Here is a 288,358-nt window from a genome sequence, read left to right as displayed (position 1 = left end):
TGTCAAAAGTGTTTAATTCATTATTTAATGTCACAGACAAGGGCTAGAGGCTACAGGCCTGGTAACAGACCATGGTCACAGATGGGCAGCTGAGGTGAAGGTTCCAATCACACTGAAAATGACCACAGATAGTGAAGTCCAATCCCCTGACTTCCCTGACCAGCTGCTCTGTCAAATATAAGAGGGAGAAAGGTCAGGTCAGATTGAACAATGCACAACCGTATAGTAACAAAAATGCCCAGGGGTTATATTAGGTTTATTCAAGAAATAAGTGTAATGTGCTGATACCATCATTGGTGCAACAAACTGATACCATCATTGAAAGTCTAACTTAAATAATTCTAATACAGCAATGCCACGAGGCTTACTGTACAACTGCAAAACATTATTTGAGAAGATTTATCCCAATAAATAAAATATATTCATGGTAGAATAATACAACAGGGCACTCTTCAAACAGACCATTATCTGGACAAATTATAAAACATACTGTAAAAACATACTAACATACTTTACAGAATGTCAAGGTCCAACAATTATCTAAACTTAGTTATTGTCCAAGTTCCCAAAAAGAAAAATGCAAAAACCAATGACATAGTACCCTAGTCATTTATTTTCTCTTGCTAGATGTAATTTTCAAAGCAAGGTCACCATTTAAATGACTCAATCATTTTGCTGTGAGAATATTTTATGATCTAAGGCCACATGGATTCCTAGGAGGCATTTTCATTCATATTCATACGGTAGTTATAAGGATTCAATCTATTTTCTCTCATCTCCAGAGCTCCAAGCAATTCCAAACGCGAGCTAAGTAGGACTAAATATTTAAGAGGTAGGTACATTTCCAATAAATGTACATGGATATCTAGAGTACTCCCATAGTGCAATGAGAACCCATATTGAAGTGTGTCCATTTTTATTCCAAAGGAGCAAAAATAAGTATCGTTTTGGTCCTCTTATCCCACCAAACTTCTTGGACCATTCAATAATGAAAAATACTGATGGTGATATTGATATTTCAGAGAACTTTCAGATGAGAATACTGTCCTATACCCCACTCTTTAGACAGAGCTAGAAATCTTCTGATTGACAGGTTCTGCCATTACAACACATTGCATAATTTCAGACAGTCCACCTATCTATTTGAGTGCACAGCTGACATTTCAGACCCGACAGTAATTGAGGATTTTATGTCTAAGCTAAAGACTGGAGTGTTATTTCAGCAACTTCATCAAGTTTTCCATTCAGGGGATTAGATTGTAATAAAACATGTGCTATTAGACACTAATCTAATGCATAGGCCTGCAGTCAGTATTCTTTTGTCGTTCACTCTTACTGCATCTGAGAGAGACCAGTCAATTTAATAGTAATGACTTAATGAAAATTGACATTCTAATGACTTTCAGATTTGCATCTGTCATTGATGGTATGGTATGAGGTTGCCACCCTCTTATTATCTCACAGCTAGAAATGGCTGAATGTCTTTTCACACCACTTCATAACTCCAGTGGATCCTCTATAAGTAGACAAGCACGGGGTTTGAAATCAAAGTGAAATCTAGCCGAGCTACAAAGGAGTGCTGGTTCCTAGGGGCCCTTATCTATTTGCACTACAAGGAAGAACATTGTTGTTTTATCAAGAGCAAGCCCTAGCAGGTAGCTAATCTCAGACATTTCAGAAACACTGAGAAATCGAGTTGAAACACATTTTGTTGCACATGGAGCAGCTCAGTCCGGGTGCATTAGTGACTTTGTGTATTTGTTCATAATGAGTGTTGTTGTTTGAGGAGGATAGGAAAAAGCATGTTCAGTAATGTTAGGCATAACACATCATGTCAACCTTCATGTTTGTTGTCTTCTGCAGCTGTGTTTACCAGTCTTCATAGCATGTTGTATGTGATATGATGTATGCATGTAGCATTATCCTTTGATATGAGAACATGATATGAAATGGTTAGCCTGTTTTGGGTATTATTGTTATTGTCAATATTTGTATAATTTAGTTTTATATTAGCTCAATCTTCAGACTGCTTGGTAACTAGGTCTGTGTATACACAGTCAGCCCTATTCTGATATATTTTTGTTCACTAATTGGACTTTAGACCAATCACATCAGATCTTTTCACATCAGATCTTTTTCAGAGCTGATCTGGTTGGTCAAAGACCAATTACTGAAAAAAGATCAGAACTTGTCTGCCTGTCTAAATGCAGCTATAGTCTAGCATAAAGTGACTCATCAGAGTCCATGAAGAGAGAAAACCCATTCCACAGCATCCCCTGCTTCGTCCCCTGCTTGACCTGTGATGCCCTGAGTGACAGGGATGCCCCAGAAAGTGTCAGCTTTAGAATTCACACCAATGGTGTCATGTCTGCACCCTGACACGTAGGCAACCTCTCTATCCCTTGGCCTCTGTTTTATAGAGTGGTAGAGGAGGCTGAGCAGGCAGCTGGAATCACAGGCTTATTGTTTTGGAATGTCCACAGAATTATTTCAATGTGTAAAACCAGACAATTTCCATAATGTTTTTTCAATTTACATGTTGATTATCTTTTGACTGTGATGGGATTGTTTACATCTCCAACAATAAAATTTAACAGATTTAAGAAAAGCTTAAGGGCACACTAACAATATCTTTATGTTTCATCAAAGTATACAAAAGTATGTAAACTTGTAGTATGCTTTCTGACTCCTAAACCTTAGCACTGTCTTGATCTACAGTGCTTTTCTACTCGCGTCATGTCAAACTGTGTTCCTCTTTTAATGAATGTTGCAGTACTATCAGACTTGAAACAGAAACTGATTTAAGCAATTTCAGAATTACCAAACGGTCAGAGGTTCCTGAATCCCCAACCCTGCAGAAGGGGGATAATCGATGATTCATAATTTTTAGACCCTTCAAGTCAGTATCTACTCCTACAGGGTTAGGGTACCATTTTCAATGGGGAATTGAAGTATATCATGTGTTTACAATATCTCTTTATGTTGTGCCCCTGAGGTAAAACAAAGAGCCCTCTGTCCCTCTGTCCTTACCAGAATCACATGATGGAACCTCTTGATCTGCTTGATCCTGTCACTCTATCCCCAGATGGTGGTGGAACACACTGGCAACTCAAGAGGCATTCATGTACATCAATATTACATGCATGAAAATTATACATTTAATGTGATTTCATATGTTTACATTTTATCCTCAAGGGTATTTTTATGTATGTAGCTGTCTTACTTGAATCCATGCCATGCTTTGATATAATGAAATGACAAACCCATATGCAATTTACTGTGTTTATGCTGGCTTTGCTTCATCTACACCATGACCTAACATTGAGCTTGAAACATCTCAGTGTGCATCATAATTGGCAAAATTATTTAAGAAAATAGTATTCATAAATCAACACAGATCCTCGAAATGGCTTCCGTTTATGACTTGGCCTGCCCGGCTGACTTGGCAAGGGTTGCCTAACTAAGTATTGTTGTCATGGCGCCAGGCAACGCAAGTGGGAGTGAGTGAGATAAATGATTCATGAACAGCTGCCATTGTTTTCACTCCATTGTATGGGTCAAGCAGTGTCCTGTGTGCATCAACAATTATCGTCCCTCCTTTTCTTGACCCTGAATTAGAGGGGGTTCACTCTGATTGAACCCTCATAACAGATTGGCACCATATTGTGGAAAAGTCTGTTCATCAGTGTAGTTCGTCATTACTGTGATATGTCAAGGTGTACTCTACCATCATTGTTTCTATACCTGGGAACGAAAATTCAGCAGATTTGTTGAATTGTGTGAAGTGGCATGTGTTGGATTGATGCAATGCTGTTGTGGATGGTATAGAAAGGAAACTATGATTATGTTAACACACAAGTATAAAATGTTTGGAGATCATCTCAGCTGTTTGACGTGTGTGAGCTCAAGTATATTGAGAGGTTTTAATGTTTGATTTAGATAAGGACCGAAACAGGAATGTAGTCAAGGGTCCTTTATGTGTGCATGATCAAGTATCACTTCCTCTTAACTCTGTCTTCTGGGTCACCCTGTGAATGTCACTAATGTGAAAAAAAGGTTTACGCTTGTGAGATAAACAGAAACGGAGGTGCCAGGGATGTGATGCACATTAAAGGAGACATTTTAGTTGCCATCGTATCTACACCCCAGGGCTTATCAATAGTGACTGCTATCCACAGGCCTGAATACATCACTATACAGCAGTGTTGCTGTCCATGGTCCTAAATAGGTTACGACACAGCGGTGTCGCTGTCCATGTTCCTGAATAGGGATTGCGCTATAGTGTCGCTGTCCAAGGTGATGAATCATAAGTTAAGGTTCTATAGTGCTGCACACTGTAGAGCTGGGAGGGGAGGTTTGCACTGGAACTGCAGTTTGATGTGCTGAATAAGTATGTTTTAGGGACCAGGGTGCTGAATCTCTCAAAAATTGATGGAGTAGAGATGGGTGTCCACATCCCTGAATCAGCATTCTATGTTTTAGCCAAGGGCCACACACCATAGAATAAACCTTCCCTTCATTGGTTTGTTTTGATTATTACCTGAGCATAATATGAGTATAGCTCAGGCATTACACCATGAGTTAATGTAATACTAATCAACAAATTCCTGGAATGAATATGTTGTTTCCTTCCATCTAGGCTCTTCCTTTCCATCTTGTGGCCCTATGACATTTCTCTTCCAGGAGGATGACATTCTTCTCTGTGTGTTTAAATACATTTGGAGGTGAAGCCATCATATGGGGAGAACATGTTGGTTCACTGTGCAGCTCTGTAACCTTTATTTTCAATGTATTTCTATTTCAGGGTGTCGGTTGGGGAGGAGAGTCCGAGCCTTGCCAGGAAGTGCAGGGTGCCAGGCTGCCAGCTAGCTCGTCTTGCCATTAGCAACACTCCCTCTAACCCCATGTCTGAGGCACAGAAGGTCTTTAATCAAACTCCAGATGCAGTATAGCTGCTTCAATTCTATTCACACAAAGCCTAATGCATTTGCTTGTATCTGTTTAGTCATGCACCGTTATGCATTTGGATTACATAATGTGAGTCAAATGTATTCACTGCACTTTACACTTAAATGAAGTGCAAACAGTAGCAACATCAGGTTCTTTTTTGCTTTTTCAAATAAGGAAATAAGACAAGAGATGCTATAAGTACGCTTAGCACTATTTTACCTGTTCATCCTTGTAAAAACGTAAATAGTTTTGTTTCAGATTCCTTCAAAATGTGACAGTATGAAAGATCATAGTTCATCATATTCCATTTTGCCAGACAGCTTCTAAAGTCTCCAAATGATGGTTCAGGCAAAGCCATTAGTATTGCATGGGGAGAGATGGATGTGGCAGGATGACAAATCTGTGACTTGCTTTTAGTGGAACAGTGGGACGTTGCATTCGATGTGTTTATTCTGAATCTTTGAGAGGGATTTCACACTGAGAACTGAAGCCCTTGCCTGGAATGTGAATAACAGGAAAGCATGGCCCAGAAAAATGGAGGCAATGAACAAGGACTGTTGGGGGTCTCTGTTCCATGGGAATGGGTTGCAATAAGGACGTCTTGGTTGAATAGAGAGGAAATAAGTTTCAGCCTCCCTGTGTTTTCCTCTCTTTCTGTAATGCTCCAGAAATGCTCCACTGGCTGTTCTTTCATAATTTCCTTTCAATGAGCTGAGTTATTTGACACACGGATTGATTCACATGCATCATGCTTTGCTATTGTTTATGGACTGTAATCAACCAATACCCCAATATGATACTACAATCGTTATAGGAAACCAGAGAGTATTAATTACTTTCCTGTATTATCCTGTGTTATCTTCAGTTTAGATAAACTATGAATTGGAGCATCAAGTTCATGTGATCTTCTCTATTGAATAATTCCCATTTGGGAATAACTGTGGCATTTTGCTGTTCTGAAAATAATTCCATCTCAGAGAGAGTTGATAGCATTTAGGACAGAGTTTTCCCCGATTTTGAGCCCAGAATAGAAAATTGTGTCCCAAGCAGCCTTGCATTTTCTCCTAGGTATTGCTCAACTACAGTATGTCTGCTTCATGATTTATTCCCTTGAAGCCTATAGAAGATCCTCAGGGGAGTGATCTAAATAACTAAAATCTCTCTTGATTTCTGTTGCATTTAATTACACCAGAGTTGTTATTTACTGTTTGAAAAGCACATTAATTAAAATAGCCAGGAGGGCTCAGGAAATGTATTTGAGATAACCTAGCTCTGTTCGGGAACTCAGCTGTAATCTGTTCCCCTAAGGGGCGCTCAGTGGGATTGGGGATTCATGTGTTGGACGTTGTGTGTATCTGTGGGAAAATGAAATGTATACATTCTCAGAGCGAGATAGAGAAACTAAATATGCTTATTAGATGGGAAGAGTAGTATAGTCTCTGTAGAGACAACATAAACAACAGACTCTTTTCAGAAAAGCACATACCATGATTACAGCCTTATGGGTTTAAATGAAGAATAAAAATAAAACTGGACAATTTGTTAAAGTTTAGAACTAATTTATCCAAGGTATAATTATTTACAAAATCTGAAAATCTACATCTGACATTGAATAGAGGTACAGCAAGTACGTGGCTTTATTTATCTGGGTCCAGAGCTCATTGGCTTGTAACATTAACATCTCTCTAGTGTCCCTTATGCATAAAGGGCCATTCATTCTTAAGGAAAAAGTTTCCTCTGCAGTGAAACTCAGGTATGAAGGCTTTCCAGTCAACTTCTCAGCATCCTTTCATCTACAGTAACACAGTAATTCTCACCAAAATAAATAAATAATAGAAGTTGAATATGCAAAAATAGAAGTGGAATATGACTATGGGCTTGCGACAAAGCTACAAGTACAAACCTGAAGCAAAGCCTTAGAGGAAACAGGAAGCAGCTAGTAGGATTGATGTCTATTTTCTTTTCAAGCAGTGCCTTTTTTCCCCTCCCAGTGGAGTAAGACGCTTTCCCACTTGTCCTTAGAAGATGTCTCACTTTTCTGAGAGGAAACCAGTGACAAAAAATAGATTTGCAGGCTACTAGGACACATTGGAATGGAGCAATTATGATCAATAATTGAAAGGACCAAATAGTTCAGAGAAATCAGTGAAGATATTTTCCCCCGTTTCAAATGAATGAAAGATGAGTTTTAGATTTGCAAATTGGGAAGCAATTAGAATACATTTCTGAGCATTACTTTAAATCCTTATGATTGCTTTGTGTGAAATAATTGTCATGCTTTTGTGTGGTAAATGTTCGTAGTGTAGAGATGAGAAAGGCTTTACATCTAGTCTTTATGCAGAGATGACAAAGTCAGCTGAAAGAGCTTGCTTTCTCACCAAGCTGTTACCTCAGAATTAAGATTTAATCTGTGTTGTGAAAATTAGAGAGAGGGTTCAATCTAGTTTATCTAACAAAACCACATGCAACTGTCCCAGACTGCAGCCCTGAGTCCATTTATAGTTTTGCTCAACCATCTGCGTCTTTAGATAGAGCAGGGCATACTCTTCTGAATATGTTGTTACGTCTTTATGACCTCTGTTAGATCTTTTCAATTGTGACTTCTCAGAATCCTTCTACAGCAGGAGTGTCAAACTCATTACATGGGGGGCCTAGTGTCTGCAGATGTTTTTTCATTTCAATTAAGCCCTAGATAACCAGGTGTGGGAAGTTCGTTACAAATTAGTGACCTAAATTAATCAATCAAGTACAAGGGAGGAGCAAAAACCCGCAGACACGGCCCTTTGTGGAATGAGTTTGACACCTGTGTTCTACAGCTAAACTGTATTCATGTGGATGTCTGAATCAGATGGGTCTTGCTCTTCATACAGTATAACTACATAATTATGTATTACCATCACTCAGGCAAAAGCATAATATAGACAAAAAAATGTTGTAAAGATTACTGACATCTGAATAGATCACAGCTGCTTTGTTCATTGAAAGATGTTTCAACCTGCGGATCTCTCCATTGTGGAATTGTGTCTCTCTTCTTTCTTGTACCATATACCCCATTTGCATGTCTGTAGGACTGCATGAAAGCCTGTCCCGTATAACCTTGTGCAGGGTCATTCAGAAGTACACCATAAAATAATGTTCCTCAGTTTCACTTCTTCAGTGTTCAGTTCTGTATTGCCGGTTACAGAGGTTTTGTTTTATCTTCAAACTGTTATTTTCTCCCAAACGAACCACTTCGTCTCCAGCTGTTAAAGTGAAGAGGGTCGCTGAAATGCAGATGTTCTGGAGTTGAAATATAGGAAAAGATACCCGGGGGACTTTTCTTTGTTAGGTAGGAGGAGAAACCAAGGAATGTTGATGATTGTTACAGGGATATATTGTACTATAGGAAATTAATAAAATCCTCAAAATTAGGTGAAATGCAAATACATTTCATAGCAAATGACATTTTGAAAGCTATTTTTATTCTTGATTATGGTAACTGCATTAGCATTTTTTCTTAATCTTTGCATAATGATGTTAACCCTCATACTATCAACATATTTTAGATACATGAATTAACTACTGGTGTTCTTTTGACCCCAAGAAGAAATTTACAGCAACAATCAAAGCAAAATATAAACTAATTTCAACTTCTTATCAAGACATGAAAATGATGTTATAAAAACATTTTTTTTTGCCAAATTACAGTTCATTTGCATATTCTTTAAACTAAAATATACACATGTCCCTTAAAAAATGTGCAACTTTTTTTCCACAGTAAAATCCAGATAAGTACTAAAAAGCTGATTTATTTGTATTTTTTGGATTAAATACTAATTTGGTCATATTTGTGAAGTGGTGGTACTTTACATCAACATTTTAAAATATACCCAAATACTATAAGTTGCACATATAGGAATTATGTTATTTATATAACATTTCCAGCATAATAGATATTTTTCAAAAAATAAACACCAATATTGCACTAGGGTACATTAAGAGTGTAGCTGGTTTCTTTTATTACAATTCTACCAAGTATTCATAGCACTGACATGCTTTTATGAGCTGTTTTGACTGCAACTAAGGTCATTTGATTTGGATTAGAATAACTTCTTGTTCTATTTTCCCCAGAATAACTACTTTTCAGAGAATACACACCAATACAGCTCTCTGTGTAGATTCAGAGTGTATCTGAGTTCTGTATTGCAGTTCTATCAAGTATGTATACTGTTGGCATAGTTTTTAGAGCATTGGCAGATTTTTATATGCCCAAAACAAAGGTAATTGGGGATTTGTACAAAGGCACACAATGCGTGGCATAGAAAAGTACAATCTTAGGCGATTACATGGGGAGCTATATCTCTGGCAGATGATCTATCTATCTGGTCAAAATCACTAATACAGGTCCCCCTCCACACTCTGGTGGTATGGATAACTTGTAATTATGTTTCCAGAGAAACCTACACTTAGAAAAAAAGGTGCTATCTAGGACCTAAAAGGGTTATCCGGGCTGTCCCCATAAAAGAACCCTTCTAAAAACCCTTTTTGTTTCCAGGTAGAACCCTTTTGGTTCCAGGTAGAACCCGAGGGTTCTACATTGAACCCAAAAGAGTTCTGGTGGAACCGAAAAGGGTTTTCAGAAGGGTTCTCCTATTGGGACAGCTGAAGAACTCTTTTGGAACCCTTTTTTGTAAGAGCGCAGATCATTTTTTTATGTTTTATTGTCACATACACCGGAGAGGTGCAGTGAATTGTGTTGTTTTACAGGGTCACCCATAGTTGAATGGGGCCCCTAGTGCAAAAGAGGTGAACATGTGTAATGAAGTGAGAAAGCTATGCCCAAAAGTATCGTAGAGTTTGTCATAGGCAGTGTTCGTCACATTCAGAGTTGAGTTCCATATGGCCCCTTTCAACAAATTGTAAGTCAGATTGCAGCTGCTATGATAGTAAACAATGCAATAGTTCTGCAGGATCATGATATGCATGACGTATATTTACATTTGTAGCGAGAACCTCTCTGACATACTCATTTGATGGCATCTGAAGAGTCACATTTCTCATCCAAGCACAGTCAAATAGAAACGTGCCCCTGGAGGAAACAGAAAACAAGTAAATGGAGTGGAATCATGAAGTTACGTTACACCAAGTTGAGCTAAGATCTTTCAACACATGTGAGGTAGTGACTTTAGAGAAACTGATGTTTTACGCCCTTTCAAGTTCAAGGCCAATGATACTAAACAGATCAAAAATGTTATTTTAAATAAAAAGAAAACACTGAGTTATTTATTTAGCTTTCTGATTAACTGAATAGTAACACAGATCAAACACTTATTTCACTTCTCTCACCTCTTTGATGCACAGTCCCTGCAAGCTAATTAGCAACATACTGTATACAAGGCATCAATGTCACTATTAAAATGGTAATTTGCTGATAGTTGATTTTAGGGTCACTAGGAGTGACGCAGCATGCCTATAATAAGCTATGACATTTTGTTTGTGACTTTGCGAAGGCTTTGATCTGGTTAAGTCAATCCCTAACACAAATGACTACAGAAGGACCTGTCTAGACAAGGTCATGCACAGTACAAGAAAACATGATGATAAGTTATGCACATATATGAAATATTTATGTACTTATAATTAGAGAATAATTGGCAATTCTTAAAATATTACATTTGTTTAATTCAATTGCAGTATAGAGAGGGACAGCCATTTAATCCTCATACTACCGACTGGGGACATCTCTGGGGACATCCAGAGACATCTTTTTGATCACAGCCCAAAGGACATTTAATGAATTCTTCAACATTTTCATAACTTTGTCAATCAACTTTTTCTTAATAAATCTAAATCATTGCTTAGTGTTTCTGTATCACTATAAACATACAAAATGTAAGTCCTTTGGGGTCAAAAACACCTAATTCAGCAGTTAGAGTCTTGGGCCAGTAACTGAAACGTTAACCCTAATTTGCATTAGGTCCCTTATAGAGCTCCACAGTGGAGTTGTGATAATACCCATACAACCTAGCAGTCAATCAGGGAAATGGTTCCAATCGTTTTTCCACCATTTATTTTTCCCATAGGGGATTTTAGAAAAACTTCAAATAAGGGCTGTGTTTCGTGTCGGCGTGACTTTTATCAATATAAAGTTGTCGGAAGTTGGAAGATCACATACACCTAAGCCAAATACATTTAAACTCTGTTATTCACAATTCCTGACATTTAATCCTAGTAAGAAATCCCTGTTTTAGGTCACTTAGGATCACCACTTTATTTTAAGAATGTGAAACGTCAGAATAATAGTAGAGTGAATTATTTATTTCAGCTTTTATTTATTTCATCACATTCCCAGTGGGTCAAAAGTTTACATACACTAAATTAGTATTTGGTAGCATTGCCTTAAAATTGTTTAACTTTGGTCAAACGTTTCGGGTAGCCTTCCACAAACATCCCACAATAAGTTGGGTACATTTTGGCCCATTCCTCCTGACAGAGCTGGTGTAACTGGGTCAGGTTTGTAGGCCTCCTTGCTCGCACCTGCTTTTTGAGTTCTGCCACACATTTTCTATGGGATTGAGGTCAAGGATTTGTGACGGCCACTCCAATACCTTAACTTTGTTGTCCTTAAGCCATTTTGCGACAACTTTGTTGCTTCAATATATCCACTTAATTTTCCTTCTATTTTGTGAAGTGCACCAGTCCCTCCTGCAGCAAAACACCCCCACAACATGATGCTGCCACCCCCGTGCTTCATCATTGGGATGGTGTTCTTCGGCTTGCAAGCATCCCCCTTTTTCCTCCAAACATAACAATGGTCATTATGGCAAACAGTTCTATTTTTGCTTCATCAGACCAGAGGACATTTCTCCAAAAAGTATGATCTTTGTCCCCATGTGCAGTTGCAAACCGTAGTCTGGCTTTTTTATGGCGGTTTTGGAGCAGTGGCTTCTTCCTTGCTGAGTGGCCTTTCAGGTTATGTCGATATAGAACTCGATTTACTGTGGATATAGATACTTTTGTTCCTGTTTCCTCCAGCATCTTCACAAAGTCCTTTGCTGTTGTTCTGGGATTGATTTGCACTTTTCGCACCAAAGTATGTTCATCTCTAGGAGACAGAAAACATCTCCTTCCTGAGCAATATGACGGCTGCTTGGTCCCATGGTGTTTATACTTGCATACTATTGTTTGTACAGATGAACGTGGTACATTCAGGTTTTTGGAAATTGCTCCCAAGGATGAACCAGGTCTACAATTTTTTATGAAGTCTTGGCTGATTTATTTTGATTTTCCCATGATGTCAAGCAAAGAGGCAATGAGTTTCAAGGTAGACCTTGAAATACATCCACAGGTACACCACCAATTGACTAAAATTATGTCAATTAGCCTATCAGAAGCCACTAAAGCCATGACATAATTTTCTGTTTTTTTCCAAGCTGTTTAAAGGCATAGTCATCTTAGTGTATATAAACTTCGGACCCACTGGAATTGTGATACAGTGAATTATGAGTGAAATAATCTGTCTGTAAACAATTGTTGGAAAAATGACTTGTGTCATGCACAAAGTAGATGTCCTAACCGATTTGCCAAAACTATAGTTTGTTAACAAGAAATGTGTGGAGTGGTTGAGAAATGTGTTTTAATGACTCCAACCTAAGTGTATGTAAACTTCTGACTTCAACTTCACTTCAACTTCAACTTTATTTACTCTCAGATTAATATTGATAATTAGCATCAAAGTAGACATCATGCAAATCGACAAATCCCTGCAAGCTCCTGCACGTCATCTCTGGCTGACACCTTTGCTAACAGGTATTGTGTCAATTTAAACTTGCAGAAGACATTTCACAGAATTGTCAATTTAAAGAAACTTACCCAATTTATGTGTTACTACATTTAGCTATCATTAGATAGTAAATCCAGAGATTCTTACCTTTCGTCAGTCTCGTCCAGATCACCGTGGCATTTGTAGTGCTTTATGATTAGCAGCTAATTAGCATTTCTTTTTTTTTTTTTTTGGGGGGGGGGGGGGGTAAATACAGGCAAATATATTGATAAAAGTCACCTTGACATAGAGAAATGTTGTTATCAAAACGTCGCGCAAGTGTAAGCCTACACGAAACACAGCCCTTATTTTAAGTGTTCCTAAAATGCCCTATGGGAAAAATAGTGGAAAAACTATTGGAACCATTTCACCATTTGACCGCTAGGTTTTATGGTATTATGACTCATACTGTGGTACTCTATTCCCCAAAATGTTTATGCTCAAGCAATACAAAAAGACCTTAGTAGACTTTGTGGGTATCTTTGCCCTTGCCGATGGCAGGCTGTTACAGTTTATTCAAGCTATGAAGAGAGGCAATAGGAAAGGACTTAAATGTGCGGCATCTAACTCTAACATTGCAAAAATGCTCTGTCAGAAGAAAAGAGTCTCTTTATAGACTCAGTTTTCCAATGCATGGCCTACAGTTGTTTATTACAGGGACAAATCTGTTTTATCAGAAATACCTTCCTTTTGTTTGAAACATCAAAGAAAGTGGAACACATCTACTCACCATGTAGAACTTTCTTCCACATCTGGAGAGAAAAAACAGATGTTGCTGAATCGCTACATGCCAAGAAAAACTCTTTGGGAGTGCTGTGAGGGATGCCATCCTTGATGCCAAGTTTATTCAAGAGTCATCCTTTACCTTGTGCGGCACATCCAGGGGAAGACGACGTTGAGTCTAAAGAACACTTCCGATAAAGAGACTAAAGAGAAAGTTGTATTTTTCCTGGTGTCAAATATTAAAACCTTTTACTGCAGTGGGCTAAATCAGGGTCACACAGAGTGATTATTGGTAGTATTAAACAAATCTACTTTGAAACAAAATTATACACCTCACACGCATGGTTATGGGCTTAAAAGAAAGATGCCTGTACCATGTCAGATATAGAGTTGAAATATATACAATTTTGAAATTGCATGCCAATATTACACTTTATATACATCACAGAAGACTGAAATACAACAAAACTGTTCGACACCGGATTTTCATAGTTTTTTTTAATAATCACATCATGAAAAAAACATATGAAACATTCCACCCATAGGCCAAATAGGGCACTTTTGGTCATTGAAGGATAGGGCTACGATGTTGTTTTAAATATGTATTTCACTAATAAACAGCCAATTAAAAAATGTACTACAATGACCATAATCCATATCGTTCCCGCTTAAACTTGTCCAGTCTGTGCGGAGCAGACACAGAGACTGAGAGAAGAGAGAATGTGCAATTAAGAGGGATAGAAAGCAGTTGCTTCGGGAGCCCGAAAATATTATCTATGTATTATCTATGTCACGTGTCAAAATCCTTCCATGGAGGGCCGAGTGTCTGCGGGTTTTCACTCATACCTTGTACTTGATTGAAGAATTCAGGTCACTAATTAGTAAGGAACTCCCCTCACTTGGTTGTCTAGGTCTTAATTGAAAGGAACAACCAAAAGCCAGCAGCCACTACACCCTCCATGGAATGAGTTTGACACCCCTGATCTAAGTGATTGATAGTTGGCTTTTTTTTTAAGAACTACTAAAATAGTGAGTTTGTCAGACAGCATAGGTAGCAGCTCTATAGAAATGATATGATGACTTGGAATTAAATAATAAAGTCATCAAATAAAACAAACATTTTATTAAAGTAATGTGAATAAATGATTGTTAATAAGTGATATGCAATAATGGGAAGTCACTACCATTATGGGACTTTTATTAATTGTTTTATTTTGTGTTACAGCTATCAATCTGCAAAAATTGCGAAACCAAAATCAAAAACCATGATCATTTTTTTAATAATCAAACCGAAACTGAACCGACCTCAAAAAGCACTAAATGCTCAGCACTATCAAGAACACATCATTCTTTGACAAACGGTCAATTATTTGTTACTCTTAATAAAGATTCACACTTTGGCATGCACCACGGTGGTAGCCACCCAAACTGGCCTTTCATAACATGCTTTGATTATTTGTTAGAGCTGTATGGATCTCTTAAATTGACTTAGTATTACTCAGAAAGTAATGAGGGTGTCCTGATGCTTTAAAAGGTACATTCAGTCAGAGATCAGATACATTAGGTTTTAATGTGACCATTATACACTGGTTGTATAATGACCACAAAAAGACAGAGAGCAGGCTTGTTAGCTAAATGAGCCCTCTCTCTCTGGGTTGGGTTGTTGCTGGTTCCACAGCCTTGGGGTGACATTAGTGGAAATGCTTCATTTACTGTGATAATGGGCCCATCCATGTCGTGACATCTTCAGTCTACAGATCAGGGCTTGTTTTGTTAAGGGTTCTATTTAAAGATGTGTGGGGTAGGTTGGACATGAATTCAGCTCTCAGGTAATCGGGAAAAAAGTTACGTTAATGATCAGATCGGTTGATATTGAATGGATGGACAAACTGGAGGTTTCACTGAACCAGTTTCCATCATATCATTTCTCATAAATAGTTGTTTTTTAATCTGTTCGGAGCGCTCTAGTGCCTAAGATGTCTGCCTGTGTCTTTTCAGTCATTTATCTACCTTGTAATTTTCTGTTCTCACTCCTATAGGGGAAATTAATTACAGGATTTATTTTCTTTTGAAATAATGTTTACTCAGACAATTTTTACTTGATGGACACTTTTTAAAGTGATGTAAGTTAACAGTACAACACACTTTTACAATACACATTTGTATTGTATTGTCATGACTCTCCTGGCTGAGGATCCAAGGCCTCTGATCAGCTTGGCAAATGGCTGACGATGGGGGGGGGGGGGGGGGGGGCTGGTTTTATGACACCTCACGCCAATCGTAAATGTTATGTAGCACAGAACCCCCCCTCTCTCTTCAGTATCAAGATTGGAATTTGGACGTTGGCCGGCCAAAAACTATAACTTCAATTTCTCAAACATATGACTATTTTACACCATTTTAAAGACAAGACTCTTGTTAATCTAACCACATTGTCCGATTTCAAAAAGGCTTTACAGCGAAAGCAAAACATTAGATTATGTGACATTATATGCTAGCTTGAAAAATGGGTGTCTGATTATTTCTGGCTGGGTACTCTGCTGACATAATCTAATGTTTTGCTTTCGTTGTAAAGCCTTTTTGAAATCGCACAGTGTGGTTAGATTAACGAGAGTCTTGTCTTTAAAATGGTGTAAAATAGTCATATGTTTGAGAAATTGAAGTAATAGCAATTCTAAGGTATTTGAATAACGTGCCACAGGATTCCACTGGCTGTTACGTAGGTGGGACGATTTCGTCCCACTGGCCCTAGAGAAGTTAACTATTAGAAAAATTGGATTACCTTTGCTGTTCTGCATCAGAATGCACTCCCAGGACTTCTACTTCAACAACAAATGCTGTTTTGGTTCCAAATAATCCATAGTTATATTCAAATAGCTCCGTTTTGTTCGTGCGTTCAGGTCACTATCCGAAGGGTGACGCGCGAGCGCATTTCGTGACAAAATATTTCAAAATATTCCATTACCGTACTTCGAAGCATGTCAAACGCTGTTTAAAACCTATTTTTATGCTATTTTCTCGTAAAATAGCAATAATATTCCAACCGGGCGACGTTGTATTCATTCAAAGGCTGAAAGAAAAAAATTGAGAATTCTCGTGAACGCGCCTCTCAGTCTCACTGTCCCCAGGCTGACCACTAACAAATTCTCCTGCTGTTCTTCGCCCAGAGACAGCAGACACCCCATTCCACTTTCTGGCGCTTTATGGGAGCCAATGGAAGCCTTAGAAAATGTCACGTTACAGCACAGATGGTGTATTTTCGATAGAGATGCAACAGAAGGACAACAAATTGTCAGACAGGGCACTTCCTGTATGGAATCTTCTCAGGTTTTGGCCTGCCATATGTGTTCTGTTATACTCACAGACACCATTCAAACAGTTTTAGAAACTTTAGAGTGTTTTCTATCCAATATGCATATTCTAGTTTCTGGGCAGGAGTAGTAACCAGATTAAATCGGGTACGTTTTTTATCCGGCCGTGAAAATACTGCCCCCTATCCCAAACAGGTTAACGTCTATTTTGTGATGTCATTACAATTTTTATAATTTTTATAATGAAAATATTGTAACTTGAATAGCTTTCACATTCTGTAGGTCAGGTTTACATCCTTTACATTGTGTAGGAAATATCAAGGATGAAGAGAATATTGTTGTTAACCTCTATGGGCTAGGTGGGACGCTAGCGTGCCACCCGTGGTGCACTCCATCAACAGCAGGTGCATTTCAAGAGCGGCAAATTTGAATCCAAATAAATGTCAAAATTCAAATTTTTCAAACATACAACTATTTTACACCCTTTGAAAGATAAACATCTCCTTAATCTAACCACGTTTTACGATTTCAAAAAGGTTTTACGGCGAAAGCATAAATTTAGAGTATGTTAGGACAGTACATTTACAAGAGTTGTGTGTAATGTTTTGTCAATTCAAAGACAGGGTCACCAAAACCATAAAACCAGCTAAAATGATGCACTAACCTTTTACAATCTCCATCAGATGACACTCCTAGGATATTATGTTAGACAATGCATGCATTTTTAGTTCTATCAAGTTCATATTTATATCCAAAAACAGCGTTTTACTATGGCATTGATGTTGAGGAAATCGTTTCCCTCCAATAACCGGCAGTCAAGTCAGCATCACAAATTAAATAATTAAAATTAGAAAACATTGGTAAAATATTATATTGTCATTTAAAGAATTATAGATTTACATCTCTTGAACGCAATCAACTTGCCAGATTTAAAAATAACCTTACTGGGAAATCACACTTTGCAATAATCTGAGCACTGCGCCCAGAAAAATACGCGTTGCGATACAGACTAGACGTCATGTTGGGGAGATCTAAAATCGAAAATACTATGTAAATAATCCATTACCTTTGATTCTCTTCATCAGATGTCACTTCCAGGTATCACAGGTCCATAACGAATGTAGTTTTGTTCAAAAAAGCTCATCATTTATGTCCAAAAATCTCCGTCTTGTTAGCACATGATCTAAGCCAGCCGGACTTCTCGTCATGAACGAGGGGAAAAAATATATTTACGTTCGTTCAAACATGTCAAACGTTGTATAGCATAAATCATTAGGGCCTTTTTTAACCAGAACATATTCAAGGTGGACGAATGCATACTCTTTTATAACGTATTGGAACGAGGGTACCCAACATGAACTCGCGCGCCAGGTGTCTAATGGGCCATCATCGTTCCATGGCTCTTGTTCGGTCAGATCTCCCTCCAGAAGACTCAAAACACTTTGTAAAGGCTGGTGACATCTAGTGGAAGCAATAGGAAGTGCCAAAATATTCCTCAGCCCCTGTGTTTTTCAATGGGATAGGTTTAAAGGTAATACAACACATCAGGTATCCACTTCCTGTCAGAAAATGTCTCAGGGTTTTGCCTGCCAAATGAGTTCTGTTATACTCACAGACACCATTCAAACAGTTTTAGAAAATTTAGGGTGTTTTCTATCCATATGTAATAAGTATATGCATATTCTAGTTACTGGGTAGGAGTGGTAACCAGATTAAATCGGGTATGTTTTTTTATCCAGCCGTGTCAATACTGCCCCCTAGCCCTAACAGGTTAACCTGTTTAGGATAGGGGGCAGTATTGACACGGCTGGATAAAAAACGTACCCGATTTAATCTGGTTACCACTCCTACCCAGTAACTAGAATATGCATATACTTATTACATATGGATAGAAAACACCCTAAAGTTTCTAAAACTGTTTGAATGGTGTCTGTGAGTATAACAGAACTCATTTGGCAGGCAAAAACCTGACAAGGTTTCAGGCAGGAAGTGGCCTGTCTGACAAGGTGTCGTTCTTCTTGTCTCTGTTTATTGAAGAGTGAGGATCTTAGCTGTCCCGTGACACTTCCTACGGCTGCCATAGGGTCTCAGAAGGCGGCAAAAAGCTGAATCGTGGCTTTGCAGGCTCTGGCTGAAACAAAGTAGCGCGTTTGGGTAGTGGCTGGTTACAGTACTGTGAGACTCAGGCGCATGCCCGCGTCGACCGAAAGCTTTGTTTACTTTCCTCAGTTTAGCTAAATGGATATTCCCGGTCGGAATATTATCGCTTTTTTACGAGAAAAATGGCATAAAAATGGATTTTAAACAGCGGTTGACATGCCTCGAAGTACGGTAATGGAATATTTAGATTTTTTTTGTCACGAATTGCGCCATGCGCACGACCCTGATTTACCATTTCAGATAGTGTCTGGGACGCACGAACAAAACGCCGCTATTCGGATATAACGATGGATTATTTTGGACCAAACCAACATTTATTATTGAAGTAGCAGTCCTGGGAGTGCATTCTGACGAAGACAACAAAAGGTAATCAAACTTTTATAATAGTAAATATGATTATGGTGAGTGCTAAACTTGCCGGGTGTCTAAATACCTAGCCCGTGATGCCTGGGCTATGTACTTAGAATATTGCAAAATGTGCTTTCACCAAAAAGCTATTTTAAAATCGGACATATCGAGTGCATAGAGGAGGTCTGTATCTATAATTCTTAAAATAATTGTTATGCTTTTTGTGAACGTTTATCGTGAGTAATTTAGTAAAATGTTAGCGAATTCCTCCGGAAGTATGCTAGTTCTGAACGTCACATGCTAATGTAAAAAGCTGGTTTTTTATATAAATATGAACTTGATTGAACAAAACATGCATGTATTGTATAACATAATGTCCTAGGGTTGTCATCTGATGAAGATCATCAAAGGTTAGTACTGCATTTAGCTCTCTTCTGGGTTTATGTGACATTATATGCAAGCTTGAAAAATGGGTGTCTGATTATTTCTGGCTTGGTACTCTGCTGACATAATCTAATGTTTTGCTTTCGTTGTAAAGCCTTTTTGAAATCGGACAGTGTGGTTAGATTAACGAGAGTCTTGTCTTTAACCTCTATGGGACCGGCGGGACGAATTCGTCCCACCTACGTAACAGCCACTGCCAGCCTGTGGCGCGATTTTCAAAACCTTAAAAATCCTATTACTTCAATTTCTCAAACATATGACTATTTTACAGCCATTTAAAGATAAGACTCTCGTTAACCTGTTAGGGCTAGGGGGCAGCATTGACACGGCTGGATAAAAAACATACCCGATTTAATCTGGTTACCACTCCTACTCAGTAACTAGAATATGCATATACTTATTACATATGGATAGAAAACACCCTAAATTTTCTAAAACTGTTTGAATGGTGTCTGTGAGTATAACAGAACTCAAATGGCAGGTCAAAACCTGAGAGATTCCTTTACAGGAAGTGGCCTGTCTGACCATTTCTGGAACTTCTTTGCCATCTCTATCATTTACTAAGGATCTCTGCTCTAACGTGACACTTCCCACGTCGTCCATAGGCTCTCATAGCCCGGGAAAAAAGAGAATGTCGTCATTCCAGCCCCAGGCTGAAACACATTATCGCCTTTCTCAAGTGGCCCATCAAGAGACACTAGCTTATGCGCGTGACCCCGACCGCCCCCGCCTTTGGGATTTTTTCCTCTGTTTGCCGAAAAGGAGATTCCCTGTCGGAATTTTATCGCTTTTCTACGAGAAAAATGACGTAAAAATTGATTTTAAACAGCGGTTGACATGCTTCGACGTACGGCAATTGAATACTTTGAATTTTATTGTCAGGAATTGCGCCAAGCGCGCGACACTTCTTTACTATTTCGGATAGTGTCTGGAACGCACGAACAAAACGCCGCTATTCGGATATAACGATGGATTATTTTGGACCAAACCAACATTTGTTATTGAAGTAGACGTCCTGGGTGTGCATTCTGACGAAGACAACAAAAGGTAATGACATTTTTATAATAGTAAATATGATTATGGTGAGTGCTAAACTTGCCGGGTGTCTAAATAGTGAGCCCGTGATGCCTGGGTTATGTACTTAGAATATTGCAAAATGTGCTTTCACCAAAAAGCTATTTAAAAATCGGACATATCGAGTGCATAGAGGAGGTCTGTATCTATAATTCTTAAAATAATTGTTATGCTTTTTGTGAACGTTTATCGTGAGTAATTTAGTAAAATGTTAGCGAATTCCCCGTAAGTTTGCGGGGGGTATGCTAGTTCTGAACGTCACATGCTAATGTAAAAAGCTGGTTTTTGATATAAATATGAACTTGATTGAACAAAACATGCATGTATTGTATAACATAATGTCCTAGGGTTGTCATCTGATGAAGATCATCAAAGGTGAGTGCTGCATTTAGCTGTCTTCTGGGTTTTGGTGACATTATATGCTGGCTTGAAAAATGGGTGTCTGATTATTTCTGGCTTGGTACTCTGCTGACATAATCTAATGTTTTGCTTTCGTTGTAAAGCCTTTTTGAAATCGGACAGTGTGGTTAGATTAACGAGAGTCTTATCTTTAAATGGCTGTAAAATAGTCATATGTTTGAGAAATTGAAGTAATAGGATTTTGAAGATTTTGAAAATCGCGCCACAGGCTGGCAGTGGATGTTACGTAGGTGGGACGAATTCGTCCCGCCGGTCCCATAGAGGTTAATCTAACCACACTGTCCGATTTCAAAAAGGCTTTACAACGAAAGCAAAACATTAGATTATGTCAGCAGAGTACCAAGCCAGAAATAATCAGACACCCATTTTTCAAGCCAGCATATAATGTCACCAAAACCCAGAAGACAGCTAAATGCAGCACTCACCTTTGATGATCTTCATCAGATGACAACCCTAGGACATTATGTTATACAATACATGCATGTTTTGTTCAATCAAGTTCATATTTATATCAAAAACCAGCTTTTTACATTAGCATGTGACGTTCAGAACTAGCATACCCCCCGCAAACTTACGGGGAATTCGCTAACATTTTACTAAATGACTCACGATAAACGTTCACAAAAAGCATAACAATTATTTTAAGAATTATAGATACAGACCTCCTCTATGCACTCGATATGTCCGATTTTAAAATAGCTTTTTGGTGAAAGCACATTTTGCAATATTCTAAGTACATAGCCCAGGCATCACGGGCTCGCTATTTAGACACCCGGCAAGTTTAGCACTCACCATAATCATATTTACTATTATAAAAATGTCATTACCTTTTGTTGTCTTCGTCAGAATGCACACCCAGGACGTCTACTTCAATAACAAATGTTGGTTTGGTCCAAAATAATCCATCATTATATCCGAATAGCGGCGTTTTGTTCGTGCGTTCCAGACACTATCCGAAATAGTAAAGAAGTGTCGCGCGCTTGGCGCAATTCCTGACAATAAAATTCAAAGTATTCCATTGCCGTACGTCGAAGCATGTCAACCGCTGTTTAAAATCAATTTTTACGTCATTTTTCTCGTAGAAAAGCGATAATATTCCGACAGGGAATCTCCTTTTCGGCAAACAGAGGAAAAAATCCCAAAGGCGGGGGCGGTCGGGGTCACGCGCATAAGCTAGTGTCTCTTGATGGGCCACTTGAGAAAGGCGATAATGTGTTTCAGCCTGGGGCTGGAATGACGACATTCTCTTTTTTCCCGGGCTATGAGAGCCTATGGAAGACGTGGGAAGTGTCACGTTAGAGCAGAGATCCTTAGTAAATGATAGAGATGGCAAAGAAGTTCCAGAAATGGTCAGACAGGCCACTTCCTGTAAAGGAATCTCTCAGGTTTTGACCTGCCATTTGAGTTCTGTTATACTCACAGACACCATTCAAACAGTTTTAGAAAATTTAGGGTGTTTTCTATCCATATGTAATAAGTATATGCATATTCTAGTTACTGAGTAGGAGTGGTAACCAGATTAAATCGGGTATGTTTTTTATCCAGCCGTGTCAATGCTGCCCCCTAGCCCTAACAGGTTAAATAGCTGTGAAATAGTCATATGTCTGAGAAATTGAAGTAATAGGATTTTTAAGGTTTTGAAAATCGCGCCACAGGCTTAAAGTGGCTGTTACGTAGGTGGGACGAATTCGTCCCGCCTAGCCCAGAGAGGTTAAGAAAGGAATGTGATTTTAGTTTTCTAACAAGATTATAGTTTTTATGATATGTTGCCAATTAAGTCAGCGTGATGGACCCCCCTTAAATGGACAAGCTAAGATTTAACATACCAGAGCAAAAGATGTGAGTCTGTGGTCCACACGTTGAAATGGTTGGGAACTTTGAAAGGCTCAACCTGAAACACGAGGTGAAGAAGATAACCTCACCTACAAGACCAGAAAACGTGTAGCTGTGGCTACATGGCTGAAAATGGTTAGAACTTTGAATCTCCACACGAGGTGAAGAAGATAAAGACTAGACCTTAGCATTGCCAGTCTGCAGCTGCGTGTGTAAAGTGAGTTTGGAACTTTGACTATCTACCCGAGGAAGAGAGGAGAAGCTCACCTCAGACAATCACTGGTGAATCAATGAAGCAACAGACAACTAAGAAGAAGGACATTGTGACCTCTGGGGGACAATCATAGACTTACACCCATGAGAGAGCACACCGAAACAACCTTCCCAGAGGGCTTGGTTCTGACCGAGATAGACGACGAACAAAGGCATTCACCATATAAATACATTCACTATTTTCTTACCCAAACGGACGATGGTTCATGTACAAAGGTACATATATAAGTAATGTGAGAATAGTTACAAAATGTATCCACGATAAATGTCCCTTTCTCTGTCGCTCTTTTCCCCACACCCTCTCCATATGTGTACCAAGCCATCATATTTTGTCAGCCCACTAGGGACTTTTGTCTCATGTAAGTGTGTATGTGTATTCTGTGTTATTATTTAGTTAGTTAGTAAATAAATAATTACATCAATTTTTGTAGTACTGAATAATCAGCAAAGGCTCGGGTTCTTGTGCATCCAAGAGGGTCACGATTGTTCAGAATGAGAACTGATATGAGGTAATCATTAATAAGTGACTTTTATCGATATATGACTTATATATATCTTCTTGAGTTTAATTCGGGGATGGTAACTCGTTCAACAACTTCTTCCATGGTGCCCCAAATTCCTAGTTTGTTGATTTGATACATAACAGTCATCAGATTAATGAAAGTCACATCAAGACAGTATGAACTCAAGTAACTTTGGTGAGTCTTTTAAAGTCAGGAACAAACTGTTACCTTCCTTTGACATACCATATTGCAAATCTATTTCCCTATGGCAGCTGCCAGGTTCACTTGTGGTTTGCATTAGAGCTGAGCTGTCTCTTGGGTTTGACCAAATCCCATTCCTATCACAGATGTGCCAAAGAGTTGGATTTAGCAGCTGTGGGAGGAACCATGGGGACATTCCCATATTCATCTCTTCCCGAGGATATCCATGGGCACAGCTGTTTCCCAGCCAGGGATATTCCATCTCAGTAGCTCAGAGTAAACAACAGCAGTGGTGCTCTACTGTGTTCTAATAGCTACCTGAGGATGGACCTGCAAGCAGGCAAAATCCTACAGATCCAATCTCAAAAACCACAACATACCCGGTTCCTACCAGTCCTGCAGGCTAGCTATATCATACTATAATGTTCTCCCTTTTTTTATTGAAACTGATGATAAAGACACATCTTTCACATTGTGCACATTCTGTCTTGGAACTTGACTTCTTAATGGATTCTTGTGCTAGGGGAAATGTCATAATTATTACACAATTCACTAGCATGGCTATTTGCTGTTTGTTTTGGGTTTGTTTGCTTGCCAGCATTGGTTTTTAGACTCAAAGTGCATTGTATATCCTCAGACTAACACATTTCTGTTCAAGGATTGCCAAATAGATGTGCTCTGATTAAAAATAGCTATTCATACTGTACTCCTAAATGACTGAGAGGTTGACTGTGTGATATTAGGTTGCTTCTTGTGTAAATATTTTCCGTCTGGATTTTAATGATTTATATGTATCTGGATTTTAATGATTTGTATGAAAGATTTTAGAAATAGATGGATTTTTTTCCAGAATGACGTATTGATGATTACTTGAAACACATTATAAAAGCAATAAAAGCAACGTCTGATCTCTTAGAAGTAGTTTGCATACCTTTCATGAAGATACGGTGAAAAGGATGCATGTCAACATAACTGAATTATTGCTATGATATTCAAAATTCAAACCTAGTTGTATTCTCAATAATAATATCAAATAATCATGAGTACACTTCTTGTATGATTATGATTTCATGCAGAGAAGGTCTTTTTGGGACACGGAAAGTTGCAAAAAATATTAAATGGAAATTCTGCCAGGGCAACAGCACGCATGCAAAAGAATAAAAGACACCGAAAGCAAAAAAACAGCCCATTTGACCAAACTCATAATATTCTGCATCATGTTGTGACATAAAGGCTTCTCTTCTGGGTGACCTCCACAACCTTTTGCTTGAGCGACCATGAAAAATTGGCTTTGACATCCAGGGGCCATCTTATGTCTGTACTGCTATTCACACCAACCACCTCCTCTAATTGCATGGGACGCCGGGTGAATTCCTCACACCACACGAGAGGAAAAACAGACCTGTCTCCATACCATTTAATGACCCCTTGTGTTAAGGATTTACATGAGGCTAATTTAGCCCTTGCTTGATACAAAACAAACACTGACATGCAATCTTTTAGTAAATATATCCTTCAGGCTATTTTCATACATATGTTAGGCTACTCACATACACATGTTAAACATGGTGTTCATTGTGTTAGAGTAGAGTTCCCCACTTAATTATTAGGGAGGAAACACACATTGTGAGGGTTGAACTAAAACTTAATAAGATATTTGGATCATTATGAATGTAATGTACTGTAATGTGACGTGAATTGGTGTACAAATTAGCAGAAATTCATCCATGACTGATCCTGTTTATTAGTATGTGATATTGATGTGCTTCACTTCCAATTAGTCAGATTGTTGATGAATTAATCAGAATGTAGTCAATACTGTTTATTGTCAAATAATAATAATTTGATATTCTTCATACATGAACTGTGGTGTGCTGTAGATGTTTTATCCTCCAGGTTATTGATTACATGATTACAAAGTATTATAGCAAACATTGTATTTATTTACTTGTATTCATCCATGACAGAGAAACACATGACTATCAATTGAAAACAAATGTAAGTGTAATTTGTTTTCTGATCATTTTCATTGGACCATTACCTCCTATGGACTCAAGCTCTTAATTCATTCAAGTCAAACATTTTGATTAATAGTAGTGGTTGAGACTATTTATTCTAATTAAGCCTAATTTACACCTTCCGTTTCCACACCGTCTGCTAGGTCCGCTCGAACAAAATTATGCTATATCGAATCTCTTTTCAAGGGAGGGGCGTCGATTTCGGACATGGAAACCTGTGCAGATGGGAACGGATGTCCGATTGAAGTGGAAGGTGTACATTAGGCTTAATGACTTCAGGTTCCATTTAACACATTGCTTTAACCATACAGTAACATCAGCGTTTGGAGTGAGGCAATGAGGCCATACATAAAATGGCCACATATGTCATGCACGCAATAACATATTAGCTGGTATCCCCTGTCTTACACAGAGGCCTTTGGGCATTCCTCGGGGCATCTCCTGCCTAGGGTGACAATGGGATTCATATTTAATGCATGGCAACAGGGTTGTGTAAATGTTTGCGGCCCATACACTAGGGACAGCGCTCGTATGAGACCTTGGACTCCCTTGTAGATTTTTTCAGGGGGGAACATTTGCTCAAGACTGAATGCACTGGTTACTTTAGGATGACTTTGCTATCCACATACAGTGAAGGTAGTCCACACTAACATTTATTCAATGATACTTTTTGGTTTGTATGTAACACATGGAACTGCATATGGAATTTGTAGGCAAAGACATTTTCTTAGGATTTCCATTGAGAGGAATGTACATGGTCTATTTTCCCCTTTGCTTTTAGCAGGGTTAAGAGACAAACTCTCTCTGTGGAGAGAATGTATCTCTGTTTTTCACACTGTTGTATTGTTGTCATCCTCTGACTATCCCATAATGGGAGAAGTCATGTTTGTTGACACTATGCTATTGTACGGACAGTGCACTGTCCGATAGTTATTGGCAACATCCACAGTCTCAGCACTTCCAGTGATGACAGATATGCCAGGTGGCACGCTATCCTCTGGGTGCAGGGTTTTCTGCTGCTCCATCATATCATACGACCTTACTTGGTTAATGCCGTTGCAAGTCTTCGTATTCCAAGTTCAGCCTATTTTTTTATGTTATTGTATTTGACACTTAAAGAGTTATTCTCTTCTATCATACATTTAATGAAGATGTTATATGATGTGAGATTTTACACTCAGAGAAAAGACAGACAGATCCAGACACCTGATGGTGTTCTCCGCACTCTGCGTGAGGTTGACAGCCTATCCACAAGATCTCAGCATTTTGGCGTACTGCAGAGAGGAGGCTGCACATCAGTTTTATCACACTAAAGATATGAACCGCTCAGTCAGACACTCAACCCAATGAGAATCTGTGTTGTGACACGCCGGCGCTAATTACACTCAGTGGCCAGTTTATTAGGTACACCCATCTAGTAAGTTCAGACACCCCGTTGCCTCCAGAACAGCGTGAATTCTTCTGGGGAATGGAAACGTTGCTCAGTTGGTATCAAGGGACCTAACGTGTGGCAGGAAAACATTCCCCACACCATTACACCACCTTCATCACCGTTCACAACAGGCAGGATGGGGCCAAAGATTCAGGCTGCTTACGCCAAATCCAGACTCTGTCATCAGCATGACTCTACAGGAACCGGGATTCATCGGATCAGGCAATGTTTTTCCACTCCTGAATTATCCAGTGTTGGTGATCGTGTGCCCACTGGAGCCTCTTCTTCTTGTTTTTAGCTGATAGGAGTGGAACCCAGTGTGGTCGTCAACTGCAATAGCCCATCTGTGACAAGGGCCGACGAGTTTTGCATTCCGAGATGTCGTTCTGCAAACCGCTGTCGTACTGCACCGTTATTTGCCTGTTTGTGGCCCACTTGTTAGCTTGCACAATTCTTGCCATTCCCCTTTGACCTCTCATCAACAAGCTGTTTTTGTCCACAGAACTGCCACCGACTGGATGTTTTTTGTTTGTCGGACCATTCTCGGTAAACCCTAGACTCTGTCGTGTGTGAAAATCCCAGGAGACAGGCCATTTATGAGATACTGGAACAGGCCCGCCTGGCACCGAAGATCATACCTCAGTCAAAGTCACTTAGGTCACTCATTTTGCCCTTTCTAATGTTCAATCTAACAGTAACTGAATGCCTCAATTCCTCATCTGCCTGCTTTATATAGCAAGCCACGGTCACGTGACTCACTGTCTGTAGGAACAACCATTTTTGTGAACGGGGTGGGGTACCTAATAAACTGGCCACTGAGCATCTATCACACACACACAAACATACACTTACTACTGCTTTGTTATCTTCCCATATTTACTTTAGAGCTCACTGAAAGAAGAGCAAAGTATGGTTATTTGAGATCTAATGTCACAAGGTCACCATATATTATTTTTGTTGATCCTGTCAATAAGTATAAGTCCTACTATCTCTGTACTCAGGGGGAAAACATATAATTCACATTCCATTTGAGAAAAGGTCCATATCATACCAGTGTCTTCATAACTTGAGAACTTTTCTGAGAAGACACTTTTAAATAGACCTACAATACAGGATATACAGGTATTTCTGAATCCCCCTCCCCATAGACATACTTTAAAGCAAATTACAAAGGACATACTGGGAGAGTGGATGAAAAAGTACGGTTCTGTGCTGATCCCTACAGTTCTATAGCGGCTGTGACAGATGATTCTAAGGCAGAGTGTATGAGTTGTGTCAGCCCTAGCCCATGTGGAGCTGCTCACAGGGTGCCCTGTGTTGTCCTGGTGGAGCTGCTCACAGGGTTCCCTGTGTTGTCCTGGTGGAGCTGCTCACAGAGAGCCCTGTGTTGTCTTGGTGGAACTGTGAAGAGAGGAGTGGACAAGCCGGCTGACTGGGGGATTTTTGGAGGTGTCCAATGACTTATTGATTACACTCTGTGCTTTTCAAAGTCGTTAAAAGTCACTCCTCTCCATGTCTGACGAGGCCAGTGAGTAATTGTGAAAAAGACTCAGCCTCTGGTAATTGAACTTCTGTGGTTGAAACAGACGGCTGTAGACAGACAGGAGAGGGGAAGGATCATTTAAGGATGATAAGATGAGGAAGATTGCTCTCGTAGAGGGAGGACAGAAACGCCTTAACAGCTTTATAGTTTAATAATGGATTCAAATCAAAATCAAATCAAGTTGTATTTGTCACATGCGCTGAGTACAACATGTGTAGACCTTACAGAGATATGCTTACTTACAAACTATTTTCCAACAGTGCAGAGTTAATAAGAAAATAAATATAAAAACACATGAGAAATAAAACACACAGGAATGAAGCTACAGTATATACAAGGAGTATCATACCCATATCAATGTGTGGTAATTGAGGTAGATACTGTAGGGGGGTAATTGTGTGTGTGGATAGAGACCTGTGAGTGTGCATATAGCCAGTGCAGGTAGAGTCACTGCAGATAGTCCATACAGTCCAGCCTACAGTAAGGTGTTAAATCAATTGCAGAATTTCTGTAATTTGCCTTTCTTTGTCAAAAGAAACCTCATGAGGTAATACAAACCACAGTACAAAACACAAGTCACAGTAACAGCTAACTGATAAGTAAAATAAATAACAGCATGCACTTACAGTGGTATTTCCATTAGAGTAATAACAATTATGTGACCTGAGGAACTGCTGTGATTTCTGAGCGTAGCTAATTAACTGTCCTGTTTGTTCTTCTGTTCTTTTGGTTTTTTAATGCTTAAGATATTTTTAAATCTATCCAGGCTTTTTAATTATTTTTTAGATTTTTTTATTCTCAGTCATTAAGTACAGCTTTATTGGACAATACCTCAACAAAGCAAAGGGGTCTGTCTGTATCTGAAATGAACATGAATCATTCTATTCACAACAGATATAGTTATTGAAGTGGAGCCGTTCAAATTATCTGAATACCCCGGAACATTGAACATTGTTTAATTAAATGAACCACTGAACCATTTAGTAAGAGAATTCTAGTCTTCATTTCCTGTGTGTTTTTTTGTTAAACAAAGTCTACCCTTATAACTAGGTAAACTATTTCCATAAGAGGTACTTTGTACAGAGTCCACATGAAACTGCACATGGAACTGTGCTTTAAAAGCTCTTCTGCTTTTACTAGTCTTTTTCTAATCAGCCTGATATGTTATGATCAGATCATATCATGTTAATAAGGGTCCATCATCGATAGCCATAGTGATGCAGATATATATTAGCAAGTGAAGGGCTTATACCCTAGCCTGGCTGACTAGACCCACGTGACTCACAACGCAGGGAGAGCTGTGACCACACTGGTCTGGAAAGGAGACCATTTGTTAATGTAATATATGCTCAGAAATTGTGCAAGGGTTTTGATTGGTTCTTTCAAATGTATATTTTTCCTCGGAGGTTGAGAGCTCTCGTTGTTTAGATTTAAAAATGCAACCGTTGTAATGGAAAGGGGCAGCACTCGGGAAAGACACAGAGGAGAGCTAACCACTAAAAGCACAGCCCTCTTCATTATCAATGCATTTTGCTGACAACATCAAAGAGCCATTCCAGATTATGAAGTCAGGAGGACTTTGAGAGTTAGGTGTTAGCCAGACTACGTATACCCCCCATATGCATCAATTATCCCTATGACCCCAGGACTATGAAGAGTGACTGCTGTGTGGATGGGCCTGTCCTACAGGCTAGACTTTAATCCATGGTTCGAGCTCTCTTTGGTCATTAAAAGTCCCATGGCATTCATTGAGTAATGATGTGCCAAAACTCTGAATCAAGTCACCTTATCACCCTAAACATGTAATCGGTTGTACAAACTCTTTTAGTCCTCCCATTCCCTTGAATGCATTTTAACTAGAAAAACAACATATTACTGGAGTAAATTGAGACAAACTGTATAAATAAATGTATTAAGATGTGGATGGTTCCTGCTTGCCCAGACACATTGGAATCTGTGCTCTTTTGCTTATTCAAATACCTCAGGCTTATTCTGGCATTTTAGCCAAAGTCTGGCCTCTGATGGCATTGCAAACTTTATGTCCTCTCCAAACTTCGTCCTCTAAAGATTTTTTTCGGTCTGCTGTTTGACCTGATTTAACTTTGCTCTAAGACTGGCTTTAGACGCTTGAAACATAGACTCCTCTGTACACTCCCAGGGACCTTTCATTTTCCTTATATTAACCTGCTCCGGTTTCACACCACCAACCACAGGGACCTGAAAACCTTTTTATTCTCAGCTATATTTTTGGTCCACAGAGCTGTCATTGCACTGTCAAAGTTATGGCTCTACATCCTGGCTCTTTCATGTATACATATTCATCCAATGGTGAATATAATATTGTGATATACTGTTTTCATTGATACATTTAGAGTACAATGTTGCTATGTGATTTTTCCATCCGTGGCTCTTTGGCTGCTACGCAATTACCATTTTTAAATCAAATCAAATGTTATTTGTCACGTGCTTTGTAAACAACAGGTGTAACCTAACACTGAAATGCTTAATATACTATGTCTGTAAAATGTATATAGGTTCAGAACTTTTGTGAAATAGCACAGTTGAAAATATATGGCAAATAGAAATCAAACTGGATTGACATCAGAAATAGATGGGAGAGGTGGAGGTTCGAGGAAGACCAGGACTAAAAACAAACAAAATATAACTATTGTAAAATAGATTGTGTCCGTAAAATGTATATAGTATGCATAAGCTGGAAGTAGAAGCCTAAGTGTTGTTGTTTATTGGTTTACTCCAATTAGGGGAGGGGTGGTAGGGTTTGCAGGAAATAATAAAGGAATATATATTTTAAAAAGATATGTGTACAAGTTTTAGAAATTTATTCATTCAAGGGTTTTTCTTATTTTTACTATTTTCTACATTGAAGAATAATAGTGAAGACATTAAAACTATGAAAAAACACATATGGAGTCACGTAGTAACCAAAAAAGTGTCAAAGTATCAAAATACATTTTATATTTGAGATTCTTCAAATAGCCTCCCTTTGCCTTGAGGACAGCTTTGCACAGCAGCCTCTTAACTGTTGACAATAAGACTGGTGTTTTGCGGGTACTATTTAATGAAGCTGCCAGTTGAGGACTTGTGAGGAGTCAGTTTCTTAAACTAGACACTCTAATGTACTTGTCCTCTTGCTCAGTTGTGCACCGGGTCCTCCCACTCCTCTCTCTATTCTGGTTAGAGACAGTTTGCACTGTTCTGTGAAGGGAGTAGTACACAGCGTTGTACGAGATCTTCAGTTTCTTGGCAATTTCTCACACGGAATAGCCTTCATTTCTCAGAACAAGAATAGACTGACGAGTTTCAGAAGAAAGTTATTTGTTTCTGGCCATTTTGAGCCTGTAATCGAACCCACAAATGCTGATGCTCCAGATACTCAACTAGTGTAAAGAAGGCCAGATGTATTGCTTCTTTAATCAGAACAACAGTTTTCTGCTTTGCTAACATAATTGCAAAAGGGTTCTCTAATGATCAATTAGCCTTTTAAAATTATAAACTTGGATTAGCTAACACAACGTGCCATTGGAACACAGGAGTGATGGTTGCTGATAATGAGCCTCTGCACACTTATGTAGATATTCCATTAAAAAAATTGCCGTTTCCAGCTACAATAGTCATTTACAACATTAACAATGTCTACAGTATATTTCTGATCAATTTGATGTTCTTTTAATGGACAAAAAATGTGCTTTTCTTTCAAAAACAAGGACATTTCTAAGTGACCCCAAACTTTTGAACGGTAGTGTATGTGTATTTGTATGTATGTATATGCATGTGTATATGTATGTATATTTATGTGTCTATATGTATGTATATTATATATATAAATATATATCATTACACAGAAAAGATATGGGGGATTGGAAATGATGCAGACAATGACAATGATGGAAGCTACAATCTCTATTAAAAGCTGATCTACCCCCTCATTTAAAAAAAGAATGACATACAAATAAAAACAATAATACAATGAAATGCTTACCTAGGGGCCCTTCCCAACAATGTAGAGAGAAAAATTGAAAATTCATAGAAAAATAACTCAAGGAATAAATATACAATTAGTAACAATAAAACTTGGCTATATACACACGGTACCAGTACCGAGTCGATATTCAGGATACGAGGTAATTGAGGCAGATATGTACAAATAGGTAGGGGTAAAGTGACTAGGCAATAGTATAGATAATAAACAGTAGCAGCAGTGTATTTGGTGAGTCAAAAGAAAGAGTTAGTGCAAAATGGGTCAATGCAGATAGTCCAATTGCAGAGCGCGAAATTCAAAATACAAATATCGTAATTTTAAACATTCATGAAATACAAGTGTCTTACATCGTTTAAAAGCTTAACTTCTTGTTAATCCAACCGCGTTGTCAGATTTCAAAAAGGCTTTACAGCAAAATCATACCATGGAATTATCTGAGGACAGCGCCCCATATCAAAATACTTTTTCAAACCAGCACAGATGTCAAAAAATCCCAAATAGCGATAAAATATATCACTTACCTTTGAAGATCTTCCTCTGTTTGCAATCCCAAGGGTCCCTGCTACACAATGAATGGTAGTTTTGTTCAATAAAGTCCTTCTTTATATCCCCAAAAGTCAGTTTAGTAGGCGCCATCAATTTCAGTAATCCACTCATTCAACATGCATACAAACAAATCCAAAAAGTTACCGGTAAAGTTCGTCCAAACAAGTCAAACGATGTTTCTAATTAATCCTCAGGTACTCTAATATCTAAATAAACGATAACATTTAAGACAGAGAATAGTATGTTCAATAGGGAAGATAAATAATGAAGAGCGCGCACCTCATTCACGCGCGCAACAAGACTACTTTCTAATGAGAGACACCTTGGAAAAACTACAACTACTTGTTCATTTTTCACAAAACAAGCCTGAAACCCTTTCTAAAGACTACTGCCATCTAGTGGAAGCCATAGGAACTGCAATCTGGGTCTTATCTATTTGTTTTTCCCATAGGTTATCATTGAAATGGCAGTCCATAGGCTATCATTGAAATGTAATTTAAAAAAAAAACATTTCCGGATGGATTTTCCTCGGGTTTTCGCCTGCCATATCAGTTCTGTTATACTCACAGACATTATTTTAACAGTTTTAGAAACTTCAGAGTGTTTTGCTACCAATGCTACCATGATATGCATATCCTAGCTTCTGGGCCTGAGTAACAGGCAGTTTACTTTGGGCACGTCATTCATCCGAACTTCCGAACGCTCCCCCCGAGCCTTAAGAGGTTTTAATCATTTAGTGGTCTTGTGGCTTGGGTTTAGAGGCTGTTTAGGTTCTGTTGGTTCAAGACTTTTACTATGCAATATCTTAGTACTTTCCATGTATACCTCACATATGAGTGTGGGATAAAACTATACGTAATGATTCACTGAGGCAATTTAAAATAACCTAATCAATCAGGTTGTCTAAACTTCTTGACGTCTAGGTTGACATTTACCCACAGGCCTAGTAGATGTTGCTTCCCAAAAAAGGTCTTAGTCGTGACAGAATTTCATCTACATTCAGAAAACATTAGCTTCAATAAGCAATTAAATAGACAATCTTCAACAAGCAATCACACTTTGAGTCTGCCGTACATGAAGGGCACCATCATTGATGAGTGTACATGATCATATTTTTACTGCAATTAATACTATCTGGCAGTGGAAGCTGAAACTCATCTAGGCCTAATAGCCTTAGAAAATAATGTTATTTTACCAGAACTTGGATACTGTAGGCAAGTGGTTCCTAACCTAGTGGTACAACCCCCATAGGGGGGAGCTAACGTTTCCTGGGGAATCACGGGGCCTGACATGATTTCTGGGGCAAAAAAAATTATAAGAATTATAATAATAATAATTTGTCATTCAATTAATCGATCTATAATGATGAATATCTCTGCAATTAATACCCACAGTACCTGATTTACAATGTGCAGGGATCCTGGAGTATTTAAGGAAGATAGGTACATGTAGGCAGGGATTAGAAGAAAGTGACTGGTAGCAGGTTAAATAATAATAATAATAGTTAACATGGCAGCAGCATAGGTGGTGGGTGTGTGTGTGAGTGGTGGTGTGTGTGTGTGCAAGTTTAAGAGTGTGTGTGTGTGTGTGTGTGTGTGTGTGTGTGTGTGTGTGTGTGTGTGTGTGTGTGTGTGTGTGTGTGTGTGTGTACATGCAAGAGTATCAGTGTAGATAGGCAGATATACAGTGCATTCGTAAAGTATTCAGACCCCTTCACTTTTTCCACATTTTGTTATGTTACAGCCTTATTCCAAAATGGATTAAATTGTTTTTCCTCCCCTCTGTATCAATATACAAACAATACCCCATAATGACAAAGCAAAAACTGGTTTTTGGAAATTATTGCAAATGTATAAAAAATTATTCAGACCCTTTACTCAGTACTTTGTTGCAGCACCTTTGGCAGCGATTACAGCTTCAAGTAATCTTGGGTATGATGCTACAAGCTTGGCACACCTGTATTTGGGGAGTTTCTCCCATTCTTCCCTGCAGATCCTCTACGGCACTGTCAGTTTGTCGGGCACAGAAAATCTTCAGGTCTCTCCTGGAATGCTCGATCAGGTTCAAGTCCGGACTCTGGCTGGGCCACTCAAGGACATTCAGAGATTTGTCCCGAAGCTACTCCTGTGTTGTCTTGGATGTGTGCTTAGGGTCATTGTCCTGTTGGAAGGTGAACCTTTGCCCCAGTCTGAGGTCCTGGGCACTCTGGAGCAGGTTTTCATCAAGGATCTCTTTTTACTGCTCCGTTCATCTTTCCCTCGATCCTGACTGGTCTCCCAGTCCCTGCAGCTGAAAAACTACCTCGCAGCATGATACTGCCACAACCATGCTTCACCGTAGGGATGGTGTCAGGTTTCATCCAGACATGATGCTTGGCAATCAGGCCAAAGAGTTCAATCTTGGTTTCATCAGTCCTTTAGGTGCCTTTTGGCAAACACCAAGCGGGCTGTCATGTGCCTTTTTTCTGAGGAGTGACTTCCGTCTGGCTACTCTACCATAAAGCCCTGATTGGTCGACTGCTGCAGAGATAGTTGTCCTTCTGGAAGCTTCTCCCATCTCCACAGAGGAACTGTGGAGCTTTGTCAGAGTGACCATCGCGTTCTTGGTCACCTCCCTGACCAAGGCCCTTCTCCCCCGATGGCTCAGTTTGGCCAGGCAGCCAGGTCTAGGAAGAGTTTTGGGGGTTCCAACTTTTTTCCATTTAAGAATGATGGAGGCCACTCTGTTCTTGGGGACCTTCAATGCTGCAGAATTTTTTTGGTACCCTTCCTCAGATCTGTGTCTCAACCCAATCCTGTCTCGGAGCTCTTCCTTCGACTTCATGGCTTGGTTTTTGCTCTGACATGCACTGTCAACTGTGGGACCTTATGACAGGTGTGTGCCTTTCCAAATCATGTCCAATCAACTGAATGTCTCACTGGTGGACTACAATCCGGTTGTAGAAACATCTGAAGGATGATCAATGGAAACAGGATGCACCTGAGCTCAATTTTGAGTCTCAAAGGAAAGGGTCTGAATACTTATGTAAATAAGGTATTTCTGTTTTTATTTTTAATAGATTTGCAAATAAGTTCAAAAAAACAGTTTTCACTTTGTCATTGTGGGGTATTGTGTGTAGATTGATGTGGGGAAAAAATAATTTAATACAATTTAGAATAAGGCTGTAATGTAAAAAAAAATTGGAAAAAGGAAAGGGTTCTGAATATCTTCTGAATGCACTGTACATCTAAAAAGTGGCTGGTAGCAGGAATATATAAATACGTATGGTAATATACTAATAGTAATATAAACATGTAAACAGGATAGTGAACAGTAGTAGGATAAATATATAGATACTAATGGTAATGGAAATCAATAATCAATGAACAGCAGCGTAGTGGTAGTAATCAATCTAATCAATAATAATTTTAGCAGCCGCGTAGGTGAGAGGGGAAGCAGTAGTTGTTAGCCATTTAACAGTCATATGACCATGAGATAGAAGCTGTTTAGGAGTCTTTTTGTCTGAACCTTCATTCACTGGCACCATCTGCCGGACAGGATCATTGAGAACAGTCTCGGGTCTCGGGTGGCTGGAGTCTTTAGCAATTTTTCGGGAATTTCTCAGACTCCACGTGGCATGTACGTCCTTGATGGCTGGGAGCTCACCCACAGTGATGCGCATGGCCGTCTGCACCGACCTCTGTAGGGCCTTCCGGTCGAGGGCGGTGCAGTTGCCATACCAGACGGTGATAAAACCAGTCAGGATGCTCTCGAAGTTCCTAAGGATCTGAGAGGCCATGCCAAATTGTTTCATTCTCCTAAGGGAGAAGAGGCACTGCTGTGACTTCTTCAAGATTGTGCTGGTGTGAGAGTTCCATATTAAGTCCTCAGTGATGTGGACACAGAGGAAGTTGAAGCTTGTCAAAGATTCCAGTCTCCCAAGTCAAAGACTGTTCTCTCTGCTACTGCACAACAAGCGATACCGATATACCAAGTCTGGAACAAACAGGACCCTGAACAGCTTCTACACCAAGCCATAAGACTGCTAAATAGTTAGTTAAATGGCGACCCAGACTATCTGCATTGACCCTTTTTGCACTTACTGTCTGTCATTTTATTCCTAGTTATATGTACTTATCTACCTCAATTTCCTCGTAACCCTGCACATCGACTCGGTACTTGTACCGCTTGGATATAGCCAAGTTATCGCTACTCATTGTGTATCTAAACTCAGCAAAAAAAGAAACGTCCTTTTGTCAGGACCCTGTCTTTCAAAGAAAATTTGTAAAAATGCAAATAACGTCACCGATCTTCATTGTAAAGTGTTTAAACACTGTTTCCCATGTTTGTTCAATGAACCATAAACAATTAATGAACCTGTGGAACGGTCGTTAAGACACTAACAGCTTACAGACGGTAGGCAATTAAGGTCACAGTTATGAAAACTTAAGAAACTGAAGAGGCCTTTCTACTGACTCTGAAAAACGCAAAAAGAAAGATGCCCAGGGTCTCTGCTCATTTGCGCGAACGTGCCTTAGGCATGCTGCAAGGGAGCATGAGGACTGCAGATGTGGCCAGGGCAAAAAATTGCTAATCCGTACTGTGAGATGCCTAAGACAGCGCTACAGGGAGACAGGATGGACAGCTGATTGTCGTCGTAGTGGCAGACCACGTGTAACAACACCTGCACAGGATCGGTACATCCAAACATCAAACCTGTGGGACAGGAACAGGATGGCAACAACAACTGCCCGAAGTACACCAGGGAATGCACAATCTCTCCATCAGTACTCAGACTGTCCGCAATAGACCGAGAGAGCCTGGACTGAGGGACTGTAGGCCTGTTGTAAGGCAGGTCCTCACCAGACATCACCGGCAACAACGTCGCCTATGGGCACAAACCCACCATCACTTGACCAGACAGGACTGGCAAAAAGTGCTATTCACTGACGAGTCGTGGTTTTGTCTCACCAGGGTTGATGATTGGATTCACGTTTATCGTCTAAGGAATGAGCGATACACCGGGGCCTGTACTCTGGAGCGGGATCGATTTGGAGGTGAAGGGTCCGTCATGGTCTGGGGCGGTGTGTCACAGCATCATCGGACTGAGCTTGTTGTCATTGCAGGCAATCTCAATGCTGTGCGTTACACGGAAGACATCCTCCTCCCTCATGTGGTACCCTTCCTGCAGGCTCATCCTGACATGACCCTCCAGCATGACAATGCCACCAGCCATACTGCTCATTCTGTGCGTGATTTCCTGCAAGCCAGGAATGTCAGTGTACTGCCATGGCCAGCGAAGAGCCCGGATCTCAATCCCATTGAGCACGTCTGGGACCTGTTGGATCGGAGAGTGAGGGCTAGGGCCATTCCCCCCAGAAATGTCCGGGAACTTGCAGGTGCCTTGGTGGAAGAGTGGGGTAACATCTCACAGCAAGAACTGGCAAATCTGGTGCAGTCCATGAGGAGGAGATGCACTGCAGTACTTAATGCAGCTGGTGGCCACACCAGATACTGACTGTTACTTTAGATTTTCACCCCCCCCCTTTGTTCAGAGACACACAATATTCAATTTTTGTTAGTCACATGTCTGTGGAACTTGTTCAGTTTATGTCTCAGTTGTTGAATCTTGTAATGTTCATACAAACATTTACACATGTTAAGTTTGATGAAAATAAACACAGTTGGCAGTGAGAGGACATTTCTTGTTTTGCTGAGAATATATTACTCTTACAGAATTTCCATGTGGGCGAGGATATTGGACTTTTAATCAAAACCTATTGGATGGTAACTAGTTTTTAACTAGGACAGAATAATTTACAGCATACCTGACTTTTTCCGACATAACATAGGTAAAGCAGATCCCCTTATTGTATGGGACACTTTAAAGGTGCCTTTAAAGGTCACGCAATGCAGTACTCCTCTCTAAAGCAAAAGCAATTTAGGTGAAACGAGTACCTATTAACAAAGGAAATGGAAGGGCTAACAGTACAGATAGAGAGCTGTCACGCCCTGATCTGTTTCACCTGTCTTTGTGATTGTCTCACCCCCCTCCAGGTGTCGCCCATCTTCCCCATTATCCCCTGTGCATTTATACCTGTGTTTTCTGTCTGTCTGTTGCCAGTTCATCTTGTTTGTTCAAGCCCAGCAGCGTTTTGTCTCAGCTCCTGTTTTCCCTGGTCTCTTTTTCTCGTCCTCCTGGTTTTTGACCTTTGCCTCTCCTGACCCTGTACCCGCCCACCTGACCACTGTCTGGCTCTGACCCAGAGCCGTCCTGTACCTTTGCTCCACCGCTGGATTACCGACCTCTGCCTCAATTGGCCCTGAGCCTGCCTGTCGTCCTGTACCTTGGCCTCAGCTCTGGATTATCATCCCCTGCCTGCCTTGACCTGTAGTTTGCCTGCCCCTGTGGTTACAATAAACATTGTTACTTCATACAGGGTCAGATGAGCCTGTCTTACCTTGATTCCTGATAGTACGAACTGGCCATGACTGACCCAGCAGACTTGGACCAGCTCCGCAACGCCATCTCCTCCCAAGGAGCCCTCATTGGTAGACACGAGGAGATGCTTCGTGGTCTGATGGAAGGGTTCCAGGACGTGGCCAAACGTCACGACCTAGCCTTGCAGTAACCCGGCTAGTAGCCGTAACCCGGCTAGTAGCAGCACCGTCACCCCGGTTTCCCGGTAACTCCACTTACCTCCCCCGGAGCGCAACAATGGAGATTCCAGAACCTGCCAGGCCTTTCTCTCCCAGTGCTACCTCGTTTTCAAGCTGCAGCCCTCTTTGTTTCCCTCGGACCGCTCGAAGATGGCGTACATTATTACGCTGATGTCTGGAAGGGCACTCGCCTAGGCCATGGCAGTGTGGGAGCAACAATCCACCATCTGCCTCAGTCTGGAGGTATTCGTGGCGGAGGTAAGAAAAGTTTGAGGCTCCAGTGTCCGGGAGAGTGGCTGCCCAAAAGTTGCTTCGGCTGGGCTCCCTCAGTGTGGCAGATTATGCGGTGGAGTTCTGCATGCTGGCCGCAGAGGGTACCTGGAACCCGGAAGCACTGTTCAACACGTTCCTGCACGAATTATTGGCGGGGGTAAAGGACGAGCTTGCAGCCCAGGAACTACTGACAGATCTCAACTCACTCATCACCTTAACCATCCGGATCGATGGACAGTTACGGGAACATAGGAGGTAGAAGAGATCTGATTGCGGTCCTAATCGCTCCCTCAAGGATCCCACCTTGCATCTCATGAACTCTGGAAGTCCCCGAGAGGATCTGTGCTTACCCGAGTTCCTCCAAGAGTCTCTGAAGACTGCAAAGTTGCCTCTTCCCGAGCCAATGCAGCACGGCAGGGCTAGACTGCCTCCAGCCGAACGCGTACGCAGACTGAACACCCAGAGTTGTCTGTATTGCGGTACTGTCAGTCATTATGTGTCTACCTGTCCCTTCAAGAGACACAGCACAATCCTTGGAGTGAGTACTCTGGTGGGTCTTAAAGATAATTGTTCTTCTCCCCTTACTCGCCCCCCTCTCCATGCCACCCTGCTGTGTGGCGACCAGTCCAAGTCTCTCCAGGTACTCATTGACATGGGGGCCGATGTGAGTCTCATGGACATTACCTTGGTGTCCGAGCTGGGCATCCCCACTCAACCCCTCTCCATTCCCATGGGTGTTAGAGCGCTGGACGGGCGCTTTATAGGCCAGGTCACCCACAGGACCACCCCCGTCAACCTAGGATCCAATTCCTGCTGGTTGAGTCTCCGCAGGTTCCCGTGGTATTGGGATTCTCTTGGCTCCAGCGACACAATCCCTCCATTGACATGGCTACTGGTGCCATCATGGGCTGGGGCCCGTGCTGCCACACTCATTGCCTGAAGTCAGGTCTACCTGCCCCGGGAAGTCTTCCTGGGGTGTTGGAAATTTCCCCTGACTGCTCCACAGAGTACCAGGACCTCCGTGAGGGGTTCAGTAAGGCCAGAGCCAGTTCGCTTCCACAGCACCGACCGGTATCCAAGAAGGTCAAGCCTGAGGCATTGGCTCGCCACGGCTACTATCCCAGACCTTTATCCCCTGCTCCAAGATCATTAGCCCCTCTGCTGTTCATCCTCTGTTGACCCGTACCCTCCACATTTTTACCACCTTTTCTGTGTCTAGAGTTAAAACCATGTCTGACTGCCCCTTGTCTCCTGTTTCCAGGCCCACCCCTCTCCCTCGTCTCATCGATGGCCGAACGGTGTACATGGTGAGACGCCACAAAAAAATGTACCTTCAAAATGGAAATGCCAGCCAAAATAATTTACTGAAACGTGTTACAAATGAGGGAGACACCCATGATTCGCCAAACAATATTTTGAGAGGAAGTAAAGTACTTTAAGCATATGTTTTCATTAAAGTCTCCTCCATCTCCACTAACCAAAGCTAATTGTATAAAAAAAAAATTCTATGAATAATGTCAAATTAACCTGTTGGGGCTAGGGGGCAGTATTGACACAGCTGGATAAAAAAACGTACCCGATTTAATCTGGTTACTAATCCTACCCAGTAACTAGAATATGCATATACTTATTATATATGGATAGAAAACACCCTAAAGTTTCTAAAACTGTTTGAATGGTGTCTGTGAGTATAACAGAACTCATTTGGCAGGCAAAACCCTGAGACATTTTCTGACAGGAAGTGGATACCTGATGTGTTGAATTACCTTTAAGCCTATGCCATTGAAACACACAGGGGTTGATTAATGTTTTGGCACTTCCTATTGCTTCCACTAGATGTCACCAGCCTTTACAAAGTGTTTTGAGTCTTTTACTGTGAGATCTGACCGAACAAGAGCCATGGAACGGTGATGGCCGATTAGACTCTGGCGCGCGAGTTCATGTTGGGTACCCTCGTTCCAATACGTTATAAAAGAGAATGCATTCGTCCACCTTGAATATTATTCATGTTCTGGTTAAAAAAGGCACTAATGATTTATGCTATACAACGTTTGACATGTTTGAACGAACGTAAATATATTTTTTCCCCTCGTTCATGAAGAGAAGTCCGGCTGGCTTAGATCATGTGCTAACAACACGGATCTTTTTGGATATAAATGATGAGCTTTTTTGAACAAAACTACATTCGTTATGGACCTGGGATTCCGGGAAGTGACATCTGATGAAGAGAATCAAAGGTAATGGATTATTTACATAGTATTTTCGATTTTAGATCTCTCCAACATGGCCGTTTGTCTGTATAGCAAAGCATATTTTTCTGGGCGCAGTGCTCAGATTATTGCAAAGTGTGATTTCCCAGTAAGGTTATTTTTAAATCTGGCAAGTTGATTGCGTTCAAGAGATGTAAATCTATAATTCTTTAAATGACAATATAATATTTTACCAGTGTTTTCTAATTTTAATTATTTAATTTGTGTTGCTGACTTGTATAGGCTACCGTTACAGGTCAGTGCCATCTTGGAACAATCGCATATCAAATCTACTCTTGTATACTATTGTCAATAATCCCTTACCTTTGATTATCTTCATCAGAAAGCACTTCCAGGAATCCCAGGTCCACAACAAATGTATTTTCGTTCAAAAAAGTTAATCCTTTATGTTCCAATAGCATTTTGATAGAAATGTAAGAGGCCTCCGATTCTTTAAAATAGACTGGATCTTTATATTTACCACTTGGATCCTGTTTCAATAATAATGAAATCAGACCTTCTTGTTGAGTGTCTGATAATCTACCATTTATATAGGAGTGGTTAACTTCTTGGGGCTATGTGGGACGCTAGCGTGCCACCCGTGGTGCACCCTATCAACAGCAGGTGCATTTCAAGAGCGGCAAATTTGAAACCAAATAAATGTCTCCTTAATCTAACCACGTTGTCCGATTTCAAAAAGGTTTTACGGCGAAAGCATACATTTAGAGTATGTTAGGACAGTACATTTACAAGAGTTGTGTGTAATGTTTTGTCAATTCAAAGACAGGGTCACCAAAACCATAAAACCAGCTAAAATGATGCACTAACCTTTCACAATCTCCATCAGATGACACTCCTAGGACATTATGTTAGACAATGCATGCATTTTTAGTTCTATCAAGTTCATATTTATATCCAAAAACAGCGTTTTACTATGGCATTGATGTTGAGGAAATCGTTTCCCTCCAATAACCGGCAGTCAAGTCAGCGTCACAAATTAAATAATTAAAATTAGAAAACATTGGTAAAATATTATATTGTCATTTAAAGAATTATAGATTTACATCTCTTGAACGCAATCAACTTGCCAGATTTAAAAATAACCTTACTGGGAAATCACACTTTGCAATAATCTGAGCACTGCGCCCAGAAAAATACGCGTTGCGATACAGACTAGACGTCATGTTGGGGAGATCTAAAATCGAAAATACTATGTAAATAATCCATTACCTTTGATTCTCTTCATCAGATGTCACTTCCAGGTATCACAGGTCCATAACGAATGTAGTTTTGTTCAAAAAAGCTCATCATTTATGTCCAAAAATCTCCGTCTTGTTAGCACATGATCTAAGCCAGCCGGACTTCTCGTCATGAACGAGGGGAAAAGATATATTTCCGTTCGTTCAAACATGTCAAACGTTGTATAGCATAAATCATTAGGGCCTTTTTTAACCAGAACATGAATAATATTCAAGGTGGACGAATGCATACTCTTTTATAACGTATTGGAACGAGGGTACCCAACATGAACTCGCGCGCCAGGTGTCTAATGGGACATCATCGTTCCATGGCTCTTGTTCGGTCAGATCTCCCTCCAGAAGACTCAAAACACTTTGTAAAGGCTGGTGACATCTAGTGGAAGCAATAGGAAGTGCCAAAATATTCCTCAGCCCCTGTGTTTTTCAATGGGATAGGTTTAAAGGTAATACAACACATCAGGTATCGACTTCCTGTCAGAAAATGTCTCAGGGATTTGCCTGCCAAATGAGTTCTGTTATACTCACAGACACCATTCAAACAGTTTTAGAAACTTTAGAGTGTTTTCTATCCATATATAATAAGTATATGCATATGGGTTGGGCTGTTGAGATGACAAACTGACAGAGCTGTCATTCATTCACTGATTGAGTTGTTCAAGAGACATCTCAAGAAAACAGCTGTTCTGAAGATGCTATAGTGCTGAACATGGTCTTTACCTTTGTCTGCTATGTCCTCAGACTGGGCAGGGGGCGAGAATTCAGTCTCTGAATATCCTTCCTGAATTCGTCCCACCTACGTAACAGCCACTGCCAGCCTGTGGCGCGATTTTCAAAACCTTAAAAATCCTATTACTTCAATTTCTCAAACATATGACTATTTTACAGCCATTTAAAGACAAGACTCTCGTTAATCTAACCACACTGTCCGATTTCAAAAAGGCTTTACAACGAAAGCAAAACATTAGATTATGTCAGCAGAGTACCAAGCCAGAAATAATCAGACACCCATTTTTCAAGCCAGCATATAATGTCACCAAAACCCAAACCACAGCTAAATGCAGCACTAACCTTTTATGATCTTCATCAGATGACACACCTAGGACATTATGTTATACAATACATGCATGTCTGTTCAATCAAGTTCATATTTATATCAAAAAACAGCTTTTTACATTAGCATGTAACGTTCAGAAAAAGCATACCCCCCGCAAACTTCCGGGGAATTTACTAACAGTTTGCTAAATTACTCACGATAAACGTTCACAAAAAGCATAACAATTATTTTAAGAATTATAGATACCTTACTCCTCTATGCACTCGATATGTCCGATTTTAAAATATCTTTTCGGATGAAGCACATTTTGCAATATTCTAAGTACATAGCCCAGCCATCACGGCTAGCTATTTAGACACCCGGCAAGATTAGCCTTCACCAAAATCCTATTTCCTATAAGAAAAATGTTCTTACCTTTCCTGTTCTTCGTCAGAATGCACTCCCAGGACTTCTACTTCAATAACAAATGTAGGTTTGGTCCCAAATAATCCATCGTTATATCCAAATATCCTCTGTTTTGTTCGTGCGTTCTAGACACTATACGAATGGTAAATAACGGTCGTGCGCATGGCGCATGGCGTGACAAAAAATGTCTAAATATTCCATTACCGTACTTCGAAGCATGTCAACCGCTGTTTAAAACCAATTTTTATGCCATTTATCTCGTAGAAAAGCGATAATATTCCGACCGGGAATCTGCAATAAGCTAAACAGCCGAATGAAATTTCTCCACGGGGGCGAATCGTGCACGCGCCTCATTCAATGGTCCTCTGATCGGCCACTTGGATAAGGCGATAATCTGTTTCAGCCAGAGGCTGCCTCGTCATCGTTCAGGTTTTTCCCGGGTTCTGAGAGCCTATTGGAGCCCTGGGAATTGTCACGTTACAGCTAAGATCCTTACTCTTCAATAAACAGATGCAAGACGCACGACTCCTTGTCAGACAGGCCACTTCCTGCATGAAACCTTGTCAGGTTTTTGCCTGCCATAGGAGTTCTGTTATACTCACAGACACCATTCAAACAGTTTTAGAAACTTTAGGGTGTTTTCTATCCAAACCTGAACAATAATATGCATATTCTAGCTTCTGAGTTGGTGTAGGAGGCAGTTAAAAATGGGCACATATTTTTTCCCAAATTCTCAATACTGCCCCCTAGCCCATGGTGTAAAATAGTCATATGTTTGAAAAATTGAAGTTTTTGTATTTTTGAGGAATTTGTAATTCGCGCCACGCCTATCATTGGATATTGGAGCAGGTGTTCCGCTAGCGGAACGTCTAGATGTAAGAGGTTAAATCCAAACTGGTTCTCTAGCAAATTAGTTACAATGTCTCACCCCATGTTCAAGCCTTTTTCCCTTTATTCATATTACAACCTCTCACTTTCAGTTATTTGAAAATGTGATGATCGTCAAAAGGAGTCAACCAAGGTGCAGCATGGAAAGTGCTCATATTTATAGTAACTCAGAACACTCAAACAAAATAACGCCGCTGGAGGCTCCGGGCTGCAGGCCGCCGCTGAAGGCTCTGGGCTGCAGGCCGCCGCTGAAGGCTCCGGGCTGCAGGCCGCCGCTGAAAGCTCCGGGCTGCAGGCCGCCGCTGAAAGCTCCGGGCTGCAGGCCGCCGCTGAAAGCTCCGGGCTGCAGGCCGCCGCTGAAGGCTCCGGACTACAGGCCGCCGCTGAAGGCTCCGGACTACAGGCCGCCGCTGAAGGCTCCGGACTACAGGCCGCCGCTGAAGGCTCCGGACTACAGGCCGCCGCTGAAGGCTCCGGACAGGGGACCGTCGCTGCAGGCTCCGGACAGGGGACCGTCGCTGCAGGCTCCGTGCCATGGATTATCTCTGGAGGCTTCGTGCCATGGATTATCTCTGGAGGCTTCGTGCCATGGATCATCCCTACAGGCTCCGGGCCATGGATTATCACTGGAGGTTTCATGCCATGGATCATCCCTACAGGCTCTGGGCCATGGATCATCCCTACAGGCTCCGGGCCATGGATCATCACTGGAGGCTTCGTGCCATGGATCATCACTGGAGGCTTCGTGCCATGGATCATCACTGGAGGCTTTGTGCCATGGATCATCACTGGAGGCTTCATGCCATGGATCATCACTGGAGGCTTCGTGCCATAGATCATCACTGGAGGCTTCATACGTGGAGCCGGAACAGGTCTCACCGGACTAGGGAACGTCGCTGGAGGCTCCGGACTGGGGAACGTAGCTGGGAGCTCTGGACTAGGGAACGTCGCTGGAGGCCGGGTGCGCAGAGCAGGCACAGGGTATACTGGGCCGTGGAGGCGCACTGGAGGTCTGGAGCTTATGGCTGGCACAACCCGTCCTGGCTGGATGCTTACTTTAGTCCGGCAAGGGTGGGTCGCTGGCACAGGACGAACTGGGCTGTGCAGGCACACTGGCGACACAGTGCGTAGAACTGGCGCAGGATATACTGGGCCTTGGAGGCGCACTGGAGGTCTGGAGCTTATGACTGGCACAACCCGTCCTGGCTGGATACCCCCCGTAGTCCGGCAAGCGCGAGGCGTTGGAACAGGTCGCACTGGTGGTACCGTGCGTAGAGCTGGCGCAGGATAACCTGGGCCGAAGAGACGCACCGGAGACCAGGAACGCTGAGCTGGCACAATCCTTCCTGGCTGAATGCCAACTCTAGCACGGCCACTGGAGACACCGTGCTCATTATCGCATAACCCGGTGCCTGACCAGTCCTATTCTCCCCACGGTAAGCACGGGGAGTTGGCTCAGGTCTCCACCCTGACTCTGCCAATCTCCCCGTGTGCCCCCCACCCAAACATTTTTTTGGGGCTGCCTCTTGTGCTTGCCTCGTTACCGGGTTAGTTCCTCTTCTCGTCGCCGCTCTGCTCTCGCTGCCTCCACCTGTTCCCATGGGAGGCGATCCCATCCAGCCTGGATCTCCTCCCACGTCCAGGATTCCTTGCCGTTCAGAATGTCCTCCCAGGTCCACTCCTGGTCACGCTGCTTGGTCCTTTGGTGGTGGGATCTTCTGTGACGATCGTCAAAAGGAGTAGACCAAGGTACAGCGTGGAAAGGGCTCATATTTATATTTATTGTAACTCAGAACACTCAACCAAAATAACAAACAAAGAAAAAACGAACGTCACGTTCTGCAGGCTTACTGAGCTGACAAAAACAAGATCCCACACTGAAGGAGGGGAAAAGGGCTGCCTAAGTATGATTCCCAATCAGAGACAACGATAGACAGCTGCCTCTGATTGGAAATCATACTAGGCCAATCAAAGAAAAAACAACAAGATAGAAATATGACACATAGAATGCCCACCCCATGTCACACCCTGACCTAACCAAACAGAGAAAAACGGCTCTCTCAGGTCAGGGCGTGACAGAAAATGAAATAATCTCAAATATCCATAGAAAGTTGGTTGCAATTTCAGTTTAATCCACGAGAAAAGACGGAACAAATAATATACAAAATATTATGGTTAAATGGAAATACACTAATTGATAAAAAAAAACATTGTTTTTTAGATAGAATGTTTAAAAAAGGTATAATCTTTGTAAATTATATCATAAATAGGACTGGTGGAGTTGTCACACATGCAGCTAACAAAACTATATGGAAATATCTGCTCTACCCAAAATGAAGATCAACATGATAACTCATGTAAAATATACTGTGTCCATAAAATGTAGATAGATTCAGAACTTCTGTGAAACAGCACAGTTGAAAATATATGGCAAATTGAACTGGATGGACATCAGAAATAGATCTCAGAGGTTGAGGGTAGAGGAAGGAAAGAACTAAAAACAAATAATATATAATTATTGTAAAAAACATTGTGTCTGTGAAATGTATATAGTATGTATAACCTGGAAGTACAACCCTAAGTGGCAGAGTTGCAAAGAAAAAGCCATATCTCAGACTGGCCAATAAAAAGAAAAGATTAAAACGGGCAAAAGAACACAGACACTGGATAGAGGAACTCTGCCTAGAAGGCCAGCATCCTGGATTCGCCTCTTCACTGTTGACATTGAGACTGGTGTTTTGCGGGTACTATTTAATGAAGCTGTCAGTTGAGTAGCCAGTTTGCTCTGTTCTGTGAAGGGAGTAGTACATAGCGTTGTACGAGATCTTCAGTTTCTTGGCAATTTGTCTCATGGAATAGCCTTCATTTCTCAGAACAAGAATAGACTGATGAGTTTCAGAACGAAGTTCCTTTGTTTCTGGCCATTTTGAGCCTGTAATCGAACCCACAAATGCTGATGCTCCAGGTACTCAACTAGTCTAAAGAAGGCCCGTTTTATTGCTTCTTTAATCAACAGAACAGTTTTCAGCTGTGCTAACGTAATTGCAAAAGGGTTTTCTAATGATCAATTTGCTTTTAAAATGATAAACTTGGATTAGCAAACACAACGTGTCATGGGAACACAGGAGTGATGGTTGCTGATAATGGGCCTCTGTACACTTATGTAGATATTCCATAAAAAAATCTGCCGTTTCCACCTACAATAGTAATTTACAACGGTAATAATATCTACACTGTATTTCTGATCAATTTGATGTGATTTTCTTTCAAAAACAAGGACATTTCTAAGTGACCCCAAACTTTGAATGGTAGTGTTTATTTATACAGTGGGGGAAAAAAGTATTTGATCCCCTGCTGATTTTGTACGTTTGCCCACTGATAAGGAAAGGATCAGTCTATAATTTTAATGGTAGGTTTATTTGAACAGTGAGAGACAGAATAACAACAAAAATATCCAGAAAAACGCATGTCAAAAAAGTTAGAAATTGATTTGCATTTTAATGAGGGAAATAAGTATTTGACCCCCTCTCAATCAAAAAGGTTTCTGGCTCCCAGGTGTGTTTTATACAGGTAACGAGCTGAGATTAGGAGCACACTCTTAAAGGGAGTGCTCCTAACCGCAGCTTGTTACCTGTAAAAAAGACACCTGTCCACAGAAGCAATCAATCCATCAGATTCCAAACTCTCCACCATGGCCAAGACCAAAGAGCTCTCCAAGGATGTCAGGGACAAGACTGTAGACCTACACAAGGCTGGAATGGGCTACAAGACCATCGCCAAGCAGCTTGGTGAGAAGGTTACAACAGTTGGTGCGATTATTCGCAAATGGAAGAAACACAAAAGAACTGTCAATATCCCTCGGCCTGGGGCTCCATGTAAGATCTCACCTCGTGGGGTTACAATGATCATGAGAACGGTGAGGAATCAGCCCAGAACTACACGGGAGGATATTGTCAATGATCTCAAGGCAGCTGGGACCATAGTCACCAAGAAAACAATTGGTAACACACTACGCCGTGAAGGACTGAAATCCTGCAGCGCCCGCAAGGTCCCCCTGCTCAAGAATACATATACATGCCCGTCTGAAGTTTGCCAATGAACATCTGAATGATTCAGAGGACAACTGGTGAAAGTTTTGTGGTCAGATGAGACCAAAATGGAGCTCTTTGGCATCAACTCAACTCGCCGTGTTTGGAGGAGGAGGAATGCTGCCTATGACCCCAAGAACACCATCTCCACCGTCAAACATGGAGGTGGAAACATTATGCTTTGGGGGTGTTTTTCTGCTAAGGTGACAGGACAACTTCACCGCATCATTTGACGGGGCCATGTACTGTCAAATCTTGGGTGAGAACCTCCTTCCCTCAGCCAGGGCATTGAAAATGGGTCATGGATGGGTATTCCAGCATGACAATGACCCAAAACACACGGCCAAGGCAACAAAGGAGTGGCTCAAGAAGAAGCACATTAAGGTCCTGGAGTGGCCTAGCCAGTCTCCAGACCTTAATCCCATAGAAAATCTGTTGAGGGAGCTCAAGGTTCGAGTTGCCAAACGTCAGCCTCGAAACCTTAATGACTTGGAGAAGATCTGCAAAGAGGAGTGGGACAAAATCCCTCCTGAGATGTGTGCAAACCTGGTGGCCAACTACAAGAAACGTCTGACCTCTGTGATTGCCAACAAGGGTTTTGCCACCAAGTACTAAGTCATGTTTTGCAGAGGGGTCAGATACTTATTTCCCTCATCAAAATGCAAATAATTGTATAACATTTTTGACATGCGTTTTTCTGGATTTTTTTGTTGTTATTCTGTCTCTCACTGTCCAAATAAACCTACCATTAAAATTATAGACTGATCATTTCTTTGTAAGTGAGCAAAGGTACAAAATCAGCAGGGGATCAAATACTTTTTCCCCCCACTGTATATATTTATATTTGTTTTTGTAATTGTAAAAATAAAAAAAAACAGTAAGAGATATAGGTAAAATATTTACATTTGACATTTTTATCATTGCAGATGCTCTTATCCAGGTTGATTTACAGTTAGTGCTTTCATCTTAAGATAGCTAGGTGAGACAACCAAATATACAGGATACAAACATTCCATTCCAACTAAACAATAGATATATTTTATAGGCACATACACAAAGCAGACACTATTTGTACACATTCTTGAGTGATAATTTGGCAGCAGGTAGCCCAGCGGTTAGAGCATTGGGCTAGTAACCGAAAGGTTGCTAATATGAATCCCTTTGGCAAATAGCAAAAAAAATGCAAAAAACACATTTCAATTTCACACCACACACTTGTATGTGTGTTAAACAGGACAAATATAAGCTCCTCCTATTTGCCATTTTGATTTCAGATCATTTCTCACACTATGGGGAAATTTGGGATTTCACAACATTTCCACAGATGCAAACAAACATAAGAATGTAGTTGTTATTAATTGGTTACTACTTACAGCATCCACAGGTACGGTACATTTCATGCTAGAAACTGATTTACCACCTCGGGCAATGCAGCAGTTGGAGTATTCTCTGATCCAGCTGTTGCTGTGAGGCAGCCAGATGCTGACCCCGCCCTCTCCATCCACAAGTTGCACGATGGATTTGTATGTCAGAGTGGGTTATTATGTAACAACATTTTTCCCAGAGGGATCCAGTAAATAGATTGTGATTATGTTAACTACAACCAAGTTGTTTAATTGAAAGACAAACAACTTTAAGTTTCTTAATTACAATCTATTAGTCTCCCTTTCTATTTTCCTCTCACTTTAACTCTCACTCTCTTTGCATCTCTCCCTCCCTCCCTTCATCTCTCTCTCTCCTTCTCTCTCTCCCTTTCTCTCTGGTGTACTGTAGGCTTCATTATTTCATATCGAGTCACGCTCACCTCAGCACTCATCAGGAACAAATGGAACATTAAGCTAATGGAAGCAAGCAGACAAAGCACATGCTCAGCTCCCTACCTCCCGACAACACACAGGGAGCCAATTACTGAAGAACACCCCCCTCTGCCTGACATGCACAGTCTATGCTACAGGCCTACTCTCAGTCTTTGGGTGTTGGCCACTGATAAAGCGTAAACAGCATTTATAGAGTAAGGGTTTTGATATTTCATATTTAACCCTTGTGTGGAGTTCAGGTCTGTGGGACCCATTTTCAATGTTTACTAAAAGAAAAATTATACAACAAATACTTTTTTCAACCTGAGACTAATTGGCCTTGGCTCATTTTCTGTGAAGAACCTGAAACAGAACACATTCTCATTGAGTGCACACTGTGCACCCCCCTATACATTTATATTACATATTTGGTGTTCAGGTTTTACATTTGACTGATGTAAAAAGGGCTTTATAAATAAATTAGAGTGATTGATATTACAATATATTATCTCGATACATTGTAAAAAATGTAGTATTTTCCCACACTCTACCCCTGCCAGGTGAAAATTGGGGGAGGGACACAACAAATAAATAGCTTTGCATGTGTGGCTCCTTACAACAATCAATCATCATGGCAAAAATAATCTCTCCTCAAATGAAATCAAGTTGTATTTGTCACATGTGCCGAATACAACAGGTAGACCTTACAGTGAAATGCTTACTTACAAGCCCTTAACCAACAATGCAGTTTTAAGAAAAATACCTCAGAAAAATAAGAAAATAAAGTAACAAATAATTAAAGAGCAGCAGTAAAATGACAATAGCGAGGGAATATACAGGTGGTACCGGTACAGAGTCAATGTGCGGGGGCACCAGTTAGTCGAGGTAATTAAAACTCATTTTTCAACCACTCCACAAATTTCTTGTTAACAAACTATAGTTGTGGCAAGTCGGTTAGGACACCTACTTTGTGCATGACACAAGTCATTTTTCCAACAATTGTTTACAGAAAGATAATTTCACTTATAATTCACTGTATCACAATTCGAGTGGGTCAGAAGTGTACATACACTAAGTTGACTGTGCCTTTAAACAGCTTGGAAAATTCTAGAAAATGATGTCATGGCATTAGAAGCTTCTGATAGGCTAATGGACATCATTTGAGTCAAATGGAGTTGTACCTGTGGTTGTATTTCAAGGCCTACCTTCAAACTCAGTGCCTCTTTGCTTGACATCATGGGAAAATCAAAAGAAATCAGCAAAGACCTCAGAATTTTTTTTTAGACCCCCACAAGTCTGGTTCATCCTTGGGAGCAATTTCCAAATGCCTGAAGGTACCACATTCATCTGTACAAACAATTGTACGCAGGTAAAAACACCATGGGACCACGCAGCCATCACAGCGCTCAGGAAGGAGACGCGTTTTGTCTAGTAGAGATGAACATACTTTGGTGCAAAAATTGCAAATCAATCCCAGAACAACAGCAAAGTTCCTTGTGAAGATGCTGGAGGAAACAGGTACAAAAGTATGTATAGCCACAGTAAATCGAGTCCTATATCAACATAACCTGAAAGGCCGCTCAGCAAGGAGGAAGCCACTGCTCCAAAACCGCCATAAAAAAAGAGAGACTATGATTTGCAACTGCACATGGGGACAAAGATTGTACTTTTTGGAGAAATGTCCTCTGGTCTGATGAAACAAAAATAGAACTGTTTGGCCATAATGACCATCGCTATGTTTGGAGGAAAAAGGGGGAGGCTTGCAAGCTGAAGATCACCATCCCTACTGTGAAGAACGGGGGTGGCAGCATCATGTTGTGGGGGTGCTTTGCTGCAGGGGAGACTGGTGTACTTCACAAAATAGATGGCATCATGAGGCAGGACAATTATGTGGATATATTGAAGCAACATCTCGAGACATCAGTCAGGAAGTTAAAGTTAGATCGCAAATAGGTCTTCCAAATGAACAATGACGCCAAGCATACTTCCAAAGTTGTGGCAAAATGGCTTAATGACAACAAAGTCAAGGTATTGGAGTGGCCGTCACAAAGCCCTGACCTCAATCCCATAGAAAATGTGTGGGCAGAACTGAAAAAGCGTGTGTGAGCAAGGAGGCCTACAAACTTGATTTTTTTACACCAGCTCTGTCAGGAGGAATGGGCCAAAATTCACCCAACTTATTGTGGGAAGCTACCTGAAACGTTTGACCCAAGTTAAACAATTTAAAGGCAATGCTACCAAATACTAATTAAGTGTATGTTAACTTCTGACCCACTGGGAATGTGATGAAAGAAATAATAGCTGAAATAAATCATTCTCTCTACTATTATTCTGACATTCTTAAAATAAAGTGGTGATCCTAACTGACCTAAGACAGGGACTTTTTACTAGGATTTAATGCCAGGAATTGTGAAAAACTTAGTTTAAATGTATTTGGCTAAAGTGTACGTAAACTTCCAACTTCAACTGTATATACATGTGGGTAGAGTTATTAAAGTGACTTATGCATAGATAATAACAGAGAGTAGCAGCGGTGTAAAAGGGGGGTGGGGCAATGCAAGTAGTCTGGGTAGCCATTTGATTAGATGTTCAGTAGTCTTATGGCTTGGAGGTAGAAGCTGTTTAGAAGCCTATTGGATCTAGACTTGGCACTCCGGGACTGCTTACAGTGCAGTAGCAGAGATAACAGTCTATGACTAGGGTGGCTGGAGTCTTTGACAATTTTTAGGGCCTTCCTCTGACTGATGTGACTGATGTGGTGTACTCCTCAATGCCATCGGAAGAATCATAGAACATATTCCAGTCTGTGCTAGCAAAACAGTCCTGTCGCTTAGCATCTGCTTCATCTGACCACTTTTTTTATTGACCGAGTCACTGGTGCTTCCTGCTTTAATTTTTGCATGTAAGCAGGAATCAGGAAGATGGAATTAGAAAAGAATTGGCAGAGAGAGAAGCTAGTGTGGAAGGAGTGTCTTGCACTTTGGAAGATTAAGAATTTTCCGAACGTGAGGATAATGTTTCTGTCATTTCTGAGTCTGACAGTAAGTTGGAAGAAGAGGATGAGTAGGACCCTCAGCCAGCCCCAAGACCAGCCCATCAGCAGCCAGCCCAGTGCCAGCCCGTCAGCAACCAGCTCATCAGCAGCCTGCAGGAGGAGAAATATCAACAACAACAAAAAATTATTGCCCATGGAATGAGCCACCCCACATGGCTGCCAATCTTTTACAACCCTGGGCCCAAAAATACTGTTGATGGCAGCTTATGCCATTTTAGGGGCCGCTGCCCCTTCAGGCAGTACATACCGTCTAAACCCGCAAAATATGGAATCAAGATCTGGGCTGCTTGTGAAGCTGCTTGTGAAGCTGCTTCATCATATGCAGTATGAAATGTATGCATTCACTACTGTAAGTCGCTCTGGATAAGAGCGTCTGATAAATGACTAAAATGTAAATGTAAATATGCGTGGAACTTGCAATTGTATACGGGGAAGCCAGATGGAGGAGCCCCTGAGAAGAACCAAGGGATGTGGGTTGTCCTGGACATGACATAGGGACTCCATGGCACAACATCACATGCAATAACTTTTTTACTTCACACAAGCTGGGACAGGAGCTCCTCAAGAGGAAGCTTACGATGGTAGGAACAGTATGAAAAACAAGCCAGAGCTCCCACCTCAGCTGTTGAATACACTGAACAGGGCTATCAATTCCTCTAAGTTTGTGTTCATGACCCTAGTGTCCTACGTGCCAAAGCAAGCCAAAAATGTGATACTCATGAGTAAGCTGCATAGGGATGGGAGAATCTGTGGCCAGGAACATCACAAAACAGAAAACATAATGGATTACAATGCTACAAAAGGAGGGGTGGACAAGTTAGACAAGCTGGTGACTGGCAACAGCTGAAAAAAAAAAAACTCTACTCTGGCCACTTGTGATTTTCTTCAACATCTTGGACATCTCGGCGTAGAACACATTTGTCATCTGGATGGCGTTAAACCCAGATTTAATCAGAGGGAAGTTCCAGAGGAGACAGCTCTTTCTCTAGACCTCAAATCCAGAGGAGTCAACATATCCCAAGTACCCTAGCTTCTGCAGCCATCGTGAGGATGTTTCAGGAGGAGGATGCTGGTGCCCCATCCGCCCGACCCACAGAACCAACAACTACAATACCGGAAGTAAGTATGAGTTATGTTGTTGCATGAGTGTGTGTCTGATTCTCCTACCTTGGCCTGCTGTAAATATATATGTGAGTGAGATGTTAGTAAAATTCCTGAACTAAGTGTTTTCATCATTCGAGATTTCTGCCGGTAGCAACAACAAGAAGCACTGTGATGTCTGTGGACCCAAGAAGGACAGGAAGACACAGTACACATGCATCAAGTGCAAGAAATACATATGCAACATACACACAGTAAAACTCTGTCCCTCATGTGGTGTGTAGACCGGCCGTAATTTGTACTTAATGGGGCGCATATATAATTTCCATAAAATACTGTATGTAAAATTTGTCCTTACAATTTATTCAGTTAAAAGCAATAAACATCAATAGTGATGAAAACCTTGTTTCATTTATATTTGTTCAAGATTAACATGATGTATTCCACCCATGTCTTGATTTTTTTTTATAAAAAAATGAATAACGCTTTTATTGATAAATGTGATCTATCATAGTGAAATGGCAAATATTAACCATGTATGCTGTTTTTATTGCTTGTAACTGATATCAGTCAACATCTAAGTATTAAGTATTTTTACGTAAATTGTTATGTTTGTATTGTTTTAAAAACCCAATAATGCTGTGGGTCCATCAGACCCGCAAACATTGGGTGAATAACAAAAACAAACACCACACAAGGGTTAAGATCCATTCACAGATAAAACTTTCACTGTTCTGTTATGACTGCTCTCTTAATGTTTGTGTTCAATCGGTCCTATCTGCATCACAATAAAACAAAATAGGCCTATTTCTCTTTTTTGTTTTGACCATTAAAGAAGAAAAACTGGTACAGAGAATATTCAGGGTCTCAACTGAACTTCAATATATGCCCTTTGGAATAAGCTGTTCCAAGAAACACATAACGTTCAATCCGAGGTATAAGAGTGGAACAGTGGCAACATTTACATGTTCAATAAAGCTGATTTCATCCTTATTAGCCCCAATGAAGTGCTGCTGTGGGCATGGATGGGCAATTCCTTAATGGACTATAGAAAGACTAGATTAGCTCATTGACTGCCAGTATTGGATCTCCTGAGTGAAATTAGCCAGCCTGCCTGTCTGGATAAGAGTGAGGGAATGCTTAGGAGAGGAAAAAGAGATCTCTCACTGGCTGTTGGTCAGACTGCAGTCAGCTCTCTCAGGGACTCTGATGATAGAAGTTTACCTTGCTACCTTTTATGTGGCCCTGTTTTAAACTCAATTGGGCTATAATCACAAAATCCAGACATTTGAATATACACTACCGCTCAAAAGTTTGGGGTCACTTAGAAATGTCCTTGTTTTTTAAAGGAAATCACATTTTTTGTACATTAAAATAACATCAAATTGATCAGAAATACAGTGTAGACATTGTTAATGTTGTAAATGACTATTGTAGCTGGAAACGGCAGATTATTTATGGAATATCGACATAGGCGTACAGAGGCCCATTATCAGCAACCATCACTCCTGTGTTCCAATGGCACGTTGTGTTAGCTAATCCAAGTATATCATTTTAAAAGGCAAATTGATCATTAAAAAAAACCTTTTGCAATTATGTTAGCACAGCTGAAAACTGTTTGTGCTGATTAAAGAAGCAATAAAACTGGCCTTCATTAGACTAGTTGAGTATCTGGAACATCAACATTTGTGGGTTCGATTACAGGCTCTTCTGAAACTCGTCAGTCTATTCATGTTCTGAGAAATGAAGTCTATTCCATGTGACAAATTGCCAAGAAACTGAAGATCTCGTACAATGCTGTGTACTATTCCCTTCACAGAACAGAGCAAACTGGCTACTCAACTGGCAGCTTCATTAAATAGTACCCGCAAAACATCAGTCTCAACATCAACAGTGAAGAGGTGACTCCGGGATGCTGGCCTTCTAGGCAGAGTTCCTCTGTCCAGTGTCTGTGTTTTGCCCATCTTTTTTATTTCATTTATTTTTAACCAGGTAGGCTAGTTGACAACAAGTTCTCATTTGCAACTGTGAACTGGCCAAGATAAAGCATAGCAATTCGACACATACAACAACACAGAGTTACACATGGAATAAACAAAACATACAGTCAATAATACAGTAGTTAAAAGAAAACAAAAAGTCTATATACAGTGAGTGCAAATGAGGTAAGATAAGGGAGTTAAGGCAATAAATAGGCCATGGTGGCAAAGTATTTACAATATAGCAATTAAACACTGGAATTCTTTTTATTGGCCAGTCTGAGATATGGCATTTTCTTTGCAACTCTGCACTAGGTCGGGTTTTTTAGTCTCCAAATATCCACTATTTGTAATGTTTCCATAATATTTGTGATTTCCTTAAGGGCACGGTGATGATGGTTTGTCGAGTGATTACCTTTACGTCCATTGAGGTACTTAACACTGTGTTATAGTCTCCTACCATAATGATTTGATCATTTGTTGCCTGTAAGTTCAATAAATTGGTATAAATGTTTTCGAAAAAGTATGGATCATCCTGATTTGGACCATATACAATTGAAGTCGGAAGTTTACATACACCTTAGCCAAGTAAATTTAAACTCAGTTTTTCAAAATTCCTGAAATGTAATCCTAGTAAAAACTCCCTGTCTTAGGTCAGTTAGGATCACCACTTTATTTTAAGAATATGAAATGTCAGAATAATAGTAGAGAGAATGATTTATTTCAGCTATTAATTCTTTCATCACATTCCCAGTGGGTCAGAAGTTTACATACACTCAATTAGTATTTGGTAGCATTGCCTTTAAATTGTTTAACTTGGGACAAACGTTTCAGGTAGCCTTCCACAAGCTTCCCACAGTAAGTTGGGTGAATTTTGGCCCATTCCTCCTGACAGAGCTGGTATAACTGAGTCAGATTTGTAGGCCTCCTTGCTCGCTCACACTTTTTCAGTTCTGCCTACAAATATTCTATGGGATTGAGGTCAGGGCTTTGTGATGGCCACTCCAATACCTTGCCTTTGTTGTCCTTAAGCCATTTTGCCACAACTTTGGAAATATGCTTGGGGTCATTGTCCATTTGGAGACCCATTTGCAACCAAGCTTTAACTTCCTGGCTGATGTCTTGAGATGTTGCTTCAAAATATCCACATAATTTTCCTTCCTCACGATGCCATCTATTTTGTGAAGTGCACCAGTCCCTGATGCAGCAAAGCACCCCCACAACATGATGCTGCCATCCCCGTGCTCCACAGTTGGGATCGTGTTCTTCGGCTTGCAAGCCTCCCCCTTTTTCCTCCAAACATAACGATGGTCATTATGGCAAACAGTTCTATTTTTGTTTCATCAGACCAGAGGACATTTCTCCAAAAAGTATGATCTTTGTCCCAATGTGCAGTTGCAAACCGTAGTCTGTCTTTTTTATGGCGGTTTTGGAGCAGTGGCTTCCTCTTTGCTGAACGGCCTTTCAGGTTATGTTGATATAGGACTCAATTTACTGTGGATATAGATACTTTTGTACCCGTTTCCTCCAGCATCTTCACCAAGTCCTTTGCTGTTGTTCTGGGATTGATTTGCACTTTTTACACCAAAGAAAGCATTTCCTTCCTGAGCGGTATGACTGCTGTGTGGTCCCATGGTGTTTATACTTGCGTACTATTGTTTGTACAGATGAACGTGGTACCTTCAGGCGTTTGGAAATTGCTCCCAAGGATGAACCAGACTTGTGGGGGTCTAAAAAAATGTTTCTGAGATCTTGGCTGATTCCTTTTGATTTTCCCCTGATGTCAAGCAAAGAGGCACTGAGTTTGAAGGTAGTCCTTGAAATACATCCGCAGGTATATCTCCAATTGACTCAAATGATGTCAATTAGCCTATCAGAAGCTTCTAAAGCCATGACATCCTTTTCTGGAATTTTCCAAGCTGTTTAAAGACACAGTCAACTTAGTGTATGTAAACTTCTGACCCACTGGAATTGTGATACAGTGAATTATAAGTGAAATAATCTGTCTGTAAACAGTTGTTGGGAAAATTACTTGTGTCATGCACAAAGTACATGTCCTAACCGACTTGCAAAAACTATAGTTTGTTAACAAGAAATTTGTGGAGTGGTTTTAATGACTCCATCCTAAGTGTATGTAAACATCCGACTTCAACTGTAGATTAATGAGCCAAATCTCTTTTCGTCCACATTCATATTCAAAAGAATCCACCTTCCTTGCAAGTCATTCCTGACTATTTGCACATTCAGATCAACATTTTTGTTAATTAATATCATCATACCTTTTGAGTTCCTTTGCCCATGACAGAAAATTATTTCACCACCCCATTCCTTTTTCCACGCAACTTCATCTAAATTCTTTTTCTTTTAGCCATGTAAAGACTGATCTTTTTTTATAATCTGCTTAACCATTACAATTATAACTGGCTATACTTATTTCACCCCTTACCATAACTAGATACCATTCTCAGTCTAAATTGACCGTAATTAGTGCTTGTAAAGTTACTGCCATCAGAGGTATTATGATGGTCAAAACTAGAGCTTTCAAATGTCTCATATTTAGAGTTCAAGAAAAAGGTTCTCACAATATGTGTTTTATTCCCTTGCCTGTTTGCCTGTGAGCCAGTGCCACAGATGTTAGAAAATTGAGACAAGATATTATGTGTGTAGTAAATCTGAGTAGGTTGATGTGTATGATATTGGATGTGATTTAGTGAGAGTGGGTACAATGTCTGTATAAGAGTAAGACTATAATGTGTGATGTCCAAATAAATAATAACTCCGTCAATTTGTATGGTTGAGTGTCTATGTGTGTAACATGTAGTGCGTCTAGCCTTAATATTCATGATGATAATTGTAATCCATATCGTATCACCATCATAGTTGCATCATAATTACCTTTAAAATCATTGAAAACGCATCCCAGCATTTCCATAGCAATTGACGTTTCACATGATCATGAAATAGACCTTGCATTACTCTAGACACGGCTTTACTGCAGTACAAATATATTCCGTACAATATGTTATTATTCCCCAATGCCCCTATTCTGATATCTTCGCCTTGCTTGTTTGAACATATATAAACTTGTAGACAAATACATAAAAAAGATAGACAAACAATAAACACGTTAAAAATTATAAAGCAGTTCTCGACAATAGAGAGGGAGAGAAGAGAAAGAGAGAGTGAGAGAAGAGAGCGAGATCAGGTGTGTGTGTGTGTGTGTGTGTGTGTGTGTGTGTGTGTGTGTGTGTGTGTGTGTGTGTGTGTGTGTGTGTGTGTGTGTGTGTGTGTGTGTGTGTGTGTGTGTGATGTATGTATAAGTCCATATGTGTAAGCTAGCATGTAATTGAGTATGTGTGTGTTCATATCCACTTTATAATGTTCAAATATTCTTACAGTTCCCATACTTTATTTTGTTTGTAACCTGAAGTCCCTGTAGAATTTAGTACAGCCATGGTGTTATGGAGCTATCTCGGAATAGTTGTCCATCTATATAGAGTTTGTCCACAATGAGAAAGGCACGCTTACCCTTCTCCCTTTGTTGCCTTTGTACCGGATACAGTCTCTTACAACGTTCGTTTATCTCCCTTGGAAATTTGTCATTGAGACCGAATTTGGTCCCATTAAGCTCCCTTCCCCTGGTTTTGATCAGCTCCTTTTGCTGGTAGTGTTCAAATTTTGCAATAATCGGTCGGGGACCCTTGGTCTTGTCAGTCCGAGCTCCAAGTCTGTGTACTCGGTGGAAAGCCACCTTGTTTACAGTCTATATAGGAAGTTTCAAGGCGGATTGCATGAATTTTCTGATCACGCCCTCTGGATTTTTGAATGCGTCCTCAGGAATCCCAGAAAAAAAAAGGTTCACGCATGCTACGACTTTGTATGTCTAGTAGTGACTCCTTCATCACCCTGTTATCCATGTTGGAATTGTGAATTTTTACCTTGGCTGTGAGTGCCTTATTTTCTCCTTGGGAATTTCACTCTGGCTGAACCTCAAACTCCCCCTCAGCCCTGCTACCTCCTCACACAACTTTTCCAGTGTTGCATTCCAGCCAGAGCACTAGCCTCTACTTCAACGGTAAGTAAATTGTCCATGTCTGTAGATGAATCTGTTTTTCTTTTTTTGGTCGGGTTTAAGTTATTTTCTGAGGTAGTCGAATCTTTCCGTGATGGTGTATGTTGTTCCTCCATAGCATAAATCTGTTGCTATTCGTAGATTTTCCTCAGGATGTCCTTAGTATCCAGGTTGGCTCTTTACTGCAACCAGTTGTTTTACGAAAAGATAACAATGAGTCTTTCCCACGAAGACGACAGGTGTCTTTAGTACAGCCAGCTAGCACTCGCGGAATCCACGCAAAAAAGTGGAACACAAACTTGCAGTCCCAGCCATAAAGGCTAACGGTGTTGTGGAATCCTTAGCAACAAAACTTTAGTTCGGATTAAAATTGATTTAATGATTTTTTTTTTATATATAAAAACAACAAACCGAGTGTAGAAAGTACAATGTTCTGTTGTAATTAAATTGTTGCCAGTACCAAAGTTACAGTCACCAATGCTGTGGATAACATGAAAACAGTAAATTAAAATGGTCAGAGTGGGGTGTTCTCTCAGTTGTCTGGAAGCAAGCTAGCCAATGTTTGCCAGTTAGCTTGAGTGCTTGACTGCTATTGTGAGGTCAGAACGTTTCGATCAACCCCACTCCTCAGCCAGAGCGTCCAGTGTACGCTCTCAACGCTCTGAGAGCGAAACGCTCTGAATTTACGAACGGACAATCTGACAGCACAGTTACAGTCACCAACGCTCTGGATAACATAACAGCCTAACCAGCTCTGCTAGGGTGAGTAATGTTCAGTGAGCTGTTCTCTCATTTATGTCTGGAAGTAGCTAGCAAGTTAGCTTGGGTGCTTGACTGCTGTAGTTAGTACAGAATGCTCGGATCAACCCTTAAAACCTCTTGGGGCTAGGTGGGACGCTAGCGTGCCACCCGTGGTGCACTCCATCAACAGCAGGTGCATTTCAAGAGCGGCAAATTTGAATCCAAATAAATGTCAAAATTCAAATTTTTCAAAAATACAACTATTTTACACCATTTGAAAGATAAACATCTCCTTAATCTAACCACGTTTTACGATTTCAAAAAGGTTTTACGGCGAAAGCATAAATTTAGAGTATGTTAGGACAGTACATTTACAAGAGTTGTGTGTAATGTTTTGTCAAGTCAAAGACAGGGTCACCAAAACCATAAAACCAGCTAAAATGATGCACTAACCTTTTACAATCTCCATCAGATGACACTCCTAGGACATTATGTTAGACAATGCATGCATTTTTAGTTCTATCAAGTTCATATTTATATCCAAAAACAGCGTTTTACTATGGCATTGATGTTGAGGAAATCGTTTCCCTCCAATAACCGGCAGTCAAGTCAGCGTCACAAATTAAATAATTAAAATTAGAAAACATTGGTAAAATATTATATTGTCATTTAAAGAATTATAGATTTACATCTCTTGAACGCAATCAACTTGCCAGATTTAAAAATAACCTTACTGGGAAATCACACTTTGCAATAATCTGAGCACTGCGCCCAGAAAAATACGCGTTGCGATACAGACTAGACGTCATGTTGGGGAGATCTAAAATCGAAAATACTATGTAAATAATCCATTACCTTTGATTCTCTTCATCAGATGTCACTTCCAGGTATCACAGGTCCATAACGAATGTAGTTTTGTTCAAAAAAGCTCATCATTTATGTCCAAAAATCTCCGTCTCGTTAGCACATGATGTAAGCCAGCCGGACTTCTCGTCATGAACGAGGGGAAAAAATATATTTCCGTTCGTTCAAACATGTCAAACGTTGTATAGCATAAATCATTAGGGCCTTTTTTAACCAGAACATGAATAATATTCAAGGTGGACGAATGCATACTCTTTTATAACGTATTGGAACGAGGGTACCCAACATGAACTCGCGCGCCAGGTGTCTAATGGGACATCATCGTTCCATGGCTCTTGTTCGGTCAGATCTCCCTCCAGAAGACTCAAAACACTTTGTAAAGGCTGGTGACATCTAGTGGAAGCAATAGGAAGTGCCAAAATATTCCTAAGCCCCTGTGTTTTTCAATGGGATAGGTTTAAAGTCAATACAACACATCAGGTATCCACTTCCTGTCAGAAAATGTCTCAGGGTTTTGCCTGCCAAATGAGTTCTGTTATACTCACAGACACCATTCAAACAGTTTTAGAAACTTTAGAGTGTTTTCTATCCATATATAATAAGTATATGCATATTCTAGTTACTGGGTAGGATTAGTAACCAGATTAAATCGGGTACATTTTTTTTATCCAGACGTGCAAATGCTGCCCCCTAGACCCAACAGGTTAAAGAGATGGGTGGGATAAAGCTTAAGAGGGTGTGAACGATGCTGAATGGGTGTAAACATAGAAGGGCTCTCCAGTAGTAGTACCAAAACATTCAAAAGCCATTTTCTCAAAAGTGAGTTTACAAGTTTATCAACCCTTCAAAGCAGAATTACTTTCCCATTGTTCCTCAGCTGTAGTGTATGATATTCCATTTTGTAGCTCTGAGTCTCTAATTTTATCCAATGTAAAAAAAAACACATTTTGAAATGTTGCTACTTAAGACCGATTTGAGCCGGTCGTTCACATATATTTATCAATCCAAACCAATCAGCTGTAAAAGCACCAGATAACATTTTTGCCAAATGCTTTTTAATTATGTTTTTGATGTAGGGGAATAGTTTTTGGTGCCCTTATAGTACTGCTGATGTGTTGTTTATGATGTACTCTGGCATCTAAAACCAGCCATATGGCTTATCTGGTACCCAGAACAAGCATTTGCTCAGATTCAAACAGGACTCAAAACGAAGACACAAAGGCTTTATTGACTTGGAATGTTTAGACATTTACAAGCATGTTTTTGCTTTCAGCTCTGTGTACTGTGAAAGTATGGTTATCAGGTTGTCCATATGGAGATATCACACATGACATTCATTTGTAACCATTGCCAAATTCATAAGTTCTCATTTGCATTTCCGATCAAAGGCAATATGAAAACATAGGGAAATATCCATGAAGGGTAATTGCTGCTACAGAGAACTGTTTGAATAGCTGCAGGGAAGAAAATCATTAAACTCATTGCTTTATGCTCAGTGCATGCATTGGGAAACAGCAGACTGAACTGTGCAGAGATGAAGTACTATTTGCATTATAACTGTGTATGCTAGAGAAACATTCTGCATGTGACTGTATTGCATCCTCTTTAACCAAAGCCTTAAAAAAAGCATAATTTAAATAAATAATAGATATGTGTAAAATTACTAGAAACCAAGTTTGCACTGGAGAGAGCCTTAAAGGTTATATCTCAACGTGAAAATAAATTTTTATCCTTGGCAGAATCATACATTTCCGAGGACCACTGCTATTTACACATGCAGTATCTTAATTTGAGCCAGTTTGCTACAGCAGGAAAATAATCATGCAGCAACAGGACATATGAATTATTATGTGGGTTATAATTAATGGACATTTTGGATGATACTTGATTTTCCCTTGTGAAAAATGTATGAAATTTCTAAGTGGAAATTACAAACTTCAGAAGCCTTTTTAAACCTCAAATACACTATCTGTTTAAAATGTCCTTCATTGCAGGAAAGTCCTCCTGCAAAAGTGTGATCAAATTAAGATCCTACATCTGTAGTTAATCCATTGTCAATCATAATGAAACTGATACACCCTCTACTTACTATTATCAAGGTTACACACCCAGAGCTTGGAGAAGAGGGTCCTTGTGTACAGTACACTGTAATAATGTAATGGACAGTTCCTCAAGTCCAACCTTATGACATAGCATCAACCCTATTGTTTGGTACTGCTGTGAGATAGTAAGTGGATGTGTGTACTGTATTTATACCCACGCAAAGCTTTATATTAGCACAAACCTCACCCACCAATCAACACATCAATTTACCTAGCCTCTACTGTATAAACAGCCAAAGTGAAAGCCACAGACATGGGGGTTCAGGAGTGGTTTTGTGAGTACACATTCGTGAATGAAAAATATTTAATTATATCTTGAACATTTATGTTTTAGGTGACAATTATATTACGGTATTGTAGTGGGGTAATATTTTATATTTATGCAGTAGTGTAAAAATTCTACTTCAGTAGTTTTTTGGGGTATCTGTACTTTACTATTCATATTTTTGACAACTTTTACTTCACTACATTTCTAAACAAAATTATATACTTTTTACTCCATACATTTTCCCTGACACCCAAAATTACGCGTTACATTTTGAATGCTTAGCAGCACAGGAAAATTGTCAAATTCATGCACTTATCAAGAGAACATCCCTGGTCATCCATATTGCCTCTAATCTGGAGAACTCACTAAACACAAATGCTTTGTTTGTAAATGATGACAGAGTGTGCCCCTGTATATCCGTAAATTGAAAAAACTAGATAATTGTGCCATCTGGTTTGCTTAATAAGGAATTTGAAATTATTTTTACTTGTACTTTTACTTGTGATACTTAAGTATATTTTTGCAATTACATTTACTTCTGATTATTAAGTATATTTAAAACCAAATACTTTTAGACTTTTACTCAAGTAGTATTTTACTGGGTGACTTTCACTTTTACTTGAGTCATTTTCTATTAAGGTATCTTTAATTTTACTCAAGTATGACAATTGGCTACTTTTTCCACCACCGTATATATGATATTATAGATACCTCATATGCGACCCATAATAAGACTAAGCAATTAAGACTAAGCCCAATAAATGAATTCTTACTCCATAAAATAAATAGCAATATGCAAGAGACTATAGTTGAGTTACAGTAACAGAAAGGCAAAGAAAGGTCTGAGAATGGATTTGTAAATATAAGTGTATTTAATTACTTAGTCAAATGAATGCTAACATTATACAAGGCATGAGCTTAAGTTACAAAGCATTAACAAGCATTACAAGGCATTATTCTAGATATGATCCGGGAGAGAGAAAGAGATCATGCGACCTAAGAGGTATGTATCAGACGTTCATCATGCTCTGCTCACACCTACTGTGATGGTCCTGGCCTAAACCACACAAAAACAACACTAGACAATATGGAACACAAAGCTTTTACTATTTCATCCTTGAATATACAAGATCTGAGGTCATCTTCCTTTGGCCTATGGCCTAGCAGGATCAAATCAAATGTATTTATATAGCCCTTCTTACATCAGCTGATATCTCAAAGTGCTGTACAGAAACCCAGCCTAAAACCCCAAACAGCAAGCAATGCAGGTGTAGAAGCACGATGGCTAGGAAAAACTCTGTAGAAAGGCCAAAACCTAGGAAGAAACCTAGAGAGGAACCAGGCTATGAGGGGTGGCCAGTCCTCTTCTGGCTGTGCCGGGTGGAGATTATAACAGAACATGGCCAAGATGTTCAAAAGTTCATAAATGACCAGCATGGTCAAATAATAATAATCACAGTGGTTGTCGAGGGTGCAACAGGTCAGCACATCAGGAGTAAATGTCAGTTGGCTTTTCATAGCCGGTCATTGAGAGTATCTCTACCGCTCCTGCTGTCTCTAGAGAGTTGAAAACAGCAGGTCTGGGACAGGTAGCACGTCCGGTGAACAGGTCAGGGTTCCATAGCCGCAGGCAGAACAGTTGAAACTGGAGCAGCAGCACGGCCAGGTGGACTGGGGACAGCAAGGAGTCATCAGGCCAAGTAGTCCTGAGGCATGGTCCTAGGGCTCTGGTCCTCCGAGAGAAAGAAAGAAAGAAAGAAAGAAAGAAAGAAAGAAGAGAAAGAGAAGAAAGAAAGAAAGAAAGAAAGAAAGAAAGAGAGAGAGAGAAAGAAGAAGAGAAGAGAAGAAAGAGAGAAAGAGAGAATTAGAGAGAGCATACTTAAATTCACACAGGACACCAGATAAGACAGGAGAAATACTCCAGATATAACAGACTAACCCTAGCCCCCTGACACGTAAACTACTGCAGCATAAATACTGGAGGCTGAGACAGGAGGGGTCAGGAGACCCTGTGGCCCCATCTGATGATACCCCCGGACATGGCCAAACAGGCAGGATATAACCCCACCCACTTTGCCAAAGCACAGCCCCCACAACACTAGAGGGATATCTTCAAACACCAACTTACCATCCTGAGACAAGGCCGAGTATAGCCCACAAAGATCTCCGCCAACCCAAGGGGGGGCGCCAACCCAGACAGGAAGACCACGTCAGTGACTCAACTCACTCAAGTGACACACCCCTCCTAGGGATGGTGTCAAAGAAATTGGAAATACAGATATTGTCATCCTACAAGAAACACAGTGTAAAGGAGATGGACCCACTAGTTGCAGAGCTGGTATTTAATCCAATCTTTATTTAACTAGGGAAGTCAGTTAAGAAAAAAAATCTTATTTACAATGAGGACCTACCCCGGCCAAACCCAGACGACAGTGGGCCAATTGTACACCGCCCTATGGAACTCCCAATCACTGTCGGATGTGATACAGCCTGGATTTGAACCAGGGACTATAGTGACGCCTAGCACACTGAGATGCAGTGCCTTAGACTGCTGCGCCACTCGGGAGCAAACTACCAGGTGTGAAACAGGGAAGAGTCTCAGGGGTATGCTAATTTGGTATAGAGCAGACCTAACCCACTCTATTAAATTAGTCAAAACAGGAAAATTTTACATCTGGCTAGAAATAAATAAGAAAATTATCTCAGAGAAAGATGGCCTCATTTGTGCTACCTATATCCCCCCAATAGAATCCCCATACCTTAACGACAACAGCTTCTCCATCCTAGAGGGGGAGATCAACAATTTCCAGGCCCAGGGACATGAACTAGTCTGTGATGACCTAAATGCCAGAACTGGACAAGAACCTGACACCCTCACCACACAGAGGGAATAACACCTACCTGGAGGCGACAACATTCCCTTTCCCATATGCCCCCCTATACACAACTACAACAACATAACCAACAAAAACGGGTCACAACTCCTGCAGCTTTGTCGGACGCTGGGTATGTACATAGTCAATGGTAGGCTTCGAGGGGACTCGTATGGTAGGTACACATATAGCTCATCTCTTGGCAGTAGTACTGTAGACTCCTTTTTCACTGACCTCAACCCAGAGTCTTTTAGAGTGTTCGCAGTCAGTCCACTGACACCCTGTCACGTGTGCTCCCTATCCGGCCTCTAGGTCGCCAGCACTATCCGGCCTCTAGGTCACCAGCACTATCCGGCCTCTAAGTCACCAGGCTGCACGTTATGGTGCACACCTGTCACGATCATTACGCGCACCTGCGCATCATCAGACTTACCTGGACTCCATCGCCTCCCTGATTACCTTCTCTATATAGGTCACTGCCTTTGGTTCCTTCCCCAGGCGTTATTGTTCCTGTTCCAGTGATAAGTCTGTGTTCGTGTTTCTTGTTTTGTTTTATGTTGCGTTTGTTTATTAAAACACTCACTCCCTGAACTTGCTTCCCGACTCTCAGCGCACATCGTTACACACCCCTATCAGATCACAGCAAAATCACACTCTACTTGAACAGAGCTTTGCTCAATCATGAGGCATCAAAGCCAAAGGAGCTGAATAATATTAAGAAATGCTGTAGATAGAGAGTAGTGTGGAAATCGACCAAAAACAATTAGGCAACAACAAATTCAATCCCTTCTTGACAATTTTCTGGACAATATGTTTCACTGTAATAGTGAAGGTGTAAACCTGGCAGTATAAAACCTAAACAGTATATTTGACCTCTCAGCTTCCCTATCAAGTCTAAAAATGTCAAGCAGACAACCTAAGAAAATGAACAACAATGACAAATGGTTTGATGAAGAATGCAAAAACCTAAGAAAGAAATTGAGAAACCTATCCAACCAAAAACATAGAGACCTAGAAGACCTGAGCCTACTGTGGTGAATCACTAAAACATTACAGAAATACACTACAGGAAAAAAAGGAACAGCACATCAGAAATCATCTCAATGTAATTGAAGAATCCGTAGAATCTAACCACTTCTGGGAAAATTGGAAAACTCTAAACAAACAACACGAAGAGTTATCTATCCAAAATGGAGATGCATGGATAAACCACTTCTCCAATCTTTTTGGCTCTATAACAAAGAACAAACAGCAAAAACATATACATGATCAAATACAAATCTTAGAATCAACTATTAAAGACTACCAGAACCCACTGGATTCTCCAATTACATTGAATAAACTACAAAATACAAACCCTCCAACCCAAAAAGGCCTGTGGTGTTGACATTATTCTAAATGGAATTATGAAATATACAAACCACAAATTCCAATTGGCTATGCTTAAACTCTGTAACATTAACCTCAGGTCTGGCATCTTCCCCAATATTTGGAACCAAGGACTGATCACCCCAATCCACAAAAGTGGAGACAAATTTGACCCCAATAACTACTGTGGGATATGCATCAACAGCAACCTTGGAAAAATCCTCTGCATTATCATTAACAGCAGACTCTTACATTTCCTCAGCAAAAACAATGTATTGAGCAAATGTCAAATATGCTTCTTACCAAATTACCGTACAACAGACCACGTATTCACCCTGCACACCTTAATTGGCAAACAAACAAACAAAAACAAAACAAAGGCAAAGTCTTCTCATGCTTTGTTGATTGCAAAAAAGCTTTCGACTCAATTTGGCACGAGAGCCTGCTATACAAATTGATGGAAAGTGGTGTTGGGGGAAAAACATACAACATTATAAAATCAATGTGACCAAACAACAAGTGTGCAGTTAAAAATTGGTAAAAAACACACACTTCTTTCCACAAGGCCGGGGGGTGAGACACTGATGCAGCTTAAGCCCCACCGTCTTCTATATATATAAATATATATATACATATTGATATATATCAACAAATTGGCGAGGGCACTAGATCAGTCTGCAGCATCTGCCCTCACTCTAAAAGAATCAGAAGTCAAATGTATACTGTTTGCTGATGACCTGGTGCTTCTGTCCCCAACCAGCGAAGGCCTACAGTAGCACCCCGATCTTCTGCACAGATTCTGTCAGACATGGGCCCTGACAGTAAATCTCAGTAAGAAAAAAATAATGGTGTTGCAAAAAAAGGTCCAGTTCCCATGAACACAAATACAAATTCCAGTTGGATGCCATTGCCCTAGAGCACACAAAAAAACAATACATACCTTGGCCTAAACATCAGCGCCACAGGTAACTTCTACAAAGCTGTGAACGATCTGAGAGACAAGGCAAGAAAGGCCTTCTACGCCATCAAAAGGAACAAAATTCGACATACCAATTAGGATCTGGCTAAAAATACTTGAATCAGTTAAAGAACCCATTGACCTTTATGGTTGCGAGGTATGGGGTCCGGTCACAACCAAGAAATCAGAAATGGGACAAACACCAAATTGAGACTCTGCATGCAGAATTCTGCTAAAATATCTTCCGTGTACAACGTAAAACATCAAATAATGCATGCGGAGCAGAATTAGGCCGATACCCACTAATTATAAAAATCCCGAAAAGAGCAGTTCAATTCTACAACCACCTAAAAGGATACAATTCCCAAACCTTCCATAACAAAGCCATTAAGTACAGAGAAATAAACATGAAGAAGAGCCCCCTAAGCAAGCTGGTCCTGGGGCTCTGTTCACAAACACAAACAGAACCCACAAAGCCCCAGGACAGAAACACAATTCGATTCAACCAAATTACGAGATAATAAAAGATAATTACTTGAGACATTGGAAAGAATTTACCATAAATCTGCAAAAACTAGAATGATATTTGGCCCTAAACAAAGAGTACACAGTGGCAGAATACGTGACCACTGTGACTGACCCAAAATTAAGGAAAACTTTGACTATGTACAGACTCAGTGAGCATAGCCTTGCTATTGAGAAAGGCCACCGAAGGCAGACCTGGCTCTCTAGAGAAGACAGGCTATATGCACAATGGCCACAACATAAGGTGGAAACTGAGCTGCACTTCCTAACCTCCTGCCAAATGTATGACGATATTAGAGACACACGTTTCCCTCAGATTACACAGACCCACAAAGAATTAAAAAACAAATCAATTTTTGATAAACCTCAATATCTTTTGGGTGAAATACCACAGTGTGCAATCACAGCAGCAATGTTTGTGACCTGTTGACACAAGAAAAGGGCAACCAGTGAAGAACAAACACCATTGTAAATACAACCTATATTTATGTTTATTTATTTTCCCTTTCATACTTTAGCTATTTGCACATCATTACAACACTGTACATAGACATATGAAATATCTTTATTTTTTTGTAAGTTTAATTTTATATAACATTTTTATTGTTTATTATCTATTTCACTCGCTTTAGCAACGTAAACATACATTTCCCATGCCGATAGAGAGATAGAGATATAGAAAAAAGCCCATAGCTCATGGGAGAAAGAAACCAGTTCAGGAACAAAAAAAGAGAACAATGAATCTAAGACCGTTTATAAGCATCTGAGTTGTTTGGATTAAAAAACTGAGTTGTTTACCAATAGTATTACTGTACAGTTAACCTCCAATCAGATTTCAGACCTACAGGATGCAACCTCTGCTTCTCAGTGGTGAGACAGTGGGTGTTGGACAGATAATACAGAGAAGGTTGAATTCCTGAGAAGACAATAAAACCTTTTGCATAGAGTGTTGCTAAAAAGAGTCACTTCGGGGGCTGCCTTACATAATCCTCTTGAAAACATTTGATTCTGCATCAGAAAGAAATGTTCAAAACTGGACAGCCAGCGCTGTAGTCTATCAGGAATCAAGGTAAGACCCAGATGCAGAAACGTCAAATTGACAATGGTTTAATATTCCAACAGGGGCAGGCAATAGACAGGTTAAGGCAGGCAGGGGTCAGTAAACCAGAGGTGGGGCAAAGGTATAGGTCCGGCAGGCAAGCTCAGAGTCAGGACAGGCAAGGGTCAAAACCAGGAGGGCGTGAAAAAGAGACTGGGAAAAGCAGGTGCTGATAACAAAACAGGAGACAAAGGGCTGTGAGACATAAGTTTGAGTCTGGACACATGAAAGGTAGAATGTATACAAAGGGTACGGGGCAACAGAAGACGAAGAGCAGAGGGGCTAATAATCTTGAGGATGGGAAATGGGCCAATAAACCGGGGGGAGAGTTTTCGGGATTACACCCGGAGGAGCAGATCCCGGGTGGATAGCCATACCTTCTGCCCAAGATGATACCGGGGAGCCGGGGTCTGATGGTGATCCGCTTGTCGTTGATACCAGGAGGTGGTCTTGAGGAGGGCCGACCAGGCTCTCCTCCATGTACGACGACAGCGGCATACAAACATCTAGGCAGAAGGTACGCCGACCTCTTCCACCTGCTTGAGGAAGAGCGGAGGCTGATACTCCAGGGAACACTCAAATGGAGATAGGCCTGTGGCAGAGCAGGGAAGGGTGTTGCCGGTGTACTCGACCCACACCAGCTGCTAGGTCAGGGAGGTGGGGTTGGCGGAGACCAGGCAGCGCAGAGTATTCTCAAGATCCTGGTTGGCTCGCTCCGACTGGCCATTGGACTGGGCATGGAACCCAGTGGACAAGCTGGCCGATGACCCAATGAGGGCACAGAATGCCTTCCAGAACTGGGACAAGAACTGAGGCCCCCGGTCGGAGACCATGTCCACGGCAATCCATGGATCTGGAAGACGTGCTGCGCTATGAGCTGGGCCATCTCCTTGGCCGAGGGTAGTTTGGGGAGAGGAATGAAGTGAGCGGCATTGGAAAACCGGTCAACCACAGTCAGGATGGCGGTGTTGCCCTCAGACTGGGGAAGACCCGTGATAAAATCCAGGTATATGTGGGACCAGGGACGGTGAGGGACAGGCAGTGGTTGCAGAAGACCCGCCAGAGCTTGCAGAGGAGTCTTATTCTGAGCACAGACTGTGCAGGCGGAGACAAACGCGGCGACATCCGGAACCATCGTAGACCACCAAAAGCGTTGTTGCACAAAGGCCAGGGTCCGACGGGAGCCCAGGTAGCAGGTAAGCCTGGAGGAATGGACCCATTCCAGGACTGAGGAGCGGACAGCATCAGGCACAAACATCCGATTACACTGGGACAGGACCGCCCCCACTCCGACATCAGAAGCATCAGCTTCCACCAAGAACTGACAGGAAGGGTCCGGATGAACCAACATGGGAGCTGTGGTGAAGAGGTGTTTGAAGGTCCTGGAATGCCCGGTCAGCAGCTGAAATTCATGTGAATCAGACCTTGGGCGAGGTGAGTGCAGACAGGGGTGAAGCCAGGGTGCTGTAACCCCGGATAAAGCAGCGACAGAAATTGGCGAACCCCAGGAAGCTGTAGCTGCACCCTGGAAGTAGGCTGGGGTCAATCCACCACCGCTCTCACCTTCCCGGGATTTGCACACTCCCTGCAGCGATGATGAAACCCAGAAAAGGGACGGTGGAACGATGGAACTCGCACTTCTCTGCTTTCGCAAACAGCTGGTTCTCCAGGAGGCATTGGAGAATTTGTCGGATGTGGAGCATATGTTCTTGGGTGGAACGGGAGAAGATGAGGATGTCATCTAGGTAGACAAAGATGAACCGGTTCAACATGTCGTGGAGAACATCATTGACCAGAGCCTGGAACACAGCAAGTTGGTAAGGCCAAATGGCATGACCAGATACTCGTAGTGAGCGCTGGCCATGTTGAAGGCGGTCTTCCACTAGCCCCTTCCCGTATCCGCACCAGGTGGTAGGCGTTCCGTAGATCCAGCATGGAAAACATGGTGGCCCCCTGAAGCGGCTCGATGGCCAAGGAGATGAGTGGTAGCGGGTAGCGGTTCTTCACCGTTATGTCGTTGAGACCCCGGTAGTCAATGCATGGGCGCAGGGTCTTGTCCTTCTCCACTACGAAGAACTCTGCGACAGCAGGAGAAGATGAAGGACAGATGAATCCTGCAGCAAGGGAGTCTCCAATGCAGGTCTCCATCGCCGACAGAGAGTACAGTCGTCCCCGGGGAGGAGTCGTGCTAGGGAGAAGGTCAATCCCGCAGTCATAAGGTCGGTGCGGCGGGACCGAAGTGGCCCGGGCCTTGCTGAACACGTACCGGAGGTCCAGGTACTCTGCAAGAATGGCGGAGAGGTCTGGGGCACCTTCCGAGCCCCCAGGAACATCCACGGGGCAGGTTGTGCAGACTTCAGGCAATGGGCGTGGCAGAACGGGCTCCAGCCCATGGTGGCACCAGTAGACCAGTTAATGAGGGGATTGGGTCGCTGGAGCCAGGAGAATCCCAATACCACGGGTACTTGATGAGAGGGAGCTGGATAGCCTCGCTGTGGTTCCCTGACACACATAGGTTGATGGGAGTGGTGTTGTGGGTGACTCGGCCTATAGAGCGCCCGTTCAGCGCTCTAACGTCCATGGGAATGGAGAGGGGCTGAGTGGGGATGTTCAGCTCGGACGCCAGTGTAGCGTCCAAAAAGCTCTCGTCGGCCCCAGAGTCAATGAGAACCCGGAGAGATTTGGACTGGTCTCCCCACATTAGAATGGCATGAAAAGGGGTGATGCAAGGGAAGCAGGAGCGTTCTCCATATGGCCCACCAGAGTACTCGCTCCTACTGGTGAGCCTGTTTTTTTTAAAGGACAAGAGAACACGAAATGACCAAGAGTCCCGCAATACAGACAACTCTTCGTGTTCATCCTGTATTGCCATTCCACTGGCGACAGCCCAGCTCTGCCTAGTGGCATAGGCTCAGGAAGCGTTGACTCGGCCGTCTTCGGCAGCCCTCAGGGCAGGTCGGGAAGCCTCGGGTTCTCTCAGCAACGAGACCGGAGGCAAGGTGGGATCCCTGGGCGTGCGGGCAAAATCCAATTTCCCCTCCCTCTGTCGTTCCCGTAATCGCCCATCGATACGGATGGTCAAAGCGATGAGGGAATTGAGCGCCGTAGGTAACTCCCGGGCTGCAAGCTCGTCCTTGACCTCCTCCAAGACGCCGTGCAGGAACATATTGAACAGTGCCTCTTGATTCCAAGCACTCTCCGCTGCCAAAGTGTGGAAATCCACTGCATAGTAAGCCACAGTGCGAGAGTCTCGCCCTGAGAACGGGGCATCAAAAACCTTCCTCACTTCTCCCACGAACCCATCAAAACTAGAGCATATGGCCGGCTGTTGTTCCCACACGGCAGTAGCCCAGGTGAGAGCCCTCCCGGACATCAGCGTGATGAGGTAGGCTTTCTTGGAGCGATCCGAGGGGAAGGAGGAGGGCTGAAGCTCGAAGACGAGGGCACACTGAACGGTGCTCGGCTCTCCATTGAAACGTTCTGGAGGAGGTAAGCGGAGTTCCCATGAAGGTGGAGTGACCGATGAGACGGTGCTGCTAGCAGCTGAGTCGCTGAGGAGCTGTGGGGTTACCACCGTGGTAGGCGGCCTCCCAGACAACCTGTGGAATTGCTCCAGCAAACTGTCCAACGCCCGGTCATGGCGTTCAGTCAACGTTTGGACCCCCTCTACAAGGCCACGAAGCAATACCTTGTGCCTACCGATGGTGGCTCCCTGGGAAGAGATGGCGTTGCGCATTTGGCCCTGGTCTGCTGGGTCAGTAATGGCCAGCTCGTACTATCAGGAATCAAGGTAGGACCGAGATGCAGACATGTCGAATTGACAATGGTTTAATATTCCAACAGGGGTAGACAATAAACAGGTCAAGGCAGGCAGGGGTCAGTAGACCAGAGGTGGGGCAAAGCTACAGGTCGGGCAGGCTCAGGGTCAAGGTAGGCAGAGGTCAACAATCCAGAGGTGGGGCAAAGGTACAGGTCAGCAGGTAGACTCCGGGTCAGGGCAGGCAAGGGTCAAAACCAGTTTATGGTCCATCAGCATCACTTCAGATGACGTCCTTTTGGCAGGTAGTGTTGTCTTCTTTAGACATGGAAATGTTTTAGATAACACCATTCCTGCAAGCAAGCTAGAAAGGAATGCTCCATTTTTCTTTGGAAGAGCAAAAAACTGAAAGTACATTACAGATTAATTTCAATTAACATAAAATAGTCCGTTTTTTTTATTGGATTGGTCAATAGCAACTTCAGAAGAACTTTTATCAAATCCGTCAGATGAATGTAAAATATATGAAAGATCACTGCGTCATAGAAGTATATTTTAAATTAAAACTCTCAAACTCTCCTCCCTTTGAGAGAAAATAGAAAATAAACAAAAGAACCATGCATTTTGAAATAATCAAGAACAATTCTTGAAGCTAAATCAAAACAACAATCGAACACATGTTTTAGGTCTAGCATGTGTGTGAGAATTACAATGTAGGTTCAGAGTGGTTTCACAAGCTATTTGAAAATTAAATGTATTAGCGTCTCAGTTTACAGCACCCAACATTAGCATAGCAATGGTGAAAGTTCTAAGGCCATTTTCTAACAAATAATGACTTTTCACAGCACACAAACATTTTTACATTCAGATGGACTTAGCTATATGCACCACGTATAAGAAAACAAACTATTCTTTGATAATACAGAGAAGGATGAATTCCTGAGCAGACAATAAAACCTTTTGCATAGTTGCTGATAAGAAGAATCACTTTGGGGGCTGCCAAGCAGTATACAGTATTACTGATAGGCCTGTATCAGCCAATACTTTGCACTCACAGCATTATACACCTATTTTTTTATGTAAAAAAAATGGGATTTTAGAACTTTACTTTATCTGTCTTGTTGCTGTTTATTGCCATATAACGATGAATAACATGTACATAGGGTATAATAACACATCAATAGCCTCCACCTGCATTTTGAACTTTCTGACAATCATGTAAATTAATCGGTGGTCTGAATCAAAGAGTGAGACCAGATCAAGACAAAGGGCCCTGACAACTGCATGGGAATGGATCTGGCCCAGCCGGGTATTATGACAAATCTCCTTCAGAATGAGAGCTTACTGTGCAATGCATCAGAGAGGAAGATTAGTGGGCCACTTCAAGTCTGAATTTGATTCAAGTTACAGAGTTTCTCTCTCTCGCTATCTCTTCTTTCAAAGTTTCTGAGAAGATGAAAAGCCAAACACTAGTAAAAAGAGCATTAACCAAACCGTCTTATCTTTTGGATGGAACATTGTCAGTGAAGAAGTGCTATCCCACAGGCAATAATTGGTTTTGAGGAAAGGGGCCATTTATTGTTTTATTTTATTGTGTTACGTTATATTTTTTGTTGGTAAAAACGGTAGTTTATTATCTAGTTTTCAATGTAGTTAGTGCAGAGAACACAAGCATATTAGGTTTGTGTATGCTACATGCATGTGCTCTTTCCCCTTGGATGCTCTAACAAGCTTTCTACCTCTCTCAACACGGATATTACCACCCTGTCACCCATGTCATATCCTCTGATAGGTCACATGAACATTATATTGAGTAACTGTCAGAACCTGTCATCGTGGCATTAGCTATGTGAGTTTAGATTGACAGCTGTATGCAGTGAGTACTCCATGTTCTCACTGTTCCTCTATATCCTTTTTGAAATAGTTAAATAACCTCATTGATTCATGGCCTGAGAATCTGATCTAGTGTATGTTCTTCAATTGAAAGGTGTCATTAAATAAGCATATGAATCCCAGCCTACTGGGAGGTGAGGGCTCTTGGAGTGGGGTGCCACAAAAATAACCTCACTCAACGTCAACAAAACAAAGGAGATGATCGTGGATTTCAGGAAACAGCAGAGGGAGCACCCCCTATCCACAGGACAGCAGTGGAGAAGGTGGAAAGTTTTAAGTTCCTCTGCATACACATCACTGACAAACTGAAATGGTCTACCCACACAGACAGTGTGGTGAAGGCGCAACAGCGCCTCTTCAACCTCAAGAGGCTGAAGAAATTTGGCTTGTCACCTAAAACCCACAAACTTTTACAGATGCACAGTTAAGAGCATCCTGTCGGGCTGTTTCAAAGCCTGGTACGACAACTGCACTGCCAACAACCGCAGGGCTCTCCAGAGGGTGGTGCGGTCTGCACAACGCATCACTGGGGGCAAACTACCTGCCCTCCAGGACACCTATAGCACCCGATGTCACAGGAAGGCCAAAAAGATCATTAAGGACAACAACCACCTGAGCCACTGTCTGTTCACCCCGCTATCATCCAGAAGGTGAGGTCAGTACAGGTGTATCAAAGCTGGGACGAGAGACTGAAAAACAATTTATATCTCAAGGGCATCAGACTGTTAAATAGCCATCACTAGCACAGAGAGGCTTCTGTCTATTTACACAGACTTGAAATCATTGGCCAATTTAATAAATGGAACACTAGTCACTTTAATAACATTTAAATATCTTGCATTGCTCATCTCATATGTATATACAGTAGAATAGTATAGAATACCCACACAGACATGGGTGATAGGGTGGTAATATCCGTAATAGTCTATGCCGCTCTGACATTGCTCGTCCATATATTTATATATTCTTAATTCCATTCCTTAGATTTGTGTGTATTGGCTACACTGTCGGAACTAGAAGCACAAGCATTTTTCTACACCCGCAATAACATCTGCTAAACACGTGTACAGTTGAAGTCGGAAGTTTACATACACTTAGGTTGGAGTCATTAAAACTCGTTTTTCAACCACTCCACAAATTTCTTGTTAACAAACTATAGTTTTGGCAAGTCGGTTAGGACATCTACTTTGTGCATGACACAAGTCATTTTTCCAACAATTGTTTACAGACAGATCATTTCACTTATAATTCATTGTATCACAATTCCAGTGGGTCAAACATGTACATACACTAAGTCGACTGTGCCTTCAAACAGCTTGGAAAATTCCCGAAAATGATGTCATGGCTTTAGAAGCTTCTGATAGGCTAATTGACATCATTTGAGTCAATTGGAGGTGTACCTGTGGATGTATTTCAAAGACTACCTTCAAACTCAGTGCCTCTGCTTGACATCATGGGAAAATCAAAAGAAATCAGCCAAGACCTCAGAAAAAAAATTGTAGACCTCCACAAGTCTAGTTCATCCTTGGGAACAATTTCCAAACTCCTGAAGGTACCACGTTCATCTGTACAAACAATAGTACGCAAGGATAAACACCATGGGACCACGCAGCTGTCATATCGCTCAGGAAGGAGATGCATTCTGTCTCCTAGAGATGCACATACTTTGGTGTGAAAAGTGCAAATCAATCCCAGAACAACAGCAAAGGACCTTGTGAAGATGCTGGAGGAAACAGGTACAAAAGTATCTACAGTGAGGGAAAAAGTATTTGATCCCCTGCTGATTTTGTATGTTTGTCCACTGACAAAGAAATGATCAGTCTATAATTTTAAGTAGGTATATTTGAACAGTGAGAGACAAAATAACAACAAAAAAATCCAGAAAAACGCATGTCAAAAATGTTATAAATTGATTTGCATTTTAATGAGGGAAAGAAGTATTTGACCCCCTCTCAATCAGAAAGATTTCTGGCTGCCAGGTGTCTTTTATACAGGTAACGAGCTGAGATTAGGAGCACACTCTTAAAGGGAGCTCTACCAACTGAGCCACACGGGACCAGAGAAGATCCAAGTGAGCCACATCCCTCCTGAGATGTGGCTCAGTTGGTAGAGCATGGTGTTTGCAATGCTAGCGTGGTGTGTGCAACGCCAGGGTTGTGGGTTCAATTCCCACGGGGGGCCAGTACAAAAAAAAATATATATATATATTTTTAAATGCATGAGATGTATGAAATGTATGCATTCACTACTGTAAGTCGCTCTGGCTAAGAGCGTCTGCTAAATGACTAAAATGTAAATGTAATGTGTGCAAACCTGGTGGCCAACTACAAGAAACGTCTAACCTCTGTGATTGCCAACAAGGGTTTTGCCACCAAGTACTAAGTCATGTTTTGCAGAGGGGTCAAATACTTATTTCCCTCATTAAAATGCAAATCATTTTATAACATTTTTGACATGCGTTTTTCTGGATTTTTTTGTTGTTGTTCTGTCTCTCACTGTTTAAATAAACGTACCATTAAAATGATAGACTGATCATTTCTTTGTCAGTGGGCAAACGTACAAAATCAGCAGGGGATCAAATACTTTTTTCCCTCACTGTATATTCACAGTAAAACGTGTCCTATATCGACATAACCTGAAAGGCCGCTCAGCAAGGAAGAAGCCATTGCTCCAAAACCACCACAAAAAAGCCAGACTACAGTTTGCAACTGCACACGGGGACAAAGATTGTACTTTTTGGAGATATGTCCTCTGGTCTGATGAAACAGAAATAGAACTGTTTTGCCATAACGACCATCGTTATGTTTGGAGGAAAAAGGGGGAGGCTTGCAAGCCGAAGAACACCATCCCAACCGTGAAGCACGGGAGTGGCAGCATCATGTTGTGGGGATGCATTGCTACAGGAGGGACAGGTGCACTTCACAAAATAGATGGCATCATGAGGCAGGAAACTTATGTGGATGTATTGAAGCAACATCTCAAGACATTAGTCAGAAAGTTAAAGCTTGGTCGCAAATGGGTCTTCCAAATGGACATTGACCCCAAGCAGACTTCCAAAGTTGTGGCAAAATGGCTTAATGATAACAAAGGCAAGGTATTGGAGTGGCCATCACAAAGCCCTGACCTCAATCCTATAGAAAATGTGTGGGCAGAACTGAAAAGGCGTGTGTGAGCAAGGGGCCTACAAACCTGACTCAGTTACACCAGCTCTGTCAGGAGGAATGGGCCAAAATTCACCCAACTTATTGTGGGAAGCTTGTGGAAGGCTACACAAAATGTTTGACCCAAGTTAAACAATTTAAAGGCAATGCTACCAAATACTAATTGAGTGTATGTGAACTTCTGATCCACTGGGAATGTGATGAAAGAAATAAAAGCTGAAATAAATCATTCTCTACTGTTATTCTGACATTTTACATTCTTAAAATAAAGTGGTGATCGTAACTGACCTATGACAGAGAATTCTTACTAGGATTAAATGTCAGGAATTGTGAAAAACTGAGTTTAAATGTATTTGGCTAAGATGTATGTAAACTTCCGACTTGAAATTGTATTGGTCACATACAGTTCATTAGATGGATTCTGTTAAAATGTAACATGTTTTAAGTTAAACTGTAGTTTGTTTGTATCCTGTTTAGTGAATGATTACTGTGAGTATTAATGAGTTTAGGCCGTGAAACTGTGTGTATGCTAGTTTGGAAAGTTTGACCTAATCAGATAAGAGGAAATTGCCTAGGATCAGAGAGCAGGATCAGACCTAGGACAATGAAGATGGACAGAGTGTGAGTCTGACATCTAGCTCAACAAAGTAAGGGCCATGGACATTCCACAGGGGAAATAAGGGAAACTCATTGGGGTCATAAAATGTATAGCTGGGGAGGTTACACCTACAAGAGTGTGACCAAAAGGAGGGAAGAGTATAAGATGTGCTGTCAACTTTCTAAATGTATGCACACTGACCGTATCCTTGTTAATAAACACTTGAAACTTCTCTTGAGCTTTTGGTCTCAATTCCTTATTGCAAAGAGGTTGCAATAGCATTTTTCTGTTTAACGGTTTGATTACATGATTCATACAGTACAATATCACACAGCAGTATTGAGGCCAACAAACAGAATGAGAAATACAACATCAAATCTACAGTAATCAAATAAAATGTTATGTGTCACATGCTTCATAAACAACAGGTGTTGACTAACAATGAAATGTTTACATATGGGTAATTTTCCAACATTGCAGAGTTAAAGATAATAAATAAATAAATACATTGAAATGGTGACACGTGGAACACATACACAGAGAATAACGAATCAATAACGAGTAAAAAATAACATGGCTATATACAAGGAGTACCAGTACAGAGTCAATGTGCAGGGGTAGGAAGTAATTGAGGTAGCTGTATAGATATAGGTAGGGGAAAAGTGAGTAGGTAACAGGATAGAGAATATACGGTAGCAGCAGCGTATGTGGTGTGTGTGAAAGTGTGTGTGTGCGTGCGTGTGTGTGGCCATGCTTTGTCCAGCATTTTTCATTTCCTTCGTCACTGTTCTTTTAATCAGGCCCATTATGTTGTATTTATTTAGCCTACCCCACCACTAATGCGCTGAGATGTTGTCACGTTGTATAATGATAGGAGACAGGCGCAGGAATATGAAATAGGGTTTTTATTTCTCTACCCAAAATAGCGTACATTATGAACATGACGGGGACGAAGTCCAAAACAATTACGTATATATAAATATATATATATATATATAACAAAGCTGTAACCCAAACAAAGAGCGAGGTGTAAACCTCTAGTAAATACATGGGATGAGACCCATAATAACAATACACGGGACGAGACCCATAATAACAATACACGGGATGAGACCCGTAATAAAAATACACAGGACGAGACCCATAATAACAATACACGGGATGGGACCCATAATAACAATACACGGGATGAGACCCATAATAACAATACACAGGACGAGACCCATAATAACAATACACGGGATGGGACCCATAATAACAATACACGGGATGAGACCCATAATAACAATACACGTGATGAGACCCATAATAACAATACACGGGATGACACCCATAATAACAATACACAGGACGAGACCCATAATAACAAGTGCACACTAACACGGTAACACCAAAGCAGATACAACAGAGCACATGTACTCACAAGACCAACGGACATGGAACAATAATCAACAAGGACAATGTGGAACAGAGGGCACATATATACACATACTAATCAGGGGGAATGGGAACCAGGTGGACGTAATGAGACAAGACAGTCCAGGGTTGGTGGTAATGATCCAGTTCAGTGATGCCTAGAAGGCCGGCGACTTAGACCTCCGGAGCTGGTGAACGGAATGAGCAGCAGTACCGGGGGAATCCGTGACTGATGTTGATATGAGTCCACCAAGAAATAGGTCACACAGCCTGTTTATTTGATGGCAAGACAATGAATGAGCCTATGAAGCAGCACCGGAGATGCTTTGATTTCTATATAGGCTATTGTTTAAAAAAGCGCAACATAACCAGTTACAACTGAAATATCTGATCATAGATTAGAAAAAAGTTAAGCCTATCATCCGGTAGGTCCTTGTATAATAGCCTATGACATGCTGTTTGTCACGCCCTGACCTTAGAGATCCTTTTATGTCTCTATTTTGGTTGGTCAGGGCGTGAGTTGGGTGGGCATTCTATGTCCTTTTTTCTATGTTTGGTATTTCTTTGTTTCGGCCGGATATGGCTCTCAATCAGGGACAGCCATACTTAGGCAACCTGTTTTCCTTTGGGTTTTGTGGGTGGTTATTTTCTGTTTAGTCATTTGTTACCTGACAGAACTGTTTAGCTGTTGCACTTAGTTTTTTGATTCAGTGTTCATTCAAATAAATTTCATGATGAGCACTAACCACGCTGCGCCTTGGTCTACTCTTTCAGATGGCCGTTACAGAACCACCCACCATAAGAAGACCAAGCAGCGTGGATTGGAGCATCGGGTTGACGGATGGACTTGGCAGAAGGAGCGAAGATTCTGGGAGGACAAGTTACGGGAGCTACGGGAGCCCGAGAGGCAGCACCCCCAAAAAAAATTTGGGGGGGCACACGAGAAGTTGGCCTGAGTCAGGATGGAATACTGAGCCAACTTCCCGTGATTACAGGAGGCATCGTAGTACTGGTCAGGCACCGTGTTATGCGGTAGAGCGCACGGTGTCCCCAGTACGCGTTGAGAGCCCGGTGCGCTACATCCCAGCGCCTAACATCTGCCGGGCGAGAGTGGACATTGAGCCGGGGCAGAATGTTCCAGCTCAGCTCGTCTGGTCTCCGGTGCGCTGTCTCGGTCCAGGTTATCCTGCGCCGGCGCTGCGTACTGTGTCTCCGGAGCGCTGGGATGAATCAGTCCGTCCTGTGCCTGCGCTCCGCCCGTGCCGGGCTAGGTTGGGTATTCAGCCTGGAAGATGGGTAACAAGCCTATGCACCAGAACTCCAGTGCGACCTCACAGTCCAGTACGCCCTGTTCCTGCTCCTCGCACTAGCCTTGAGGAGCGGGTCTCCAGTCTGGTACCTCCAGTGCCAACACCATGCACCAGACCTCCAGTGTGTCAGCCTAGTCCAGTACGTCCTGCTCCTGCTCCTCGGGCTAGCCCTGTAGTGCATGTAAATAGTCTGGCGCCTCCAAAGCCAGCCCCACACATCAGGCCTTCAGTGCGCAGTCCCCGTCCAGAGCTTCTGACGACAGTTCCCCGTCTAGAGCTTCCGGCGACAGTTCCCCGTCCAGAGCTTCCGGCGACAGTTCCCCGTCCAGAGCTTCCGGCGACAGGGCCCCGTCCAGAGCTTCCGGCGACAGGGCCCCGTCCAGAGCTTCCGGCGACAGTGCCCCGTCCAGAGCTTCCGGCGACAGTGCCCTGTCCAGAGTTTCCGGCGACAGTACCCCATCTAGAGATGGCCCACAGTCCGGAGCCTGCAAAGACGGCCCACAGTCCGGAGCCTGCCGAGACGGCCCACAGTCCGGAGCCTGCCGAGACGGCCCACAGTCCGGAGCCTGCCGAGACGGCCCACAGTCCGGAGCCTGCCGAGACGGCCCACAGTCCGGAGCCTGCCGAGACGGCCCACAGTCCGGAGCCTGCCGAGACGGCCCACAGTTCGGAGCCTGCCGAGACAGCCCACAGTCCGGAGCCTGCCGAGATGGCCCACAGTCCGGAGCATACCAAGACGCTCCTCGGCCCTGAGCAAGAGTCGCCCGCCAGCCGGGCGCAGCCAGAGTCGCCCTCCAGTCTGGGGCCCGCTGCGAGGGTCCCCAGTCTGTGGTCGGCGGCACTAGACCACGCTCTAGGGGAGTCATTAAAGTCGGGTGAGCCAGCGGTGGAGCGGGGTCTGCGACCTGCTCCTGAGCTGCCACCACGGGTAGATGCCCACCCGGACCCTCCCCTATAGGTTTAGGTTTTGTGGCCGGAGTCCGCACCTTTGGGGGGGGTACTGTCACACCCTGACCTTAGAGATCCTTTTATGTCTCTATTTTGGTTGGTCAGGGCGTGAGTTGGGGTGGGCATTCTATGTCATTTTTTCTATGTTTGGTATTTCTTTGTTTCGGCCGGGTATGGCTCTCAATCAGGGACAGCTGTATATAGTTGTTGCTGATTGGGAGCCATACTTAGGCAGCCTGTTTTCCTTTGGGTTTTGTGGGTGGTTATTTTCTGTTTAGTCATTTGTTACCTGACAGAACTGTTTAGCGGTTGCACTTTGGTTTTTTGATTCAGTGTTCATTCAAATAAATGTAATGATGAGCACTAACCACGCTGCGCCTTGGTCTACTCTTTCAGACGGCCGTTACACTGTTGAAATGTTGAAGCTTCTTATGATAACCTACTTCAAAACAAAATGGTAAATAGTCACAAAAGTAGATGGGGTGTTTGTTAAATTATCTTTTTAAATAAAAAAATGAATGGAGCAAATTTGGAGCAGCAGTTTTGGTAGGCTCATGTCGCTGGGCAGCTCGCGGCTTCGTTTCCGTTTGTAATCCGTGATATTTTGCAAGCCCTGCCACATCCAGCGAGCGTCAGAGATGGTATAGTAGGATTCTATCTTAGTTCTGTATTGACTTTTTGCCAGTTTGAAATACAGAAAGTAGAGTAGCATACATAGTGTAATGTAGCTACAGCGGGTGAAGTAGAAATAGTTGTACATTCCTTTACCAGAAAGGCCAGGCGTGAATTCTTTAGAAGAGTGTTTTTTTTACGTTGGATAGAAATTCCACAACACTGGTTGTTGAAATGGTAAACATTGATGCAGTTTTGCTGACTGGATCTGTAAAGGGACTCTGTTGCTGCAGCAAAAAGGAATTAATGTAGGGAATCTGTTACCAGTGGTACAGTTTATAAAGTACAGTAAATTGAGATTTCCCTATTCCCTTGCATTTGAATAGTTTTCCACTCATCCTGATTATGTAATAATACCAATATGTAGATTTTATATTGTTTCAAGCCTAGGTCGAATTATGAGTATCTCCACTGATATTGTCCACATTTAAAACAACGTAGATCTGCATTGTCAGAGCAATACAAAATGAGTATAAATTATTCCGAATTACAATGCTTTCTGTGTATACAGTATGTGTATTAGTCACTGTTGTTTTCTTTCCCAGCGCCATTGTCTATGTGGAGATCCCCCTGGATGTAGAGGCCAGGGTATTCAGGGATCTGCAATGGACCTGGGCCAGGGCTTGGCCAATGACATGGGAGGAATGAATATTCATCATATCTACCCTGTGGAAGACGTATGGAGAAATGTGATCCCCAGTCTCGTCAGTTCAGCTTACTGTTTTCCTCCCCATCCATCAGAATGACTGCAGCCCTCCCCCCTGGGCAACTCCATGCAGTGGCTCTGACTCTGCCCTCTCACTCCAGTGCAGAGAGACAGAGAGGATCCAGGCAGAATCCATAGCTACTCATCCCAGAGTGTGCCATGAACTGGGCCAATGTGATATGCTTTTATAGAGACTGCAAGCTCTTTTTCTATTGCTAGTGCCATCGGTTACACATTCCTGATACAATTGTAAAGCATAAGTTACTCTCGAGGACCTATGTTTCAGTGAGAACCATGTGCTTTTGTTAAGCTTTGTGCCTAAATGGAGCTCAGGTGCACACTCTGTGGCGAGTGCTACCTCTCCATTTTAGAATAACGCATTTGCATCCACTTATATTAGGAACTTCATGAATTCAACAAAAGCTATTATTTTTTCTGATCAAAGCAGTTGAAATATAAAATGAACACACTCCCATCCATCAGGCTTCATAAGCATCTGGCTGTGGTAGACAGGAGCATACCAAATCAGTTACTGACTGCCTCAGTAGGGTAATTAAGCTTTGGGTACTGCCAGATCCTGTCACCTGTTCGTCGGCTTTGTTTACCCTCTCTAGCTCCACAGATGATGAGTGGTCCTCAGACGAGACAGAAATCCAATCGGAAGTAGAGATACAGAGGCTGAGGGGTTTTCAGAGAAGACAGCAGCCAATTAGAAGCACAGATACAGAGGCTGAGTGGTTCTCTGAAAGGACAGTCAGCCAATCAGAAGTAGAGATACAGAGGCTGAGTGGTCCTCAGAGGAGACAGACAGCCAATCAGAAGCACAGATACAGAGGCTGAGGGTCCTCAGAGGAGACAGAGAGACAATTATAAGCACAGATGCAGAGGCTGAGTGATCCTCAGAGGAGACAGAAAACAAATCAGAAACAGGTGTGCAGATTAGTTTAACTTCTGTCACAATCAAATGATTGAGTCCAAGACAAACAGAACTAGAGGTCATTCCAGTATATCTAGGTCAGGCGCAGGAGCAGTTGCCCCTCCCTTGCATGCCGCCTGCCTAGGGTTGCAAAGCTATTGGTATTTTACTAAAGTTACTTACTAAAGTTACATTCTAAAAAATGTATTCATATATAGTATTCGTTTTTGACATCTGTGTTCATGAGTTTCCAGTCGATAGACCATATGGTTCAAGAGCAAATAGCCTAATTATTGAAAAAATAACATTAATCAATAATGTCATTTTTTCAATGAACTCTGCAACTCTTCCAACTATTGACTTTTTTTCTAAACTGCCACCAGTTAGGCTCCAAAACATTTACAACAAAGACATAAAAATGTGTAAAAAATTACATTTCATGCTGGAACCCTTATAGTAAACCCCAATGGTATTCACTTAGTTGATGCTTTATATTTAGGATAATGTTTTACAAATATGTCATTACATTAATTAGACACATTATACTTTGATGTTCCCAAAAAGGCCAGTAGATGTCATCTTTTAAAATTAAAAATACAAAACTTGAAAGCTACCAAAATATTGGTAGTTTACTGGTCAACTTTGAACTTTGTCCCTGACCCGTTTGGAGAGCTCCTTGGTCTCCATAGTGCCGCTTGCTTGGTGGTGTTGCAGACTCTGGTGCCTGTCTGAACAGGTGTATATAAATTGAGATCATGTGACAGATCATGCGACACTTATATTGCACACAGGTGGACTTTATTTAACTAATTATGTGACTTCTGAAGGTAATTGGTTGCACCAGATCTTATTTAGGGGCTTCATAGAAAATATTAATGCACCACTTTTCCGCTTTTTTATTCTTTTGAATTTTTTGAAACAAGTAATTTTTTAAATTTCACTTCAGCAATTTGGACTATTTTGTGTATGTCCATTACATGAAATCCAAATAAAAATCCATTTAAATTACAGGTTGTAATGGAACAAAATAGGAAAAACACCAAGGGGGTGAATACTTTTGCAAGGCACTGTATAGTCATGGGTGCCTAAATGTTTTATGTATGGTCCCGGGAATCAAACCCACTATCTTGACATTACAAGCACCATGCTCTGCCAACTGAGCTAGATGTTGCTGTGTGAGCTATGTGGCGGAGAGCAACTACAGCGCTGTGCAGCGCGTAGACATTTTGCAGATGCAGGTGATGACTCCAATATGTGTAATGTTTTGGGACAACCGGGAAAATAGTTCTTTTTCAGCTATGAACCCAGCGTGAACCTGCAGGGGATCGCCCATTGGTTGATGCAATGGGGAACACGACCCTAATTTGCTCTCAATGTGTATGATATATTACCAGGATATACACTATATTATAAGGACATAAGGATTTGGAAGGGTCTCTGAGATGGCAAAGACAATGCAGTCCTTTATAATAATGTTAAACAACAGCTGATTTTGGAGTGCAGTGTCAAATGTCCACCATAAAAGTAATGAATAATAATATGGTAAATTATCATGCATGCAGGTGTCTGGTCATTGACAGTCAGTTTGAACGGTTCCTCTCTAGCGCAGAATGAAACACCAATGTCCTCATTATGATTGCATATAACGCACAAGCACCATCAATGTGGGAGTCTTGTAATGTTTCATTTGTGTGATGGAAACTAAACCACCCACTTCCTCAGCCCACAGGCAGAAGATAGCAGTGAGAAGGAACCCTGACTCAGTACATCAGCCATTACATTCATCCCCTGTTCTAATCCTTGGAGTGATGACTCGACGGTTCTAACAGCCTGCCAGGGCAAATGGGGGCTCCCATCCCAGTCAGCCGCAGTTAGTGCCTCCCATGTTGAAACTCAATAATAGCGCCTTCATCTCATTGGCTGCCGAGGGATGCGGTGCCAGGGTCTATTGGCTCATCAATCGTAGCTCTATTGACCCACCCCTGGGTTTTAAAGTGAACTTTTGGGCAACCCTCACCCCCACCTCTATCCCTCCAGTCCTCTCCCCTTCCAGTCAGAACTGGTTAGCTGTGGCGGTGGCACCCATGGCAGGCAGCTGTTACAGGATTGGCCTGGATATGCCTTTAGCCTGTCTGCAGACTGGCCTCCCTGGAGGAGCAGCGGTGGGTTCAGCGGAGAAACGAGTGGCTGCTTCCTCCATCACTGTTTTTATGGAAGCACCAGAACCTCCCAGAGGGAAACAATTTGGCATGGTTATGAGTGATGGATGAGGATTATCCCTTGCGTGTTAGTTAAGGATAAGAGTAATTTTCAATCGAATAACTAATCATTTCTACACCAACGCATTCAGAGAAAAACACTAAAAGGAACAGAAAAGAGAAGTGTCCTTGATTCAAGGATTTACTCCTACAGCACTACATTACTGTTTTCACATGAAGCTGGCATACTGTCCCGGGGTACAACACTGACAAGAAATGAGGGATGCCCTCTCTTTGTGTGACCCAGTGATCACCTCTCCACTGACTGTGCATCAGAGCTGGAGACAGAACCGTTCAATACCCGTCAAGTGTCTCCCTGTCTCTGTCTGGCCCGCCTGAGCACTGTGACAGCCAGAGAGGAGATGAGAGGAATACAGACGAAGCCGAGGCTACAGCAGACTTCAAACAGACAAAACCAAACAGAACAGAAGACCTCTGCCAACAAAGACATATACAGTAAACTGTTGCAGTTGATAACAGCCCCAGGTGGATGCTATCTAGCTAGCTAAAGTAAGTTGTGTAGGCCAAAACGGAATCTGCAGTTTTTTTCTATTTTCTGCAGAGATTTCTGCTGAAAATCTGCAGAATTCTGCAGAAAGACTTTTTTGTTTAACCTCTGGTGTAAGTGTACATCATGCAGTGTAATGGGACATTTCATTTTATATAAATAAAGGTCACCTGTTTCATGTAAAACGACATTAACCCACTTACTTTCGATTTCGAACATTTATTTTACTTTTCTTTAAGTACAATCTGTGTAAACAGATACGAAAACAGTAAGTTAATGAATAAATAAATAGATATAAACAGTTTCATATAAAGTGTCATGAATTAGATACTTTTTGGTGTGAGAGAGAGTGTGAAAGAGCAAGAGAGAGAGAGAGAAATGTGCGGTGGAAAGAGTCAGCTCTTTTCTGCCTGGAGGATGTACATACTTCAAATTGAAGAAAAAAAAACAATAATACATTCATGTAGCCTATACAACACATACCGCAAACTTCAATTCAATAACATATTATGTTTTTGTATGTATGAATTAAGATCCAAGAATTCCATTGACAAACTAGGTGTTAGACTATAATACCCTGAGCACTTACATCTGAATTTGAATCACTTGAATCACTTGTGTTTGAAGAGTCAATCAGGCCATCAGATAAATAAACAAAACCTGGAGAGGTGTAGACAGGAATGTAAAAGCGCCAACCAACATAATTTCCTAAATACCTGTTCAACAAAATACATTTCTGCTTATAACATTCCATAACTTCGCAACCTGTTAGACCAAGGCTTACCTTCCAGGTGAGCAAGATACTTAAGCAATAAGGCCCGAGGAGGTGAGGGATATGGCCAATATACCACAGCTAAGGACTGTTCTTAGCAAGATGCAACGCGGAGTGCCTGGATACAGGCATATTGGCCATATACCACAAACCCCTGAGGTGCCTTATTGCTATTATAAACTGGTTACCAACATAATTAGAGCAGTAAAAATAAATGTTTTGTCATACCCGTGGTATACGTTCTGATATAGCATGGCTGTCAGCTAACTAGCATTCAGGGCTCGAACCACCCAGTTTATAATATACAATACACTCTAAGAGTATGATGTAAGTCTGACCTACAGTAATTCTGACAGAAAGAGAGAGAGAGAGAGAGAGAGAGAGAGAGAGAGAGAGAGAGAGAGAGAGAGGAGAGAGAGAGGGGAAAGAGGGAGGTGTGATGTCCAATGTTTCGAGCAGGGCAGGGGAGGAGTGAGACCGCGTGAGAGAGTTCATTCTTCACTGCTGTCGTTGAACTTGGCATTCTTCTGTTCTGAGTTAACAGGTTCTGGTGATGTGAGAAGAGTTTCTCAACATCCACCAGTAAAGAGAAGCAATGCGGGCCAGAGTTGGCAGCCTGTCTTTCCTCGCTGCCCACCAGTCCACTGCTCTCACCTCTCTGAAATCAGTTTTGTCTATTGACGTGTACCTGTGCCACTCCTCCTCAGACACCTCACTCAAAGCAGGGATGACGTGTACATAGTCCTTCTCTTTTCCTGGACCCTTCCACTCGTGAGTAGGTCCTGCAGTTTGTCGCCGATGTTGTGGGCGAATGGCTCCGATGTCTTCTCCAGCTTCTTAAGGAGGACCACTAGCTCCAGACTGTGAACTACAATAAACACAGCCTAAGCCTTCAGCGAGGATTTGTGGTTCCCCAGCAGCTCCTTCAGATCTTGGACACACTTGGAAAAGGTGTCCAGGAACACAGAGCGGACATCCATGTGCTCTGCCAGCCACAACACAGCACTGACCTAAGAGCACCACCTGATCTGTACTGTGTAGACTGACATTACAGGAGTGAGGTCCATTTCTAGCATGCTGCTGGCGACAGTGGAGGGCAAAAAGACCTCTTAACAAGAGCACACAAGGTGTTCATTTCCACGAACACTTCAGGCAAGACCTCTAAAACAAAGCTTAGGAGATGTGCAACTTATGTCACATGGGTTGTGTTGGGAAAGAGGCCCTTCGGGAGCTTCTTAAAGGCCTTTTTCATGTAGCTGGCTGAATTTGATACAACGGCCCACAACTGATTGAAGCTCACCCCATTGCTCCTCAGACTTATCCAAAAAGGTCCAGTCTGCCATTATGGGTCTCTCCTCTACTGGCTGAAGTAGAATGACCAAGGCGCACTGTATCAGCGTCTGAATTCTTGATTGACCCGTAGGATAATAATAACAACGTGTGTTAATATAAATGAAAAATTAAGGATAACTTAAAGTCATAATAAGGTTTTGGTAAAACAGACTCTCTCCCTCTCACACACAGAGAGCACACAGAGAGCACACACACACACAAACACACACACACACACACACACACACACACACACACACACACACACCACACACACACACACACACACACACACACACACACACACACACACACACACACACAGAGACAGAGAGCGAGAGAGAGAGGGCGATCCCAACACCCCTAAACCCACACACAGCGCACAAAAGGACGCCCCATCATTCATTTTATTTTCATAACCTAGGCCTATTTATTGTTCTGGTCATTATTTCCTCCAAGTTAACTCTAAACCTATTTAGGTGAGTAAATACAGTCTAGGAAATCTAGCAATATTGGCCACTGTTGCCTTTGATCAATGTGCCACGAAGCTGTGCATAGCACTCTCTCGCCCTCTCACACATGCGGGCAGTACTCAGCTAACCTCGTGGGGACACACGATTCAGTCCCATTAAAAATCCTATTTTCCCTAACCCCTAATCCTAACCCTAAACCTAACCCTAGCCCATACTCTTACCTTTACCCTAACCTTAACCTAACCCTAGCTCTTAACCCTAACCCTAAAACTAACCCTAGCTCCTAACCCTAACCCTTAATGTAATTCTATCCCTAACACTAATTCTAACATTAACCCTAAACCCCCTAGAAATAGCATTTGACCTTGTGGGGACTAACAAAATATCCCCAGTTGGTCAAATTTGTGTTAGTTTTCTATTCTTGTGGGGACTTCTGTTCCCCACAAGAATAGCTAAACATGTCCACACACACACACACACACACGCACGCATGCACACACACACACACACACACACACACACACACACACACACACACACACACACACACACACACACACACACACACACACACACACACACACACACACACACCACAGCTAGACACTGTAGCAGGAACAGCAGCCAACCACACAGTGTAGATCACATGATTTCATATGTGCCTGGACTGATTTAATGACCATCAATAAAAAAGACAAACAGACTCTCGAACATAAGTGAGAAGAGGAAATGGAGGAGAGCAGGCTCATTGTCTCAACATTAGCTCTTGGCTCAGCCAGTGAAGGACATTGTCACGTACACTCACACACACACACACACAGTCCCCCGTGGACCTAGGGTGATACATCAGAAGAGATGAGACGTGCCATTAAACCGAGCTAAAGTTATGCCCAGTCACACAGTAGGGCTGGGTGAGATGTCGAGTTATACTGCAAGTCATGAAGTCAAGGATCCTCATGACAACGTCATCATTTAAAATGGCAGCCGTCTTCCATGATTATTAACAAGGTTTATTAGCTTGTGGTTCCTAGTTAATTCCAGACGTACTGTATATGCATTTAGAATAAACTGGATTTGAAGTGAGAAAACAAGTGAGAAAATAAGTTATGGTGGAACAATCTCCAGGGGGTACAGCATCAATTCAGCAAGTGTTGTGGCTTAAGAATATGATAATGTCATATGTAGACTACAGAATATCTATCTGCCAACTCCTCCATCTTCCCACCATGAACAAACAAGTATACTAGAGGAATGTTTTCTAATTTGTTATCCTGACAATCATTTTATATACATGATAGTACAGTACACGAAATTAGTATAATTAAGAGACTATATACATGCCAAAATACTATTGTTTTTGAGCAACAACATTTAGTTGTAAGTGGATCAAGCTGTGTAATGATATCAATGTCAAAGTCAGGATAAGGCTGTCAGTTCTATTCTCTGTGTCTGGGTTGCTGGGAAGTTTGGCTTGACAAATCCAGTGCCATGGAAACGCACGCCCACCGTGAGCCCTGTCACTTATTGCCTTTGTAACAATATTACTACAGCTGAGGGAGAGGACCAGAGCTAATATGAAAAGGCTAATGCAGCCATGATTAAAATAAAAATCTGCCCTCCGTAGCTCATATTACCTTCATATCATTGCAAATACATCTAATGGTGAGAAATTAACGGTTATTGTATCACAGCAGCTAATATGACATTTTAAGAACTCTGTGATTCAGATCTCTCCTCCATATTTGTTTATTTTCTGTGTCCGGGTAAATGTAATTGAGATCAAAGGAAAGGAACACGGAGAGGACAACAAATTGAACACAGACAACTGATAGAGCATTTGGGACACAGAAATGAGTAGCACTGTGGCCAAAGGGTTGGTGGCTCCTATGGCAGCATTCTTTAAAAAGCACTGCTTGAGTTTTTTAATAAAGACATAGGCCTGTGGTGATTGAGAAACGCTCCAGGGCATCCTCATCAGAATCACTCAGCCCTAAATGTGAGAGTTCTTTGCATCTGAGATCTCAGCCTCATCCATCATCCATATGAGTGAAACTATAGGCAGCCTCTCAGTTTCCCAAATTAAATTCTCCACAGTGGCTGCATCTGAGGATGTCCACAGAAGAGTAATGTGGCGGAGAGGACAACCTGAGAATGCAGCAATCAGGGAGGTGTCGGAGATCTAGGTGATCTGTGAGTCCCAGAAGGACATTTATTTTTTTTGTCAGATGAAGGTATTCACCTGATTATGCCAATGATTTTACACAAGTCTACATAGCGGTTTAATGCAAATGTCTATTTCAAGCATCTGTGGCTGCTGGTTATAGTATCTTGCCTCTGGAAGGAAAATCCATGATAGAGATACAGACAGGGGCCCAAAGTGATTTTGGCTGATAACCTGCCAAGTTATGTCATTCCACTTTGCCTTCTAAGATTTATTGGCTTTTTGTTTCTTCCTGATCCTTCCTCCAACAAGCATGCACTTGATGCGATTGTTTACCATCACTATTGCTGATATTACCACTATATTGAACTCCCAAGTGGCGCAGTGGTCAAAGGCACTGCATCTCAGTGATAGAGGCGTCACTACAGACACCCTGGTTTGAATCCAGGCTGTATCACAACCGGCCGTGATTGGGAGTCCCATAGGGCGGCGCACAATTGGCCCAGCGTCGTCCGGGTTTGGCCGGTGTAGGCCGTCATTGTAAATAATAATTTGTTCTTAACTGACTTGCCTAGTTAAATAAAGGTTACATAAATTATCTGAATGAATACCACAGCCATGATACTAGCCACAGTATGTAGCTTGGGAGATCATCAATCCATAAATCAATTGTTTTTACTCCAGAATTCAAATGTTGAGGCTAGCATTTCTCTCTGGGTAAAACAATACACTATGGAGAATATAGTAGATGAAATAAGAGGAAAATCCATTCATATACAACAATAAATGTTCAATTATTGATCAGGAATAATATTTCAGCAGTTCTGTTTTGTTTCATCTGCATTTTTCTCTTTATATTTTCCTCTCATAAAATATTTAGGAGCTCAATCTACTTATCCACATTTTCATTATCTGCAGATTCCCTCAAGTGAGTCCATTACTGCAGTTTAACATTACACCTTGCCAACAATTTAGGTGGAGCATCTGGGAAGCTTAAGGTTATTGAGCAAACTTTAACGGTCAACGACCCTCTCTATTGACTAGTGCCGTAACATGATATTTTCAAACGAATAAAATGAACAAACTTGCCCTTTGTGAAATCAGTAAACTTGAACACTTTCTTCACCCGAGTTAGAAACCTTGACTTACCACTAAACAAAAATATAAACGCAACATGTAAAGTGTTGTTCCCATGTTTCATGAGCTGACATAGAAGATCCCAGATATGTTCCATATGCATCAAATGGCTTATTTCGCTCTAATTTTGTGCACAAATCTGTTTACATCCCTGTTAGTGAGCATTTCTTCTTCGTCAAGATAAACCATCCACCTGACAGTTGTGGCATATCAAGAAGCTGATTAAACAGCATGATCATTACACAGGTGCACCTTTTGCTGGGGACAATAAAAGGCCACTCTAAAATGTGCAGTTTTGTTACACAACACAATGCCACAGACGTCTCAAGTTTTGAGGGAGCGTGCAATTGGCCTGCTGACTGCAGGAATGTCCACCTGAGCTGTTGCCCGAGAATTTAATTTTAATTTCTCTACCAAAAGCTGCCTCCATTGTCATTTTTAAGAATTTGCCAGTACGGCCAACCGATCGCTGTGAGCGAGCGGTTTGCTGATGTCAACGTTGTGAACAGTGCCCCATGGTGGCGGTAGGGTTATGGTATGGGCAGGCATAAGCTACGTACAACAAACACATTTGCATTTTATTGATGGCAATTTGAATGCACAGCGATACCTTGACGAGATCCTGAGGCCCATTGTGAGGCACATTTTGTTTAAGGTATCTGTGACCAACAGATGCATATCTGTGTTCCCAGTCATGTGAAATCCATAGATTAGGGCCTAATGAATTTATTTCAATTGACAGATTTCCTTATATGAATTGTAACTCTTAATGAACTGTAGAATGTTGCGTTTATATTTTTGTTCAGTGTAGATTTATGGCAGATAGAATATTTAAAGCTAGCGTCTTTGTACTTTAACATCTCAAGTTAGGACAGTTTTACAAAACATCTTTAATGAAAAGGACTCTGTCTTTGCTAATGTACTGCACTCCTAATGCTGCTCGTAATGCTCTACCTTGTAACCACTGAAAGTGCCAATATCCATTATGGTGTACTCTAATCAGTGGAGGGGTAGCATTTAGGTGCATTTAGACACAGACTGTTTAAACAGGCTGCTAATGAAAGCTAGTAAATTATACAATTCAGTGGACTTCCATTTAGCTATAATACAAGTACAAATAATACTGTCAATACATGGCTATTCCTATAGCTATCAAATATGGTCATCAATACTTACAGATGTATGATCTTAATGGAGACAGTTTTCTACAGCAGGAAAATAATCCTGCAGCAGCAGGAAATGTGAATTATTATGTGGATTATAATGGACATTTTTGTAGGGGTTGATAGATTTTTCGTTAGGGCAAATCAAGTCTGAAATTTCAAAGTAGCAATTACAAACTATAGAAGCGTTTTTAAAACTCAAATACACAACAAGTTTGCATTTCCTGCTGTGCAGGAAAATTCTCAGCCACAAAAGAATGATCAAATGAAGATCCTACATCTGTATGGCATCGAAGCTCACACCTTCATTGTTCAGTGGACAATCACCAACACTCCTTTCCACACTTGACACAACACCAGGAGATATGTTCTATAAATATCACCACACTAATACAGTGTGTCAAGAACATGTAGGACTTTTCGGCTAGCCTAGTCCTGATTCTGCATTGATTAGACCAGGCTCAGGTGATCTGCAGCAAAGCGGTAAAGTGAGGTAGAAGGGAGCGGTGTAGGACAGGTGGGGGAGCAGCTGTTCCCAGTGGGTACAGAGACATCAGCAAGACAGGGCAGATGGAGCCCCTCGACACCTCCAACAACACCCATTGCTTCAAACCAGAGCAGGGCACAAATGATGAATGGGTTTATTAATGTGTGACTATTGTGAAAATCAAATTAAATTAAGTCCGTAGCCATCTCTCTGATTACTATATTCATTATATTCAGTATTAGGTTTTTTTCAATTTCCTTTGCAGTAGAACAGTCATTCACTAATGACCATTACCGGCATAGTGAGATGAGTCACTGTCATTAGTTCTACACAGCTCTTCAACATCAACCTAGTTTTCTCTATCCATTAGTCAATGATCAACCAACAAATCACAATTAGTCAATCAACCACCCAATAGATCAGTCGATCAACCAGCATTTCAATAAATCAAAAAGTCAATCTAAAATAAAAGTAATCTTTTAACTCCTTGAAACAAGCCATTTTGTTTTCAGATCAGCGAAGAATTGACTGAACACCGATGCCTGACTGTGTGGTAGAATGGACCTAGAAGTGTGGTGATTTTAGGGCTTTTTGGATGCATGTACTTTTTACTCTCTCATTCAATATTCAATTTGCCGCTACCTTGGAGATCTTAAAAGAAAGTATACATTTTTCATGGGGCACTTGTCAAGTGGAAATGGTGTTGAACCCGGTACCATATTTGTAGACCTTAAAAAGGTGACAAATATGGCCCTGTAATTTAATAGCACTTTAGTGTAGGCCTCATATCTTGACACCTGACAAGAACCCCAGGGTTATGCATTGAGGAATAGAGGTGTAAGATAAATGAATGTTGCATGCACTTATGCTAATGGTGAATTCTGCCAGAGTATTCAGGGTGATGTCAAAAAGAAGGCAGACGGAGCAGGTGGACGGTTATGTGAAGTAAATTACTCTGAAATGGCTGTTTTCCATGATTTTTCCATGATTTCACAGGACAATAATGCACCATAACAATCAATACAATAGACAGGAATGTCTTATTCTAAGTCCAAAAGGTGGCCAATATGATCTATACTGTGATAATATAGCAGGTAATGTGTAGTGCGTATACAGTAGATAGATGTAAGGTGGGATTTTCAACAATATTGATGCATAGCTGAACAATTTGCATCTACAGTATAGGTCTGCGTGTGAAAAGCCCTGTTGTGTTGAAGGTATTTTTTTCACAATGTGTTACCATGAAATAAATTACAACGATCGAGCTAATGTCACCCTACCTACCATACCTGACGTGAATATTCGTTGCCCAAGGATCCCCTTATATTTCTCAATTATCATCCGAAATGGAAATTTGTTTTTAGATAAAATAATAGAGACAGTATAAGTCGAAATAGACGGTAATCACGGCGAGACTGGAGGTTATCCACCGCTCGGTTACCGCCTGTGGGCAGAAGCAAATAAAGAGAAACGCGTGTGTTTCTTTGTACCGTCTCTGTAGTCTATGTAGTCTCAACATCTAAAACATACAGCCTGTGGCACAATATCTGGAGGGAAACTTAGAGAAACTGCAAAATGAAGCCAAACAAGTTGAGAGAGGTATATATGAAGTATTCATTTGAGCCAGGCCTGCTAGCAGCTTGGTATTGTTTTGACTGCTGGCTGTGCTTTGTGAAGAATGCAGCATGCGGATCTGTCTATTGCTGTGAATGCTGAAATAGTGTGAGCGGTAAATGAGAGCGCGGCTGTAGCTCACGTTAGCATCCACCGAAGCCCTCCCCAGTGCCCATTCCTCTTAAATAAGCCATATAACCTTCAAAAACTTCCATAACTAATGCAAAATATGTCAATATTGCTATACTATTGCTTAATCGTGCAGAATGTCCAAAAATAAACTCGAAATGATTAAAGGCGTTTTTGTGTGAGAGGGCGTAAGAGAGAGAGAGAGAGAGAGAGAGAGGAGAGAGAGACGCACCGATGTGACGGAGATTTGGGAGCAGCAGCAGAGTAGAGGGTGTTGTGCGCGCGCTAGCAGACCTGCCTCGTGATGGTTCTGCAGTGAATAGGTGAAGTCGAAGCAGCTGGAATTATAACACACTGCTCGGAAGTACGCGTCATCGGAGGTATTTTCACTGAGGATATACAGAAACCTGGATATCTGTGGCAAGCAAGGTGGAAATGTCATCTCTGGCCATCGCCTTTATTCTCACGGTGCTTGGCGTTGTCAGTGCTGCGCTGGCGGCCAGTCACTGTAAGTAACTTGATAATAATACAACATACATTGTATCGAGATTGTTGATTCTGTTTTCTAAATTTGTATGGCATGTTTTCTCTCTCGTAATCCTAAATCAGCAGAAATTGGAGCATGGAGTTCCATACATGCCACCTCTTCCGTCCCCAACATATGATAACCTCAACTCAGTCGGATAAACTACAGAGCAGTTTTGCAAAACCTGTCCTTGTCTCTACAATTGCAATGGATGTAAACGGATCTAATAATACTCAGATCAGTCAACACACTTCCTGTACTTGGGAGACACGTTTTAGCACATGTCACTTGAGTAAACATCTGTCGCATAGATCCATCTTTCTCACATTGCAGTGTTCTGTATTAACAGTAGGAGCAAAATTCGAAATTAAGTTTTCAACATCACTTTCCTATCTCGGGATTTGTGTTGTCCTTGCGAAAACCTAGAGCTGTGTAGGGTTACATCCCACTGGGCACAGACGTCAATTCAACTTCTATTACACGTTTGTTCAGCGTAATTTCATTAAAATGAAATGGAAACAACGTTGATTCAACCAGTGTTTTTCCCAATTTGGATAAGCTGTTTTTATTTTATTTAATTGCAATAGGCTGCTGTTTCTTTCAGAGACCACACTCAAACACATTGCATTATACCTACTACCTATGTGAACCCTATTCGATTAGAGGCCTATGCTGCTAGAGAAGCACATCCTACCATGGTCATCAAACTTACTAAGAGGAATGACATTCTCAAGTGCAAATGCTTAGGCTACAATCTGTGTTACCATGTCTGCACTGTCACTAGAGGTCAGAATTATTCTACTTAGGTGCAGGAAGCTCTTCGATCAGAGAATATAACTGTTCGTTTTGAAGTGGAATGAGAGTTCTGAACACTATATTCTCATAGCTAAGAAAAATATGACATGGGTCCTCATCTGAACAGTAGATGCCAGATGTCACCCATGATTATCAGCATAAAAGGTTCAGTAATCAGTAGAAATAATATAAATTTATAAGTCAAAGCATTTTTTCAAACTTAAATAACACAATGGAATTAGCAATCAATCTCTGATATTGATTTGGTAGCACTGTAGTTCTGAATCCATTTACTGTTCGTATAATTATTTGAAACCTTGTTTCAAACAGGGAGTCTAAATGGCATTACTGTATGCAACCTTGTTTAAGGTTGAGGCCAAAACTGTGCATTGCGGGCTTTGCTACTAATGTTAGTGCTTGGGACCCATTTAGTCTGTGACTTGGTACCCATTTTTCACCTACAGTAATGTATTAATGTGGTTGGTGGCAGCTCAATGTCTCCTGTCGGACAGGCATTGTGTTGCCGTAGCTCTACCTGGTGCTGGAAGGCAACCTGGCAGGCAGCTTGGCCGAGAGAGAGAAAGCAGGGGGAAACACTACAGTGTGTTTGTGCCTCACAGTTTGAACAGCCTGCTGCTCTTCTCGATTTGGATCAGAGTCTCATCAAGTGAGGCTTCTGTTCAATGGTCCTCCCAGACAGTGCTCTGATCATTATGGTTCATTCTCCCATCCATCCCCCTATTTTTAAAGCTTCAATTTCAACTCGAGGAAATACATGTACTCAGCACAGGATGCATAGAAGAGTGGTTGATCTGACATTAAAATGCATATCAATGTTTTGATCAATGATTTGTACAGTATTTTATCTTGACATGGTGTCTAACGGATGATTAAAGATAGCAAACTTTCACATGGCGGTTTACCCTTTCCTGTGTGTGTGTGTGTGTGTGTGTGTGTGTGTGTGTGTGTGTGTGTGTGTGTGTGTGTGTGTGTGTGTGTGTGTGTGTGTGTGTGTGTGTGTGTGTGTGTGTGTGTGTGTGTGTGTGTGTGTGTGTAACTGTAACTGGTTGCATGCATGAGTACTGGTGGTGTGCATATGTGTGTGGCTCATTTCATTTCATGGCCTAACAGTTCAATGACCCCATCTATCAGTTGTGATAGCTGCTCATCATCTCATCCTGTATTTATTCAAAGGATATGGACTTGAGTCAACAGTGTGCATTGACCTGAAGCATGAAACATCAAATGTTAGAAGTCCCTTTTGTTCAAGCAATTCATGGTTTACTATTAGTTTATATATTTTGTTTGTAAATAAGTAATACAAAGTTATAACAAACATCAAAAGGACATAAAAATTGTGCTTTACAACGAAGCACTCCTTTTGGTAGTGCTTTATAATAACTCCGCGTAATATAGCATTCAGAATGGATTAGTACATAATTTATTCATTATTTATCAATCATTACTCACACATTTGTAAATGTTAGTAACCTAGTTATTCACTCATGTATAAACAACTTGTAAAGTACTTAAAAACAATTAATATGATTACTCAAAAGAGGTGTAGTTAGTTAAGTCTTTTTGCGTGGCTTCATATAAAGTGTGGGCTATTTATATGGTCCCCTTTTGATTAGCTATTTCTACTTGATACATTATAAATGTAATTTCTCACAAAAGATGGACATGCCATTGGTAGAAAATTCCAGCGCTACTTGATGCTCATTAAGGTCTCAAAATGGGTCCTAGAACATATCAATGGTTAAATAATAGGCACACAATATGGAGGATGTTTAAGAAAATATATTGAACATTTTATTCCAAAACAGTCACACTGTTGTAATAGTGGGATGTGTAACTTCAGACACACTCTATGCTGAGAAAAATAATGTAAGTGTTACATTTCTACCAAAACCAAAGTGTGGATTGCAGAAGTCACTCCGTAGAGTCTAATATGTGAATACATTATTTCACTGAACTATCTCATTATGTTTAAAGAGAAGAACGAGAAAAAAAAACTATGCTGGATTCAAAACTTTTGAGTTTTTCAATTTACATTTTTATACAACATTTATGCAACCAATAGAATGCTATATATAAACTCAGCAAAAAAAGAAACGTCTCTTTTTCAGCACCACGTCTTTCAAAGATCATTTGCAAAAATCCAAATAACTTCACAGTTCTTCATTGTAAAGGGTTTAAACACCGTTTCCCATGTTTGTTCAATGAACCATAAACAATTAATGAACATGCACCTGTGGAACGGTCGTTAAGCCACTAACAGCTTACAGACGCTAGGCAATTAAGGTCACAGTTATAAAAACTTAGGACACTAAAGAGGCCTTTCTACTGACTCTGAGAAACACGAAAAGAAAGATGCCCAGGGTCCCTGCTCATCTGCGTGAACGTGCCTTAGGCATGCTGCAAGGAGGCATGAGGACTGCAGATGTGACCAAGGGCAATAAAATGCAATGTCCGTACTGTGAGATGCCTAAGACAGCGCTACAGGGAGACAGGACGGACAGCTGATTGTCCTCGCAGTGGCAGACCACGTGTAACAACACCTGCACAGGATCGGTACATCCGAACATCACACCTGCGGGACAGGTACAGGATGGCAACAACAACTGCCCGAGTTACACCAGGAATGCACAATCCCTCCATCAGTGCTCAGACTGTCCGCAATAGGCTAAGAGAGGCTGGACTGAGGGCTTGTAGGCCTGTTGTAAGGCAGGTCCTCACCTCACGATTTGGAGGTGGAGGGTCCGTCATGGTCTGGGGCGGTGTGTCACAGCATCATCGGACTGAGCTTGTTGTCATTGCAGGCAATCTCAACGCTTTGTGTTACAGGGAAGACATCCTCCTCCCTCATGTGGTACCCTTCCTGCAGACTCATCCTGACATGACCCTCCAGCATGACAATACCACCAGCCATACTGCTCGTTCAGTGCGTGATTTGCTGCAAGACAGGAATGTCAGTGTTCTGCCATGGCCAGCGAAGAGCCCGGATCTCAATCCCGTTGAGCACGTCTGGGACCTGTTGGATCTGAGGGTGAGGGCGTGCCTTGGTAGAAGAGTGGGGTAACATATCACAGCAAGAACTGGCAAATCTGGTGCAGTCCATGAGGAGGAGATGCACTGCTGTACTTAATGCATGATGCTGACTGTTACTTTAGATTTTGACCACCCCTTTGTTCAGGGACACATTCTTCCAATTCTGTTAGTCACATGTCTGTGGAACTTGTTCAGTTTATGTCTCAGTTGTTGAATCTTGTTATGTTCATACAAATATTTACACATGTTAAGTTTGCTGAAAATGAACGCAGTTGATAGTGAGAGGACGTTCCTTTTTTTGCTGAGTTTATATGGGTGATACAACCATCCCAGCTCTGCAGATTTTGCTATGAAGAGACATACTCATGAGATCAATATGGTCCATATGTAGCTTGTACGGCTAATGAATATCAACATTTACCTGGAGCTAACTCTGCAGATAGCACTGCTGGGCAATTTAAGAAGTCATAGTCAATCCATCGATAATGTATTAATATTTTTAGCAAAAACGTATTTCTTTTAGATTACAATCTGTAGAAACTATGAAAATAGAAAGGTTCTGTACTTTTGTGAAACATCAGCGCACAGCTGAAAAGTAAATGGCAAATAGAAATCAAAACTGGATGGTGTTCAGAGATAGATGGGAGGGTTTGAGTGAAGTTGAAGGATGGGACTAAAAACAAACAAAATATAACTATTGTAAAATGTCTGTATCCGTAAAATGTATATAGTATGTATAAGCTGGAAGTAGAATCGTAAGTGTTGTTGTCCATTAGTTTACTCCAATTACGGGAATGGTGGTAGAGTTAGGGGAAAATAATAAAGGAAAATATATAAACATTATAAAATATATATATATATATATATATATATATATATATATATATATATATATATATATATATACACTGCTCAACAAAAATAAAGGGAACACTTAAACAACACAATGTAACTCCAAGTCAATCACACTTCTGTGAAATCAAACTGTCCACTTAGGAAGCAACACTGATTGACAATACATTTCACATGCTGTTGTGCAAATGGAATAGACAACAGGTGGAAATTATAGGCAATTAGCAAGACACCCCCAATAAAGGAGTGGTTCTGCAGGTGGGGACCACAGACCACTTCTCAGTTCCTATGCTTCCTGGCTGATGTTTTGGTCACTTTTGAATGCTGGCGGTGCTTTCACTCTAGTGGTAGCATGAGACGGAGTCTACAACCCACACAAGTGGCTCAGGTAGTGCAGCTCATCCAGGATGGCACATCAATGCGAGCTGTGGCAAGAAGGTTTGCTGTGTCTGTCAGCGTAGTGTCCAGAGCATGGAGGCGCTACCAGGAGACAGGCCAGTACATCAGGAGACGTGGAGGAGGTCGTAGGAGGGCAACAACCCAGCAGCAGGACCGCTACCTCCGCCTTTGTGCAAGGAGGGCAAGGAGGAGCACTGCCAGAGCCCTGCAAAATGACCTCCAGCAGGCCACAAATGTGCATGTGTCTGCTCAAACGGTCAGAAACAGACTCCATGAGGGTGGTATGAGGGCCCGACGTCCACAGGTGGGGGTTGTGCTTACAGCCCAACACCGTGCAGGACGTTTGGCATTTGCCAGAGAACACCAAGATTGGCAAATTCGCCAATGGCACCCTGTGCTCTTCACAGATAAAAGCAGGTTCACACTGAGCACGTGACAGATGTGACAGAGTCTGGAGACGCCGTGGAGAACGTTCTGCTGCCTGCAACATCCTCCAGCATGACCGGTTTGGCGGTGGGTCAGTCATGGTGTGGGGTGGCATTTCTTTGGGGGGCCGCACAGCCCTCCATGTGCTCGCCAGAGGTAGCCTGACTTCCATTAGGTACCGAGATGAGATCCTCAGACCCCTTGTGAGACCATATGCTGGTGCGGTTGGCCCTGGTTTCCTCCTAATGCAAGACAATTATAGACCTCATGTGGCTGGAGTGTGTCAGCAGTTCCTGCAAGAGGAAGGCATTGATGCTATGGACTGGCCCGCCCGTTCCCCAGACCTGAATCCAATTGAGCACATCTGGGACATCATGTCTCGCTCCATCCACCAACGTCACATTGCACCACAGACTGTCCAGGAGTTGGCGGATGCTTTAGTCCAGGTCTGGGAGGAGATCCCTCAGGAGACCATCTGCCACCTCATCAGGAGCATGCCCAGGCGTTGTAGGGAGGTCATACAGGCACGTGGAGGCCACACACACTACTGAGCCTCATTTTGACTTGTTTTAAGGACATTACATCAAAGTTGGATCAGCCTGTAGTGTGGTTTTCCACTTTAATTTTGAGTGTGACTCCAAATCCAGACCTCCATGGGTTGATAAATTGGATTTCCATTGATTATTTTTGTGTGATTTTGTTGTCAGCACATTCAACTATGTAAAGAAAAAAGTATTTCATAAGATTATTTATTTCATTCAGATCTAGGATGTGTTGTTTAAGTGTTCCCTTTATTTTTTTGAGCAGTATATATATACACAGTACCAGTCAAAAGTTTGGACACACCTACTCATTCCTGGGTTTTTGTTTATTATTACTATTTTCTACATTGTAGAATAATAGTGAAGACATCAAAACTATGAAATAACACATATGGGATCATGTAGTAACCAAAAAAGTGTGTTAAAAGTTAATTTGTGGAATTTCTTTCCTTCTTAATGCGTTTGTGCCAATCAGTTGTGTTGTGACAAGGTAGTGGTGATATATAGAAGATAACCCTATTTGGTAAAATACCAAGTCTATATTATGGCAAGAACAGCTCAAATAAGCAAAGAGAAACGACAGTCCATCATTACTTTAAGACTTGAAGGTCAGTCAATACGGAACATTTGAAAGTTTCTTCAAGTGCAGTTGCAACCATCAAGCTCTATGATGAAACTGGCTCTCAATTCCACTCTAAATAATGCCACTTTAATAATGTCTACATATCTTACATTACTCATATCACATGTATATACTGTATTGAGACACTTTATTAAATGGATCACGAGTCACTTTAAACAATGCCACTTTAATAATGTTTACATATCTTACTCATATCACATGTATATACTGTATTTTATACCATCTACTGCACCTTGCCTATGCCGCTCGGCCATCGCTCATCCATATATTGATATGCACATATTCTCATTCACCCCATTAGATTTGTGTGTATTAGGTAGTTGTTGGGGAATTGTTAGATTACTTGTTAGATTTGTGTGTATTAGGTAGTTGTTGGGAATTGTTAGATTATTTGTTAGATATTACTGCACTGCTGGAACTAGAAGCACAAGCATTTCGCTACACTCGCATTAACATCTGCTAACCATGTGTATGTGACCAATACAATTTGATTTGATTTGAGAATGGCCACAGGAAAGGAAGACCCAGAGTTACCTCCGCTGCAGAGGATAAGTTCATTAGAGTTACCAGCCTCAGAAATTGCAGCCCTTTTGACTGTTACTGTATATATATATATATATATATATATATACACACACACACACACACACACACACACACATCGCCAAAACTTTGGATGAGGCCACACAAAAATACTTACATAATGATTATTAAATGGTTTGTAAGGACCTATATTAAACCTCTTATGATTGGAGTAACGATGAATAAATAACCAATAAAGATTTACTAATTCATTATAGATGCTTTATTAAGCGGCGTTATTATGAAGTGCTACCCTTCGTTCACAATTAACCATTCAACATGGTACGGTTCAAAAGCGGCTACAAATTTTACGGCACCACACACTTATCGTCATTTGGCCCACTGCTACCATTCATGTGTTTTGGAGATTTATTTTACATCCTCCTCTTCATCTGTGAATTATTTCATCCAATGTTCATGAACTAATCCAATCTCCCCGAGAGGTAAATTCTTACTTTTGTTCTTACTTTTCAAACACAATTTTGGGCTAATCTATAAAAACAATGTTGATAGTCGCTCTTGCACATGTGGGATTTCAGATGGTAATAAACATATGCAAAACCTGACCGGTTGGGTCTTTTAGCAAGAATTTCATGCCGCAGTTCATAACAAAATATTGTTTAGCTTAGCCATCCAAAATGTTTTGGTGCATACAGTTTTTGTAATGTTTGGTCATGTAAAAAAAGGTGACCAAAACAGGTATGGGCAATGGACATAAATAGACATGTATTATAGTTTTGCTTAGTCTATAAGGGGGGAATCAAAACACAAGTCTGAACAATCATTCATGAACATTCTGTATTCATATCAAATTCACTCCGTGATCAAGATTGACAAGCTGCTCAGAGATAAAACATCTAGATTCTCCTAGAGGACAAGCAAATGACTGTTCTCATAATTACCTGAAAGAAACAAAAGGAGAAGCCAGATATCCATCATGGGTGGTTTGTGTGGCCCCTGTGTCTGGCGACAGAGATAATGGCAGCCACATCCTCTCAGAGGAGCATGTCCTCATGCACTCCTCGCAAAGAGAGAGAGAGATTTGTGACCTGTTGCCACAAGAAAAGGTTAACCAGTGAAGAACAAACACCATTGTAAATACAACCCATATTTACAGTATGTTTATTTATATTCCATTTTGTACTTCAACTATTTGCAGATTGTAACAACACTGTAGACAGCCGTAATATAACATTTGAAATGTCTCTATTCTTTTGAAACTTTAGTGAGTGTAATGTTTACTGTTAATTTCTGATTGTTTATTTCACATTTCACTTGCTTTGGCATTGTAAACATATGTTTTGCATGCCAATAAAGCCATTTGAACTGAATAAATTGAAATTGAGAGAGAGAAGTGTCTCTCCTACAGTAGCTGTGATAGAAGCAAGTTTATAATTGTGTGTAATGGGATTAATAGAGGCTCAACATAAGCTGTGTTGGGTTGACTAGGCCAGTATTAATATTGGGCCAATCTTGTTTTGGGCCACCACACTAGCAGTAGAGTAAACAATCCTCTCATATGAACTTCTTTATGCTAGAACTTGTACTGTCTGATTGCAAATGGTGTAGGCTATTACAAAGTATAGCTAAAGAGTTAAAACCAGGAGAGGATTTTATTCTGATATTATACTGTAAGTGAGCACTCAAAAGGTTAAAACTGTATATGTAATATGTCACTATATTTGTGAAAGCAGTGGCTAATTTCACATTTCCCAATACATCCCCACTCTCTGTGGGGGATTCTGGAATTTTGACCAAAGCATTAGTGTAATAGAGTCTTTACCTCAATTTCTTTATGAGGTCAAACATGTTAGGTGTTTTAAATGGAGTCACCCTGCTGGGAGGGAGAGTACGGTTGTGAAGGTTGCCTTGGGCAAGGAACAGCGGGGGGAGTTTCCATTTCAAAAACTCATACTGATAGTAGAACTTATGACATACTTCCCTAGGGTCTGGCTCCAGCATATTGCTCCAGATCCTGTCAATACCATGGGGAAATGGGTCTTGACAACCCACACAAAGTCAAAGGGATTTATACAAGAGCACATTAGACACACACACACACACACACACGCACACGCACACACACACACACACACACACACACACACACACACACACACACACACACACACACACACACACCACACACACACACACACACACACACACACACCTACACACACACACCCACACATGCACACACGCACCACACATACACCTAAACATGCACACACCTACAGCCATGCACATAAGCGTGTGCATGTGGACACACAAAGACTGTCAGACATAGCGAGCCTGCCAACCTTTGAAACCCTCTAAAATGTAAATGAATACCTCTTATCGTAGATAGACCATATCACCACACACAGCGGGGGAAGTTACAGTATGAATGACCTTGCGAGGGAAGACAAATACAATAGCAGTGGTATGTGGCCGTAATTCCCTCTTTACCCCATGCTAATTTATTCCAGGTGTTTCTATAGGGGTAATTTAAACCAGTGAGTGATTGGTCACTCTAGAGATGAATGAAACAACTTTGAGAGATAGCCGTGTTCTGAATTGCCCTCTAAAATGCCCCATCACTCACCCCTTCTCCCCTTCACCAGATCTCCAAGACAGATGAGGATCCATTAAGTGATCAGGGAGTTAGGAGGAGGACAAAATGTCACTATAAATTATACAGAGGGATGTTGTTGTGGTGTTGTTTAATTACGATGGGGACATTCCTATCAGCTGAAGTGCTATATTTCCAAAATGATAATCAGCTGTTGACCTGGTGCTGAAGAAGACATTGTGATAAACCGTTATCATCATCAGGATCATGATCGTCTGCCTCACCATGGCTAGCCCTCTGCTAGGATCACAGATAATGCAGATTATGATATGCCTCGGGAGGCATTAAAATGTTTGCGTTGGCAAGACACAAAGAACAGGACAGTGATACAGTTGGCACAGGGAAAATAGAGCTGGCATTATCCTAAAGGGGTTTCTATCTAAATCCATTACAAACACAACTGTTCTGGATAAACCCACAGCCGTAACTGCCTCATTCTCACTGACTAGAGTTCATGTCTTCCTCTACCAGACTTATTCTGTTTGAACGGTTCAGCCCCCACTGTTCGAATTCATTGCTTTTTGTATTAATGAGAACGTGGCTATTATTTTTCTTGAGTGGCTATTCCTATTGCAGCTGTTCCGGGTGAATTAAGTACCAAAGCAAAGAGAGTCAGAGAGAAAAGCTTTTTCTTCCTCTCCCAGAGCTCATGATCAAATTAGAGTTCTCTTTTCTTTGATACGTTTTTGCTAGTGCCTGGTCCGCTTTGTATTACCCTAGGCTTTGGATTATGGTTTGATATTGTGTCAGATGACAATTCAAGTAAATTGTGCTTTCTTTTCAATAGGTCTGCAGGGCAGACTGTTATTGCTGTTCTGATTTATCACACTTGATGAAGTGTTAAGACTAAACTAAATGTGTCTGTAACCTAATGACCCGCACTCACAAAAGAGCATTTACATGTTCATTGCTATGAGCTAGTTTGTAATTAGTATAGTTTTGTTAAAACTAGTTTCCTTTTTATTAAATAGCTGTGTCTTCAAGTTGCCACAGTCTGAGTAATACACAGAGAGTGAGTGGGGGAGATGAGCTGTTTCCAGTTAAATTAGTACCCATATATGACAGGATCTTTTCGTCTTCCAATGTGTGGAAGATGACGCTGTAGGCCAGCTCTTGTCAGCTGAGGGCATCTCACCCCACGGTTGTGTTTTCTCATTAAGCTGGTGTTTCATGTGATAACGTCAAATGATGAATCGCTACAAATTATGGCAGCCTGAAAATAAATTATCCACTTGCATCAACTTGAGCAATTTGCATGCATTGACTGTAATCACCACGCATGAGATAAGTTTCTCTCTTTTTGAGGGTACCCAAATTAATTAATACTACAGAATTACAGTTCAATTTAGCTATAATGGGGTCTCAGTTACACCACTTCTGAGTGTGCTCACACTCACACACACTGTGCAGACGCACTTGTGCAGACACAAACATACACACACTATCTATTTGACAAATGTGGCGCCAGTGGAGGTCTTTGCATTTACAATCTAATCACTCCCACACTGATGGAACACCACTCTCCATCTATTGAGTCTTATACATTAGCTGTAAATATTAGTCTATTAATTTGCTTTAAAATCGAATTAATTCATGGCATACAGTAACTAACCACAAAGTAAAAATTCCCACAAATCTGTTTTTAGACTTTGTAAATCCCCCAAATGGTAAGAGTTAATATTTGATCCATTAATCCATTTTTGTTTGAACATATTTGGGGACAGCTTCGCAGTCAAGATGACACTGCAGCGGTGGTGTAATCCCAACTGGCCAGGCCGTCCCAGATGCTCCTTCTGTATCCTTTGATCTTTAATTTGGGAGACTTAATCAAGTACTATAAAGTAGGGTTGGGGGGTATCCAGATTTTCATACCATCATACCGTTTCTGTACCATACTGGGGTATACGGTATTACCGGAAGTGCACACAAGGGGCGCTATTTTTATTTGATTATTTATAATGATATTTAAAAAAATATATAATGTACCCAGAAAACTATTTAGGCAACAGGGATCTTGATCCAGGAGGGGATTGAATGTTGCTGTGGGGTTGCGTGCTATGCCACTGCTTTATAATTGCTAAATTTTTTTACAGTATTGAAAATCTTACTGTCGGTATTTCAAAATAACCCAGTATACAGTATATCGCTCAACCCTTCTGTAAAGTACACTTTTCACCGTATAAATTCACACAGTGCCCCTCCAATGTAACTTAAGCCCTCCATGCTCTCAACGTCAACAGTGAAGAGGCGACTCCGGGATGCTGGCCTTCTAGGCAGAGTTCCTCTGTCCAGTGTCTGTGATCTTTTGCCCATCTTAATCTTTTCTTTTTATTGGCCAGTCTGAGATATGGCTTTTTCTTTGCAACTCTGCCTAGAAAGCCAGCATCTCGGAGTCGCCTCTTCACTGTTGACGTTGAGACTGGTGTTTTGCAGGTACTATTTAATGAAGCTGCCAGTTGAGGACTTGTGAGGCGTCTGTTTCTCAAACTAGACACTCTAATGTACTTGCTCAGTTGTGTACCGGGGCCTCCCATTCCTCTTTCTAATCTGGTTAGAGACAGTTTGTGCTGTTCTGTGAAGGGAGTTGTACACAGCGTTGTACGAGATCTTCAGTTTCTTGGCAATTTCTCACATGGAATAGCCTTCATTTCTCAGAACAAGAATAGACTGACAAATTTCAGAAGAAAGTTCTTTGTTGCTGGCCATTTTGAGCCTGTAATCGAACCCACAAATGCTGATGAGTGGTTTCGTCGGATGTGGCAGGGCTTGCAAACTATTACAGACTACAAAGGGAAGCACAGCCGCGAGCTGCCCAGTGACACGAGCCTACCAGATGAGCTAAATCACTTCTATGCTTGCTTTGAGGCAAGCAACACTGAGGCATGCATGAGAGCATCAGCTGTTCCTGGACGACTGTGTGATCACGCTCTCCGTAGCCGACGTGAGTAAGACCTTTAAACAGGTCAACATACATTACATTACATTTAAGTCATTTAGCAGACGCTCTTATCCAGAGCGACTTACAAAATGGTGCATTCACCTTATGATATCCAGTGGAACAACCACTTTACAATAGTGCATCTAAATCTTTTAAGGGGGGGGGGGGGGTTAGAAGGATAACTTTATCCTATCCTAGGTATTCCTTAAAGAGGTGGGGTTTCAGGTGTCTCCGGAAGGTGGTGATTGACTCCGCTGTCCTGGCGTCGTGAGGGAGCTTGTTCCACCATTGGGGACAGAGAAGCGAACAGTTTTGACTGGGCTGAGCGGGAACTGTGCTTCCTCAGAGGTAGGGGGGCCAGCAGGCCAGTGGTGGATGAACGCAGTGCCCTTGTTTGGGTGTAGGGCCTGATCAGAGCCTGAAGGTATGGAGGTGCCGTTCCCTTCACAGCTCCGTAGGCAATCACCATGGTCTTGTAGCGGATGCGAGCTTCAACTGGAAGCCAGTGGAGAGAGCGGAGGAGCGGGGTGACGTGAGAGAACTTGGGAAGGTTGAACACCAGACGGGCTGCGGCGTTCTGGATGAGTTGTAGGGGTTTAATGGCACAGGCAGGGAGCCCAGCCAACAGCGAGTTGCAGTAATCCAGACGGGAGATGACAAGTGCCTGGATTAGGACCTGCGCCGCTTCCTGTGTGAGGCAGGGTCGTACTCTGCGAATGTTGTAGAGCATGAACCTACAGGATCGGGTCACCGCCTTGATGTTAGTGGAGAACAACTGGGTGTTGTCCAGGATCACGCCAAGGTTCTTAGCACTCTGGGAGGAGGACACAAGGGAGTTGTCAACCGTGATGGCGAGATCATGGAACGGGCAGTCCTTCCCCGGGAGGAAGAGCAGCTCCGTCTTGCCGAGGTTCAGCTTGAGCTGGTGATCCGTCATCCACACTGATATGTCTGACAGACATGCAGAGATGCGATTCGCCGCCTGGTTATCAGAAGGGGGAAAGGAGAAGATTAATTGTGTGTCGTCTGCATAGCAATGATAGGAGAGACCATGTGAGGATATGACAGAGCCAAGTGACTTGGTGTATAGCGAGAATAGGAGAGGGCCTAGAACAGAGCCCTGGGGGACACCAGTGGTGAGAGTGCATGGTGCGGAGACAGATTCTCGCCACGCCACCTGGTAGGAGCGACCTGTCAGGTAGGACGCAATCCAAGCGTGGGCCGCGCCGGAGATGCCCAACTCGGAGAGGGTGGAGAGGAGGATCTGATGGTTCACAGTATCAAAGGCAGCAGATAGGTCTAGAAGGATGAGAGCAGAGGAGAGAGAGTTAGCTTTAGCAGTGCGGAGATCCTCCGTGACACAGAGAAGAGCAGTCTCAGTTGAATGCCCAGTCTTGAAACCTGACTGATTAGGATCAAGAAGGTCATTCTGAGAGAGATAGCAGGAGAGCTGGCCAAGGACGGCACGTTCAAGAGTTTTGGAGAGAAAAGAAAGAAGGGATACTGGTCTGTAGTTGTTGACATCGGAGGGATCGAGTGTAGGTTTTTTCAGAAGGGGTGCAACTCTCGCTCTCTTGAAGACGGAAGGGACGTAGCCAGCGGTCAAGGATGAGTTGATGAGTGAGGTGAGGAAGGGGAGAAGGTCTCCGGAAATGGTCTGGAGAAGAGAGGAGGGGATAGGGTCAAGTGGGCAGGTTGTTGGGCGGCCGGCCGTCACAAGACGCGAGATTTCATCTGGAGAGAGAGGGGAGAAAGAGGTCAAAGCACAGGGTAGGGCAGTGTGAGCAGGACCAGCGGTGTCGTTTGACTTAGCAAACGAGGATCGGATATCGTCAACCTTCTTTTCAAAATGGTTGACGAAGTCATCCGCAGAGAGGGAGGAGGGGGGGGAGGGGGAGGAGGATTCAGGAGGGAGGAGAAGGTAGCAAAGAGCTTCCTAGGGTTAGAGGCAGATGCTTGGAATTTAGAGTGGTAGAAAGTGGCTTTAGCAGCAGAGACAGAAGAGGAGAATGTAGAGAGGAGTGAGTGAAAGGATGCCAGGTCCGCAGGGAGGCGAGTTTTCCTCCATTTCCGCTCGGCTGCCCGGAGCCTTGTTCTGTGAGCTCGTAGTGAGTCGTCGAGCCACGGAGCAGGAGGGGAGGACCGAGCCGGCCTGGAGGATAAGGGACAGAGAAAATCAAAGGATGCAGAAAGGGAGGAGAGGAGGGTTGAGGAGGCAGAATCAGGAAATAGGTTGGAGAAGGTTTGAGCAGAGGGAAGAGATGATAGGATGGAAGAGGAGAGAGTAGCGGGAGAGAGAGAGCGAAGGTTGGGACGGCGCAATACCATCCGAGTAGGGGCAGAGTGAGAAGTGTTGGATGAGAGCAAGAGGGAAAAGGATACAAGGTAGTGGTCGGAGATTTGGAGGGGATATACACAAGGCTGCGGGGCCAGACGGATTACCAGGATGTGTGCTCCGGGCATGTGCTGACCATCTGGCAGGTGTCTTCACTGACATTTTCAACATGTCCCTGATTGAGTCTGTAATACCAACATGTTTCAAGCAGACCACCATAGTCCCTGTGCCCAAGAACACAAAGGCAACCTGCCTAAATGACTACAGACCCGTAGCACTCACGTCCGTAGCCATGAAGTGCTTTGAAAGGCTGGTAATGGCTCACATCAGCACCATTATCCCAGAAACCCTAGACCCACTCCAATTTGCACACCGCCCAAACAGATCCACAGATGATGCAATCTCTATTGCACTCCACACTGCCCTTTCCCACCTGGACAAAAGGAACACCTATGTGAGAATGCTATTCATTGACTACAGCTCACTGTTCAACACCATAGTACCCTCAAAGCTCATCACTAAGCTAAGGAACCTGGGATTAAACACCTCCATCTGTAACTGGATCCTGGACTTCCTGATGGGCCACCCCTAGGTGGTGAGGGTAGGTAGCAACACATCTGCCACACTGATCCTCAACACTCGAGCTCCCCAGGGGTGCTAGAATGTTCCAAACACACCAAGACAGTCGCGAAGAGGGCACGACAAAGCCTATTCCCCCTCAGGAAACTAAAAAAATTTGGCATGGGTCCTGAGATCCTCAAAAGGTTCTACAGCTGCAACATCGAGAGCATCCTGACCGGTTGCATCACTGCCTGGTACAGCAATTGCTTGGCCTCCGACCGCAAGGCACTTCAGAGGGTAGTGCGTACGGCCCAGTACATTACTGGGGCAAAGCTGCCTGCCATCCAGGACCTCTACACCAGGCAGTGTCAGAGGAAGGCCCTAAAAATTGTCAAAGACCCCAGCAACCCCAGTTATAGACTGTTCTCTGTACTACCACATGGCAAGCGGTACCGGAGTGCCAAGTCTAGGAAAAAAACGCTTCTCAACAGTTTTTACCCCCAAGCCATAAGACTCCTGAACAGGTAACCAAATGGTTACCCGGATTATTTGCATTGTGTGCCCCCACCCCCAACCCCTCTTTTACGCTGCTGCTAATCTCTGTTTATCATATATGCATAGTCACTTTAACTATACATTCAGGTACATACTACCTCAATTGGCCCGACCAACCAGTGCTCCCGCACAGTGGCTAACCGGGCTATCTGCATTGTGTACCACCACCCGCCAACCCCTCTTTTTACGCTACTGCTACTCTCTGTTCATCATACATGCATAGTCACTTTAACCATACCTACATGTACATACTACCTCAATAAGCCTGACTAACCGGTGTCTGTATATTGCCTTGCTACTGTTATTTTCAAAATGTATTTTTACTGTGGTTTTATTTCTTTACCTACCTACACACGCAACCTTTTTTTTCGCACTATTGGTTAGAGCCTGTAAGTAAGCATTTCACTGTAAGGTCTACACCTGTTGTATTCGGCGCACGTGACAAATAAACTTTGATTTGATTTGATGCTCCAGATACTCAACTAGTCTAAAGAAGGCCAGTTTTATTGCTTTTTTAATCAGGACAGCAGTTTTCAGCTGTGCTAACATAATTGCAAAAGGGTTTTCTAATGATGAATTAGCCTTTTAAAATGATAAACTTGGATTAGCTAACACAATGTGACATTGGAACACAGGAGTGATGGTTGCTGATAATGGGCCTCTATGCCTATGTAGATATTACATAACAAATCTGCAGTTTCCAGCTACAGATAGTCATTTACAACATTAACAATGTCTACACTTGTCACGGCTGTTCGAAGTAGCGGACCAAGATGCAGCGTTTTCGTACTTCCACATATTTATTAAAAGTGAAACTGAATGCAATACACTAAAAACATGAAAATAGGACGACAACAATAAACCGTGAAGCAGCGAGGACAACACACTACTCTAAAGACAATAACCCACAAACCACAATGAGAAAACCCCCTAATTACATATGATCTCTAATCAGAGGCAAATGAGGATCAGCTGCCTCCAATTAGAGATCAACCCCAAACAATCCAACCTAGAAATAGAAAACTAGAATTTAAACATAGAACTAGAAAACATAGATCAGCCCAAAACCACCCCCTGTCACGCCCTGCCCTACGTGACAACACTGTATTTCTGATCAATTTGATGTTATTTTAATGGACATAAAATGTGCTTTTCTTTCAAAAACAAGGACATTTCTAAGTGACCCCAAACCTTTGAACGGTAGTGTACGTCACAGAAGTCTGAAATGTAACAAAACCGTTTGACATAGAAACACTGGATTTTCTGTGAGCTTTTACAGCTTCATATAGTATACATTCTATACATGATTTACAGTATACCTATTTAGATTTTGGGGTTGCCACACGATAGTAGCACCATGTATTCCAATATCTGTGATATTATTCCAGTGTATTTAAATGTGAGTGTGCTGGCAGACATTTTTACAGGAAACAGAGAGTCCTGTAGTGTCAGAATCACCATCTGGGGCTGCTGGGAGACATGATTCTCTTTGAATGGGAGTCCCTCTCCTTCAGTCTAGTATTCAGTGGGGGCTAATCAGCCAATAACCTCTGATTGCTGACTTCCAGTGAGGGCTAATGTGTGGGGTCAAACGGGACCAACTAGGATCCATATTTTTTCCCAACACTGGGGCTATTCAGTCGAGATGAGGCAGGATCTCCTGGAGTGTCAAATATGATTGGAATTATCACCCTGGAATCATTGGCTATGGTTGAGAAGGTTTGCTAAATTGAATGGTAAAAATATAACTTCTGTGATATTTTGTGATATTCGTTCTCCCATCCTGTCAACTCCTCGTGGATATCTGAGGCAGGTCTGAGTTTGGGTGAAATGATGTTAACATTTAGTATCAAAACCCAAGAAAACTTTGGCATATAGTCTGTGGAAGAAAGAAATAACAGTTTGAACATCTGACTAACTAGAGAAAGAACCTTAGCTATCTTGTGAAAATAGGGCAATTTGTTACCGTAAATTAGTCTGGTTTCATTGTAGGGCAATATTTGTTTGGTGTCTGAGAAGCTTGCTAATGAGCAAAGAGAGTTGAGAGATCTGTTGATAAGCACTGTCAAAAAGACCAATGGGCCCATGATATCAGGGGGAGATCAAAGCCGTCATCAGGACAGACAAAGAAGTTGGAGCCAAAGGCAAAAATTGGCACCACTGGTTAAAAAATAGGTCAATAACAATATTTATTTCAGCCTCTAAAAGTACATAGTACTTTTCTCCTGGTTGAATTTAGGCCTACTAGTATTAAACCCAGTTTAGTTGGCATATCATTGTTAGTCATCTGTATATATGAGACTGTGGCCCTTTTCTAATGTCCCAGTATGTACATTTTATACCACCTGGAATATCCCAATGGAACCAATATGCTGGGGCTGGAACATGATTTTGAGAGCTCTAGTGATAAAAACACAACTAGTTTCTCTCCATGTTACCAATCTTATGTAACGTGGTTATAAATACATATTGTTAGGGAGGGGATTGAGGATTCAACTGCAGAAGATACACTGTGTACAAAACATTAGGAACTCATTCCATGACATAGACTCACCAGGTGAATCCAGGTGAAAGTTATGATCCCTTATTGATGTCACTTCTTAAATTCACTTCAATCAGTTTAGATGAAGGGGAGGAGACAGGATGTTTAAGCCTTGAGACAATTGAGACGTGGATTGTGTATGTGTGAAAGGGAAAGGGGGATACCTAGTCAGTTACACAACTGAATGCATTCAACCGAAATGTGCCTTCTGCATTTAATCCAACCCCTATGAATCAGAGAGGTGCACGGGGCTGCCTTAATTGACGTCCATGTCATCGGCACCATTCAGAGGGTGAATGGGCAGACAAAAGATTTAAGTGCCTTTGAATGGGGTATGGTAGTATGTGCCAGGCAGACCGGTTTGAGTGTGTCAAGAACTGCAATGCTGCTGGGTTTTTCACGCTCAACAGTTTCCCGTGTATATCAAGAACGTTCTACCACCCAAAGGACATCCAGCCAATTTGACACAACTGTGGGAAGCATGGGCCAGCATCCCTGTGGAACGCTTTCAACACCTTGTAGAGTCCATGCCCCGACGAATTGAAGCAGTTCTGAGGGCAAAAAGGGGTACAACTCAATATAAGGAAGGTGTTTGTAATGTTATGCTTGTGTATCTCAATGATTCACGTACTGTAGGTGTTGCTGACTGTATATATATTTAGTATTCAGCTCACAAACTACCAGCAGCCTCTATGCCCTTCAGTCTGTGTTTGGTTCATTACTGGTGAGTTCATATGAAACCATGTCTTGTCCTCAGGAATATGTATACTATACTTCAGACAGTCCTCTCCACGCAAACAGACTGGATTTGGGATTATGTCTTCAGGGATTTGTTTGACTGCGTCAGACTTTGTCATGGATTCGGACAGAAGAAGCACTTGATTTGAGTATGTAACTACTGTAAGCTCACATCTCAGGTGGAGAAGTAGACTGCTTACATCTGAAGTTGGCAATTCCTAAATAATCCATCAAATTCCACTTCAGGTATCAACCCATTTCATCTGTTTGCTTTTAGTATTGTGTCAACTCAACAAATCCCTTTCTGACTAAAATCCAACAGGCGAATCCCTTCATTAGCCTTTATTCAGAGAAGGGGTGGTCATTTTAGATTTGAATTAATACCAGCCCTTTTGTTCAGGTCTAACAGGCAGACGAGAATAGCACATCCCAGTGCTGCCCAGTCCAGCGCTGCTGCCTAAAACCTTCTATTACAGTACAATGCTCCAGCCTTCCTTCATCAGCCTCAATGTGCTGACTGCAGGGAAATGTAATTATGCGACCACCGACTGTTTGAGCTGAGTCACTGCTGCAGTTGGGGCTCTCTTCTAGTCCTGCCTAACGATTTAAGCCACAGGGGCGGGATAGAGTGTTTAACCATGTGCTTGGACACATGTTGTGCTGTATTGATGACGGGGATTGTATTGTTAACACTGCACAAGCGACTTATTAAGTTACTATAATACCTGTGTAGTAAAAATGTAATTATACTAACATGTTATAGTCTTCCCTATGGCTCAGTTGGTAGAGCATGGTGTTTGCATCGCCAGCATGGTGTGTGCAACGCCAGGGTTGTGGGTTCGATTCCCACGGGGGGCCAGTACAAAAAAATAAAAAGTAAAAATAAATAAATGAAATGTATGCATTCACTACTGTAAGTCGCTCTGGATAAGAGCGTCTGCTAAATGACTAAAATGTAAAATGTTATAAACAGCTGTTTTTGTTGTGGAAGTGCAATAGAAACTGTACCTTATTTCAGTTGTTTAACCTCTATGGGCTAGGTGGGACGCTAGCGTGCCACCCGTGGTGCACTCCATCAACAGCAGGTGCATTTCAAGAGCGGCAAATTTGAATCCAAATAAATGTCAAAATTCAAATTTTTCAAAAATACAACTATTTTACACCATTTGAAAGATAAACATCTCCTTAATCTAACCACGTTTTACGATTTCAAAAAGGTTTTACGGCGAAAGCATAAATTTAGAGTATGTTAGGACAGTACATTTACAAGAGTTGTGTGTAATGTTTTGTCAAGTCAAAGACAGGGTCACCAAAACCATAAAACCAGCTAAAATGATGCACTAACCTTTTACAATCTCCATCAGATGACACTCCTAGGACATTATGTTAGACAATGCATGCATTTTTAGTTCTATCAAGTTCATATTTATATCCAAAAACAGCGTTTTACTATGGCATTGATGTTGAGGAAATCGTTTCCCTCCAATAACCGGCAGTCAAGTCAGCGTCACAAATTAAATAATTAAAATGAGAAAATATTGGTAAAATATTATATTGTCATTTAAAGAATTATAGATTTACATCTCTTGAACGCAATCAACTTGCCAGATTTAAAAATAACCTTACTGGGAAATCACACTTTGCAATAATCTGAGCACTGCGCCCAGAAAAATACGCGTTGCGATACAGACTAGACGTCATGTTGGGGAGATCTAAAATCGAAAATACTATGTAAATAATCCATTACCTTTGATTCTCTTCATCAGATGTCACTTCCAGGTATCACAGGTCCATAACGAATGTAGTTTTGTTCAAAAAAGCTCATCATTTATGTCCAAAAATCTCCGTCTTGTTAGCACATGATCTAAGCCAGCCGGACTTCTCGTCATGAACGAGGGGAAAAAATATATTTACGTTCGTTCAAACATGTCAAACATTGTATAGCATAAATCATTAGGGCCTTTTTTAACCAGAACATGAATAATATTCAAGGTGGACGAATGCATACTCTTTTATAACGTATTGGAACGAGGGTACCCAACATGAACTCGCGCGCCAGGTGTCTAATGGGACATCATCGTTCCATGGCTCTTGTTCGGTCAGATCTCCCTCCAGAAGACTCAAAACACTTTGTAAAGGCTGGTGACATCTAGTGGAAGCAATAGGAAGTGCCAAAATATTCCTCAGCCCCTGTGTTTTTCAATGGGATAGGTTTAAAGTCAATACAACACATCAGGTATCCACTTCCTGTCAGAAAATGTCTCAGGGTTTTGCCTGCCAAATGAGTTCTGTTATACTCACAGACACCATTCAAACAGTTTTAGAAACTTTAGAGTGTTTTCTATCCATGTATAATAAGTATATGCATATTCTAGTTACTGGGTAGGATTAGTAACCAGATTAAATCGGGTACATTTTTTTTTATCCAGACGTGCAAATGCTGCCCCCTAGCCCTAACAGGTTAATAATACATGTAGTGTTACCAAAGATGTAAATTAGGTAATCTGACTGAACATGCGTCCATACTGTAGATGAACTGTATGTGCCGTCCCAAATCAGGTTGTTTACTTGGAACTTGACCGGTGAGAAAAACAAGTACTTATCTATTTAAAGTAAAATATGATGTGCTCCTGATCCTAAATCACTAAACCTTGATCCTCTTACATGATGTTGATGTGAAGATGTAAACCCTGTAGAGCTATGGCATGCATCTCAGCTCAGAGAGCAGCAGAGGGAGATGGAGGGGCAGAGAGTGAGATAGGCAGGGAGAGAAAGCAAACAGCCAACATGCACGGTAGCCTGCAGCATACCACAGAATAAAGAGGAGAGCGTCAACATCAAAATCCCTTCAGACCACATTGGCACTTGCTGTAGTGATGTGCGTAATGTACATTGGCAGATATCTCACTGCCCGACTGTCTCTGGGTCTTAAAAAATGGCTTGATCCACTCAGCATCAGAGGCATCTGCTGGCGAGTGATCTGAGTGCCGCCAAATCAGGTCAGATGAGATCCAGTGGGCCAAAGTATGCAAACAGACTTAATGCTGTCTGTTTTTTAACATGACATTGTTGTCTACTAGATGAGTGGTCATTAGCCAATGCAGATGTTTCCAGGAGGAGAGCTCCAACATGGAGACAGCATCCAAAACAAGAGAGAAATCGATGAATGAGTCACTGATGGAGAGAGTACAGTGATCATTGTAATCAAGCTGTTGCCAGTTATTTTTATGTCCTGGGATCCTCTTTAGCAGCCACACAGTGATGCTCCAGAAGCCACACTGCTCATTGGAAACAACAAAGGAGAGTTGTGGTGCAGTAGCTAGCTAAGTGAAAGAGCACCACACCATTCACTGCTCTTATTGGGGCCCGGCAGGCAGGGCTGGATCAGTGGAAGATGAGGCCGACACGTTCAGATCACTGGACTCTTAATGTCCTTCTGCCTGGTGGAAGTGATCTAATCTCACACTGATGGATTAGGGGAACACGACAAGTGTTCGTGCAGGATGCCACCGGTTCCGTCTATAACTCAACTCAATTTGGATTTATGATTCAGTTAACGTGCACGCCACAATCTGACTGAATGATACAATGAATGTCATGTTATCAGGTTTATCTTTGGCCGATATTGTCGTTATCTAATCGCCATGGTAATTGGAGTTTTATTTCAGTTTTAATGAGCACTTTTAATCAGGCCCTGCTTCAGGTGTTAATCTCTAGATGATTTTCAGGCCTCAGAAAGCAGGTAATAGGCTAATCAAAGCCGGTCGGTGATTTGTAGAACCAGCGGAGAAAATCAATCTCAGGATTTAATGGGTGTAGAAAATAGTTTGATTTCATATAACCACTCATTGATTTTAAAGGTTAGATGTTGTTACCCATGAATCCACAAACTACTGTAACGTTACCTGGTTGCCTTGTATTTGCTTATAGTAGCCCACCGTGTACTAGAAAATGTGTATTGAGTCGCATATTTCTGTTGTTTTAAATACATGCTGGAGATATTCAGCTACTCCTGAAGGACAGTGGAAGTTCAGCAAAAGATTATTCATTTATTATTTAAAAATCTCTTTGTATCTCCAAGTCATGCACCTTGGTTGGACTGTGTGGTAGCAGCGGCATTCATTTTCCTTTGTCTTAAATCTGTGCAGACAGGAAGATATAACAATGCTTTTTGGCAATGATATCAAAGCCACCTAAGGGTCAAGGAGATGTTATTAATCAGAAAAGTAATTGTTGCAAATGTAACCATCTTTGGGTGTTTTGTGGAGCTTTGCTATAGAAACTACTGTGTGAAAGGAAACATTTGACTATATTAAAATGAAAATGGGTTTCATGACCTGCATCAGCAGTGGGCTGGGTTGACTAAGAATTCCCTTGAGTAAATATTGATATTCTATTCCTTTCATCATTTAATTTTTTTCCCTCTCAAGGCCATTGACTCCTGTGAGGCTCGTCGATGCGGAGGTAGCTGCCGCTGTGAGCTGCTGAGAGCTTAGTGGAAATGTGTTTGCAATTACATGCAAATTCCCCAGAAAGGTCAAGAAACTTCAAACCTTGCAGTAGTTAACGTCACTAGCTATATCTGCCTTTCATCTATGATACAATAGTAATATGCTAAGACAGAGAACTGAAAGTAAAACAAGGTATAGAGTAGTACACAACTCAGAAGAAAGATTCAAAAGAACACTGTATATTCTGATGCAGTTTAGTTGTTTCTTCTGAAAAAGCAATGGATCACTGAATCCCTGTTTGTTTTCTCCCTCCCCACAACCTTTGTTCAAAAGGGTCTGAGACCTTGAGAGAGAACTGCCTGGCTGCCAGTACCAGAATAGGCCTCACTTTAAAGATAGCTGATGATCCACAGTGTGTCAGAGCCTGCAAAGCCATGCTGTGCAGCTTGCCCCAAGTCTTTAGAGTCCACAGGCAGTCTCACATACTGCCATGGATGGTGTTTTATAACTAACGGTTATATTCCAAGTTGTGGAATGTTTTTGATAACTACAATATTCACATGCCAATCCAATCCTCAAATATCCTATACATGACCTGTCAAGGTGTAGAGGAGAGGTGCACAACAGATATTTGGGACATTTATGCTTAGATTGTTGACAACATGTGAGCTATATTTCGACTACAATGTTTATTGAAAATGTGACTGCATTTGCACAATGAGCACTTGTTGTCTCTCAGACACAACACAGTTGTTGCTTAGCTAGATAGCGCATTTTTGGCATATCTGGGACATTGACATGAAATCACTCAAAACACCTCAAAACAAGACATGGTATCAAGTACAAGATGAAACGAGACACTTACGATTCCCCACATGGCAGTTTCTTGTCATTCTTGCTAGCAATCACAACAACACGGTGACCTCTGCTCCATGGAAGCGCCTACATCACTTTTGTGACGTTGTCAGCTAACCCATCTACAGGATGTGTGTTTATGCTCCCCTGAAGTACTGTACAATATTACATTGGATAGACATGGCTGCAGTTACATTTGTGGACTGCACAGCATTGAAGGTCACGGGTGAGAATATGGTTGTATATCTTCTTTCCCTTTAGACCTATCCTCTTCTGCAACCCAAGCATTTCTCATGGATCCCACGCAAGTGACGATAGACTAGTGTTGTCACGATTCCCGAATTTTGACTTGATACCACTACCAGGTTTAGTATCACGATACACGATACCATCACAATACTCGATTCCAAAACGATACCACAACAACAAAAAAGTGAGGCGTTTAAGCCAAAGTTACAGAATGGCACTTGCTCCAGACATAAACTCAGCTACTGCTCTGTTCAAACGCTGGGCATCTTTTTTTTTTGTATGCATGAATAAATCAATAAGACAATCATACAATCAATTTGACTTTGTTTTTAACAATCTAACTACAAATGTGACTACAACGTAATGGTAAACATGTATCTGAAAGGTAAATCTCTTGTTAATCTGGGTAAATCAAGATGTAGACTAGGTCTATTCACAATACAGGTGGATGCATATTATTCAATAGTGTGTGCATGCATTGTGTTATTGAGCTGGTTTTAGCTGATTTCATGGGGCTACAGATGACAAACAATCCCTTCCATTTAGGACTTGTTTTATTGGCAACTGCTAGCAAAACATACAGTTGAAGTCGGATGTTTACATACACTTAGGTTGGAGTCATTAAAACTAGTTTTTCAACTACTCCACAAATTTCTTGTTAACAAACCATAGTTTTGGCAAGTCAGTTAGGACATCTACTTTGTGCAAGACACAAGTCATTTTTCCAACAATTGTTTACAGACAGATTATTTCACTTATAAGTCACTGTATCACAATTCCAGTGGGTCAGAAGTTTACATACACTAAGTTGACTGTGCCTTTAAACAGCTTGGAAGATTCCAGAAAAGATGTCATGGCTTTAGAAGCTTCTGTTAGGCTAATTGACATCATTTGAGTCAATTGGAGGTGAACCTGTGGATGTATTTCAAGGCCTACCTTCAAACTCAGTGCCTCTTTGCTTGACATCATGGGAAAATCAAAAGAAACCAGCCAAGACCTCAGAAAAAAATTGTAGACCTCCATAAGTCTGGTTCATCCTTGGGAGCAATTTCCAATCGCCTGAAGGTACCACGTTCATTTGTACAAACAAAAGTATGCAAGTATAAACATCATGGGACCACGCAGCTGTCATTCCGCTCAGGAAGTAGACGCGTTCTGTGTCCTAGAGATGAATGTACTTTGGTGTGAAGTGCAAATCAATCCCAGAACAACAGCAAAGGACCTTGTGAAGTTGCTGGAGGAAACAGGTACAAAAGTATCTATATCCACAGTAAAACGAGTCCTATATCGACATAACCTGAAAGGCCGCTCAGCAAGGGAGAAGCCACTGCTCCAAAACCGCCATAAAAAAGCCTGACTTACAGTTTGCAACTGCACATGGTGACAAAGATCGTACTTTTTGGATAAATGTCCTCTGGTTTGGTGAAACAAAAATAGAACTGTTTGGCCATAATGACCATCATTATGTTTGTAGGAAAAAGGGGGATGCTTGCAAGCCGAAGAACACCATCCCAAACGTGAAGCACGGGGGTGGCAGCATCATGTTGTGGGGGTGCTTTGCTGCAGGAGGGACTGGTGCACTTCACAAAATAGATGGCATCATGAGGCAGGAAAATTATGTGGATATATTGAAGCAACATCTCAAGACATCAGTCAGGAAGTTAAAGCTTGGTCGCAAATGGGTCTTCCAAATGGACAATGAACCCAAGCATACTTTCAAAGTTATGGCAAAATGGCTTAAGGACAACAAAGTCAAGGTATCAGAGTGGCCATCACAAAGCCCTGACCTCAATCCCATAGAAAATATGTGGGCAGAACTGAAAAAGCGTGTGCGAGCAAGGAGGCCTACAAACCTGACTCAGTTACACCAGCTCTGTCAGGAGGAATGGGCCAAAATTCACCCAACTTATTATGGGAAGCTTGTGGAAGGCTTCCCGAAACATTTGACCCAAGTTAAACAATTTAAAGGCAATGCTACCAAATACTAATTGAGTGTATGAAAACTTTTGACCCACTGGGAATGTGATGAAATAATTTAAAGCTGAAATAAATAATTCTCTCTAATATTATTCTGACATTTCACATTCTTAAAATAAAGTGGTGATCCTAACTGACCTTAGAAAGGGAATTTTTACTCGGATTAAATGTCAGGAATTGTGAAAAACTGAGTTTAAATGTATTTGACTAAGGTGTATGTAAACTTCTGACTTCAACTGTATTATTTTATTGTACTAATCAACAACATTACATAGAAGAAGCAGTCTTTTATTTTATAAAAGTGTGCGTTGTCTCTTTAAGAAAGTAACGTCATTCAGGAGACAAAGAAGTAAATTAGTTGTTGGTGGCATGGGAGACAAAGTGAATTAATAAAGTTTTTGGTGACAATTAGCTTTGAAATCAGCATATTTTGCGTTATGGTTAGCATATTATTACAAACATGTACTAGGGTATTGAATTGATGTTGCTTCAGGTGTAACCTAGCAAGGAAATGTAGCCTACAAGTATAGCTGGAAGCTACCAGTATTGTCTGTTTATTACTGTTTTGTGAACAGTAATGAACAGTTTCAACATTTCTGCATGCCATGTTGCAGTATTCAAGTGTGTTAACCTTTGTGCATCATGAGTGGGGATCAAACAATGCAGCCCCGACAGCTCTAGTAATTAATGAGTAAGTGGAGCATGCACCTTGGTCTTCACACTGTAAAGGGGCTGCACTGATAGACAGACTTGATCCTCTCAATCACGTGAGACACATTTGACAGAAGTACCGAACATAACAAAAAGTTTAGTGCCAAATGTTTTTTTGTATAGAAAAAGTATCGAAGTTTTGGCATACCGTGCAACAACACGATGGACGAGCAACTATTGCCCGGGACCCAACAGTGTAATATACCAGTTTCGAGAGTTGTTTCGATTGTTCATTTAAATGGAATAGACATCCAAATCATTTGCATGTTAGGTACAATATTGTGTGAATTGATTTTGTTTAAAACTTGTTTTTGACAATGTATGGGAGGTAATGCATAAATGAAAAAGCTGATCAATGTAATGCAGTTTGGCATATGCCAAACACAAAGCAGGTGGTCCTGTTTTAATTACTTTGCATGACCAAACCTGACATCTCGGAAGTGGAAACAATTACTCACTTTTATTATCACAGTGCACGAGAGAGAGCGTGAGAGAGAGAGAGAAAGTGCTTATATAAACAAGGTATGACAACAGTGCAATATGCAGATCGATAAGAGGAGTCTATTGAATTGCACTCAAGGCCCTCCTTACTTTCAAAGACTGTGTAGTCCAATACTGTTGACGCCAACCTTAAGACTTATTGCAGATGTGACCGCCACCAAGGACGGTGCACTCTTAGAAAAAAAGGCACTATCTAGAACCTAAAAGGGTTCATCGGCTATCCCAATAGGAGAACCATTTGAAGAACCCTTTTTTGTTCCAGGTAGAACCCTTTTGGGTTCCATGTAGAACCCTTTCCACAGAGGGTACTACATAGAACCCAAAAGGGTTTGACCTGGAACCAAAAGGGGGTTCTCCCCGATGGCAGGGTTCCCCAACTGGCGGCCCGTGTGCCGAATTTGGCCCGCGGGTGGTTTTCAGAGTTTTCTGAGCAAAAATTATAATAAAATAAATATATTTTTGTTGTTGTTGAATTTTCATTGTTGGAAATAAAAGACTGTAAAAAGACCAGGAAATCAGCTCGAAGTGATTTTCATTTTGGAAATCTGTTCCCAAATATTCCCACGCATAATAGAGAGACATATGTGATTGTATACAACTAATAATAATTGATTGGATTCATAAAAAAAAAATTCTACCAACTGGCGTGCTCAAAGTGTTTTACATAGTAGGAGGAAACTCACCTCATCCACCATCAATGTGTAGCACCCACCTCAGTGATGCACAGCAACCATTTTTGTGCAAGAACTCTCACCACTCATCAGGTGGAGAGGTGAGGAGTGATATATGCCAATTAGGAATGAGGAGGATGATTAGGTGGCCATGATGGAATGTGGCCAGGTTAGGAATTTAGCCATGACACCGGGGTGAACATCCCTACTCTTACAATAAGTGGGATTTTGAATGACCACAGAGAGTTAGGACACCCGATTAACGTCCCATCCGAAAGACGGCACCCTACGCTTAACAATGCTCCCAAATATAATCAAGTTTTGAAATTATTATGTTTTAGTCAAATATTATAATTGTTTAGGCTTCTTGTGGTCAATTTGCAGTCTACAAATATATCGTTTTATTATGTTCCGGCCCCTTAACCATACGCTCAAGTAAAGATTCCTATGGGGACAGCCGAAGAAACCTTTTGGAACCCTTTTTTATAAGAGTGTGTGTGAGGACATGGTAGGCAAACTGCTTGAGGTCTTTCAACAAAGAGAACTGGAAAGAGAGAAAGACAGAGAAGGCGACGGACACCTACCTCATTCTCACCTCATCTTTTATTTTTTTTTGTATTTTTTGCACAGAAAGTAACACCACAAAATATGTGTGGTCGGTGTGAAGTTCTGAATGTTTTTCTCTCCAAATCGTGGAGGGTGAGGCTTGGGGCTATATCCCAGTGATACTACTGTACACCCTGTATGTCTCTGAGCAAATTGGAGCCTTCTTACACTCCATTTCTTTAGGTACTTAGAGCCCTCATTGAGAGATTACCATTGGGTATCATATAATTCTCTGGCCACTACAGCCTCACAGCTTAGAACTCCACAACCACATCTTCCAGCATTTCTTCTTCTTGTTTTATAACTGAATGTAAAGCCTACTTTGGGGCTTAAAACCCTATCAGTCTCTGAAGTATCTTAGCTCTGATGTTTAGTGGAAATGCAGCACACTGAGAGATAACAAGAGGGCCTCCACACACTCCTGGGCCCCTCTCCACCCTGTACCCTTTCTCCATGCTTTCATCACGTGTTTCTTCCTTCTGTCACCCTCGCCTCTCTTTCTCTCTCATGATGATGTTGGAAATCAATTTATAAAACCTGGAGCCATCATTTTTGATGTGGGGCTCATTGAGCAGACCTGTGAAAAGGTTAATTAGCTGAATAATCAGCTTAGCTACTGCTTGGCAACTTAAACTGTTGGCCTCTATGGAGTGTATCAGACATGGTTAGGGGCTCTTCCTCTGTGTTTAACCATACTGCTAGTACAGCTATAGGCGATCCCATGAATGGTCACCTGGGAAGAACATTGGGTTTTGCTCAGAGTACTCTCTGTCCCATGCTATTACATGTCAAATAAATCAGTAATCATGCATATGGGGGTGAGGCCAGGGTGAGCCCCCCAAAAATGCCTGTCACTGCTTTGGTTGATGTTGGAGCCTGCTCAGCTCACCTGCAGATGCCTCATGGCATGGGATATGGTAGAGAGGGCTTGGCTGACAGCGGGGGAGGGAGGGAGGGAGGGAGGGGAGGAGGGAAGGAGGGAGGGAGGGGAGGAGGTAGAGGGAGGGGAGGAGGGGGTCAGTGACAGGTCCCAGACTGCAGTCTGAGGGCAAAGCCTCATCCAGATGACGAGGGAAAAAGCTGTCCCCAGCAATCACAGAGGAGAGGAGATGAGAGGAAATATGCTCTAATGAGAAAAAGAGATAGACAGTAGAGCTGGGGGCAGGCAAGTGTGCAGAGAGGAGAGAAGAGGAGTAAGAAAGGGAAAAAAACTAGGAAATAGAAGAGGGAGTGGGAACAAGAAAAGAGAGCGAGAGAATACAGTACTATGAAAAGGAGATGATGTATTATAGATATACTGCATACCACGCTTCTCTGTGGAGCTAAATCGCATGCTGGCATTCACTCGTCTGTAAACAAACCGCTCTCGACGTACCATGGTGAAGGCCAATAAGGTGCAATAGAAAGCAGCAGGTCAATGAGGTACTACTGAATCAGTGATGTAATGAAACCTCGGAATACTAATTGGCCTCAAGGAAAGAGAGAAAGTCTGAGAGATAGAGATAAGAATGGAGGGAAAAGAAGAATGTGAGAAGAGAGAACGGAGTGATATTTGCTCGGTATGCGAGATAAAAGCCATGCAGCGACACAATCAAATTCAGCGCAGATGCATCAATAGAAGCCACAATTGAAAACAGGAACAATAATGGATTGTCTCTTGGGTTTTCTTGACATTATTCTAAACAGATAAATTAATGTGTCAATTGCTGGAGGAAGGGCAAGCAGCAAGCAGACAAAAGAAGAAAAAGCGCTTGTGGTCTTTTATGTGAACAAGGAGGCGATTGCTTGTTGATTTCCTCTGAACTGAAAATGACTCTGTCCCAACAATGAGAGATTAAAGAGACTTGTATCCCCTTTGAACCAGGACAGATCACGTCAAACACTTTCTAGGCGGTATGTTGTCGGTCATTTGAAGGGGCTCTGTTACTTTCTGCATAACCAATCCTCAAAGCATCCAAATCCTCTAAAGACAAACCTAAACAAAATGGTGCACAGTCCTAGGTGAAGGGAGCTAGCTTCAACATGTTGGAAACCATGTATTATCCAATATGAATCAATGATATATGACACATATGACTGACTGATCATTTCTAATGAGAATACTGTTATTTCCCATCATTCTTGTCTCAAGGATTATAGCAACAATGGGTTGTCTAGCAACAATGGGTAAATGAACTTTCACTGTAGTGCTCCATCACATGGCAAATATTTGACTGATTATGACACATGTAATTAGTTACATCTCCCAGTCAACATAGAACAGCAGAGCTTGGTTAAACGAAGAGAAAAGGTTACAAGAACTCATATTTCATCAGCCTGTGCATGACTTTGAAATGAAGCATTAGGCATAACCCTTCTCAGAACCGTTTGTCTTTCCCATCTTTTGTGTCTAACGCAATCAGAATTTAATGAGTTGGTTGTCACATTTGTCTGCATATACAATACACTGTCATTTGTCATACATTGGGGGCAGTGAACCTCACTTGTATGTTATCAATCATTCACTGGAGACAGTATAAGACATGCTCAAGGCGATCACAGGAAACAGGATCATTCAATGTTACAAAATGTATGTTGAAAGCATATTTGCTAAAGTTTTCAGAAGTGTTCAAGGCTACTGTATTATCACGCTAACCTGATTGCTCTGGTTTTGATCTCTTTAGATAACTGTGATGGCCCTTTGGTATCAAATCTGCCCCAGGCCTCATTTCAGAGTTCCTCACAGTCCTCCATCAGTAACGTTCCACACTTCTCCAAGCTCAACAGAAGAGATGGTGAGTAAAGATTAAGGCCATGCTCAACGCTGTGTATAAGTACATATCCATCAGTAATAGCCTCTTGACACAGAGTCAACTTCCCATGAACATCCTGTGCAGAACATGTTGCTTTAACATTTCATTTACACATGTAGCGTAATAAACACAAATGACCTGTGTATAGCAGTAATTGATTTGTTTGATGGATTGTAAACAACAATTGCTTGTCATTTAATTCTATGGTTGTGAGCAGTTAATTGCCAGCTGTTTCCTTTAGAGTCCGCCATCTGCATTTGATCACTAAACATCAATGGCTTTCACTCACGTAAATGAGAACTTGTCAAAGTATTGATGAACTCCAAAGGCCAACCTAATTGTCCCAGACACACCATACTCCTCAGTCTGGCAAGTAGTCAATGTGGTAACAACAGAGTTGTTGAGGTTGCCTGACTTTAAAAAATGCTGTTTGGCCTTTAACATACGGTACTTATACATATATAACAACCAGAGGCCTTCCAGGGAAACATACTGTATATACACATATATTTTTCACACCCTGTCCATCAAACACTGACTGTACCCCAGGTTATTTTTAGCCACAGCCAACCTCCCTTTGTGAGTCTGTAAGAACCTGAATGATCCTTCTCTCCTGGGGGGGCTCCGTAAACGATGCTTCCTCTGTGACTGAGACTCTGGTTTAATATTCAGAACTCATCTGCTCCCATGGTGTTGAGTCCCAGCCCACAGCAGCTGAGTAATGAACATCTCTGCCTGAGCTGACCTGTTTCTGCTGCTTGATAGCTGAGTAGCTGAGGGGCTTAAACACATCTTTAAGGAACATAACATACATTACAATTAGGACTACTCAAACGATTAACATAATGAATCAAGTTAATGGCATTAGTCCATTTTTTGTTGTTGAATTTGCTCAAATTTGTCCCTAACGAAAAAAAGCAGTTCATTGAGTAACACGTATACTTTGCTTTGATTGTCAGATTTTTTAGGCAACATCAGAATGTTTTAATAGCATTTTCACTATAAACAACACAAAAGTCACTGCAACATACAGCTATTAATGCTCCCAATGTTTAAGTAGTTTAACACTTGCACACAGCACACACACACACACACACACACACACACACACACACACACACACACACACACACGCACACACACACACACACACACACACACACACACACACACACACACACACACACACACACACACACAATGACAAAGTATACTACTCACCTCACACATTGACAAGCTTCTCACAATGTACAGTCGTGGCCAAAAGTTTTGAGAATGACACAAATATTAATTTTCACAAAGTCTGTTGCCTCAGTTTGTATGATGGCAATTTGCATATACTCCAGAATGTTATAAAGAGTGATCAGATGAATTGCAATTAATTGCAAAGTCCCTCTTTGCCTTGCAAATGAACTGAATCCCCCAAAAACATTTCCACTGCATTTCAGCCCTGCCACAACAGGACCAGCTGACATCATGTCAGTGATTCTCTCGTGTTGACAAGGACAAGGCTGGAGATCACTCTGTCATGCTGATTGAGTTCGAATAACAGACTGGAAGCTTCAAAAGGAGGGTGGTGCTTGGAATCATTGTTCTTCCTCTGTCAGCCATGGTTACCTGCAAGGAAACACGTGCCGTCATCATTGCTTTGCACAAAAAGGGCTTCACAGGCAAGGATATTGCTGCCAGTAAGATTGCACCTAAATCAACCATTTATCGGGTCATCAAGAAATTCAAGGAGAGCGGTTCAATTGTTGTGAAGAAGGCTTCAGGGCACCCAAGAAAGTCCAGCAAGCGCCAGGACCGTCTCCTAAAGTTGATTCAGCTGTGGGATCGGGGCACCACCAGTACAGAGCTTGCTCAGGAATGGCATCAGGCAGGTGTGAGTGCATCTGCACGCACAGTGAGGCAAAGATTTTTGGAGGATGGCCTGGTGTCAAGAAGGGCAGCAAAGAAGCCACTTCTCTCCAGGAAAAACATCAGGGACAGACTGATATTTTGCAAAAGGTACAGGGATTGGACTGCTGAGGACTGGGGTAAAGTCATTTTCTCTGATGAATCCCCTTTCCGATTGTTTGGGGCATCCAGAAAAAAGCTTGTCCGGAGAAGACAAGGTGAGCGCTACCATCAGTCCTGTGTCATGCCAACACTAAAGCATCCTGAGACCATTCGTGTGTGGAGTTGCTTCTCAGCCAAGGGAGTGGGCTCACTCACAATTTTGCCTAAGAACACAGCCATGAATAAAGAATGGTACCAACACATCCTCCGAGAGCAACTTCTCCCAACCATCCAGGAACAGTTTGGTGATGAGCAATGCCTTTTCCAGCATGATGGAGCACCTTGCCATAAGGCAAAAGTGATAACTAAGTGCCTCGGGGAACAAAACATCGATATTTTGGGTCCATGGCCAGGAAACTCCCCAGACCTTAATCCCATTGTGGTCAATCCTCAAGAGGTGGGTGGACAATCAAAAACCCACACATTCTGACAAACTCCAAGCATTGATTATGCAAGAATGGGCTGCCATCAGTCAGGATGTGTCCCAGAAGTTAATTGACAGCATGCCAGGGCGGATTGCAGAGGTCTTGAAAAAGAAGGGTCAACACTGCAAATATTGACTCTTTGCATCAACTTCATGTAATTGTCAATAAAAGCCTTTGACACTTATGAAATTGTAACGCCCTGGCCATAGAGAGGGGTTTTTGTTCTTTATTTTGGTTAGGCCAGGGTGTTACATTGGGTGAGCGTTCTATGTTCCTTTTTCTATGTTTTTGTATTTCTTTGTTTTGGGCCGTGTGTGGCTCCCAATCAGGCACAGCTGAAGGTCGTTGTTGCTGATTGGGAGTCACACATAAGGAGCATGTTTTTCCTTTGGGTTTTGTGGGTAATTGTTTCTGTTAGTGTTTGCACCTGACAGGACTGTTTGGCTGTCAGTTTTCTTGTTTTGTTTGTATAGTGTTCTTTCTTTATTAAATATTCAATGATGAACACTAACTCCGCTGCACCTTGGTCTACTCTCTCTAACGACAGCCCTTACAGAATTACCCACCAACAACGGACCAAGCAGCGGAGGAAGGAGAAGCGCCAGGAGAGGAGCGTTCAGGATTCGTGGACTTGGGTGGAAATCCTGGACGGGAAAGGACCATGGGCTTAAGCTGGGGATTATCGCCGCCTGCAGTGGGAGATCGAGGCGGCGAGAGCTGAGAGGCGCTGGTATGAGGAAAGGGAGCGCAGCAGACACGAGAGGCAGCCCCAAAACAATTTTTTGGGGGGCACACGGGGAGATTGGCAGAGTCAGGCGGTAGACCTGAGCCAACTCCCCGTGCTTACCGGAAGCAGCGTGGTACTGGTAAGACACCGTGTTATGCTGTGGAGCGCACGGTGTCCCCAGTGTGCGTGCATAGCCCGGTGCGCTACATACCAGCCCCCCGCAAGTGCCATGCGAGTGCAGGCATCGAGCCAGGGCGGATGGTGCCAGCTCAGCGCGTCTGGTCTCCAGTGCGCCTCCTCGGTCCAGGTTATCCTGCGCCGGCGTTGCGTACTGTGTCTCCAGAGCGCTGGGAGGGTCCAGTTCGCCCAATGCCTGCTCTCCGCCTGTGCCGGGCAAAAGTGGGCATTCAGCCTGGAGTAAGCATGTCGAGTGTACATACCAGAACTCCAGTGCTCCCCCACAGCCCGGTTTATCCTGTGCCTCCTCCTCGGACCAGGCCTCCAGTGGGTCTCCCCATCCTGGTCCGTCCTGTGCCACCTCCTCGGACCAGGCCTCCAGTGGGTCTCCCCATCCTGGTCAATCCTGTGCCTGCTCCACGGACCAGGTCTCCAGTGGGTCTCCCCATCCTGGTCCGTCCTGTGCCGCCTCCTAGGACTAGGCCTCCAGTGGGTCTCGCCAGTCCGGAGCCGCCAGAGCTGCCCGCCAGTCCAGAGCCGCCCGCCAGTCAGGAGCCACCAGAGCCGCCCGCCAGTCAGGAGCCGCCAGAGCCGCCCGCCTGTCCGGAGCCGCCAGAGCCGCCCGCCTGTCCAGAGCAGTCAGAGCCGCCCGCCAGCCCGGTGAGTCCTGTGCCTACGCCTAGGGCCAGGCCTCATACATGTCTCCTCAGCCTGATGAATCCTGGGTCAGTGCCGCCGGAGCCACCAGGGATGCCCGCCAGCCGGGTGCAGCCAGGGACGCCCGCCAGCCAGGCGCAACCAGGGTCGCCTGCCAATCGGGAGCAGTCATCGCCGCCCGCCAGCCGGGCGCAGTCATCGCCGCCCGCCAGCCGGGCGCAGCCATCGCCGCCCGTCAGCCGGGCGCATCCAGGGCCGCCCACCAGCCGGGCGCAGTCAGGGTCGCCCACCAGACCTTCGGCGCGGCCAGGTGCGCCACCTAAGAGGGCAACGCCAAGGGTGGAACAGAGGCCACATCCCGCACCTGAGCCGCCGCCGTAAGAAGGCTCACCCGGACCCTCCCCTTCAGTGTCAGGTTTTGCGGCCGGAGTCCGCACCTTGGGGGGGGTACTGTAACGCCCTGGCCATAGAGAGGGGTTTTTGTTCTTTATTTTGGTTAGGCCAGGGTGTTACATTGGGTGGGTGTTCTATGTTCCTTTTTCTATGTTTTTGTATTTCTTTGTTTTGGGCCGTGTGTGGCTCCCAATCAGGCACAGCTGAAGGTCGTTGTTGCTGATTGGGAGTCACACATAAGGAGCATGTTTTTCCTTTGGGTTTTGTGGGTAATTGTTTCTGTTAGTGTTTGCACCTGACAGGACTGTTTGGCTGTCAGTTTTCTTGTTTTGTTTGTATAGTGTTCTTTCTTTATTAAATATTCAATGATGAACACTAACTCCGCTGCACCTTGGTCTACTCTCTCTAACGACAGGCCTTACAGAAATGCTTGTAATTATACTTCAGTATTCCATAGTAACATCTGACAAAAATATCTAAAGACACTGAGGCAGCAAACTTGGTGAATATTAATATTTGTGTAATTCTCAAAGCTTTTGGCCACGACAGTATACTAGAAATACATCGCTTAAAGTCAGATTAATATACTTTCTACCCTGTATGTCATTTCAGGCTTTGGGAAAAACATACTACGGTGTCAGAATCTCAATGCAGTTGGAGGATAGGCTATTAATCCATCTCTGCTAGCATGTCTGTTTCTCTGTTAGTTTCTCTGGGAGACTAGGTCCACAGGCTAAGGGTTATCAAGACTGTGTCCATATTTTAGAGTAACGGCTATGTGTAATAGAATGCTGAATACCAGACCAGAATCAAAGTTAGTTGCTTTTGTTTCATGTTTTTTTTCTAAGGCACAACTACATTATTGAAGCCATTCATGGTTCACTACTACAAAGACAAGAAAGAAAAACCCTTGGTTCAAATTGTTTCCGATCCAGCTCAAAGGACTGACTAGTCTAAGGGTGCTAAGGCACTACCAAAACTGATAAATAAGAGATAGCCTTTTACCACTGTCTGAATCACCTCCAATAATGCTACATTAAACTGCTTTTAGACAGGGTTTAGACAATCATGCAGTGCTCATGAACACATATTGTAGAGTACAGCCATTGAGTCTGTATGAGTTAACCCAAATGCCAAATCTGAAAAATTCTCTATTATTTCTGTCTGACTCACAGCCCTACAGACATAATAACTGCAACAGTGACCAGTGACCAAACACAATCCCACTCTCTCCCACACACTCTATATTCTCTCTGGCTGGAGCTTTAAGGAAAATAATATTTCTCACTGGAGATAGCTGTCTGGACTTCCTATCTGTTTGGGGTTGTGTGTCTGTCTGTCTGTCTGTCTGTCTGTCTGTCTGTCTGTCTGTCTGTCTGTCTATCTACTCATGCTGTGTCACACGTAGCCATGCTAGGTCACTCTTTGCACCTTCCTGTCCTGAAATGTTTTTTCTTTCTCTGGTCTCAGGAGCGGGAGGCTGGTCTCCCCAGGTGACAGACAGACAGCCGTGGCTGCAGCTGGACCTCAGGGACAGGATGGAGGTGACGGCCGTTGCCACACAGGGGCGCTACGGCAGCTCAGACTGGGTCAGCGGCTACCTGCTGCTCTTCAGTGACACCGGCCTAGCCTGGAAGCAATACCGACAGGAGGATGGGGTTGGGGTGAGTGTCTTCGCTAATGATTTCTGTACCATGAAAGGCTCTGTTCTCTATTTGAATTCTTTAAACATTTTTGCAGGCTGTGTTCAATAATATGTGAGAGCTTCAGTTCTATAACTGTCATTCTCATTCCCCATGACAACGCCTGGAAGAGACGTCAAATAAAGCTCTATCTGACAGTAACGTCAGACATCCTTGGGAAGATACATAGCTAGCTAGTTTGCCTCCTACCTGTCAACTCAGAAGCACTACATGCTGACTGCAATGTTTGGGTTTGCTGAAGTAGATTTGAGTCAGACTAAAATTATGAAAGAATTACAAAAAGTCTATGGAAGAGTGACACTGCTAAATAAGACTCTTGGATAAGAAACATATGACTCAGTGTCTGAGCTCTCTCTATCTTCACTCTGCCAGATACAAGGGAGTTTTAATCCGCTCTTTCAAGTCTTTACTTCATTTTAGCATTGCCATGAGGGACAGAGTAACGGTTGATCAAGATTTTTTGAGTCTGACCGTTTTTTGTTCCTGTGGTTTGAAATCCCAACTTGGATTTGAAATCCTAACAAAGGAGGTCTTTTGCAGATGCACGTACTCATCAGGCAACTATACCCCATGGACAAACATACACACATGTTCCTCTATCACACCCTTCCAGAGTGTGGAATAAGAATTGTTATTCATGTCCCCTCATGATTTATAAATATTGCACTTGGCTCTATTCAGTGTGTGAGCAGAGAGTAGAGTAAAAACATGCACCTGTATGGCCAATGCAAAGTCACATTACAGGAGAAAAGATTGATTGACTTATCTTGTCTATTTTTTTGGCCTCATCAAAATGGATGCAGTGTCTCGACCTGGAGGTGTGAACCTTTCATCACTCACACGCTCAGAAACACATGGATGAAAGAACACCTTTTCTTCTTCTGGTACAGTGTGACTGAGCTCAGCTGCTGCTCATGTAGCAGTCATATAGGGTAGGTCCAGCTATAGACCAACAACACTCCAATATCATAGAGGCGTTGCAGATGGTGCCACGGCAATTCCAGTGACCTCTCTATTAGTTGGTGTCACTCGAAACCAAGCAGTCATAAACCTTGCAGTATTGTTGTTGGTGTGAGAGGTGTAGGATCCATTAGATTCAGAGTAGTGGCCATAACTGTGCTTGTGCTGACAAGCCAGCTTAGGGCTCTTATAGAGCTGACATTGACACATATCTCGCCTCACCCTCATCTCTCTTCATCTCCTAGCCTTTGTCACTTAACGGCAGGTGAACCTTGATTCCTCGTAGTGGAAAGTGCTGAGTGCAGGGGCTTTCTGAGTGCTTGTTGCTACACAGTTATTACTGTCATCGCATGTCTTCCCCAAAGACATGCATTTTAGATACTTTCATGCCTCATAGGTTGTCATCTCAATAATAGTTTTCAAGGGCATAGTCTATACTCAGTGGTACTTTGCTTGACATAAATGCATGTACTTTGTCTGTCATGAAAGTATTGCCATTCAAAGAAAGCAATGGAAATTGCCAAAATAATGTCAACAGCCTTGTTAATAAAAAGAAAAGCTATAACTTTGAGAGAGCATCATATATTTCTGACAGATTAACAAATAAAAAAAAAATAGACCAAGGCATTGATGGTTATTTTTGGTTAACCATTACATAGCAGTTGAAAATGAAATATTTCTCACAAAATGAACTACAATTCTGCTACGCAAGTTACATCGTAATTGTTAAATGGTTATGTATTTGACATTGAGATGATAAATGATGAACTTTGTCTCTTATAGCAGAGGTCATAGGCTAATTCTGCCTACAGGGCATGTATGAAAGGGTTATTAACACAACATTAATTATGTTGCATACCATAATGTTCTAAAAGGTGCTGATAACCATAAGAATGAAAATGTATTTTTCATTGAACCTTTATACCACCAGCAAATCTCATTAGGTTTGTGCTTCTATTCCCCGAGAGACTTTGCCCTTGACAAAAAAGCAGCGGATGTCACTCATTCAAACCATTGTGCTGAAAAGGTTTCCCAGGTTCAACCCACTCTTCATTTTCCATGAAGGGTTTCAGTGATTCTTTTGATGTAGGAGTACAGCATTTTCAGAAACATTATTATTATTTTTTTAAATTGACAGGGGCACCTTTTTTAGAAAATGGTATTCATTGACATGCTGCTGGTAATTTTCACCAGGTTTCCAAGATCAAAGACTGTGAAAGGCCAGAGCAGCTACAACATTGGCCTTTCTGCATACAAATGTGGAGAAAACGGAGCCTTCGATATAAACAGGTTGTGCTTTGTTAAAGGCTATGCTTATTGAAGCCATCTTTTACCTTACATCTTATGTCTCATGTATGTTTTGAACCTTGAGAAAAGGGTCACATAAGGACATTTACATACATGATTTGTCATGCAATCATGTAGGCATTATAAAGGGCTTATGGAGGCTTCATTAAACATTCAAAGTGTGACCGATAAACAGATTAACAGACCTCCCATTAGTGCTGAGTGCTGCTCCCAGGCTCTCATTACCCCTGATTGACCACATGACCAGATACATCAGATCATGTGCTCTCCATACTTTCGGTTCATTTCTAATATCCAGCTCTCAAATCTTCCATTACAGGGAGGTTTGAGCAGCCCACAGGCCAATCAATATGGAGTCTATTACCATGTGAAGATTGGGTGCAAGAGCAAGGTCTGGTGGTCAGTGTAGATCTTCTCCGGGTCTAATTGATGGAAGGTTCGTTGGGATTGTCGAGGGGATCGGAAGCTCCAAACTGATGCTGAGTAATTGGCGAGAAGAAGACACATTTACCTCCATGGGTTGATATCTCACTTGTTTAACACATAGCTTAATATTAAACAAAGATCGGTGATGCTGATGATGAGTGAAAGTTAACTTCCAAGAAACAGAGGTTAACGGTTAGCTTGGATTACATTTGAATGACAACGTACACAAACATTTATACATTTGAGAAAAATATGAACATGAATATTTCAAAAATCCTTTTTTTTGGTTTTGGTAATGATTTATTCATTCGCTTTTGTACTACATCGTAAATGTATTGTCTTTTTTTCTAGTGCATAAAAATTCCAGGAAATGAAACAGAATTTTCTGTTACATAGTGCAGTTGAGGTGGGAATTCCATCTGCAGCTGTTTGTCTAAGGATGTGTTCATAAATTGCCTCCAGTGTGTCAGAGTGCACTCTGGGCCATTCGTAAATTCAAAGTGTTTCACTCTGGAGCATTCAGAGCGCACTGGACGCTCTGGCCAAGTATTAGGGTTGATCTGAGCCTTCTGACCTCACAATGTCAGTCAAGCACCAAAAACTGGCTAAAGTTGGCTAGCTTGCTAGCTACTTCCAGAAACAAATGAGAGAACACCTAACTCTGATCATTTTACTTGCCCTAGCAGAGCTGGTTAGACTGTTTTCATGTTATCATGCACTCTGCTGTGCTGTAACTGTAACTGTGCTGTGTTTTTTGCCGAGTTCATAAATTAATAAATTATTCTGCGTTCTGGCATACTCAAATCGGAGTAGCCAGAATAAATATACAAACGCACCCCATATCAACATCTGGCAAGTATTTGTGAAGAAGTAGAGATGATGATATTGCTCCCTATCTGGTACTTTAACTAGACCCATAATGTCACATACTGGCCCATTAGTTGTCCTCAAACAGGAATTAGTTGGTCCCATTTCACACATGCAGAATATTTTTCAGCAGCAGAATTAGCAATAATTATGGTCCATAGTCTCTGCAATGTAGTAGCTTTCTAGTTTAGCTAACAACAAACTAAAAGTCTTTCTGACTTCAGAGTCTGGGAAGGCTGCATGATGTTGTAGGCACGATGCAATCGATAATGGGGTCTGGGCTTTTTTACTGATTGGTTCTCCTCTGTGTCTTTCTGACTCAAACACCCGCATGTACAACCACACACAGCCCTCGAGCTCCGCCCCTTTACAATACAACTGTTTGATTTTCAAATCCAAACAACCTGAGGTCTCAACCCCCCAGGAAATATATATATATTTTGAGACACAACCAATCAAACAACAGCACATTTCTGCACGAATACTCCATTTACAACGGACTCCTGCCCAGATAAGTGTGTCACATCTCTCCCTTGCTGTGTTGCTGTGTACCACGTGAGTCAGCCAGGCTAGTTACTTCCCTGCATTTGACTAGTTTTCTCATTTTCAAATGATGACGTCAGGAAATTGTAATTGCATTCACTGGGGATCTTTTCAGGAGCTTCATCGGTTTTTCCTTAGATCCTAAGAAATATGCTTTTCTTGAGTAGCAGTAGTACATGTTTGGTTAATGCATCAATGTGTTTACTGTCTCCATTGTTGTTGTGAGTCAGTATTGTTTCAATGGCGGTTCTGAGGATAGCAAGTGCTTGATTCTGTAGATATCAATATGGGAGACAGCATCCTTTCAAATAAATAAAGATTTACTTACTTAAACAAAGTATACCAACATCTTATCAGATCACACCATCTGTGATTATTAACTCATATTTATTACATATCAGAGAATGGCTAATCATATATCAGTATTTACAAGTATGTTTTTGTTACATTTTTATCTTCAGTTTCTGATGCCTCAGACAGAAGCGATGCAACATGTAGACGTACTGTGATGAATAATGAACTCCTCTTTTCTCAAAGTTTCTGTCCCAGGTGCTATTCTGTGTTTTCTTCCTCATTGAACAGAGTAAATAATAGATTGTCTCTGATGTTTGCCTATGTGCAAGTGTAGCAGAGCATCAGAGACAGTGGAATGAAGAAGCGCTTGGCGTAACCCCCTGGGAGAACTTGGCTGCCTTTGCCTCCCCTGTAAGCCCGGTAACCATGGCACTCAGGTGCTCTTTGTGTTTGACACATAGCTAAGTCCGCCCGGCTCAAGGGACCATATAACGCATCTTTCTGCAAGGGGAAGGAAGATATGTTAAAGCTTGTACTGTAGCTAAAAGAAACACTGGGGCATTATTTTCTAAAACTCGATACATCTTCCTTTGTTTAATGTACTGTTTGTATGTTTGTTTTGCATCGAGTGAACAATGCTTCAAAATAGTAGAAACTATCCTCAGAGAGCTTTCATATCCTTTCAAATGTCTACATGACACGAGGAGACGTGCCCTTTGCCTATGTTGTTACATTATATTCTCTTAGAATTTTGTTATCCTAAATTGTCGTAAGGCAGGTGAGTGGATATTTTACCTAGAGCTAGTGTGCATTCAGCTGACGTGCATGACTTTAGGGACCTCGTCACAGTAGAGGAAGAGTAAAGAGTCCTAATGAATGGGAGGGAGGCCGTTGGTTCAAGAGTCGATACAGGAATAGAAATAATGAAGTCACTGTGGGGTTAGTAGCTGTTTATGTGGACAGTGACGAACATAAAGCCCTGTGGTCCAATGGGAGGTATTCTGTCCCCTCAGGGTTCCAGCCAAAGACTCTGGTTCACATCTGCACGGTAATTGGGCGGATGTGTTGTCGCCATTTTTTTCCAATCTGGAATAACAAGGGTTGTTCTGGGACAGGGTTTAGTTTCCATTGTGCTTTAAAATAGATCACTCTTGCGGGAGACTGATGTTCCTGATATGACGCAAGATGACTGCTGGGACTTTTGTAAAGCAAGCTGCAAAGCTTAAGGTCACTGTCCCTGCTGAATCACTTGTTGTACATGTGTTTCCAAGGTCACACACACCATGCACTCATCCATTTCGGTCCAAACACCAAACAAAAAATGTGTCTTAGGTCTGCTGTATATGACCAATTTGAGAGAAAGAGATGCCACTCATGATGACAATTTGTATGACCTTTGAGGGCCTGTCTGTGTTTGAACTGTAAGTATATTGCACAGTATGTTATATAAAAGTGAAACAATCGTTGTTTAACCATGATTCTTGCAGCCAACAGGGAGACATGCAGACGCTGCCTCTGGGTCTTACCCAGATCAACACAAACTTTTGGGTTTGACAGTATGATTGAATCATTATAAGTCATTTCAGTGCTGATTCCCTTACTTCATTTTCAAGAGACAGAAATGTTACAAAGAGAAAATTACTGATCAGTATTGCATGCCTATACTGTTGATTTAAGGATTTAATGAAGATTATCATTGACCCAAACGACGCTAGATAACGCTGATAGATCTATTCTATTGAATTATTATCTACATTCTAGGTAAGGCATTTTCTTGTATGCTATTGATGAGATGATTATGAAATGCTAAGATATCCTGGACATATAGGAGAGATTTTAATATCAAGAAATTAGATGGCAATATAGTATTGTATTTGTATATTATAGTCATTAGGGGGAAAAACATTTTGGGGGGGAAGTGCCTTGAAAAAATATATATATAAATAAACAAATCCTGCTATATAAATCCTAATGAAAGGGGGGGGGGGGAAATCCAATATTATGAAAGCTGACACTTGGAAAAGAGAAAAAGGAAAACAATGATGAAATTGCACCATGCAGTGTATAGTATATGTTTCCAGGCCATTCTAATTCAAACAGAATACTAATGACTTCATGCAAATTGAATTGTAAATAGCTTTTGCCATGTTGTTATTCATATTGTGGTATCAAAGTGTTTTCATTAAGTAAAACAGTATGCACAGAAGCCACAGTACAACATCGCAACATGCAGGACAGAATCGGCATGATTATGAATTCACTGTATGGGTGTCCTTAGTCCGTATCTAGTGACCATGATATTTTGCATACTGTGTGCGTGTGGGTGTAGGCCTATGTGTCTAAAGACACTACGACACGTGTGTGGAAGGTGTTGATATGTACTGGGACTTGTTAACAAAATATGTAACAAAACATTTATTGTACAGTTGAGAACTACCATCTGTACAATGGATGGAGAACAAAGAGAGTTTGTCCATTTGTGTTGCCCTCAATGTTTCCTTTGAGAATGGATGAATGTTCAGTCATGGCTTACACAGTAGAGTCGATGATTTGATTAAGATGATAAATATGATGAGTATCTTCATTGCGTTTGCATTTTACTTTTCCACCTCTCAAGGTGCGTTTAAGGTTACTGTAGTGACGCTGCATGAACGATGAAAGATACTTAATGCATCTTATGTAACCCTTCTGCCTGTTCTCCTTCCTCTCTGTGTGTCTCCAGAGGTTTGTGGGGAACGTGAACGCTGATGGTGTCGTCCACCACAAGTTGTTCCACTCTATCAGAAGCCGCTTCCTGCGCTTCGTCCCGCTGGACTGGAACCCCAGTGGCTGGGTGGGACTCAGAGTGGAGGTGTACGGCTGTGCCTACAGTGAGTGACCAGCCCACCAACCTTATAGAAAACAACTGTGTTCAGCTAATATCATAATAACTCCATACACATTGAGCTAATATCATAATGTTCTGGCATCTGTGATTCTAACCCATTTGGTATTCACTCTGTGGGACTCCTGGAATGCATTGGACATTGCTCTAACAAGAGCATGTTCAGACCTGTCCAGACTCTAACACTTGTCATTGGGGCTTGTCATCTATCATGGGGCTGATTGTATCCCCATGTTGACGGTGGAATCCATGAGAAAATAGCATTATGCTAGCCAGTAATGTCATTGTAACCATCCTGTACATTTTTGCCCACTATTTAATAAGATATGCAGTATCTGCTAACTGAAGAGACATTTCCTTCTGGCATGCCTTCCTTCATACAAGATCAAAGCAAATACTGACGGAACACAGTCCTCACCAGTTAATAGAGGCAGACAGTGACAGCCAACCAGGCGTGCCAGTTGAGAGCCAGTCTCTGCCTGGGTAATGCTAAATAAATAAAGGGGAGTCACTGGGACGCCTCTCACACACATTCTGAAGCAGCATTAACTGGATCAGCCAGTGAATTACTGCTCTGTGAAAGACAGTTACAATTAACACTGAGTGAGCACTTTCATAATGCCGAACTGTTCCACAGCATGATCCCTGTATTAATGTTGGATGAATGTGTGCTCTGCTAATAAATGCTGCGTGACATGCACCTCAATGTTAAAATGAAACTCCGGAGTGCTCTAACAACGAGCAAATACAGAGGGGAAGAGAAAAATCTTGGAGCCACGCATTACCATTGAAGATGTCATAGATGACAAAGTTGCACTTATAGGTAAGCCCTTGGAATCTGTATTGGGCTCATCATAGTCATTATGGAAATCTTGCTGATAGGAAGGTCTGACTTTTATACATCCTCTAAAATGATTTACAGACATGCATAGGGTCCGGACACAATCAATGAAAAATGCTTAGCTGTGGTCGGTGCTGCACAAATTAGCATGATTCAAACATAGCATGTCTACTTTAATTACACCAACAGAAGAAATATTTCAACATTAGAATGCAGATTTCATTTGTTAATGTTCACTTATTACACTTATTACACATCTTGTTAATGTCAACTGAAGGGCCGTCCTTTGCCTGTAGACTGAGTCATGTCTATGTCTCTCCAATCTCATTTTGTTTTTCATTCACTAGACCCTCAGACTTCAGATCTATAAAGGGTAAAAATGATTTTACTTATTTTCACAGCTAATCATGTGAACAATTCTTACTTTTGTTCTGAATATTCCCCATAATTGCCATAATGCCTTATCGTAATTGACAGGGTTGGGTAGGTTACTTTCTAAATGTAATCTGTTACAGTTACTAGTTACCTGTCCAAAATTGTAATCAGTAACGTAACTTTTGGATTACATAAACTCAGTAGTGTAATCTGATTACATTCAGTTAAGAGGCATTTGAAGAAGACAAAAATGTATGTTACCAATTTAACGACATCTATTGCAGGATAACATTTTACTTGATGGGTTGGTTATGTAGATTTCTTCTAACCCATCGCTTTCTACTACATATAATAATACGATTCAATTATATATTTACAGTCCAAAAATTGATGTAGCAACTGCAAATTGCCCCTTTAAGTCTAATAAAAGTGTGCGAGTTTGAGCATGTGTCCATTAGGCCTCTAGATTTTTTATGTTTTTTATCAGCATGAATTAGATTTAGCAATAAAAGCCTGACTTTTAGGCAGGAATCCGCACTATGCAGCTGTTGCAAAAGTGCATTTTTCACTGGTTGTCCACTGGTTTCAAAACAATGATTGATAGGCAGTTTAAACTTCTTGAATTCACCCATTATTGGGTTCAAATACACATTTAGATTTGTGAACAGTCAACCACGTAAGGCGCAAATAGCTAAATGAGAGAGCAACAGTGTGATTCACATCAATGTGCGATGTAGATATCAATATTACAGTTGCAAGAAAAAGTTTGTGAACCCTTTGGAATTGCCTGGACTTCTGCATAAATTGGTCATAAAATTGTATGTGATCTTCATCTAAGTCACAACATTAGACAAACAGTCTGCTTAAACTAATAACACACAAACAATTATACGTTTTCATGTCTTTATTGAACACACTGTGTAAACATTCACAGTGCAGGGTGGAAAACGTTTGTCAACCCTTGGATTTAATAACTGGTTGACCCTCCTTTGGCAGCAATAACCTCAACCAAATGTTTCCTGTAGTTGCGGATCAGTCTTGTCTCAATCGGGTGTCAGGTCAGGACTGGGCCACTCCAGAAGGCATATTTTCTTCTGTTGAAGCCATTCTATCGTTGATTTACTTCGGTGTTTTGGGTAGTTGTCCGGTTGCATCACCCAACTTCTGTTGAGCTTCAATTAGCGGACAGATAGCCTTACATTCTCCTGCAAAATGTCTTGATGAACTTGGGAATTCATTTTTCCATCGATGATAGCAAGCTGTCCAGGCCCTGAGGCAGAAAGCGACTACTGTAAAAAAAGAAGATTTGTGCCTCGACACAATCCTGTATCGGAGCTCTACGGACAATTCCTTCGACTTCATGGCTTGGTATTTGCTCTGACATGCACTGTCCAATGTGGGACCTTATATAGACAGGTGTGTGCCTTTCTAAATGATCAATCGAATTTACCACAGGTGGACTCCAAACAAGTTTTAGAAACATCTCAAGAATGATCAATGGAAACAGGATGCACCTGAGTTAAATATTGAGTCTCATAGCAAAGGGTCTGAATACTTACGTAAATAAGGTATTGATTTAATTTCTATGGGGTATTGTGTGTAGATTGATGAGGATTTTTTTTTATCCATTCTAGTATGAGGCTGTAACATAACAAAATGTGGAAAAAGGTAAGGGATCTGAATACTTTCCCAATGCAATGAATAAATATATACTGTACCAGTCAAAAGTTTGGACATACCTACTCATTCCAGGGTTTTTCTTTATTAGTACTATTTTCTACATTTTAGAATAGTAGTGAAGACTTCAAAACTTTGAAATTACACATATGGAATCATGTAGTAACCAAAAAAGTGCTAAACAAATTAAAATATATTTTATATGAGATTCTTCAAAGTAGCCACCCTTTGCCTTGATGACAGCTTTGCACACTCTTGGCATTGTCTCAACCAGCTTCATGCAATGCATTTCAAATAACAGGTGTGCCTTGTTAGACGTTAATTTGTGGAATTTCTTTCTTTCTTAACCTGTTATGGCTAGGGGGCAGTATTTTCACGGCTGGATAAAAAACGTACCCGATTTAATCTGGTTACCACCCCTACCCAGTAACTAGAATATGCATATACTTATTACATATGGATAGAAAACACCCTAAAGTTTCTAAAACTGTTTCAATGGTGTCTGTGAGTATAACAGAACTCATTTGGCAGGCAAAAACCTGACAAGGTTTCATGCAGGAAGTGGCCTGTCTGACAAGGTGTCGTTCTTCTTGTCTCTGTTTATTGAAGAGTGAGGATCTTAGCTGTCCCGTGACACTTCCTACGGCTGCCATAGGGTCTCAGAAGGCGGTAAAAAGCTGAATCGTGGCTTTGCAGGCTCTGGCTGAAAAAAAGTAGCGCGTTTGGGTAGTGGCTGGTTACAGTACTGTGAGACTCAGGCTCGTGCCCGCGTCGACCGAAAGCTTTGTTTACTTTCCTCTGTTTAGCTAAATGGACATTCCCGGTCGGAATATTATCGCTTTTTTACGAGAAAAATGGCATAAAAATGGATTTTAAACAGCGGTTGACATGCTTCGAAGTACGGTAATGGAATATTTAGATTTTTTTTGTCACGAATTGCGCCATGCGCGCGACCCTTATTTACCCTTTCAGATAGTGTCTGGAACGCACGAACAAAACGCCGCAATTTGGATATAACGATGGATTATTTTGGACCAAACCAACATTTGTTATTGAAGTAGCAGTCCTGGGAGTGCATTCTGACAAAGACAACAAAAGGTAATCAAACTTTTATAATAGTAAACCTGATATTGGTGAGTGCTAAACTTGCCGGGTGTCTAAATAGCTAGCCCTGTGATTCCGGGCTATGTACTTAGAATATTGCAAAATGTGCTTTCACCAAAAAGCTATTTTAAAATCGGACATAACGAGTGCATAGAGGAGTTCTGTATCTATAATTCTTAAAATAATTGTTATGCTTTTTGTGAACGTTTATCATGAGTAATTTAGTAAATTCTTAGCAAATTCCTCCGGAAGTTTGCGGGGGGTATGCTAGTTCTGAACGTCACATGCTAATGTAAAAAGATGTTTTTTGATATAAATATGAACTTGATTGAACAAAACATGCATGTATTGTATAACATAATGTCCTAGGTGTGTCATCTGATGAAGATCATCAAAGGTTAGTGCTGCATTTAGCTGTCTTCTGGGTTTTTGTGACATTATATGCTAGCTTGAAAAATGGGTGTCTGATTATTTCTGGCTTGGTACTCTGCTGACATAATCTAATGTTTTGCTTTCGCTGTAAAGCCTTTTTGAAATCGGACAGTGTGGTTAGATAAAGGAGAGTCTTGTCTTTAAAATGCTGTGAAATAGTCATATGTTTGAGAAATTGAAGTTTTTGTATTTTTGAGGAATTTGTAATTCGCGCCACGCCTATCATTGGATATTGGAGCAGGTGTTCCGCTAGCGGAACGTCTAGATGTAAGAGGTTAATGCTTTTGAGCCAATCAGTTGTGTTGTGAGAAGGTAGGGGTGGTATACAGAAGGTAGCCCTATTTGGTAAAAGACTAAGTTATTATGGCAAGAACAGCTCAAATAAGTAAAGACAAACGACAGTCCATCATTGGTGCTATAATGAAACTGGTTCTCATGAGGACCGCCACAGGAAAGGAAGACCCAGAGTTACCCCTGCTGCAGAGGATAAGTTCATTAGAGTTACCAGCCTCAGAAATTGCAGGCCAAATAAACGCTTCACAGAGTTCAGGTAACGGACACATCTCTACAACAGCTGTTCAGAGGAGAATGAATAAGGCCTTCATAGTCATATTTCTGTAAAGAAACCACTACTAAAGGACACCAATAAGAATAAGAAACTTAGCTTGGGCCAAGAAACACGAGCCATGGATGTTAGCCCGATGAAAATCTGTCCTTTGGTCTGATGAGTCCAAATTTGAGATTTTTGGTTCCAACCGCCGTGTCTTTGTGAGACGCGGAGTTGGTGAACGGATGATCTTCGCATGTGTGGTACCCACCGTGAAGCATGGAGGAGGAGGTGTGATGGTGTGGGGGTGCTTTGCTGATGACATTGTATGTGATTTATTTAGAATTTAAGGCACACTTAACCAGCATGGCTACCACAGCATTCTGCAGCGATACGCCATCCCGTCTGGTTTGCACTTAGTGGGCCTATCATTTGTTTTTCAACAGGACAATAACCCAACACACCTCCAGGCTGTGTAAGGGCTATTTGACCAAGAAGGAGAATGATGGAGTGCTGCATCAGATGACCTGGCCTCCACAATCACCTGATCTCAACCCAATTGAGATGGTTAGGATGAGTTGGTGCACAGAGTGAAGGAAAAGCAGCCAACAAGTGCTCAGCATATGTGAGAACTCCTTCAAGACTGTTGGAAAAGCGTTCCAGGTGAAGCTGGTTGAGAGAATGTCAAGAGTGTGCAAAGCTATCAGCAAGGCAAAGGGTGGCTACTTTGAAGAATCTCAAATATAAAATATATTTTAATTTGTTTAACCTGTTAGGGCTAGGGGGCAGTATTGACACGGCCGGATAAAAAACGTACCCGATTTAATCTGGTTACTACTCCTGCCCAGTAACTACAATATGCATATAATTATTGGCTTTGGATAGAAAACACCCTAAAGTTTCTAAAACTGTTTGAATGCTGTCTGTCAGTATAACAGATCTCAAATGGCAGGCCAAAACCTGAGAAGATTCCATGCATGAAGTGGCCTGTCTGACAAGTTGTGTTTTATCTTGGCTCTTTTTATTGAAGACTGAGGATCTTTGCTCTAACGTGACACTTCCTACGGCTCCCATAGGCTGTCAGAGCCCGGGAAAAAGCTGAATGATATCGAGGCAGGCTCTGGCTGAAACACATTATCGCTTTTGGCAAGTGGCCGATAATAGTACTATGGGCTTAGGCGCGTGCCCGAGTCGACCGAATGCTTTATTTTCTTTCGTCTGTTTACCTAAACGCAGATTCCCGGTCGGAATATTATCGCTTTTTTTATGAGAAAAATGGCATAAAAATTGATTTTAAACAGCGGTTGACATGCTTCGAAGTACGGTAATGGAATATTTAGAATTTTTTTGTCACAAATTGCGCCATGCTCGTCACCCTTATTTACCCTTTCGGATAGTGTCTTGAACGCACGAACAAAACGCCGCTGTTTGGATATAACTATGGATTATTTTGAACCAAACCAACATTTGTTATTGAAGTAGAAGTCCTGGGAGTGCATTCTGACGAAGACAGCAAAGGTAATAACATTTTTCTTATAGTAAATGTGACTTTGCTGAGTGCTAAACTTGCTGGGTGTCTAAATAGCTAGCCCTGTGATGCCGGGCTATCTACTGAGAATATTGCAAAATGTGCTTTCACCGAAAAGCTATTTTAAAATCGGACATATCGAGTGCATAGAGGAGTTCTGTATCTATAATTCTTAAAATAATTGTTATGCTTTTTGTGAACGTTTATCGTGAGTAATTTAGTAAATTCACCGGCAGTGTTCGGTGGGAATGCTAGTCACATGCTAGTCACATGCTAATGTAAAAAGCTGGTTTTTGATATAAATATGAACTTGATTGAACAAAACATGCATGTATTGTATAACATAATGTCCTAGGGTTGTCATCTGATGAAGATCATCAAAGGTTAGTGCTGCATTTAGCTGTGGTTTGGGTTTATGTGACATTATATGCTAGCTTGAAAAATGGGTGTCTGATTATTTCTGGCTGGGTACTCTGCTGACATAATCTAATGTTTTGCTTTCGTTGTAAAGCCTTTTTGAAATCGGACAGTGTGGTTAGATTAACGAGAGTCTTGTCTTTAAAATGGTGTAAAATAGTCATATGTTTGAAAAATTGACGTTTTTGCATTTTTGAGGTTTTTGAATAACGCGCCATGGGATTACACTGGCTGTTACGTAGGTGGGACGATTTGTGCCACCTACCCTAGAGAGGTTAAGACTTTTTTGGTTACTACATGATTCCATATGTGTTATTTCATAGTTTTGATATCTTCACTATTATTCTACAATGTAGAAAATAGTAAAACATTCAGAAAAACCCTGGAATGAGCAGGTGTGTCCAAATGTTTGACTGGTACTGTATATATATATTTATATTCCAGACTAATTTCTTTATTCTTTACTTTTGGAGTATGTGTGTCTTGTTTTTTATTGCTAGGTATTACTGCACTTTTGGAGCTTGAAACGCAAGCATTTCGCTGCACCTGAGTTAACATCTGCAAATCTGTGTACGTGACCAATAGACATAGATTTTGTTATTATTTTTACTCATTCGATTGAGTAAACAATTCTAAGAGGTAAGGGGATTCTAGAATTGTGTTTGTGTGTTTACGAATGTGTTAAACATTCTTTAAATACACAATAGCAAAGTCATGTCTTTGATACAATGTACTGTAAACGTTATTTGAACAGCTTGCCCAATCACGTCAAGTTTTCTCCTACTCATTGCTGATTCCCTTGTTTCTCTAGGCACATCACCCTCCCTCAGTTCTGTGTTGGAATAGCAGGTGCATGTTAGAGATTGCATTATTTATTCAGACAGCTTTGCCTACAGAAACTGAATCCCATCAGAAAATATAATGTATTCAGGCTTTAAAAAGAGGAATTCAACATTTCTCCTGCTGCTGAAGCTCACTACAGTATATCTTTAGTTCAGGCCCATCCACATGAACTGAGCATGGAGCAGAGGCGCAGTGTTAGATAATGTATTAGACAGAGCTAGAGAGTTGTGATAAAAGTACCTCAGAATATATAGAAAAAGTTTGACGTATACTTCCAATCAGAATTTGTGGTGAAAAGTCAATTCTGTAAAAAGAAATGTAACTTGCCACTTCAATTCCTCTCAAAAGTACTGGCAACAGAAAACTCACAGCTCAGATGTGACACAGAGTGCCATAACTGAGGACATTTTCTAAAAAGCAATGATTCTTTGATCTTCTTTCAATCCTCATCTAGAATCGTACGTGGCAGACTTTGATGGCAGAAGCTCCCTGCTCTACCGGTTTAACCAGAAGTCCATGAGCACGGTGAAGGATGTGATCTCGCTGCGATTCAAGAGCCGCCAAGCTGAGGGGGTGCTGCTCCACGGAGAGGGTCAGAGGGGCGACTACATCACTCTGGAGCTGCACCGGGGCAGGCTGGCCCTCTACCTCAACCTGGGTGAGTTTGTCACACTGGGGCAGGCTGGCCCTCTACCTCAACCTGAGTGAGTTTGTCACATTAAGGCATGCTGGCTCTCTACTTCAACCTAGGTAAGTTGCTGGCCCTGCACCTCAACCTTGCTCACATAGGTCAGGGGTTAGAGGTCAGAGATTAGAGATCATGGGTAACAGGACACAAGGCACTCTGGGTAAGGATGGAGGAGTCCTTTGAACCTTAAAAGTAGTCTGGGAAGCAGTCTGGAAAGGGTAACTAGATGTTTGTATTCTACTCCCCTTCCAATTACCACTGCACCTGAGCTCCATTTACTAGCTGGACTCAGACTGTTAAGGATCCACATTGTGAGCAGTTGAGCTGGGAAAGAGAATTCTTAAAGGACAACTGCACTTCCTGATTTGGCCTCATTTTTGTCAATGCTCATTAAGAAAAGCTTGCTGCCATCACTGAATGCAAATGAGAGTTATCTTAAGGGGTGTGGTTTGATGTGGGTGTTTCTTGGGTCTTTGCCATTCTATCAGAACAAACAAGGACAGTACCTAGCCAGTTCTATTTGAAATATCACTGAAAGCAACCTGGCAACATTCATAAAAAATGTTGTCAGGTTTACTTGATTATGAGCTTGTCATAATCAAGCAAAAACATTAGCTAGCAAGGATAAAATAAAATAAATGTAATTCGTCACATGCTTCGTAAACAACAGGTGTGGACTAACAACGAAATGCTTAATTACGGGCCCTTATATTGAACAAGAAGGCCCGCACTGTAACGGCCGTCGGAAGAGAGAGCAGACCAAGGTGCAGCGGAGTTAGTGTTCATCTTCAGGAATTTATTAAACAACGTGAACTTTACCACAACAAGAAAACCGACAGCCAAACAGTACTGTCAGGTGCAAACACGAAACAGAAACAATCCCCCACAAAACCCAAAGGAAATGTTTTTCCTTTGGGTTTTGTGGGGGATTGTTTCTGTTTCGTGTTTGCACTTGACAGTACTGTTTGGCTGTCGGTTTTCTTGTTGTGGTAAAGTTCACCCAGGCTCCTTATGTGTGACTCCCAATCAGCAACAACGAACTACAGCTGTGCCTGATTGGGAACCACACACGGCCCAAAACAAAGAAATACAAAAACATAGAAAAATGAACATAGAACGCCCACCCAATGTAACACCCTGGCCTAACCAAAATAAAGAACAAAAACCCCTCTCTATGGCCAGGGGGTTACACGCACACTGTTAAAGCTCCCAATTCACCGCTTTATTGACAACGTTTCGATCCGAAATGGATCTTTGTCAGGGCCCTTCCCCACAATGCAGATAGAAAGAAAATAGAGAAATAATAGAAAAGTAAAAATAAATAAAATGTTTACCTTTACTTAACTAGGCAAGTCAGTTAAGAACAAATTCTTATTTACAATGACTGCCTACCCTGGCCAAACCCGGGCCAATTGTACACCGCCCTATGGGACTCCCAATCATGGCTGGATGTGAGTGACACCTCTTGCACTGAGATGCAGTGCCTTAGACAGCTGCGCCACTCGGGAGCCCAACATAACAATAAAAGTAATAACAATATAAGTAATTATAGATACACAATGAGTAACGCTAGCTTTGCTATATACAAGGGGTTCCAGTACCGAGTCGATGTGCATGTGTCCTAGGTAATTGAGGTAGATAAGTTCAGTTGAAGTCGGAAGTTTACATACACTTAGGTTGGAGTCATTAAAACTCATTTTTCAAACACTCCACAAATGTCTTGTTAACAAACTATAGTTAGGCAAGTCGGTTAGGACATCTACTTTGTGCATGACACAAGTCATTTTCCAACAATTGTTTACAGACAGATTATTTCACTTATAATTCACTGTATCACATTTCCAGTGGGTCAGAAGTTTACATACACTAAGTTGACTGTGTCTTTAAACAGCTTGGAAGATTCCAGAAAATTATGTCATGACTTTAGAATCTTCTGATAGGCTAATTGACATCATTTGAGTCAATTGGAGGTGAACCTGTGGATGTATTTCAAGGCCTACCTTCAAACTCAGTGCCTCTTTGCTTGACATTATGGGAAAATCAAAAGAAATCAGCCAAGACCTCAGAAAAAAATGGTAGACCTCCACAAGTCTGGTTCATCCTTCGGCGCAATTTCAAAATGCCTGAAGGTACCACATTCATCTGTACAAACAATAATATGCAAGTATAAAAACCATGGGACCACGCAGCCGTCATACCGCTCAGGAAGGAGATGCGTTCTGTCTCCTAGAGATGAACGTACTTTGGTGCGAAAAGTGCAAATCAATCCCAGAACAACAGCAAAGGACCTTGTGAAGATGCTGGAGGAAACAGGTACAAAAGTATCTATATCCACAGTAAAACGAGTCCTATATCGACATAACCTGAAAGGCCGCTCAGCAAGGAAGAAGCCACTGCTCCAAAACCGCCATAAAAAAGCCAGACTATGGTTTGCAACTGCACATGGGGACAAAGATCGTACTTTTTGTGGAAATGTCCTCTGGTCTGATGAAACAAAAATAGAACTGTTTGGCCATAATGACCATCGTTATGTTTGGAGGAAAAAGGGGGAGGCTTGCAAGCCGAAGAACACCATCCCAACCGTGAAGCACGGGGGTGGCAGGATCATGTTATGGGGGAGCTTTGCTGCAAGAGGGACTGGTGCACTTCACAAAATAGATGTCATCATGTGGAAGAAAAATGATGTGCATATATTGAAGCAACATCTCAAGACATCAGTCAGGAAGTTAAAGCTTGGTCGCAAATGGGTCTTCCAAATGGACAATGGCCCCAAGCATACTTCCAAAGTTTTGGCGAAATGGCTTAAGGACAACAAAGTCAAGGTATTGGATTGGCCATAAGAAAGCCAAGGAGGCCTACAAATAGGTTCAGGTTTGCGGCCGGGAGTCCGCACCTTTGGGGGGGGGGGGGGGGGGGGGGGGTACTGCCACGCTCTGACCTAGGAGAGCTGTGTTTTCTCTGTTTAGCTAGGCCAGGGTGTGATAGGTGGGTGGGAATTCTATGTTTTGTTTTCTATGTTTTGGCCAGGTATGGTTTCCAATCAGAGGCAGGTGTCTATCGTTGTCTCTGATTGGAAGCCATACTTAGGCAGCCTGTTTTTCCTTTGTGTTTTGTGGGTAGTTATTTTCCGTTTAGTTGTAAAGTACCTGACGGAACTGTCTGCTCTCATTTTTTGGTTTAATTTGTAAGTGTTCATTCTTCTTTCATTAAAACTACAAGATGAACATATTCCACGCTGCACCTTGGTCTACTCATTATGACGCCTGTGACACACATATACAACCACAAAGACCAGGGAGGTTTCCAACGGCTCACAAAGAAGGGCACCTACTGGTAAATGGGTAAAACATGTAAAAGCAGACACTGAATATCCCTTTGAGCATGGTGAAGTTATTCATTACAATTTGAATGGTGTATCAATACACCAAGTTACTACAAAGATACAGGCATCCTTCCTAACTCAGTTGCCGGAGAGGAAGGAAACCGCTCAGAGATTTCACCATGAAGCCAATAGTGACTTTAAAACAGTTGCAGAGTTTAATGGCTGTGATAGGAGAAAACTGAGGATGGATCATCAAGATTGTAGTTACTCCACAATACTAATCTAATTGACATAGTGAAAAGAAGGAAGTCTGTACAGAATAAAGCCTGTACTTTTTGTCCTGAATACAACGTGTTATGTTTGTGTCAAATCTAATACAACACATTACTGAGTACCACTCTCCATATTTTCAAGCATAGTGGTGGCTGCATCATGTTATGGGTATGCTTGTAATTGTTAAGGACGGTGGAGTTTGTCAGGATAAAAAAATAAATAGAATGGAGCTAAGCACAGTCAAAATCCTATTGGAAAACCTGCTTCAGTCTGCTTTCCAACAGACACTGTGAGATGAATTCACCTTTCAGCAGTACAATAACCTAAAACACAAAGCCAAATATACACTGGAGTTGCTACCAAAAAGACAGTGAATGTTGCTAAGTGGCCAATTTACAGTTTTGACATAAATCTACTTAAAAAGGTTTGGCAACAACTGAAAGAGTTTGTCTAGCAAAGATCAACAACCAATTTGACTGAGCTTGAAGAATTTTTAAAAGAATAATGGGCAAATGTTGCACAATCCATGTGTGGAAAGCTCTTGGAAAGACTTACCCAGAAAGACTCACAGCTGTAATTGTTGCCAAAGGTGCATCTACAAAGAATTGACTCAGGGGTGTGAATACTTATGTCAATTAGATATTTCTGTATTCCATTTTCAATTCATATGCAAAAATTTCCAAAACATGTTTTCACTTTGTCATTATTGGGTATTGTGTGTTACAACATATTTTGGAATATTTTTTATTCTGTACAGGCTTCCTTCACAATGTCTACAAACATGCCCTACCAAGCAAAAAAGGCTTGCACATAGTGTGGAACTGAGAAAAATGGCTTTTATTTACCTTTGTTTCACAGTACCTTTATGCAGTTACTGCTAACATGACCCCCATTTTCTCCAAAACACAATACAATAGAGGCAGGATACTTGTCCACATGATTAAGCATGTATTTAATGTAGCAAAAATGACATTCATTTTCGACCAAATGAGCAGTTACTGCCTTTTTGCTTGGTAGGGCAGTGTAGATGGGTGAGAAAAAAAACGATTTAATCCATTTTAAATTTAGGCAATAACACAAGAAAATGTGGAATACAGTGGCTTGTGAAATAATTCACCCCCCTTGGCATTTTTCCTATTTTGTTGCCGTACAACCTGGAATTAAAATAGATTTTTGGGGGGGTTTGTATCATTTGATTTACACAACATGCCTACCACTTTGAAGATGCAAAATATTTTGTATTGTGAAACAAATAAGAAATAAGAAAAAAAAGAAAACTTGTGCGTGCATAACTATTCACCCCCCAAAGTCAATACTTTGTAGAGCCACCTTTTGCAGGAATTATAGCTTCAAGTCTCTTGGGGTATGTCTTTATAAGCTTGGAACATCTAGCCTTTGGGAATTTTGCCCATTCTTCCAGGCAAAACTGTTCCAGCTCCTTCAAGTTGGATGGGTTCCGCTGGTGTACAGTAATCTTTAAGTCATACCACAGATTCTCAATTGGATTGAAGTCTGGGCTTTGACTAGGCCATTCCAAGACATTTAAATGTTTCCCCTTAAACCACTCGAGTGTTGCTTTAGCAGTATGCTTAGGCTCATTGTCCTGCTGGAAGGTGAACCTCCGTCCCAGTCTCAAATCTCTGGAAGACTGAAACAGGTTTGCCTCAAGAATTTCCCTGTATTTAGCGCCATCCATCATTCCTTCAATTCTGACCAGTTTCCCAGTCCCTGCCGATGAAAATCATCGCCACAGCATGATGCTGCCACCACCATGCTTCACTGTGGGGATGGTGTTCTCGGGGTGATGAGAGGTGTTGGGTTTGCGCCAGACATAGCATTTTCCTTGATGGCCAAAAAGCATACATTTTAGTCTCATCTGACCAGAGTACCTTCTTCCATATGTATGGGGAGTCTCCCACATGCCTTTTGGCGAACACCAAATGTGTTGGCTTATTGTTTTCTTTAAGCAATGGCTTTTTTTCTGGCCACTCTCCTGTAAAGCCCAGCTCTGTGGAGTTAAAGGCTAAAAGTGGTCCTATGGACAGATACTCCAATCTCCGCTGTGGAGCTTTGCAGCTCCTTCAGGGTTATCTTTGGTCTGTTTGTTGCCTCTCTGATTAACACCCTCCTTGCCTGGTCCATGCGTTTTGGTGGGCGGCCCTCTTGGCAGGTTTGTTGTGGTGCCACATTTTTTCAATTTTTTTTATAATGGATTTAATGGTGCTCAGTGAGATGTTCAAAGTTTCGGGTATTATTTTATAACCCAACCCTGATCTGTACTTCTCCACAACTTTGTCCCTGACCTGTTTGGAGAGCTCCTTGGTCTTCATTGTGCCGCTTGCTTGGTGGTGCCCCTTGCTTAGTGGTGTTGCAGACACTGGGGCCTTTCAGAACAGGTGTATATTTGCTGAGATCATGTGACAGATCATGTGACACTTAGATTGCACACAGGTGGACTTTATTTAACTAATTATGTGACTTCTGAAGGTAATTGGTTGCACCAGATCTCATTTAGGGGCTTCATAGCTAAGAGGGTGAATACATATGCACGCACCACTTTTCTGTTAAATATTATTACACATTTTTTAAACAAGTTATTTTTTTCACTTCACCGATTTGGACTATTTTGTTTATGTCCTTTACATGAAATCCGAATAAAAATCCATTTAAATTATAGGTTGTAATGCAACAACATAGGAAAAATGCCAAGGAGGATGAATACATTCGCAAGCCACTGTAAGTCAAGGGATATGAATACATTCTAAAGCACTATACTGTTGGTTCCTTTTGTCCAAATGGGAAAGGGCAGTGTAAAGTGCAATAGAGATTGCATCATCTGTGGAGCTGTTGGGGCGGTATGTGGATTCAGTGTGTCTGGGATGAGGGTGTTGATGTGAGCCATGACCAGCCTTTCATAGCATGTGATGGCTATAGTTGTGAGTGCTACGGGGCGATAGTCATTAGGCAGGTTACCTTGGCATTCCTGGGCACATGGTCTATGGTGGTCTGCTTGAAACATATAGGTATAACAATCTGGGTCAGGGAGAGTTTAAAAATGCCAGTGAAGTCACTTGCCAGCTGGTCAGCGCATGCTCTGAGTACACGTCCTGGTAATCCCTCTGGCCCTGCGGCCTTGTGAATGTTAACCTGTTTCACAGTAGAACCGCTGGGCCTTGACGAACCCCCCTTCAAGCTAATTATATTCTCACAGTGTAATTAATACATTTCATTTATACTAATATAAAAATAATCATTTGGTTGTGTTTATGAATGCCTTGGGTAACATTAGAATTAGGGTTGGGTAGTATTCAGATTTTCGTATCGTCACAACATCCTTCTCTCATACCGGGATATACAGTATTACTGGCTTAGTACACAAGGGTGTGCCAAAAAACACAAAAAAGCCCATTGTGTGTCTTTTATCTGCTAACAAAATGAGCATAAGTAATAGCGAATTTCAATGGAGGCTGCTAGCTAAATATGCTAGGGAGCTACCAAATGTCATTTTGGTGAGTTTGTACATTTACAAGTGAATGTGAGAGAGACATTTTATAACTGAACAAAGTTTTGAGGCATGCTTGTCTGAACGAACAGTACTGGCTCTGGAGCAGCATGTGTAGGCTACACGCTCAATCTATGTGGAGTCATTAGGGCGACAGGCCTGCCTTCTCTGCTTAGAGAAGAGGGGAGAGCTGAAGATGCACCCTGCTCAGAGAAGAGGGGAGAGGAGAAGATGGGCCAAGAACGGAGAGGAGAAAATACGCAAGGAAATCAAGATAGCATTGGCAGCTGTACAAATAACTAATCCAAAGGGGCTTTGACTTCTCAAACACGGCAGAAAGCTAACACAATATGATGCCCTGTCACCTTATTAATTCAGCAACTTACTTAGATTAACTAGCAAGTTAAATTTAGGGGTCGGGCTAATACAGAATTCTGCGTTTTTCACGTAGGAAAAAAATATAAAACGCATAAGAAATACTTGCTGCATTTTGTAAACACAAATGTAAATAGCTTCTTATTGTAATGTCTGCATGGCAACAGACACATTTCGTTCTTCACTTGCACTTCTCAACTCAGATGATAATTCAATAACAGGCATTCTATCAGCAGACCTGGCTCTGACTGATGTGTAGATAATTTTCTACTTTTTTTCTTGGTGTAGCCAGCCTAATTTTCTCTGGTAAAATGCAAAATTGACTGTAGCTGGCTACATTCTTTCTATGATAAACATGAGACATATGGTGGCCATGCATCATTTTTGCAAAAAATACCTTGCTTTTTCATTGTAAGTTAATTTACCTGTGTGACTACCAGCCAAACAGCGTTACAGTTCTGTTGTCATCTGACGAAAACGAAGCTGCCAAATGTGTTGAACTAAGGGATTTTCTATGAAGGAAAACTATAGCTGTATGTCCCTGATCACTCTATTGAAGCAAAAAGAAAACAATGTTGACTTTCAATTTAAAACGTGACCCCTGTCAATACACAGCTGGACTCACCTGCTCCTTCTTTCTCCCGTTGTGCTATTTACAAATATATACAAATGACAAATTATGTGGATATGTTGAGGCAACATCTCAAGACATCAGTCAGGAAGTTAAAGCTTGGTCGCAAATGGGTCTTCCAAATGGACAATGACCCCAAGCATACTTCCAAAGTTTTGGCAAAATAGCTTAAGGACAACAAAGTCAAGGTATTGGATTGGCCATCACAAAGCCCTGACTTCAATCCTATAGAAAATTTGTGGGCAGAACTGAAAAAGTGTGTGCGAGCAAGGAGGCCTACAAATCTGACTCAGTTACACCAGCTCTGTTAGGAGGAATGGGCCAAAATTCACCCAACTTATTGTGGGAAGGTTGTGGAAGGCTACCCGAAACGTTTGACCCAAGTTAAACAATTTAATGACAATGCTACCAAATACTAATTGAATGTATGTGAACTTCTGACCCACTGGGAATGTGATGAAAGAAATAAAAGCTGAAATACATTTTATTAAATTTTTTATATGACCTTTATTTAACCAGGTAGGCTAGTTGAGAACAAGTTCTCATTTACAATTGCGACCTGGCCAAGATAAAGCAAAGCAGTGCGACACAAACAACAACACAGAGTTACACATGGAATAAACAAACATACAGTCAAAATACAGTGTGTGCAAATGAGGTAGGATAAGGGAGGTAAGGCAATAAATAGGCCATAGTGGCGAAATAATTACAATATAGCAATTAAACACTGGAGTGATAGATGTGCAGAAGATGAGTGTGCAAGTAGAGATACTGGAGTGCAAATGAGCAAAATAAATAAAATAAATATCAGTATGGGGATGAGGTATTTGGATGGGCAATTTACAGATGCGCTATGTACAGGTGCAGTGATCTGTGAGCTGCTCTGACAGCTGGTGCTTAAATATAGTGAGGGAGATATGAGTCTCCAGCTTCAGTGATTTTTGCAGTTCATTCCAGTCATTGGCAGCAGAGAACTGGAAGGAAAGGCGGCCAAAGAGGAATTGGCTTTGGGGGTGACCAGTGAAATATACCTTCTGGAGCGCGTGCTATGGGTGGGTGCTGCTATGGTGACCAGTGAGCTGAGATAAGGCGGGGCTTTACCTAGCAAAGACTTATAGATGACCTGGAGCCAGTGGTTTGGCGACGAATATGAAACGAGGGCCAGCCAACTAGAGCATACAGGTCGCAGTTGTAGGTAGTATGTGGGCCTTTGGTGACAAAACGGATGGCACTGTGATAGACTGCATCCAATTTGCTCAATAGAGTGTTGGAGGCTATTTTGTAAATTACATCGCCGAAGTCAAGGATCGGTAGGATAGTCAGTTTTACGAGGGTATGTTTGGCATAATGAGTGAAGGATGCTTTGTTACGAAATAGGAAGCCAATTTTAGATTTAATTTTGGATTGGAGATGCTTAATGTGAGTCTGGAAGGAGAGTTTACAGTCTAACCAGACATCTAGGTATTTGTAGTTGTCCACATTTTCGAAGTCATAACCGTCCAGAGTAGTGATGCTGGACGGGCGGGCAGGTGTGGGTAGCGATCGGTTGAAGAGCATGCATTTAGTTTGACTTGCATTTTAGAGCAGTTGGAGGCCACGGAAGGAGAGTTGTATGGCATTGAAGCTCGTCTGGAGGTTTGTTAACACAGTGTCCAAAGAAGGGCCAGAAGTATACAGAATTGTGTCGTCTGCGTAGAGGTGGATCAGAGAATCACCAGCAGCAAGAGTGACATCATTGATGTATACAGAGAAAAGAGTCGGCCTGAGAATTGAACCCTGTGGCACCCCCATAGAGACTGCCACAGGTCTGGACAACTACCCTCCGATTTGACACACTGAAATCTATCTGAGAAGTAGTTGGTGAACCAGGCGTGGCAGTCATTTGAGAAACCAAGTCTGTTGAGTCAGCCGATAAGAATGTGGTGATTGACAGAGTCGATAGCCTTGGCCAGGTCGATTAAAACAGCTGCACAGTATTGTCTCTTATCAATGGCGGTTATGATATCGTTTAGGACCTTGAGCGTGGCTGAGGTGCACCCATGACCAGCTCGGAAACCAGATTGCATAGCGGAGAAGGTACGGTGGGATTCTAAATGGTCGGTGATCTGTTTGTTAACTTGGCTTTTGAATACCTTAGAAAGGCAGGGTAGGATAGATATAGGTCTGTTGCAGTTTGGGTCTAGAGTGTCTCCCCCTTTGAAGAGGGGGATGACCGCGGCAGCTTTCCAATCTTTGGGGATCTCAGACGATACGAAAGAGAGGTTGAACAGGTTAGTAATAGGGGTTGCAACAATTTCGGTGGATAATTTTAGAAAGAGAGGGTCCAGATTGTCTAGCCCAGCTGATTTGTAGGGGTATAGATTTTACAGCTCTTTCAGAACATCAGCTATCTGGATTTGGGTGAAGGAGAAATGGGGGAGTCTTGGGCATGTTGCTGTGGGGGGGCAGGGCTGTTGACCGGGGTAGGGGTAGCCAGGTGGAAAGCATGCTCTTTCAGAACATCAGCTATCTGGATTTGGGTGAAGGAGAAATGGGGGAGTCTTGGGCATGTTGCTGTGGGGGGGCAGGGCTGTTGACCGGGGTAGGGGTAGCCAGGTGGAAAGCATGGCCAGCTGTAGAAAAATGCTTATTGAAATTCTCAATTATCGTGGATTTATCGGTGGTGACAGTGTTTCCTAGCCTCAGTGCAGTGGGCAGCTGGGAGGAGGTGCTCAAATTCTCCATGGAGTTTACATTGTCCCAGAACTTTTTGGAGTTTGTGCTACAGGATGCAAATTTCTGTTTGAAAATGCTAGCCTTTGCTTTCCTAACTTCCCTGAAAAGTTGCATATCACGGGGGCTATTCGATGCTAATGCAGTATGCCACAGGATGTTTTTGTGCTGGTTAAGGGCAGTCAGGTCTGGAGTGAACCAAGGGCTATATCTGTTCCTGGTTCAACATTTTTTGAATGGGGCATGCTTATTTAAGATGGTGAGGAAAGCACTTTTAAAGAATAACCAGGCATCCTCTACTGACGGAATGAGGTCAATATCCTTCCAGGATACCCGGGCCAGGTCAATTAGAAAGGCTTGCTCGCTGAAGTGTTTTAGGGAGCATTTGACAGTGATGAGTGGTGGTCGTTAGACCCCAAACCCATTACGGACGCAGGCAATGAGGCAGTGATCGCTGAGATCCTGGTTGAAGACAGCAGAGGTGTATTTGGAGGGCAGGTTGGTTAGGATGATATCTATGAGGGTGCCCGTGTTTACGGATTTGGGGTTGCACCTGGTAGGTTCATTGATCATTTGTGTGAGATTGAGGGCATCAAACTTAGATTGTTGGATGGCCAGGGTGTTAAGCATGTCCCAGTTTAGGTCACCTAACAGCATGAGCTCTGAAGATAGATGGGGGGCAATCAATTCACATACGGTGTCCTGGGGGCACAGCTGGGGGCAGAAGGTGGTCTATAGCAAGCGGCAATGGTGAGAGACTTGTTTCTGAGAAGGTGGATTATAAGGTCAAATTGTTTGGGCACAGACCTGGATAGTACGAAAAAAAAGAAGAAATGTATGCATTCACTACTGTAAGTCGCTCTGGATAAGAGCGTCTGCTAAATGACTAAAATGTAAATGTAAATGATAGTAAGACAGAACTCAGCAACCCCCTTTGACAGTTCTATCTTGTCGGAAAATGTTATAGTTAGGGATGGAAATATCAGGGTTTTTGGGGGTCTTCTTAAGCCAGGATTCAGACACGGCTAGGACATCTGGCTTGGCAAAATAAATAAAACAAACTTAGGGAGGAGGCTTCTAATGTTAACATGCATGAAACCACAAGGCTTTTATGGTTACAGAAGTCAACAAATGAGAGCTCCTGGGGAATGGGAATGGAGCTAGGCACTGCAGGGCCTGGATTATCCTCTACATCACCAGAGGAACAGAGGAGGAGTAGGATAAAGGTACGGCTAAAGGCTATAAGAACTGGTCGTCTAGTACGTTCGGAACAGAGAGTAAAATGAGCAGGTTTCTGGGCACGGTAGAATAGATTCAAGGCATAATGTACAGACAAAGGTATGGTAGGATGTGTATACAGTGTAGGTAAACCTATGAATTGAGTGACGATGAGAGAGATATTGTCTCTAGAAACATCATTTAAACCAGGTGAGGTCACCGCATGTGTGGGAGAGGTTAGCTAAGGCGTATTATGCAGGGCTTGAGGCTCTACAGTGAAATAAGGCAATAATCACTAACCAAAACAGCAATGGACAAGGCATATTGACATTAGGGAGAGAGAGGCATGCGTAGCCGAGTGATCATAGGGGTCCAGTGAGTAGCTCGGTGGGCTGGAGACATGGCGATTCAGACAGCTAGCGGGCCGGGACTAGCAAGCTAGCAGAAGGGCCTTAGAGGGACGTCACGACGGAAGAAGTCTGTTGTAGCCCCCTTGTGCTGTTACGTCGGCAGACCAGTCGTGATGGATCAGCAGAACTCCGTGTGGTAAAAGGGTCCAGGCCAATTGGCAAAATAGGTATAGTGGCCAAAGAAATTGTCCAATGGGCCTCTTCAGCTAACAGTCCGATATGCTCTAGACAGCTAGCGGGCCGCGGCTAGCAGGCTAGCAGATGGGCATTCAGGGGATTTTGCGATGGAGGAGCCATTTGAAAAACCCTCTCGGGCAGATTATGACGGTAGTCCAGTCGTGGTGGATCGGCGGGGTTCCGTGTCGGCAGTAAAAGGGGTCCAGGCCAATTGGCAAAATAGGTATTGTAGCCCAAGGAGTGGCTGATAGACCTCTTCGGCTAGCCGGGAGATGGGCCTAGCAAAGGCTAGCTCCAGGCTAATTGGTTCTTGCTTCGGGACAGAGACGTTAGCCAGGAGTGGCCACTCGGATAGCTAGCTAGCTAGCTGCGATGATCCAGGTTAAAAGGTTCAGGGCTTGCAGTAGGAATCCGGAGATATGGAGAAAAATATGTCCGATATGCTCTGGTTTGAAACGCACTGTGCAAACTGGCAAGATTTGTCCGGGCTAAAGGTTAGCTGATGACCACTAGTAGTGGCTAGCTGACTACTAGCTAGTAGCTAGTTAGCTGGCTAGATTCTGTTGGGGGTTCCGGTTCAAAAGTAAAGAAAATAGCAGATCCATACCCCATTGGGATTGCAGGAGAGTATGTTGAAGTTGAGGTTAAGAAAAATATTTTTTTTAATATATGCAAAGAAAAAGATATAAAAAGATATATACACGGGACACGACAAGACGAAGACTAAGACGTCTGACTGCTACGCCATCTTGGAAGAAGTCTCACTACCAGAAGTCTCTCTAGCAATCATTCTCTCTACCATTATTCTGACATTTCACATTCTTAAAATCAAGTGGTGATCCTAACTGACCTAAGACAGGGAATTTTTACTAGGACTAAATGTCAGTAATTGTGAAAAACTGAGTTTAAATGTATTTATCTAAGGTGTATGTAAACTTCCGACTTCAACTGTAGGTGAAATGAAGAACACAATCTGCTTCATCTCCTAACGTATTGCACAAGTTGACTGCAGGTATTTACTTAAAATGTAGTTACACATATTATGATCATGTAAAGTGTAGGTCGCATGTTCCATGATCTGAAATGTAAGATCCCAGATATGTTCCAAATGCACAAAAAGCCTATTCTCAAATTTTTTGCGCAAATTTCTTTACATCCCTGTTAGTGAGCACTTCTGCTTTGCCAAGATAATCCATTCACCTGACAGATGTGGCATATAAAGAGGCTAATTAAACAGCATGATCATTACACAGGTGCACCTTGTGCTAGGGACAATAAAAGGCCACTCAAGAATGTGCCGTTTTGTCACACAACATAACAATGCCACAGATGTCTCAGGTTTTGAGGGAGCGTGCAATTGGCATGCTGACTGCAGGAATGTTGCCATGTTGCCATGGAATTTAATGTTCATTTCTCTACCATAAGCCGCCTCCAATGTCATTTTAGATAATTTGGCAGTCTGGCCTGACGACCACAGACCACGTGTATGGCATCATGTGGGCGAGTGGTTTGCTGATGTCAACGTTGTGAACAGAGTGCCCCCATGGTGGCGGTGGCGTTATGGTATGGGCAGGCATAAGCTACTGACAACAAACACAAGTGCATTTTATTGATGGCAATTTGAATGCACAGAGATACCGTGATGAGATCCTGAGGCCCATTGTCGTGCCATTTATCTGCCGCCATCACCTCATGTTTCAGCATGATAATGCACGGCCCCATGTCGCAGGGATCTGTACACAATTCCTGGAAGCTGAAAATGTCCCAGTTCCTCCATGGTCCACATCCTCACCAGACATATCACCCACAGCATGTTTGGGATGTTCTGGATCGACGTGTACCGCCGCATGTTCCAGTTCCCACCAATATCCATAAACTTTGCACAGCCATTGAAGAGGAGTGGGACAACATTCTACAGACCACAATCAACAGCCTGATCAACACAGCCTGATTATGCACAGAAAATGTGTCGCGCTGCATGAGGAAAATGGTGGTCACACCAGATACTTACTGGTTTTCTGATCCACGCCCCTACCTTTTTTGTAAGGTACAGTATCTGTGACTATCAGATGTATATCTGTATTCCCAGTCGTGTGAAATCCATAGATTAGGGCCTACTTTATTTATTTCAGTTGACTGATTTCCTTATGTGCGACTCAGTAAAATCTTTTATATTGATTTCCCAGTTCCCAGTTTCCAGTTTTGAAAGCGGCAGAAGTCATACTGGATTGACAGCATGGCCAATGTTGAATATTTATCCTTTTAAGCTTGGAAAAGAGACCCTTAAACCCAGACTTGGACCACACATCCACTCCACTGAAGAGCAGGCTAGTGATTGCTTTGCAATGCTTGCAGTTAGCCACTGATTCCTTCCAAACCACTCATTGTTGAATTTGCGATTTCCAACCTGTTGTGTAATGTTTATGTCCAATGGCTGAGGAGCACCAATACATTTTATCTCTAACTTCTATTCATAATTTCTCTTCATATGACAAGAATTGAACATGATTTGCCAGTAGATTGCCGACTTGATTCATGATGATGACTGCTAGCTTGCTAGCTAAGATTTTGAAAGTATGGTGTTGACATGATCAGTCCAATCAAAGTTACTGTAGATATAACGTGGTTTGTCGTCATTTAATCTGTGGGCAATGACCTTGAGCCTTCTAGGATGGGCACTTATAATGTAACTCTATGGCAGCACCCAAGTGGCTTGAATTTTCGAGCTCTCCCTGTAGATTTTGCAATGACGTAGTGTCCCCAGGAGTGACAGAACACTGAGCCAGTCACGGCGCAACTAGAGAACATTACCAACCCCTATGCTCTGTATTTTCCGCTGGCTGCCCCACCACCACAGGAAGCTCTGAGATAGGCTGAAACACCTGCATTTTAGAGCTGCCAAACTAGCCAGACAGGTGGGGCTCAAAACAGAATGAATGACGGGTCGCCACTGGGACTGATATAGGGTTTATGCCATTTTCAGTAGCGGTGCGTGGGTAAAATCTCTGAGGAAGCCATGCAAAGCCAGTAAAAAATACATTTCATGACCGTTGTTGTTATAATTGCATTGTTTGCTCTATACCCCATTCGTTCAAATGCCACGGTGATATACAGTAAGTCCGTGACAACAAAAAGACACCAGTCTCACAGTGGCGGAATAAATTCAAATCAAAGGTTTCGACACAACTACTCATTCAAGGATTTTTCTTTATTTTTCCTATATTCTACATTGTAGAATTATAGTGAAGACATCAAAACTATGAAATAACACATATGGAATCATGTAGTAACCAAAAAAGTGTTTAACCTCTCTAGGCTAGGCGGGACGAATTCGTCCCACCTACGTAACAGCCACTGCTATCCTGTGGCGCGATTTTCAAAACCTTAAAAATCCTATTACTTCAATTTCTCAAACATATGACTATTTTACAGCCATTTAAAGATAAGACTCTCGTTAATCTAACCACACTGTCCGATTTCAAAAAGGCTTTACAACGAAAGCAAAACATTAGATTATGTCAGCAGAGTACCAAGCCAGAAATAATCAGACACCCATTTTTCAAGCCAGCATATAATGTCACCAAAACCCAGAAGACAGCTAAATGCAGCACTCACCTTTGATGATCTTCATCAGATGACAACCCTAGGACATTATGTTATACAATACATGCATGTTTTGTTCAATCAAGTTCATATTTATATCAAAAACCAGCTTTTTACATTAGCATGTGACGTTCAGAACTAGCATACCCCCCGCAAACTTCCGGGGAATTCGCTAACATTTTACTAAATTACTCACGATAAACGTTCACAAAAAGCATAACAATTATTTTAAGAATTATAGATACAGACCTCCTCTATGCACTCGATATGTCCGATTTTAAAATAGCTTTTTGGTGAAAGCACATTTTGCAATATTCTAAGTACATAGCCCAGGCATCACGGGCTCGCTATTTAGACACCCGGCAAGTTTAGCACTCACCATAATCATATTTACTATTATAAAAATTTCATTACCTTTTGTTGTCTTCGTCAGAATACACACCCAGGACAGCTACTTCAATAACAAATGTTGGTTTGGTCCAAAATAATCCATCGTTATATCCGAATAGCGGCGTTTTGTTCGTGCGTTCCAGACACTATCCGAAATAGTAAAGAAGTGTCACGCGCTTGGCGCAATTCGTGACAATAAAATTCTAAGTATTCCATTACCGTACTTCGAAGCATGTCAACCGCTGTTTAAAATCAATTTTTACGACATTTTTCTCGTAGAAAAGCGATAATATTCCAACAGGGAATCTCCTTTTCGGCAAACAGAGGAAAAAATCCCAAAGGCGGGGGCGGTCGGGGTCACGCGCATAAGCTAGTGTCTCTTGATCGGCCACTTGAGAAAGGCGATAATGTGTTTCAGCCTGGGGCTGGAATGACGACATTCTGTTTTTTCCCGGGCTCTGAGCGCCTATGGATGACGTGGGAAGTGTCACGTTAGAGCAGAGATCCTTAGTAAATGATAGAGATGGAAAAGAAGTTCAACAAATGGTCAGACAGGCCACTTCCTGTAAAGGAATCTCTCAGGTTTTGACCTGCCATTTGAGTTCTGTTATACTCACAGACACCATTCAAACAGTTTTAGAAAATTTAGGGTGTTTTCTATCCATATGTAATAAGTATATGCATATTCTAGTTACTGAGTAGGAGTGGTAACCAGATTAAATCGGGTATGTTTTTTATCCAGCCGTGTCAATGCTGCCCCCTAGCCCTAACAGGTTAACAAAATATATTTTAGATTCTTCAAAGTAGCCACCCTTTGCCTTGATGACAGCTTTGCCCACTCTTGGCCTTAACCAGCTTCATGAGGAATGCGGAATGCTTTTCCAACAGTCTTAAAGGAGTTCCCACATATGCTGAACACTTGTTGGCTGCTTCTTTAGTACAGAATGCTCGGATCAAACCCGAACAACACTGGGCCAATTGTGCACTGCCTTATGGGACTCCCAATCACAGCCAGTTGTGATACAGCCTGGAATCAAACCAGGGTCTGTAGTGACACCTCTAGCACTGAGATGCAGTGCCTTAGACCGCTGCGCCACTTGGGAGCCTGAAGACTGAATCAAGTCGGTCGATCACATATTGAACTTTAATCGTCTCAGGCCTGTGGCACAACATATTAATTTATGGTTAGATCAGAATTGTGTTCATAGTCATTGGCCTGTACAGAGAATGAAGTCAAAACCACAAGTCCAAATCCCCATCTCCATCCATGGATTAGGAAAGGGCTGATTTAGCAAGCTAGCTACTGCAGGACATCAACATAAGCAGACCAGGAAGAGACACGTTTTTCTGAAAATTATGTTTTGCTTAGGAAGTGATTTGATTGGTGTGAAGCCAAATTCAAACTGGCCTCCCTTGGGGGACCTTTTGCTGCTCCAGGACAACCCACAGTTGAGCTTAGCTCAACGCTGATTGGCTAATTATTCGATTTTTTATCAAGGGAGACCAAGTGCTTGCTGGCATCAATCAATCAAATACTACGGTAACAACATGTTTTACACTTTTGGTCCAGACAGCATCAGATACAAGGGCTTCACATACTGAGACAGAGGGGCTCTGTTTCCCTCGCTCAGATGATTTCTCCGATGAGAGTCAGCCACTTCAAATAAAATAAAATAAAATTGTACTAGCTGCATACACATATTTAGCAGATCATTTTGCGGATATAGCGAAATGCTTGTGTTTCTAGCTCCAACAGTGCAGTAATATCTAACAATACACAACAATACACACATCTAAAAGTAAACGATGGCTACAAGGCCCTCCCCCACCCTCCCATCTGCAAATCAGATCATGACTCCATTCTGCTCCTCCCTTCCTATAGGCAGAAACTCAAACAGGAAGTACCCGTGCTAAGGTCTGTTCAATGCTGGTCTGACCAATCGGAATCCATGCTTCAAGACTGTTTTGATCACACGGGCTGGAATATGTTCCGGGTTTCCTCTGAGAATAACACTGACGTATACACTGACACAGTGACTGAGTTCACCAGGAAGTGTATAGGGGATATTGTTCCCACTGTGACAATTAAAACCTATTAAAACCAAAAAACGTGGATAGATGGCAGCATTTGCGCAAAACTGAAAGCGTGAACCTGAACACGATGATGAACACGATGGGAGACAGAGAGCTGGTTTCAAGCGCAGTGCGCAGCAGGTGTTTATTTGTAAGGGACCACAGGAGGAAGCAGGTAGCTGGGTCCAGTGGCAGGCAGAAGGTCATACACAGGAGGTCCAAACGGGCAACAGTACAGGCAGGGAAAAGGCTAGTAAGGTAGTCTGGGATATCAGGCAATAGGTAGATAACAGGAAATCCGATAGGATTAAGTTCAGGCAGGGTATAGGCAAAAGGTGTCGTTAGTGAGGCAGGCAAAAACTATCATACATGGGAGGAGTAAATCACAGGAAAAGACAGAGCTCCGAAAGACGTGTGTCACAAAACAAACAATACCTCACAGTGATGGGGTGCAAAGAACTGAACTAAATAGTGTGTGATAATGATATACAGGTGTGTGAACAGGTGATTAGAATTCAGGTGATTGAGATCTGGAGAGTGAGCTGCATTCAGGGGGTCTAGGTGTTTGAGAGTGGGAGCTGGAAAGTGGGCTGGAAAGTTCAGGGGATCTACGTATTTGAGGGTGTGAGTTGGAAGCAGATATTCCAGAACCACCGCATTTAACCACGGCAAGGTGACTGGAAATATGGTCGACTACAAACAGTCTAGTTATGCCCTCCGTAAGGCAATCAAACAGGCAAAACGTCAGTACAGAGACTAAGTGGAGTCGCAATTTAATGGCTCAGACATGAGACTCCAGACAATCCCATATTTTAAAGGGAAAATCAGCCACGTCGCGAACACAGACGTCCTGCTCCCGGACAAGCTAAACACCTTCTTCGCCCACTTTGAGGATAACAGTGCCGCCGACGCGGGCCTCTGCCAAGTACTGTCAGCTCTCGTTCTTTGTGGCCAACGTGAGTAAGACATTTAAGTGTGTTAACCCGCCTGCCCAGACGGCATCCCTGGCCGCATCCTCAGAGCATGCGCAGACCAGCTGGCTGCAGTGTTTACGGACAAATTCAATCTCTACCTATCCCAGTCTGCTGTCGCCACTTGCTTCAAGATGTCCACCATTGTTCATGTACCCAAGAAAGCGAAGGTAACTGAACTAAATGACTATCGCCCCATAGCACTCACTACAATCATCATGAATTGCTTTGAGAGGCTAGTTAAGGATCATATCATACCTTGGCATCCATGAATACACACCACTGACCATTTTAAGATTATAAATAAAGTAATAGATCAATACAATAGATTAGCCCAACCTGTTCTTCATTCACAATTGGTGATTACATAATTATACATCGTTTGCTTCCCCTCACTCATCAACTCATCCATTCTCTCCTTTCTCCACATCATACTTTACTTTCACTGGTCACCCCCAAAGCCAACTCCTCATTTGGCTGCCTTTCCTTCCAGTTCTCTGCTGCCAATGACTGGAACGAATTGCAAAAATCACTGAAGCTGGAGACTTATATCTCCCTCACTAACTTTAAACATCAGCTGTCAGAGCAGCTTACTGATCATTGCACCTGTGCATAGCCCATCTGTAAATAGCCCACCTGTCACGTCCTGACCAGTAAAGGGGTCATTTGTAATTGTAGTATGGTCAGGGCGTGGCAGGGGGTGTTTGTTTTGTGTGTTTTGGGGTTTTTTGGTTCTAGGGGATTTTGGTTCTAGTTTTCTATTTCTATGTTTCTTTTTCTATGTGTGGCCAAGTATGGCTTCCAATCAGAGCAGGTGTCTTTCGTTGTCTCTGATTGGAAGCCATACTTAGGCAGCATGTTTTTCCTGTGTTTTTGTGGGTGGTTATTTTCTGTATAGCCTGTGTGCCTTATGGAACTGTTTCATCGTCTGTTTATTTTGTTTTGAGTGTGCTTTCAATAAAGAAGAAAGATGAGCACTATACCCGCTGCATTTTGGTCACCATTCATCGACGCCTATGACACCACCCAACTACCTCATTCCCATATTGTTTTTTTGTTTTGCTCCTTTGCACCCCAGTATCTCCACTTGCACATTCACCTTCTGCACATCCATCACTCCAGTGTTTAATTGCTAAATTGTAATTATTCGCCACTATGGCCTATATATTGCCTTACCTCCCTAATATTACTACATTTTCACACACTGTATATAGACTTTTCTGTTGTGTTATTGACTGTACGTTTGTTTATCCAATGTGTAACTCTGTGTTTGTGTCGCGCTGCTTTGCTCTGTCTTGGCCAGGTCGCAGTTGTAAATGAGAACTTGTTCTCAACTGGCCTACCTGGTTAAATAAAGGTGAAATAAGAAAATTAAAAATAAATTTACCTAATCCGTTGCTCAATGTGTGAAAATAGTTTCGGTATAGTTTAAGTTCAGTTTCAAGGCAGTTATCGGGGTGATTATCAGCTGGGTACTGCACTTTCAACTGTCGGAAGAAGGAGCGGAGCAGGCCCTTGGGAGAAGGAGGGACCAAAGGGGGAAACCATAAAAAAAATGACCCTCCTTAAACTGGTTATAACTCAACTTCTGTTGGTGATATTAAGATTCTAACATCAACAGTGTGTTATATAGGCTTATTTAGGAAAAGTCAAGGACAGAGGGGAGCATGACAACAAAAAAATGGCAGAGTAATAATAATAAAAAACAGCAATCAAAATGACTTTTTTAGCGTTTCTATTGTTAAAGGTCTTGTTCACATCGGTTACGGAGAGTGTGATCAGACAGTCATCCGGAACAGCTGGTGCTCTCACGCATGGTTCAATGTTGCTTGCCTCGAAGCGAGCATAGAAGGTATTTTGCTCGTTTGGTAGGCTCGTATCACTGGGCAGCTCGCACCTGGGTTTCCCTTCGTAATCTGTGATAGTTTGTAAGCCCTGCCACATCCATGAGTGTCAGAGCCGGTGTATTAGGATTCGATCATAGTTCTGTATTGTCGCTTTGTCTGTTTGATGGTTCTTAGTGCCCTTATCGGTTTGTGGTGGTAGATAACTGGTAATAGAAAGCTACGAAAAATATAGATGAAAACTCTTGTTAAAAAGTATGGTTTACAGCTTATCATGAGATATTCTATCAGGCGAACAGAACCAAGAGACTTCCTTACTATTAAAGATTGCGCACCAGCTGTTGTTAACAAAGAGACATACACCACCCCCCTTGAGCTTACCCGACATTGCCGTTCTTTCCTGCCGCCGATACATAGAAAAACCAGCTAGTTTTATATTATCCATATCCTTGTTCAGCCAAATTTCTGAGAAACATAGGATAATACAGTTCTTCAGGTCCAATTGATAGGGTAGTCTCGAACGAAGCTTGTCCAGTTTGTTCTCCAGTGATTGTAAATTTGCCAATAGAAGAGAGGGTAGTTTCATCAGGGTGCCCGCATGTCGGCCTCTATATTGCCGTCTATTTCTCTTCCGATTGTCGGGTATTAGGGCCTGGTCCGGAGTGATCAGTATGTCCTGCGCCGCCAACCCTTTGAAGTAGAGATCTTCATTCAAATTTAGAGTAGTGATGGCTGTTCTGATGTCCAGACGCTCTTTTCGTCATAGGAAATGGCAGAAATATTATGTACAAAAAAACACACATAATGGCAGAATTGGTCAGGAGCCCATAAAACGGCCTCTATACTTTTCAGCGCCATTCTTCAGACCTGTCTTCAGGTGCAACGTTAGCTATGCAAATCTTCCTCTTACATTACACGTCAGGTAGAGGCTATTTATTTAGCTAGTTACATCACAGCATAATAGCCTAGCTTCATTGCAGCATAGCCTGTCAAGTAATGACATAGCTATAAGCCAAATTGAGCTACTTACCAACAACACACCTGTCTCTGGTTTGACGGTTGACAGACCAAGTAGAAAGTAGTCGGATGTAATCCATATCCTGGCCATCTGCTCAAGATTGTTGAACAACTTTATGGAAGCCCATTTTCACTACAGCAGCTATTTTCTGAGCAAGGGCAAGTACTAGCCACACGTCTTATCTGGGGAAGAGGTTCCATTGGGCGAGTTCATTTTGCTTGACCCAGTGCCCCAGGTGGGCAGGGTTTGCTCATTTTTTACATTCTATGTATGAAAATACCCTCAAATTAAAGCTGACTGTTTGCACTTTAACTTCATAGTCATTGTTTGATTTCAAATCCAAACCTTTGGAGTATGGAGCCAAAAGAATAAAACATTCTTCACTGTCCTATAAATATGGAGGACACTGTAATTCATATCACAGGCCTAATAGTACTGTAGAGCTGTTTTTACTTGCACAATATAGCTGGATTGTCCCGTCCTGCCCCTAGGGGTCCACTGCCCTGCAGCGCCCAAATCCAACACACCCCGCTCAGCTTTAGTATTTTAGTGAAACATTCATTATTGGTTTTAGGTGTGTTTGTCTAAGGCCAGAGTGACAACCAACAGTATGGCAGACCACCAGGGCCAGGACTGAGCAGCCCAGCAGCTAGGGATTTCTTAAATAATTATCTCCCCTACGTGGGCATGTTTTCAATACAGATTCCTTTTTTGTCACACATTATTCCACATAAGGCATCCAGACCTTATGAAAGTTGCACAGTATACCTTTAATCATGTAATAAATCAAATCGAGTGATATATAACTTCACATTTCTGCCATCCATTGTGACTTTGTGGAATGATAATCAACCTTCCAGTTAATGGCAATTGTAACGGCTGTCAAATGGAGTAGACCAAGGCGCAGCGTGGTTAGTGCTCATCATGTGTTTATTTGATCTGAACACTGAAACAAAGAAACAGAAACTGACAGCCCAAACAGTTCTGTCAGGTAAGTAATACAAAAACAGAAATTAACCACCCACAAAACACAATGAGAAAATCCCTACATAAATATGGTCTCTAATCAGAGGCAATGAGATTCAGCTGCCTCCAATTAGAGACCAACCCTAAACAATTCCAACATAGAAACAGAAAAACTACATATTTAAACATAGAAATAGAATAACATAGATCAACCCCCCCCCCCCCCCAAAAAAAACCCACACAACACAAACACCCCCTGCCACGCCCTGACTAAACTATCATAACAAAAATGACCCCTTACTGGTCAGGACGTGACAGCAATGCATTTCTTAGCCGCTATAAATGCTAGGTTACACAGTTTCAACAGTCTTCAGTATCAACATTTCCAAGCAAACAAAAACAGGGAGAAGGGAGAATCTGTAGACATGCTGAGATAAAAGCACATACTCCAGAATTCAGCCAGCCTTCACAAGAGCGTAACATAAGCAAATATGCCCCCTTTTGTGTTTTACACCTTCAGCAGTGGAATTACATTTCTGTGTGCATTATATTCATGTTTACTGGTATATAATACGTTCTATGGATGGTATTAAACTACAGTAATTTATGTGGTCTCTATATCAGCCCATAATACAGTTTGGAACTCATCTTTAGAGGTTTGTCAGACTGTCTTAAAATTGTATAAATCTTTGAAGCTTCTGGCTTGTCCAGTGTTTGCTGCACAGACAAAGTATTGCATCTGCAAATGTTCACCTCCACGCCATCACAGACTGCTCTTCCCTGGTTGCCTGATCCTGCTGAGACCCCTGTCGCCATCTGATCCTGCTCAGATGAGGCATGACAAAGAAGTACCTTGCTGTACATTTATACATTATATTATCCAAGAATAAAGTCAATGGTTCAATAATTGAAATGAAAATTATTCCCAGATCCCAGACTGTAGCCTTCCCATCAACTCAAGATTGAAACAAAGGCTACAAAACATTCCCATACAAACAAGAACTGTTAAATACTGCTACCTGACAGATACTGTAGCTGAACTGGCTTTGGTAGCTAATAGTTAGCTAGCTAGTTTATTCACTTCAGACAGCACTTCCATTGAGAGGGGATGAAACATGTAATGCATTGGATAACATTACATGTCAGTTACACTACTAACTCAGCACTGGGGGAAGATTTTTTTTTTTTCTTCTGTTGAGCCAAACAGCAGTTATCTTGCCAGCGACATCAGTCAAATAAAGAATAGCCAGTTTCTGGTCTGCTTGCTTTTACAACTCTGAGAAAAAGCACAACACACACAGACAACAGCTGCCTCTGTTCGCACACTCTGTGGTGTCCGACCAGTCCTAAATCGTAAAAAGGTCATGCTTCTATTATCAATTTGTTTTTTTGTCTTCAGATGACACCCGGCTGCGGTTCAGCAGTGGTCGTGTTGCGGTAACTCTGGGCAGTCTTCTGGATGACCAGCACTGGCACTCTGTCCTCATCGAGCGCTTCAACAAGCAGGTCAACCTCACCGTGGACACCCACACGCAACACTTCAGGACCAAGGGGGAAGGAGACTCTCTGGAGGTGGACTATGAGGTGTGTCTATCCAAACATCCATAATATTTCCTTACAGTAGGTCTGAGTAGATTACACCACCAGCATCCAGTCAGAAAAACACATTGACCCAAAACCAGGGTGAGATTAAGAATAATACTTGGTCTATCTCATTAGAATCTGACATCTCGTTTCAACCTGACACTATACTTTCGTAGGACTTTTCTTCTATTTCTTTATATATTTCCCCTTCTTTCCTCATCAAAGCTCAGCTTCGGGGGCATCCCACTACCAGGTAAGCCTGGCACCTTCCTGAGGAAGAACTTCCATGGCTGCATCGAGAACCTCTACTACAACGGGATCAACATCATTGACCTAGCCAAGCGACGCAAGCCTCAGATCTACAGTGTGGTAAAAGCTTTTCAGCTACTCATTTTTAATGCATAAACTGTAGGCCAAGGCCACATTTATTTTGCTCTGAATTACCAATATATTAACTTATGTAAGTGATAATGCTCCATTGTGTTAGAAGTGGAGGTTAACAACACCTAACCTTAGAGAACTAGTGAACCGTAACAGTTGTTGCATAACAAATTACAGACTGCGGATAGGTATCCATGGGAATACAGGGTGCATGGCAAGAACCACTTAGAGCTGAGAGAATAGTCTTCTATTTTCTTCTCTTGTTCTTATTTTGGAAAGAGATCAGGGCTCAGTGATGAGTTGGAGCAGGAGCTGTATTCAGTGATCCATTCAATATAGAGGTATTATTACCTCCTGTAGCCCGAGGTAAATTGCATAATTTAAGGTAGTCCTCTCGGAGATGTCAGGGCCTTGTGCAGCCCCTAAATGATACATCTTAATGGATATTAACCTTGAGAAACCTTCTGTCTCAGTGGTCTTACAGCCCCAAACACAAGAGGTGTGATACACAACGGGTGTCACCCAACCTTTAACAACAAATCCGCTAACACTGAAATAGCATTAGCATAAATAAGTTATCAATGATTCACTGTGAGTTAGTGTCAGCCTATTGAAATAGAAGGATACTGAAATCAAGTTTGGTTGATTTGATGGAAGAGTCCCTGTGGAGGGTTTAGTTAACGTGCTCCATGTCGCTGCCACTCCATGTCACCAGGATCGATGATGTGTTCATCCCCACACTGCTCTGACCTTTTCCTGTGTACAGGAACTCATGTCCTCTGTACTGGCTCTTCCTGTCCCTAGGAGTCATAGTGGGGTTGGCAGTGGCATGTAACCCAGCTCCCTGCAGAGTTGATTTTATCTCATTCCACTGTTCTCTCTATTGTTCTCTCTCTCTCTCTCTCTTTTTTTTGGTCTCGTACTATACCCTCCATTTTCTTTCTCTCTTTCTAGAAGGGGGCCAGTAAGGATTTTTAATTAACCCCTAAATGTTGAAAGTTGATCTTGATCGGGGCAAGGTGACTGTAAGACTGTGTGTTCCATGTGTGTCACCAGGGCAACGTGACCTTCTCGTGCTCGCAGCCCCAGCTGGTGTCCACCACATTCCTGAGCTCCAGCAGCAGCTTCCTGTCGCTCCCGGCCACGCCGTCTGCTTCAGGAGGCTTCACGGTGCGTTTCCAGTTCAGAACATGGAACCCAGATGGGCTACTGCTCTCCACCCAGCTGTCCCTGGAGCCCCAGAGACTGGAGCTGCAGATAAGCAACAGCCGGCTGCGCCTGACCCATCACACATCAGCCCAGCAGAAAGAAGAGGTCTCCACCGGTGAGGGCCAGGCCAACAGCCTCTAGCCTAGCTGACCCACACTATGGGCTGGAATCAGTGGTTCTGCCTATGGGGACTCAGATTATAAAAGGCTATTGTATTCTAGTGAAGCAGGCAGACAATGAGAAACCCATTTTATTACTGCAGAGAATGTTTGTGGTTTTACACACAGATAGTCTGATAGTGATAGTAAAGATTATGAGTAAAGCTTATAAGAGGAGAGAATCCATTCAATTGGACCTGTGCTTATCTCTTCTGAGTTCACAAACCAGACCTGTGTTCAAATACATGTTTTTGAGTATTACATATTTTAATGTTTTTTTTTTCTGTGTGTTTCATTATTTTCAAATACACAGCCCAAAACAAGTACCAAATAGTCGACCAAATTGTATTTGAATGTATTTTTTTTTTTAAACGTATTTAAAATACAATTGTCAAATACCTGAGTTAATGCAACGTAATGTATTTGAGTCAGTGTATTTGAGTATTTTCAAGTACTTACAAAGTGTATTTCCAAATTCATTACAATATTCAACTTCTTGTATACATGATATCATAGGAAAATGTCATCCTGTCACGTTTTTTTCAAAAGGTAAAATGTCACAGTAGCGGACGTTTTTCTCAATACATTGCCATCAATGGTAAAATGTCAGCGTTACAGGGTAGTGATGCGCAGGTTGACTCACAACCCGATGTCCCCGCAGTTACAGTGTCTTCGGAAAGTATTCAGAACCCTTGACTTTTTCAACATTTTGTTACGTTACACCCTTATTCTAACATGTACTGAATTAAGTAAATCCCACAGCAATCTACACACAATACCCCATAAAGACAAAGCGAAAAACAGGTTTTTAGAAATGTTTGCAAATTTGTTACAAATAAAAAACAGAAATACCTTATTTACATAAGTATTCAGACCCTTTGCTATGAGACTCAAAATTGAGCTCAGGTGCATCCGTGAGATGATCATCTGTGAGATGTTTCTACAAATTGATTATAATCCACCTGTGGTAAATTCAATTGATTGGATATGATTTGGAAAGGTACACACCTGTCTATATAAAGGTCCCACAGTTGACAGTGGATGTCAGAGCAAAAACCAAGCCATGTGGTTGAAGGAATTGTCTGTTGAGCTCAGAGACAGGATTGTGTCGAGGCACAAATCTGGGGAAGGGTCCCAAAACATTTCTGCAGCATTGAAGGTCCCCAAGAACACAGTGGCCTCCATCATTCTTAAATGGAAGAAGTTTGGAACCACCAAGACTTTTCCTAGAGCTGGCCACCCGGCCAAACTGAGCAATCGGGTGGAGAAGGGCCTTGGTCAGGGAGGTGACCAAGAACCTGATGGTCACTCTGACAGAGCTCTAGAATTCCTCTGTGGAGATGGGAGAACCTTCCAGAAGGACAACCATATCTGCAGCATTCCACCAATCAGGCCTTTCTGGTAGTGGACAGATGAAAGCCACTACTCAGTAAAAGACACATGACAGCCCACTTGGAGTTTGCCAAAATGCACTTAAAGACTCTCAGACCATGAGAAACACGGTTATCTCATCTGATGTAACCAAGATTGGCCTGAATGCTAAGCGTCATGTCTGGAGGAAACCTGGCACCATCCCTACGGTGAAGCACGGTGGTGGCAGCATCATGGTGTGGGGATGTTTTTCAGCGACAGGGACTGGGAGACTAGTCAGGATCGAGGGAAAGATGAATGGAGCAAAGTACAGAGAGATCCTTGATGACAACCTGCTCCAGAGCTCTCAGGACCTCAAGCTGGGGCGAAGGTTCGCCTTCCAACAGGACAATGACCCTAGGCACACAGCGAAGACAACACAGGAGTGGCTTCGGGACAAGTCTCTGAATGTCTTTGAGTGGCCCAGTCAGATCCTGGACTTGAACCCATTTGATCATCTCTGGAGAGACCTGAAAATAGCTGTGTAGCAGCGCTCCCTAACCAACATGACAGTGCTTGAGAGGATCTGCAGAGAAGAATGGGAAAAACACCCCAAATACAGGTGAGCCAAGCTTGTAGCGTCATACCCAAGAAGACTCAAGGCTGTAATCGCTGCCAAAGGTGCTTCATCAAAATACTTAGTAAAGGGTCTGAATAGTTATGAAAATGTAATATTTCATTTTTTTTGTAATAAATTAGCAAAAATGTCGAATAACATGTTTTTGCTTCATCATTATGGGAAATTGTGTGTAGGTTGATGAGGAGATAAAAACGATTTAATCCATTTTAGAATAAGGCTGTAACCTAACAAAATGTTGAAGAAGTCAAGAGCTTTGAATACTTCCCGAAGGCACTGTATATCCGAAGGGCAGGCGAGTTTAGGGTAATTAAATATTGTATGGATGAAGGATGGGTGTGTCTGTAGGCTACATTGAGGTTTTTCTAGAATTATTTTGTTGTCTATCTGGCATTATTGCGTAAGCCTAAGCTTTAGGGCCTAACCGTATGCGTGCCAAATAGCCTACACGCCAATCGCCAAATGCTTTTGGGAACTGGTCCAAAAGGTTAGTCGATCCACTGAGGCAAAAAGGATAATGTCGGAGTTTAATTCAATAAGAAAAAAGCTGCGAAATTGAGAGTTCGGGAAGTGGTAAAAGAATACACATTTGACAGTCACAAGACGGGGACTTCGAATACGCCTATGGCACGTCAATGGAACTTTAGCCTACTGTTCAGATGGGTTAAATGGAAAATTAAATCTGGAGACTGACTGTAGGTCTATATCCTCTCACATAGGCTTAATATTAACTCCTGCAGAATTAATATTTTCTTGCAGTAAATTATAAATCAAATGTACAGTTGAAGTCGGAAGTTTACATACACTTAGGTTGGAGTCATTAAAACTAGTTTTTCAACCACTCCACAAGTGTCTTGTTAATAACAAACTATAGTTTTTGCAAGTCGGTTAGGACATCTACTTCGTGCATGACACAAGTCATTTTTCCAACAATTGTTTACGGACAGATTATTTCACTTCTAATTCACTGTATCACAATTCCAGTGGGTCAGAAGTTTACATACTCTAGTTGACTGTGCCTTTAAACAGTTTTTACAGCTTTATAATTCCTTGCAACTGGTCAAACTCATGTCATTTGGAAATTTTACACAGAAAATATTTCAATTTGTTTTGTGTTATTGCATTTTCTCCCCGGTCCTTAAACGGCTTTGCTCTGCCAACGAAGCAGAGATGACAGAGAAAACTTTACCGATGTCAACTTGATTGAAGCATTTATTCTATAAATTTATGATATTATTCTGGTGAGCAAAGGTTTATTTCAGTATTCTAGGGCAACATATAATGACAGATGAGAAGCTGCGTGTATCTAATTAAAGACAAGTTGACTATCAAATACCAAATATCAAATACATGTACCCCGCTGTCAAAAAAATGGTTATGTCGTTTCTGACTGTAGCACATTTTCTATATTAGCGGGTTAGGGTCGGATGCGAGCCTCAGATATTTAGCTAGCTCAATCGCAGTCAATGGGCCGTCATAGTTATGTGGGGGCTGTAGGTAATGTTTTTCTTTGAAAGAAAAGCCTTGCTCACTGTGGACCAAGTTTTCACTGTGAATAATTAATTGCACATGGTCATATGTAGGCTTGCGTTCATCGGGAGCGTCTGTTCAACAAATTTAGTTTCTAGTCTCAACCGTTCTCCCGATGTCACTCAAAAGCACATTAACTCGATGTCACATTAACTCTAAGCTTTAACCCTAACCCTAGCTTCATGTCCACTCCCAGCTCAACCCTTACCCTATCCTAACCGCAGTGGCGGCCGGTGCCGTTTAAGATCAGGGAGGGCAATATGAGCACAGCCTTATTTCTATTACAGCATATTGGATGACTGTCATTCATATTCCACCCAGCTCAGTGTAACATTGGCTACTACATGATACTTACATTTTCCCTAAATCCACCATGAAGTTGCTACAACCGAGCCTATGAATGAAAGTTTACAACATAGGTGCACAGGTTGAGAGAAAAATTAGAGTAATCAAGGTGATAGACAGTGACACATTCAATACCGCCTTGCACACTCCCACCTGCATCTAGCTGATCTAGGGTGTAATCATTAGTCCAACAGTTTGAAATGATAGTTTCTATTGTAAAAAGTCAGATATGTTTATCCACGTTCCTTTTGCTTCCACTTAAGAAACATTTTTCAACAGAATCTGCTAGGGCTGACCCCATTTAGTCGATTGGTCGATTGTTTGATCGATAGGCTGTTGGTCGACCAAGATTATTTTAGTGAAGCAGTTGCAAATATATAAAAATATATAGATATGGCACACGAGACACTTGTTGGATTCAGGCCTGTCTGAGAGGACTAATCCATTGTGGAGGCCGCGGGGGTGGCTCACCAGTATTACCAGTGGTACATTTACCATTAATTACCATCATTTCTAATCTACAATGTTTGTTTGGTTACGGTAATTTCTGTTAATGCATTCAATATATTGTTATTACAGTCTTACCGTTGTGTTTGTAGGAGTGGACACATTATTTGCGGAGCGCACAACCTAGGCTACACTTGTGAGAAAAAAGTTTTGGTTTATTTCATTCCATTTACAAGTATTAATTGTCTTTTGTTTGGAGCGTTCCTGTCAGTCTTGAGTAAGAACACGCACCTGTTTACGCATAGAAATAGGCCTAGGCTACCTGGCCTGCGCGCAAATGTAGGCTTATAAATGTGCCCATTTGGGGATCTGATACTATTTCAGATTGTCTTAACTCACCATTTTTCTTCGCCTCAAACAGCAAGTAAACAAGTCTGTTTTTACATCCATTGAGAATGAGAATTATTCCTCAACCTAGCTTATTTGAAAAGTCTTTCCAGCTCTCTCCCTTTCAATAATTACTCAGCATGAAAGGGGAAAAAAATGTAATGCTCTGATCTGGTGAAACGTCATAAAAAAAAGGCCTACCTGATTACTTCTTATCCCTTGGGCAAATAGCCTACAGCTGTGTCTGTCTTTCCGGGAGCTCACTGGTACCTGAAACTCTGAGGGCCCAGAATATTTTATACAATGTTGCAAGTTTGCTAGCAGGAGCTTTGGGCCAGACCAAGTTAATGGCTGATACAATGTTTCAAGTTCCTTGCAGACAGGCCATGCATATCCAATGTGATTTATAGGATATTCATTTTTATCAGGATATTTTCTACCTGCAATGTTTTTATTTGTTGGCTTCATGTAGGCAATTTTTTACATACTGGCAATGGCAATAGAAGTTACTTTTAAATCTGGATCATTTTCATTTAGATATCATTTTGAATAACCACATGAAACATGAAATGAATCTGTTCCATGAAAATGTGAATATGAAAATCATAACTGGCACGCAGATCAATAGAAATGGTATGATAACTTGCCACTCCAAATGTAAAAGGTTGCCGACCGCTGGTGTAGCTTATTACCGGCAACTTCAGGAGCATAAGGCCAGCAGCAGCATGCAGCAGAAGCAGGAGGGTCGGGAACAGGTTTTTGTCTTCTGGTGGAATTGATCTCTCTGAATTGATCTCTGGCTCCCTCTAGTAATTTGTGTCTTCATTTTTAAATCGCAGTGCTTAAAGCATTAGACATGCTCAGGTAACATACATATAGTTAATTGTATTCAAACATAGGGTGGGTCTATATATGGAAAAATACACATAATTATTTTTTTGACCAATTGATTTTGACCAAAAACAGACGACTCCCGGTCGACCAAGATTTGTTTTAGTCAGGGACAGCACTAGAATCGGCGGAATGAATACACCGCTGATCACACGCAAACACAATTCATAGCAGCCACATACAAACAGCATGATCACTTGCTCAATGTATAATTCCTTCTTGCATCTACACGCTCTCCTCCTCTCACCTTTTCCCTTCGCTTGTGGACTTCAGTGCAGTGAAAGAAGGAGGGAGATAGAGGGAGAGGGTGAAGGAGAGAGGGTGGAAAGAGAGATAGACAGAGTGGAGGGAGAAAGAGATAAGAGAGAGAGAGGGAAGGAGGCAGAGAGAGAGGAGGGTTCATGTCTGTGATGCCTTTCTCTATGCTTCCATGTTGTGATGTTAATCTTCCCCCATTGAGTGGAATGTATTCACTTAGGAATCAACCCTGTGACACTCATCATTTCCCATTGACTGCAATGTATTGACATAAGCTTCAACCCTGTGACACTAATCTTTTCCTGTTGACATAAGCGTCAACACTGTGTCACTAATTGTTCCACATTGACTGCAATGTATTGATATACACGTCAAACCTGTGACACTCATCTTTTCCCATTGAATGCAATGTATGTCATAAACATCCACCCTGTGACACTCATCTTTTTCCCATTGAATGCAATGTATTGACATAAACATCAACCCTGTGACACTTGTCTTTTTCCATTGACTGCAATGTATTGAGAAAAATGTCTGTTTTTCAAATCAAGGTTATCTGAATCCTTGTTTTGAAATGTATTGAAAAGTAATTGAAATGCCTGAAATAGTATTTGAACCCAGGTCTGTCACACACAAAGATGAGCATTTGGTTTTGTTCATTTTTTAATAACAATGGGGAGATGAAATATGCATGGAGGTGGGATTCCATATAGTTGGATTTAGTTATTTTTACATGCTTAGCAAGACATAGCAGACAGACAGAGTTATGTTTGACCCGTCTCTGTGTCTGTGTGCTCATTTGACACTGATCTCACTCACTGCAACATAATCAAGATGTTATCAGTAACAATCCGAGGTCGTCCTCCATCTGTTGCATGTTGGAGGCTTTTCAGAGTCAATGTTTGAACCAGGTGTGCTTTTTTTGTTTGTTTCAAACAATTTACTGCCTGAAATCTAGCACATTTAATTACATTCCATTGTAATTCTCCTAGCCTGCAACCGTGCAAGCAGATGGCAAGCACAGAGGGGATTGTAGACAGAGCAGACACACACAGAGCTTGGATGCCCTTCACTGTAAAGGCCTGAGCTTAATTAAATCAAAAACCAAAGATTATACCACTGAGGTTTACCATTGGTTCCTTCTCAGAATGGAACTACAAACACAACAGATGGGGGTTGTGGGTGATCCTTTGTTTATTTGATAATGTAAGGGAAACTATATGAAATGTGTGTGTAGTGTGGAGGGAGATCCATAAAGTCAACATCTGCGAGAGCAACAGAGTGAATGCAGAGGTTTGTTGCAGACAAACAGATTGTATATCTAAATATAAAACTGTACTGGACATTTTTTTCGTAAATTGTTTTTATAACAGTGTAGTTGCTATGGTAAAATAACAGTGATGTGCAGAGATTGATAGTGTATTTTAAAGTCTCCAAATCACCCAGAACCTACACCCTGCTGTCTCCACAGGTCACAGAGTGAATGATGGACTGTGGCACTCCGTGAGTCTCAGCTCCCGAAGTCTCCAGGTCACCATGACTCTGGACAATGAGCCGTCCTCAACCATTGAGCTGGCGGACCACATGGACGCAGGAGACAACCTCTACTTTGGAGGTAAGAGGACAGATAATATGACCAATAGTTCGTTAGGTTTGAAAATATGTTCTGGTATTTACAGTAGAAACGCAATGACTTGATTAAACTGGGGACTGTAATACCTAAGAAGCCTCACTCTTTGGCATCGTCACTCAAGTGCCTTAGTGGCTCTTAATTTACATTGGCTTGTAAGCAGAGATTTACTTAATACATCCCTGTACAAACTTTAGCTTCCCAAAACTTGCCATGTACTGTACATCTCAAATCTTCTGATAGCTGGCGTTTTACTAAGCTGCTTTTAAAAGGCTTCAACTTGTATAATGGCATGTCTTGGCAGGTTTAACTCTGCTCTCTTTTTTTACATGATTGTCACTAAATCACAAATGTTGTATTTTCTGCTTGCATGTCTCCAGTCAATAAGTCAGTCAGCACAATTAGCAACTTAACATGCAGTGCCTTCGGAAAGTATTCAGACCCCTTGACATTTTCCACATTTTGTTACGTTACAGCCTTATTCTCATCAATCTACACACAATACCCAATAATAACAAAGAAAAAACACGTTTTTAGATTTTTTTGCTAATTTATTCAACAACAACAAACGGAAATGTCACATTTACATAAGTATTCAGACCCTTTACTCAGTACTTTGTTGAAGCACCTTTGGCAGCGATTACAACATCGAGTCTTCTTGGGTATGACGCTACATGCTTGGCACACCTGTATTTGGGGAGTTTCTCCCATTCTTCTCGGCAGATCCTCTCAAGAGGTTGGGAGGTTGGATGGGGAGTGTTGCGGCACACCTATTTTCATGTCTCTCCAGAGATATTCGATCGGGTTCAAGTCCAGGTTCTGGCTGGGCAACTCAAGGACATACAGAGAATTGTCCCGAAGCCACTCCTGTGTCAGCTTGGCTGTGTGCTTAGGGTCATTGTCCTGTTGGAAGGTGAACAGGTTTTCATCAAGGGTCTCTGTAATTTGCTCGGATTGTCTTTGCCTCGATCCAGACTAGTCTCCCAGTCCCTGCCACTGAAAAACATTCCCACAGCATGATGCTGCCACCACCATGCTTCTCCGTAGGGATGGTGCCAGGTTTCCTCCAGACGTGAAGCTTGGCATTCAGGCCAAATAGTTTAATCTTGGTTTCATCAGACCAGATAATTCCCAAGTGGGCTGTCATGTGCCTTTTACTGAGAAGTGACTTCCGTCTTGCTACGCTACCATAAAGGTCTGATTGGTGTAATGCTGCAGAGGTAGTTGTCCTTCTGGAAGGTTCTCCCATCTCCAAGGAGGAACTGTAGAGTTCTGTCAGAGGGATCATCACATTCTTGGTCACCTCCCTGACCAAGGCCCCTCTCCCCCAATTGCTCAGTTTGGCCGGGTGGACAGCTCTAGGAAGAGTTTTGGTGGTTCCAAACTTCTTCCATGTAAGAATGATGGAGGCCACTGTGTTTTTGGGGACTTTCCATGCTGCAGAGATGTTTTGGTACCTGTCCCCAGATCTGTGCCTCGACACAATCCTGTCTCTGATCTCCATGGACAATTCCTTCGACCTCATGGCTTGGTTTTTGCTCTGACATGCACTGTCAACTGTGGGACCTTATATAAACAGGTGTGTGCCTTTCTAAATCATGTCCAATACATTTAATTTACACTGCATCATCCTTTAGAAGTTGCGTCATACTGCAGCACAGCTTGTGTTCTGCTGCAGAATGCTATGGCATGTTATTTAAGTGTCAGCCATTGTTACCATTAATGCTAGTTAGTGCTAGTTTGACCACCAGAAGACATCTTTGAGAAGCATTTGACTGTTTTCAATATTGGCTGTACGAGAGAATTTAAAACCTTTTTTGTAAGATCATAGTATATGGGATTGATTTTAAGAAATGTAACTTAATTCATTTGATTAATATTATGGTGTTTCTATTCCAAGAAAAACTAAAACTAAACCCTCAGAGTTCCGTAAAATAATCCTAATATTTCCACACCATAATTGTAAGCTAACCAATACCCAAATGGAGATTCAGTGAAAATAAAATCTCATTGATTTATCAAGACCAGTCCCCATGCTTGTCTCAGAGCAGCGTGAAACTGTGCTGGAATAGTTGACCACACGCGGGTAGGCTATTGCTTCAAATCCTATTATAACAGCTAGATGACTTTGGGTGTTCCAGTAAGCAACAACTTGTTGCCTTCATTAGCCTACTTTATTCTTAAAAGAACTCCAGCACAGAGAAGAGAAAGGAGCCTTAGATAATTCAACAATAAAGTGATTGAATTCAGAAATGCTTTTGACCGTTTTTAATATTGGGCATCAACCAAAAACACAGCATCTACCGTGGTTTGAATTCGATTTAAAACATAAAACTATTTCAAAATGCATATGTTTATTAGGCTACTGTGCAGTCTGACAAAACCAACAGGACAATGAGAATAGGCAAAAATAACACACCATAATTCCTCTCAAGAGAATTAACATTGTTGGTGTAAATAACACAATTGTACAACATGGTAAGAGAACTGGTGAAGAAAGTTACCCCTCTACATACACATTTCTTGTGTTTACGTATAACAATAGCAACAGGAATATAATAAAAGTGAAATAAGTATTTGTTCTGACTTACATTTGGTCAAAAATGCACAAATATCAAATGAAAACAGTCTGATCTCCACAAAAGCCATCCTAACTAAGAAATACATTGTCATGACGTTGGCCTGTGGGTAAGGTTTATGACCCCCCCCCCCCATAAATACCTTTCTCCCTTCCCCTCTTGTTTCTGACCCTACTGAAGGACTGCTGAATAGCCTGTGTTAAATATAGAGAGTCTGGGAACATCAAACAAATGGGGAAAGGAACCATATTTTGGTAATAAAACCAGTTGGAAATATGCTTTGGAACGTAATGAGTATGGATGTCAGTTCGGTTGTCATCTGAGACATTATGACTGATGACAGGATGACATAAACTGTACCTGGGAAAGTATACACCCTCTAGTTATCAGAGTCACATGGAATTGTTATGCAATTGAAATGTTTGATATTGAAATTGTTTGTTAGGAGATTAAATGTAATTTTAGCTTCCAAATGAGAGAATTGGGTTTTCATAAGGAAAGTGCCCTGCTTGATCAGTGGCCCACCCCTGTGAAGAGACAGGGGTTATAAACGATGAAACACATCCTTCCCCCTCTCCACTATATAAGACTTTGACGAAAAGATAACCACATGTTCCAGTACATGAGGTCTGCAGCCTCTACGTTAGAAGGACACACGTCAAGTACAGAACTAAGCCAACCTCAGCGTGAGCTTTGGTGGCGAATGGTATGAACTTTGAGCTTATTCACTACAGAAGTGATACTTCCTAGCCGTTGAGTTAGCAGCGGCCACTGTAGACGTGGGCTAGGAAAGGACGGACGATGGATCCAGTCTAACAAACAGACGAAGATACCACCACATATCCAATTTACCACCAGAGACATTCTACCGAGGACAGGAAGATCTGTTGGCCAACCCGGCCAGCATCTACGACCAATATACCGAAGCGCAGCTCAGAGTAAATATTTATTGCATTTTCCTTTTCCAAATGGGCGGTAATTTAGTAATGCATAAGATAATGTATTTACAATAGCATAGCTGCTGTTTCTTTGTTCCTAAGTCTTCCCGCTCTTTCATTCAAGCCCAAGCCCCTTTCCTTTGTGTAACCAGCCATCATACAGGTTCCGTCCACCAGGGACGTTTTCTGTATGACATCATTTGTATTCTGTGTATTTGTAATTCTGTGTGATTAGTTTAGGTATTTAGTAAATAAATAATTAAACCCAATTTTGTATTGCTGATTCAACTTGTTATCCAGGGTTCGTGAAGATAGCCAAGAATTTACAACTTTCATTATGAGACTGAAAATAAGATAAGGGTTAATATTGACTGCTATCGATGTAAAATACAAAAAATATAAATATAAATAGGTCTTTAAGAGTTTATTCGGAAGATAACGGCTCTATAAACGTTCTTCCGTGGTGTCCCGACTTTCTAGTTAATTACATTTACATGATTAGCTTAATCAGGTAATATTAATTACAGAGAAAGAATTTTATAGGTTAGCATGTCATATCACTTAATCCGGCATAGCCAAAGACACGACAACATGTTGTTGGTTGCCATGGTGAATAATCCAATAATAATTGGTAGGACACATAAAAGGAAACATCAAAGAGTTTACCGGAATCTCTAAACGAAAATACTGGCAAATCAATAAAATATCCTTGTACAGTAGTAAATCTAATTAAATATAAAGGATTCTAAATTAATATCTAAGGGGCTTTTATAAAATTATAATGCAGGGTTAATAATAAATTAATATATTTGTAGGGGTTGATGCATTTTTTTGTTCGGGCAAATCTGGTTTTAGAGTACTTAACCATCGAATACATTGCAAGTTTGCCCATTTTGGCCTTTGGGCTACACTTTACAATAGGACTCAACTCTGACTGACCACAGCATCTATAGTGCTACAAATATATTATTGAATTCGATTTAAAAAAAACTGTTTTAATAGGTAGTCTTGCTTGTCTCAGAGCAGCGCGAAACAGTGCTGAAATAGTTGACCACATTCAAGTAGGCTATTGCTTCAAATCCTATTATAACAATTGGATGACTTTGGGAGTTTCAGTTAGCAACAATTTGTTGCCTTCATTAGTCTACTTTATTCTTAAATGAACTTTTTTTGATAAAAAAAAAATACTATTTCAAAATGCATATGTTTATTAAGCTACTGTGCAGTCTGACAAGTTAACATACCCTTCATTACATAGTAAACATGGTAATGTGCCTAATTCCTTACATAAGGGAGAGCAGGCCATGTCCAGACTTTCTCGATGACCTGAAGTACTCATTAACTCTGTCTTTAATGCCTTTTCGGGTTGCATCAGTTATGGACAGAAACTTCTGAAAGTCAGTATTAATGATGAACACCCGGAGGTTCACTGGTAAGCCACATTTGCCTTGGTATCCATCCCAGTTGGTATTCTGTGTCAACTCGTGTTATCTCTCTTCGGTTACACATCCTTGGAATAGCAGAACAGCATAACAGTCTGGACGGACTTTGCTGTGCCTGGTGAGCAGTTCATCAAGTTTTGTTGTCAGAAGAGGAATGGAAATGTCAGGGTGAACCGACGACCTGACGAACCCGCCACATATGGTGACTCTGCCAGTCGGAGGTGGAGTTCCAGAGCTCACAGGTGTGCCTGGCATGGATTGTGACTCCATTTCCTTCCTCGCCCTCTTCATCGCGTCATTCTCCGCCTGACTCTCCGCCAAATCCTATTATAACAATTGGATGACTTAGGGTGTTCCAGTAAGCAACTATTTGTTGCCTTCATTAGCCTACTTTATTCCAATATTTCTTTCATTCAGTGATATTTATTCCCATAGTAATTCGTCATGGATCAATCCAGATGTGGTTATAAAACAATGCATTTGGTGGACGCAGTAAGAGTCTATTGTCCTGCTGATAGCCCATCAAGTGTGCATGGCTTCTTTTGTATTCTTAAAAGAACTCCAGCACAGAGAAGAGAAAGGAGCCTTGAATAATTAAACATGTTGGTAAAATACTGTTAGACTTGGGGAATATGGTCACGGACAGTGCTATTCGCCTGTGTTACGCCGAACGCGAAAGCCCAGGAAAAGGAACAGGTACAGTAGGCTACAATACTGTAAAGTTGGCCTAATAATGCAAAAAATAATGCTTAAATAAATTGACTGCTGGTCTTTACTGTATGCTGCACATTTTTACATTGTTTTCCATTTCCAACAAGACTATTCAAGCCATCGACTCACTGATAGTTGAAGATAATGAGTGATCGGCAAAGGAAATCTGGAATCTGCTGGCATCACAGCACAACATCAACATCGCTCTAATCACAGTCAGAAGACAGTTGAAGAAACTTGAGTGGACTTATGGAAAGGCTCTGTTACACATTTTATATACAGTTGAAGTTGGAAGTTTACATTCACTTAGGTTGGAGTCTTTAAAACTCGTTTTTCAACCACTCCACAAATGTCTTGTTAACAAACTATAGTTTTGGCAAGTCGGTTAGGACATGTACTTTGTGCATGACCCAAGCAATTGTTCCAACAGGTGTTTACAGACAGATTCACTTATAATTCACTGTATCACAATTCCAGTGGGTCAGAAGTTTACATACTCTAAGGTGACTGTGCCTTTAAACAGCTTGGAAAATTCCAGAAAATTATGTCATGGCTATAGAAGCAATAAATAAATCATTCTCTACTATTTTGACATTTCACATTCTTAAAATAAAGTGGTGGTCCTAACTGACCTAAGACAGGGAATTTTTACTAGGATTTAATAGGCTAATTGACATAATTTGAGTTAATTGGAGGTGTACCTGTGGATGTATTTCAAGGCCTACCTTCAAACTCAGTTCCTCTTTGCTTGACATCATGGGAAAATCAAAAGAAATCAGCCAAGACTTCAGAAAAGAAATTGTAGACTTTCACAAGTCTGGTTCATCCTTGGGAGCAATTTCCAAACGCCTGACGGTACTACATGCATCTGTACAAACAATAGTACGCAAGTATAAACACCATGGGACCACGCAGCCATCATACCAGTCAGGAAGTAGACGCAGTCTGTCTCCTAGAGATGAACGTATTTTGGTGAGAAAAGTGCAAATCAATTCCAGAACAACAGCAAAGGACCTTGTGAAGATGCTGGAGTAAACAGGTACAAAATTATCTATATCCACAGTAAAATAAGTCCTATATCGACATAACATGAAAGGCCGCTCAGCAAGGAAGAAGCCACTGCTCCAAAACTGCCATAAAAAAGCCAGACTACGGTTTGCAACTGCACATGGGGACAAAGATCGTACTTTTGGGCGAAATGTCCTCTGGTCTGATGAAACAAAAATAGAACTATTATGTTATGTTATGTTTGGAGGAGAAAGGGGGAGGCTTGCAAGCCGAAGAACACCATCCCAACCGTGAAGCACGGGGGTGGCAGCTTCATGTTGTGGGGGTGCTTTGCTGTAGGAGGGACTGGTGCACTTCCCAAAATAGATGGCTTCATGAGGGAGGAAAATTATGTGGATATGTTGAAGCAACATCTCAAGACATCAGTCAGGAAGTTAAAGCTTGGTTGCAAATGGGTCTTCCAAATGGACAATGACCACAAGCATACTTCCAAAGTTTTGGCAAAAAGTCAAGGTATTGGAGTGGCCATCACAAAGCCCTGACCTCAAACCAATTGAAAATGTGTGGGCAGAACTGAAAAAGTGTGTGCGAGCAAGGAGGCCTACAAACCTCTCTCAGATACACCAGCTCTGTCAGGAAGAATGGGCCAAAATTCACCCGACTTATTGTGGGAAGCTTGTGGAAGGCTACCCGAAACGTTTGACCCAAGTTAAACAATTTAAAGGCAATGCTACCAAATACTAATTGAGTGTATGTAAACTTCTGACCCACTGGTAATGTGATGAAAGAAATAAAAGCTGAAATAAATTATTCTCTCTACAATTATTCTGACATTTCACATTCCTAAAATAAAGTGGTGATCCTAACTGGATTAAGTGTCAGGAATTGTGAAAAACTGAGTTTAAATGTATTTGGCTAAGGTGTATGTAAACTTCTGACTTCAACTGTATGTATAAGTATATAAAAAAAATCAGAACATTAACTATGTGTGTTCTCTTGTTTTGTACTTTTCTGTAGTTTTGTCCCAATAATTCATCTGACAAACAGAGAGCTTTGCGTGCTGCAGGCCAAGGCATGGATCAAAGCTGGCGAGACGTTCAGTGACATCATCAAGAGTTATGCTGGACCCTATATCAGCGAGGTGTTTTTGTGACCACATTGTGATCTACTAATAGCCCTTGTGAAAAACAAGTGTTTGAGAACATGTTTTCAAAATACCTCCAGGGCCGATAGACAAGTTCCTTACGTTCTCCCCCTTCTACTTCCCTCTTCCATTTTTGCAGTAATGCTGCAATTAGTTGGTTGCAATTTTGGGTAGAGCAGACATTTCCGTGTTAGCTGCATGTGTGACATAACTCTACCAGTCCTATTTATGATATAATTTACAAAGATTTGACCTTTTTTAAACATTTTATTGAAAAATAATGTTTTTTTATCAATTAGTATATTTGAGTTTAACTACAATATTTATTGTATTATTTCATTTTCAAATAACCGAACGTGAGCAGTTGTAATCTGAATAAAGGTAAAAAGGCCATTCTTGAACATGAGGTGAGACATTCTTACTAATTTTATAGAAAATCTGTACGGATTTAAGTATAACTTTTGTATGACTGACACCTTTAGTGAGAGGTCTAATGCTTTAATATTTAATCATTTCTGCCCTCTGAATTCATATTCCTTATATAAATAGGCCCATGTGCACCTTCATCAGATGAACCGCAACATGTCGGCTAAAGCGATTTAATTCATGAATGCATTTGAAAGTTTTTAATATTGTGATAATGAAGAGCAAAATAATCATAACATTTCCAAATAAAAATCGGATTGATTATCAAGACCAGTCCCCATGCTATGTAATTCAGTGATATTTATTCCCATAGTAAATCGATATGGATCCATTAATATATTTAAAGTCCCTAATCTTGGCAAGAGTCTATTGTCCTGCTGATAGTTGAAATAAACGTCTGCATTTTGAAATCATTTTTTTATCATTCTTTTTTATGAACTAAAGCATAAAGATGTTGATGAAGAAATACTGTACAGTGTATGCTTTATCTGACATTTTGTAGTTGCATGAGGTTTGGAGTTAGAAATGTAAAACTTTAGAGTACTTATTAATACATTTCAAGTTGGGGGGGATTTTTTTTTGCACCTAGCCAAGCTATCCTTTTGTAAACGTTGAAGAGTCTGTTGTCCTGCTAATAGCCCATCATGGAAACGTTGTTTCCCCCTATAGATTTTAGGCCTGCAAGTAGGTTATAATAATCCATGCCTTCTGGGAATGTTTAAATATCCAAAAGTTATGGGTGGAGTTAGAATTGTGGCTGTCAGAAGTATTAAAATCAACCAATTTAAATATGATTTATTATCCAAATGTTTAAAGTGCAACACGCATCTGATTATTCAATATGAATAGGATTTATTTTGTTTACATTCTTTATTGTAACCACAATGTCACAAATAATTGAGTACACACAACATGAGCAGATTAACTTGGTCAAAACAGTCAAAACATGTATTTATTAAAGACTATCAGACTGAAAACACCTCCATTCATCTACCAACAGATAGTCAATTTGTGCCACAGTTTAGACTACCGATAGATCAGCGATATGTTCGAGATGATTTTGTTTTCAAATAACTGAAAGTGAGCGGTTGTAATCTGAATAAAGGGAAAAAGGCCATTCTTGAACATGGGGTGAGACAATAGGTTCTTAAATGGAATATTATTTGCTCATATAATTTAAACAGGTCGCTAGGTGTAGTCAAAACCATAAGCAAATATGTGAACTGTGATATGACTAAAGAGTTAATCAGGGTGATTTTTTCACAAATAGACAGGTATTTTCATCAATGGCACGTTGTTTGAAGAGTCCACAAACAGGAGGTGGAGTTCCAGAGCTCACAGGTGTGCCTGGCATGGATTGTGACTCCATCTCGTTCCTCGCCCTCTTCAACTCGTTATTCTCCGCCTGACTCTCCACCAATGCCGCCTGACTCTCCGCCAATGACGTGACCTCCTGGCTCTGGACCAATGCATCAGCTGATTCATTTTACTATCACAATCAGATTCATTTTACAATCATAATCCTAACATTTCCAAATAAAAATCTGATTGATTTGATCAAGACCAGCTCTGGCATTCAGTAATAATAATAATAATAATTGTTGGATAATAGATAATCTCTCAGAACTCATTAAGAGCTGGCTTCTATCTTCAATTTAATCATTAATTCAGAAGGTCAAACCCAGAGGTGGCCTGCAGTAGGTTATCATTAACGGAAAATTGCATGTCAATTCATTAACCATGTGCCATGGAATCGGTACATCTAAAATCTCTTCCCAACTATTTTGCAATCTATATGGCACAGCTGTCATTTTTTGGGGTCCTGAAATGAAACTGGTATATATTTTTATTTATCACAATTTTCTTTAACCAATTTTGTTCTTTAATGCAGGGCCGACAGACGTGTTCCTTACTTTTTCCCCCTTCCACTTGATAAAGGTTCCAATTGCTATTTTTTTGTTAATCAAATAGTATATTTGAGTTTAACCACAATATTTGATGTATTATTTTTTCTATCTTTTCTGGTGGATTAAACTGAAATTGCAACCAACTTTCTATGGCTTGTTAAAAAAAAATATTTCGTTTTCAAATAACCGAAAGAGAGCGGTTGTAATCTGAATAAAGGGGAAAAGGCCATACTTGAACATGGGGTGAGACATTCTTTCTAATTTGTAAATAAAGCCAGTTTGTTATTTAGAACAATTTATTTATGTATTTAGAGGGAGAAAAAACAAAAGCCCACTTTGCCTATTTTTCGAAAATCATCAGTCCACATGTCAAATTAAATTCCCCAATTGTATTTACCCAAGTTCTCTCTTAACTCCAGGACCACCGACCGTTTTTTATTGTTGTTGCCTGATGCAGGACTCTAGTGCCAGAGAAGAGAGACTCAGACTGAAAACACTTCCCGTAATTTACGAAAAGATAGTAAATTTGTGCCACAGTTTAGACTAGCAATAGTTCCGCGTTCTAACTCCCCCTTGTGATGACAGAATGCCACCATCTAGCACTAACGGTCGCAGCATAAGCTCGTAACTTTTAAAGGAAGTTATTTTTGTTTTTATAGTTATAGGGTATTTTGTGTAGATTTGATTTATTTAATCCGTTTTAAGGCTGTAACGTAACAAAATGTGTGAAAAGTCAAGGGGTCTGAATACTTTGCATTATTACAGTAGAAGCTGGTTTGGCAGATGTTTTGTTATGTAAACATCCTTCTGCTGTGTGTTCCATTAGGCTGTCCCTCCTTGTCCCCAGCTGACCCAGGCTGTGAGAACCCCACATTGGCATTCCAGGGTTGCATGCGTCTCATTTCCATCAACAGCCAGCCCATGGACCTGAACCGGGTGCAACAAGGACGGCTGGGAAAGTACAAGGAGCTACAGTTTGACACATGTGGCATCCATGACAGGTATCACAATTGCTGTATACAATATTACAATTTTGAAATTATGTGCCAAGGTGACAACCTTCAACTCAAAGCATATGCATGGGACTTTTGTTTTTTGCTTATGCAACTAACACAAAACTTAACACTTGATTATTGTCAGACCTTGTTTTATATAATATGTTCCAGCAACTCTGTTTGGATTGTGCAAGCACATAATTGCTGTCTCCTCATTTGATTTTATGGCGCTGGTATAAAACATTGTAGTTTATTTTGGACCTGAAGCTTGTGAAATCCTTTTCTCACAGCTGAAGTGTGAGCAAATTAACAATAACACACATTCTAAGGCAGGGGACCTTTGAAGTCAGCAGCCTTTACAGGGTCTACAGTAATTACTGAGGAGGGTTGAGTAATTATAGAAACGTGGTAGGTTCCTAAGTTGCGCAATGGAAAAAGCAGCTGATTGGGACTGCTTTCGACTGTGTCTCTAATTAACTGTGACTGGAGTCAGAGTGCCGATTGACTGATTGCCAGACTGACAGTTTACTGTACAATTTTTACTGGGATGCCATGAAACCCAGTTAACTTAAGAGACAAGATCCCCTGAGAAGTGATGATGAGGAGAGGAGCTTATTTTTCTTTAGTGTTTCCAAAAGTGTTGGGAGCAAAATGTCTCATGTTATGACACCTCACCGAACATATTTTAATTGGGAACCCAGCATGAGAAACAGTAAGCAAAAATAATTATGTGGCAAAGCTCAAAAGAGGCAACTTGTTTCTTAGTGTTAAAATCTTGAACATTGTCTTGCTATTTTTATGTATAGAACCAGCACCCAGTACATTAGTCAAAGCACAATATGAATAATCCGATCTCTACATGCAGAGCTATACTGTAATTAGACTATACACTATTTCAGGATCTGCAACATGGAGTGTTTTTGGAGAACTGGTGATTTAAACAGCACCCATTTCTGAATGACTTTGTATTTCGTTCCTGTGGTGAGGAGTAAGCACTGTGTTTATGCTTGTGGGGTTCCAATAATCAACACAATAAAAAAAGGCTTCCATCTTCAACCTTTTCAATATAATGACAACCTACTTATAATTGCGTAACCTCCACTGAAACGGACAAATCACTGCAATCAAACAAGATTACTACATACCCTGGGAGTTGTTCTTTCTATCGTCTAACATTTTCAGAAACAGTGTTGATTTATCCTTCCCCCTGCTCAACACTGCCTGTATAAATAAGAGTATAACATAGCAAAGCTAGGCCTCCCTCTGTCTCTCTCCATCACTAATTCTCCAGCTTTAAATCATTCATGAGCAGCTGTCAACCTCCAGGACCCTGCCAGGCTCAGGGTGGCAGTCCCCTAACAGCCAGCGCAGGTTGACTGGAAGACCGCGGCCTCCGCATGCCACCGTGGAGGTGGGGGCCATGGGTTCCTAGAAATGTTCAATAAAGCCATTAAGGGACATGCCCAACCTAACTCAGCACTTTGGCTTGTGACATACTTTAAAGAAAAGCAATTCATTTCTTTGTCAGCGAGCGAACTAATTACATAACACAAAAAAAACTCGAAGAGATTATAGTACCTTTTGTTGAAGAGCTTTCCTTGCCATTCACTCCGACCACTAAAACTTTATTGTCCGGTTTATTGCGGAGGAACAGTTCTGCAAGTTGAGCAGCATAATTTTATGGTCCACGAAAGCCTTTTCTGTGTGCATGAATAAAAATAGCACAGCAGTAATTAAACCATCACCTGAACATTATCCGGAGAACAGTTGACTCCTTTTGTAGTGCTAAATAGGTAAATGGGTATTGTAATAGCTGTGTTGTATGTACAACCCCCACTAAACCAGAGCTCCCCTGGGACAGGTTTCACAATTGAAGCGGAATTAAATAATATATGCAAGCTTAAAAGGCAGGTAATTTTAGAAGGTACAGAGGCATGAGGAAGGCACTATTAATCAGAGTGTCTTTCCATAGCCAGTTTCACTGGTACTTTTTCTGCATATTGTTAACATTTACAGAGACCTCAGACGATTTGCAAAAATGTCATTGTCGTGTGGGAGAGGGGTGAGGAGAGTGGGGTTGGGTTGGGTTGCTTGCACCTGCCATAGCCATGCATGTTTACAAACAACTGCCAGCACAAACACCTGCTTTACTTGAATTTGAGCCCCACACAAAAATCAACAATAACAAAATTGTTATGAAAATCTAAACTCAATATTCTGTTTGCTAAATCTATTGTCACTGGAGAGTTTTGTATGCAGATGCTCATCTTTAAACCGCTCCCTGTGAAATTAGAATGAATAATTAAAATGTTAAGTCTTACAGTCGTTTTGTTGTTAAGAAGATGTCACAGATATCAAAACACCTGCCATCGTCATTCAAGCATATTTTATAATGTCATCAAAACCATTATCTCCAGCTAGTTCAGTTCAGTCAGAGAGTGGGAACAACCACATTGTTTTAGCATTGCTGTCTCCATGACTTTGCCTCTCTAGAACCAGGATACTTGGATTCCTTCCCACTGTCTGATCTTCCCTGTCTCTCCAGATGTCTGCCCAACTTCTGTGAACATGGAGGGCAGTGTTCCCAGTCCTGGAACACCTTCTACTGTGACTGCTCTGGAACAGGATACGCTGGAGCCACCTGCCACAACTGTGAGTCCCTGTCTGCTCTCCGGCTGTATGGGACATGACTGGGCTGACCTCTGTACCCATTGTGTTTTATTGTGTAAATACACTAGATGACCAAAAGTATGTGGTCACCTGCTTGTCAAACATCTCATTCCAAAATCATGGGCATTAATATGGAGTTGATCCCCCTTTGGTGCTATAACAGCCTCCACTCTTCTGGGAAGGCTTTCCACTAGATGTTGGAACATTGCTGCAGGGACTTGCTTCTATTCATCCACAAGAGCATTAGTGACGTCGGGCACTGATGTTGGGCGATTAGGCCTGGCTCGCAGTCAGTGTTCCAATTCATCCCAAAGGTGTTCGATGAGTTGAGGTCAGTGCTCTGTGCACTGGGGGCATTGTCATGCTGAAGCAGGAAAGGGCCTTCCCCAAACTGTTGCCACAAAGTTGGAAGCACAGAATAATCTAGAATGTCATTGTATGATGTAGCGTTAAGATTTCCCTTCACTGGAACTAAGGGGCCTAGCCCGAACCATGAAAAAAAGCCCCAGACCATTATTCCTCCTCCACCAAACTTTAAAATTGGCACTATGCATTGGGGTTGGTAGCGTTCTCCTGGCATCTGTCAAACCTAAACTTGTGTGCGGCTGCTCGGCCTTGGAAACTCATTTCATGAATCTCCCAAAGAACAGTTATTGTGCTGACGTTGATTCCAGAGGCAGCTTGGAACTCGGTAGTGAGTGTTGCAACCGAGGACAGAAGAACCGCTACGCCCTTCAGCACCCCGTTTTGTGGTCCCATTTTGTGACCTTGTGTGGCCTACCACTTCACGGCTGAGCCGTTGTTGCTCCTAGACGTTTCCATTTGACTGGGGCAGCTCTAGCGGGGCAGCTCTAGCAGGGCAGAAATTTTACAAACTGACTTGTTGGAAAGCTGGCATCCTGAGTCACTGAGCTCTTCAGTAAGGCTATTCTACTGCCAATCTACGTCTATGGAGATTGCATGGTTGTGTGCACGATTTTCTACACCTGTCAGCAACGAGTGAGGTTGAAATAGCCGAATCCACTAATTTGATGGGTTGTCCACATACTTTTGTATATATAGTGTATACTAATCAGCAAAAAAAGAAACGTCCCTTTGTCAGGACCCTGTCTTTCAAAGAAAATTTCTAAAAATCCAAATAACTTCACAGATCTTCATTGTAAAGGGTTTAAACATTTACATTTACATTTACATTTAAGTCATTTAGCAGACGCTCTTATCCAGAGCGACTTACAAATTGGTGCATTCACCTTATGATATCCAGTGGAACAACCACTTTACAATAGTGCATCTAAATCTTTTAAGGGGGGGGGGGGGGGGGGGGGGGGGTTAGAAGGATTACTTTATCCTATCCCAGGTATTCCTTAACCTCTATGGGCTCCGTGGTGCACTCCATCAACAGCAGGTGCATTTCAAGAGCGGCAAATTTGAATCCAAATAAATGTCAAAATTCAAATTTTTCAAACATACAACTATTTTACACCCTTTGAAAGATAAACATCTCCTTAATCTAACCACGTTTTACGATTTCAAAAAGGTTTTACGGCGAAAGCATAAATTTAGAGTATGTTAGGACAGTACATTTACAAGAGTTGTGTGTAATGTTTTGTCAAGTCAAAGACAGGGTCACCAAAACCATAAAACCAGCTAAAATGATGCACTAACCTTTTACAATCTCCATCAGATGACACTCCTAGGACATTATGTTAGACAATGCATGCATTTTTAGTTCTATCAAGTTCATATTTATATCCAAAAACAGCGTTTTACTATGGCATTGATGTTGAGGAAATCGTTTCCCTCCAATAACCGGCAGTCAAGTCAGCATCACAAATTAAATAATTAAAATTAGAAAACATTGGTAAAATATTATATTGTCATTTAAAGAATTATAGATTTACATCTCTTGAACGCAATCAACTTGCCAGATTTAAAAATAACCTTACTGGGAAATCACACTTTGCAATAATCTAAGCACTGCGCCCAGAAAAATACGCGTTGCGATACAGACTAGTCGTCATGTTGGGGAGATCTAAAATCGAAAATACTATGTAAATAATCCATTACCTTTGATTCTCTTCATCAGATGTCACTTCCAGGTATCACAGGTCCATAACGAATGTAGTTTTGTTCAAAAAAGCTCATCATTTATGTCCAAAAATCTCCGTCTTGTTAGCACATGATCTAAGCCCGCCGGACTTCACTTCATGAACGAGGGGAAAAAAAATATTTACGTTCGTTCAAACATGTCAAACGTTGTATAGCATAAATCATTAGGGCCTTTTTTAACCAGAACATGAATAATATTCAAGGTGGACGAATGCATACTCTTTTATAACGTATTGGAACGAGGGTACCCAACATGAACTCGCGCGCCAGGTGTCTAATGGGCCATCATCGTTCCATGGCTCTTGTTCGGTCAGATCTCCCTCCAGAAGACTCAAAACACTTTGTAAAGGCTGGTGACATCTAGTGGAAGCAATAGGAAGTGCCAAAATATTCCTCAGCCCCTGTGTTTTTCAATGGCATAGGTTTAAAGGTAATACAACACATCAGGTATCCACTTCCTGTCAGAAAATGTCTCAGGGTTTTGCCTGCCAAATGAGTTCTGTTATACTCACAGACACCATTCAAACAGTTTTAGAAACTTTAGAGTGTTTTCTATCCATATATAATAAGTATATGCATATTCTAGTTACTGGGTAGGATTAGTAACCAGATTAAATCGGGTAAAAAAAAAATATCCAGCCGTGCAAATGCTGCCCCCTAGCCCTAACAGGTTAAAGAGGTGGGGTTTCAGGTGTCTCCGGAAGGTGGTGATTGACTCCGCTGTCCTGGCGTCGTGAGGGAGCTTGTTCCACCATTGGGGTGCCAGAGCAGCGAACAGTTTGGACTGGGCTGAGCGGGAACCGTGCTTCCTCAGAGGTAGGGGGGCCAGCAGGCCAGAGGTGGATGAACGCAGTGCCCTTGTTTGGGTGTAGGGCCTGATCAGAGCCTGAAGGTATGGAGGTGCCGTTCCCCTAACAGCTCCGTAGGCAAGCACCAGGGTCTTGTAGCGGATGCGAGCTTCAACTGGAAGCCAGTGGAGAGAGCGGAGGAGCGAGGTGACGTGAGAGAACTTGGGAAGGTTGAACACCAGACGGGCTGCGGCGTTCTGGATGAGTTGTAGGGGTTTAATGGCACAGGCAGGGAGCCCAGCCAACAGCGAGTTGCAGTAATCCAGACGGGAGATGACAAGTGCCTGGATTAGGACCTGCGCCGCTTCCTGTGTGAGGCAGGGTCGTACTCTGCGAATGTTGTAGAGCATGAACCTACAGAATCGGGTCACCGCCTTGATGTTAGTGGAGAACGACAGGGTGTTGTCCAGGATCACGCCAAGGTTCTTAGCACTCTGGGAGGAGGACACAAGGGAGTTGTCAACCGTGATGGCGAGATCATGGAACGGGCAGTCCTTCCCCGGGAGGAAGAGCAGCTCCGTCTTGCCGAGGTTCAGCTTGAGGTGGTGATCCGTCATCCACACTGATATGTCTGCCAGACATGCAGAGATGCGATTCGCCGCCTGGTTATCAGAAGGGGGAAAGGAGAACATTAATTGTGTGTCGTCTGCATAGCAATGATAGGAGAGACCATGTGAGGATATGACAGAGCCAAGTGACTTGGTGTATAGCGAGAATAGGAGAGGGCCTAGAACAGAGCCCTGGGGGACACCAGTGGTGAGAGCGCATGGTCCGGAGACAGATTCTCGCCACGCCACCTGGTAGGAGCGACCTGTCAGGTAGGACGCAATCCAAGCGTGGGCCGCGCCGGAGATGCCAAACTCGGAGAGGGTGGAGAGGAGGATCTGATGGTTCACAGTATCAAAGGCAGCAGATAGGTCTAGAAGGATGAGAGCAGAGGAGAGAGAGTTAGCTTTAGCAGTGCGGAGAGCCTCTGTGACACAGAGAAGAGCAGTCTCAGTTGAATGCCCAGTCTTGAAACCTGACTGATTAGGATCAAGAAGGTCATTCTGAGAGAGATAGCAGGAGAGCTGGCCAAGGACGGCACGTTCAAGAGATTTGGAGAGAAAAGAAAGAAGGGATACTGGTCTGTAGTTGTTGACATTGGAGGGATCGAGTGTAGGTTTTTTCAGAAGGGGTGCAACTCTCGCTCTCTTGAAGACGGAAGGGACGTAGCCAGCGGTCAAGGATGAGTTGATGAGCGAGGTGAGGTAGGGGAGAAGGTCTCCGGAAATGGTCTGGAGAAGAGAGGAGGGGATAGGGTCAAGTGGGCAGGTTGTTGGGCGGCCGGCCGTCACAAGACGCGAGATTTCATCTGGAGAGAGAGGGGAGAAAGAGGTCAAAGCACAGGGTAGGGCAGTGTGAGCAGGACCAGCGGTGTCGTTTGACTTAGCAAACGAGGATCGGATATCGTCAACCTTCTTTTCAAAATGGTTGACGAAGTCATCCGCAGAGAGGGAGGAGGGGGGGGGGAGGGGGAGGAGGATTCAGGAGGGAGGAGAAGGTAGCAAAGAGCTTCCTAGGGTTAGAGGCAGATGCTTGGAATTTAGAGTGGTAGAAAGTGGCTTTAGCAGCAGAGACAGAAGAGGAGAATGTAGAGAGGAGGGAGTGAAAGGATACCAGGTCTGCAGGGAAGCGAGTTTTTCTCCATTTCCGCTCGGCTGCCCGGAACCCTGTTCTGTGAGCTCGCAGAACGAGAAACACTGTTTCCCATGCTTGTTCAATGAACCATAAACAATTAATGAACATGCACCTGTGGAACGGTCGTTAAGACACTAACAGCTTACAGACGGTAGGCAATTAAGGTCACAGTTATGAAAACTTAGGACACTAAAGAGGCCTTTCTACTGACTCTGAAAAACACCAAAAGTAAGATGCCCAGGGTCCCTGCTCATCTGCGTAAACATGAGTTAGACATGCTGCAAGGAGGCATGAGGACTGCAGATGTGGCCAAGGCAATAAATTGCAATGTCCGTACTGTGAGATGCCTAAGACAGCGCTACAGGGAGACAGGACGGACAGCTGACCGTCCGCGCAGTGGCAGACCACGTGTAACAACACCTGCACAGGATCGGTACATCCGAACATCACACCTGCAGGACAGGTACAGGATGGCAACAACAACTGCCCGAGTTACACCAGGAACACACTCTCTCTCCATCAGTGCTCAGACTGTCCGCAATAGGCTGAGAGAGGCTGGGCTGAGGGCTTGTAGGCCTGTTGTAAGGCAGGTTCTCACCAGACATCACCGGCAACAACGTCACTGGACCAGACAGGTCTGGCAAAAAGTGCTCTTCACTGATGAGTCGCGGTTTTGTCTCACCAGGGGTGATGGTCGGAATCGCGTTTATTGTAGAAGGAATGAGCGTTACACCGAGGCCTGTACTCTGGAGCGGGATCGATTTTGAAGTGGAGGGTCCGTCATGGTCTGGGGCGGTGTGTCACAGCATCATCAGACTGAGCTTGTTGTCATTGCATGCAATCTCAAGGCTGTGCATTACAGGGAAGATATCCTCCTCCCTCATGTGGTACCCTTCCTGCAGGCTCATCCTGGCATGACCCTCCAGTATGACAATGCCACCAGCCATACTGCTCGTTCTGTGCATGATTTCCTGCAAGACAGGAATGTCAGTGTTCTGCCATGGCCAGCGAAGAGCCCATATCTCAATCCCATTGAGCACGTCTGGGACCTGTTGGATCGGAGGGTGAGGGCGAGGGCTATTCCCCCCAGAAATGTCTGGGAACTTGCAGATGCCTTGGTGGAAGAGTGGGGTAACATCTCACAGCAAGAACTGGAAAATCTGGTGCAGTCCATGAGGAGGAGATGCACTGGAGTACTTAATGCAGCTGGTGGCCATACCAGATACTGACTGTTACTTTTGATTCCCCCCCCCCCCCCCCCCCCCCACACCTTTGTTCAGGGACACATTATTCCATATCTGTTAGTCACATATCTGTGAAACTTGTTCAGTTTATGTCTCAGTTGTTGAATCTTGTTATGTTCATACAAATATTTACACATGTTAAGTTTGCTGAAAATAAATGCAGTTGACTGATAGAGGACGTTTCTTTTTTTGCTGAGTTTGTATGCGACAGGGTTGACCACTATTCCCATTCTGTTTCACTATGTAAATTAACAATCTAGTCTCACTATTTCCATATCTAATATGTTGTTTTAAGGTTTAGCCATAGATTGTTATGCATACTTAGAGGGTGTTTGATGAGATCGAGACACTATAATTATTGCTAGGCCACCATCACATTTTAAATGGAAACATATAAAAATATACACAACCCCATAATAAAACTGTTTCTGCAAGCATTTTTCTTTTTGTAACAGCCTGTGACAATATTTTATTACATTTACCCTACTCAAATTGTATTTTCATTCTCTACTCCCGTGTGTTCCTCTGTAGCCATCTATGAGGCATCATGTGAGGCCTACAGGTTGACTGGCAGCTCCTCAGGCTACTTCTCCATTGATCCAGATGGCAGTGCACCTCTGGGGGCGACACAGGTCTACTGCAACATGACAGGTGAGCTGCCATCCTGGCCCTCAACCCTACATAGACATTTAGACTGATGGCCTTTATGATCTTGTTGTCAGACTAATCTAGATTTTCAGCCAGAATTATACTTTAGATCGGATTACCATTGATCATAATCCAACAATGTTATGATGATTCAGATCAATCTCAGTCTATTTCATTGATCTTCATGGGCTTTATTTAAGACAGGTACATTCTGGATTAAATGCGTTTTTCTTTTCCCTTTATCCCTTTATTTGGGAAGCAGCCACATTAGACCATTTCATATCTGTAAAATCAGAATGCACTCTAGCGAGGTTGACAGAGACTGACTGGTAATTAGGGGGACTGTCAGATATGTAAATACCTCCCAGTTTGGTACAGGATCATGAATAATTATACATCATATTCAAATCACTCCCCGAAATGAAACTTAACGTACAATCAGTACTGTGCTCTCAGATTCTGACTCTGAATTTCTGACTTGTCATCCTCAATTATTCTATTTATGCATGTGCCTTTTACATCTGTTTTTAAAAGTGTCAAAATAAACTAAACTAAAACCTGTTTATTTTCTCAATATTGTGCGTGTAGAGGACAAGGTGTGGACAGTGGTGACCCACAACAGCACAGATCCAGTCAGGGTCCAGGGTTCTACTCTCCAAAAGCCCTACGTTATGAAGTTCAACTACAGCGCCTCAACTGAACAACTGATGGCCCTCGTGGCCGGGTCAGAGCAGTGTCAACAGGAAGTAGTATACAGCTGCAGGAAGTCCCGCCTCTTTAACACTTGGGGTGAGCATTTCCAGTATTGGCTTGTAACGTGATTGAAACTTTATCTCCTCAAAACAGTTCAGTTACAGATATTTAGCACATTTCAGTTAGCAGGCAACCGAAGCACAACCCATTTATTACCCATTGTTTGTCCATGTAGAGTTTGTCTATTCCCAGCTGTATAAATTCTATTGAACATTGTTTGTGTGCCGTCGCATGGGGAGTTGAAGAATTCATCTAGCTAGTGAGACCCCTTTATTCCCTCAGTTTTCTCATCGCTTGGGGAGAACCCAACTATAGGTTAATCATTTATGAAAAATGTATGTAGTCAGATCTCTATGAGGTGAATACAATGTCACCGCAGACAATAAACAACTTTATTATGCCCAAACAACAAGATCATTAAAGGAAGAAAATACTTTTATTTTCAGGCCCAGTAGATATGAAACAAAACATAATTGCTTTCATTGTTTACTTGAATGCTTCAGAAACCGTTGTTGTCTAAAAAATAAGAGATTTAAAACCACAGCTCACTGTAATTGGACTTGCAAACAAAAGATGCTCCTTATATTACCGCTGTAACCATGTTTCCATCCAGTTTTTTATGCAAGTAAAGTCATAAAGTACAAAAAAAAATCATGACAGCTGTAATGGAAACAGGAAGATTCGGTGTAATTTTATAAATGCAGACAGAGCATTTGTTCATTCAACATGTTGGGATCTTTTTGTGTCGGTAAAGTGCACGGTGATGAGCTTGATGCTGCTTTCCATTAAATATCACAGCTCTTATTCTGGTGACATGATGATCGATGCTTGATTACCGTTTGACAAATAAAAACATTCTCGCTCTTACCCATAATAATCTCATCATGTAGACTAGCCTACCCTCACAGCCTACCCGCACTGTATCTGTGAGCTGTTGGCTAGAGCCCAGGTACCAAGACCAGAGTAGGTACATTTTCTACTTAACACAACAGTTTTTGTGACAAAACTGTCGGTAAAGTTGAAAATGCAATGGAAACACATTCAACTTTAGGTTTGTATTCAGTACATGAAAACTTAAGCGAAAATGTACATTTCGTCTTGACTACGTCATCACACACTGGTTTTTATCCTCAAAAAGTCAGTTTCGCGGAAACATAGCACTGGTGGGAAATGTTAATATTTCGTTTATGCAGATTCTAGAATATTTGCATGAAAATCTGTCGCCAATTGGATGGAAACCTAGCTAGTGATGCACTTTCTATCCTGCTGTATAAAATATGGCTTTTTTCATGCTACATCATAAGAAGCTTTACAGAAAGGTTATCATTATGGCCAGGCGTACACTTCATTTGCCAGAGACAGAAATAGATCCGTATGCTAAATATAAGCTGCATAATGTGCAAAACTAAAAGAGGTTGAACTGAAGCAAACAAGAAGGGATTTGTAAAAAGCGGATTATCATAACATGATAACTTCTACTTCATATGTACATGTTTCATCTGCATGAAAAAGGGAAACTTTATATTGCTCACCTTTTCACGATAATGACAGGAAGATCATACATAACATCATATTTGAGTAACAGGAAACATTTACCCTCACCATTTATCTAGATGAAAGCATCACCTTGTCTCTTCTGTCATTGAAAATTCCAAGTAATTTATTCTCTGGAAGGGTCTTGATAAATAAGTTCTTCCTAACTCCTTGAGACGGTAGCGCATATCCCTATATGGAAATATAGATTTAATCAGATCTTCCCCTTTGTTTGAGCACGTTTGGAAACCAATTTCCTCGTGATTACTTTGATTTAACTGGAAAACAAGACACGGACACCACTTCCATTAAGCTGATCTATGGAAGTGTATGCCCTGCATTTTGTTGAATTATTAACCTGGCTCTTATCCCAGACTCCACAAAACCATAATTATATCCTCAAACTATATCCGACGCTAATGGAAAGCAAACAACTGATTCATTGCGATTCATCATGATGGTTGAACTTTTTTGAAAGAATCTTGATGCAAATATTAAAATCAGGCTATATATATTTTCACTTTAACTAAGCAATGCAGTTAGGAACAAATTGTTATTTATAATTACATGAACAGTGGGTTAACTGCCTTGTTCAGGGTCAGAACGACAGACTTTTACCTTGTCGGCTCATGGATTTGATCCAGCAACCTTCCCGGTTACTGACCCAACGCTCTAACCACTACCTGCTACCTTCTATATCAAACATAATTTTAGCATCAATGCATGAATATGGGCAAATCCTCTGGTGTAGAATTACCACCACTCCAAACTCAAATTATAGTACAGTTGAAGTTGGAAGTTTACATACACTTAGGTTGGAGTCATTAAAACTCGTTTTTCAACCACTCCGCAAATATCTTGTTAACAAACTATAGTTTTGGCAAGTCGGTTAGTACATGTACTTTGCGCATGACACAAGTAATTTTTCCAACAATTATTTCACTTAAAATTCACTGTATCACAATTCCAGTGGGTCAGAAGTTTACATACTCTAAGTTGACTTTGCCTTTAAAAAGCTTGGAAAATTCCAGAAAATGATGTCATGGCTTTAGAAGCTTCTAATAGGCAAATGTATACCATTTGAGTCAATTGGAGGTGTACCTGTGGATGTATTTCCAGGCCTACCTTCAAACTCAGTGCCTCTTTGCTTGACATCATGGGAAAATCAAAAGAAATCAGCCAAGACCTCAGAAAAACAATTGTCGACCTCCACAAATCTGGTTCATCCTTGGGAACAATTTCCAAATGCCTGAAGGTACCACATTCATCTGTACAAACAATAGTACGCAAGTATAAACACCATGGGACCACGCAGCCGTCATACCGCTCAAGAAGGAGACGCGTTCTGTCTCCTAGAGATGAACGTACTTTGGGAGAAAAGTGCAAATCAATCCCAGAACAACAGCAAAGGACCTTGTGAAGATGCTGGAGGAAACAGGCACAAATTTATCTATATCCACAGTAAAACGAGTCCTATATCGACATAACCTGAAAGGCCGCTCAGCAAGGAAGAAGCCACTACTCCAAATCCGCCATAAAAAATCCCAGACTACAGTTTGCAACTGCACATGGGGACAAAGATCGTACTTTTTGGAGAAATGTCCTCTGGTCTGATGAAACAAATATAGAACTGTTTAGCCATAATGACCATAATTATGTTTGGAGGAAAAAGGGGGAGGCTTGCAAGCCGAAGAACACCATCCCAACTGTGAAGGACGGGGGTGGCAGCATCATGTTGTGGGGGTGCTTTGCTGCAGGAGGGACTGGTGCACTTCATAAAATAGATGGCATCATGAGGAAAGAAAATGATGTGGATATTTTGAAGCAACATCTCAAGACATCAGTCAGGAAGTTAAAGCTTGGCTGCAAATGGGTCTTCCAAATGGACAATGACCCCAAGCATACTTCAAAAGTTGCGGCGAAATGGCTTAAGGACATCAATGTCAAGGTATTGGAGTGGCCATCACAAAGCCCTGACCTCAATCCTATAGATAATTTGTGGGCAGAACTGAAAAAGTGTGTGCGAGCAAGGAGGCCTACAAACCTGACTCAGTTACACCATCTCTGTCAGGAGGAATGGGCCAAAATTCACCCAACTTATTGTGGGAAGCTTGTGGAAGGCTACCCGAAATGTTTGACCCAAGTTAAAACATTTAAAGGCAATGCTACCAAATACTAATTTAGTGTACGTAAACTTCTGACCCACTGGGAATGTGATGAAAGAAATAAAAGCTGAAATAAATCATTATCTCTTCTATTATTCTGACATTTCAAATTCTTAAAATATATTGGTGATCCTAACTGACCTAAGACAGGGAATTTTTACAAGGATTAAATGTCAGGATTTGTGAAAAACTGAGTTTAAATGTATTTGGCTAAGGCGTATGTAAACTTCCGACTTCAACTGTATATACTAATCTTATTTCCATATAATTTGTTATTCCTAAACCATTTCTACTTCGTTTCAATTGAGTAACAATGTCAATTTGACATGATGACCAAAGGCAGAAGAATATTGGATAACATACGTTGGTACACTGTAATCCGTTATCCCACAACATACACTGTCAATGTCTGTCAGTGTGACTTGACCAGTACCGCTGTTACAAACCCCCATGCCCACACTTATCAAATTACTCTCAATGTAATGTTCCTATTATACGGTCCCCACTCTCCCACCACTCTCCTGTCTTAAGAGTACAGTCTGAGAGCTAAGGGGCTGCTCCCTACAGGCCTGGAGTGTCTCTAATGCAGAGTCACATTGTCTGATGGATGGCTGTAGCAGGGCCACTTACAGATGCTCCAGGAAATGAGCCCTGCCTCTCTAACTGGCATCACTGAGGGTTCATTGACACAATGCCATGGGATGCCAACAGATGCTGTACAGATTATGCTACTCTATATGTGGACCTAATTGTAATACTGTGGTTGGTGCAGATGGCAGCCCCCTGTCCTGGTGGGTGGACCAGGGTGGAGAGAGACGGACTTACTGGGGAGGCTTCCTGCCGGGGGTTCAGCAGTGCTCCTGCAGCCTGGAGGAAAACTGCATGGACATGAACTACTTCTGCAACTGTGATGCCGACACAGACTCATGGTAACAATGCAAATGGCTCTCTGTGTATCTACTGCCCTGTCCATCAATATGATTTAGCTATGAATCTGTGTGCATATCTTCTAATTCTTGTCTCATCTTATATTTCCACATTTGTACAGTATTCAGAATATTACCTTGTGTCAAATATTGAGATTAAGTGGGTCACGACAGGGGAGGCGAGGGTTCCATCATTGTTTGATTCCTTCCACAGAGAGCATGCTCTCCTCTCTGTATTGCAGGGCTAATGACACAGGAGTCCTCTCCTACAAAGAGCACTTACCAGTGAGTGAGATCGTGATTGGAGACACCAACAGAACAGGCTCTGAGGCGATCTACAGAATCGGCCCACTGCGTTGTTATGGTGACAGTAGGTGAACTCTTCTGTTTTGTTACATTTTTATCCTACAGATGGTCCCTTTAAACATCCTTGTTTTTCCAGGCCAAATGCTGATGAAATATTGAGTATGTTCAAACGCTCCACTCAGTCCCAAGATATTCATCCTCATCTCTGTATCTTTCTTATGTGAGTCAAGACTTTCCTCTTAGAAGAAATGTGTATTTCCTGTTTTCTAGAGTCTGTGTGGAATGCGGCGTCCTTCTACCAGGAGTCATCCTACCTGCACTTCCCGACCCTCCAGGCAGAGCTCAGCGCTGACATCTCCTTCTACTTCAAGACCAGCGTCCCATCAGGAGTCTTTCTGGAGGACCTGGGCCTCAAGGACTTCATCAGAGTGGAGCTTAGCTGTGAGTTTGTGGGCCACACACGCACGCACAAACACACACATGCTCAGAAATAATCTGCACTTCATTTCATGAGAGCATTACATGTGACATAAAATCACAAATCTAATCAAATTGTATTGGTCGCGTACACATATTTTGCAGATGCTATCGCAGGTGCAGTGAAATGCTTATGTTTATGTTTCTAGCTCTAACAGTGCAGTAATAGCTAAGAATACAAAACAATACACACAAATCCCCCCCAAAATAATAAAGGAATGAAGAAATATCTGGTTGAGCAATGTCTGAGTCTGTAATATAAATATACTTTACGTATATAATGGTGTATATAGACATTATGGACAATATATTAATATAAAACTTGTGTACAGCAGTAGTTATATAGGATGACGTGCTTCAAAAAGCTGTCCAAGCTGTCCATCCAGATATAAACTTCATAATGTAATCTAAATTATAAGATGTATTATAAAGCACAATTACAGCGCTATATCATCAAGCTGTAAACTTAGCTTTGAGTAGATGCAGAAAATGACCCATGTGCCTGGAGAAAGAAAAAGCATGAAAGAGGGTTGGAGGGGTGGCAGGGGGTGGGAAAGGTAATTCTCAGAACTCATTGTGCGGATGTACTTCTATTGAAGGGAAAATGTGAGAAACCGTTGACAGGAAAATGGAAGTACAAAATGTGAAGGATGAGTTCTCTGTGACCTGACTGTCAGCTATTCTCATCCTGTTCTGCTCCCTCAGCTCCGTCCGTGGTGACGTTCTCCTTTGACGTGGGAAACGGGGGGATGGTCCTTGCCGTCAAGTCCCATGTGCCCCTGAATGACAGGCAGTGGCACTATGTGAGGGCAGAGCGCAATGTGAAGGAGGCCTCTCTGCAGGTGGACCAGCTGCCCCTGCGCTTCCTGGAAGCTCCATCTGATGGACACCTCCGCCTCCGGCTCAACAGCCAGCTGTTTGTGGGTAGGGCTGGCTTGTCCTCATAGCCTTAGTCTCAGTCTGAACAGCCAGCTGTTTGTGGGTAGGGCTGGCTTGTCCTCATAGCCTTAGTCTCAGTCTGAACAGCCAGCTGTTTGTGGGTAGTGCTGGCTTGTCCTCATAGCCTTAGTCTCAGTCTGAACAGCCAGCTGTTTGTGGGTAGGGCTGGCTTGTCCTCATAGCCTTAGTCTCAGTCTGAACAGCCAGCTGTTTGTGGGTAGGGCTGGCTTGTCCTCATAGCCTTAGTCTCAGTCTGAACAGCCAGCTGTTTGTGGGTAGGACTGGCTTGTCCTCATAGCCTTAGTCTCAGTCTGAACAGCCGGCTGTTTGTGGGTAGGACTGGCTTGTCCTCATAGCCTTAGTCTCAGTCTGAACAGCCAGCTGTTTGTGGGTAGGGCTGGCTTGTCCTCATAGCCTTAGATCTTTGTGGATAGGCTGGTCTGCTCTTAGTCTCAACAACCAGCTGTGTGTTGGTAGGGCTGGCCTTGGCCTCAGTAGATTATAATATATTTTATTTCATTAGGCAGCCTTTAATTGTGGCCTTTTCCCCTCAAGTTCCACCAGAGATATACTGTATTGTCTCAGTACAGTTGCTATCTCAGGATTTACAGTGTCCTCAAATTTGACAGAAGGTCAAGGTATGAATTATAATGCTATTAGAGATTCTTTTTCATATTCATTATCATTATTTCACTGTAACTTTCTGGTTATGCCAAGGCATTACACACATGAATGGGTTCCCTATAAGAAATTCCCAATGAGCTTTTCCTGAGATTAAACCTTTATTTGGCCATAAATCTTGATTTGTCATTCGGGAGCTATACTGTTTCTTCTGCTCATAATGGCTTGAAAGGTCTGCCCAACACTTCATCGTTATAGATATTCTTCCATATTTGCATATAGTTAGTCTTAATGAGGCCTCTCACACATGAATAGTTCCAGAGATGTCATAGATGCTTACTGGAATTAAATCAAGGGTTGCAGTAAATCAGTGGGGTGCTTTCATATGTATAAAGACTAGTTAGAAATGTTTTCTAATGTATATAACGTGTCATCTCCTCCTCTAGGGAGAACAGCAGCCAGACAGAGGGGTTTCCTGGACTGTATTATGTATATAGAGTAGTTATACATCTGTTATAGCATTCTATTAGGCGTTATTAACTAGCTATAAACTGCAGTCTCACCTCTAGTAGGAACAGCAGATAGTACTCTGTGGAATATTATGCATAATATACTAATTATAAATGTGTTATAACACTGTAAAAGCCATATCAAGTCATTATAACCTATGGTCCCTCCTCCAGGGGGAACAGCGGCCAGGCAGAGGGGCTTCATGGGATGCATCAGAACTCTGAATATAAATGGCATGACCTTTAACCTGGAGGAGCGGGCTAAGATGACCCCGGGCGTAAGTGCGGGCTGCCCCGGCCACTGCAGCGGCTCCAGCAGTCTCTGCCACAACAGAGGGAGGTGCATCGAGAAGAACAGCGGCTATGTCTGTGACTGCTCACAGTCTGCTTACGGGGGACCCTCCTGCAAGGAAGGTCTGTGAGGATATGCCCCCAAAAAACTAGATGTAAATGGGATCACTCATGAGATTGTCTATGATGAATTATTAAATGGAAAAACACTTAAAACACAATGATTAAGACATAAGAATAGGCTTACACTTTGAAATTATTAATAATTTATCTAAGACAGTTGGTACTTGGAACATGCTCCAGGTCCTCATCACACTGCATGTATCATACAATAGAGTGATGACATCCATATGCAACTGGTATTGTACAGCTAGGGGTGTAACAGTACACATATTCATGCCGAACGGTTCGGTGGCCGATCCTCCGTCATCGTTTAAATCTACAATTTGGGAACATTTTGGCTTCCCAGTAAATTACAACGATGATGGACAGAGAGTTGTGGATAAAACGTTAACAGTATGTCGCCACACTCAATGAGAATAGCCTATGCAGCCAGAGCAAGATGGAAATGCAAAGAAAAAAACAACACAATATCTTCTCCCCTCTGCATTCAAGCATTCCTTGCCAGCTGAGTCTGACCGGGCCAAAAAAAAGAGCGATTGGTAGGCTGTGTTTACATTTTGTAGTCTTTGGTTTATAGACACGGATATGCGCCCATTCATGGTGGTTCAGAATGGGGGTTTCAGCACCTCGTGAAAGTGCTCGAGTCCCGTTATGACCTTCCCACTAGCACCCATTTCAGCAAACACTTAATACCCGCTCTATAGACGGGTTTGTTGTTTAGCAACAAAACCAAGACATGCGCAAATATGGTGCAAAACATACGGGGTTGGCTTAGATTCTTGACACCATGTAAACAATATTTAGTCTTCAGTGTTTATTGAAAACATAAATACATGTGCACAATGAGCACTTATTGTCTCTTAAATACATCGTTACAGTTGTTGGTTAGCTAGCTAACCATATTAGCATTGACATGAAATCAGTCAAAACACCTCAAACAAACTGGCTGAAACTAGACACTCACGATTCGCCACATGGCAGTCTTGTCATTGTTGCTAGCCATCTGGCCATTCAGAGTCATAACAACTCACGGACTTCTGCCCCATTGAAGCATGCGCATTGTGTTAGTGATATTGTCAGCTAACCCAGCTATATAAACAAGCCAAAGGCAAACTTTTCAATGAATTGGCCAATTCACCCTGTGTTGCGCTTACTTAACAGTGACAGCCCATCACATTACCCCAGAGTGGGAAAGGTACAGTGCTACAGACATGCCCCCTTTATGAGAGTCACAACTGCGCATCTGGCACTCAAGGAGGCAGTATCACGGTGCGTTCCTAACTAAGTGGGAATTTACCACATACGACTGGGAAAAATCCACTTGAACGGCCCTCCAAATGGTAATTACTAGTGGGAAACTCATCTATCATCCTGAGCGCCCACTTCTCCCACATGGTGACCTCTGACGTCACCTACTAAGGTAACAGACTGTAGAACAGCATTTCCAGAAGTTAAATGCAACAGCAAAACATTATTTATAAAAACCAATCTATTATTGTTTGCTCTATACATTTTTGTAAGCATGATAGCTGTACTTTATGCAGCTTGTTGGCCATCAGCCAATTTGCATTTCTCAACGACTTCAAATCACATGAACGCATCTAACTGGTATTTACAACTGATACACTTCCACCTTTTTTATTTAAGTAGGCAAGTCAGTTAACAACGAATTCTTATTTACAATGATTGCCTAGGAACCATGTGTTATCAGCTTTGTTCAGGGGCAGAACAGCAGATTATTATAATTTTTTTACCTTGTCAGCTCAGGGATTTGATCCAGCAACCTATCAGTTGCTGGCCCAACACTCTAACCACTAGGCTACCTGGCACTCCACCTGCCTCATGGCTACAAACACAGCATCAGAGTGGAAACTTGAGATGCCCAACATAACAACCCTGTCACAACAGACAATGCCAGGAACATTCTGAATGGCATTTCATTTTCCCGCTGTACCGAACCGAACCGTGACCCCAAAACAACAATAGGTACCGAACCATGGGTTTGGTGAACCTTTACACTCATATGTACACTTCTCCACTCCCCTGTGGAAACTCTTTTTTTACCTTGCCAGGTTTTGAACAGTCATACTTTACAACAGAAGCCCCGTTAATACTTGGTTCTAACATGCGTCCTTTGTCCTGATCTTTTCCACATTCTGATTGTGCCCACATTTTTTTGACAAGTGTAGATGATTAAAGATCTGACTGTGATCTGATCTTCCTCAACACCTACGTCAGATGCATTGTGTCTGGATATCTTACAATTGTAGACGGATCACCAGAGTGAAACCATTTAAATCATCATCCCGCCCTATAAAATCATTGACACATATTTATGCCATTGATTTATGGCATCAATATGTGTCTTAAAATAAATAAATATTATTTTGAAAGAATATCTGTCAAAACATTAGCATAGAGGGAGGGACCAGGATATCTGATCACAATGCAGGGATGGATAAGAGACACATTTTACTACCATGTGTTGATGCAACCGTTACAATGTGGGCACAATCAGAAAGTAAATAAGATCAGGACAAAGGACACATTGGATGCCTTTACACAGGCAGCCCAATTCTGATATTTTTTTCACTAATTAGTCTTTTGGCAATCAGATCATCTCTGAAAAATTATGAGAAAACATCTGATGTGATTGGTGAAAATACTAATTAGTGAAAAAAAAGACCTGAATCCGGCTGCCTGTGTAAACACAGCCATGTTAGCCACAGGTATGAACGAGGCTAGAAAGAGCAGTTTTAAGCAAAAAGCATGATGTAGCGACTGCCACATGTGTGGGATTCTTGCATATTTTGAGATAGCTTGTTTTTCTCTGAAGCACTGGATATACTTGTTCCTGAGCCTCTTTCCAGTTAAGCAATCCTTGCCTTCAATCATGTTTAAGAAAAAAAACAATATTGACTTATCATAACCCTGTTCTGTCTTTGTAGATTCTTCTTTATTTCCACCGTCTGCTCTTGTGTGGGTGGAGCGCTTTTCATTCTCTTTCCACTAAGTCATGACTTGTTATGAAACTTAGTTATGAAAACATAAAACTCGCTGAGAATGTGCTTAGACAAAGCAATAATTATGCAATATCTGTCTTTGTCCATGAATAATTTTGAAGAGAACAGGGGGAGAGAAAAGAACGGAATGTTTTGAGAGGTGTTCACTTTGCTCTTAAAGTGGAGGTGTTGAGATCAGTGGCATTCAGAGTGCAGATTGGAGTCCATCTGAAAAAGACATCAAAGAGGGAGAAGATGAGATGACAAATCCTTGCTGCTCTGCTTTCTCTGGTCTGTCTGAGAGGATCTGGCTCTCACATTCACACTAATCTAGGCCTCCATTATCATGGAGCAGACACTTCCTTAACAAAGGGTGTTCTGTTTCTTATAGGAGGTACATGTCATTCTATTTCGTCCGATGACATTGACAGAACATGTGTATTTGTCAGGAGTGTTGGTCATTTTTTTTATTCTGACTGGTGATTAGGTTCAGCTAAGTGCAGCTACAACTTATAAAATGTGATCAACAATTGATCTAATGAATTCAGTGTATAATAGCATGACTCCCCTAATGATCCATCCTCTCTCTCTGTGTCCATGCAGAGGTGTCTGTGTCATTTGACAGAGAGTCGTCGGTGACCTACACCTTCCAGGAGCCTTTCTCTGTGATGCAGAACAGGAGCTCCCTGGCGTCCAGAGTCTACAGAGAGAGCACTAGGGCCAGAGAGAACATGGCTTTCAGCTTCATGACCACACAAAGCCCTGCCATGCTGCTCACTGTCAGCACCTTCAGCCAGCAGTACATAGCAGTCATCCTGGCACTCAATGGTAGGGACACCTCTACCAGTCATTTGTTTGTAACAGTGGAGGCTGCTGAGGGGAGGATGGCTTATAATAATGGCTGGAATGGAGTGCAATGGCTAGAATGGAGTGAAGGGAATGGTATCAAACACGTGTTTGATACCATTCCATTTACTCCAGTCCAGCCATTATTATAAGCCATCCTCGCCTCAGGAGCTTCCACTGGTCTGTAGTACGTACAATAATTGAATCATTTCTAATGTGTCCTGTCCATGCTTTGAACATATTTCTGCAAAAGGTTGGCACTCCACCAAGGCTTTAGCAAAAAGGGGGTAATAATGCCTCAATTAGCTAGCAGAGTGCAACTCTAAATTCAGAATTTAATCTCATTATATGGAGGAGTGTTTTCTCCCATTGTACCTCACAGCAAAAGGCTGAAAGAACCAAGTTGCCTTGCACAACCTTCAACACAAAAAAATGCTATCTGTTTTTTTTTTAATAGAATGATGGAATTATAGTCCCTTCACAAATATGGAAGAAGTAATATGTCATGTTGAGAATATTTCCATCCATTACATAACGGAATAAAAAAATAATTGAACCTTGACAGATCAGGTTCAGCAATGTGTCTAAGCCTATTCAGCCTCATCCATAACGAAGCCATGAACACTCCAGATCACGCACCTTAGTCCTCTAATCTGACATCCTTCCAAGTAGAACAGAAAGCCCACCAGCATCGTGTTGAGTTACACCCGTTTTTCTTTAAGTCATTGCTCCTTTATCCTCGTTTGTGTTCATCGAGGCATGTGGAAGAGTCACGCCTTTGTAAATATTGGAGGATCAGGAGGACATTTCATCCACGGTAATCTCCGACACCCGGGCACTGTCAGGGGTTTCTCAAACACAAGATAAAACCATTCGCCGAACTGAGCTAGAATTGTAGTATTGACCCATCTTCACTTGATAATGCAAAGCTCTCTGCCTCTCTGATCTAGTGTCGTGTGTGTGGGAGGAAGATTGAGGCTGTTCGAGGATAACTATTTATACATCTACAAATGTAGGATCTTAATTTCGTCACTCTTTTGTTGACGGGCATCAATAGAGAAGCACACTGGAGTGTACAAAACATTAGGAACACCTTCCTAATATTGAGTTGCATGCCCTTTCACCCTCAGAACAGCCTCAATTTGTCAGTGCATGGACTCTATAAGGTTTTGAATGTATTCCAAAGGGATGCTGGCCCATGTTGACTCCAATGCTTCCCACAGTTGTGTCAAGTTGGTTGGATGTCCTTTGGGTGGTGGACCATTCTAGATACACACGGGAAACTGTTGAGCGTGAAAAACCCAGCAGCGTTGCAGTTCTTGACACACTCAAAGCGGTGCGACTGACATCTACTACCATACCCCGTTCAAAGACACTTAAATCTTTTGTCTTACCCATTCACCCTCTGAATGGCACACATACACAATCCATGTCTCAATTGTCTCAAGGCTTAAAATCCTTCTTTAACCTGTCTCCTCTCTTTCATTCAGTCATAATGCTATTTTCATTTATATAGTTCTTGGCATTCCAAACTAATTTAGATTGATAGATGTGCGTGGGGCATTGAATAGGTTAAGGTGAGGTGATCCTCATGAGATAAATGTATCTATTTAAATTAAAGGTTATTGTCAAGCCTCTGGCGTTTTAATGAATAAACAACTCTTGGGACAGTCTCATCGGCATAGCTCATGGAAAATTGCCAAATTCGAAGAAACAAGGCAATAACATTTCCAAAGCACCAAAAGGGCAAATTAATGGATATTTCAAAATACGCTTTCATTTTGGTGCATACTTTAGCCCGAATGATAATTAGAGATATTTGCATAGTCCTCACATTGACTTCGATGCAAGGTTTAAACAAGTCCAATAGTCCCACACATCAAGGTACAGTGCCTTCAGAAAGTATTCAGACCCCTTGAATTTCCACATTTTATTACATCACAGCCTAATTCTAAAATGTATTTAAACAAAAATAATAATTCTCATCAATCTACACACAATACCCCATGACAGAGCAAAAATAGGTTTTTATAAATGTTTGTGAATGTATTACATATAAAAAAAGGAAATATCACATATGCATAAGTATTCAGACCCTTTGGCAGCGATTACAGCATTGAGTCTTCTTGGGTATGATGCTACAAGCTTGGCACACCTGTATATGGGGAGTTTCTCCCATTCTTCTCTGCAGATCCTCTCAAGCTCTGTCAGGTTGGATGGGGAGCTTTGCTGCACAGCTATTTTCAGGTCTCTCCAGAGATGTTCGATCGGGTTCTAGTCCGGGCTCTGGCTGGGCCACTAAAGGACATTCAGAGAGTTGTCCCAAAGCCACTCCTGTGTTGTCTTGGCTGTGTGCTTAGGGTTGTTGTCCTGTAGGAAGGTGCACCTTGCCCCAGTCTGAGGTCCTGAGTGCTCTAGAGCAGGTTTTCATCAAGGATCTCTCTGTACATTGCTCCTTTCAGCTTTGACTCAATCCTGACTAGTCTACCAGTCCCTGCCGCTGAAAAACATCCCCATAGCATGATGCTACCACCACCATGCTTCACCGTAGGGATGGTACCAGGTTTCCTCCAGACGTGACGCTTGGCATTCAGGCCAAAGAGTTCAATCTCGGTTTCATCAGACCAGAGAATCTTGTTTCTCATGGTCTGAGAGTCTTTAGATGCCGTTTGGAAAACTCCAAGCAGGCTGTCATGTGCCTTTTACTGAGGAGTGACTTCCGTCTGGCCACTCTACCATAAAGGCCTGATTGGTGGAGTGCTGCATAGATTGTTGTCCTTCTGGAAGTTTCTCCCATCTCCAGAGAGGAACTCTGGAGCTCTGTCAGAGTGACCATCGAGTTCTTGGTCCCTGACCAGGGCCCTTCTACCCCGATTGCTCAGTTTGCCCGGGCAGCCAGGTCTAAGAAGAGCCTTGGTGGTTCCAAACTTCTTCCATTAAAGAATGATAGAGGCCACCCTTCCCTAGATCTGTGCCTCAACACAATCCTGTCTCGGAGCTCTACGGACAATTCCTTCGACCTCATGGCTTGGTTTTTGCTATGACATGCACTGTCACCTGTGGGACCTTATATAGACAGGTGTGTGCCTTTCCAAATCATGTCCAATCATCTGAATTTATCACAGGTGGACTCCAATCAAGTTGTAGAAACACCTCAAGGATTATCAACGGAAACAGAATGCACCTGAGTTAAATTTTGAGTCTCATAGCAAAGGGTCTGAATACTTACGCAGATAATACATTTGCAATTTTATTTTATTTTAACTGTTTTCGCTTTCTCATTATGGGCATATTGTGCGTAGCTTGCTGATTTTTTAAAATGTAATTTAATCGATTTTAGAATAAGGCTGTAACCGAACAAAATGTGCAAAAAGTCAAGTAGTCTGAAGACTTTCCGAAGGCACTGTGAGTTTTAGATCTTTCAATGCATGGTTTTCACCCAGTTTGTGTTGTGTTCTGCAGGGAGTCTCCAGATCTGGTATCGTCTCCATGTGTACAGGAAGCCAGATGTGTTCAGCCCCAGCCCCAGCAGCCTGGCAGACGGACGCCTCCACCGTATCAGAATCCACCGTCAGGGAAAAGATGTCTTCCTACAGGTGAGCAATGGATACATGTACAAGAGGTGTAGATCCTGTGCAGTGTAATTCCTTCGCAGCATCTGGCCAATATTGGTATACTGTTATGAAAGTGCTTTAGTTCCCAAACAATTTAGCTGGACTACAGCAATCTGCAGCCATTTAGATGAATCAGTATTTCCTGTAATCCTCGTTTTTATTACTTGATTGCTTTCCACATTCCCCCAGATCGATCAGGACATCCACAGAAAGTACACCCTGTCATCTGATGCGGAGTTGATCTTAATCAGATCCTTGACTTTGGGAAAAGTCATCGGTAAGCCCGCCTATGAAATGATACTGCCATGCATGGTGCTATTTTGAATAATGAAATGAGGACCATGCGCACACGTGTGTTGTTTCATGACTTTATGTGATGCTGTTCACACCTATTTCTCCACATTTTCAAACCCGTTCTCAGAATAGCTTTTGTAAAACCGGACATGCAGATTTAAAGATTTTACCATCAATGCTGTAGCATAATTATTTGTATATCCCTCACTGCTGTTGCCATAGAAACCTTTATCTTTAATTCAGGAGGCAAAGGAGGCTGAATCTAATAAAGGCTGTATAAAGATTAATTGATGGGGAGGCTGAATCTAATAAAGGCTGAATAAAGATTCATTGATGGGGACTAAAAGGGTTTTGACAGAGAGCAAATAAAAGTTGTATGCAATAACCTAAGCAGAAAGCCAACTCTCTCTCTCTCTCTCTCTCTCTCTCGCTCTGTATCCTACTCACTCATTCCTCTAATCAAAAGCATACAAATGAAGATCTATTAAATATGCTCTGCATACATATCTTCCACAATGACTAATTTGTACATCATAAAAGCAGAAATTGCTAGCACAGACTGGAATATGTTCTGGGATTCTTCTGATGGCCATGAGGAGTTCACCACATCAGTCACTGGCTTCATCAATTTTTTATTTTTTTTGTCACCTTTATTTAACCAGGTGAGCTAGTTGAGAACAAGTTCTCATTTACAACTGCAACCTGGCCAAGATAAAGCAAAGCAGTGCGACACAAACAACAGCACAGAGTTACACATGGAATAAACAAGCGTACAGTCAATAACACAACAGAAAAAAAAGAAAAAAGAAAGTCTATATACAGTGTGTGCAAATGACGTGAGGAGGTAAGGCAATAAATAGGCCATAGTAGCGAAGTAATTACAATTTAGCAGATTAACACTGGAGTGATAGATGAGCAGATGATGATGTGCAAGTAGTGATACTGGTGTGATAAGTGCATCGATGACGTCATCACCACAGTGACCGTACGTACATACCCCAACCAGAAGCCATGGATTACAGGCAACATCTGTACTGAGCTAAAGGCTATTCATTGACTACAGCTCAGCGTTCCACATCATAGTGCCCTCAAAGCTCACCACTAAGCTAAGGACCCTGGGACTAAACATCTCCCTCTGCAACTGGATCCTGGACTTCCTGACGTGGTAAGGGTAGGTAGCAACACATACGCCACGCTGATCCTCAACAAGGGGGCCCCTCAGGGGTGTGTGCTCAGTCCCCTCCTGTACTCCCTGTTCACTCATGACTGCATAACATAGCACAACTCCAACACCATCATCAAGTTTGCCGATGACACAACAGTGACAGCCTTTAGGGAGGAGGTCAGAGACCTGGTTGCATCACTGCCTGGTATGGCAACTGCTCGGCCTCCGACCACAAGAACTATGGGGGTAGTGCGTCCGGCCCAGTACATCACTGGGGCCAAGCTTCCTGCCATCCTGGACCTCTATATCAGGCGGTGTCAGAGGAAGGCCCTAAAAATTGTCAAAGACTCCAGTCACCCTAGTCATAGACTGTTCTCTATGTTACCGCACGGCAAGTGGTACCAGAGTGCCAAGTCTAGGTCTAAAAGGCTTCTAAACAGCTTCTACCCCCAAGCCATAAGACTCCTGAACAGCTGATCAAAGGGCTACCCAGACCCCTCTTTTACACTGCTGCTACTCTCTGTTTATAATCTATGCAATCACTTTAACTCTACCTACATATTACCTCATTTACCTCAACTAACCGGTGTCCCCGCACATTGACTCTGTACCGGTACCCCCTGTATATAGCCTTGCTTGTTATTGTACTGCTGCTGTTTAATTATTTGTTATTATTTGTTATTTTTTTATTATCTATTTTTTACTTAACACTTTTTTTATTTTATTTTTATTTACTTCTTAAATGCATTGTTGGTTAAGGGCTTGTAAGTAAGCAACACCTGTTGTATTCAGCGCATGTGACAAATAAAATTGGATTTGATTTGATATATGTTTTGTTTGTTTTAGCTCACAAGAAACTTGTTCTCTTGTGGGATAACTTTCTTTCCAGTGAGAGACTATACTGCTTTAACAGCTCAATGTTAATTCTGAATTACAGGAGGAGAGAATTTTGATGAGGAGGTGATGCAGGCAGGATCTAAGGGCTTCATTGGCTGCCTCTCATCAGTCCAGTTCAATCACGTGGCTCCACTGAAGGCAGCGCTACTAAACCGTGGCAGCTCATTGGTCAGCGTACGGGGTCACCTGGTGGAGTCTAACTGTGGGGTGCTGGCTGACTCAACAACCTCACACCCACTCTCAGGTAAGCTATTGTAAAACACAGTCTCCACTCAGCTAACTGGATAAAACTCAGGTCGAACAAATATATTTGTTGGTTTACTATGCCACAGCTGTTCAGCTTTCATACTGGAAGCCATTTGAAGGTGTGTGGAATCAACTGTGGATGTTCAGTTTTTTCTCCGGCTTAAAGCATCATTATTACATTTTAGGGATAAATCAGGAACGAATCGACACCACAATGAGCTGATGCCTGAAAGCCTAATGGAAGTTTTGTTATCATTGTTTACACAGTTACAAAAATACGTTATCTTCTGCCACATACACCCTGTTGAGGAACATCCATTGGCTGCACAGCTCATTCACTCATTACTGAAAGTTAATTAATTAGCCGGTTTCTCTTTTCTTCTCTGCCAGATCAAGCTGCGAAAGCAAACAAAGATAAGGAGCAGCAAGGCAATGACACCCGGCATGATTCAGCAGTAATAGGAGGTTTGTTTCTCTATTTTGTCTTAATTTATTGTTCCTGTCTTAATATGAAATTAGCCTATTTTTCTTTCTTCCTTTCTCTCGCTCTCTTACCTTACACTAGTTTTTGTGGTTGTCTCCTTGATAACCTAACCTGTGATGTCATACCTAACCCTTGCTCGTCTACAGGAGTGGTGTCAGCGGTGGTCTTCATCACTCTGTGTGTGGTGGCGGTGATGACCCGTTTCCTGTACCAACACCGGCAAGCCCAGAGAGATGCCAACATCAAGGAGAAGGAGCACCGACACAACCTGGAAACAGCCTACCGGAGAGAAGCAGCCTACCAGGCCGAACCGGTATACCGGGCCGAATCAGCCTACCGGACAGAGCTCCACCTCCACGACAGCGCCACCCTCAGGGACAACAGGGAGTACTACATCTGACCACAGCATCCAGCCAAGCCTTTTAGCCATCGCTGCTTACCTTTATTCTGTTTTGTCCAGCTGTCTGCACGGGAGGAGACACCCAGACTTTTTCCTCGCTCCTCTGCGGTAGAAATGAAGAATTCATTCTCCTTTAGGGAACTGTGGGAATATCCTGGTGGGGAACGTCTTCCCATTTCTGTCTAGATATTTCGTAGGACAGGACTTGTAGCTGCAACGATGTTGGCCGGTCGGCTTACGGATGCTGGTGATGGGACAGGGAAATGGTGCCATAAGAGATTGAAGCATATGGGTATGGTGCAATGGATTTATCCAATGATAGAAATACAAAGAGCCTGGAAGGGTTAGAATAGGCAGGCAATGTTGTAGGAAGTGTAGGCAATGTTATGGTATAAAGCCACATAGAGGAAAACATGGACAGTGGCACTGTTTTGGTGGCTCAATGTATGTAGATGGCCAAGATTAAACTCTCCCACTGTCATGTGGGGAAGAAATCTCATGTTCTGACGCAGAGAATCTACGCACAGATGCAATGAATCTATTTCAAATTCTTAAGAAAATGGTTAGATGTTCAACAGAATGGAATGGTTGAAAAGACTAAACGCAAAGGCCATCTTAGATAATATACTATTGAAAAACACAGAGTAAGATAAGTATTGTTTTACTGATCTTGATAATGCAGTGATTAATTAAGATTAAATGAATTCCACAAAAAACTGATATTAAAATTAAATCTCCATTTAAATTCATCCTTAAATAAAGCCAATTAAAAATGATGTGCCCCGGACCGGTTTCCTGCATTATAATTATTTGAAAGTTTGATTTAAAATTCTTCTTTCTCCACAATGTTCTTGAGGTTTCTAAGACACATGCTGGGCTGGATTGTTTTGCTTCAAGAAAGGGAATTTAAAAATAACCCAGCTAACTGGAACATCTGCTAGCGGTCCCCTAGCAAGAAAACCAAACCATCATATACCACAGAAGTGGCTGCCGGCCAAGGGTTAGAGGAGTCTTCAAAGAGCTGCCATATACAAAGCTTTAGTTGTTCACCCAAGCTTTTTAGATTTGTTTTTTTTGTATTTTTATTGTTTTGTTTGTTTCCTTCAGTAAACATTTTATTCTGTCACACCTTTGATCTGTTCATGCATTTCCTACCATTTTATATTGTATTTTTTATTAAAAGTTTTTAATTCATTGCTACTGCTTGACGTCAACAGTATCCCTGTGTTAGATCTACAGTATAAAGTGATTAGTATATACTGGTATTTAATGCTGGATATTGATGCTTAGTTTAGTGTAATTTTTCTCTGAAAATTAAGTGGGAGAGGATAATCGGCACTAAGTGCAAAATAACACAGTTTGACAGTTTATTAATAATAAAACAGAGAATGAGAATGAAAATCGTATACGCAAACATCTTTGATGAGCAACAGTTCATAAACACACCATCACCAAAATAATGAAATTGGCGGAAGTATTGCCTGAAAACATTTTTTCTTTCATATTAAAGTGTCCTTGACAGCAAGTTATGGTTAACCTCTGAGACTCTGAAATCCTTTTTGTACTCATGTTGATATTGTGGTTATTTTGAGGGCCCATTTTGTATGGCTATAATTGTACAGGTATATTATGAATATATGTTTAATAAAACCAAACATTCTTTTTGAAAAATAATTATCTCTTTCAGAGAAGTTTAATGCTACATAACCTGTATCTCAATCTTTAACTTTCTTATTTTCTTTATATGTGTGATTGTGTTGTTTTTACATGTGTGTAGAAGCATACATAGACCAAGGATGGTAAGAGCCAAGAGGTGGTCCTTTGTATTCTGATATAGTAGAAATATTCATTATGCGCTGTGAAACTACATCCTCCTTCCTACAAATGTTGTTATGGTAAATGTGCAAAATGGAATCTGACCTAATTCAATCACAAAGCCACAGTATTTAATTACTTTAATGGGTGGAACATTGTATTGTCTCTAAATTAATTGTGCTTTCTGCAGTATTTTATCCTGACCAGTCTAGTCAAATATTACAACACCGGGATATATTCTTATTCATCCAATTAAGTGTCCAATTAAAAAATGAATTCCTGCTATTTTATTTAATTAATTGCATCATAAATGTATTATAGTGGAGTACCCATTTATATTCCCCTTTTTCTATTATATCCTGGTCTAACCCATGGTTTTGTCAATCATAAGTTAACATGGTGTCTCCATGAGTGGCTTTAGTAGTGTGGCAATGGGCAAGGCCAAGGAAGTTTACTTTCAGCTAAAATACTTTGCATATTGCTAGGTGTGTTTTCTTCTCAAAATGTAAATGAGTGGAAAGCCACCTGAGAAAACCCCTTTTGTGTGCATGCAAACTGGATAGCTACAGATCTATTACGGTTGCTCAAGGTACGGTTATAAAATATGTGCCCAGTGAAAGGGAGTATTTTCAAAGATGGATAATGCTGTGTTTACTGGTCTTTGGGGAGACATTTATTTTACCACCACTGTGTTTAACATAATTTTTGTTTTTATTTGAGATTCCCCCTCATATCTAGAACACGGTATACTGTAGCACCAATTCACTTGATATATCTATTCCTGGGTTTCGGCATCATGATATTGTCCTGGGTAAGGACCTTTGTGTACCTGTGAAGGCACATGAAGAAGATGGAAGAACGCAGCAGGCCTTTCTCCCAGCCTCAAGCACTGCAGAGCCAGATGAGGGTTACTGTGACATACATGATGCAGACACTGTAGATCACTGTAATATGCATCTATAGAAAATACTTATATGGTGACATGGATCCCTGTGGACACACACTGTGATTTATCTGTTAATAATAATATATGCCATTTAGCAGACACTTTTATCCAAAACGAAATACAGTTATGCAGGCATACATTTTAAGTATGGGTGGCCCGCCAACCCTGGTGGTACAAGTGCCATGCACTACCAACTGAGCCATGCAGGACCAGTTCTCCCTCTGTATCTCCCTGTGCTTCAGCTTCTCTCACTCTGTTTACAGCCAGCATGGAGCTACTTTGTATTAGTATACTGTGTACATGTTGCGATATGTGTTAGAGGTAGGTGAAGGAGTCAAGCGCAGGAGAGCAGAGATGTCCAAGTAGCGTCTTTAATAGGCAAGTCCACAAAAAAGGACAGGTACAATACCAAACCCCAAAAAACGCCCACAACACAAGAGAACACAGTACTCACGGAAGGAGGAAATACAACGCTCCTAAACTTATACACACTCAGTATAAACGTGAATAAACCTGAGGCACAACCTCAACGAGCAACATAACACGAATAATCCCACACAAACCTAAGCAGGCAACAGGGGTAATTATACACACAGAAATTAAAGCAAATGAACCCAGGTGTGAAAGAACCAAAGACAAAACAAACGGAAAAGGAAAAAAGGATCGGTGATGGCTAGTAGTAGCGACGCCAACCGCCGAGCACCGCCCAAACAGGAAGAGGAAGGTGGAAGTCGTGACAGGACGACCCGGAGTACGAGGCGCAGGGCGATCCGGATGGAGGCGGTGAAACTCCCTCAGCAGAGATGGGTCTATTACGTCCTCCAACGGCACCCAGCATCTCTCCTCCGGGCCGTACCCCCCAATCCACGAGGTACTGAAGGCCCCTCACCCGACGCCTTGAGTCCAGTATGGACCGAACTGCATACGCCGGGGCCCCCTCGATGTCCAGGGGGGGGCGGAGGGACCTCCCGCACCTCAGCTTCTTGAAGCGGACCAGCCACCACCGGCTTGAGGAGAGACACATGAAACGAGGGGTTAATACGGTAATAAGCGGGGAGCTGTAACCTATAACACACCTCGTTTATTCTCCTCAGGACTTTAACCTGTTATGGCTAGGGGGCAGTATTTTCACGGCTGGATAAAAAACGTACCCGATTTAATCTGGTTACCACTCCTACCCAGTAACTAGAATATGCATAAACTTATTACATATGGATATAAAACACCCTAAAGTTTCTAAAACTGTTTGAATGGTGTCTGTGAGTATAACAGAACTCATTTGGCAGGCAAAAACCTGACAAGGTTTCAGGCAGGAAGTGGCCTGTCTGACAAGGTGTCGTTCTTCTTGTCTCTGTTTATTGAAGAGTGAGGATCTTAGCTGTCCCGTGACACTTCCTACGGCTGCCATAGGGTCTCAGAAGGCGGTAAAAAGCTGAATCGTGGCTTTGCAGGCTCTGGCTGAAAAAAAGTAGCGCGTTTGGGTAGTGGCTGGTTACAGTACTGTGAGACTCAGGCTCGTGCCCGCGTCGACCGAAAGCTTTGTTTACTTTCCTATGTTTAGCTAAAAGGAGATTCCCGGTCGGAATATTATCGCTTTTTTACGAGAAAAATGGCATAAAAATGGATTTTAAACAGCGGTTGACATGCTTCGAAGTACGGTAATGGAATATTTAGATTTTTTTTTGTCACGAATTGCGCCATGCGCGCGACCCTGATTTACCATTTCAGATAGTGTCTGGGACGCACGAACAAAACGCCGCTATTCGGATATAACGATGGATTATTTTGGACCAAACCAACATTTGTTATTGAAGTAGCAGTCCTGGGAGTGCATTCTGACGAAGACAACAAAAGGTAATCAAACTTTTATAATAGTAAACCTGATATTGGTGAGTGCTAAATTTGCCGGGTGTCTAAATAGCTAGCCCGTGATGCCTGGGCTATGTACTTAGAATATTGCAAAATGTGCTTTCACCAAAAAGCTATTTTAAAATCGGACATATCGAGTGCATAGAGGAGTTCTGTATCTATAATTCTTAAAATAATTGTTATGCTTTTTGTGAACGTTTATCGTGAGTAATTTAGTAAATTCTTAGTGAATTCGCCGGAAGTTTGCGGGGGGTATGCTAGTTCTGAACGTCACATGCTAATGTAAAAAGCTGTTTTTTGATATAAATATGAACTTGATTGAACAAAACATGCATGTATTGTATAACATAATGTCCTAGGGTTGTCATCTGATGAAGATCATCAAAGGTTAGTGCTGCATTTAGCTGTCTTCTGGGTTTTTGTGACATTATATGCTAGCTTGAAAAATGGGTGTCTGATTATTTCTGGCTTGGTACTCTGCTGACATAATCTAATGTTTTGCTTTCGTTGTAAAGCCTTTTTGAAATCGGACAGTGTGGTTAGATAAAGGAGAGTCTTATCTTTAAAATGCTGTGAAATAGTCATATGTTTGAAAAATTGAAGTTTTTGTATTTTTGAGGAATTTGTAATTCGCGCCACGCCTATCATTGGATATTGGAGCAGGTGTTCTGCTAGCGGAACGTCTAGATGTAAGAGGTTAAATGGCCCCACAAACCGCGGACCCAGCTTTTGGCAGGGCAGGCGGAGGGGCAGGTTTCGGGTCGACAGCCAGACCCGGTCCCCCGGTGCGAACACGGGGGCCTCACTGCGGTGGCGGTCAGTGCTTGCCTTCTGCCGCCCTTCGGCCCGTTTAAGGTACCCGTGGGCGGCCTCCCAGGTCTCCCTCGAGCGCCTCACCCATTCGTCCACCACCGGAGCCTCGGTCTGACTCTGATGCCACGGGACCAGGACCGGCTGATAACCCAACACGCACTGGAAGGGCGATAGGTTTGTAGAGGAGTGGCGGAGTGAGTTCTGGGCCATCTCTGCCTATGGGATGAACGTCGCCCACTCCCCGGGCCGGTCTTGGCAATACGACCGCAGAAACCTACCCACATCCCGGTTCACTCTCTCCACCTGCCCATTACTCTTGGGGTGAATACCTGAGGTAAGGCTGACCGAGACCCCCAGACATTCCATGAACGCCTTCCAAACCCTGGACGTGAACTGGGGACCCTGATCAGAAACTATGTCCTCAGGCACCCCGTAGTGCTGGAAGACGTGTGTAAACAGGGAATCCGCAGTCTGTAGGGCCGTAGGGAGACCGGGCAAAGGAAGGAGACGACAGGACTTAGAAAACCGATCCACAACGACCAGGATCGTGGTGTTGCCCTGTGACGGAGGCAGATCGGTCAGGAAGTCCACCGACAGGTGTGACCAAGGCCGCTGTGGAACGGGAAGGGGTTGTAACTTCCCTCTGGGCAGGTGCCTAGGAGCCTTGCACTGAGCGCACACCGAGCAGGAGGACACATAAACCCTCACGTACTTGGCCAAAGTGGACCACAAGTACTTCCCACTAAGACATCGCACCGTCCTACCGATGCCCGGATGACCAGTGGAGGGTGACGTGTGAGCCCACCAGATCAACCTGTTGCGAACCTCAAGCGGAACGTACACCCTTCCAGCTGGACACTGTGGTGGAGTAGGCTCTAAACGCGATGCCTGCTCGATGTCCGCGTCCACCTCCCATACCACCGGTGCCACCAGACAAGAGGCCGGAAGTATGGGAGTAGGATTGATGGACCACTCCTCCATATCATACAGTCGGGACAGTGCGTCTGCCTTAGTGTTCTGGGAAACTGGTCTATACGATATAGTGAACCTAAATCGGGTGAAAAACATAGCCCACCTTGCCCGGCGAGGGCTCAGTTTCCTCGCCGCCCGGATGTACTTCGGATTACGGTGGTCAGTCCAGATGAGGAAAGGGTGTTGAGCCCCCTCAAGCCAATGTCTCCACACCTTCAGAGCTCTGACGACAGCCAACAACTCCCGATCCCCCACTTCATAGTTTCGCTCCGCCGGGCAGAGCTTCCTCGAAAAGACAGTGCAGGGGCGGAGCTTCGGTGGCGTACCCGAGCGCTGTGAGAGCACGGCTCCAATCCCAGCCTCGGACGCGTCCACCTCCACTATGAATGCCAAAGAGGGATCCGGATGAGCCAGCATGGGAGCCGAGGTAAACAGAGCCTTCAGGCGACCAAAAGCTCTGTCTGCCTCAGCCGACCACCGCAGACACACCGGTCCCCCCTTCAGCAGTGAAGTAATGGGAGCAGCCACCTGCCCAAAACCCCGGGTAAACCTCCAAGAGTAGTTGGAAAAACCTAAAAACCGCTGCACCTCCTTTACCGTGGTTGGAGTCGGCCAATTACACACGGCTGTAATGCGGTCACACTCCATCACCAACCCTGATGTGGAAAGCGAACAAGCATTTCTCAGCCTTGACGTACAGGTCATGCTCCAACAGTCACCCAAGTACCTTGCGCACCAGAGACACATGTGCGGCGCGTGTAGCGGAATATACCAGGATGTCATCGATATAAACCACCACACCCTACCCGTGCAGGTCCCTGAGAATCTCGTCTACAACGGATTGGAAGACTGCAGGAGCATTCTTCAATCCGTACGGCATGACGAGGTACTCATAATGGCCGGATGTGGTACTAAACGCTGTCTTCCACTCATCTCCCTCCCGGATACGCACCAAGTTATATGCGCTCCTGAGATCCAGTTTTGTGAAGAAGCGTGCCCCGTGAAATGACTCAATCGCCCTGGTGATGAGCGGTAGCGGGTAACTGTACCCCACCGTGATGGAATTTAGACCTCTATAGTCAGTGCACGGACGCAGACCTCCCTCCTTCTTCTTCACAAAAAAGAAACTCGAGGAGGCAGGTGACGTGGAAGGCCGAATGTACCCCTGCCCCAGAGATTCAGAGACATATGTCTCCATAGCCACCGTCTCCGGGATACACGTGACACCTGGGAAGTGCAGCGTCTACCAGGAGATTCATCGCACAATCCCCCCATCGATGAGGTGGTAATTGGGTCGCCTTCTTTTCACAGATGGCGATAGCCAAATCGGCATATTCTGAAGGAATGCGCACGGTGGAGATTTGGTCTGGACTCTCCACCGTCGTTGCACCGTTGGAAACTCTTACACAAATGCCTGAGCACTCCTCTGACCACCCCTTTAGAGCCCTCTGTTGCCACGAAATCTTGGGGTTGTGACAGGCCAACCAGGGAATCCCCAGCACCACTGGAAACGCAGGAGAATCAATGAAGAAGAGACTAATTCTCTCCTCATGACCCTCCTGCGTAACCATGCCCATTGGAGCTGTGGCCTCCCTGACTAGCCCTGACCCTAATGGTCGACTATCTAAAGCGTGCACTGGGAAGGGTTTATCAATCCGAACAAGGTGAATCCCTAAACTATGCGCAAAACTGCGGTCAATAAAATTCCCCGCTATGCCTGAATCTACTAGCACCTTATGCCGGGAATGAGGGGAAAACTCAGGAAAGGAAATCAACACATACATGTGACCAACAGGGGACTCTGGGTGAGCCTGGTGCCGACTCACCTGGGGTGTCCGAACAGTGCTCGGCCTGCCGTCTCGACTCCCTGAAGAGCCCCTCCAGCACCGGTCAGCAGTGTGCCCTCTACGACCACAGCTGGTACAGGAAAGGGCTCCTCCTCCGGTCGCCCTCGCTGCAGCCCCTCCTAGCTCCATGGGTGTTGGAGCGGGGGGACTGGGGGATGAAACTGACAGGGCCTGATCCAGACGTCCGCGGGTAGCCAGCAAGTTGTTCAGCCGAATGGACATGTCCACCAGCTGGTCCAAGGTGAGGGTGGTGTCTCTACAGGCTAGCTCCCTACGGACGTCCTCGCGCAAACTGCACCTATAGTGATCAATCAGGGCCCTGTCGTTCCATCCCACGCTGGCGGCCAAGGTCTGGAACTCTAGGGCGAAGTCCTGTGTGCTCCTCGTCTCCTGCCTTAGATGGAACAGACATTCACCCGCCGCTCGGCCCTCAGGTGGGTGGTCGAACACTGCCCGGAAGCGGCGGGTGAACTCTGGGTAGTGGTCCCTCGCCGAGTCTGGCATGTTCCACACCGCGTTAGCCCACTCCAGGGCTTTGCCTGAGAGGCAGGAGACGAGGGCGTTCACGCTCTCACCTCCCGAAGGAGACGGGTGAACGGTTGCCAGGTACAGCTCCAGCTGGAGTAAAAACCCCTGGCACCCGGCAGCCGTCCCATCGTACTCCCCCGGGAGCGTGAGCCGAATTCCACTGGAACCCGGCAATGAAGGAAATGGTTGTGGGACTGGTTGGACTGTGGCTGGTGTAGGTGTAGGAAGGCCACCTCTCTCCCATCTTTTCATTGTCGCCATCACCTGATCCATTGCAGTCCCCAGACGGTGTAATGCTGCCGTGTTGTATTGAAGGCCACAAGCAAAGGGACAAGGTGAGAGGAGAGCGCATAGAAGGAATACAACATGGCTCCTATGAAAGTGAACTGTTTTTACACATGATCAGGGGTGTACTCATTCCACCGATTCTGTTGAAAAACATTTCTTAAACAGAAGCAAATGGAACAAAACGGGCATAAACAAACCAGAATTTGTCCAATAGAAATTATAGTTTGCGACTGTTGGACTTGTAGCAACCTCATGATGGGTATAGAGCAAATTTGAGTATCATGTAGTAGCCTGAACCTATTGATGTCGCATTGAACTGGGTGAATGGAATTTGAATGAGAGTCCTCCAATATGCTGTAATAGAAATAAGGCCATGCTCATGAAAAAAACATTTTCTCCCTCATCTTAAACGGCACTGACCGCCACTGGTGTACACAAAGCACTCTTTAACTAGTATGGGCTATGTGGAACGCTAGCGTCCCACCCGCGGTACAGCCAGTGAAATAGCAGGGCGGCAAATTAAAAACAACAAAAATCTCATCATTCAAATTTCTCAAACATACAAGTATTATAGACCATTTTAAAGATACGATTCTCCTTAATCTAACCACAGTGTCTGATTTCAAAAAGGCTTTACGGCGAAAGCAAAACATTAGATTATGTTAGGAAATCACCTTGACAAGAAAAACCACACAGCCATTTTCCAAGCAAGGAGAGGCGTCACAAAAACCAGAAAGACAGCTAAAATGAATCACTAACCTTTGATGATCTTCATCAGATGACACTCCCAGGACACAATGTTACAAAATACATGTATGTTTTGTTTGATAAAGTTCATATTTATATCCATAAACCCCGTTTTACATTGGCGCGTGATGTTCAGAAAATGTATTCCCACCAAAACTTCCGGGAGAATGAGCACATCAATTTACAAAAATACTCATCATAAACGTTGATAAACTTTACAACAGTTATTGAAAGAATTATAGATATACTACTCCTTAATGCAACCGCTGTGTCAGATTTTTAAAAAAGCTTTTCGGCGAAAGCACATTTTTCAATATTCTGAGTACAGAGCTCAGCCATCAAAGCAAGCTATACAGTTACCCGCCAAGTTCTGGAGTCAAGTAAACTCAGAATTAGTATTATAAATCTTCCCTTACATTTGCTTATCTTCGTCGGAATGCACTCCCAGGACTCCCACTTCCACAAGAAATGTTCTTTTTGTTTGAAATACTCCATATTTATGTCCAAATACCTCCGTTTTTTTTCACGCGTTCAGGTCACTAATCCAAAGGCATAACGCGAGAGCGCAGAACCAGTGACAAAAAGTCAAATAGTTCCATTACCGTTCATAGAAATATGTCAAACGATGTTTACAATCAATCCTTAGGGTCGTTTTAACATAAAACATCGATAATATTCCAACCGGACAATAGCGTATTCATTACAGAGGAAAAAGAAGGAGAGGCGCGCCAACGTGCCCACACAGTCATATTCTTTGCCCAGTAACAGTAGATGGATGAAACAAGTTTCTGAAGGCTGTTGACAGCCAATGGACGCCTTAGGAAGTGCAAAATGACCCCACAGACACTGTAGTTTGAATAGGGATTAGATAGAAGAACTACAACTCACTTCCGGGTTGGATTTTTTTCTCAGGTTTTTGCCTGCCATATGAGTTCTGTTATACTCACAGACATCATTCAAATAGTTTTAGAAACTTCAGAGTGTTTTCTATCCAAATCTACTAATAATATGCATATCCTACGTTCCGAGCCCGAGTAATAGGCAGTTTAATTTGGGCACATCATTCATCCGAATTTCCGAATGCTGCCCCCTGTCACTAAAAAGTTAATGTTAGGCAAATAAATGTGAATGGTTACAGGATTGAGGGCGTTCAAAGCTAGTTCCTACTTCACAGTACGGTCGTTTGAAAAATAAACTGTATTCTCAAGTATTGTGGTGGCAGTATGGGGAGTGCCACAAAATGAGTGCCTTTGATATTTGGAATTGATATTTAGAAATTGTGCACCAATATTGAATTTTAAAAACCTGTTATATTCAATGAAGTGACCTTTAATATAGAGTACATGGATAATTCAATAAATATGATTTTGTATATGAATAAAGACTTGCTAAAGTGCCAACATTCTGCATTTTGACATTTCCCTCCGTGCACCCTCTGTAACATCAAGGAAAATGTTAACCCACTAAACCCCAACATGTCTCCAAGTTTTCACCATCATTGTAGAGCCCTAGTTACAGTATTTAGCTGCTTTGACAAAGTCGTTTCTGAATATTATTAATTATTGAATGATTAATTTTAAGTTTAAAAGGTCAACCATGTTTTGTGAACTGAGCTCTTGTTTTAATATGGTGAAACAACACTGAGTATACCAAACATTAGGAACATCTTCCTCAGAGGGTGGCCTCAGAACAGACTCAATTCGTTCAGCATGGACTCCACAAGTTGTTGAAAAACCCAGCAGTGTTGCAGTTCTTGACACAAACCGTTTGCGCCTGGCACCTACTTACATACCCTGTTCAAAGGAATTTAAATATTGTGTCTTGCCCATTCACCCTCTGAACAACACAACAACAACACAACCATGTCTCAATTGTCTCAAGGCTTAAAAATCCTTCTTTAACCTGTCTCCTCCCCTTAATTTACACTGATTGAAGTGGATTTAACAAATGACATCAATAAGGGATCATAGCTTTCACCTGGATTCACCAGGTCAGTCTATGTCATGGAAAAAGCAGGTGTTTACCCAGTTTAACTACAGTTGAAGTCGGAAGTTTACATACACTTAGGTTGGAGTCATTAAAACTTGTTTTTCAAACACTCCACAAATTTCTTGTTAACAAACTATAGTTTGGCAAGTCGGTTAGGACATCTACTTTGTGCATGACACAAGTAATTTTTCCAACAATTGTTTACAGGCAGATTATTTCACTTATAATTCACTGTATCACAATTCCAGTGTGTCAGAAATGTACATACACTATGTTGAGTGACGCTAAAGGGTGGGATTAAAAACAACAAGATAACTAATGTAAAATATACTGTGTCTGTCAAATGAATTTAGGTTCAGAACTTTTGTGAAACAGCACAGTTAAAAATGTGTGGCAAAATGGAGATCAAACTGGATGGTCTTCAGGGATAAATGGGAGGGATTGATGGTATCTGAAGGATGGGATTAAAAACAAACAAAAGATAACTATTGTAAAATACATTGTGTCTGTAAAATGTATATAGTATGTATAAAAAGGGATTAGAAGCCTAAGTGTTGTTATCCATTAGTTTACTCCAGTTAGGGGAGGGGTGGTAGGGTTAGGGGAAAATAATAAAGGAAAATGTATTTAGAAATATACTGCTAAAAAAAATAAAGGGAACACTTAAACAACACATCCTAGATCTGAATGAAAGAAATAATGTTATTAAATACTTTTTGCTTTACATAGTTGAATGTGCTGACAACAAAATCACACAAAAATAATCAATGGAAATCCAATTTATCAACCCATGGAGGTCTGGATTTGGAGTCACACTCAAAATTAAAGTGGAAAACCACACTACAGGCTGATCCAACTTTGATGTAATGTCCTTAAAACAAGTCAAAATGAGGCTCAGTAGTGTGTGTGGCCTCCACGTGCGTGTATGACCTTCCTACAACGCCTGGGAAATGCTCCTGATGAGGTGGCGGATGGTCTCCTGAGGGATCTCCTCCCAGACCTGGACTAAAGCATCCACCAACTCCTGGACAGTCTGTGGTGCAACGTGGCGTTGGTGGATGGAGCGAGGCATGATGTCCCAGAGGTGCTCAATTGGATTCAGGTCTGGGGAACGGGCGGGCCAGTCCATAGCATCAATGCCTTCCTCTTGCAGGAACTGCTGACACACTCCAGCCACATGAGGTCTAGCATGGTCTTGCATTAGGAGGAACCCAGGGCCAACCGCACCACCATATGGTCTCACAAGGGGTCTGAGGATCTCATCTCGGTACCTAATGGCAGTCAGGCTACCTCTGGCGAGCACATGGAGGGCTTTGCGGCCCCCCAAAGAAATGCCACCCCACACCATGACTGACCCACCGCCAAACCGGTCATGCTGGAGGATGTTGCAGGCAGCAGAACGTTCTCCACGGCGTCTCCAGACTCTGTCACGTCTGTCACGTGCTCAGTGTGAACCTGCTTTCATCTGTGAAGAGCACATGGCGCCAGTGGCAAATTTGCCTATCTTGGTGTTCTCTGGCAAATGCCAAACGTCCTGCACGGTGTTGGGCTGTAAGCACAACCCCCACCTGTGGACGTCGGGCCCTCATACCACCCTCATGGAGTCTGTTTCTGACCGTTTGAGCAGACACATGCACATTTGTGGCCTGCTGGAGGTCATTTTGCAGGGCTCTGGCAGTGCTCCTCCTGCTCCTCCTTGCACAAAGGCGGAGGTAGCGGTCCTGCTGCTGGGTTGTTGCCCTCCTACGGCCTCCTCCACGTCTCCTGATGTACTGGCCTGTCTCCTGGTAGCGCCTCCATGCTCTGGACACTACGCTGACAGACACAGCAAACCTTCTTGCCATAGCTCGCATTGATGTGCCATCCTGGATGAGCTGCACTACCTGAGCCACTTGGGTGGGTTGTAGACTCCGTCTCATGCTACCACTAGAGTGAAAGCACCGCCAGCATTCAAAAGTGACCAAAACATCAGCCAGGAAGCATAGGAACTGAGAAGTGGTCTGTGGTCCCCACCTGCAGAACCACTCCTTTATTGGGGGGTGTCTTGCTAATTGCCTATAATTTCCACCTGTTGTCTATTCCATTTGCACAACAGCATGTGACATTTATTGTCAATCAGTGTTGCTTCCTAAGTGGACAGTTTGATTTCACAGAAGTGTGATTGACTTGGAGTTACATTGTGTTGTTTAAGTGTTCCCTTTATTTTTTTGAGCAGTGTATATCTATATACAGTGTAAATATATTTTTTCAAAAAAATATATGGGGGATTGGAAATGATGCAGACAATTCAATTGATGGAAGCTAAAATCTATCAGCAGTATTAAAGCTGATCTACCCCCTAAGAAAAATGAAAATGAAAAAGCGCAGGTGTTCTTAATGTTTTGTATACTCAGTGTATTTATTTTAAAAATGTTTTTTCAAAAGAAACACTGAACATCTACTAGTCAAATCATAGTGTAAAGCAGTGTGAAACCACACATTTACTGGTAGAAAAGAAAAGTGTTGCAAATTCATGATTTCTCATCTTTTGGTTGCTAGAGACGACCTAGTCGTTTGTTTGATTAGTTTGATATTTACAGATGTGACCCAGTTGTTCGCCCTTAATGTTACGTTGCCATGCTCATTGGTAACGTTCTTTTCCCTTGCTTGCTGCTAGCTAGCCAACTAGTTACAGCTAAACAGTCACAACCTTTGCAGCCAGAATAACAGAAAAATGTATTGTGTTGCATTTGTTTAAGCTTGTTGTCCTGCTTATACCACAGTTGCAAAAGAAAACAATATTAAGCACACATTTACCGGTAGAAATAAATAAACAAATCGTGATATTTTCATTTATTTGAGCAAATACATACTAGCTCATCTTTGGTTGATAGAGATGCAACCCAGTCATTCGTTCAATTAGTTTGAAATCTATGGATTTGACCCAGTCGTTCGTTCTTTATGTTCTGTTGCCATGCTCACTGGCAACGTTCTTATACCTTGCTAGCTACAGTAGATACAGCTAACACAGTCACGACATAACATAGTCACAAAGTATCTGTTTTCTATTGACATTATTTTGGATAAATCCATAACAATGAGCTGATAATGCCCGATTTTTTTCTGGCATAGCTAGAAAAGTTTGCCTTCTCGTCAGGACACTCGTCAACACTGTTGCTAGCAAACCTTCTAATTTGACAACCGAATTAAAAAATATAAATTGCTGAAAACCGCTGGTCAAACTAGAAACATGTGGGAGGATTTGATAGCTTTAGCGGTGAAGGGGACCGGAGAAATTCATGTTCACTTAACACATTAGGTCATCAGATGCTCCCCAAAAAATATGTCTCTGCAAAAACAAATCAATGCTACCTAGCGAGCTAAGTATCCAATTTCAGTTTGTGTAGTTGTTGGTTTAGCGTTCTGTAACTTTGTAGCAAGTACGGTCTGCATGTGTAGGCGCATATTGCGTCATGATTGCAAGGTATCTTGATACCTTGATATCTTTTCCAACTGTCCCAATATCTTTTCCAAATATCCTGTTATATGGTTTTAATGTCCATTCTAGAATGCCCTTCTAGCCAATCAGAAATGAGTATTCAACAACGCTGTGGTATAAGGATGATTTAAAATTAAATCATCAACCTTGTTATGGTCAACCTTGTTACTTTATTTGGCACTTAATAGGCACATACTATAGTTATTTTAGTATTTAACCTCTTGAAATAGGAAAACATGTTGTTTTTTAGTTGAACATGTGCTCTTTATGACCCGCCAAATGTTTTTTTCCACCAATTTACACATCTCAAAAGGCCCCGAATTGGTGGAACGTTCCATATATGTTGCCATAAGAGTTGTACAGAGTTGGTAGAATCCTATTCAAAATTATTCACAGCTGTAATTGCTGCCAAAATTCTTTCCACCAAGTATTACTTCTGGGGTGTGAAGACTTACGTAATCAAGACATCTTAGTTTCTTTCACTTTGAAAATGTGGAGCCGGTTGTGCATATAAGTAAGAAACAAATCCAATTTAATCCCTTTTTAGATTTAATTTTAAGGCAGCAAAATAAGAAAAGGGGTGTGGAGATTTTTGCTAGGCACTGTAGAAAGACAGGATCCTTCCTGGCTAGCCATGTGTTATTGACTGTATGTTTGTTTATTCCATGTGTAACTCTGTGTTGTTGTTTGTGTCGCACTGCTTTGCTTTATCTTGGACAGGTCGCAGTTGTAAATGAGAACTTGTTCTCAACTGGCCTACCTGGTTAAATATATATATATATTTTTTTTAAATGATTAGGTGAAATAGGGTCGCGTCAATTCGAATCTGGTATCAGAACAAAATAGTTAGCACAGAGTAACTTCTGATTTCTTTGTACTTTAATTAATGCAAACACTTGAATGGTAAATATGATGTTCGTATATACGGCCTCACTGAAACACCACGCAGGGCAGACAGAGAAGAGAACGACACATCCTTTGTTCTTCCTTAAATACTCTGACAGAGATAGTTCCCGCTCACTGCTGGCCTGTCAGAGGGAGGATGAGCATGGTTTAAACTTACTCATCCTATCGTTGGCGTGCAGGCTGGTCCCAGCCTCGTGACGCACATCCTGTACGCTCTGAGCCCGTTGTTGTATTTAACTTCTCTAGGGCCGGCGGGACGAAATCGTCCCACCTACCTAACAGCCAGTGGAATCCTGTGGCACTTTATTCAAATACCTTAGAAATGCTATTACTTCAATTTCTCAAACATATGACACCATTTTAAAGACAAGACTCTCGTTAATCTAACCACACTGTCCGATTTCAAAAAGGCTTTACAACGAAAGCAAAACATTAGATTATGTCAGCAGAGTACCCAGCCAGAAATAATCAGACACCCATTTTTCAAGCTAGCATATAATGTCACATAAACCCAAACCACAGCTAAATGCAGCACTAACCTTTGATGATCTTCATCAGATGACACACCTAGGACATTATGTTATACAATACATGCATGTTTTGTTCAATCAAGTTCATATTTATATCAAAAAACTGCTTTTTACATTAGCATGTGACGTTCAGAACTAGCATACTAGCAAACTTCCGGTGAATTTACTAAAAATGTACTAAATTACTCACGATAAACGTTCACAAAAAACATAACAATTATTTTAAGAATTATAGATACAGAACTCCTCTATGCACTCGATATGTCCGATTTTAAAATAGCTTTTCGGTGAAAGCACATTTTGCAATATTCTCAGTAGATAGCCCGGCATCACAGGGCTAGCTATTTAGACACCCAGCAAGTTTAGCACTCACCAAAGTCAGATTTACTATAAGAAAAATGTTATTACCTTTGGTGTTCTTCGTCAGAATGCACTCCCAGGACTTCTACTTCAATAACAAATGTTGGTTTGGTCCAAAATAATCCATAGTTATATCCAAACAGCGGCGTTTTGTTCGTGCGTTCAAGACACTATCCGAAAGGGTAAAGAAGGGTGACGAGCATGGCGCATTTCGTGACAAAAAAATTCTAAATATTCCATTACCGTACTTCGAAGCATGTCAACCGCTGTTTAAAATCAATTTTTATGCCATTTTTCTCGTAAAAAAGCGATAATATTCCGACCGGGAATCTGCATTTAGGTAAACAGACGAAAGAAAATAAAGCACGGGGTCGACTCGGGCACGCGCCTAAGCCCATTGTCCTCTGATCGGCCACTTGCCAAAAGCGTAAATGTGTTTCAGCCTGGGGCTGCCTCGATATCATTCAGATTTTTCCCGGGCTCTGAGAGCCTATGGGAGCCGTAGGAAGTGTCACGTTACAGCAAAGATCCTCAGTCTTCAATAAAAAGAGCCAAGATGAACAACAACTTGTCAGACAGGCCACTTCCTGTACAGAATCTTCTCAGGTTTTTGCCTGCCATATGAGTTCTGTTATACTCACAGACACCATTCAAACAGTTTTATAAACTTTAGGGTGTTTTCTATCCAAAGCCAATAATTATATGCATATTCTAGTTACTGGGCAGGAGTAGTAACCAGATTAAATCGGGTACGTTTTTTATCCGGCCGTGTCAATACTGCCCCTAGCCCTAACAGGTTAATTGAAATGCATTACAGGTGAGAATGCCAAGAGTCTGCAAAGCTGTCATCAAGCACAGTGTGGCTACTTTGAAGAATCTCAAATATAAAATATATTTGATTTGTTTAACACTTTTTTGGTTACTAGATGATTCCATATGTGTTATTTCATAGTTTTGATGTCTTCACTATTATTCTACAATGTAAAAATAAAGAAAACCCATTGAATGAGTAGGCTTCCAAACGTTTGACTGGTACTGTATGTTGAAGGCAAGCAATATGCAGAATAAATTATTAATTTCCTCAGGGCCTGCCTGTGTGGTCCAGCGGTTATAGCCACTGACCTTAGCACACATATGCCAGAGGCGGAATGTGTTCAAATCTGGCCCACTGCCCATGGATAAATATCAATTTTTTATGTATTACTTCTGCGTGGTTACAGGGTTAAAACAGAAACAACTCAAAGGTTAACAGTTTAGGCATTCATTCCGAGTGGTTAAGGTTAGGGCTATGGTTTGGGGAAGGCTTAAAACGAAATAATAAAATATGACAAAGCTGTGTATTATCAGTATTCTTAGTGTGTGATAGAGCATTGCGATCTGCCGTAACACAGTGATCTAAGCAGCTCGCTCCAGTACTGAGTCTCATGAGTCTGCGTCCACTGCTGGGTGATATAATGACCAGCCTGAGCCTACATTAGGCACAAGTTAATTGCATTTATTTCAATGTTGTTACGTTCGTTGAGGGAAGAATTAGACCAAGGTGCAGTGTGGTAAGCGTACATCTTTATTAGATGAACACAACAAAACCGAACGTAATGTTCTGTAGGGCTAGACAGCACAATGCAAAAACAAAATCCCACAAACAAAGGTGGGAAAAAAGGCTGCCTAAGTATGATCCCCAATAAGAGACAACGATAGACAGCTGCCTCTGATTGAGAAACATACCTGGCCAACAAAGAAATAGAAAACATAGATTTCCCACCCTAGTCACTCCCTACCTAACCAAACAGATAATAAAAGAGATCTCTAAGGTCAGGGCGTGCCAATAGCGGCAAAATAATTACAATATAGCAATTAAACACTGGAGTGATAGATGTGCAGAAGATAAGTGTGCAAGTAGAGATACAGGGGTGCAAAGCAGCAAAATAAATAAAATAAATAACAGTATGGGGATGAGGTAATTGGATGGGCTATTTACAGATGGGCTATGTACAGGTGCAGTGATCTGTGAGCTGCTCTGACAACTGGTGCTTAAAGCTAGTGGGGGAGATATGAGTCTCCAGCTTCAGGGATTTTTGCTGTTCGTTCCAGTCATTGGCAGCAGAGAACTGGAAGGAAAGGCGGCCAAAGGAGGAATTGGCATTAGGGGTGACCAGTGAGATATACCTGCTGGAGCGCGTGCTACGGGTGGGTGCTGCTATGGTGACCAGTGAGCTGAGATAAGGCGGGGCTTTACCTAGCAAAGACTTATAGATGACCTGGAGCCAGTGGGTTTGGCAATGAATATGAAGCGAGGGCCAGCCAACAAGAGCATACAAGCCGCAGTGGTGGGTAGTATATGGGGCTTTGGTGACAAAACGGATTGCACTGTGATAGACTGCATCCAATTTGCTGAGTAGAGTGTTGGAGGCTATTTTGTAAATTACATCGCCGAAGTCAAGGATCGGTAGGATAGTCAGTTTTACGAGGGTATGTTTGGCAGCATGAGTGAAGGATGCTTTGTTGCAAAATAGGAAGCCGATTCTAGATTTAATTTTGGATTGGAGATGCTTAATGTGAGTCTGGAAGGAGAGTTTACAGTCTAACCAGACACTTGGGTATTTGTAGTTGTCCACATATTCTAAGTCAGAACCGTTCAGAGTAGTGATGCTGGACAGGCGGGCAGGTGCGGGCAGCGATCAGTTGAAGAGCATGCATTTAGTTTGACTTGCATTTAAGAGCAGTTGGAGGCCACGGAAAGAGAGTTGTATGGCATTGAAGCTCGTCTGGAGGTTAGTTAACACAGTGTCCAAAGAAGGGCCAGAAGTATACAGAATGGTGTCGTCTGCGTAGAGGTGGATCAGAGAATCACCAGCAGCAAGAGCGACATCCTTGATGTATACAGAGAAAAGAGTCGGCCCGAGAATTGAACCCGGTGCCACCCCCATAGAGACTGCCAGAGGTCCGGACAACAGGACCTACGATTTGACACAAATAATAGCAGCAAAGTGGCTGCATTTGTGTTAGTTTAATCTGTTTTCTATAGATATCATTTTGATAAATCCATAACAATGAGCTGATAAGACTCAATTTTGCCTGGCATAATGCCTTCTCGTCAGGACACTCATCGACCTTGTTCATTACGAGGATATGACATTGCATATAAAATACTAGGCTGGAAGCTAGCTAACTAGTTTGTTGCTAGTAAACCTGCCAATATGACAACCAAATTCTAAAATATTAGTTGTTGAAAACACCTGATCAAACTAGAAATGTCATGTGGGAGGACAGCATAGCACCAGTTGCATCATGACTACAGTAAGGACTGGAGAAATCTATTTACATCACGCAACACGTTAGATCATCACCAAAATACAGTACCAGTCAAAAGTTTGGACACACCTACTCATTCAAGGGGTTTTCTTTATTTTTTACTATTTTCTACATTATAGAATAATAGTGAAGACATCACAACTATGAAATAGCACATGGAATCATGTAATAACCAAAAATGTTAATCAAATCAATATATAGAACCTCAAATATATATATATAAGTTGGTTGAGAGAATGCCAAGAGTGTGCAAAGCTGTCTTCAAGGCAAAGGGTGGCTACTTTGAAGAACCTCAAATATATATATATATATATATATATATATATATATATATATATATATATATATTTGAGGTTCTTCAAAGTAGCCACCCTTTGCCTTGAAGACAGCTTTGCACACTCTTGGCATTCTCTCAACCAACTTCATGAGGTAGTCACCTGGAATGCATTTCAATTAACAGGTGTGCATTGTTAAAAGTAAATTTGTGGAATTTCTTTCCTTCTTAGTCCATTTGAGCCAATCAGTTGTGTTGTGAGAAGGTAGGGGTGGTATACAGAAGATAGCCCTATTTGGTAAAAGACCAGGTCTATATTATGGCAAGAACAGCTTAAATAAGCAACGAGAAACGACAGTCCATCATTACTTTAAAACATGAAGGTCAGTCAATCTGGTAAATTTCAAGAACTTTGAGTTTCTTCAAGTGCAGTCGCAAAAACCATCAAGCGCTATGATGAAACTGGCTCTCATGAGGACCGCCACAGGATAGGAAGACCCAAAGTTACCTCTGCTGCAGAGGATAAGTTCATTAGAGTTACCAGCCTAAGAAATTGCTGCACAAATAAATATTTCACAAAGTTCAAGTAACAGACACATCTTCAACTGTTCAGAGGAGTCTTCGTAAATCAGGCTTTCATGGTCGTATTGTTGTAAAGAAAGCACTACTAAAGGACACCAATAAGAAGAAGAGCCTTGCTTGGGTCAAGAAACACGAGCAATGAACATTTGAGCAGTGGAATCTGTCCTTTGGTCTGATGAGTCCAAATTTGAGATTTTTGGTTCCAAACGCTGTGTCTTTGTGAGACGCAGAGTACGTGAACGGAGGATCTCCCCATGTGTGATTCACACAGCTAAGCATGGAGAAGGAGGTGTGATGGGGTGGAGGTGCTTTGCTGGTGACACTTTTGGTGATTTATTTTAAATTCAAGGCACACAATCAGCATGGCTACCACAACATTCTGTAGTTATGCGCCATCCCATCTGGTTTGCGCTTAGTGGGACTGTCATTTGTTTTTCAACAGGACAATGACCTAACAAATTTCTAAGCTGTGTAAGTGCTATTTGACCAAGAAGGAGAGTGATGGAGTGTTGCATCAGATGACCTGGCCTCCACAATCACCCGACCTGAACCCAATTGAGAGGGTTTGGGATGTGTTGGACCACAGAGTGAGGGAAAAGCAGCCAACAAGTGCTCAGCATATGTGGGAACTCCTTCAAAACTGTTGGAAAATCATTCCAGGTGAAGCTTGTTGAGAGAATGCAAAGAGTGTGCAAAGCTGTCATCCAGGCAAAGGGTGGCTTTTCACACCCTGATCTGTTTCACCTGTCTTGTGCTTGTCTCCACGCCCACCAGGTGTCTCCCATTTGTCTCCATTAAATCCTGTGTATTTATACAGTTGAAGTCAGAAGTTTACATACACCTTAGCCAAATACATTTAAACTCAGTTTTTCACAATTCCTGATATTTAATCCTTGTAAACATTCCCTGTTTTAGGTCAGTTAGGATCACCACTTTATTTTGAGAATGTGAAATGTCAGAATAATAGTAGAGAGAATGATTTATTTCAGCTTTTATTTCTTTCATCACATTCCCAGTGGGTCAGAAGTTTACATACACTCAATTAGTATTTGGTAGCATTGCCTTCAAATTGTTTAACTTGGGTCAAAGGTTTCGGGTAGCCTTCCACAAGCTTCCCACAATAAGTTGGGTGAATTTGTCAGTGATTTTTTGTGTGTTATGTACGCGTATATTTTTGTATCGGTGTGCGACGGGTTATTTTTACCCATGTTATTTTTGTACTTTGGTTTTGGAGTTTGTTTTTTGTTAATTAAAATACTCCAGTTTAACCAAGTTGGTTTCTCCTGCGCCTGACTTCCCTGCCACCTACAAACACGACTATGACACCCACAAATGTTCTATAGGATTGAGGTCGGGGCTTTGGGATGGCCACTCCAATACCTTGACTTTATTGTCCTTAAGCCATTTTGCCACAACTTTGGAAGTATGCTTGGGGTCATTCTCTATTTGGAAGACCCATTTGCGACCAACCTTTAACTTCATGACTGATGTTGCTTCAATATATCCACATCATTTTCTTTCCTCATGATGCCATCTATTTTGTGAATTGCACCAGTCCCTCCTGCAGCAAAGCACCCCCACAACATGATGCTGCCACCCCCGTGCTTCACAGTTGGGATGGTGTTCTTCGGCTTGCAAGCCTCCCCCTTTTTCCTCCAAACATAACGATGGTCATTATGGCCAAACAGTTCAATTTTTGTTTCATCAGACCAGAGGACATTTCTCCAAAAAGTACAATCTTTGTCCCCAAGTGCAGTTGCAAACCGTAGTCTGGCTTTTTTATGGCGGTTTTGGAGCAGTGGCTTCTTCCTGGCTGAGCGGCCTTTCAGGTTATGTCGATATAGGACTCGTTTTACTGTGGATATAGATACTTTGTACCTGTTTCTTCCAGCATCTTCACAAGGTCCTTTGCTGTTGTTCTGGGATTGAATTGCAATTTTCGTACCAAAGTACGTTCATCTCTAGGAGACAGAACGTGTCTCCTTCCTGAGCGGTATGACAGCTGTGTGGTCCCATGGTGATAATACTTGCGTACTATTGTTTGTACAGATGAACGTGGTACCTTCAGGCGTTTGGAAATTGCTTCCAAGGGTGAACCAGATTTGTGGAGGTCTACAATTTTTTGTTGTTGATTTTCCCATGATGTCAAGCAAAGAGGCACTGAGTTTGATGGTAGGCCTTGAAGTACATCCACAGGTACACCTCCAATTGACTCATGATGTCAATTAGCCTATCAAAAGCTTCTAAAGCCATGACATCATTTTCTGGAATCGGTTTAAAGGCACAGTCAACTTAGTGTATGTAAACTTCTGACCCATTGGAATTGTGATACAGTAAATTATAAGTGAAATAATCTGTAAATAATTGTTGGAAAAATGTCCTGTGTCATGCACAAAGTAGATGTCCTAAACGACTTGCCAAAACTATAGTTTTTATAGTTTTACAAGAAATTTGTGGAGTGGTTGAAAAACGAGTTTTATTGACTCCAACCTAAGTGTATGTAATCTTCTGACTTCAACTGTACCTGTGTTTTATGTTTGTCTGTTGCCAGTTTGTATTGTCCCGTCAATTCCTACCAGCGTGTTCCCGTGTTTCCTGTGCTCTAGTTTTTGTTTTCTTAGTCTTCCCAGTTCTGAGCTTTCTGTCTGTCCTGACCATGATCCTGCCTGCCGTTCTGTACCTGCTTGAATCTGATTTGGATTACGACCCTTTGCCTGCCTTGACCTACCGATTGCCTGCCGTCCTGTACCTACCTGACTCCGATTTGGATTATGACCATTTGCCTGGCTTGACTTACCTTTTTGCCTGCCCTTTGAACTATAATAAACTCTGAGATTTGTACTATCTGCCTCCTGGGTCTTAGCCTGAGTCCTGATATGGCTACATTGAAGAATCTAAAATCTAAAATATATTTTTGATTTGTTTAACACCTTTTTTGGTTACTACATGATTCCATATGTAGTATGGAATCATGATTCATGATTCCATGAAATAGGGGAAAATGCCAAACCAAGATCCATTATTTTACCAACGGATTGGATTGATCCTTTGACTTCTGTGTATATGTTTTGTATAGGCTATCTGATATTATTGTGTTTAAAAATCTTCAAAACTATTCATATTTCATGTCTTCACTGTTATTATACAATGTAGAAAATAGTAAAAATAAAGAAAAACCCTTGAATGAGTAGGTGTTCTAAAACCTTTGACTGGTAGTGTATATCTCTGCAAAAACAAATCGATTTCTAGCTAGCTAGCTAGGTCATTTTTTCTTTGTTGGACCTGTGTTTACAATGTACCCAATTGTGTGCTTGTATCCAGTGTGTGTGCTTTCTGTAAATTTGTAGCAAGTACGGTCTGCATGTGTAGGTGAATATTGCGTCATGATTGCAAGGTGTCCTGATATCTTTTCCAACTTATCTGGTTTTAATGTCTATTCTAGAATGCCCTTCTAGCCAATCAGAAATTGGTATTCAACAATTCTGTTAAACCATCAATAAACATTAAATTCCCCCGCACAGCTGATTTCAATTGCAACCATTATTGGTCACCTCATTACAGCTCCCTAAAAGATGACGTCAGTGTTACCTTAGCCTGCTTGCAACCAAAGACTTCAAGATATGTTCGGCCTCTGGTTGGTATTGTAATCGGAACAACTTATTCCTTTTTGAACAGACTAAGGACAATTTATCTATTTGACAAGCAAATCAACTGTGCCAATTTACCAGACAATTTATATGAATGGAAACTAATGTTGGTATAGTTTACTGTTATTATTATTCTTTTTTTTCTTCTATTTATGTTATCCAAAAGTGCCTGGTATGGTCATTTATCAAGATTGGGGGTAAAATATCCCTGGACTGTCTACATTTGAAATGTGTAAATAAATCAAGTCAATTGAGTTCTTAGAATCAAACCCACACCAACACGGTAGGCCTATATGTGTGCGCTGAAAGCAGTGTCCCTAACCGCTAGACTACCCCAGGCCACAATTGAAATCAATTTTGACCTTGGGATAACCTTGACACTTGTATGTCGTAGCCCAGTGGAAACCAATATTTATGCTGGGTTTTTAAGCTACAGTATATAAAACGACGGTTGTTGATGAGTATGGCTGCATTTCAGATACATTTTTGTACATTTGAATGTTGCGGTAATAGGACCTAGGCCTTGCGTTTGAGCGAGCAAGAAATACAGTTATTTTGATAGCAAGCCCTGATCCCAATGACTCGACTGCCCCCGCATGGAAAGAAAGATAACTGTTCTTTTTCAGGGACTCGCGAGGCTCATTTGAATTTCCTGATGCAGCAGGAAAAAGAGTGATAAAGTTAAGATCTGCCATCTGTAGTTTTGTTGTGGCCAGATGATGTCGATGATAGAATGTATTTTTTGCCAGTGTGTTAGTAAAATATTATTATGGACAATGTATCTTAAACTTTGAAATGGAGAGACAGTGTGGATGTCCCTGTAAATGTACTGTATAGCGTGTGAGATAATTTACAAGCAGTGGCCCATATTCTCTTTATTTGATTCTCTGTTGCCACTTATCCATGTTATTTATACAGTTGAAGGCATTTGTTGATTAAATCAATAATTCTGCCATGTATGGTTAGAAACATGAAAACGTGTGGAACCTCGTGAAACATGTACCTACAGTACTTATCTACAACAAGACCAATATTGATTTATTTGATGTGCTACAAACTGTAAATCCAGAAATATACAGTATGATCAAATTCTATGCACACTTAGCCTTGCAACACATACAGAAAACTTAAATCTACAACCTTCTAAAAGATAGAGAGGAAATGTAGTGATACTGTTATATCAGATATGAAGTATGCCTTTCTTTCATGTACTAGCCCAGACATATTTATTCCTCATGAGTCAGATACATCTACATTCAAACATACATTATATACCTTCCTCCTTTTTATACAGAAGAATGACAGAATTGATTTGTGCAATAACACTTAATATCCTGGTCTATAAATAACTCCAGGAAGACTTTCCAAAAGAGAATGTTTTACTCCTGAATCTAAATATCTAAACATGTACAGTGAAAAGTCACCACTATTTAATTCCTCTCTTTATAAGTCTCCAACTACCTTTAAATGGTCCTTGCCCTGTTATTCAACCAACCTGGAATAATGTTGACCATCATAGACCACACACCTACACATAAATTATATACTTTGTTTGCTGTAACTGAAGCCTTGGATTTGTGATCTTATGACAACCCCTGCATTGTAGTTCTGAACGCAGTGGGTGAGGGACATCAAGTAGGGTTATCAAGCAAAGAGGGTTCAACAATATAATTATGTTCAAGGGCCAATTATGGAAATTATACCATACAGTTTGGAGACTGGGTTTGGTACATGCAAGGGCAAAGGGGTTACTGGCATTGGAAGTGATGAAACTGTCCCTGGCATTGGTTGCTTTTCCATGATAGTTTTTTTTACAGGTATCTATTCAAATCACACTCTGATCACCCCAATTTAAACCTTGTGTATACAGTAGCTGGGTCTGAAAATAATTTGAGGTATGCATTAATAATACAAGGGGATTTCATAATTCAATTGAGAGATTGAGGCCTTAAAGGGGAATTCCATATATTTTTCTAAATACCTCATATTCATTATCTCCAGGTGGATATAATGATTATGTGAAATTGGGATGTTTCTATGTTATGTATGTTTAAAAAGATACAAAAAAGAAGTTCCACTGGATGATGTCCTCAAAAGTGTAACTAGTGAAATTCCCCTCTAATGAGACATAATGTACCTACCTCCATCTCTCAGGTGTTTTAGTTTTTTCTTCATACATTTATTTTTCCACAAAATCAATAAATAAAATATGAAAAGGAGTAGGAAGGAGGGGGGGACACTCTCTCATTCTTGGGTTTCTTTTGAAAAGAAATAAACCATGCCACCACACTTGGAGAGTCACAGAATTAAAAAGGAGAGCCAGCTGGACAAGATGAATGAACCTCATCAAACAAAAGTTACAATGAATAACTCCCACTTGTATTTTCCTATTAGTAAAGGACACACATCTCTTGTGAGCTGATGTTAATAAAACAAAGACTAGAGTCTACAGTATTCACACTATTAAATACTTTTGGCATTCACTGGTAGTTGCCTGAGAACATTCAGGGACAGCCAAGGTGTATAGGGATAGCAAGTGGATGGCAAGTCGCAGCCACCTGGGTTTAGCATCCCACAGTGACATTGACTTCCTGAGACCAACTAATGCTTGGGTTTATATTAGCAGTGTGAAATGTGTTCAAATATTCAATGAGTTAGTAGTACATTTAGCCAGATATTTATATATTTCCTTTGATTTTGGTGATCCTCAGAGTACAATCGTCAGGATATGATGTATACCCAGGACCAACCAAAAGAAACCATAGAGCTTACCAAAGTGTGCCCATTTGTGAAAATAACTATATAACTGGAAAACTGTAAATAATGCCATTATCATATTTCTGGGCGATGCTTTCTAACGCCCAGGAGAGTGGATTTCAGACACCTTTGCTCTGGATTGATTGGCCATACAGGTTGATATGAAATGAATCATAATGTATAAGTTTGAGCATGTACTGCAGTGAGCCTTGAATGACCATCCCTTTCTGAGTGTTTCCTTGTAGGTGCTGCTTTGAACCCGCCAACTACTGGGATCACCAGGGATTATGGTTTGAGGAGATACATTCTAAATTCTTCTCTGAACTCTGTTTACGTGCAGACTGTTCCATTCAAAGGCTATCAGGGGAGGCGGGTGGTTTATCCATCCAACAGAAGTGCCCTCATGCTTCCAATGCATACATGCTTCCAATATGAAATGAGTGTAAGTGAAAAAAAAAGAAGGGGGTGATTAATTATTGCAATGTCATGGGTCACTATTTCCTGTCAAATGTCCCTCTCTATGGTCTGATGTCTACAGTAAGTATGCAAGTATGCAACGATCTCATTGTTACAGTAGGCTTTAAAGCAATGTGATGAATAATTTAAGCTCAGTTATTAATAATTAAAATGTTTAATGTAGCTTCACCCTGACCCAAAAAGGCAATTAACACTATTTCATAAAATGGATGCTATTTCACGATTGAAAGACAAACAGATGGAAGTTCAAATGAATTCCAGATACCAAAGTCAGTGCCAAAGTGCCAGACACTGCTAGTTTGTCCTTTTGACCTGGCTCCTGGTGGAACATGTCAAGATATCTAATAATATGTAAAATACAGTCCAGTCTATCTTTAAATTACATGCAGTTCCAGTAATTACAGTTGGTGGAAATGTTAATAATTTCCCACTTAATGGTCAGTAATGTGTTTGTAAAACACATGGTATATATATCTATGGTAATTTCGACCACACATAGACTCTGCACTGGGTGATACAGTATTGAGTATCCCTTGAAGGCATAACTGCAGGCTTGCCTTAGATGCACTGCCATTTCAGCACAGCGTGTCCGATTTTTGCCCCAAGATACTGCAAATGTTTGAATATGAGGATGCAGCAACCAGTATATATATCTACAGTATGTATACTCAAAATAAATGTATATTCTGAGGAGCTTTTGCTTGAAAATCACGTAATGTTACAAATGTTTCCATCATGCGTTAATTGCATTGCCACATGGAGTGATTTTTTGGGGGCATATTGCAAGTTTGTTTTTTAATGTCATGTGCACAAGTACAGTGAAATGCCTTTCTTGCACACTCCAAACCCAACAATGCAGTAATCCATATCAATGTAGCACTAAAAATAACGTAAGGTAGAACAACAACAAATGAGAAATAAAAATAAGAAATATGAAGAACATGAGAAAGTAAGAGGCTATATAGAGGGTCAGTTCCAAATACCATATTTACAATGTGCAGGGATACTGGAGTGATAGAGGTAGATATTTATAGGGGTAAGGTGACTGGGCATCAGGATATATGATAAACCGAGTAGCAGCAGCATAAATGATGATTGTGTGTGTGTGTGTGTGTGTGTGTGTGTGTGTGTGTGTGTGTGTGTGTGTGTGTGTGTGTGTGTGTGTGTGTGTGTGTGTGTGTGTGTGTGTGTGTGTGTGTGTGTGTGTGTGTGTGTGTGGGAGAGCAGGGGCAGGGCTTGGGTGGACACACCCACTGGGGAGCCAGGCCCTTCCAGACCACCCAATCAGATTGAGCAAAAACCAAAAAGGACTCACACGACTCCACATTGGATATTCTGTCAAGATGGTCTGTTTGTCTCTACAGACAAAACATAGAGTGGTTCATGCACATACTACCATGCTGTTGTGACATACAGTAATGGAATTATTTTAAAGTATAGACCAAATGGAGTTCAGGCAAGCAATACTGAGTACTATGTCAGGGATGACCAAGCAGGCAACGAGAGACAACGGAGTAGGGTGCAATATAAGGGTTTTATTTATCAAAACGTAGAAAATAAACCAAAGTGCTTTAAAATGTACAAAGTGATAAATGAATAAACATGAAAAACAGACTATTTTATTTTATTTTACTTAACTAGCCAAGTCAGTTCAGAACAAATTCTTATTTTACAATGACGGCCTACCCCGGCCAAACCCTCCCCTAACCCGGCCAGCGCTGTGCCAATTGTGCGCAGCCCTGTAAAGTCTTAACTTAAAAAATAACCATGCTCTAACGTCCCGGAAGAGAATATACACAAACCAAAATCAACTAACTGAAGGGATGTTCCACAGAGACTATAAGGGGAGCGACCAGTTCCATTCCATGCTCCAAGGGGAGTCTGCGAACCGTCAAGTTTTACATTCAGACAATAATTATATAATGTTTAGATGTACAGATTATGCTTTTAAATACCATAATTACTTCAGCAATAACAGTACACAATATTAATGTATAACTACTTTACTATTTTAAACTCATCAAGGGGAAAAAATTGTTCCCCCGGGGTGAACAGAGTGTTGGCATTTCAATGTGGAACCAATGTGTTGCCATTTCCCAATGTGGAACCATATTTTAACCCTGGGATTCCGGTCAGACGTCCTTTACCAGAACACCGTGGCATCCATGCTGCTGAGACACGGAGGTAAACAAGACATTGGCTGCATTCCAAACACGTAAATGACACCCTCAGCCCTCAAATTAAGTGGATACTTCTGATTACGCATTATGACGTCTGACGAGTTGACACTTGCAGGGCAAGGGGCGAGGGAAGAATGAATTCATTTTAAATGGACCGCTCGCCCATAAATGTGTCGCTCGTTCGTCCCACAGTTGTGTTTTCAGTCATCATGGAACCACCGGTGGCTGTTGTGTGTGCATTATATGTGCTACAGTGAATTATGATTGCATTTCATATCTTGGCTAGAAGACAATGCATCCGCAGACATCGAATGATAGCCATCCGACTATATAAGCTAAATCGAAAATTACAATGTATAAGTGTGATGTCAGGGAAAGTTGTATGAGCTAGCTAACATTTCCAAAAGCTAACCAAACAAAAACATAATTACTTTTATGATATGGTTTTGAGCTGTTGTGTGCTTTAGTAGCACAATTTCTAACTTATTTAAATTTGTTTTTCACTTACACTTGTATGTTGACTTCTCCATATTAATGTTGGTTTTAAGTTTTGGCTGACTTTTCTTAGTGGATGTACAATCATCACAATTTGAATTATTGGACCTTTCAGGCCCAGCAGTGAACATAATTGTACACTTGCAAACTCAATCAAAAATGAGGGCTGAGGGGCTTACGTTGCCAACTTCCCTTGCTTGGCTAATCATTTGGAATGATGACAAAGATGGCCATGGGGATTCCCCCAAGGGCATAAGGCGAGGGAAAGTGGCGGTGGGTGTGTCTTTTATGTGTTTGAAACACAGCCATTACATTGAACTGTGACTATTTGCTTTAGAATGATAAAGATAGATGATTGAATTAAATTATACCTATGACCGTTACCATGTAAACTATGAAGCGTGCACTCAACATAGAAAACAAGGATAGCAAATGTCAAACTGTATTTCTGCAATAAGATTAAGTACGGGCAATGAGAAACAAAAGCTATGTGTCACGTTGCCATTTATATATTATGTGTATATAGTGCAAACATTGTGTTAACGTGCTTAAAATGAAGAGGATATTTGTTAGCTAAGGGGTTTTACTGTGCGGCCTGCATACTCATTAGACGTCACCCATTAGGATGCTCTGGATTGACGTGTACGACAGTGTTCCAGTTCCTGCCAATACCCAGCAACTTCGCACAGCCATTGAAGAGGAGTGGGACAACATTCCACAGGCCACAATCAATAGCCAGATCAACTTTATGCGAAGGAGATGTGGCGCACTGCATGAGGCAAATTGTGGTCACACCAGATACCTACCGGTTTAAGGTATCTGTGACCAACAGATGTATATCTGTATTCCCGGTCATGTGAAATCCATAGATTACGGCCTGATATGAACTGTAGCTCAGTAAAATCTTTGAAATTATTGTATGTTGCATTTATATTTTTCATCAGTATAATTACTCATTACCAAGTAAATATACATACAAACAAAAGATGAACTTCTCCTTTAGTCAACTTTATTGCAACATGTAAAAATACCTTAAAAATTACAAGGTTTTATGTGTTAAATTGATCATTTGATTAATTAGATCAAGCAAAAATATAGGCCTACCCAATAACATAAAAAACTATTCTAGTGGTGATGAGTAGTAGTCTAGATAGCTAATTTATAAAACGGGATTGCCTTTTTTTTACAATGTAAATCGACAACTCTGTCTTCATCAGTTTCTTTGTTAAAAGCATTATCCCATCCTTGAGTCTGAGACCTTGAAGCTGTGGTAGAGAAGAAGAATGTAGTTATGAAAATGTACATTACCCTATACTAGTTATCACCATAATTTCTATAGTTCAGGCCTGCTACTTAGTTAGTTGTTGTACTATCCACCTAACAATAATTGTGATTGCTAACACTAAGTTAGCTAATGTTGTCACGATTGTTTGTAGAGAAGGACCAAGGCGCAGCGTGAGTATCGTTCCACATCTTTATTACATTTTACATTTACATTTAAGTAATTTAGCAGACGCTCTTATCCAGAGCGACTTACAAGTTGGTGCATTCACCTTATGACATCCAGTGGAACAACCACTTACAATAGTGCATCTAAATCTTTTAGGGGGGGGGGGGTTAGAAGGATTACTTTATCCTATCCCAGGTATTCCTTAAAGAGGTGGGGTTTCAGGTGTCTCCGGAAGGTGGTGATTGACTCCGCTGTCCTGGCGTCGGGAGGGAGCTTGTTCCACCATTGGGGTGCCAGAGCAGCGAACAGTTTTGACTGGGCTGAGTGGGAACTGTGCTTCCTCAGAGGTAGGGAGGCGAGTAGGCCAGAGGTGGATGAACGCAGTGCCCTTGTTTGGGTGTAGGGCCTGATCAGAGCCTGAAGGTACGGAGGTGCCGTTCCCCTCACAGCTCCGTAGGCAAGCACCATGGTCTTGTAGCGGATGCGAGCTTCAACAGGAAGCCAGTGGAGAGAGCGGAGGAGCGGGGTGACGTGAGAGAACTTGGGAAGGTTGAACACCAGACGGGCTGCGGCGTTCTGGATGAGTTGTAGGGGTTTAATGGCACAGGCAGGGAGCCCAGCCAACAGCGAGTTGCAGTAATCCAGACGGGAGATGACAAGTGCCTGGATTAGGACCTGCGCCGCTTCCTGTGTGAGGCAGGGTCGTACTCTGCGAATGTTGTAGAGCATGAACCTACAGGATCGGTCACCGCCTTGATGTTAGTAGAGAACGACAGGGTGTTGTCCAGGGTCACGCCAAGGTTCTTAGCACTCTGGGAGGAGGACACAATGGAGTTGTCAACCGTGATGGCGAGATCATGGAACGGGCAGTCCTTCCCCGGGAGGAAGAGCAGCTCCGTCTTGCCGAGGTTCAGCTTGAGGTGGTGATCCGTCATCCACACTGATATGTCTGCCAGACATGCAGAGATGCGATTCGCCACCTGGTTATCAGAAGGGGGAAAGGAGAAGATTAATTGTGTGTCGTCTGCATAGCAATGATAGGAGAGACCATGTGAGGATATGACAGAGCCAAGTGACTTGGTGTATAGCGAGAATAGGAGAGGGCCTAGAACAGAGCCCTGGGGGACACCAGTGGTGAGAGCACGTGGTGCGGAGACAGATTCTCGCCACGCCACCTGGTAGGAGCGACCTGTCAGGTAGGACGCAATCCAAGCGTGGGCCGCGCCGGAGATGCCCAACTCGGAGAGGGTGGAGAGGAGGATCTGATGGTTCACCGTATCAAAGGCAGCAGATAGGTCTAGGAGGATGAGAGCAGAGGAGAGAGAGTTAGCTTTAGCAGTGCGGAGAGCCTCCGTGACACAGAGAAGAGCAGTCTCAGTTGAATGACCAGTCTTGAAACCTGACTGATTTGGATCAAGAAGGTCATTCTGAGAGAGATAGCAGGAGAGCTGGCCAAGGACGGCACGCTCAAGAGTTTTGGAGAGAAAAGAAAGAAGGGATACTGGTCTGTAGTTGTTGACTTCGGAGGGATCGAGTGTAGGTTTTTTCAGAAAAGGTGCAACTCTCGCTCTCTTGAAGACGGAAGGGACGTAGCCAGCGGTCAAGGATGAGTTGATGAGCGAGGTGAGGTAAGGGAGAAGGTCTCCGGAAATGGTCTGGAGAAGAGAGGAGGGGATAGGGTCAAGCGGGCAGGTTGTTGGGCGGCCGGCCGTCACAAGACGCGAGATTTCATCTGGAGAGAGAGGGGAGAAAGAGGTCAAAGCACAGGGTAGGGCAATGTGAGCAGGACCAGCGGTGTCGTTTGACTTAGCAAACGAGGATCGGATGTCGTCAACCTTCTTTTGAAAATGGTTGACGAAGTCATCTGCAAAGAGGGAGAGGGGGGGGGAGGGGGAGGAGGATTCAGGAGGGAGGAGAAGGTGGCAAAGAGCTTCCTAGGGTTAGAGGCAGATGCTTGGAATTTAGAGTGGTAGAAAGTGGCTTTAGCAGCAGAGACAGAAGAGGAGAATGTAGAGGACGCCAGGTCCGCAGGGAGGCGAGTTTTCCTCCATTTCCGCTCGGCTGCCCGGAGCCCTGTTCTGTGAGCTCGCAATGAGTCGTCGAGCCACGGAGCAGGAGGGGAGGACCGAGCCGGCCTGGAGGATAAGGGACATAGAGAATCAAAGGATGCGGAAAGGGAGGAGAGGAGGGTTGAGGAGGCAGAATCAGGGGATAGGTTGGAGAAGGTTTGAGCAGAGGGAAGAGATGATAGGATGGAAGAGGAGAGAGTAGCGGGAGAGAGAGAGCGAAGGTTGGGACGGCGCAATACCATCCGAGTAGGGGCAGAGTGAGAAGTGTTGGATGAGAGCGAGAGGGAAAAGGATACAAGGTAGTGGTCGGAGACTTGGAGGGGAGTTGCAATATGATTAGTGGAAGAACAGCATCTAGTAAAGATGAGACCAAGCGTATTGCCTGCCTTGTGAGTAGGGGGGGAAGGTGAGAGGGTGAGGTCAAAAGAGGAGAGGAGTGGAAAGAAGGAGGCAGAGAGGAATGAGTCAAAGGTAGACGTGGGGAGGTTAAAGTCACCCAGAACTGTGAGAGGTGAGCCATCCTCAGGAAAGGAACTTATCAAGACGTCAAGCTCATTGATGAACTCTCCAAGGGAACCTGGAGGGCGATAAATTATAAGGATGTTAAGCTTGAAAGGGCTGGTAACTGTGACAGCATGGAATTGAAATGAGGAGATAGACAGATGGGTCAGGGGAGAAAGAGAGAATGTCCACTTGGGAGAGATGAGGATTCCAGTGCCACCACCCCACTGGCCAGATGCTCTCGGGGTATGCGAGATAACGTGGGCAGACGAGGAGAGAGCAGTAGGAGTAGCAGTGTTATCTGTGGTAATCCATGTTTCCGTCAGTGCCAAGAAGTCGAGGTGCTGGAGGGTAGCATAGGCTGAGATGAACTCTGCCTTGTTGGCCGCAGACCGGCAGTTCCAGAGGCTGCCGGAGACCTGGAACTCCACGTGGGTCATGCGCGCTGGGACCACCACGTTAGAGTGGCAGCGGCCACGCGGTGTGAAGCGTTTGTGTGGCCTGTGCAGAGGGGAGAGAACAGGGATAGACAGACACATAGTTGACAGGCTACAGAAGAGGCTACGCTAATGCAAAGGAGATTGGAATGACAAGTGGACTACACTTCTCGAATGTTCAGAAAGTTAAGCTTACGTTGCAAAAATTGTATTGACTAAAATGACGAAGATGATACAGTACTGCTGGCTGGTGAAGTAGGCTAGCTAGCAGTGGCTGCGTTGTTGACTTTGTTTGAACGTGTAGCTGGCTAGGTAACCTATTTTCGTCGCGGGGGACGAAAATAGCTGGCTAGCTAACCTCGATAATTACTCCAAACTACACAATTATCAAACTATGACAAAGTCAACTAACACTGCACTAGTCAAATCGTTCCGTTGTAATGTATTAGTTTCTACAGTGCTGCTAGTCAGTAAAGGTTGGCTAGCTAGCAGTGGGTTTGATGATGACTAGATGTGTTGACTAAGTCTGGAGTCTGGACAACGGCGTCGCGTCGCGGCGCGGCTGGCTAGCTAACCACGATAATTACTCTAAACTACACAATTATCTTAGATACAAAGACAGCAAAGACAGCTACGTAGCTAGCTAGCACTACACTAATCAAGTCGTTCCGTTGTAATGTAATAGTTTCTACAGTGCTGCTAGTCAGTAAAGGTTGGCTAGCTAGCAGTGGGTTTGATGATGACTAGGTGTGTTGACTAAGTCTGGAGTCTGGACAACGGTGTCGCGTCGCGGCGCGGCTGGCTAGCTAACCTCGATTATTACTCTAAACTACACAATTATCTTAGATGCAAAGACAGCTATGTAGCTAGCTAGCACTACACTAATCAAGTCGTTCCGTTGTAATGTAATAGTTTCTACAGTGCTGCTAGTCGGTAGAAGTTGGCTAGTTGGCTAGCTAGCAGTGTTGACTAAGTTAGGAGGACGAAAACAGCTGGCTGGCTAGCTAACCTCGATAATTACTCTAAACTACACAATTATCTTTGATACAAAGACGGCTATGTAGCTAGCTAAGAAAAAATTGCTCAGATCAAACAAATCAAACCGTTGTAATGTAATGAAATGTAATATTACCTGTGGAGCGAAGCGAAGTGCGACTACCCGGAAGTAGGGTGGTTGGTTTAATATGTGAAACTTCGCAAGACATACTATAAACAAAATAGCAAAGCGTGACGACAGAGGTGCAACATGCACTAACTCAAAATAAGATCCCACAAACAACAGGTGGGAAAAAACTGCCTAAATATGATCCCCAATCAGAGACAACGATAGACAGCTGCGTCTGATTGGGAACCATATCAGGCCAACATAGAAATATAACATCTAGATTACCCACCCTAGTCACCCTCTGACCTAACCAAAAATAGAGAATAAAAACATCTCTAAGGTCAGGGCGTGACAGTACCCCCCCCCCCCCCCCCCAAAAAAAAAGGTGCGGACTCTGGCCGCAAAACCTGACTCTATAGGGGATGGTCTGGGTGGGTGGGCATCTAGCCTCGGTGGCGGCTCGTAGACCACGCTCCGCTCGCGGATCCGCCATCTTCGGTGGCGACTCTGGTTGAAGGATTGTCGCCGGAAGCTCCGGACCGTGGATCGTTGCTGGAGGAACCGGACCATGGATCGTCGCCGGTCAGGGCGTGACAAATGTTTAACAACATTGAAAAGGAACTAATGTTACTCATAGTGTGTTGACACAAGTAGCTAGCTAAGCTAGCTAGCTAACTTTAACATGCTGGGTGTGTCTCACATAATACCTTTGGGGTATTATCTGTATACCCTGAGAACAAGGTTCAGGGGAAGATAAGATCATGAATATCATCTAAACTTAGCTAACTAGTTAGCCAGCGAGTAGCGACCATAGCATAGCTATTGGCCTTCTTTAAGGAGGTTGCTTGTCATGGTTAAAAAACAACCTAATCCAAAAACACTCAACAGATTGCATGGAAAGTCTATTTTGTAGATGGTAACTAGCTGGCTAGCCTAGTTGGTAGGCTTAACAAAAATGTGAGAAAAGCTAACGTTAGCTAGCTACCGTTAACTAGCTAGCAAACACTAGGATAGCTAGCTGGCAAATGCTAACTACCTAACTATGCTAAATTGTCCAGAAGAATTCAAGTATTCAAAAAAGCAAAACAAATGGTATGGAAAACGTACTTCTATCTCCTGTGTTGACATTTTTGTAATGTCTACAACATTTAGTTTTTTGGGCGGAAATCTGGAACTTATTCTCTACGTTCTTTGCACACTTTTTATTTTGTGGTATTATGGCAGTCCACAAACAATGTTATAGGTGCATGCCGCCACCTACTGGACGGATGAAAACTGATCCACTTGAATGCAGAAATAATAGGGGAAGGGTGAACAGAAACAAAAACTTTACCCCTTCATTCAGATTCAAATGTCTTCTCAGATCCCTACACAGGTTCAGGAGCCTGAGTGAAGGAAACTCTTCATTCAGTATTCCCTGTAACGTTTTGGCCATGAAGTCCTGAAGATCCAAAAATCGTTTTGCCGCCCTCACATTGATTTGCAGTTTCTTCGATTTTTGTATTAGTATGTCCAGTGCAATATATAATTTGACAAATGCAACAAAGTCTACCTTCTTCCTTGTTAGTATCTCAGGATCCCTCTGATGAATGACATTCACTGCAGGCTGTGGGATATCCACTCTCATCTTATCTCCACTTGCTCTTTCCACTATTTGCACTGCCTCCACATAGGAGACTTGCTGGATATCCCTATCTACTTCAACCTCTTTTACCCTAACAGGGCACTCCAGGAACTCGGGAGTGTGGTTCCCATTACAGCACCATCTAAGAAGCAGTAGATCTGTTCTATGTGCGCTATTTCTATTCTTCCTGTTCTTAAGTTTTGTTTTTGTATCTTTTACTTTTGGTTTTGTACACCAGCTTCAAACAGCTGAAAATACAATATTTTTGCTTATGGAAAATATATTTCACAACATTTTAGCTGGTACAATGATTCTCTACACTGTACTTGCCTGTTTTGTCACATAAACTGAAACTAGGAAAACTATTAAAAATGTAGCAACAAGGAAATGGTGGACCGATTTCTGCATAATGCACCTTTAACAATGTAAAGTATTTCTTGATGTGAACCATTTGTGAACTTGTTTTTGCCATTAGGTCTGGGCGTAAGACTCCAGAACCCTTTATTGCAAAGTTGTATCAATGAGGTGGTTGGTTTTCAATTGGCTAACACTTATCACATGGTTTGTGCAGGCTGAAATATGGTGCATTGGCATATGTGACTCGTTTCAGGAAATATGGAGTATGTCGCGAGTCACTACTTCACAAGAGAGCCATTTGAATGTAAACATTTTTTTAAATCAACATTTGTTTTTTGGCAGATATTCCTTCTGGAACATGTGAACTTTCATGTGCCTTAATAACAAACTTGTACGCCTTCTGTAAATACAAATAAAAAAGTTCAATTACGAGCCTAGTTGGTTTAGCCACAGAAAAAGAAGGAAACCTTCCTGCTAGCCATGATTGGCTGAGAGAATGAGTGGGCTGGACATGTCAAGAGATAAGTTTGGATTGGTCTGCCATACAGCATGCTTCTGTCTATTTAAGCTGGTCAGTATGTGTAGGTAATCGTGTCTAAAGTGGCTTTAAAAAAAATGTATTGCGTAGTAGAACTGCAAAACTGTTGCTCTCCACTTTCTGGAGGACCGAGTTTCGAAATCAGTGGTATTAGATTATGATAGCTAAGGAGCTGGAGAGAACACCTGTATCCGGATTACATCTTCAAACTAAGGGCAGCCATGGCATTCGTGGCTGCTCTCAGGGAGAAAATTCCATCCATGATGTATACAGGTAAGATAGTCTAGCTAGCTACGTTTTTCAGATATTACACATTTCTAATTTTGACAAAGTCATTTTCATTTCCAGTTAAAGTGTACTGTTAGCTAGGTAGCTAACGTTAGCTGACTGGCTTGCTATGATCTTATTATTTGTTTCTCAGAGCCATTTGCTTTACTAGTTATAGCCTAATATTAGCTAGCTAACATTGAACCGTGTTGGTTAGCTACAGTTGAAGTCGGAAATTTACATACACCTTAGCCAAATACATTTAAACTCAGTTTTTCACAATTCCTGACATTTAATCCTAGTAATTCCATTTCTTAGGTCAGTTAGGATCACCACTTTATTTTAAGATTGTGAAATGTCAGAATAATAATAGAAAGAATTACTTATTTCAGCTTTAATTTCTTTCATCACATTCCCAGTGGGTCAGAGGTTTACATACACTCATTTAGTGTTTGGTAGCATTGCCTTTAAATTGTTTAACCTGGGTCAAACGTTTCGGGTAGCCTTCCACAAGCTTCCCACAATAAGTTGGGTGAATTTTGTCCCATTCCTCCTGACAGCGCTGGTGTAAATGAATCAGGTTTGTAGGCACACGCTTTTTCAGTTCTGCCTACATATTTTTGATAGGATAGAGGTCAGGGCTTTGTGATGGCCACTCCACTCCAAGACTTTGTCCTTAAGCCATTTTGCCAAAAATGTGGAAGTATGCTTGGGGTCATTGTCCATTTGGAAGACACATTTGCGACCAAGCTTTAACTTCCTGACTGATGTCTTGAGATGTTGCTTCAATATAGCTACATAACTTCCTCATGATGCCATCTATTTTGTGACGTGTACCAGTCCTTCCTGCAGCAAAGCACCCCCACAACATGATGCTGCCACCCCCGTGCTTCATGGTTGGGATGGTGTTCTTCAGCTTGCAAGCCTCGCCCTTTTTCCTACAAACATAACGATGGTCATTATGGCCAAACAGTTCTATTTTTGTTTCATCAGACCAGAGGACATTTCTCCAAAAAGTACAATATTTGTCTCCATCTGAAGTTGTAAACCATAGTCTGTCTTTTTGTGGCAGTTTTGGAGCAGTGGCTTCTTCCTTGCTGAGCGACCTTTCAGGTTATGTCGATTATAGCTCTCGTTTTACTGTGGATATAGATACTTTGTACCTGTTTCCTCCAGCATCTTCACAAGGTCCTTTGCTGTTGCTCTGGGATTGATTTGCACTTTTTGTACCAAAGTACGTTCATCTCTAGGAGACAGAACGCGTCTCCTTCCTGAGCGGTATGACGGCTGCGTGGTCCCATGGTGTTTATACTTGCGTACTATTGTTTGTACAGATGAATGCCAAGGATGAACCAGACTTGTGGACATCTCACATTTTTTTCTGAGGTCTTGGCTGATTTCTTTTGATTCTTCCATGATGTCAAGCAAAGAGGCACTGAGTTTGAAGGTAGGCCTTGAAATACATCCACAGGTACACCTCCAATTGACTCATGATGTCAATTGGCCTATCAGAAGCTTCTAAAGCCATGACATCCTTTTATGGAATTTTCCAAGTTGTTTAAAGGCACAGTCAACTTAGTGAATATTGACTTCTGACCCACTGCAATTGTGATACAGTGAATTCTAAGTGAAATAATCTGTCTGTAATTAATTGTTGAAAGAATTACTTGTGTCATGCACAAAGTAGATGTCCTAACTGAATTGCCAAAACAATAGTTTAACAAGAAATTTGTGGAGTGGTTGAAAAATGAGTTTTAATGACTCCAACCTAAGGGTAGGTAAACTTCCGACTTCAACTGTACCTGCAGATACATGCAGGGTAGTAACGTCATGAGTTGGGATTATGGTAAATGTTTTACCTCGCTAGCTATGTCTGCAGATTCATGCAGGGTAGTACTGTTGACTAACCCCATTCTGTACAAATATGCCCAACCGCGGCATTCAGACGAGGCTGCAATGAAAACGAATGGGACTGTAGTGACTGTGTTGGCATCAAAATCTGGGGTGTGAACTAAGTTTCTATTCAAACATTGATTGACATGGTAATGGCCCGATAGTATCAGAGAAAAGTTGAAAAACTCACCCCTCTGACACTGTACATTAAATTGTGACTTGTCATGGCGTAACAGTCAGCACGCATAATGCAACTCATTCTGTGTCGTACAGCCTCTCTCCACCAGGTGAAGCGCTTTTCTCACAGATTAAAAACAAGAAAGGGACAGTGTAAGGGGGGATACCTAGTCAATTGTACAACTGAATGCATTCATTTTGTGACTCTCAAAAGCGGCGACAGCCGCTGATTACTTCTGAAGATAACTTTTACCCTAAAAACCCGACTCAAATTCGACACAAACCTTCAAATAGGTATGTAACTATACATTATATAAACTCTTTAGAGCGTTTTATTGACATTTTAGAGGTGATAAATTGGACAGATTGGGTGAAAAAAGCTGTTTCCCCACACGGCTTATCTTCCGTTTTCCCTATTACGCAGTAGGTTTTGCTTCCCCACCCGCCATTTTTAAAAAGACCCGACGGAGCTCATTGCCTTCTTCAATCATGCAGAGACGGGCAGCATGAAGGTCTCGTCATTGCTTTTCCTGGAAAGGGGAGAAATTGTGCTTTACAATGTTTTTCATATTACAGTTGACCTGGAAGTATTACGTTGTTGTTAGGACAGAACACTCGGATCAAACCTCAAAGAGATGGGTGGGGCTAAATCTTAAGATGGTGTGAACGATGCTGAATGGGTGAAGACAAAGAAGAGCACTCCAGTAGGTACCAAATTATTCAAAGGCCATTTTCTCAAAAGTGAGGTTACAAGTTGATCAACTTTCAAAGCAGAATTACTTTCCCGTTGTTCCTCAAATGCAGTGTATGACATACCATTTTGTAACTCAGTGTCTTTGCTTTAATCCAATGTAAAAAACAATTTGTATACATAAGACAAAATCAAGCTGGTCGGTCACATATATGGTTGTGATTCTATTGAAAACTTGCCCATTTGTAACAAGCATGGCAATAAGCATTCGTTATTACACCTCTGTAATTACAGATGGCAATTACCATCCGTTACATGTTGTTATTTCAGTGTAATTATGTATTATTAAAATGAATTACAATACTTGTTACAGTGTAATTACATATGTAATTACACTAAGGACCCCGTAAAATTCCGTGTTACCAAATGTACTCCAAGTAATGTAATATCGGGGCGGCAGCGTAGCCTAGTGGTTAGAGTGTTGGACTAGTAACCGAAATCCCCGAGCTGACAAGGTACAAATCTGTAGTTCTGCCCCTGAACAAGGCAATTAACCCACTCTTCCTAGGCCACCATTGAAAATAAGAATTTGTTCTTAACTGACTTGCCTAGTTAAATAAAGGTAAAAAATTAAATAAATACTACCAACATTTTAGAACAGTATTTTTCTGGTTGATTTTGACTTTCCAGAATGTTGTTTTAGAAGCTTGATCAACTTAATTTAAGAATACTTTTTCACACATCTTGTTTTACCAATGTACTTTATGTTAAACTAACACAAAGTTTGAATTGAAACAAAAAGAATGAACTGAAATGATTCTGCCTGTGTAACACCACAAGCATGGACATGAAATGTTTCAGGGTTTGCTAGTGTTCACCTGATATAACAAGAACAAGCTTTCGAGCAATAAAGTGCGCTGACACACGTAATTGTATTTTGTTGCATTGTGTGCTTTTTAATGTTTATGTTTTAGGGGGAGCACTGCCTATGTTGTTTACAACATGTATTACTTTCAGCTCTGTATAATTGCCATGGGATTGCAGTCACATTTTATGTCTTGATGTTCTTTTCTCTGTCTTCAAAACCAAAATGAACACGCAGTCTTTTGAGACTATAGTTGGTCAAGACGAAAGTTTTGTCAAACTATAAATGTTATAGTCTTACTATAAAACATGCTTCATCCTAGCACTATTATCGACGTAAATTCCTCTCAAAATGAAAGAGTTTTGAAGGCACAGAACCCAAAGGAGTTGGGAAGCCACTCTTTGGCAAACTACATTTACAGACTGACCTCCATCCAAGGGGGCTCTTGACCTCGCCTCGCCACTGTGCATATTAATCATCCACTGATTGTTATTATCAGTCCTGTTCAGTGACTCTATAGTGGGTCTAAGCTCGTTGATATTCATGTATTTCTACCTCCCTATAATCTGCCCTTAATAGACCGCTGGTAGGAGGCATAATGAACCATTGAACAGGATAATTGTTGTTGTAATTACCTGTTAAGAGCTTATTTCCACACAATTAAAATGGCAAGGGGGACCTTCTGCGGACATGCAGAAGTTTGTGCAGCCTGCCCAGGCAGAGTGGACAAGTTGGCCTCCTTCATTCGTCTCTGTGGGGTCCTGATTCCCACAGAACCTGAGTTGTTTTATTATCCGTACTTAAGTTGTGAATAGAAGCCTGACTTAGTCTTCACATTAGTCTTCAATTATGAACTTACTAGTTACACTTATTTTACAACTTAAAAGTTATTCTTACATATACTCAGAAAATAAACAGAAAGGTATTGGTGTGAATCCTACAGTCAGTGCAGTAGTGTGAATGCTAGAGACCTTCAAACCAGTAAAGCCCTGTTGTACTGTGTTCTCTATTGTCATCCAAAAAATTTAATATTTTTTGACTAGGCAGCAACTCAGAATTAATTGTTACTAACAGCCCACAACAAGGTGAACGGTACCACAGTTTTTTTTTTATTCTTTGGGTACAAACAAGCAGTCAAACTGATTTCTGTAATTTGAGTGTGGGAAGAATACTATTCAAATGCAGTCCGTTCTCTTGGAGAATAGCTCATCAGTAGGTAGTTCAGCAATTCAGTGTTAATTTTTGATTGGGAGCCTATTCAGCAGAAGACTGTTAAGAGGCTAAGAAACTTGTCAGAAAATAACTTTTTTAGGGGACTTTTGAGAAGAATGATGTTCCCTTACTTTGAACAAATGAAATACAAAGTAAAAACACATTTTATTTGGTATACTTAATGTTTTCGTATGGTGATGAATCCAGTAGGTTGTGAATTATAATTGTTACATCACCTATGTCTACATTACTTTTGTGGTTTAAGTTTTTGTAGAAAATATACTGAGTATGGTCACAAAATGTTCTTACTGGGCTCCGGATGGAGATATCAACCAAGAGAAAAGAGTGACTATGATGAATATCCTTACTTATTGTCATTGTCTATGTCTAAAGTTGACAGCTATGACAAATCAAAATAAAGTTATATTTTTAGAAACGAAGGACAGCAGCTACGATCTTGGCTTTGATTTTTTTATTCAGTTTTAGCTTTCGTAATGGTCACGAAAAATGTAAAGGATCATTTGATGTTGTGAAGATGACTATAAATGAACCCATCAGAGACCCAGTAACAGATCCCTCCTGAGTTGACAGACCTTCTGTGGGCTGCCATTTAGTCAAAGAGCCTTTTATTTCTAATGGGATCTTCTGATGTCTTTATTTGCTGTCCCTTGATACCAGCTATTTTGCCTGCTTTCTCCCGGAGCCTATCATGTCTCCATGCCAGTGCAAGATGTTGTCTGGTTTTTAGATTCATATTCACCATCTATATTGTACCTTTTGGTATGGAGGGAATTAATAATATTATAGAAATATCAGTATTCACATTTCCAAGATGTTATATATTAACCTGCTTAGTAAGCATGTAATAACATGTAATATGTATATATTTTTTTGTATTTATTTTTATTTCACCTTTATTTAACCCTGTAGACCAGTTGAGAACAAGTTCTCATTTAAAACTGCGACCTGGCCAAGATAAGGCAAAGCAGTGTGACACAAACAACACAGAGTTACAGATAGAATAAACAAACGTACAGTCAATAACGCAATAGAAAAGTGTATATACAGTGTGTGCAAATTAAGTAAGATTAGGCCGGTAAGGCAATAAATAGGCCATAGTGGCGAAATAATTACAATTTAGCAATGAAACACTGGAGTAATAGATGAGCAGAAGGTGTATGTGCAAGTAGAGATACTGGGGTGCAAAGGAACAAAACAATAAATAACGATATGGGGATGAGGTAGTTGGGTGGGCTATTTACAGATGAGCTATGTACAAGTGCAATGATCAGTAAGCTGCTCTGACAGCTGATGCTTAAAGTTAGTGAGGGAGATATGAGTCTCCAGCTTCAGTGATTTTTGCAATTTGTTCCAGTCATTAGCAGCAGAGAACTGGAATGAAAGGTGGCCAAAGGAGGAGTTGGCTTTGGGAGAGACCAGTGAAATATACCTGCTGGAGCGAGCGCTACAGGTGGGTGCTGCTATGGTGACCAATGAGCTGAGATAAGGCGGGGCTTTACCTAGCAAAGACTTATAGATGACCTGGAGCCAGTGGGTTTGGCGACGAATATGAAGCGAGGGCCAGCCAACGAGAGCATACAGGTCGCAGTTGTGGGTAGTATATGGGGCTTTGGTGACAAAACGGATTGCATTGTGATAGACTGCATCTAATTTGCTGAGTAAAGTGTTTGGAGGCTATTTTGTAAATTACATTGCCGAAGTCAAGGATCGGTAGGATAGTCATTTTTACAAGGGTATGTTTTGGCATCATTAGTGAAGGATGCTTTGTTGCGAAATAGGAAGCGGATTCTAGATGTAATTTTGGATTGGAGATGCTTAATGTGAGTCTGGAAGGAGAGTTTACAGTCTAACCAGACACTTAGGTATTTGTAGTCAGAACCGTCCAGAGTAGTGATGCTGGACAGGCGGGCAGATGCGGGCAGCGATCGGTTGAAAAGCATGCACTTAGTTTGACTTACATTTAAGAGCAGTTGGAGGCCATGGAAGGAGAGTTGTATGGCATTGAAGCTCGTTTGGGGGTTAGTTAACACAGTGTCCATACAGAAGGGTGTCGTCTGTGTAGAGGTGGATCAGAGAATCACCAGACGGTATGGTGGGATTCGAAATGGTTGGTGATCTGTTTAACTTGGCTTTTAAAGACTTTAGAAAGGCAGGGTAGGATAGATATAGGTCTGTAACAGTTTGGGTCTAGGGTGTCTCCACCTTTGAAGAGGGGGATGACCGCGGCCGCTTTCCAATATTTTGGGATCTCAGACGATATGAAGGAGAGGTTGAACAGGCTAGTAATAGAGGTTGCAACAATTGCTGCAGATAATTTCAGAAAGAGAGGGTCCAGATTGTCTAGCCCAGCTGATTTGTAGGGGTCCAGATTTTGCAGCTCTTTCAGAACATCAGCAATCTGATTTTGGGTGAAGGAGAAATGGGGGAGGCTAGGGCAAGTTGCTGTTGGGGTGCAGAGCTGTTGATCGGGGTAGGGGTAGCCAGGTGGAAAGCATGGCCAGCCATAGAAAAATGCTTATTGAATCGATGGTGACAGTGTTTCCTAGCCTCCGTGCAGTGGGCAGCTGGGAGGAGGTGCTCTTATTCTCCATGGACTTTACAGTGTCCCAGAACCTTTTGGAGTTTATGCTACAGGATGCAAATTTCTGTTTAAAAAAAGCTATCCTTTGCTTTCCTAACTGCCTGTGTATATTGGTTCCTAACTTCCCTGAAAAGTTGCATATCGCGGTGGCCATTCAATGCTAATGCAGTATGCCACAGGATGTTTTTGTGCTGGTCAAGGGCAGTCAGGTCTGGAGTGAACCAAGGGCTATATCTGTTCTTAGTTCAACATTTTTTGAATGGGGCATGCTTATTTAAGATGGTGAGGAAAGCACTTTTTTAAAGAATAACCAGGGATCCTCTACTGACGGAATGGGGTCAATATCCTTCCAGGATACCCGGGCCAGGTCAATTAGAATGGCCTGCTCGCTGAAGTGTTTTAGGTAGCGTTTGACAGTGATGAGGGGTGGTCGTTTGAATGATGACCCATTACGGATGCAGGTAATGAGGCAGTGATCGCTGAGATCCTGGTTGAAGACAGCAGAGGTGTATTTAGAGGGCAGGTTGGTCAGGATGATATCTATATAACTACCTAAGGCCCCTATCCTGTATTAGCTTACACAATATGCTACCACATTTTGCATATTCATTGCCCACTTGGCACAGACGTCAATTCAATGTCTAATCCACATTGGTTCAAATTAATTTAATTGAAATTATGTGGAAACAATGTTGATAAAACCAGTGTGTACCCACTGGATGGGTTTCAAAGTATTGCAGACACTGTAAAATTGTTATATGACAAGGGCCACTCCTCATCCCAGGTGGTACATCAAAGACATGGGTAGTGTTAAAGAGATGATTGAGCTGCCATGCATTTGCTGTGCGCTAAATGACATCCACATCAGCATTGCTCAGCATCTTTCACACACAGGATGTTCATCCAATTAGTACACCTGTTTGGGTACTCAGAACCAGATCACACTGTAAACAAGCTGATACAATCTGCAAGAGCATGTTTTAGCCTATCATTGTGCTGTCTTGCTAATAAAGCAACTGCAATCTTTGTCATTTGTATGTATCATTAATCCAACTTGATAAATTTTGCTACCAGTCAGGGCTTTCCTACCTGAGTCAAGTCGCTGTTCTCAATGATATGCCGCACCCATTGTGGCACAACTGTGTTTTCAGACAGTGAACTAATCCTTGGAATATCTTCAGATTAAGGGAGGATTTGGGTATAAATACCTGGTATAAATGCATCGTTTTAATGAGCCAAACATGTGCAGTATGGAGCGTCCTCTCAATGATAAAACCAAAGCCTGTCATAATGAGCTAAATACATGCTTATCTTTTTATCTCTGCTATCAGTGTCCAACGATGAGTGCATCCTTGCTCTTCCCAAAATATCTGTCACTGATTACAATGATTAATCTCATCTCCACTCAAGAATGTCTTAATCTAATTAAGTGCATGTTGTAGGCCACAGAGAAGAGGAAAACACAGCGGGGTAATTATCTCAGGATAAGGCACAAGGGGAGGATGCAGATAATTCACTGCTGATCTGGTAGCGCCTTTTGATGATTAATCACCCTTTGGGTGCACTTTCACCAAATAAACAATAAAATCACAGAGCTCCATGGCATCCATGACAGTGGCGAACATATGAGGACCGTCAAAGACAATAGAGGGAGTGAGAAAGTTTGGACAGTATATCTATGTCTCTTGAGACAACCTGGTCTCAGGGCATGTTGTATTATTCTGTACGTAAGCCCGTTACACTCTATTTAGTGTGATATATTGCATTTTGTATGGTATGTATTCATTTGTGGATGTCTATCACGCAGTTTGTATGATATGTTAGGAATTACAATTCATATTATATGTTACAAATTGGCTAAATGTACTATATTTTATGATTTAATAAAATGTATTGTATGTTACGCATTCTGGCTAGGTGTCTAAAGTTAAACCATGGCCTAGCTATTAGCCAGCTAGCTAAGGTTAGGGTTAAGTTTAGGAGTTAGGTTAAAGGGTTGAGGTTAGGGTTAGGGGAAGGGTTAGCTAAAAGGGGTAAGGTTAGGGGACGGGTTAGCTAAAAGGGTTATGGTTAAGGTTAGGGGAAGGGTTAGCTTACATGCTAAGTAGTTGCAAAGTAGCTACAAAGTAGTAAGTAGTTGAAAAGTTGCTAAAGTTGTCCGTAATGAGATTTGAACTCATAATCTTTGGGTTACTAGACGTTCATGTTGTACAGGGGAAGGATTAGCTAAAAGGGTTCAGGTTAAGGTTAGGGGAAGGGCTAGCTAGCATGCTGAGTAGTTGCAAAGTAGATAAAAAGTAGTAAGTAGCTAAAATTGTCCCTGATGAGATTTGAACTCGCAACCTACTTTTGTTTTTGCCTTAAGTAACCATCTGTCTTATGTAACCATACCAAACGTAACATACTGTATCATACTAATTTAAGTGTCCCAGATTTACCTTTACTATGTTACATCTAGTCTATGAGACGTCTTCTGAGTCCACTATAATCTATTTAATGTCTAACAGGATGGGAGAGAGGGACACCTTAATGGAAAACTCCTAGCCTTGTGATTTTTGTTGTTGTTGTTCAAGATGGAAGTAACTTCATTTATCTGAATGGGTTCTGTAGCAAGATGTATGGTAGTGTCTAGTGGTCTTTCAAAGAGAATACATTTATCATCCTCCCTTCAAGTTTTTTGTACGGTATGTCCATTCCACTTGACTCAAACAAAATACTGTCATTGGCAATCTTTGACCCATAGGCAACACTCTGGGCAGTTCTGCTCTTGCGCAATAACACTGCAGGATGGATGATTAAACAATTTCAGCAACAGTCTGTCTGCCTATCAAAACAAAACAAGACATTTCTTTGAAGAGCATTCTTTTCCTGCCCTAATGAAGACGTTGACTGACTTGGTCCTGATATGACTCATCTTTAGGCCTCAACTCCACCTCAGTAGACATGGCAAGGATGAACGTGCATGTCCTTAGTGTTATCGAGACGCACTCCTATTCCAGCCAGCCACAGCAAACAATGCTGACCTTTATTGTTGAGCTGCATATCAATTTCAAACAGCAATGCACATAAATAGCATGTCGAACAAAAGTTAGCAAATCGAAATTGTATACAAATGAAACCATCCTTGTAATTTGGGCGTAGATCAATCAGGACATCCTCTGGACTCAATAAAATAATTATTCTGAGGGAGGGGGTGGAGATTGAATCAATGACATGATGCATACTCCCTGGTTTGCGGCTCGTGCTCTAGAAGAGGGCGGCCAGGGGAATAGATTTTTCCTGAATTAGAAAATTGTTATTGCAAGGATGTGGGACATTCAATGGCAAAGTGACAAGCATTTTTCATCCATTAGAACAAGCAAAAAGACTGTTCAATATGCTGTGTGGATCCTAATTATTTTGTCCGTACTTTTAGAGCCTGTGTGAACCTCTAGTTTAGGCAGATCCGTGGGCGGATTTCAAACCAACATGGAAAATTGGTCTATGGCAGGATTATTAACATTCTTGGGTTGGGAATTTAGCTCCAAGAATATAGCCTGTCTTTCTTTTTCTGAGGCTTTATAAAGTTTAACCGAGGGGATTGAAGCAGCAGATACATTGTTTGCAATATGTTACTACCGACTTCCACAAGAGCACCAGAATGAACTCCAATTATTGGGTGGTCATCAAATATTTCGACCAAAGCCTCTGAGAGAGAACCTGTTCAGATATTAGTAGATCAATTGGGTTAATAATACACTATACTGCCATTGGCACGCTTCATCTTAGATTTGCAAGTGTGCAATTCAGACTTTGATGTCACAGAAATGGTAAACACCTAAAGCAATTTTCTTTTTGACGGTAAGTAAAGTACACATGGTTTTATCAAGTGTTTTCCCTCACATTGAACTCCCCTGACAAAGCGTGAAGGCCAAGTGTGACGAAAAGCTCTCTCTCTTTATTCATCAAACTGAACAGATACTACATGGCTTAGTCTCGAGACACTGATGTCAAGCGACAAAAGTCTCTCCCTGACCCGGTCTGTAATACTTACATGTTTCAAGCAGACCACCATAGTCTCTTTGCCCAAGAATGCCAAGGTAGGCTGTCTAAATGACTATCGCTCCCTAACACTCACATCTGTAGCCATGAAATGCTTTGAAAGGCTGGTCATGGCTCACATAAACACCATCATCCCAGACACCCTGGACCCACTCCAATTTGCATGCCGCCCGAACAGATCCACAGATGACACAATTTCTATTGCACTTCACTTTGCCCTCTCCCACCTGGACTAGAGGAATACCTATGTGAGAATGCTGTTCATCGACTACAGCTCTGTGTTCAACACCATAGTGCCCTCCAAGCTCATCGCTAAACTCAGGACCCTGGGACTGAACACCTCCCTCTGCAACTGGATCCTGGACTTTCTGATGGGCCGCCCCCAGATGGTGAGGGTAGGCAACAACACATCTGCCACGCTGACCCTAAACAACACTGCTAAATAGCTAGTCAAATGGCTACCTGGACTACTTGAATTTACCGGTTTTTGCACTGACTCCACCCACACACTTACACATACTTACACTGACATCCAACACACACATATTCACACTCAACACATACACTGCTGCTACTGTCTATTATCTATCCTGGTGCCTAATCACTTTAACTCTACCTATACATTAGGAACACTTGCTCTTTCCATGACATAGCATGACCTGGTGAATCCAGGTGAAGGCTATGATCACTTATTGATGTCACCTGTTAAATCCACTTCAATCAGTGTAGATGGAGGGGAGGATACAGGTTAAAAAATTATTTTTAAGCCTTGAGACAATTGAGACATGGACATTGTGTATGTGTGCCATTCAGAGGGGGAATGGGCAAGACAAAAGATTTAAGTGCCTTTGAACGGAGTATGGTAGTAGGTGCCAAGCAAACTGGTTTGTGTATCAAGAACTACGATGCTCCTTGGTTTTTTATGCTCACCAGTTTCCCGTGTGTATCAAGAATGGGCCACCACCCAAAGGCCATCCAGCCAACTTCACACAACTGTGGGTAGCATTTGAATCAACATGGGCCAGCATCCCTGAGGGACGTTTTCAACACCTTGTAGAGTCCATGCCCCGATGAAGGTGTTCCTAATGTTTTGTACACTCAGTGTATGTACATACTGTAGCTACCTCAATTACCTCATACCCTGCACATCGGTACTGGTACTCCATGTATATAGCCATGTTACTTTTAGTCATTACTATTTTTTGTTAGTCACTGTGTATTTGTTCCTTGTGTCACTATTTTTTAAATCTTTATCTTAACTGCATTGCTGGAGAAGAACCCGTAAGTAAGCATTTCACTGTTAGTCTACACCTGTTGTTTACAAAGCATGTGACAAATAAAATGTCTTTGAGTCTGTTGAAGGGGCGCTTTTGACCCTGAGGTGTAGGACACACAAGGTTTAATACCAATCTATTGATAAAAGAGAGGCATGAAAGTCAGAAAAGAACACTGGCGTATTCTTATCTATGAGCTGATGCAATTTTATGTACAAAGTCACTAAAACAAAAGCAGAGATGGAGAGCGACAGATTACCACCGACGTTATGGGATGAAGGATAAACAAAGTTGAACACTATGTGTGATGTTTATATGAATCAGAGGTTCTCTGTGAAAGTCAAGCTTTAGAGATTTCTGAAGAATTTAGATGACCATAGTCTTACTTTTGTGGTAGCTGTAGTGACAAGGGCACACATGTCACGTCATATAATCATTTCATAGTTTCCCTTGTAACATCTCCATACAATTTAAAAATAATGCATCACAATACATCCATTAAACATTGTACTCTACAGCAAAAAAAATAGAAAGCCATTTTCAGTCACATTGAATACATTAAAGTTAACATCTATTTTTTTCCCTCTCCTTTCCTTTGAACTTGGCCCCCAGTGAGAGCATATGCTGAGAGCCTGAGTGAAAGTCCATCACTCTTTTAATCTCTCACGACCCAGAACCAGTCAGTAGTTTTAAATGGGTCTCGCCGTTACAAGCTTTATCAACCATGACATCCTCTACAGCGCCCTAATACAGCACAGATGGTGTGTTGGAGGATGTCCCCGTTTGTCACTAAAATAAAAGAGAAACAGGCTTAACAGGCTTAACCAGTAGAATCCAAACAAAACATCAGAAAATTCTATGTGCTTTGTAATTATTTCCTTGTGTCTTCAAATACTGGTCTCCATGTATACTGAACAAAAATATAAACACAACAAGCAACAATTTTAGTTACAGTTCATATACGGAAATCGGTCAATTGAAATAAATGAATTAGGCCCTAATTTATGGATTTCACATGACTGGGCAGGGGTGCAGCCATGGGTGGGCCTGGCTTCCAAATTGGTGGGCCTATGCCCTCCCAGACCCACCCATGGCTGTACCCCTGCACAGTCATGTGAAATCCATAGATTAGGGCCTAATTTATTTATTTAATTGACTCCCTATCCACTGGGGAGCCAGGCCCAGTCAATCAGAATGAATTTTTCCCCTCAAAAGGGCTTTATTACAGACAGAAATACTCCTCCGTTTCATCAGATGTCCGGGTAGCTGGTCTCAGATGATCCCGCAGGTGAAGAAGCCAGATGTGGAGGTCCTGGTGTGGTCTGCGGTTGTGAGGCCAGTTGGACATACTGCCAAATTGTCTAAAATTATGTTGGCCTTTTATTGTCCCCAGCACAAGGTGCACCTGTGTAATGATCATGCTACTTAATCAGCTTCTTGATATGCCATACCTGTCAGGTGGATGGATTATCTTGGCAAAGGAGAAATGCTTAGTAACAGGGATGTAAACAAATTTGTGCACAACATTTGAGAGAAATAAGCTTTTTGTGTGTATGGAAAACTTTTGGGATCTTTTATTTCAGCTCATGAAACATGGGACAAACGCTTTCCATGTTTCTTTAATATTTTTGTTCAGTATAATAGCTGAAGAACAGAAGAATGTTTGGACACATGCTAACAACTGACTCTGAACATATGGCTTCTACTGGTGTCTCAATATTCTCAGACTGTTGAAAGTGATGGTCACGTTGGAAATAGCTAATTTAAAGTTTGATTTAAATGGCAATCTAACTGGAGAAGGCCTGGCATCAGTGGAGGCTGCTGAGGGGAGGAAGGCTCATAATAATGGCCGGAACGGAGCAAATGGAATGGCATCAAACACATGGAAACCATGTGTTTGATTTATTTGATACAATTCCGCTCCAGCCATTACAACAAGCCCGTTCTCCCCAATTAAGGAGCCTAAAGGAAAGTCTTTGTCCTCAGGCCTGGAGGGAAGCCAAAGTAATTTCGCTACCCAAGAGTGGTAAAGCGGCCTTTACTGGTTCTAACAGCAGACCTATAAGCTTGCTGACAGCTCTTAGCAAACTGTTGGAAAAAATTGTGTTTGACCAAATACAATGCTATTTCTCTGTAAACAAATTAACAACAGACTTTCAGCATGCTTATAGAGAAGGGCACTCAACATGTACTGCACTGACACAAATTACTGATGATTGGTTGAAAGAAATTGGTAATAAGAAAATGGTGGGGGCTGTACTGTTAGATTTCAGTGCAGCCTTTGATATTATTGACCATAACCTGTTGTTGAAAAAACTTAAGTCCTATGGCTTTTCAACATCTGCCATATCGTGAATTCAGAGCTGTCTATCTAATAGAACTCAAAGGCTTTTCTTTAATGGAAGCGTCTCTAATGTCAAACATGTAAAGTGTGGCGTACTGTAGGGCAGTTCTCTACTCTTTTCTATTTTTACCAATGACTTGCCACTGGCATTAAACAAAGCATGTGTGTCCATATATGCTGATGATTCAACCATATACGCATCAGCAACCACAGCTAATGAAGTCACTGAAACCCTTAACAAAGAGTTGCAGTCTGTTTTGGAATGGGTGGCCAGTAATAAACTGGTCCTGAACATCTCTAAAACTAAGAGCATTGTATTTGGTACAAATCATTTCTTAAGTGCTAAACCTCAGCTGAATATGGTAATGAATGGTGTGGCTGTTGAACAAGTTGAGGAGACTAAATTATTTGGTGTTACCTTAGAGTGTAAACTGTCATGGTCAAAACATATAGATTCAATGATTGAAAAGATGGGGAGAGGTCTAGCCGTAATAAAGAGATGCTCTGCTTTTTTGACACCACACTCCAAAAAGCAATTCTGCAGGCTCTAGTTTTGACTCATCTTGATTATTGTCCAGTTGTGTGGTCCAGTGCTGCAAGGAAAGACCTAGTTAAGCTGCAGCTGGCCCAGAACAGAGCGACACGTTTTGCTCTTCATTGTAATCAGAGGGCTGATATAAATACTATGCATGCCAGTCTCTCTTGTCTAATAGTTGAGGAGAGACTGACTGCATCACTTCTTCTTTTTATAAGAAACATTAATGTGTTGAAAATCCCAAATTGTTTGCATAGTCAACTTACACACACCTCTGACACACACACTTATCCCATCAGACATGCCACCAGTGGTCTTTTGATAGTCCCCAAATCCAGAACAAAACATACAGTACTATATAGAGCTCTTACTGCATGGAACTTCCTTCCATCTCATATCGATCAAATAAAATGCAAACCTGGTTTCAAAAAACAGATATAGCAACACCTCTACCCTATTTGACCTAGATAGTTTGTGTGTATGCATTGATATGTAGGCTACGTGTGCCTTTTACATTTTTTTTTTATGTAGTTCTGTCCTTGAGCTGTTCTTGTCTAATGATGTTCTGTATTATGTCAATCTGTATTATGTTTCATGTTTTGTGTGGACGCCAGGAAGAGTAGCTGCTGGTTTTGCAACAGCTAATGGGGATCCTAATAAAATACCAAAATACCACCAACCTTTACTGTGATATGTGGTTGTTTAATAAAATGAATTACAGTAGTTCACCCCCAGCCATGCTGTATCCTTGGTTATAACAGTCATTTTTCACCATGTAATGTTACACAATTTCAAAATACAAAATACATTTCTATACCATTTTTCATAGTGCTTAACAATTTTAAACAACCACAAATCACAGTAACATGTTTATTTAACTGTTACTGAGAATATTGTTATAGTTTATGGGTCTACTTACATGTGTAATTTGTATTTTATATTTTAATTACCTTGCAAAGGTACAGTTGAAGTCAGAAGTTTGCATACACTTAGGTTGGAGTCATTAACACTCGTTTTTCAACCACTTCACAAATTTCTTGTTAACAAACTATAGTTTTGGCAAGTTGGTTAGGACATCTACTGTCTGCATGACAGAAGTAATTTTTCCAACAATTGTTTACAGACAGATTATTTCACTTATAATTCACTGTATCACAATTCCAGTGGGTCAGAAGTACACTAAGTACACATACACTAAGTTGACTGTGCCTTTAAACAGCTTGGAAAATTCCAGAAAATTATGTCATGGCTTTAGAAGCTTCTGATAGGCTAATTGACATCATTTGAGTCAATTGGAGGTGTACCTGTGGATGTATTTCAAGGCCTACCCTTCAAACTCGGTGCCTCTTTGCTTGAAATCAAGGGAAAATCAAAAGAAATCAGCCAAAAAACTGTAGACCTCCACAAGTCTGGTTCATCCTTGGGAGCAATTTCCAAACGCCTGAAGGAACCATGTTCATCTGTACTAACAATAGTACGCAAGTATAAACACCATGGGACCATGCAGCCATCATACCATTCAGGAAGGAGACACGTTCTGTTTCCTAGAGATGAATGTACTTTGGTGCGAAAATTGCAAATCAATTCCAGAACAACAGCAAAGGACCTTGTGAAGATGCTGGAGGAAATGGGTACAAAGTATCTATATCCACAGTAAAACGAGTCCTATATCGACATAATCTGATAGACGCTCAGCAAGGAAGAAGCCACTGCTCCAAAACCGCCATAAAAAAGCCAGACTACAGATTGCAACTGCACATGGGGACAAAGATCGTACTTTTTTGAGAAATGTCCTCTGGTCTGATGAAACAAAAATAGAACCGTTTGGCCATAATGACCATTGTTATGTTTGGAGGAAAAAGGGGGAGGCTTGCAAGCTGAAGAACACCATCCCAACTGTGAAGCACGGGGGTGGCAGTATCATGTTGTGGGGGTGTTTTGCTGCAGGAGGGACTGGTGCACTGCACAAAATAGATGGCATCAGGAGGCAGGAAAATGATGTGGATATATTGAAGCAACATCTCAAGACATCAGTCAGGAAGTTAAAGCTTGGTCACAAGTGGGTCTTCCAAATGGACAATGACCCCAAGCATACTTCCAATGTTGTGGCAAAATGGCTTAAGGACAACAAAGTCAGGGTATTGGAGTGGCCATCACAAAGCCCTGACCTCAATCCTATAGATAATTTGTGGGCAGAACTGAAAAAGCATGTGCGAGCAAGGAGGCCTACAAACCTGACTCAGTTACACCAGCTCTGTCAGGAGGAATGGGCCAAAATTCACCCAATTTATTGTGGGAAGCTTGTGGAAGGCTACCCGAAATGTTTGACCCAAGTTAAACAATTTTAAGGCAATGCTACCAAATACTAATTGAGTGTATGTAAACTTCTGACCCACTGGGAATGTGATGAAAGAAATAAAAGCTAAAATAAATTATTCTCTCTACTATTATTCTGACATTTCACATTCTTAAAATAAAGTGGTGATCCTAACTGACCTAAGACAAGGAATCCTTATCAGGATTAAATGTCAGGAAATGTGAAAAACTGAGTTTAAATGTATTTGGCTAAGGTGTATGTTAACTTCCGACTTCAACTGTATTTTGTGATTTATTTTAATACGTTGTTCTTCAGGGTATTTTGTAATTGTATTTTGTAATTTATGCCCAATCCTGTGTGTTCATCTGGGCAATAACTCCTTCTTGAATGTCATGCAGGAAATAATGTTAACAAAAACTACACACAATCCGTCTTCCCATATGTATAGGGACAGAGACATACGGCTCCTTACAAACAACTGATAGTGAATCAATGATGTTTCTCACAAATTGGTAAGAGGAAGTAAGGCACAGCAGTAATTACTAGCTGAATTAGTCTGAATAAATTATCCAATTAAAAACAATTACATGGTTGGCTGGCAAACCAGAGCAAGAATGAAAGCCTGTGGCTTAATCGAACATGTATCCCTATAGCCGTCAGCGTGAGCAATGAGAACTAATGAGAATAATACATTAGAAGGCAATAGTCTCACCAAAATGGTCTCTTCATGACCTAAACAAGCAACGCACTTTCAGCCGATCAGTCTCACTCTGCACAATGGGGCATAATTGCAGGATTTAGTTATGTGGCTGTTTCGTGGGATTACGCAACAACGAGTTTATCATAACTCCTTCTCAGATTTAGGCCAAGACATTATGGCAGTTTATGTAATCTATAATTAACAACATTTCCCCCTATAGAAGATGACTGAGTCATGTGAACATTTAATTGGAGACAGTTGAGACATTTGGGAAATGCAAGTAACTAACATAGTTTAGCAAACGTTTAAATATGTGCCTTTCTTTATGAGATAGTAAGGAGTCTAAAGTGAGTGCTTTATCTCCTGCTATCTTCCACTCCTCTCTGTTTCCGACTCGCAAAAACAGTCTTGTAAGAGAAATCCCAGCAGAGAAGGTTGTTTTTCCACCCATTTTCTTCTCCTTCCTCGCGGCGATGCACTGCAAAAGAATTAAAAGGAATTCAAAGAGAACAATCCCTCAGCAGTGGCGTTGGTTTGTAGGTAATATTCACTCTAAAAGCAAATCAAAGGAAAAGGATAATGGTTTCTGTGCATGGTGACCCCTGAGATAAACTGTTCCCAGACCTGTTCTCATTACTCGCAATAAGATAGGAGGAGAGAAATTGATTGCAGGCTTATGTAAGACAACCAGTTTTCTAGCCATTTGAAATTGAATACCCTTGTAAAGGTATTAACGCAACAAATTGAGGTTTTGCTTCTTATCCACTCTCCAAAAGTTGTACAGTATGTTAACACATCTCCCTTGATTTTCCTTTACACTATCGAAGTATTCAGTTTTATCATGATTTGATTTCCAATGCTGAAATGAAATGCCATTACATT

General features: G+C 41.8%; 1 protein-coding gene across 1 annotated transcript; it reads left to right on the top strand.

Moving 5' to 3' along the window:
* Nucleotides 1–100,889: 100,889 nt before the first annotated feature.
* On the top strand, nt 100,890–231,339 carry LOC106586279 (contactin-associated protein-like 5). Its single transcript, XM_014173405.2, has 24 exons — nt 100,890–101,155; nt 133,431–133,541; nt 139,467–139,660; nt 146,820–146,967; nt 155,200–155,403; nt 180,318–180,502; nt 180,728–180,871; nt 181,940–182,207; nt 189,567–189,710; nt 200,707–200,881; nt 203,421–203,527; nt 209,958–210,077; nt 210,663–210,863; nt 215,298–215,454; nt 215,694–215,821; nt 216,028–216,198; nt 216,940–217,158; nt 218,478–218,717; nt 222,323–222,547; nt 226,028–226,161; nt 226,369–226,456; nt 228,576–228,779; nt 229,172–229,246; nt 229,412–231,339. The coding sequence occupies exons 1-24, from the start codon at nt 101,083–101,085 to the stop codon at nt 229,663–229,665; spliced, it is 3,969 nt and encodes a 1,322-aa protein (XP_014028880.1). The 5' UTR covers nt 100,890–101,082; the 3' UTR covers nt 229,666–231,339.
* Nucleotides 231,340–288,358: the final 57,019 nt, after the last annotated feature.

Source organism: Salmo salar, chromosome 25 (assembly GCF_965601325.2).
Source record: "Salmo salar chromosome 25, fSalSal1, whole genome shotgun sequence".
Classification (NCBI taxonomy): domain Eukaryota; kingdom Metazoa; phylum Chordata; class Actinopteri; order Salmoniformes; family Salmonidae; genus Salmo; species Salmo salar.
Note: the sequence above shows the minus strand (reverse complement) of the source record. Positions and strands in the feature narration are given on the sequence as shown.

Excerpts from the sequence above, each read along its gene's own strand:
- LOC106586279 (XM_014173405.2), top strand. The coding sequence starts at position 101,083 with ATGTCATCTCTGGCCATCGCCTTTATTCTCACGGTGCTTGGCGTTGTC. Across the intron at positions 203,528-209,957 it reads TGGAGCCACCTGCCACAACT|CCATCTATGAGGCATCATGT; the intron begins GTGAGTCCCTGT and ends GTTCCTCTGTAG. Across the intron at positions 210,864-215,297 it reads CCGCCTCTTTAACACTTGGG|ATGGCAGCCCCCTGTCCTGG; the intron begins GTGAGCATTTCC and ends TGGTTGGTGCAG.